The sequence below is a fragment of the Cucumis melo genome, chromosome 10, assembly GCF_025177605.1.
Source record: "Cucumis melo cultivar AY chromosome 10, USDA_Cmelo_AY_1.0, whole genome shotgun sequence".
Classification (NCBI taxonomy): Eukaryota; Viridiplantae; Streptophyta; class Magnoliopsida; order Cucurbitales; family Cucurbitaceae; genus Cucumis; species Cucumis melo.
In genome coordinates, this window is record NC_066866.1 from 598,995 (window position 1) to 872,393 (window position 273,399).

The window sequence follows — 273,399 nt, forward strand, 5'->3', positions numbered from 1 at the left end:
GGCTATAGAAGGTCGTAAGGGAAAAGATTGTGCGGTTTGGGTACGGGTTATAGCCGGTTACAATCGTTAATGTGTGAGAGAGAGTCACATAACGCCGTCGGTGGATTACAACATGGGATCTCCACATCCACATAACTCCTTCCTTTTCCCGTCACGTTCCCATTATTGATTTTCTTTTTATTTTCAAAAAGAAAAACCACTTTTCACAAATGGAAAAATGTCTATTTCACATTTACTTTTTAGTCCATTAGCCAAAATTCAATTACTTAAACCAGAAGAGTTTTTATGGTGTATTTTGTAAAAAAAAAAAAACCAACATAACATTCACAGTATAATTATAATTGAGAAAAGATAATATTTGTAAAACAAAGAAAAATGGTTTTGATGCTTAAGTTAATAAGAGAATATAGGTTAAGTTTTTAAATAAATAAAGTTTAAATTGTGTTTATCTTCTTTTAGCAAGTTGGCAACAATTGAAAAAAGTTGGTTTATTTATTTATGAAATCAATAATTTACACAGAATGACAACTTTTACCTAATAAGATACATATCGAATATGTGTTGGAAGTTGTTGAAATTTGATTTAGAAAAATGAAGACAAAATTTGGTAGTTTTCTTTTTCCTTTTTTAAACGTTGGTGTTTTGTAAGTCCACTTGGGATTTGGGAATGTGAAAGTAAGAAGAGAATGGGAGTGGTATTTTTGTATTTGTATATTTCAAAGTGGGTTGCATGGTATTTTACATATATATATATATATATATATATATATATATATATATATATATATATATATATATATATATATATATATATATATATATATATATATATATATAAAACAGTCAAAAGTCAACTAATTTGGAAGTTGTCATATTTATTAGAGGAGAGATGACTATGTTTTGCCACGTGGATGAGATGGATTGGATGTTGAGTTGTGATTGGGATATTTTGGAGAACAGTATAAAGAAAACTAAGACTTTTTTCTTTTTCCTTTTTTGGGAGGACAATAATATTTTTTATTATTTTTATCATATAATTTTTTTTATTAAATTTAATCACTTATTATTGTTTTTTTAATCAAAATTCACTAAATAATAACAATAATTTTGGGGTAAGAAACATACAAAGTAAATATTTATGAAATTATTAGTATTATTAGGTTAATGTTATCATTTTGTTTATTGTATATTGATTTTCATTTCAAATATTAGAAATTAATCATCGTACTTCCAATAAATTTTTAGAATGGTGTATATTTTAGCTTTTTAATATTTTTTTTATAATATATATTAACATGCTGTCAATTTTTAACTGATATTTTTTATTTAATTAAACCAATTCTGATAAAAAAAATGAATTCTAACGATAAAATTCAATCCAAGTGTTTTGTTATTATTATTATTGATGTGTTTGTTTATATATAGGGGAAGGTAAAGAAACCAAAGTTCTCATTGGTAAACGTGCCCACGTTGTGATTTGTGAAGAAGTATTTAAATATGGAGATTGAAGAGGAAGAAGCCAAAACCTATGGATGTTATTATTCTTATTATAATAATAGCTCAAGGCTTGAAGCTCATAAAATATCTTAACTTCTTTTAAGAGGTGGTTAGTTCACTAGTTGAGTCATTTAGATATTCAACAAATCATTTGAATTTTTTTATTTTTCATTTTTTGAAAAAACAAAACTTATTGTTAAGTTAATGAATGCAAAAACGAAGTAGGAAGAAGTGAATTAATTGCAACATTATAATCACAAGAGATTTGATTTTCTAAGGGTTGTTGAGATATTCAACCTTTGAGCCTCAAAGTGCTAATCAATTTATGCAAATATCATTTATTATTCACTTCCACTCATCCAATAGCTTAAATTTATGGTTTTTATTGAGGAAACGTGGTGGCAAATTCCATCTATATGTTTCACGCAACTTTGAGTATGCCATTAACATAAGTAGTGAATCGATATTTTGATTATATGGTGAAAAAATGTAAAGTATTTATAAATTGATTTGAAGATAATTTTTTAAATAATTTTATTTTTAATTTTTCAAAAATACATATTTATCGTCATCAATAGTTTCTTGATATTACTATCAAGAGATCGTCTACGTTGAAATTAGAAAACCTAGTAGGTAAAGAGAAGACCCAAAATAACACTTGAAAATGAGGTAGTTGACATGGTCTGTATTCATTAAAATGAATTAAAGGTTTCATTCAGTTTAAAGCCTCAAAATTGGTTTAGTTTGGTACTTCCATTGTTCATTTGTTTCCTTTTATTACTATAATGAGGCTGATAATTGCTCTGGCTAGAGGCATTAATAAAAGTTTGGTGACAAAATTATCTTTTTTTTTTTTTTTTTTTTTTTTGGGGGGGGGGGGGGGTTCAATTATGACATAAATATCTTAAAGGTTGAATTTAATGACAAAATTTTGATTTTCTTATGTATTTTTCCTTTATATTATACATAATCACACGTGAGTGACACGAGGAAGGCAAATATGTACATTGCATTCAACCAAATAATCCACACAAAATCTAGGAGAGATTATACCGACATGTCGGTGGATTTTAAATAACATATTTGGACTACATGTCGGCCCATGGGCCATCTTATTCAAACAAACCTTTTATAGTAAAGACAACACTTAAACTATGAAATTATTATTTTGAATTATCTTTTTTGAGAATTTTTCTAATAAACTAAATGATAGACACACTGATTCTAAGACTTGAAATGTGTACATCACCATTTTGTTTGTTGTTTTTTATTTTTTAAAACTAAATCTATTTTCCTTCGATTTTTTAAAACGACTTGCCTATTTAATGAAAAAAAAACTCTTCACGAAAATTTTTGAGTTTGAAGAATAAAGGGCAGAGTTGAATTTTACAACAATATTTCAACAATTATCTATAGTTCATAAATACTTTTTTACCTTTTTTTTTTAAAGACTTGAGAACTTATAATAGAAAATATTTGTGTTATATGGAAAAATTCGTATAAAAATGTCATTTCGGAATCTAATCCCTAAACTAAAGCTGCCGAGAATTAAAGTCCCAATAATGGTAAGTTGTTTGGGCTTTCGGCCCAGTAGATATGGACTAACCAACCCATTAATATAACACAATGCAAAATCTGAGGACTGGCCCATTGAATCCAAAATTTTCAACAAGGGTTACGTTTCTTCATTAGTCAAATATTCCATGATATTCCCACAATCTTCCATCTTTTCCTGTAAGAAAATAGCGAGTTTGAGATTACTCTTAAATATGGTATTGCTTATGTGCTTTTGAACATAGTCAAACATCATGATGAACAAGTTCTAAAGGAATTTTTCACAATCCTAATCTTCTTGTAACAAATGATAATAGTAGGCCCAGAAAAAGTGACTCCTATATCTTATTGTAAGCATTCAACAAAGTAATCTTAAATATCGTATCGGTGAAAACCTTGCCAAAGATCAGGTAGCAGAGTTCATAGATTTTTTTTTCTTTTAATTATGTTTTTTATTTTAGTTTGGTAGAGTCAAGTTCTAATATTTTGATCAAAGATTATGAACTGATCAGTAAGCTCATTGAATCAATAAAAATCGAATAGCCAAGAAATAATAACACCTATTAATGAAATTTAAATTGCTTGGAAGGTAGTGGAAACGGACCTTTGGCGTTGGATATGATAAATTACTGCATCTTGCTAATGGAAAGATCAACGTGTAAATAAGCCACGCAAGCCACGAAAAAGAAGAAAAATGCAGACACCAACATCAATGGCTCTGCCAACATGAATATTGGGTTGAAACTGTAATAGACCTGCCAAAAGAAAAAAGCAATCTTCTAAATAAAAGGGAAGCAGAAAGCACAACAAATAGAGTTGTTTAAATAGACTAATACTTCACATTCACAGGTAAGAAAACAGCTAGACTTTGCAGCTTACCTGGAAGTGAGAGTTATGTTCGGGAACTACATTTTTCTTTTCTAGTACAACCACAGTCCTTCCCACAACATCCAGATAAGAGTACTTCTTCTGAGGAAATCGAGATAAAATGTTGATTTAACGGTGTAGTAAATCAATGGAAAGTAATATTTTCAAATCAATACTAAATGAGACTCTCAGTCATGTTCCGGGCAACAAAATTTTAGAAACATTTACCTCTAGGTGTTGCTCCACCTCAAAGGGAACCACGGCAGTAGGGCTTGTGGATCCCTCTGGTAAAACAACCTGGAACAGATAAAGTCATTTAGTCAAGACAATGTCGTACAAGTAACACAAGAGTGAAATCAGATAAAGGACGAATCTAGTATCTCAGTGCTAGACCAACCTTCAAAGTCAACTTGTCAACCACAGTTTCAGCAAGAGGACAACCAAAAGTAAAGTTTAGGTATCGTCTGCCATCAGGGGATTCGAAAAGGAAGTCTTGCAATGGTAGCCCATAACCAATGACAAATGTAGCTTTCCATCCACCAAACAATGGATACCGTGGTTCAAATTCAAGATCAGACTGCAAAACAAAAAACCCTTCATGTTTAATTATATAGGCAAAGCAAACCAAGATATTTCAAATGATATATAATAATCTTTTCAAAAATGTTCGTTCAGTTATTACAGGTGTAAGGTTCACACAATGTCAGATTTCTCAGTCTGCCTAATTCCGATTCCTGCTCTTTGGTTGTAGTTGAGAATCATTGGTGATTGCCTGACTTATAAACCTTCCTTGACGTAATATCCTCTCTTCTAGGGGATTAGTTCGATTAGTTCCTCTCCATTCTCATGTTAACGTGGGTTCCACCTCCCCTTCCTCTTAAATTGATTTCTCTCACTGTTTCCATAACTCCCCCCCACACCACAAATCTATAAACCCATGTCTATTATGAGAAAGAAACTTGTTCAATAAAAACTTCCACCCTTTCTTATATTTGAGTGTCCACGCTAGCTTACGCACGCACCTCAAGTAAACTTTAGAGAAAACTACCAGACTGAACAACTTCAGTTGCCGAAGAAACTTATAGGATTTTATGTTCTAGGTAGGAGAGGCCACCAGGTTTAAATTCTTTCCCTCAAATCTCTATTCTTTAGTTGTAATGACTACTAGACCAACCCACAGTGATATTCCAGCCAACAGTATTCTCAATCACAATATCTTATGTCAAATCATAGAACACAAACTCACTTGATAACTGAACGATTTTCCCCAACACCTAATGATTGAAACTATCATGAAGCACGGTAATCTCATATTCTATTCTTAAAAAGGTTCAACAACATTGGGGGATGAAATTTGAACCTCTGACCTCTTGGTCATATATAACTTAACAATTTAGCTCAGCTTGAATTTAAAATGGTTATTTTTCTTCTAATATATAGATATATGTATAACTAAACTTTCAATTGAGAAAAAAAAAATGAAAGAATGTAAAGACATAAAAAAAAAAAAAACAGCCCAAACATGGAGGCAACCTACAAGAAAGACCTCAAGAGGCAAATAAGACCCCTAACAAGGAATTAAAAAAACTTCCCCATCAAACTCCAAAGCAAAACATGGAATCTAAAATGGCAATAAGATAAATATATACCCATAAGTTCCTAACACCATCCATTTTACAGCAAGAAAGTTTTGGAATATAGCATGGTTGAGGTCACCTTCTGAAAATCTTTGCGCAGATGTGATGATGATATATTTCCTATTTCATCTCGGTAGTAAACAGAGTGAATTCTAGGGGGTAATCTTGCAAGTAGATGACGGAAAGAAGAAACTCCACTAAGAGATGGTTTAGATTGATATTCAACCCTGAGAAAAGAAACATTACAAACAATAATAGAACATAGCAATTTGATGCAAAAAAGTATGAGAGTGAAGGATTGTTTTGTCATTATGATAAATAGCTATTGGCTAGAAAGAAGAACAAGAAGCTACCATGTTTTTCCAAACACTCCAAAAGGATAATAACATTGAAGTGCTATGCTATTGGATAAAAATTCTAACCTTGAAAAAACACCCTTATGTCGAGCACCAGCATGGGCCAATTTGTAATGCTCGGTAATCTGAATGCTGCCCCAGTGAGATATTTCTACTTCACGCACAAGTTCCTCGACAACAGAAAATGGATAATTATTCTCAAAATGTAAAAGAATGGGTGAAAATGAATAAGGAGCGCGATCTTCATATGGTCCATATCTAATTTCTTTGCCGGCACGGTTTGTGGGTTCCAACTTTGTAAATGATTCAACCTTCGTGCTTGGGGTCTTAAAAAAAGTTGACTGCTGTTTAATATGATAGGGTGACAATATAAATGCAGTGTCATGGTAAAAGACCAACTGAGATTCAGATTGACTAATCTCTTCTGGGAAAGGTTTAAGAGTATGAGTAGATATATAAAGGATTTCAAAGGTCGCAGTTGCCCCGGGACTTAGTGGATTGAGCAAAGATATAGAGAAACCTTTAGCTCCATTAGGCGCATCAAGTAGCTCAATTGGTTTTACATCAAGGGGAACATAAGATCTTTTCTTCTTTTTTCCAGTAGCAATAGCAGCCTTTACTAGTGACAGACGATCAAATTCTGTGGGTGAAAAAGCAAGAAGAAGCTCTGAAGCTGGCAACGTTCCAGTATTTTCCACCTTAAAAGAATTGAAAAAGAATACAATAAGATGCATCTGGAAATTTACAGGACAAGAGTGGTTCTGGGGCTGTTCCATTCAGATAAGAACAACAGAAAAAATGTACCTTCAATGTAAGGAAAACCTTCACGATGTGAGAAGTCAAGTCAATCTGCAAAAATAATGCCGCAGTTCAACATATCGAAAACTAACAGCAAAAGAAGATAATAGTAGCGAAATAATTCGAGCATGCATTTACGAAATTAATTCCCGGCCTTGACATTGACATACAGCTGAGGTTCCAAGATCATCATTCAAAAAAATCACTAAACATCTAAACACCCAAATGAAAATGTCATTCCACTCTACTTCCCTTTTATTCTTTTTACCTCCGAATTGGAATTTCAACAGAGGTCCGATCCACAAGCGGACTAAAGTGCAGAGAAGAAAATTGGCGCCACCGAAATAAAAATTCAAACCGAACAATTAAGAAATGCAGATTATCGTGGGAAATGAGAGATTGAAATCTCACTCTTTTCTCGGCGTTGAGGATCTGAAGGTCCTGAGAAGAAGCGAAGGCGAGGAAGAAGACGTGAGCAAGGATCGAGAAGACTAGGGCTAGTCGAGGTTTGAGCAGAGTATCCATGGCGACTTCGTCTTCTACGGTTCGACCAATATTTTCAACGACCTGCATCAACAAACTCACGTTCTACAAGACTCCACCTGATGGGCCGGACCGGGTATCATATTTTGGGCTAAATGGGCTTACACGTATCGAAGTGTGACCTAGGAGAGGGATTCGATTTTCCACTTTAAATAATAAAAATAAATAAATCAAAAGGGGACTTCTTGAAAAATATAACATATCGTCCAAATATTTACGGTTTTGGAAACGATAAATGCTCACAATTCTATAATAAAAAATATAAAAAATGACCCATTCAATCCGAGATTAATCGACCACACATGTGCGTATAATTTTCTTTTAAACAACACAGTCATATAGAAAATGATACATGATCGTGTAGTAGTATCCACTTCCCGGTTCCGAAAGTCCATATGAGAAACCCCTAGATTTCAATAAAACCCTAAGTCTAGACTGAGAATGACCTTTCGTCCTCCCCACCCTTATCTATTCGAAAAGAGATCCTACTCTTATTCCTTTCAAAGAAGAAGAAGTTGGCTGAAATTGGCTGAGAATCTCATTCATTCACCAATTCTCGTTCAATTCAAACTCATTAACGACGATCGTATATTTCTTTTTAAACGATGGGAAAAGAGTTTCAAATCTAAACGATCGTCTTGACTGTGCTAAACGATCATGTTAACTAGGTAAGCAATTGTGTCAAAATGATATTTAAACGATATTTATATTTTTAAATACGAAGAAGATGAAGTTCAATATTCAATGAGTTTGAATATTATTGATATTTAAACATAATAATAAATCGTTTAAATATAACATAAATAAAATCTAGAAGAGGAGTCGAGTATCTTTTTGTTGGTTACATTTTTGAAAATTAACCTTTCGAATATGGACTAATAAAACTCAAATTTAAAGTTCAAACAATATTTGGAAACCTACTCAACACATAAATAAAAGTAAAATGTAATGCATACTTTTAACGTATTTAAAATTCATAAGTATCATCCATCCTCACGAAAGATAGTATATGTCAATTATTATTTAACTATTTGTACTTCCATACTAACATAGGTCTTTCATATGCTATAATATAACAAAAGTGAGAATAATTTGTACAATAACATAGAACAATTTAACTTAAAATTGTTGCGAGATAAAAACATTTATTATCATCTAAATAAGGTTGATGGTTGAATTATTTTCCATTTTTCTGTCCACTTCATGCCAACTTTAATTTCATCATTATACAACAATTTTCTCCACAAAAAGTTCCCATTTTTCAAAGTGTTACACTTTGCTTCATATTTGCTTTGAGATTACAAGAAATCGACCAAAAAAGAGAGAGAGAAAAATTACAATAACTTGAGCTTGACATTTATGGCGATGGCGATTCCATAAATAAACAAAACATTTTCCTTGAAAACAAGAATTTATTCACATTTTCTGGAAATGGGTTTTCAGTTTTATAATAGCAATGCATAAAAAATCGAAATAGACGTAGATTGATGCCAATATAGAACCTTATAATAAGAATAATTTGATCATATTCTAATATTGATATCAATTCTCCATGTATTATAGTGTTTAATTAAGTCTCCCCAAATCCCAACGTAAAATGAAAAATGCAAAATGTAACTGCAAATTGCCAAACACTCCCTTTTTCGTGTAACTGCAGGAACTGAATTTTCTCCTAGATACATCCTTTGGACTCGGGACCATCGCTCTTCATCACCCAGAAGCTCAAAAGATCAAATCAAATACAATTTTTTACAAAAACCCATCATCCATTTCTTTCAATTTCACTGTCTAATCATCGTTGTAAAACTCTATCTCTATGACATTGGAGAGTGGAGCTTGAGATACTCTTCTTCCATGGCGTCTTTGAAGTTGGGATCTAAATCGGAAGTGTTTCACCTCGATGGGGATTCTTGGTCTGTTTCCAGTTCCTTTTTTGTATTCTTATGGATTATGGTTACAGTTTTGGTTACGAGTTGTCTCATTTCCCTGTTTGGATGGGAATGAGTGTGGTTGATTTTTTGTTCATGCGTTTAGTTGATTGAAAAAGGCCATTAGTGTAATGTGAAGGTTGATTTTATATGAAAATTTTGAGAAGATTAAAAGGTTACTTTGTTTGCTTTTCCCAATGTGAGGGAATTCTGAATCAATGATATGTCTTCCATTTTTAAGACATTTCTATTTTCATGCCTCCTTTTTCATGATATAGCTACATTTCCAATATTTGGTTGATGGGATTGTTCTGTTTTTCTATGTAAATGTTGGAGAAAAGTTCAATTTGGACAAACAACAAACAACTGAAATTATGTTCTTTCTGTTTATAATTCTGGAGTTCTCTTCAGCTTTGTAATGATATCATTATGGATTTTGTTATCTATATATATGTATACACACACATACATACATTTAGCCATATTTTGGTTCTTGTTGTATATCGGCGAAGTCGACTTTCTAACTATCAAAATAAACTCCCTCTAATCTAGGTTTTGCTCATCTGGGCTTGCAAGTGATGTCATTATTGAAGTTGGGAACACCTTCTTTCATCTACACAAGGTGCGCAATTTAGCATCGAAGTCTTCGCCTTTGTCTATTTACAAGGCTATGAAAACGTACTTGTTTTTAAGCTGGGATTGTTGTTCTATTGTGGATGAGAATTTGATAAACTATCTTTTCACGGTACAAGAAGAGTCTTGTGAACGATTCATTCTATCGCTAGAGAGGAAACATTAGAGTTTTTTTAAAGGGTTGAAGAGGTCGTCAGGTTTAATGCGTCTTAGGGTTCTGTAGATTGGAATATATTCTTATAATTAGTTCGATGATTTTTGTTTGGATTTGCCTTTGTAATTCCTTTGGTTTTTCTTCAAAGAAAACTTGAGTAAAAAAAAAAAGAAGAAGAAGAAGAAGGAAGGCTTTATATTGTAAATGATGATTTAGGAAGTTAAACTCCTTGGTTATATTACATTTTGTAAATCTTTCAGTTCATCACTTGCTAACATGAAAATTGAAATCATACTTTTCATACTACTTGTGCTTTCTTCAGTTTCCATTGCTATCAAGAAGTGGAGTATTAGAACAACTAATCGGAGAATTTTGTAGAGAGGATGATAGAAATTTTGTTATGCAACTTCATGACATTCCTGGCGGAGCCAAAGCCTTCTTACTTGTAGCTAAATTTTGTTATGGTGTTAAAATGGAGCTCAATGCCCTCAATATAGTCCAGCTGAGATGTGCGGCGGAGTACCTTCGAATGAATGAGGATTATGGTAATGGAAATCTTATATTGCAATCCGAGAATTTCTTAAACGAAGTATTCGGTAATTGGACAGATTCGATCAAAGCTCTTGAAACTTGTGAAGAGACTTTATCTTATGCCGAGGAGCTTCATATTGTGTCAAGATGTATAAATTCACTAGCAATGAAAGCTTGTGCAGATCCCAGTTTGTTCAGCTGGCCTGTCTCGGGACCTCAATCTACGGAAAGATCGGAAGGCACGGAGTTTTGGAACGGAATACATGTATCATCAAGATCACAAAAAGTAAGAGAAGATTGGTGGTTTGAAGATGTGTCCTTCCTAAGGTTACCTCTATATAAAAGACTGATTTTGGAAGTTGAATCAAGAGGCATGAAACCTGAGATCATTGCTGGCTCTCTCATTCATTATGCTAGAAGGCACCTTCCCCTGTTGGGAAGGCAAGCGAGTATTGATGACGGAACGTTTTGCGCACCGGTGTCGAATGTTTTCGCTTCCTCAGAAGTAGATCAAAGGAGACTTCTTGAAGAGATAGTTGACTTACTTCCTCATCAAAAGTATGTGACACCAACAAAGTTCCTGATTAGGCTTCTGAGAACCTCAGTGATTTTACATGCCAGCTTCTCATGTAGGGAGAATCTTGAAAAACGCATTGGGGCACAATTAGAACAAGCAGCTCTTGAAGATCTTTTGATACCGAACATGGGGTACTCGATCGAGACCTTGTATGATATTGACTGCATTCAGCGAATTCTCGATCACTTTATGCTACTTGATCAAAATGGAAACGACTGCATTACGACTAGAGTTGAGGATGGGCAATTAATGGGGTCCAATTCAGTTACTCCGTTGACAATGGTGGCTAATCTCATTGATGGATATCTTGCTGAAGTTGCACCTGATGTTAATCTCAAGTTACCGAAATTTCAGTCACTAGCTGCAGCTATTCCTGATTTTGCGAGACCACTCGACGATGGAATTTACCGTGCGATTGATATTTACCTCAAGGTATCTTCTACATCAGATTCAGTACTACTATTAGAAAATTCTCTCCTATAAAAAAGATTCAAGTTTAAAACTTGAATACAAATTTGAAACAGACAGTTGTGTTTACAAATATCATTTGTTTTTTGTTCAAGTGAAAAGAAATCTTAGACTATAGTTGTCTTGCATCTAGAACTTGTACGCTTGCGAATTATATAATATTGCTTTGCATGTACACTGCAGGCTCATCACTGGCTAACAGACTCCGAAAGGGAACAAATCTGCAGGCTTATGAACTGCCAGAAGTTGTCATTGGAAGCCAGCACCCACGCAGCCCAAAACGAAAGACTGCCACTACGTGTCATCGTCCAAGTTCTCTTCTTTGAACAACTTCGACTTCGAACATCGGTTGCGAGTTGGTTATTTGTCTCAGACAACATTGAGAATTCACAAAACATCAGTGGCAACTTGGCTGTACTTGGTGGTACAAACACTGCAGCAGCAGCAGCAGCACCAGCACCATATGTTGATGCCTGCACAACTGAAAATCGCGCCGTTGCTATCAATATGAAAGAGCGCGTGTCAGAGTTGGAGAAAGAGTGCTTGAGCATGAAGGAAGAGCTGGACAAGCTGGTCAAAACAAAGGGTGGATGGAGCACGATCTTGAAGAAGTTGGGTTTAAGAATAAAGTTCAAGAATTCTGAACAGAAAGCATCCAAGCTTCTCGTAAACTCGAAACCAGATCGTGAAATGTCGTCGACATCTCCGCTTATGAACAACAAAGAACATCATGACAGTGGTGAATCAGCAAACTAAAAAGTTGATACATAGGTCTTTGTGTTTTGTGTTTTGTGGGTGTAGCGATGTATTTGATATTGAAATCCAAACTCTAATTTACTAACCTTTGTTCTTGAAAATGACACAAATGTTTTGAAGCCCAGTCATTCATTTGGAGACTCTGTTGTGAGACTTTGCTATTAGTGGCAGTGGGCATATGATTGTATTCTAGGATATTCCTTCGAAGGGAGTGATTTCTTCATCACTTTCTTATCAAATTAGCAAATTAATCGATGAAAGTTATAGTGGAGAATCATTTCAGATGTTTATTTATTTGTTACTTATTTAATCTAAACCTTTTATTATCTCAATTTTAAAGTTAAAACTCTATTTTTAAAGTTAATTCTTGTTTATCATTCATTCCTCCTTATAGTTTTCGCATATGTTGAAAGCACTTGTATGAATAGTGAAACTATAAAAACAAAAATAAATTATAATAACTCAAATGACTACCCAACGGATCTCTAGAGAAATGTTCATGATAAATAAAAACATAAAGTAATAAGCAATTGCAATTATATCTTTAAATTTTCGATATAATAATTGAGCTGTTAAATTTACAATAACCATAAAAATTGAACCCTCAAAGTTATATAATTATTACAATCTATACAATTGCGTGAGTCTGAAAGTCCAATTATAATATTTTGTTAAGGTGGAGAGTTCAGTTTGACGGTATATAAGTTAGAACATAATTTAATCCTCATTAATTAATATCTTCAAAGTTAAAAAAGTCTCAGTACTAAATCAACTCGATAATAGACGAAGAATAACATAAACTAAATTAGGATTTAGAGACGGAGAGAAATTTTTTTAAGAACAACATTGGAGGTAAAATCTCCAACCTCGAGAAATAAAACGCACAAGGACTAACACCATGAATATTTATCTATTAAATTTTAGACAAATTACAAAACCTAAAACTTTCAATTTTTATATTAAAATTTGGACTTTGAAACTTAAAATCACGTAGAAATTAGAATTTTAAATTATAAATATTAGTACTTCATTGTTATATTTTTCTACTATTATTTAAGTTTGAAAGTCTAATATTATAATGTTGTATGAGTTTTAGGGCTTAATTACACCACTCTACTTCGGTTTGATTTTTGTATTTTAAATTCTTGGAGTTCGAACAAGAACTTTCGCGGTTTTGAGGGGGTATAAAAGCGAAACGTAACTCAACAAACTAGAGGAAACAAAAATACGAATCAGTTTCAATTCTTCACTTTGGCGCTACTCTCTCGCTTTCTTTTCCCTCTAGCAACCAAACTTCAACTTCAGACTCTCGCCTTCACAGTTTCCCTCCATTTTCATCCACAAGAAGATTTCGTACGATCTCCATTATGATGCAGGAATCATTTCCACCGTCGGATGACGACCGCACTGGTGGTATCGGCTTCTTATCGTACAAAGAACGATCTCTTTCGAAGCGTAATCTAAAGCAGCATCAGGAACAAGGCAATATGTCCTCTGATCGTCCTGTTACGCGTTCTCGATCAAACCTCGGCCGGTCTGATAGTCGCCGCTGGTTCGCGTTCGGTAGGAGATCGTTCTTCATTTTCGCTGGCTTTGCTTTGCTCTTGCTATTCGTTGTTACGTTTTACCTGGAGAGTTCGATGACTTCGGTGTTCCGGAAAAGGAGTGAGAAGCTCGGTCACGCGATGCAGAGTTGAAGCTTGGAATGACGCTTAAGTTCGCTCCGAAGAGGATTCCTCGTAAGTTTATTGAAGGTAATGAGGTTGATCGGTTGCACTCAGAGAATCGTTTTGGTTTTCGGAAACCTAGGCTTGCTCTGGTGAGTGATCGAGTTTCGATTCTTTCTAACATTCTCTAGTTATGGTTTAATTATTCATTTCAATGCCTTCTGCTACTGAGGACAAATTCAAACTACTCTCACTGTTTGGTGTGGAATAGTAGATTGCGTTGATTAGTGTGTGTGTGTGTGTTTTTTTTTTCTGAACGAAATTATTTACACGAATGTTAAGTTAGAGTGATATTCATACCTCTAGAGCAATAGTTTTCCCTTTGGAGTGCCGCATCGAGAATTTGGATTTTCATTTGATTAATGTACACTGTATTAAGACTTCTAAGTAACAGTAGATTGAGCTATATGGCATTACTGATGGTCTTGATATTTGAAGTGTCTGAACTGGAAGTTAGGAGGTGATTAGTGTGTCACCGTAGTGCATTTCTTACGTTGCATTATATCTTGGAATTAGGATAACCGACGCTTCAAATTTACAATCTCAAGTCAGATAGAATACTATTGTTGTTGGTTTCTCCTGTAAAACGTGACAAACTTTTTGTAAAACTCTTAGATCTGAAGCCTTTTGAGTGCAACCGCTTGCATAGAATATACGAGCATGCATTGAGTATTAACTGATATATATAATTATCGTAAACATCTTTTTTGGTAGTAAAGTTGCAAGTGAAATCCTGTTTTTAGAATGTACAGTCACGAACTAAAACCTTTTAGTTTTAGGCATGCAAGAACTGAAGGGGAAAACCTTTGAATGGCAAGTTAAAATACAGTCAATGGAAATGAACAGTGGATCCGGTGTGATCTTTCCCCACTGTAGCTACTGTGATCACTATCCAATAGTATCAGCACTTTGAAATCAGCATGTTTTGGCGTCTATAAGTTTTCTACGATGACGAGATATCAGTGTATTACTATTGAATAACTTGTCACTTCCGAGGCCTTGCTGTTGATTAATTGCTTCCCCTAGGGGGATCGTTATTTAGTTTTCAAAATCAATAAGATTCTGTCGTAGGTACAAAATATCTTGGCTTGTAGAGCTTATTAGCCACTATAAATTTAGCTGTCATTCTGAGTTTTTAAGGTCGAACTCCATTCTTTTTGGATGTAGAGTCTTGGTTATTTTGGAGAAATTTGGTGTATTAATACTTTACAACACGTATTACATATTTATAGGTGTCAGTGTGCATATAACAGTATGTGATAGCGAATGTTGCATCATTATATGTTGACAAGCTAATGCACGGATAATTCAGTACCCTACGCGTGAAAGCTACTCATATCCATTATTGCTAACGTTGTTTCAAGTTTAGTTGCATTACTTGATGATGTATCTCCATAACATTTTTTTGGAGGTTGAGGCTTTAGATAAGGAATACTTTTACCCCATTTTCATAATAGCCGTCCATTCTATTAGGTCTGGCAGTCAAAGATTTGGAAATATATAATACATACATACATATATATATATATATATCATCCTTTGTAAGAAATCTTAGGATTTGTTAAACCACTGGCTTGCAGTTGTAAACTTGTAATGAACGGGTTTTAAGCTTCTAAGCCAATATATGTGTGCTGCTTAGGAGTCTATTTTTCATTTATTTACTTCTGTTCTTCCATTTCGTAACCAGCCTCGCCTGTTGAAAAAAAAAACAGGTCTCGTTATCTAAAAAGGCTGGAAAGGTTTTGGAAGAAGCAATTCAGTAGAATACTAGAGGAGAAGTTATTTACTTCTGGGCGTACTTGGACGTGGGTTCTGAAGTCATAGACAGAAACGATGGTCCCTTTTGGCAAACATGTGACGTCTTCAATCGGGGGCATTGCTGGTATATCAGTTATTCAACATATTCTAGTATTAATACATAGCTGCCATGATCTTAGGTCAAGTCTCCCCCTTTTTTTTTTTTTTTAAACTGACATACTTCTCATTTAAGGGTTTTAAAAAGAAGAAAATTTCCAAAGAAATCGAAGTAGCTTACAACAGAATCTTCCAATTAGCTAGGTGAAAAGGCGGTATAATTACTAAAATCTCCAGCGCGGAGTTAATGTTAAAACATTAACAATGATCTAGTCATAAAACTTCAAATTCTCCACAATCATCTAAAAAACTCTCCTATCCTAACTAAATAAATTTTGACTTGATGCTCTATGTATTATTTGATTTTGGAAATATAGAATGTTGAATTGATACAATGTATAGAAAGGGTTGAATTGATATGATACTACATCAACTTCCAAGTCTCGCATGAAATGTTAAAATTATTCATTAACGGATGCAATTTTGAAAATATTCTCACTTAAAATTACATCCATCCATTCAGTTTACATTTAAAGATGCCTTTAGGCATATGTATGGACTACCACCATCACATTCAGAAGCTCTTCCTCCGATGCCTGAGGATGGCGGTATCTGGTTTTCTTTGCATAGCTGGGTGATGCCAACCCCTACATTTTTTGAGTTTACCAAGTTTTCTCGGTACGAGTTTACATTATAGATCAAAAGTAGAACCCATTTATCTCTTATCACAAAAAGAAAATATATATCTCTCAACATAGCCTCTATCTTTGTTGGGCTTGAATAATGACCGAAATTTTCGTATTTGAGTTGCAGGATGTTTGTTGATTCCATAGATCCCGTGAACGGGAACCTTGGCGATGACAACGAATGTTTTCTGGCTTCTTCGGGGCTAGAGGTAAGTGTCCTTCCTATTTCTCTCCAGGAGACTACTTCTATGATGGTGCAATATGAAGTTTACCTTTTGATACAAAACTGAATTGAAAGTTTAAAGTTCGAAAGACTAAATAGTTTCTAAAATGTTTCTTCCAAGAGCATTTGAACTGTTTTTTTTTCTTTATCTAGTCTTTAGAATTTTTCATTAACACTTTCTTAAATGGACTTTTTGTAAATATTTTACAAAAGGGGAAGTAAGTAAACAAATTTGAAATTCTCAGCGTGCATTTGTTTTAATCTGCAGAGAAGGCAGTGATATTTCTGGATTCCTGATATGGGCGTAGCGTTCCATTAGAGAGACGTAACAATAGCTCGAAAATCCAATTAACTAAGACTACCTAACTCATGGTTTTTTCTTTTTCTTTTTAGGTTGGGTTGAATGGGTTGAAAAATTCGGACCGAATTAATGAGATATATATTCATGGTTATGTCTATATTTTATTATTAATTTAGTAAATAGAAAAGATTTAGGTAAGTGGACTTTCACGCCTCACTTCAAGTTAACGCCGCGCATCTATCATCTCTCCACTCACCCTCTCGTCTCGGCCTCTCATCTCACCTTCACGCCGTCGCCGGCGCTCATCTCCGATCGTCTCTCCCTTTCAGCTCATCTCCGCTCGCGCTCGGCTCTCCCTCTCAGTCTACCATCTTCGACTATCAGTCTCCGAAGTCTGAATCTCCCTTGTTAGTGATTATTTATTTTTCCAAGAGGTCTTCTTCGATCATGTCCAATTTCTGAATTTCTTTTTCTTTCACATCTCCCGAACCTTTCTTAGCGGAAAGGGCTGTGAAATGCCTGACACGTGAGAAGGTTATTGTTAAAACAACTAATTCATTCAACAGGGTCGCGAGTGAGGTCGGATCGATCACGAGAAGAAAGCGCCAACGAATCTGAATTAGGCGGGAGAGGTTAGCAGAAGCGTAGAAGGATAGGCTTTTTTATTTTGAGTAGGCTCTGAAGACTCCGAAGGAGGAGTCTTGGAATACCTGCAGCGCACCGATATCCTGTAAGTCTCACCTATTCTAACCTGGAAACAAATAAGATAATACGAGAACCTTTTTTCTTCTTTGAAAATTTAGTAGATCTGCATTTTTTAGTAGTTCTTGTGTGTTTTGAGTTCGAAAATTATAAAACAAGTTTTCGTGTGTTGTTTAGAAGTACATTATATTCTAGTATTCTCGACTATTCTAATATTAATATTGCAAGTACAACCATTATCATTTTTCTCACGTTCGTTAAATTCAGGTTTTTCCAGAGTTTGCACAATGACCAGCACTGAGGCAGGAATGGGTGAGTCTACAGAACCGAAGAAGATTTCCTCTGCCAGCAATGCAGCTCGGGCATCTCCATCCATGTTCAGAAGATGGGGAAGAAGACACCCATTTATCAGATATGGACTTCCAATGATCTCTCTCACTGTGCTTGGGGCAGTTGGTCTTGGTCATCTCTTGCAAGGAAGGTTAGTGGTTGGTCATACTGTTTGATGTTTAAGATTCAAAGTGATTTATTTGTCTTCTTTAGGAGTTCAGGATTGTATTGGCCTAATGCAGAAGCTGTTTTATACGAATCGATGATGTTGACTGCTAAAATCATTGATTCCCAGAAAATAGACTCCTTGTGATCTATTATTATTGCAAGGACATGGGAAAGGGTCTGGACGTTGCCTTGGAAGTGTTCATTGAGTCCATGGGATTGAGATTTGTGAACTGAGGCTAAAATGCTTCGAAAATGGAAATTTAGTGTACAATCCTTTAAACTTTATACTCTCCACGATCTAGCCTACATTTCTATGAGAGTATCGGTTAGGGCCTTGGGGATGTATGGGTAAGATTAGTATGATAAGTAAGAGGTATTGTGGGTAGTTAACTAGTAGTGTATCTATCTTAGAGGTTGTGATTCATTTTGGTGAGCGTTTTCATTATGGAACTTTGAGAGTGGACCCCTTCGAAAAGCTATTGGTATATTGCAACTTCTCTTGATATTGCAATGTATTCCTATCCTCGTGTTCTTCGTATTCCTTTTAGATTTATATCGTTAGGTGGTATCCTGACCCTTATTCTATGGTTTTCCTGTGCTTTCTTTCATATCTATTACATCAACATCTTTTCGGCCATCTGCACAGTAGTACTATAAAAGTACGAGTCATAGAAATTTTCGGTAAAATAATATTATTTAGTTGTAATGCTTCCGTAGTTCCACTTCCATGTTTGCTTTTTATGTTGTCTTATATGTTAGATTACTATTTTCCTATCTTCCATTTGATATTCTTTTCAGACAATTGTTGAATCCGTATTGTAGTTCAGTAAAGATATTGCCAAGGTAAAAGATGATCAAGAATGGGAGATCACTGAGATGAGAGAAGCCCTATCAAGAACAGGACCTATTGATGCGTATAAGCCCAAAAATATATCTTTAGAAGAAGAACTAAGGGTATTAATTAGTGTTTCTCGCTGCAACTCATTTGTGTTATTATTATCATCTGTTGTTGCAGTTTCGCTATAAATAGCCTGATTGTTGATGATTTTCAGGCTTTACAAGAACAGGTGGACATTAACAACTATGAGTACAAGAGAATTCCAAGGCCCACTGATCGGACATCTTAAAACTTTGCCCTCCAAATTGCATACAAAACTTCTTACTCAGCAGGCAGGTATTTTGTTTCCCCACTTGTGATGCACAGCTAGAAGATTTAATTTCCAAAGAAGAGAATATTTGGAATCAATGTCAAAGCTAGTAATCATCCCTTTGGAAAATTATGCCAATAAATAAACATCCTTTCAAATCGGCAGAATGTTTCCTTTTTAGGTTAGTTTCTACTTTCTGAATTTGTTAATTTTTCGGTTCTATCATATTTAGGTATTTTTGGCAATTTTGAAATTGTTAAAACCAGTTTTATTAGATTCAAAACCACTCTCGATTCAAAATTTTGAAGCACAGTTTTTATATCAACAAAATTGATTTTAAATGATTACTTACATGTTTACAAATGTTTACAAGTGATTCTAAGTGTTTTACTTAAAATCCCTCCGAAACATGTAAGTGACATGTAAAGTAAAATTCATTTGGGTCTTGTTACTTTGTTATTAGTTCTGTCCTTCATGTATTATTTTTCGTTTTTAATTTTCAACTGAATCCTTGAAATTGCTTTCTTTTTAGTTGACGGTTGATGGTTCACATAACTGTGTCTAATAGGGGTATTTAATGCTTAATTTTGTCTTCAATAAGTTCTTATGCTCTTAAAATATTAAGGGTCCTTAAAATTTCAATTCTGTGTTTCATATTGAATTTACTGGAAAATCAAATTTCTCAATATCATTGTTCTTTTTTTAAAAAAAAAACCCTAAACACAGCTAGAAATCAATCATACTTTGTACATACAAAATTGTTTTAAGTGCCGATTTTTAAGCTGTTGTCCACATCATTTGTACATGAATCTTTCCGTTCCTCGAGTTGATCAGGTTGTACTTCTCGTTTATCCTCCCATTGCTCACAACATCGGCCAGGTTTATTTCCACGTGTCCCAACGATTCCTACAATGTCCATATAATGTATAGTTCCAAAGTCCAGATTATTTAAAATAAAGCAAGCTTCTTTTTAATAAAATTTTAAATTTAGTCTTGTGTAATTGTTTTCAATTAATATTTGGTTAAATGATAATAATAGGTTAAATTATTTCTTGCAATGGGTAATTATAATATGTAGCAATTTTTAGAATAATTATCAAGTATATAGCAATATTTTTAAAAAATTGCAAATATAACATAGTTTATCAATGATAGACCAATATTTATTATATGGTCTATCAGTGATAGATTCCTATCATCGATAGATTTTAACAAATTTTGTTATATTTACAATTTTTTTTAAATGTTGTTATATACTTAATTATTTTGAATATAATTGTGCAACTATCCCTCTTGCAATTGATTATATTATATTTTACTATATTTAGAAATATTTTTGTAAGTTTTGTTTTTAAAAATAATTTTTCTTTAAACTACGAATATATATTTATAATCAATTATTTAGAATAACGATAAATGTTATTTACAAATAAATGAACTTTTTAAAATAATTTTCCTATAACAATATATTTGTAACCAAGAGGTAAAACCCGACTTTTTAAAATAAATGACATAACTGGTAAAACTATTTTAAAATATAACAAATATTTATTGACAATTAGTATTATCTATGCCCTAACATTTTGTTTTACTCCGTATATATATTTTTTTTTTATCTTGATTAATTATGAGTACAAGATTTAAATTGGACCATACTTATATTTTAATAGATGATGATAGATGTTAGAGAAATGTTTGTGTGTGTGTGTGTGTGTTTGAAATGACGTGGGTTTACATGTTTCAAGTATTCTAGAAATGAAAAATGGAAAATAAAAAAGCGCATTTGGAATTTCGAATTAATAAGGTGAGAGTAGAAGAATGAATAGTTTGTTTGGTGGGGCAGTACCTTTTGCAGAAAACTGAAGACGGTTCGTTTGCTCATAACTTCAATATGGATCTTCTCTCGAATTGGAGGCTCCTCTAACATAAATGGGAATTCTTCATTCCACAATGGGTCACGAGTTTTCTTCATCATCTACACAAAACCAAATGAATAGAAAGAAGAAAATCAAACAATATATATATATATATATATATATATATATATATATATATATATATATTTATAATAATCACAGATAAACCGGAAGGCGAAGAAGCTGATAATAACAACATATCACAAAAATCCAAAAAAGAAAAAAACGTCCACCTTGGTTTTCTTCTTCTCTCCTCTGAAATGTATAACTGCATAAGGATTAGTGTGCTTCTCTCCCTCAACATCACGAGCTCCTTGGACCGTCACAGATAACACACCCGCTTCGTCCAATATCTGATTCTCCGGCTCACCGGTACTTTTGCCTTCGTTCTTCACGTCGCTGATTGAGTTTTCAAGATATTTCATGCTTTCTTCTCTTAAAGGAGTAAACAGAAGCCCCACCGTAAGTTTCCCTCTAGGCTTCTTGTTTTGGGGATCGTTCATATCCGTGTTCTTTACCAAATCAAGCTCCAGTTCCTTGGCCTCGTAGGGCGTTAGCAGCTTTAAAGGAACTAATTGCATTCCCAATCTATCATGTCCACCAACCTGCCATTATATGGGTAAATTAAAATAATATTATGTATCACAATTTTATATACTATCAAATCCTATTAGAGTTCGTAAATTGGCTCGACAGTATTAATAGGATCTCCATTCCTAGACGTCACATTTTAAATCTTCAACCTACACTTCCTATCCAAAACGATTGCAAGAGTGAGAACATAATCACAATCTGATCATATTGAGATGGATTTGCTTCATATAATTTATTTTTCTAATATATTGTAAAGGAAAATTGTCGAAAATAGCAAAATTTCAAATTTTATCGATAACAAACATTTGATATGACATTAATATCCTTTTATTAGTCCTATTATTGAAAATTGAAAATTGAAAAAGAAGATCGATGGCTAAGCTCTAACAACCACTTCTGTATGACGAGGAGATTTAAGAATGTTATCGGAATAGTAAAAAGAAAAAAGGTGAGGGGTATTGTTGGTATTGTCTACTCGGAATAAATAGTGGGAGGGAAATACCTTGTCCCAGTCATAGACTTGCAGTTGAAGAACTTGCGACTTGGGATCATTCACGATAAGCTTGAACTTCTCATTCCACACAGGATTCAAGTTCCTCATTTTGATACTCGTTTTCTTTGCTGGTAGACCCCCACCACTGAGGCTAAGTTTGACGTATGGATCAGATGTTCCCAAGATATCCATTTTCAAGAGTTTTGATGCTCGTACAACATTCACATGCAATATGCCCACAGGCTTTCTTGTGGCCGATCTATTCATAGAAAAACAATCAACTTTCTTCAGAACTACTCGAGTGTAAAAAATTCAATTATGTACTTGGAAGTGATTCATTCATCTTACATTGAAGGATCAAGAATGGGAATTTCCAGAATCCGAGGCCAGAGGTAGAGGTTTGCAACTTGTTTCTTTATCGTCTCCTACACAAAGCAGAGAATTGGTCAAGTCATAATCAATAAGCCTTTTAATAATTATTAGGGTTTTTTTATTTTTTAAATGAAGCTTATAAATACTGTTTTCACATATTGACTTCTTTCTTTTGTTTTCTACTTTTTGGGAAAATTTTGAAAAAACCATGTCAAGTTTTTAAAACTAAAAAAAAAAAAAAAAGTTACTTTTTGAATACTGGTTTATGCTTCTGAAATTTGGGGGAAAAGATCAAATTGTTTAGTTAGTAAACATGAAACTCCTGTATAAGATTGGTAAGAAATTAAACATAAATATCAAAAACAAAAATCCAAAACTAGATGACAATTGAAAAGTTCAGTTTAGTTCAAGTGAAGCACCTGAATAAATCGATAAAGGCCAGGTATAGACATAATGTCTCCTCCCATTATCTTCAATCCGAAGTCTATTTGTGGCTGGAGGCAACCAGCCAAAAATAAAGGAAGAGTTATTCTTCAAGCAACAAAACTGCGGATATTATATGTTGGAAGAAGAAGCATAAAAAGAACTAGCAAGATATACTTTGAGTCGCATCTTTTTGCTTACTTTCTCCATTAAGGATGCTATAATATTGGCAAAACAAGGAAAAGTAGGCACAAGAGGCTTCAAAGCCAACCGTGGCGTTGCAAATAATTGAAGATCCACTATCTAAGAAAGAAGCACAGTAAACATTAGATGGAAAATCTCCTCTTATAAGATATACTTTTACAAACATTCATCGGCTAAAGATTGTCATTGAGGTGTTTGACCTGAATTGTGATCCGGAGAGACAAGATATGCACCACTATTACTATGTTAGGATTGCCAGCCCATCTGATTGCTGGTTCGATCACTAGTTCATTCTCATTTGTTTCATACACTTTTAGACCTGAAATGTAGTAAAAGTATGTTCAAAAAATTTATTTATTTTTCTTAATGATTTAAAATTTTGGGCGCAAGAGATCGTAAATGGCCCATCCCTACAGTTTCTCTTTAAACCATTTTGAGGCTATGTAGATGTTGTAAGACAATTGGCACTGGCTTCATTGGGAAAACTAACCATGCAATTTTGGTGGAAGAGTTCCAAGGCTTAGCTGATCAAGCTCGATTGCTTCAATTTGAAACTTCCCTATGTATTCTGAAAATATAGGTTTGGCAATGGCTCTTATACTACCACAAATCGCCTGTAAACTAAATATATTTTACATCCATGTTAATCCACAGAGAATAGACAAGTGTAAAAAGTGATGTTACCGTATCAAGGTAAGGCCACATGTCCGACAAAAACTTGTTTAACCAATCCACCTGAAACCAAATTTTGCAATGTAGATCAGTAAAATACAGAGTTCAAAACATCGATTAAAATTAAAAGCAACAGAAAAGAAAATGTTACGAACTCGATCATAATCAGGGCTTTTCACCCAAAGTGGAATTTCAGGCATTAATTCTTGCAAAGCAGTTGTGTCCAACTCAAAGAGAGGCCTCGTATCTGGTTCCTGCAGTTGAGAGGACTTAGACAAACACGATTATCTTATCTCGAGAAGAATGCAGAGATTCGATTGTATTTTAACGTTTTTTATCGGTTAGAAGACATTTCGATTGTTTTAAATAATGAATTCATTCCTTTCGAGAGAGAGAACACATTTAAAATTAGTTGCAGGTTATCAGAGTATACACAGGAATCAATTCTCTGTACTTAGACTGACTATACAACTTCGGGATTAAGTAGAATGAACTAAAAACAAAACAGGAGAAACAGATCGATTCACCATTGCAAACAAGAACAAGGAAGAACCACAAAATTGATCGCAGCAAGATGAAGTAGGAACAGTGAACTCAAATAAGAGTATAGTCAAAACTCGTTTCTCGATACAGTATAGAATATCGAAACGAAGAAAAAATAAATTAAAAACAGAACAGAAGAAACAGATCGATTCACCAGTACAAACAAGAACAAGGAAGAACCACAAAATCAATCGCAGCAAGATGAAGTAAGAACAGTAAACTCAAATAAGAGTATATTCAAAACTCAATTCTCGATACAGTATAGAATATCGAAATGAAGAAAAAAATGAATTGAGAACTGAACAGAAAAAACAGATCGATTTCACCGGTACAAACAAGAACAAGGAAGAACCACGAAATCAATCGCAGCAAAATGAAGTAAGAACAGTAAACTCAAATAAGAGCATATTCAAAACTCATTTCTCGATACAGTATAGAATATCGAAATGAAGAAAAAATGAATTAAGAACAGAACAGAAGAGACACATCGATTCACCAGTACAAACAAGAACAAGGAAGAACCACGAAATCAATCACAGTAAGATGAAGTAAGAACAGTAAACTCAAATAAGAGTATATTAGAACAGTAAACTCAAATAAGAGTATATTCAAAACTCATTACTCGATACAGTATGGAATATCGAAACGAAGAAAAAATGAATTAAGAACAGGACAGAAGAAACAGATCGATTCACCAGTACAAACAAGAACAAGGAAGAACCACGAAATCAATCACAGTAAGATGAAGCAACAACTGTAACTCAATAAGAGTATATACAGGAATCGTTTCTCGATACTATATAAAATATCGAAAAGGAGATAAAATAATTAAGAATGAAATAGAAAAAACAGACTGATTTCACCAGTGCAAGGAAGAACAAAGAAATCGAAGTGAGTAAAATTAAGTAAGAAGTGTTACTACCTTGACATGCTTAGGGACGGAGTAGACGAAGATGAAGAATCCGGCCAATAGTCCGAGAGGAAAACCGATTCCGAAGCCGAGAAATCCGAAGACGGTGCTGAAGAGTCCCATTCCGATGGTAGAATTGGAGAAAAGAGACTTTAATTGGAAGATTGATCGAAGAAGAAGAGGAAGAAGAGGAAGTTAGGTGGGAAAAGGATGAGTGAAAGGAAAATGAGCCACTGAAAATGAAGACTGAGTTGGGAGAAGTTGGTGTTTGTAGAAGTAAAGAAGACAGCTCGGTCTCCTAAAAATTGCCGCTTCGCCTCCATTTACGAACTTTGCCACGCAACTCCAAACTCCCGCTAATCATTTTCTTTGCCTTTTTCTCAATTTTGGCTCAAATATAACCAAATCAAATACAAACCTTTTCGTTAATAAGTTTTAAAAAAAATTGATCTAAATTATTAAAAAAAAAAAATCCTCGATTTTGTCAAAAATGCCTTTAAACATTCAAAATTTTCGAACATGTATTTAAGTTTTTGAAATTTGTTCAAAAACATTTAATTTGGATGAAGACCATTAAAGATTTATTTCAAAATACATCTAGAATAAACTTAGATCAATAATAATTGTCATGATCATGTATCATAGATGTTTGAAGTTCGAGGTTTGAATCTCTCAATCTTTAATTATCGTTTTCAACCTATACTTTCAAAGAAAAAGTACCTTAGTTCAACTAAATTAAAATGTGATAGGTTTGAATTCCCTTGCTCTTAAACTAATTAATGTACGTGGAATCCAATTGTTATACTAATTAATTTAGGAAACAAAAGGTCATACATCTATATCATTTATTTCATATTTATAATGGTATACTATTTAATTAAAATGATTAAATGTACAAGTAATCACTATATCAACCTATAATTTATTTACATATTTAGTGACCTAATTGGTCGTATTGATTGGATTAGTAATCGAGTTAAAAGTGTTGTATTTGAAAATTTTAAATTATACATATCTAAATCAAAATGATTCACGTTCTCATGTTTAGAATTTGAATCTTTTATTTTGGTCTTCAAAAAAAAAATTGCACTCTTTTAAGTTTTGATGCATTTCATAATTATCTTTTAAATTGTGGGGTTCATTTTGTGTCTTAGCAAATTATAATAAAATGTCTCGTAATCTTATTGTAATCTTTTTTGACCTATTTAGTCCGAGAGGTAGAGTGAAATGGAGTAGACTATTTAGATTTATCTACCCATATTATTTTTTCCATTTCGATTGAATAAATTTGCGAGAGCTAAAAATGATATGATAGAGCATTTATTATTTATACTAATTAAATTACCTTATTTTCTATATAAAAAAAAAGTTTAATTCCATATCGAATTTAATGCAATCAATGCTAGATAGATGGATAAGAATTAGATGGATAATAATTTTATCAATTTAAACTATAAACTTGTGAAATTTTATAAATTTAAACGTTCAACTTTTACAAATGTATCAATTTAAACTATAATCGTACCAACTTAATCATCAGTTGCATTTTGTTTGGACACAACTTATGAAAGTTGAAAATTTAAATTAAAACATTTATCATTTATGAAAGTTCATGGATCAACGAATAAAAACATAAAAACTAAGAGTTTAAATTGATAAAATTATTGTTTGATTGTCTAAATCAATACAACTTCATATTTCACGAACAAATTGATATTTGCATGAATAAATATTTCAAAACAAAAACAAGTTATATATTTATTAAAAAAATTAAATTTATAAACGTAAGTTTCAATATTTTATAAAGTGGTATTTGGGGATAATTTTTCAACAAATATCGTAAGTTTAGCTGACAAGAGACGTTTCTTCAACAAATTTCAAGAGAGGTCCAGTAAACTTAGATTGATTGCTTAAAAAAGATAAACAGAAATTGACGTGCAAGTAATTAAAAATGACAACATTTAATCAATTATGATTTAGAGGTCAAAGTTTATTATTTTTTTTTTATCAAAAAATATTTAATAGATTAGGTAACTCTTTTTCTTTTTCTTATGAGAAAATAGATTAGGTAAGCTAATTGGATTTAGTTAGTAGATAAAATGAATTATTCTATGAATAATATTATCATTTTTGAAAAAACAGCATTGTTGGATTGGTAGGTTTAGGTAAACTTTAGTTTTATATGAGATTTGTCTTAAAAGGGAAAAACAATAACAAAAGCAGTGATGTGTATCACTGTAATTTTTTACCATGCTAAAATATTTACATTATATGAAAAAATTAAAGTAATAAATCTTATCTTATAATGATTTTTTCTATGAAGTTTAAGTAATTAGATTTTTTTCTTTCTTTCATGTTATAACTATGTATTTTTAATCCTGTTTTTCTGCTTATTCTTATATTTTAAAATTTTATATTTTTTGTACTCAAATTTTGAGTTTTGTTTTATACTTTTACTATAAATTTCAAATGTTACAAGAACAAAAGAAGTAATTATTTAATAAAAATAAAAGTTAAAAACAAAAATTTTAAAGTTTAAGTTGACCAAATTGAAGAGAAGTTAAAAAATCAATCAAAATTTATGAATCGAATATGAATTTAGACTCAAATTTTATAAATATTAGTATAATATTTTAAAATGTATGGATCAAATATAAACACAAATAAAATAAAAGGATCAAAAACTTTATTCTAAAGATATATTCAAAAATAGTAGAATATTAAAATTATAAAGTAAAATTCGTTAATATTCTTTTTCAAGTTTTCTTTTTTTCTTTTGTCATAATTCTCCTTCAATTTTATCATAAATTTTAGAAAACACGTCAGCATTTCACAAGTAATTATGAAATTAAAGAAGCAAAAAAGTTGAAGTAAGTTGCGAATGAATTAATGCAAATTCCTTGAATGTCCTTTCAAGTTCCAATATGAACTATATCCCAATAAATTATCTTTGTTCTTTTTTATTTTATATTAGACTATAATATCATTTCTGCATGTTTGGATTAATTTTAGTTTGATTATTTAATGTTTAAAATAAGCAATTTGATCCAATAATTTTAAATGTCATTTTAACAGTTAACAATTTTTTTTATTAAAATTCTATTTTTGTCTTTATAGTATAAAATTTGTTCACTCACAGTTCCTATGATATCAATTGTTCAATTTTAGTTTTAACACTGACATGTTATGTTAATTCAATACACAATTGCAAATTAAAGCAAATAATGTGAAATATCGAACAAAATGAATAAAAAATTAAGTATTAAAATTGTGAGTGAGATTGATCAAAATCATATGCCTCCAATGTTTAGGAAGATTGAAAAAAATAATATGAAGCTTGAACTTGAGTCTAGAAAAAATTAACGGACAAATTTATCAATGAATCAGGGTCTTTTCAAAAATATAATAAAGCGACAAAATGTTTACATTATGACAATTTCGAAAACGAAAAACATCTACAAGTTCATAATAAAAAGTTTTGTCAACCACACTCATAATAGATTTGTTTATTGTTTGGTACACGACTATCGTTTAATTTTATTACATGATTTCGTTTAGATTTGAACTTCAATTCAAACAATTTTTTCAAGACGTAAGAAAAGACTATGAAAATAAATCACGGATAAAAAAAAAGAATAGGAGAAGAAAAAGAATTGTAAAAAAGAATGGAAAGAAATCGGAGATAAAAAAAAAAAAAGGAAAAAAAGAAAGATAGAAAACATTCGAAGAATCAAATTCCTTTTGCGACTAAATTTTGTTCGTAAAAATATAGGAAGTTTTAGTTAAAATAATACTAAAAAAACATGACAAATTTACCTTTAATTAAGTGTCCTCTCATCGTACAACCTTCTTCTTCAATCGGACCCATCGGCTTTTAGTTTCTCTTGCTTCGCTTCACCAATAATGGCCGTCACGGCTCCCCATCCTCCACCACCAGCCTCAACAGTTCCATTCCATTGTAGCTCCCCTTTGTTCACCCGAGTCCGTCTCGCCGTCACTTCCGATGTCCCTCACATTCACAAGCTCATCCACCAAATGGCCATCTACCAACGCCTCACTCATCTCTTCTCCGCCACTGAATCTTCTCTCTCCCTCAATCTCTTCTCCTCTCCACCGTTCCGATCTTTCACCGTTTTCATCCTCGAAGTATCCCCTATACCCTTCTCCGAAAACTCCCCCCATAACTCTAACCCTAATTACACCCCCGTCGTTCGAACTCTCGATTCTGAACTCCCCGTGGATGATCCAGAACGGGAAAACTTCAAAGCGGAGGATGAAAACGTTGTTGTTGCTGGTTTCGTTCTGTTTTTCCCGAATTTTCCTTCATTGTTGGGGAAGCCTGGGTTCTTTGTGGAGGCTATTGCAGTGAGGGATTGTTATCGGAGGAAGGAGGACTTGGGGAGAATATTGCTGTTGGCAGTAGTGAATCAGGCCGTGAAAATGGATTACTGTCAAGTGGAGTGGGCGGTGCTTGATTGGGATGTGAATGCGATTAAATTTTATGAAGAAATGGGTGCGCCGATCTTGGCGGAATGGAGAATATGTATAATCATTTGCGATGCTCTTAGAGTTCACAAAAATGCATATGAAAGTTAATTTCCATTATATCTCATTCTCATAGTTGACCTACTAAGAAAAATTAGGGATATATATAATGAGTATTAACGTGTCAATTGTCACTTTATTATTTTCTTGTTGAATAAGGAGTACTGGAAGCATGAGATTAGTTGTGGTCTAGACCGTACCTAATTGCTTTGTATATAAATTCAATACATATATGGATTTTATAAACAAATAATTGATAGTAACAAGAAAAAAAAAACTTCATTTTGTTTTTTAATTCAAAATTCATCTAAAACTTAACTAATCATAGTTTCTAAGTCGCAAGTAAATAAAGATCAATTAGGAAATCAAGTGAGTAAAAAGGAAAAGAGTAATTTTGATAAGTGAACAAACATAATCCATAAAAAAAAATATGCATGCGATCTTCAAGAGGGAAGAAAATTCCTAAAGCAAGAGGGAGATGTAAGAGTTGTAATAATGGAAGAGTAATGTTAATAGTTGATAAATCTTTTTGATGGAAATGTTATATATAAGTTCGAATTATATTAAATTTTGAAAATGTACATAAATTTATGATATTTAAACAAGCAGATTATCAAAAATATTATCATATTGATTCATATATATTCTTTCAAAGGATAAATTAAGCACGTTTATCTAATTTTTTTGGACATTTACAATTATTTAATACACTTAAACAATGTAATTGTATACAATATTGAAAAAGAAAATTCTTTAACACCCTCAATCAATTGCATAGCATTCCCTTTGTGAAGCTTTTTTTTTTTTTTTTTTTCCATTAAAGAAGTGCATTATTTCTAAATTATGTTCATAAAACTATAGGAATTGTAAGTTTAATTAAAATAATAGAAACCAATAATTTGGAAAGACAAATTTACCCTTTAGAAACCGTTTAAAAGCAAATCCGCCATAGACTTATTCGTCATATCAATTCTTTCCCCTTCACCAACAATGGCCGCTGCTGCTCACCAACCACCGCCGTCGGCTTCCCCAGTTCCAGCCGATTCAACTCCAATCGCCCACCCTCTGTTCTCCAGAATCCGTCTCGCGGGCCCCTCCGATATCCCTCACATTCACAAGCTAATCCACGAAATAGCCGTCTACGAACGCCTCACTCACCTCTTCTCCGCCACCGAATCTTCCCTCTCCGCCCATCTCTTCTCCTCCCCACCTTTCCAATCCTTTACCATGTTCATCCTCGAAGTTTCCCATGAACCCTTCCCCGAAAACTCTCCTCATAACTCCAACTCTCATTACTCCCCTGTTGTTCGAATCGTCGATTCCGAAGTCCCTGTGGACGATCCAGAACGGGAGCTTTACAAATCGGAAGATGAAAACGTTGTTGTTGCTGGATTTGTTCTGTTTTTCCCCAAGTTCTCGGCCTTATTGGGGAAGCCTGGGTTCTTCGTGGAGGCTATTGTAGTGAGGAAATGTTATCGGAGGAAGGGTTTGGGGAAAATGTTGCTGTCTGCGGTGGTGAATCAGGCGGTGGAAATGGATTATTGTCAAGTGGAATTGGTAGTACTTGAACGGAATGTGCGAGCGATTAAGTTTTATGAAGAAATGGGTGCCCAGATTTTGGGAGAGTGGAGAGTTTGTGATCTCACCGGCGATTCTCTTCGAGTTCTTCAGACAAATGATTGTGAACTTAGTTTGCTTAATCATTATGGATAATTATGAATTTAGTAAAGTAAATGATTAAAAGAAAAAAACTATATATAAATTATATGTATATTTCATGGGTAAATGGTATTTATGAAAGACTAAATTAATAGCAAATTAACTTATAATATTTATATCATTTTCAAATATAGTCTAAAATATTTACCATTTTTAATAAAATTTTAGATTGATTTTATCAAATTTGTGTATCGGGTCTATCAAAGCTACTATATTAGCTTCTATCGATGACTATTATTATATAATCTAAAATTTTACTATATATCGTAAATATTTTGTTAAATTTATTAATTTTGACAATTCTCCGTGATATCTTTTTTCTTTTTTTTTTTTTAAAACAATGTTATATAAGTTCTTTTTAACAAAGTTTAGATAGAAATATTGATTTCGAATGATATTTAAAAAAAAATACAAAAGTAAACATTTAAAATTTAAGATGTTAATAAATAAATATATTTGATATCGAATCCATGAAAGCGTGAAAATATCTATGGTTCTATCGAGATGTGCGAAATAAAATAAATTAAAAATATTATCAAATAACTTAGTTTAAGTTCGACAATACTATTTAAAAATTCCACATTTTTATATATGCCTTATTTCCTTTTTACTGTAATGGAATCGTCAAAACTAACAATTTGAACATTACTTTTTGTAAATAAAAAGTTAGAATTTGGGATGTTAGATTGATCAATCCACCTAATAATTAAATATATATACCAATAGAGAAATAACTCAAAGCAACACTCTAGATAAATGGATAAAGTTTATTCAAATTAAGTAAATCGATTAACTTCTTTACGTATTTTCTTGACAAGAAAATCAAGGAAATGAACAAAATATTTTCACTTCATACAAATGGACTAATTTACCCTTAGATCAAGATATCGATAAAATTCCAATTATATATATGTTGAACGAGAGATAAAAGGTAAATAACGTATTAAAAAAATTCTAAATATAGAAAAACCTGTCAAAATCTATCAATCATAGCACTAATAGACCATGTAGCAAATGTTGGTCTATCACTCATAAACCATAAGGATCTATCAATCATAGAAGTTTATCACTTATAACTTTATTATGTTTGTAATTTTTTAAAAATATTGTTACATAGTTAATAATTAATTTAAAAATCGTTAACTTTTATAATTACCTTAATATATATATATTATAGAAAAAAAAACGAAAATAAACGTGAGAGTTATCCCATTATAAAGGAGAAGGAGATTTATTTGTATCACGGGCCAACACCATCAAAGCATCAAATTCTTTTTGTCACTAAATTTTGTTCGTAAAAATATACGAATATAAGTTTTAAATTTAAAAGAAAATGGCAAATTTACCCTCTTGATGAACATAAATAAATAATGTAAAAGTCAGTGACAAAATTTAAATACATCTTATAATTTAACCTTTTTAATTAAAGTTATCAATGGAAGAAAACGCCATCAAAGTAAGTTCATTCCCAAAGCAATGCATATATTATGAAAATAAGATCAATATTTTTTCATTTTTTTTAGAGGACATTGTGAATTCATAGTATAAATTTAATTCCAATAAGAAACACATTAACGATAGACCTAGTAGGTTACAATAACCACTTAGATTCAAATTAAAACTAAAATAATGTACCTTCTAAACCCAAGACTATTATAACTCACTCATTACTCCCAAACATTCCAAAGAAACTTCATTAATATTAGTAATACTAGAAAAATAGGATTAACAAGTGTTTTCTTGACAGTAGTGTGCCACACACCTGTCCTTAGTACCGTTGTATAGTGAATTTGTTGAATTCATGTATCGTGTATTAGATAAAGCGTAATTCAAAATAATTCAAAATATCAATGGTGGTGATATCCAAACTTAGCAAAATTAGAATAAAATAGCTTATTTTTCAAATACGATATAATTTAAAATTTCAACCTAATGGAATATATACAGATAAAACAACCGAATTTTCCTCCCTTCGTTAAATTTGAATTGTGTTTTAATTTAACTAATTTTTTTAATATATTTAGGATTCTTTAATTAGTTCACCACTTTTTTAATTTAAATTTATAATATATCTTTGCATTTAAGAATACGAAATTAAAAAACATATCATAATTTTTTTTTTATTTTGTAGATATAACGTATTTTTTGGCTATCAAATGTATATAAACAACACAAACTAACGAGGAATAAACTATTGTTTGTTCATTTAATTGACTTAAAAGTTTAGTCTAATAAATAAATATAAGTTTAAAATTAATTTCGTTATTAAATTATTAATTAATAACAAAATTTAAGTTATTGAATAAAAATAAATTTAATCTTATATTATTTAATCCCTACCACTCCTAATCCATACTTTGGGACATTTAATATTTGCTTTCATATTATAATGTTAAGGAAAAATTATTGTTGATTCAAAATTTAAGTATTCTTTTTGTGATTAATAATTATTGTTACTTTATGGAACTTTGGATAAAAAGACGAACTTGAAATGAGTGATGTTGAGTGACTCAGCGAATGTCCAGAAATTTCTAGATTTGATAATAATTAAAAGTCAATTTTACCCTTTGAAATCGCTTAAAACCAAATCCCCCCATCGGCTCTATTCTTCGCCTCACAAGTAAAACCGCTACTACGTTTTCTCAGTTACCTTCAATCGGACGGATCACCTCTTTTTGTTTCTCTACTTCACTGACAATGGCCGCCGCCGCTCCTCCGCCGCCCCCCACCCCAACCCCGTCTCCCCCCTCCACCGTCCCAGCCGATTCAACTCCAATCGGTCACCCTCTATTCTCCCGTGTCCGTCTCGCGGCTCTTTCTGATGTCCCTCACATTCACAAGCTTATTCACCAAATGGCGGTCTTCGAACGTCTCACTCATCTCTTCTCTGCCACCGAATCTTCTCTCTCCGCTTATCTCTTCTCCTCTACGCCGTTCCAATCCTTCACAGTTTTCATCCTTGAAGTTTCCACTAAACCCTTCCCCGAAAACTCCCCTCATAACTATAACCCTAATTACGCCCCTGTCGTACGGATCATCAATTCTGACCTCCCTGTGGACGATCCGGAATGGGAGGTTTTCAAATCGGAAGATGAGAATGTGGTGGTTGCTGGGTTTGTTCTGTTTTTCCCTAACTTCTCAACCTTCTTAGGGAAACCTGGTTTCTATGTGGAGGATATATTTGTGAGAGAGTGTTATAGGAGGAAGGGCTTGGGTAAAGTTTTGCTGTCGGCGGTGGCCAAACAGGCCGTGAAAATGGATTATGGACGAGTGGAGTGGGTGGTACTTGATTGGAATGAGAATGCGATTCGATTTTACAAGGAAATGGGTGCTCAAATCTTGCCGGAGTGGAGAATCTGCAGACTCACTGGCAAATCTCTTGAGGTTTATGGAGATGATATCTGACTTTGTTTCCCCTTTTCTTGCTTTTGTTACACTTAAAAGAAACTGAAGAGAAATGTGGCTGATATATTTTCCATTTGGATATCTTCGTATCTGCGTATGGTTTTAGTTGACGTTAATCTCTGAAACGTTTCTTCTTTTTAGTGGTTTTTGATCATGTTGTGTTTGTCATCTTCATTTTCTGCCGTTGATGTCAATATTATTCTGCTCAGTTTTGATGTGGGTTTCTCTCATTGTCTCTAATTTTACTTAGAAATGACCAATGAAAAGGTTCTGTAATTGTGTGCTTTTCCTAGTATCTCTGTTTGTATTCTGAACCCACCATATGGGTGGTTGATTGTGAGCTTCTTATCTCTAAGTATCAAGGAGGGAAGGCATGCCAATACGACTAAGTTTAAGTTTGGCACCATGGAGAAGGCAATAAATTGCATTTAGTAACCTTCTTTATTCTTGCTGCCTCCTTTTTGAAGGGTTGATGGAGTATTTTGGTGATCTCTTAATTTATTGCCAATCCAATCTGCATCACTAATGTTGTTTTTAGTGACTCGAATTTTGAAAACAATGGATATTGACCTTTTGTTTGCATCATATACCACTCGCTATTTTCTCCGCCGTCATTGGGTTCCTTTCTTCCCATTGCATTGTGCTGCCTTCTTCCCTGACTCACCACTCATCACCCTCACCAACAAACCTTTTGTGCTCATAATCTTAGTCAACTTTCAACCCCTGTGAAGGGGTGAACCTGATGGACCCAAAAAAACCGAGTTGGTAAACCAAAACCACATTGGGTCGGAGATAAGCATCTCCTGTTGGGGTCGGAGATGAGTAGGCGTCTACGGTTTGATTAAGATGAGGAGGCATTTTGACCAAAAACAAAGCTAATCGAAGATGGTCCATTAGGGGTTTGGTTGGGTGTCAATTTGGAAAAAAATCTAAACCAACATTTAAAAAAAAAATCATCGAACTTTATTGTTCTACTTAGTTTGAACACATGGCTTTAATAGATTCATTGACAATACGGTCGATTTTTGATCCCTATCGATGCTCACCTCTAATTTCATAGGGGTTTTGTGTGAGGAAAACATGAGGAGTTGCTTTGCTTCCAATATTTGAAGAATTTGAGCACAAGGATATCAGCAGAAGCAAACTAACATTGTTTAGAATCCATTTATTAGAAATTAGCCCAACCACATATATATATAGGTCCAAGCGATTTAGTGCCATATGATCATTTAGTACCTTTTCTAATTTTCAAATCATAAACTTAGGTGTTAAGTTTTAAATTTTTAAAAATTCTGTTATTAAAATGTGAGATCCATTAGACAATTTTCTTAACTTTATAAACGTAGATTTTAAAGTTGACAGAACATATAAAATGCAGTCTCGTCTTTCAAAACCTAAAACTATTTGGTGTTTGGTTTTTATTTTCGTTATATTAAGACCAAAACAATTTTTTTTGGTTTAGAATTTATCTTCTTTTTACCGAAGATAATTGAAAATCATTATAAAAAATTGAGTATCTTGTATATTGTAGAATGCATTCTCGAAAACCAAATAGAAATGTTGTTTCGATTTTTTTAAACGTGGCATCTTAAGAAACAAAAGAACTTAGACGAAAGTATATAATTTGTATTTGAGATGTAGATTAATTTAATATGTATTATAACAATACATGTTTAAATTATAAATTATTTTAGTTTAGAAAAGAAAAAAACAAATATTGTAGTAAAGAATAAAGAACGAGGAATGAAAAATAGTAAAAATTTACGATTTTAAAAAGATGTTGACTGTAGTTAATTAATGAATACAACATGGTATTTGAGGTGATTACTAAAGTTCTAGAATAACGACTGCCTCAAACATCCATTTAGAACCATCCAACGAACCATCATTGAATTTTTATATATGAAAAAGCAGTGTGAAGTTGGAGAAAATATGAAACATAAGAGTTTGTGCTTTTCAAAGTATATATATTTTTAAGAACCTTATCTAGGTCATATTTATTAGGTAATAAACCAATTGTGTATGACTTTTTTGTAAAGTATATGTGATTAGAAAGCATCCCAGAATTTCAATTATATACTTTCTTCAATTAAATTTTGTTTAGTTAATTAATCTTTTAATTTCCTTTTCTATTCTTTTGATTACATCAAATGGTGGTATGAAAGATTTGGAACCCAATAAGACAAAGTACCAATTACGATTTAGCAATGTGTACTTTAGCTCATGTGTATGAAATTTGATTTCAATCCACAGTGGTCAAGTTATAGTCTCCATGAATTTGAATTTGTGTAGAACACTGTGGATTGTGGAAAAATTGACACATTTTTCTAAGACATTATTTGGTGGAAAAGTTTCAAGATAATAATTGGCCACACCCATCAAAAGGTTGGAAACTTTAATTTCCACTAAAAATATTGCTTTATAAAGAAAACTAAATGGAAATATCTTGAAATTCTAATTACTTATTAATCGAAATTTCAAGATTAATATATTTTGTTGTTCGATTTTGAATTTATGTTTTATTTAATATCTGAAGTTTTGAATAAAGTACAAAATCTAGATTAATGATATCTAATCAATCTAAATTGACGTGATATTATTATTTGTTAGGTCAATTACCTATTCAACTCTCTGCTTATGATTATTTAGAAAATTATCTCAAATATATTACTTTTGAATTTCGATGATGTATAAAAACTAAACTTAAATTTTAGATGTTAAAGATATTTGATCAAAAACGACCAAACAACAGTAAATGTGTGTGGGTAATTTGGAATTTGGAATTTGAGGGGGAAGAATTAGAACGTCATATTGTTTCTTAGTCGATAACATACATATGTTATTTGTTAGTTAATATAGTTATACTTACTTCGACGAAACGTTGAACCATTTGAGTTATGAAACTTGACTATGTATTGTAGTGACTCAATTTATAGTTTAAAAAATGTTGAAATACCATCTTAGTTTATTTACTGTGACTAATTCTATTATAATCTCTTATACTATAATTCTAAAGTATAGACACTATACACAGACAAAAATATCATTAGTTAATTGCTGTGTATGAGAATCCAAATTATCTATTTTTAAAATAATTATTCGTATCTTATTCATTATGTCATTCGATTTTCTTCTGTTGATGGAGGGTTTCATAATTCCATAAAAATTAAGACTTTAACTTGAGACTAGAAAGAATTAAAAAATCTATTTAGTATTTGATAAATTAACGATATAAAATAAAATTAGATTTTTATATATTACGTAAAGAGTACAAAATTAAGAGTGAACTCGAGTTCTCTAAATCTAGACCGAAAGCGTGGTTTAGTTTGAAAAATATAGGTTTAACTTATACACGTTAGGGCTATTAATAGTTAGATTAGTGGGAGAGGTTTGATTTATTAGTATTAATTTTGCATTCATTTGGATTCATAATAAATAAATTAGAAACATTGTATTTATGTACATATGAATTTCTTGGCTTACATCATCGATTATCTCACTCGTTACGTATAAACTTCTCGAAGATTGGGTCCAAAGCTTCCTTTTACAATTCAGCTTTTTTTTTTCTTTTCTTTTTCCTGCAGAATGTTCTTAATAGAATTTGTTGTTTTATTGGAAATTGTCAAAAATGTTAATAAATATTTACACGTCTAATAATTTTTTTTTTCCATTTGTTGTGAAATATAACTATTTTTTAAGAAAAATAGCTTTTGTTTTTTCTTTCTATTATTACATGTATAGTTAAGTTCAACTAGCTTGTAAATTATTGCATCCTTTTGCAGGAGGTTCAAAGAAGTAAAAGTATCCTTCTCAATTTCATATTTTAAAATTTATTCAATTTTAATTCTTCAATTATTTATATTTAGTCTCTCAAAATCGTTTTCTTCTTTTACAAAGTCGTCACCAAATAAACCATAATTTGTTTAGTAAATGTTTAAACCAACATTGACCATGATATCGATGAGTAAAGATCGGTCGATCTTTGTCCGATCGGTCGGATTTAATCGATTTGACACTCGTAAATTATTTTTTGAAATTTTCCAAACCGACTCCAATCAACCCCTCTCATTTTTCAATCGATTTGATAATTACTCTTAAATTAATGGTTATCTCAAGGCTCGTAGCACAATTATCTCACCCACCAAATATCCAATTATAACAACTTGTTATGTTGTTATGTGATACACTTTTGTTTTTTTACATAAAAAAAGACAAACTCACAATATAATAATTTTTTTATAGGGATATAGGTGGAAAAATGCAACGAATTATTAATCTAAAAATTAGCTATTGTCGTATTTTTTAATTAAAAAATAGATCACTTAATTAATTAATTAATTATAAATTTCTCCTTATGAATTTGCCCACAACACCCGCGTGGAATTGCCGGAGAAGAAAATTCTCGTAGGCATTTATCTTTCATTAATTAATCAATATCGGAACCGTTTCAATCATCCTACGTTTGGTCGCGTCTCCTCTTCTTCCTCTTCCCTTTTTTGTTTCGTCTTCTCCGATCGACAGTGACATTACTCAGAATCTCTCAATCTCTGTTACGCACCAAACCCTAATTTACTAATCCATCTGCATTTCCCCTTTTCAACCGCCGCCGTTTCCGCCTCCTTCTATGATTCTTCCCCCCAATTCTTCATTCTCTTTACGTTCTACAAGTCCCTATGTTTTCTGATTTCCAATTCTCGATTTCGTCACTCCGATGTGCAAGACTAAGAAGAGCACGGACGTGATCGACCCTGCCAGCCCTAGATCTTCTCGCCATCAACGAACCTCCAAAACCTACGCCTCTTCTTCCTATGCAGATCCTTCCAGTTCTCTCAATTTCACCAGCTACAATATCACCACCACCGATACTAAATCCAGCACTAAGGGTTCCTCTAAATCTTCCGCTTCTAGTCGGGCATCGCTTGCTAGTCTCAAGGATTCTCTTCCTGATAACCCTCTCATTTACGAGTTCTCTGAGATTCGTTCTGCTACCAACAATTTCCTCTCTAAACCCTTCTCTTCCTCCTCCTCGTCATCTTCCTGGAGGTGCTCAATTAGGGGAAAAGACGTTATCGTCTTTCAGCGGAAATTGCTCCGCCCGATTGAACTGCTGGAGTTGAAGCATCAATTGTCTGTTATCTGCCGGAGCCATCATAACAGTTTGGTGAAGCTGCTTGGCGCGTCGATTTCGGGGAATTATATTTATCTGGTGTATGAATTTATCGCCGGAGCAAGTTTGGCGGAATGTCTTCGGAATCCGAGAAACCCCAATTTTACCGTCCTCTCGACGTGGATTTCTCGGATGCAAATCGCTACCGATTTAGCGCATGGGCTCGATTACGTCCACCATTGTTCTGGTTTGAACTCCAAATTCATTCACAATCACATCAAGAGCTCCAGCATTGTAATCACGGAAGAAACCCTAGCTGCGAAGATTTGCCACTTTGGTACCGCGGAGCTCTGCGGCGAGTTAGCAATGGCAGAGGAGGAGCGGGAGGAAGAAGAAGGAGATGAATTAGAGATTACGACTTACAGGCGGCCGAAGCGATCTAACAGTAAGAAGATGAAATTGGAAGGGACGAGAGGATACATAGCGCCGGAGATGATGGCAAACGGGACGATGAGTCAGAAAATCGACGTTTATGCGTTCGGAGTGGTGGTTCTGGAATTGATCTCCGGCGACGAGGCGTTGAAGTACATTTTCGATGAGGGGAAACGCGGCGGATATGTGAGAGTGAGTGTGATAGAGACGGCAAGAAAGGCGATGGAGAGTGGGATCGGTGGGATTCGGACATGGGTTGACCGAAGATTGAGGGATTCTTTTCCGATGGAGGTGGCGGAGAAAATGGTTGTTGTCGGGTTGGAATGTGTGGAAGAAGACCCAGATAAGCGGCCGGATATGGGTCGGGTCGCTGGAAAGGTTTCGAAGCTGTTTCTTGAATCAAGCCGGTGGGCTGAGAGCATTGGGAAAACCGTCGACATGTCGGTTTCGCTTGCCCCTCGGTGAACGGTGATAGTGAAACGACACACACTGCCAGAGTATATATTTTTTCTTTCTTTTTCTTTTTCCTCACATTTTCATAATTAATTGATTTTTATTTTATTGCACATAAATTTGAATTTGGTTTAAATTTCTGAAGAAGTGTTCATTAGATTTTTGGGAGATTTTAACTTTTTTTTTTCTAATGGGGGATTTTGCGACATTTGAACATTAATATGTAAATATTGAGATGAATTCTTTATATATGCAAATGAATAAACGGGGTTACATGTATATTATATAGTTTATTGTGGTTATTATAGCCTTTTGTGTTTGATATGATCCTTAATTAACTTTCATTTATAATATATAGTTTATTGTGATTAGATTCATCATTAACTAAACATGACAACAAAATATGTTTGGTATCCAATTGTACTAAAAAATATATAATAAACTAATAAGGATTTTAATATATTGGGATACCTATATTTTAATACTAAACTTAAACTAAAACAAAAAAAATTACTTCTTTCGCTGTCGACCAACGTGTATTATAAAAAATCATTAAAATATATATAACATATTTTATTTTCAAATTAATGTGACCAATAAAGATATTTTTTTTTTAAAATAATTGTTTAATATCCAGCCTTTGTAATAAAACAAAAAGGAAAATAAAATTTAATACGGGAAATTAGAACAGTACACAACTGTCTGTCACGACATTCCATTCCAAGTGTGTACACAATTACAAAATTTGTTCTTTAATTTGACATAGTTTTCTTTAGTACATCTTTAATGGTTTTCGTTTTAGTTACGTTTGTTTGTTCTTTTTCCCTAAACTTAGATTTAGTTTTAATAATTTTTAGATTTTAGAAGTCTTGTTTTAAAACATTTTTAAAAGTGATTTTTTAAAATTTATTCAATCCCTATCTTATATTGAAGTAAATTCAGTTTTTTTGTTTATTTAAAAATGTGGCAGACGTTTTAATGAATTGTCACAATTATTTGTTTGTTTTTTTTTTAAACTAAATCTTATAATATCATAAAACTTGTTATAAGTGGTAAAAAATTCCAAAGATTATTTCAATTTACTGTGTTTTTTTTTTTTTTTTTTGTTGCTTTCAAGGTGTTTACAAATCAAAGCCGAAGTTAAAAAGAAAAAGTTTTCGTTTTTTTTTCCTTAAGAAATTAACTAATAGGAAATATGAAAATTGTGAGTAAAAAAATTATGAAAAAATCAGTACAATTTTTAATTGGGAAGATAGAAACCAATGCAAAAAAGAAACTTAAAATTATGTGAAATATTTTATAATAAGAACATTTAGTTTAGGGTATTTAATGCGAAATTATAAATCATGTGGAACTTGCTGAGGATCCCGCCGTTACCTGCCGATGGAAATCTGTTCTCTTTAACTCGGAGCGTCGTTCCCGGTCTTTAATGGCGGCGAGGCGATTTCTCTCTCTCGCTTTTCGTCATCGGTTACAGACCTCTCCTTCGCCCGGTGAGCTTCCATTTCTCTTCTCTCAGCTGAAACCCTAATATCGGTCCATTTTTCTTACTCCTATCACCTATTTATTATCTGTTCCTGATTTTCTCTGATGCTTTGCTTCAAATTTTTGTCGTCCGGAATCGACGGCACCTGTTATTTCTTTTTTGTTCCCTTTCCACTAATGGGTGAATTTGATTTTCTGTGTTCTAGGAATATCTTGTGTTGAGCTGGTAAAATTAGTGTTTTCTATTGTTTCCGACTTCTAAAAGACAATTAAGTGGAAGTTATGTGTATCTATGATCACTGTTTTGTATTGTTTCTTTCTGATATATAAGATAAATTCATTTCTTTGGTTTAAATCACCACTAAACCCAAAAGTTTTAGCGGATGGATAACAGTGAATTTAATTTTATTTCAACGCTTAAAGCTAAATATATACTTAGAAGGAGATCCGGGAAGAATTTTTTGGCCGTGTATTTCGTATTAATGCTCCAGTTCAAATGGGGTTCGAACATACAAATCTCCTTAGTTATTGAGTTTTGAGCTTTGGAACAGACAATTTGAAATCTGGCTGATTTGACTGTAGCAGTGAAATGAGGCTGTGTAAAGGCTGCATTATAGTTTTGAAACAACTTGTGACGCTTCAAGTGCTAAAGTTTGAGGAAAGTTTCTTGTAGATTTACAAAATATTCTTGGATTGATTTCATTATTTGGTGTCCGATTATTGACGGTTTCTTTCATTTGAATGTGTTTAAACTCATTTATATTGGCGTGTTGGTAGAGTCTTTCTATTTATATACGACGAATCTCTTCCCCCAAGTTGACTCTCTAGTTTCGCGACGAGATACTTCAGCATATTAAAAGTATTTCTTTAACAAATATCTCTCCTTTTTGTGATTTCTTTTGCTCAAACTGCTAACAAGAACAATTTTGATTGCAGAAAGCGCTTCCCCAGTTCACCCATTTGCAAATTCATGGTTCTTGACTGGGTACAGATTTTTGAGAAGAGAAACCCACACTGAGGCAAATCCAGCAATTGCTGAGGAATCTAAAGACAATGAAGACACTAAGTTGAGGCCTATTTCCGAATTGGGTGATCCCCTTCATGAAAACAAGGACGATACTTCTTCTGTGAAGTACTCTGTTCTCTCCAATTTAAAACCATCCCCTAGGCATGACCTTGCCATGATATTCACTTGCAAAGTCTGCGAGACAAGATCAATCAAGACAGTTTGCCGCGAATCGTATGAGAAGGGTGTGGTGGTGGCACGTTGCGGTGGATGCAGCAATTTACACCTGATTGCCGACCATCTTGGTTGGTTTGGCGAGCCAGGCAGCGTGGAAGACTTCCTGGCTGCTCGTGGTGAGGAAGTTCGCAAAGGTTCCCTCGATTCACTAAGCTTGACTCTTGAAGATTTGGCTGGAAAGACATCCTGAAAATTTTGGAACTTTATCTATCTTGAGAGGTGTACAAATAGTTACTTAACTCAGGTTTCGATTTCGGATATTTGATGTTCGGATAAAAGATATTTCGAGGTTTGTTTTTGCGGTGAAATTTATAAGAAACAGCACCTGCTGGGAGAAGTTTGGGGATTTGGGGCTGCCTAACTGCTCCCTTTAAGGTGTGTTTTCATTTATTCAAACCAATGTTACTCATCTTTAATTCCCCTTTCGTGTATTGTTCTCTTGATCATTACATTTGACAAACTCATCTTTAACTTCTTCATGTACCAAATGTTTGGCGCACAAGAAAAAAACAAAGAAGCTACCACAATTAACTGAACCGTTCATCTTTTGGTTTGTCCTCTCTGAAATCATCACCAAACTCGAAACCTGCGTCGTGATTTTAGTTTTTGAAGTTTAAGAATATAAACATTACTTCTTTACATTAACTTTTTTATTTGTTAGCAACACTTTCTATCCATGTTTTCCTTTTGAAAACTGAAAAAGGAAAATTTTCAAGTTTCAAGATTATCATTGTTATTCAATATGATAGTGTTTTGTTTTTGTTTTTTAAACTTACAGAACGCAATCAAACAACTCGGATGACCGTCACAATGGGCTACAGATGACTGCAGATGTCTTTGAATATATGTATTATTCTATAAGCAATTTGTGCAATATTTGTGAAAATCCATACAGTTCTAAGTTTGACTTTAAGTAGAAGAAGAAAACAGACATTTACTCTGCCTGAGGCTTTAATCTTCGTATGTTATGTGTGTTATTTAAATAAATATACGTAGTTCTTATTTTAACTAAATTGCTATTTACTACACTGCACTATTGAAATGAGTTATTTATTCATCTGACTTCACTCATGCAATTGGAAGATTAGATTAAATACTTAGGGAAAAGGAATCAATGATTTATAGTATAATGTGTAAAGCATAGTTTTTTTTTAATAGTAAATTCTCAACGAATAAATAATTCAAAAAAAGTTGGATTAATTTTTGAACACACTTAAAATAGATCATATAAAAAAAACACAAGAGTTTTAGGGGTGTTTTTAAATATAGTGAATGATCTAAAATATTAATTTTCAAATTTTATAATAATAGATATCGATAAATTCCTATCGGTCTATCAATGCATTTAATATATATTAATATACTTTGTAATATATATCGATTGATTTATATTAACGTTTATCGTTGATATAATTTGATATTTTGTAAATATTTCTAATACTTTTGTCATTTTCAATAATTTTCTAGAATTTAACTTGAAGTACATAAAATATGTGAAAAAAATGTTCATAATTGATAAGATTGCTTCCGGAAATAGTGTAATTCGATAAAATTTATTATATAATAAAAGGTAAATTATTTGTTTTATTTGAAGAAATTATTTTAAATGATATTTTTTTAAATATAACAAAATATCACTGATTATCCGTACATATTTAAAATATTTTTCTAAAAGATGTTTTCAAATATAGAAAAATTAAAATTATTTATAAAATATAATAAAAATCTAAAATATATTACTCGAAAATTTCGATATATTATATAAATAGTTTCAATTCTTTTTCGGACCTATAAGTATTTTTTTCAATTTTTTTTTGGTCATTTTCAAATGATGCAATTTTTTTAATTATCGATAAAAATAGATTAGAGTGGATGAAGGGCGGTTCAGGTTCGCGGGTTCTACCCGACATAGGGTGAGGATCCGGATGAAGCAGTTGTACTGAAACCTGACGCAGCTTGAAACTTGAAGAAAACTACTTTCATTCACTAGAGAAGCCATAGCCATGGGGAGCTTCTGTCTTCCTTCCACTTTCTCTTCTTGTATTCGCAGTTCCGCTGCAACAAATTCCATTGCAATGGCAGCTTTTCTCTCTCATCACCCCAAGATCTTACCTCGACCCTTCTTCTCCAGAACCTTCCGCTTCATTTCTCTTTCAACTTCAACAAAACCGCCTCGAAAACTTTTCCAAGGTGATTTCACCGCCACTCTATTCTCTTTTTTCTGTTTGATTATATATCCATTTTTTTTTTGTTAGCTGCTTGGATTTTGATTGATAATTTCGTAATTACTACTTGCGCTCAAAACTATCGTTTGTAATATGCGGAATTTGAAGTTCAATGTCGATTTTTGGTAGTGAATAACTTTTCATTTTGTCTATAAAGCAGTTAGATCAGTGGCTACCCCTGCGGAAGGTGTTGCAGGGTTTGAGAGTATGATCTCTGGAACCGAGCGGAAGTATTACCTATTAGGTGGGAAAGGAGGTGTTGGGAAGACAAGTTCTGCTGCCGCTCTAGCTGTAAAGTTTGCAAATAGCGGCCACCCCACGCTTGTTGTGTCTACGGATCCAGCACATTCGTTAAGTGATTCATTTGCTCAGGTATGATGCATTTTTTTTCCTCTCTTGTGCTATGAAGTGTGAACTTTAAGTGGAACTCCAAAGATGAAATATGAGTTGTTTGATTTTAGGATTTGACTGGCGGTACACTGGTACCAGTTGAAGGTCCTGACTCTCCATTGTTTGCCCTTGAGGTAATATAGAAGTACTTACTGACACTGTATGTATCAGTGTCTATTATCCTTTCATATGTCCCTATTCTATTACGCATGGTCCATGTAGAAGTGTAGATATGGGATTACATACTAGGTTAGGATTTAGGAGTAATTGACTTCCGTTTTACTGTGCTGTTGCTATTATGCATCTAGCTGGTCAAATAAATGTGTGTCATGATGACAGATAAACCCTGAGAAGGCTAGGGAGGAATTCCGCAGTACTGCTCAGAAAAATGGTGGAACTGGCGTAAAAGATTTCATGGATGGCATGGGCCTTGGAATGCTTGTAGACCAGGTAAAGTGTATTATGTGGAAAGTTATATTTAACATAGAGTCGTTTCAAGTAACACACTGTGAAATTCACCCCTGAATCAGATTGCTACATGACATGATCATGCTCAGATGTTAAACACTTATTCAAGCTTGTTATGATATTGCACTTGCTTTCCCAAACTACAAACATTTGAAAGTTCCAAGTTATTGATACTCGGAGGGCTATTCTATATTTAAGATTACAGAGGGGCTAAACTTCCGTAGAAGTCTGAATGAATAGATATTTTTGATTTGCTCTCATTTTTTTTGATTAACTCATGAAGGTAGGAATATAGTTATGCACTGCTGGCAACCCTTTTGTCTTTGTGTAATTATTTGACTGGTTTCTTAACTTTGAGTGACAAAGTTAGGAGAGTTGAAACTCGGAGAATTGCTGGACACACCGCCTCCTGGTTTAGATGAAGCTATAGCAATTGCAAAGGTATATATTCAATCGTTGCTTAATTTGCTCTCTGTTCATTCTTGACATCTATTTGGGGTTCCTCATGGATTTAATTCTAGTTGTTTCCAGGTCATCCAATTTCTTGAGTCTCCAGAGTATAACATGTTCACTCGCATAGTTTTTGACACAGCACCTACGGTAAGCTATCCAGCATATTCTCTAATTAATCATTGTAGACATTCATTTGATATTCTGTTCTCTGTGTGTATCAGGGTCATACTTTGAGGCTTCTATCCCTCCCAGACTTCTTAGATGCTTCCATAGGCAAGATATTGAAGGTATGATTAATTAAAAAGGCGACTTGATATGGGTCCGGATCTAATCTCTAATTGATTGTTGGTACTATTTCAAATGCCAACTGGATGTCCTGATTAGATCTCTGAAGGCATTGCTTACTACATATATTGTTGTTTTCGTTCCAATCTTAGTCTTTTTGCTCCATCTTTTTCGAAACCTTCCATCACGAGGAATGCTTGCTTAATTTAGCATTTTGCTTCAGCTTTGAACTTTGAAGAAGACATATTTGATCGATTACCTTTCCCTTGATCTGCATCTTTATTTGAAATCTTACTGCAATCTGAGATCTTGCTAGAAATGTGTGGAAATAGTCTTAATTTTCCATCGAGGCATGTTCATGACAGACTAGGAAGGATTGCCACTGTTTCAGAATTGTGTTACTAGAAACTTTGAGACTTTGATTATGATATGTTTTGTGAGATCTTAATTTATTTCTGTCTTATGATATGACTTTTGGAGATTGATTATGTATAAATTGAGCTCTCTCAAATCCGGTACTAAGTTTCTCTATTCTCCAACTTGCTTTCTCCTTTTTTGGCCCTCTATTTATCTTGTTCTCTTTTTTGAGTGTCATGCATCTATTGTTTATATAACTCTGTTGCTTTTTCCCTTGCAATGTCTCTTTAAATGTCCTAAATTCACCGCAAATGTTATAGCTTACGATTGTTTGAACAATAAAAGGAACTTTAACAATCTATAGACTGCATGTTAGATTCTTCCTGTTCCCTACTAGGAGTGCATTCTTTTTTAAATTATTTTTTCAAAAGATATTTTAATGTTTAATCTAGGTCTTCTTTCTAATCTTGACATTTAATTTTCTCTTCACACTCTATGTTTCAGCTTAGACAAAAAATAGCTTCAGCAACCTCAGCCATTAAATCTGTATTTGGGCAAGAAGAAAAGCGGCAGGATGCAGTAAGCTAACTGTCATGGAGTTAATACCAACCCTACGTTGCTACTCAGATAATAACATTTGTTTCATGCAGGCTGACAAGTTAGAGAGATTAAGAGAAAGAATGGTAAAAGTTCGAGAGCTTTTTCGTGACAAAGAATCTACGGAATTTGTCATAGTTACAATCCCCACGGTACTAAACAATTTGGTCATAGTTATATGTTCTTGACTAACGATAGGCATGACCTTTGCCACGATTTTGTTTTTATTTTCCCTTCCATGAAACCTCTTTATATTGATCAGGTTTTTATTCATTTATTTTTATATTCCATTGAATCGCATTTGTTCAAAAAGACAGAAGATTCATGTCTTGGAAATTCCACTTCCTCTCTCTCTCTCTGTGTGGGAAAATCGGTTTATCATTGTTAGTATGGTACGCATGTCATGATGATAGGAACGTTATTAGGGTGTTATTAAGATTTTAGGAGTATATTAGTAATTAGCTTGGGAGGTTGTTATGATATCAGGTTATAGATAGAGAGAGGGGAAGGGAGCAGTTAGGGAATATTTTGGTGAGTGAATTAGGGCTTGAGAGGGGAGGGTCCAAGCATCTCGAATTACTCGATTTATTTTGTAGTTTGGTACAGTTTATATTTCGATATATTTGTGTTCTATCACATGAAAATAATTATATTGATTCATTTATCAGTAGACGACAAATTGTGGAATGTGGAATAAGTAAATGTTTGGTTCCAGAACAAACTTTAGGGAAAGTGAATATTCTGCGTATCTGCTTTTAGTTCTACCTGAGCTCATCATATACGAGGGTTGTTCTCATTACGTATTTTTTCAAAGGTTATGGCCGTAAATGAATCATCAAGGTTGCATGCTTCTCTGAAAAAGGAATCTGTCCCTGTCAAGAGGCTTATTGTGAATCAGATTCTTCCTCCGTCAGCTTCAGATTGCAAGTTTTGTGCAATGAAAAGAAAGGTATCATACCAATGGGAAATATACACATCTTTTCGATTTGTTGGCATAATCTTTCCTTAATCCTTATTGATTATCGTATAAATCACTTTTACAATTAGTCCCAAAATGCAAGCTGCATCATTCATTTATATCATCTTGAAACTTAGCTTATCCTGGTCTTTCTCCATTCAGTTAAAATTATCATCAATGAATATTAAGCATAAATCTGTAGCTAAATTGAAAATATTTCAGGATCAATTGCGTGCTTTGGATCTCATCCGAAACGATCCAGAACTCTCGAGCTTGTTGGTGATCGAAGCACCATTAGTCGATGTGGAGATCCGAGGTGTTCCAGCTCTTAAATTTCTCGGAGACATCATTTGGAAGTGATTGTATTGTCCAAGAAAACAGAATGCGATTTGCAGGTAACTTTTTTGTTACCCACTTCTATGGTTCTTGACCTATTATCTGCCAGCCAACCGACTGCAGCAGCTCTATAGTTGAAGTAACACAAACACAGTTTTTAGAATTCATGAGATTTTAGGAAAAAGTTGAAAGGAAAAGAAAAAGGAAATAGAGGCTGAAGGTGTATCGCTGTATCGTGTAGTTCGCACTGGACAATGCGTGATAGATATGAATGTTTTATACTTTTTGGTACAATGTTTAGAAGTAAAATAACATTTGTAATTCTTTCCTTTTAAATTTGGGTGCTGGGGCTCTTGTATTTTCTCGAAAATTCGGCACTTGGAAGATTCAGAACTTGATCTCTCGGTCGAAGGTACGTTCTAATCAAAGTTTTTTAGTGACCTAGCATCGAGAATTGGATGCACCTTGTTGCATTTTTTCAACATATTGTTGTGATTTCTTACTGATGAAATGTCTTTGGGCGTTTGAAGTTGAGAGGATAATGTTCTAACAAGTCAATTGGTGCAGAATAATAAAACCAAATTGATGGGTCAACTGCTCATTTGGTGCTTCCACTGTATCATATAAATCTCTGAATCATACTTATTTCTTTGTCGAACAATATTCATAATGAAAGGTGAAATTGATGCAACCAATAAGTTTCTCTATATATTTTACATATTGTTTACTTTTTTAAATTTATTTTACTTTTATTATTATTTATTGCCTTTGTTTACCTAATGAGAATCTTTGATGGTGAAATTTGTGGGAGTTGACTTAGTGGTGTCCCATTAATTGGCATATTTAAACATGAAGTAAGACAATAACAATATATTCAATGCATCATTGAGTTCAAAGTTGATTTCACCAAAAACTTTATATTAAATCCCTTATGTCAAGCATTTGATTTACATGTATATAATCAAAGTCAATGTTTCGATAGAATAATTAATGATAGGAGGAAAATTATAACACAAAAAATAATGTTTGGACATTTATTTATACATCAAAAGTGTGTCACCCTTCGATTCTGGAAATCTATAGGAGAATAATGGTCATTTCTTAGTATCTAATTTATTATCTCGAAGTGTCTTTCAAGAATGATCATCCTCGTAATGTTCAATTATAGTCTACTAGTAGAAAATACATCATTATCGTTTAAAAGTCAATGGTTCACTCTAACATAAAAATTTATTAATAAATATATATTAGTATAAATTACTATTTATTTCCTTTTCACATTTAAATTAAACAAACAATAAAAAACTTTATGTATCAATAGATTTATTGATGAGGTCGCAATGTTTTACTAATTATAGTTATCTTTTTCTCACGACATCAAAATTAGCTCGTGTAAATTTAAAATCATTTTTTAGATATTTTACTATTATTTGTGTAAATATCTTATGATTTTTAATTATTTAGAAAGACTCCAAAAATATATTGCAAGATGTTATGTTTAAAATTTAATTTATGGGTAATTAGAATAGATAGCAATTTTTAGAACAATTATTATCTAGGTAGCAATATTTTAAAAAAATTACAAATATAGCAAAAGTTATCGATCAATGATAGTCCAACATTTGCTTGAATCTTAACTTATTTCTATAAAACTCAAACAGTTATTGGACGGTTGCAAAACCTCGTACACATAAAATAAACACATCGTAAAATAAAAAGAAAAACGAAGAATGAAAAACCCAAACCCCATAATAACAAATCATTATAAAAACGATTTAATTAAGCTTTTAATCGTGGAGAGTAAATCGAAAAGAACGCGTGGCTGTTTTACCGGTTCAACCGGTCGTCAGTACGAGACGCTGGCGAGCGGCGGTTTCCATTTTCCAAAACAGCGGCTCTGATGAAGACGCTCCCATTTTCAAGAAAAGACGCTCAAACAGAACTCTCAAAAATTTCTCAAACTCAATCTCATTCTTAAATTTACTTCCCCTTTTCTTCGATTCTCTTTCTCGCTCGTGTTTCTGTTTTTCAACTTGCTTCGACACTGAATCTTCATCAACGTCCCTATTGCCTCTCTCTCTCTCTCTCTCTCTCTTTTTGTATGTACAGAAACCTTTATCTTTTTGTGTTTCTTCTTATCGTTTTCATTCATTCATCTTTCCTTTTTCGCAAGTCATTCCTTTTGACACCCACGTTTATAATTGTTCTTTTGCTGATTTTTTTGTGATTTTTGATTTCGTGGATGGGTTTTGTTTTGATCGTCTGCGTGACTTGTTATATTCCTTTTCTAATTTGTTGGGTTTGTTTGGATTTTTACGAGTGGATGGCCTTGTTAAATTAGGGTTCTTCTCTGTTTGCGCGTGTCTTCTTTAGATAACTCATCTGTGATTGGTATTTACTTCTCTTGATCAATAAGCGAAGGATAACAATCTTTACCTCATCCCCCACGGATGGTTTGAGAATTTTAAGATTGCGAGCGGTTTTTCATCCAACTCCCCACCTTGTGCGGTCAAATACAAGTGTTTTTGTGAATTTTTTAGTCGTTTACCTTTTCTTTTAATCCTCCCCCAACCTATCTATCTTACCCGGAATAAATGGTTTTTCAGGCTTGAGTTTAAAAATGTGGATTTTTTCTGGGTGATGGTGTTTTCCAGGAAATATTGGATTATTTAATTGTTATATAGTTTTCTAGGAGTTTTTTTTTTTTTTTTTTTTTTTTTGTGGTAAAGAATGATTGTCAATGTCAATTATCTTTTTTCCCCTTTTTTATTTCAGTTATATATCTATCCATTTGGGATATCCAGAAGGTCAAACAGATGTAGGAGTGCCCGAAGCTTATCTTGTGTTATTACAGGGTTATGGCAACGTATGATATTGATCCTGATGTTATGAGATGGGGACTTCATCTTTTGGATGTTTGCACGTTTACAAATGACGGTTCTGGTAGTACTGTTACTGAATATAGATTTGACCCGAGTTGTAGTCAAGTGGAATATGTCATTGAAGGTTATTGTGAGCCGTGTAATGTAAATTTGGAGAACGATGAGGCTTTAGCACACGCTTTTCAAGAAGAGATATCGAGAATTGATTCTATAGAAGCTTCTGGGGTATCTGATTCCAGGGATGACCAAATGCAAGCATCTGTTCTTGCACAGGAATGGCCTGGTCCTTCGTCTAGGCACAACCCTTATGGTAATGATAAGTCATCAGTTATTTGATGATAGTTTCTGTTTCCAGCTTGTTCTTACCTTCTAGTTATTTCTAATCAATTTTCAACCATGTGAATAGGGTTTGACGGTGATCAGAAAACAAATTGTGTTAACGACATAAACGTCGAGGAGCCAGGTGATCTGAGAGTTAACGAGGTGGACAAGATGGGAATTTCCTCTTCATATCATAACTCAGTAGATAATCCTTTTGTGGACGAGTGCTCTTCATATTCGTTGGAAATAATTGATGAGTCTGCACTGGATGGTGAAGTGGGCAAAAGACTTAATCAAATTGTTCCTGTCCCTGTAAGTATATATGTACCTTTCGTACCAAATACCTCTGTTGATTCTGTTATCCAATATTATATAGTTTTGGGGCAAGATCAATTTATGCATAGTTTTGGGGCAAGATCATGCCTCTAAATTTTGGAAGTTGTATCAAAAGCTAGGACCCCAAACTAAGAAGTGTATCAATTTAAACTTAACATTTATTAGTGAATCAATTGAGACCCCTTATTAGAATTTCATTTCAAATCTGTAAGCATAACTTTAACATGTGTATAAGATTTATTTAATGAAATGATTAATGTAAATTAAAAGTAATTGAAAAGAGTCAAGTTAGATAGCAGCATTTTTTTTTTTTTGGTTTTTGGTCTACCTTTTATCTTTCTCTATTTATTTAGAAAGAATTATGTGGCAATTTTTTGTACTACTCCATTGAGATCTTTGGTGAAGAATAATCTTATTTAGGGGATTCTAAGCTGATTTTAGATGGGATAGCTCTATATCACTAACAAAGGGTTTAAATGGATGCAATTATTAGTTTGAACAATAGGAAGCTTGAATTATAGATGGTTTAAAATACTGCTTCTACCTTCTTATTGCTCGAAGAATTATGACTAAATACCTCCCTTTCCTCATTCCAAAGCATTACTATCTTAGAGCTTTTGGTGAGATATGAGAATTTTGTGTCTTTCTCGTTTGGGTTTGTCGTAACTTGACCAATAGGAAAACGACGGATGTGGCCTCTCTTCTTTCCTTACTTGAGGGGTTTTCTGTTGGAGAGGGGAGGAGAGATGCTTCTGTTTGGGTTCCTAATCCTAGCTGGGTTTTTTCTTGTAATTCTTTATTTGGGCTGTTGGTGGACCCTGCTCCCCCTAAGAGTCGGTTATTTGATGTGATTTGGAGGACAAAGGTTCCGAAGAAAGTTAGGTTCTTTATCTAGCAGGTCTTGCTTGGTCGGGTTAATAATATTGATAGGCTTGTTAGGAGGAGGTCTTCGCTTGTCGGGCCTTTTTGTTGTTTGTTGTGTCGGATGGTGGGGGAAGATCTTGAGCACCCTTTCTGTTAGTGTCATTTTGCGAGGTTTGTGTGGTGCTCTTTCCTACCGGAGTTTGGTGTTAACTTTGTCGGCTTGAGGAGCGTTAGAGCGATGATTGAGAAGTTCCTCCTCCATCCATCTTTTAGTGCAAAGGGTGCCTTTCTATGGCATGTTGGGGTGTATGCTATTATTTGGGATATTTGGGGCAGGAGGAATGATAGAGTGTTTAGGGGTAGAAAGAGGGGTCATAGTGAGATTTGGTTGTCGGCTAGATATCACGTGTCTCTTTGGGCTTCGGTTTCGAAGATCTTTTGTAACTATTCTATATGCAACATTTTACTTAGTTGGTCCCCCTTCCTTTAAAAGGGTGGTTTTGTGGGCTGGTTTTTTGTGCCCTTGTATTCTTTCATTCTTTCTCAATGAAAGTGATTGTTTTCACTCCCTTTCTAAGCTTAAGACTAATAGGGAGCTATTTCCTGAAATAATAAATTTATCTGAGGTTGTATTCAATTAATTCCGTATATCCTAAATTTAAAGTCCAGTTATATAATTGTATTTTCTTCTGTTGCAGCATGTTCCAAAGACCATTGAGAAGATACCTTCAGCTGATGAAGAGATGTCAGATCACCAACGGCTCCTTGAAAGGTCGTGTGCATGTTGCTTCAGTTTACATTCGCATTTGAACAATCAATTATAAAGTGTATGCCGGTCATATCTATGTGGGAACCACACGTTTTTTCTTCACTTACAATTTCTCTTTCCTTACTTCATATTGAGAAAAGGAGCTCATTTTTAAGCTATTCAGGGAAAGTATTTGAAAATCAGTGGTTGCTTAGCTTATGTAACCTTACATCTGGTAATTGAAATACAAAAAATTTGATAAATTCACAAATGGTTTTGGTTAATTTTCTTCATAGTTGGTATATTTTTCCCTTATCATCGGTGCTTGTTAGAAGTTGCCCTTGGCCATTGATTCTTTTAGTTTCCCACTTTGGCCATTCAAACAAATTTTCCTTCCACTTCATTGGGAAGGTGCATTCCCTCTGCATTTTCTCAGCCTGTGGCCCTCTATAGTAAATGCTGTAAACTTGTCTTTTATTCTTTCACTTGCTTAGATGAAAATTTAGGTTGCAGTATTTAGTTCATGGCTTACTTTTATCCATATGATGCAAGCATCTGATATTTTTTGAACATTCTGGCCTTTTTAGATTGCAGTTGTACGAGCTGGTCGAGAATACAGTTCAAGGAGATGGAAACTGTCAGGTTGATGTTATTTAACAATTTGAATGAGTGCTTTCTGCTCTAGTTTTTGTTTTGTGCATTAAGTTCTTTTTGGATTGGCCTGAACTGATTGATCATCCCTGCAGTTTCGTGCCTTATCAGATCAACTATATCGATCTCCTGAACATCATGATTTTGTGAGAGAACAAGTTATAGCCCAGGTACGATCATACTTTGACTTTACTGTTCTAATTTAATGGTGTTCATGTGGGCTTGACACCAGAGTTATCTTTGTATTTACACGTTGAAACCTTTTTTGCTTTATCGATGCCTTTAGCTAAAGTTTTGTCGAGAAGTGTACGAGGGTTATGTTCCAATGACCTATGAAGAGTACCTGAAGAAGATGAGCAAGTAATTCGATCCTTTTTCTTTAAGAAAATTCCGTTTATTTTGTAATTATTGTTCTTTACGTTTTATTTCTAACTTCATTCAATCAATTTTGATGCTCATCTCTCATTATTTTAAATGAACCAGGAAAGGAGAATGGGGTGATCATGTTACATTACAAGCTGCTGCAGACTGGGTATTGTTATATATTCTTCTTTTTGTGGATTATATATTTGAACTCTGAATATGGGCTCAAATATTTAAGATCTTAGTTTACATGGCTGATACTTTTTGCATTACTTGCTCAGTTTGGAGTTAAGATATTTGTGATAACATCTTTCAAGGATACATGTTCAATTGAAATACTTCCACAAGTTCAAAAGTCCAACCGGAGTAAGATTCCTATACTGAATTCTTTTCAACAATCTGGAACTTTTGATCACTCGAGCAGTGTTTTCTTCCTTATAGAAGGCCTTATGAGCACCTTATCTTGTGCAGTTATTTTCCTGAGCTTTTGGGCTGAAGTGCACTATAATTCAATTTATCCCGAAGGAGGTAACTTTTTTTTCTTAATCTTGAAGCAGAAACATCATTTTTTTTTCCCTTTAGCAGATTCTTGTTCTTTTGTTGAAACTATACCATGCTATGAGAATCTGCAGTTGAAAGAGTAAGACTTTTTTGTGGTTTTCATTTTCCTAATAGCTCTTCAATGTTAAAAAAAAAAGGCATTATTTGATTTTCAGAGATACCAACATCCTGTACAAAGAAGAAGAAGAAATGGTGGAACTTTGGGGCTTAGATTTGGGTCTTATTGACAAAGCTAGTGGAAAGCTTCCATTCTACCAACCATCCTTTTACTGATGCTTAGGTTCATAATTTCTGAAAAGCTGATTGCTGATGCCTCTCACTGTTCTTCTTTTTTCCTTTCTTTCTGTAAATATTTGCACATTAATTATTGATTATTATTATAGAGCATATTCTTTTATTGTAGCTGCCAATCTATCAATATTTTTGTTTGATTTGTCCCTTGTAGGCACTGTATGTAAATATGCCGAGAACTAAAAAATTATCATCATTAGTTAGTGCTCATTCTAGATGATAATTAATCGTATCTCTTCTACCATCCATTTCATTTTAACGAGGAGATTTGTTCTCAACATACATATATGCAACTTTCATTTGATCTATAATGTTACTATTGTAAAGTTCAATCACAGATTAATTTTTCCACAAATCTCTCACAACTTATGAATTAATTGGGAAGTTTGATACAAAGTTGCATTTTATATTCAATGACCTTTTTTCATAAGGTTATTTGTACGCAAATGCTCATGTTCTTCCTCCTCTCGTGCTAAACTAGTTCGAAAGAGAAGTGTTTTATTTGCTAGGCTTTTTCTTATCCTCTTGCGCTCTTTCTTCCTCTCCCTTGTTCTCCTCCTTGCTTCCGCTAGCTTACAACTCTAAATCATTGCTGTTGCACGAGAGATCGTATCTCACATAACTTTTAGAACTCAATCGATGGAAAAAGGAAATAAAAGATTGTTATTTGGATATTGTAATTAAATGCAAAGTGGGAAGATTTAATCCAAAACCTTTTATCCACATGTATAAACAAGTGTCAGTTGAACACTTAACTCACTTAACTAAGTTCTTGTTGGATTTAATTATTATTTTTTGTCATAGTAATTATTATTACTATCTTATACACATTATTATTTAATTTAATATTGATTGTTATTTAATTACAAATAAAATTGATTGTTATATCTAATGACCTTACAATTTTTTTTTGTAATTATTAAGAATTTGTTGTGTATGATTACTATACGATAATTAGCTAATAATACTGATTGTTTTCTAATAACTATATGATACCGATTCTTTATGTTATTGAATACAACTTGATAATTACTATTTAATATGAGTAGTTATTCGATTGATATAGATTTCTATTTAATATGAGTAATTATTCGATTGATAAAAGAAAAGAGCTGCGAATTTTGCTATAAATGCAAAATTAAAAAATTGGAGTCATAGTTGCAAATATATAAATTTATAAATAGGAAGTCCTTCTCGTAGCGAATCCCTTCGGTTCGGTCATCGAAACAATGTTCCTGAACACAGCCGCCTCCAAAATCCTTCAAAAATGCCGCCAAAAATCTCCGTTTTTCATTCAGAAGTTCGGCTATGTCGATGTTTACATGAAGTGGAAGAAAGATTCATATTACGATTCCATCGAGCATATCACCAAATCCATTGAACTCAAATCCATTATCTCTCTCAAAAACTGCATCGCTCAAGACCCAAATGGGTGTATCCCAATTTCCGCGGTTTCAAAGCGAGGCCTCCAAATGGACATCTCGATGAAAGTTGCAAGGTTTCTAAGGCTTTACCCATCAATTTTTGAAGAGTTTACAGGTCCGGAACACAATCATCCCTGGTTCAGGTTAACCCCAAAAGCAGTTGAGATTGATGCTGAAGAAAAAATGAGTTATCAAAATTGCAGGGAGGATTTGATTTGTAGGTTGAAGAAGTTCATATTAATGAGTAAGAACAACGTTCTGCCTTTGAAAATTATTCAAGGTATGCAATGGTATTTAGGGATTCCCGATGATTTTTTGCAAAAACCAGAAGTTAATCTTGATGGGTCTTTTAAGTTAGTGAAGATGGAAGATGGGTTAGAGGGATTATCCGTGGAATGTGAGGAGAAATTCATGTCTGCCATACAGAAAAACGCCATTAAAAGAGGGGTTTATTCTGGTAGAACAATTGAGTTACTTGAATTCCCACTCTTCCCTTCAAAGGGTTTAAGGCTGAGGAGGAAGATTGAGGATTGGTTAAAGGAGTTTCAAAAGCTTCCTTATGTATCTCCTTATGAAGATTTTTCCCATTTAGATCCAAATAGTGATATAGCAGAGAAAAGATTGGTGGGATTTATCCATGAAATGCTTAGTTTGTTTGTTGAGCATTCAGCAGAAAGGAAGAAGCTTCTATGCCTTAAAAAGTATATGGGTTTGCCTCAGAAATTTCATAAGGCATTTGAGAGACATCCTCACATGTTTTACTTGTCTCTGAAGAACAAAACTTGTACTGCCATTCTTAAAGAGGCTTACTGTGACAAGTCTTCTATTGAGAGGCACCCCATATTGAGAATCAGACGAAAGTACATCAATCTGATGAAGGAATCTATAGTGATTTTGAAGAATAGGAGATTGAGTAATCATCTTGTTCATAGAGAAAACTCGGTGTTGGATTTTGATTTGGATGCTGCTGATGGAAGAGAAATTCCCAAGTGTTAATGGTTGATTGCCTTTAGGTATTCCTTCTCTTCAATCTTTCACTTCCTTGGACAAGTTTACAGAATCAAAGTTCATTGTGCTTACTGCTTGTCTTTCTACTCTCTTGTGGAATGCCATTACTTTTAACCCTCTTCTATGTAAGTTCGATTCTTGAAATTTATCATTGATTTCTACGTACACTATTGACATGTGATGCAATTAAAACTTAACAAACTTCCATTCCCTTTTTGAGAGATTTTGAGAAGTTTTGGCACTGACACCTTTGGGATTTTGAAGATTTTACTTTTTCTTTGTTTTTGTTGACACTTTGGAGCACTTTTCTATTTTGGAGCTGGTTTCATAACAATTTTATTTTTCGCTTTTATGTTTTGATTTTCTCATACATTTTTTACTTTGATTTTTACAAAATTTTCCCCCCAAACCAAATGGTTATCAAACTTACTGTCCGGATGTGCCTTTTGATCTCCCTATTTTGGCTTCTCTATTATTCTATCTTTTTGTATTTTGAGTTTTTATATTAATAAAAGACCTTGTCTCCTTTTCAAATTTTTTTTATCAAACTTACATCTTTGTTCTTCGAATTGTATTGTTTGGATTTTTTTAGACTTTCTTTCCTTGTTTCATTGTTGCTGCCCCTTGTTATTATATTTTATTTAAAGTGGAACAAAAGATATTCATATACTTCATTTCATTTTAACATGTAGATAATCCAGACTTCGTGTTTCAGTAAGATCCATATAAAACAGTGGATTTTCGGTCATCTAAGCTACATTTAAATCGAATAATGAAGACAGATGAAGGTGGAGCTTGACGGTTAAACAAATGCTTAGTTGCTTGAAACTTAAATTGAGGTTAGTTCCCTGTTAACTATGTGTCGTATGTAACTATTTTTCTGATAAGAAACCGCACTAAATTGGTTGAGTCCTTGATATTTCTTTAGAACAAGACATGAACTTAAATTGATGAACAATATGTAAAAACCACCTCAAGAAGCAGCTACCCAAATGCAGAGTGCCACCCCCAAAGTTTCTCCATTTGATGTGATTGCAACATAAGAGAAATTTCAGGAGAAACATCAAAATAAAGTTGTACTTGTTAGTGAACAATGATGACATTCACATTCAAGTCATAGTAGACCAACCAACGGAAAAGAATATCAAAAGAGATTATCAGATGGGAAAGAAGGTAATAACTACTTTGGGTAAATTATTGAGTATTTACATAATTTATGACAGTGGAAAATAGATATAGATAGTATACAAGACTCCACTTACAAGGTTGTTATATGTAGCTTTTCCTTGTACATATTGAGATATTTTATCATACAATAGTTCCTTTACTTCTTTAGTCATTTACAACTTGGGTTTAGCTTTACATAATATATATATATATATATATATATATAAGAACTTCTCTCTATCTGCAAATTCCGAGAGATTGAGGGTTGCAAAATATACAAACTCTTTCTCCAATATTGTTATTCTCATTTACAGGGACCCTTTTTCTTGCCCTGCCCCTGTTCCATAAATGCTGGCTTTATGGATTTTCTTGTTTATTTACAAATTTACTGTTAACCTGTCAGCTGAAAGATCACTCTTAAGATATTTTCTTTCTGTCACTGCACGAACTTGAAGAAAATGAAATGTGATTCTTTTGGATGAAGGCAGCATGCAAACGGGCAAACTGCTCTAAGAAGGGAACGAAGAAGAAGATGAAGACTGTCCAATTCTCCTTTCTGCAAACAAAGAACAAGTGTAGCATGATGATGAGTTGCAAGGCAACCACACTATGAAAGAAATCCAAAGTTATTAGTATAGGGAAGGATGGCTCACCTCCAGTTGTGATGAGCTTTTCAACTCGAGATACGATATGTTTACCATATGTATACCTCTTGAGGGAATTCAAGTGAACCCTGATTCGAGAGAGAATCAACTCAAGACTATGGTCATCACATGACTCCAGCACTTTTTGGACAACGTAGTTCCCGAATGGATCCTTCATCATTGCCTGTAACATTTCATTTTATTCAGAGTAAATTATTTGTATTCTAAAAAATTTACCATATATGCATGAAGTTAGTGTTAGTCATCTTACATCTCCAATTTCCCATTATATAATATCCTTTCCGATTTAATGGGAAAATATTCCTTCCTATCTGTTGGAAATGATAAGATACATATACTAAGGCATGAAATAAACAGACTGAATTGTAGATAGGAACATGAATTCAGCTAGCCTCCTCACAAAGTAAATTCGCAGATAAAGTTGCACAAGGTTAGAGTGAGTTTGCAGAATCTCCACTTAGTGAAAAGCGGCACATACATATTATATATACGGGCAGGTTCTGCAAGCATTTAAAGATGAGTAAGAATCTAACAAACCTGCAAGGGCTCATTCTCATCAGTAGAACCTAAGATCTCGTTAATTAGTAGTTGACGTTCCTCAGGACTGCCAAATGTTAAACACTTCTCCACAACATTAGAAGCAAACTTCTGCTGACTCATTTTTACAATCTGTCCTGCAAGCTTACTTATAATAGCAGACCGCTCGTGTGGTTTACCAAATTCAAGTACATGCTGCAAAAGAAAGGGCACATAACTATTATTCCTTGAACTCAAAGATAAAATTGTACAACATATTGAACAGATCTTGTTCAAGTAAGGTTGATATAATAAAATCAATAATGATCTTTGACAACAGTCTTTAGATATGATCAGAACGATCAGTTTTCCAACCACAATCGAAAATGACCACTGGCTAATCATATTATAATTAGTTGCAACTAAATAAAGCACCGACTACAAATGGCATAAAGTTGCTCGTTTTATAATGGCCATCCCAGGTTGAAAATATCGCACATGAATCAACTAAACTAATTTCTTGACAAACGATCAGAGGCCATTACAAACAGATATTGTTGACCAAAGAAGTTCTGTTTACCTGAATAACGTAATTTCCATATTGATCTTGAGACAGGAGGCAAACGGATTGCATGATTTCATCCATGATAATTTGTTGTGTATTCAAATCATCACAGTGTTCTAATACCCTCTACAACATCGGGAGCGGAGAAGAATCAATATATGTAATCTAAATAAATAAGAATATACAGGACAAACAAACTAGTTACCTGAATAACACGGCAGCCATAAGGATGAGTGGATAATGCCAGAACTTGGCCATAAAATGCTGATATAATAAACTGAATTCTATCTTGAGGGATGCATTCGATGCATTTCTGAATAACATGGTTTCCGTTCTGATCACGGACACATTTCATTATGGAGCCATCAAGCTCGGCAACCATTTGTGTCTGTTGCTCAGAATCAACTACCTCCAAAGCCTGCATTAGTATTTGATTTTTTCTTTATAAAGCAACACTATCTCATTTGGTTCGCGCAATACAAATCCTAACAGATATATTCTAGATGAGGAAAACACAAGCCAATATTTAGAATCAGACAACTTGGTGACATGTGCATCTAACTTTTCCAATAGAACCACAGAGGTATCCATAACCCAAGGAAACAATGAAATAAAATAAGATCCACCCAACAGTATTACTCATTGCTGAATGAATAAAAATTCTTAAGCAGAAGAGAGTCGAGAAAGAACCTTCTGAATCACTCTGCATCCATACATTTGAAGACTAAGAGGCAAAACATGCCCTGAAAGTTGTTCAGCTAACTCCTTCCTTTGACTTGCAGTACCATGTTCAAAAAACTGTAATGAACAGTCAATCAACTCAAAATTTTAAAACAAGCAGCCATAAAACAATTAACTATTAAAGCATTTACTTTCTGAATAACATAATTTCCAAAGACATCAGTCATCAAGGTACGGGCATGTGGAATTATTTCTGGAAATATCTTTGTCTTCTCTTCCACATTGGCTGTTTCCAACTTTTGCTGGATAAAACGGCTTCCATATTGATCCATACTACACAACATAGTGAGACCAAGAATTAGAAAAAAGGATAAAATAAGATAATTAAATAGTTCCAAGAATAATACGTGTAAAATAAACATTGATAGACCATGTGCACCTGAATTCAATGACATGATCAACAATATCTGAAAGCTCAAAAGATCTAGTTTTGTTGCTTTTGAACTCATCCAATAAAGTTGATGGAAAACTTCTATCTACAGTATTGCCAATATCTGGCTGCCAAGACCCATGGGCTCCTATTGAACTTCTCATCATTGAGTTAAAGCGTAGGATTCGTTCATTCTGCAACATTGTACCACCATGTCCGACAGAAGAAAGACCAGAATCCAATGCTTGGTCCGCCAAATATGGGATGCCAGAACCATATGGAGTATTTGTATACAATCTGTGATTATAAACACTTGAGTTACCTGAATGTGACAGCTCATAGTGCTGCTTTTGTTGGGCAAGCAAGGCTTCTAGATAGGCACTTCGGAGGCCTTGCAAGTCTCCTTGAGAAATGCCATAGTAATTATGGGGTTGCAAACTAGATCCAGCATGGCTTGCACGATCAGAGGTTCCAGATGGCAGCTTGATATGATCAGAAGTTCCATAACTATTCATAGCAGAACTGTGATTCATATTCATTGAAAAGTCACCAGAAGGATATCCAGCCAAATCCACACTCTGAAGGTTTGCATTTTGAAGGTGTCTGGTAGGCCCGTCCTTGCTTACAAAGCCTGATGAATTTGGTTTAGAGTATAGATTGGTAGAAGAAGAAGTTCTTTTGGGAAAGTTAACATGATCGTGAGATCTCATTGTAGACGCTCTAGGGTTCATTACAATCCCACTTTTCCTTGTTAGGTCTATATTATCACTTGGTTTCGAGAGTTTTTTGTCACTAAGCTCAGGCAGAGTACGTGGGAGAATACCATTGGACATGTTGATCAGGAAATCAGACTGTTCACCAAGATCCAGTTGAAGTCGAGATTGCGCTCCTTTGACTCCATCTTCATGTCTAATTGATGACAGGTGTAAACCAGATATGTCGGGCAGTTCAGTAAACCCAGCAGAATAACCATTTTGGACCTTGGACGCAGTTACGTTCTTCTTCTCCACGGCAAAAACTCTACTACCAACAGGAGGTAGACCGAAACTTGAAGACCTTCCAACTAGCTGTGGTTCAGGAGTTGTGCTTCTTGACAGAGTTGAACAATTTGGATTCAGAAAGGAATGAGAAGCTGCTTTATTATGACTCTGCACTCCAACAAAGCCAGGGGGGCCTGGGGTATGCAAATCCTCAACAGGACCCACTCCATTACCTAATCCGGGTGGCTTTATATCATTCATTCCCATATTGTCAACATCACCAAAAGAATTATGACTTGCAGGGCGTGACAATTGGCCAGACATGGAAGCAGATTCACCAAGTCCTTCCTGCAGAATATAATCCATTAATATTTAGTGCCTTAAATGAAGAAATATTTGCCTATTAAACAAGGAGAAAGTTGATATATTATAAAACCGAGATCTGTAAGAGGGTTCTGACGACATGTATCCACCTATACAACCAAATCAAACATAAGCTGAAAAAGGAAAAACTAAAAGAACCACCAACTATAAACACGGAAATAGACCAGTATCATAAAAAAAAAATAGAATGTCAGTACTAAACAAGAATGAAGTAGAGACCATATTTTTAAAAAATGAGAAGACAGTATAATTTGGAAAAATCACCGGCCAAACCAAGGTGCCTTTGAGAAAATGAACCAATATAGCATAATAAAAAAATTATTGGATCTCATCAACTTAGAAGAAAGAAACTAAAGAATAAATTCCATGTCAGATCCCTATAGAAAGAAGAAGAAAAACATCTCTCCTAGATGACAACTATTAAAGGCTTCAAGCAAACGATAGCCATACGTTTCAAAAGCATTGATGGGATTTCTAAGTTCTTGTCTTGACAACCATTTAAAACATAGTTTGTTCTCACAACCAGCAAAAATAAAATAAAAATTTGAACTTCTTATTACATTCAATAGCCCTATTGTTCATTTAGGAAAACCACAAGCAGGCGCGCTTAAAATTTGAAGAAAATCTATGATGATGATCAAAGAGACCAGGCTAGATACAATGTTGAATAGTTAAATCAGTTACCTGAACAATATCAGCAAAACTTTTCCTTCTTGCACCGAGTCCATTACTGCCTGATCCAACAAAGCCTTCTCTCCCTCTGTCGTGCCACTCAGATAGAGTCTTCCTAGGGAGGTTCTTTCCATTAGCATCTCCAAACTCCATTGCATTACCATTATTTTTATCTGTCCGCTGTACAGAACTTCCAGGCTGCATAGAGAACAATGACGAACTAGTATTACCATCAACTGACTTCTTCCAGTTCCAATCCCCTTGCCGTCCCAATGAAGATCCAATGCCCTGAAACCGTTGTGCAACACGCCAGTCCTCTTTCGATACTAATGGTGGAGGGAGTCTAGGATTGATATAATCATTGGAGTAATAGTAAGAAAGATAATCTGGGTGTGAACGAATTTCATCCTCAGACAAAACCCCATCATTACTACCACTCTTAGTATTGAACTCATTATAATAAGAACTCGTAAATAGACTCCCAACAGCATTTATCGATCCCTCAACTGTTGGAGGAGCACTGCCACTCCTATAAATATTCAGATCTCCATCTCGTCCTCCTGCTGAGTGATTAGAATTTTCTCTCAGAAGTAGTTCAAGTTCAGTCCGTAAATTATCTTCAAAATTTCCAAGAGGAACTTGATGACCTTCATCAGGTATTGATAGCATGTCCGTATTACTCCCAGAAACCATCTTCAGGGATTTTAACCTCTCTAAAATCCCAACCTTCCCCCACACCAAGACAAACACAATATATAATCAAACGTCTACATAAAATAATAATAACAACAATAATAAAAAGATTTAAAATTTGAAAACAAAACAACCCACCTATAGAAGTATTAAAAAGAGGGGCAAATGAATCTACGCAGACTTTGAAACGAATAGAGACAGAAATGGCCGCATATAAAAATTCATATTATAAGCAAACATCAGGCCCACCCCACCGATTCAACCTGTGACGGAGTAAACAAACAAAAGTTTGAAACTCCACCTGAAAGGCCCCCAAAATATTGGAGAATGAAGAAAACAAGAACAACCCAGAATCCCGAAAAAAGGGATACAATAAGAAAGAATAGAAAATGAACATGAAATCAAGCAGAGAGAAGAATTACAGACCTGAAATAAGATCGTGGAGAGGGATAGAGATCAAGAGTGAAGGAAGGTGGAACCCATAAGGGAAGAATAAGGGAATGAAATGGAGTAGTGAATTGAGAAGAAGATTAAAAGAGGAATGGGATTTGAAGATGCCATTGAGATTGAGAAAGGAGAAACGATGGAAATCGAAAATGGGAAATTATTCAGCGAAATTCAGTTTGAAATCGAAAAATAAGGAAGAAATTAGAACAATTCTAATTCGCAGCTAAGAGAAGAGAAGGAAAACGCCTCTCTCTTATTTCTTTTTTCTTCATTTCATTCCACAAAATATACCGTCACAAACCACCGCCGTCCGATCATCAATCGACGGTGATGCCCATCGGTACGTGCACTGCATGAGCATTATTTTCTTTCCTTTTTTTCCCCTAATGTCGAAGTCTCAATTTCATTAAAAATATCGATGAAATGCGAATATTTTTATAAGATTTATAAAAAACAAACTTTTTCATATTTTTAATATCAACTTCTTTTATTTATATAATTAAAAAGTAAGTTGATGTCCAAGGTGGATGAAATTTCAATTATTTAAATAAAATTTTTTATTTTTTTTTTGTCAAAAATAGAACATTTGACAAAATATTTACGTTTCATATAAAAAAATTTGTAGTTTAAATAGTTTGTGAATTTCTTTTTATTTTTGAAAAAACTTCAAATTTAAATATATCTATTAAGTTACAAAATTAAATCACTTTTTTTAAAAAAGAAAAAAAAGTACAAGATCAAATGGCTACACCACGTTGTTGGTTCAAACCTAATGCCTACATATTTCATGGCATTTAATCCAAAGGTCCCTTTTTAACTTTTATTTTTTAAAAAGGGTTGGACTTAAATCACAACTTCCAAAGGTACGTTTGAATTAAATTTTTCATTTTAAGAAAAGGAAAATTTTAGAAATCAACAAAAACAGATAACCGTCGAAATGAACATAATTCAATTGTCGTATAATCAAGTTTTAAATTAGAGATTTGATTTCTCCATTTTACATATTGTTTAAAGAAGAAAAAATGAAATGACTAAAAGAAAGATATATGTCAAAGTTTCGTAGAGATAAACGAAGAGAATAACATAAATGAAACTTGAAAGGAGTCAGAAAATTTGGTTATAAGTGTTTTAAATTTTTTATAAGTATTGGACTAAATAACAAATTTGGTTACTTCTTATAATTTTAAATGTGGAATTTAGTCGTTAGAGTTCAATAAAACCTTAAAAAAAAAAGTTCTTGTGATTTGATAAACCCCTTATAGGTATATTTTTCAAAAAGACTCGTGAGTTTTTAATAAAAAAAGATATATCAAAAACTATTTATTAATTTTCAAAACTTATATATTCTTGTGAGGGTTAACAACAAAACAAGGTTATAAGTAAAGTAATTATTATAATTTGTCAAACGGACTTCTCTAACTAGATATATTTCATCTTTTATATTAAAGTAAACCTCGTCGATGAACTAGCATAAAATATGTATTATCAATCTCGAAGTTCAGACTAGTGAGGACTAAACAAAATCCAAAATTTCCTATTTGGTCATCTGGTTGGGCCGATTAAGGAAAAACTAGAAGTGTAGGTCCAAATACAAGAAGCTTTTTTGGATCGTTTGGCCCAATTTTCAAAAAGCCTATGACTTAGCCTATTGAATTATGCAAAGAAAATAACAGCAAACTTTTCATTATTCATTATGTCATTTGACTTCAATAAAGTTAGTACATGAAAATCACATACATTTGTACGGACTTAACTTTCGAATCTATGGTACTATCTCATGTTTTTTGTGTTTATTGATTGATTTGTCAGGTTATTTGGTTTGGTGTATTCATTTGTTGCTATAATTGGTTCGGAAATTCAATTGAAGAGATTCATGTAAGATTATTCTCCTTCCGGTGTGTTTTAGATATTATACTCGTATGATTGTGTTTTATTTATGTATCAATCTCAAGTTAGATTATTTTCTATTTCTTATAATTTCATAACTTTGTAGAGAAAGAGAAAGAAAATAGATGTTTATGGAGTCGAAAACTAATCTTGTAATTTTGAAAGCTTTGAGACCAAATCAACGTATAGTTTAACTTAGAATCAAATATATACTCAAGAAAATTATTTGTCACTCATCAATCTCCTTGTCATTTAATTTACTTACCCTTCCTATTCCCAAAGTCAATAACCAACGACATAACCTACCCAATTGGTAATGGTGTGGGCCTACGAGATAACTGGTCTAGGTTTATGGTTACTACGGGAGCACTCCTATTTATTTATGTCATAATATTCTATTTGCAAGCATGCTTTCAAAAATAGAGTAGACTTACTGACATTAATGTTGAATCCATTAATATTTATGAAGAAAGATTTATACTATGAATAAAAGGAGTATAAGGTACTATAAATTTTCTCGTGGTTAAAGAGGTTTTGTTCATACCTTTGTAATATCAACTTGATGTACGAAATTCAATACTATCCCTCCACGTCAATGAGAAAAAAAAAATCTAATGGAAAGTGTTGTAGTTGTAGGACATTTATCACTTACCCAAAACCTTCCTTACAAAATCTTTGATAAGTTTCTGTGTGTTGTCATATTCGAGAGAAGGGTTTTGTCTTGTATCCCTTCATTGTAGATTTGTTTTGCTGTTCTTTTTAGACAAAGCATCTTCCGCATAGGAACGAAGCCTTGTTTTGGCCTTGAGAAAAAACAGTTCAAAACAGGCCATCAATTAAAAGTATTAGGATTTTTCGCTTGTTAATATTTAAGAAGTCATTTCAAACAAACCTATCAACATTCGCCAACCAAAACCTCTTCCTCCTAGCTCGAGACCACATCCTATTTCACACCATTTCTCACTAGTCAGCTGCTTATCTTGATTGTAGATTTGTTCCCAAAAGGAAAACAGAGACAGATGAATCTTTGGTACTTCAAAAGTCGGTTCCAAACATGCTCTCATTCTTATAATGGATCCATTTAGTTTTCACAATTTACACATATAACAAACCAACACAACTAGACTAGCACACCTTCAATCATTAGTTCATTATTTGGTCACACTCGAGTTTATTCTCTCTCATACAGCTATGAACATAAAACCAACATATAGCTAGCCGTCTGGAATAATTTCTCCTTGAAAGAAACCAAAAAGAAAATGCCAAAAGAAGAGATTTAAAGAATTTATAATCTTGATTTTGAATAGGATGTTTTTTCGTGTAGCCTGAGAAACGGTGGAATTGACATAAGGATGTTGGAAGGGTGGGGTAAGGAAACATAGTTCACAATGAATATAGTTTTGGTTTGGTGGGTCAACAAGAAAGTTGGGTGCAGCACAATCAACTTGTTTCAACTCTTTTTTTTCCAAGTGCTTTTCACTTTTTCAACAACTTGGTTTTATGCCGACTGAGATGGCTACACAACTCCTGAAACAAGACATAGAGAGCATATCTCTCCAAAGAAATTAAAAACTTATGAAGTTCAAACAACAAATAGAAGATTGGTCTCTTTGTTGACAAATAGAAATTTTGGAAGCCTCCCCTCCCTCCCTCCCTCCCTCTAAATGAGTTATTAAAAAAAAAAAGGAATAAGAAAAAGAAAAGGTTCTCTGATTTTTTTATCATATACAAAGAAAAAATATCTTCAGGACCACCATTTGTAGCTCTTTTCAATGTTCAAGGTACACCTAATCCACTCCTCAAGTGCTTTTTCAAGGCAACATCCATTAATTTTTAAAGCAGAGAGATCCAGAAGACTCAGAAAGAGACATGTAATTCATAATAGATCAGAACAATTAAATTAATCCACCAACACAAAACAGGGCCCTCTGCATATCAGATATAAGGGAAAGGAATGGTATAAAACAGATGGTAAACCTTACAAATAAGACTTCCTCACAATGTGTATATTGTCAAGAATTGGACATACATGTTAGATCATCCACCCCATGACAACAAAGAAATGATCTCTGCAAGGACAAAGACTTGGCAAGAAGGCCAGCCAGGCCTTGTTCTTTATGTTGATCAATATAAGCAGAAAGGAATTTCTGTGAGATGCTATCAATCAATTTCAATACCACTAAGTGGATAAGAGGATGTGGGTAAAAATGAATCGTAGGTCACTCATCTGTTAGCTCACGTTCAATCATTTTCCGAACATCGTTGACGACTAGATATGCTTTATAGAGACCAACCACCTCATCTTGTTTCTTACCATCCTTCCATAGCTGCAATAAACACAGTTAAGATCTTGACGTTAGTAGAGAGAGGTTTCCAGCTGTAGGACATCTGATTGTGAGGGAACTCACCTGTATAGCTGGCATCTTCTGGATGATTCAAGGACGAACGATTGCGATACATGAGAAAATGTACAAAATCAAAACTATCAGAATTTGTATCACTCAACCAAGGAACGGAAATATTTTACGTTTGGACATATTCAAATTAAACACTCAACAGATAATGTAGTTTATTCAATAAACTAATCCATCAAAGTAACATAAACTCAACATGTCTACTGTCTCCTATGTCCAAACTGCAAGTTGGGAATGTTCCTGAAGGTAATGAAACACAAGCCCTAATTTCCATTGTAAACAGAAGCTCTAGTACAGTATCCAAAGAAAACCACTCTCTCAGAGAAGTAGAAGTTGTCATAACCTCAAGTCCTACCTAAAGAAGATCAATATAAAGGATTACGGCAACACAAAGAAAATGGAACAAACATCAAAAGGCTTCCAAAGGAACTTACAGCTAATCCGGCTCGAACAACTAGCTTGTGTGGCACCATATTGACATCAATGCAGTAGAATTGCAATCTACAATTCATCAAGCACATACTAAACTTCAATGAGGTCTGACACACTGATCTTTTAAGGATTATCCACCACATGGAGAATGGAAATATAGTTCGATTTTAGCCATTTGGTTGATTAGAAGAAATGGGTTAGGAGCTAACCTGGGGTAATAATCAGCAGCCAATCTTTCCAGTTGAGGCTTTAAATAAATATAATTTCTGCACCAGTTAGCCATCCTACAGATCCACATAAATTCACTTTTCAACTAAAGAAGATAAAATCATGAGAAATGCACTTGAAAGGCCTGTAAAGAAAATTGAAGAAAAATATCACACCATTCACTTCCAAATGATCACAATCGATGTACAACGAAGGTTAATCAATTTCAGCTAAACCCCAGGTTAATCAATCTAGCAGTTGAGAACAATTTTTCCTAATAAACAAATAAACTTCTAATCAAACAAGATCCAGTCAAACTCAAATACATTCACATCGTCTCTCTAAAACTTAAGCCGAAAAACGCTTTGTTAGAAAGTTCCGTAATTGACTCAACATTTCCCAGAAAAATTCCACAAGAAACTTAAGCATACCAAACAAGAATCACGAGCTCGTTGCGTTCCTCCGCATCTGCAATAGCCTTATCGAACTCAAGCTCACTGGAAATTGACTTGAGCTCAATCGAAACAGGCGATTCATCGCGAAATTGCAAGGCACTATCTTGTGTCCAAGCTCCGAGCAGCGAAGTCTTCTCACCAGTCGCAGAAACTTTCTGGAAAATCGGCGGAAATTTCCGAGACAAAGGAAGCCTGTTGAAACCAGAACCAGGGAGCCTCGCGGACAGAAGTTGAGGAGACGGAGGAAGATCAAAAGAACTGTCGAATTTGGGAAAAGATTTCACAATTCCGAGGTGAAGGGGCAGAGCTTTGACCATTTCGGAAGGGGAGAAGAATTGGGTAACAAAAAGAAAAGTTCAAAGAGGAAGAGGCTGGTGGGTTTGATGGGAGTGGCGACGGCGGCGGCGCTAGAGATGGTTCCGGTGAAGTCCCACCGGGAGAATCAGAGTCAATTCAGATATTGTTTCCGATGGATTTCACAAACTGTGAAACCTTAACGAAACGCCATTTGGTTTCGTTGAAGAAAACAAACAATAAAAAAAATAAAAATAAAGAGAATTGAGAAACAAAATACAATTTTTTTTCTTTTTTCTTTTTGTTTTTCTTTTGGAGTTGAGAAATCCAATTATGAAATAAACAAAATAAATATAAAAGGAAGCATCCGGGAAGTCGTTGCTGACTGCCGCATGCAATCCTTGAATTTCTTTTCCCCTCTCTTTAACTAACATAAAAATGTATTAACTAATTAATCAATTAATTAGCACACTCTTTTTTAAATTTAAAAAAGAAAATCTCATATAGGAAAATTATTTTACGATTTATTACATCCTTATATTTACAATTAATTTTCTAATGTGCATTTTGTCTTTATCAAAAATAAATAAAAAATAATAAAAATAATAAATGAAAGAAATGGTATGAGATGATTAGCACGTGGGGTGGGATGGGATGGGATAGTTTAACCTAAAGTTCAATATAATATTATGTATCTGAGGCGCGTAAATCCCACGCTTGGAAACAACTTGGGATTGGGATGCGGTTTGCACGTGCCCCACGCATCATATGTAAGATATTATTTTATTTATATTATATGCATTTTGATTATTTTAATCCTAAATTTATCATATATCTTTTGTAGTTATATATATATATATACATATTTTAGGTATTGAGTATTGGTTGGTTCCTTCTTCTGAGATGTACTTTTGACTTCTAATATCATTTGAAATCAAATCAATTGTTTTGAGAGATTAAGATGGATGATTCAAAACACAATTTTATTTTTGGTGTAAGGGAGGTTAAAATCTCTGAAAAAATGCGTGACAGACTCGTGGGTCTTAAAGAGGTATGATTGATTAGTTTATGTTATGTTCTTGTTGGATATTATAATTTGGTGGTGATGGAAATACTTAATGAGTATGATGTTAACCCTATCTGAAGTCTTTTTTTATTTGTGAGGGTTAAACTCATTTCCTTCGCAAGTTTGAATTTTATTTAAATAATTTTTTTCTAGAAGATTTTGAAAGAGAGTTCCTTTTCCAATTCTCTCTTTCGTACATGATAATCCATTTTTCTAAAACTAGTAATGATAAATAACTTATTAATTGATATGATTGAATTTAATTACTAAGTCACCTTCATCATTTTGGATTTGACCAATCGAAATTTAATAGTCCAATTTTTTTGCCAAACTCTTGCACTTATCTCATTTTACCATGAATCAAGATCATCCACGCATTCTATAACCTTAACATAAATATGTATATATGTGTGTGTGAATAATTTTATTCGTTATTTTGATTACTTTTACTTGATGCGATTACCCACCGATTAAATGTGGTTTATTATATACTTGTTTTTTTTTTTTAAATTTATATATTAACTTAAAACTATTATGACAAAATACATAAATAAGGTTAACTCAACCAAATGAATAAATTATTTGGCCGGATTTAATTAGATTGGTCAAATTTTTACTACGGACCAAATTTGAATCGATTCCAAACCAATCCTAAGTGTATAACACAACATAATTCAAGAATGAAAACCATAACAAAATTTTATTGGTAATAAAATTTTATTATAGAGATAATAAATTGAAAAACTTAAAAAATAATAAATAAAAAAAATAAACACACAAAACTCTATATTAAAAGTTGCAGTAAACTATAAAAAACGGGTGAAAGAAAAATGAAAGGTCAAAATTAGAAGTGGGAAAGGGAAAGGGAAAGGGAAGAACAATTAAATAGAAACAAAAGCAGGATTTGGTGGATTAAAATTGCCAAATTGCTAGGTACTCAAATTCTGGACGATTTTTAATACGGATGAATAAGTTCCAAAGGCTGCTGCTATCAGCCCTATTACCATTATTATCACACACACTATTCCCTGCACAAAAATAACAAACCATAGATGCGTTACTAGAAAATTCATACCTTTTTGTTTGCTCGAGTTCTATAACGTCTTCTTAACTTTTTGATTGAAGACATACGAATCAAATCTTTCTACGTGCTAAAACAAAAAATTAGAAGATGACATGGGTGCGCCTAGACCAAAGCATATGAATGAGTGGTTTTTTATGAGAATATGCTTCGGATATGATATGTGAGTTTGACCCTAAACATTATTTAGAACATACATCTACACGGACTAAATTGATACTAAAACATAAAATAAAGATAAATCATGAACATCATCAAATCTATAATTTAAGTTCGGTACTTTGGCCATGCCCATGATTAATTTGTTACCCAAAAAAAGACACTAATAATGCTAATTAATTCAAGTTTAGTTATATAATTTTTTTCACACACAATATATATATATAAATAATACAAAAGCAAAAGAATGACATTACCTGTAAACGTGTTACTTTCCCTTTGAGGATGCTCAGGAAACAAGCACAAGGAAGTATTAAACTCTACAAATAAAAAGTTCTAATTACTGTCATAAACTAATTAAAACAAAAAATTGATTTACAAACTCACAAACTCTGCACAAAACTTACAATGAACATGGTGAGAAGTGACCCGACAAGCGACAAAATCAAACCTGCAAAAGATAATAATAAACAATCTTTAACATGGCTTTTCAAAATAGATATATCAGTAAAAAGTTAATACGTTTTCACTGAAATAATTACTTCTTTTCAGTACGTACTTACCAAAGAAAGGAATGCCAAGACCCACAAGCAAGGTAGAGACGACAAGAGCAGTTCTTATAAGGATTGAGAGCATAAGAAACTGAGGATGATTTGATGGTATCAGCTCCTCTAGACTCAGTGCAATTGGGGTCAATGTCAATGCATACGTAGAGATTTCATTAAGAAAAAAAATCATCTTTTGGTTTCCAGACAAGTGTAAAGATCTCTTTGTTTGTTACAATTTTTTTTCAAAATTATCTCAAGTAATTGATCTACATTAGTCCAATTTGTTAATAGCCCGATAATGATGTAATATTGTTTCGCTTAAAAAGTTTTGTGCTAATGTGTATATTGTGTCTCACTTATTACTCATGATCTCCATGTTATTTAGCGAGTACTGTTATATGCTCATGATCTTTGCGTTGTAATATATCCAATTGAATCATCTAGAACCATACTTATGTTTCTACTACAAAGAAAGATAAAAGGATATTTGGTAAATGGGTTAACCACCTGCAAAGAACAAAATCAGAGACGAAGTATAAGCCACTGCTACAGAATATAGGCGAGAAGAAAAAAGTATATACTATTTGAGTAGGGATGTCTATTCTCCTAATGGGACGAGTCACGCAAGGACTCGCTCCTAATGGGGTGGAGAAGGAAGTGGGGAATGGAGAGGGAGCGAGAAGAAAAAGGTCTCCATAAATTAAACTGTTAAAGTGCATTCTCCATTCCAGTCTCAACATCTCTAATTTAAAGCAGATATATATATTTTTCACTTATAAATTATCCTTCCCTTCTAATTCATGAAGGCTATAATTGAAAAGGGAAGTTACAAAGTGACCATACCGTAGTCCAGACGGCGATCTTTGATGCAACCAAGTTCGTTGGCAAGTTGAGAGTGAACTGTGACATCGTTGATTCTCCAAACATTGAATATCCCACAAAAGCAACCCCCGCATACATCAAAGTACAAACAACGAAACTGCATAATAATGTGAAGCGGTTTTATTCACGACAGGTTTAAACTTCTTATTCATTCATCAAATTTAGTAAAGGAAGAATCTTAATTAGCCATGCATAATTATCTACAAGTCTGTCCAGAGTTTTTGTAGAATATTAGAAGAATAGCAGTCAAACACCAAAAAGATTTAAAAGCACTACAAAAGAAGCTTATATCATTAGTTTCGAGCGCTATAATCTTAGAAGTTACATGTACTAACTCTAGTTAGGCTTCTTTTTTGAACTTTCTAGCCTAAGAGTGAGAAAAAAGTATACAAATTTTGAGAAAGTGTTATTGTATTTACAATAGGAGAGGAAATTTTGTGCGACTGCAATGATTTTTCAAAAAGAGGATGCTATGAAGTTAATATATTGGATAAGAAGGTCAAACTGAATAAGGCCATACACATACATACATATTATATGTACTAATAGTTCAACATTTTAAATTACCATGTTAAGAGGACTGAAGGATATTGACTTGGTTTTGACATTGAACTATAAATATTGGGGAAAACAGCGTGTCCAGAATAGCAGTAGCCATAAAGACCAATAGCAATAGGAAGGGTTCCAGGATTCAGTAAAGTTGTTGTCTCCTTCCCTTGGAAACCGACCCCATCCACTAATCCAATCCAGAACAAGCAAAGTACAACCAATATTGATGCAATAACTCCACCAGCTGGAAAAAACAGCAAAATGAATGGTCCAAGTATGTTTATAACCATCTCTGTAAATTCTTGAACATCACAGTAGTGCAACATCACCATAACGAGTAAACAAGACATTATAGATAACAGTTTTAGAACGGTAATATTTCCCTATACACCGTTTACTGTGGATCTCTTATTAACTTTTCTATTAGACATGTATATCAATTGATCTAAACTAAAAAACTTTGATAATTCATAAAAAGCATCCCTAGACTTTGACTCTTGTTTAAAAAATATCCCTATTATCTTTAACCCTAGAATAAAGGTTTCAAAACTACAACTAGACTAGAAATTCATCAGAACATTTGATAAAAATTGAGATTTGAAACCTAAGAAGCAATAACACTTAGTTTGATTAGTGTGCATTGATCGATACATGTCAAATACTTGGACACGCGAATACTTGTTGGACATTTAATGTGCAACAAATTTTTTAAACATGCATAGAACACTTGTTGAATACTAAAAAAAAAGATATATAAGAATAATATATAATAAAATTTTAGTGTGAAATACATCAAAATAATTTATTAAGTATACAAATGCATTTACATTTTTTCTGGTATAAAAATGATATAATTTTAAACATGTATATTTTAAGTGTGTCCTTGTTGTGTGGTGTCCTAAATTTTTTAAAAAGGGCATGTAGTTGTGTCCGTATCGTATCCATGTATCATATAGTTTTTGTGCTCATGAGTATGAACTACCTAAAAAAGGTAAGATGATGTTTGGGTCATCATTTCTATTCTTTTTAAGTCTCATCCACACGGTTTTAGGTCCCAATTTTTGTCTAAAATTTGCAAGAATTTCTACAGTAGTTTGAAAACGTAAATTTGAAAGATTAGAAGTGTTTTAGTCAAGTGTAAAATTACATAAAATGGAAGCATATACCAGTGGTGATTCAGTGCTGCAGCATCAACAATGAACGAAAAACAGGGGATATGGATATCGTAATTCTGGTACTCTAGAGTAATAGCTTGTTTACCACTTACCAGAGATGTAGCTAAGAACGGATAGGTCCCGAAGATAAACAGTAGGAAGAACAGCAATAGTAGTCATCAAGGCAAATAAAAGGTGTGCATTTAACTCATATCCACCCACATTTAAATGCGCATTTGGAAATAGAGAAGACAAGTTATCGCTCTCCAAGATTATGTACTCAATACAAGAAGCCTGAAAGAAGATCAAATTCTTGTAACTCTCTAATTATAAGAACATTATCATAATAAGGGAGATGAAATTAACCCTATAACTAAAATAATTATGTACTAAAAAAGGTAATTATGTAACCCAACTCAACCTAAGAAAAGATGTGCCTGTTTCATGAAGTCAAAATTTTGTATCCCCTCCACAAGTAGATAAATGCACAGCAAATCTCTGTGCGAAACTTAACAACGATAAATTCAAAACTTTTAACATTTGAGAAACCAAATAAAAAGTATAAAATAAATTCAAACCAATCCGGACCAAATTGTAAACAAAACAAAACAAGAAACACGTTCTCACACAATGAAGACAGCTGTACTTACGTATAATTCCATGTACAATATTATCTGCATCCACAGCCACAACACGAAACAAAAACAAATTAATTAACCGCCTATATTCAAATCTCACTTTACAAAACATAATCACGATTGGTTTATACACTTTTAACTTTCCAGGTTGGTTTAATAGGCTTTTAAAATTTCCATTAAATTATAAATTTAGTCATTAAACTTTAAAATTTGTATATTGCATACCGAGATGACGATTCGACCCGTGGTGCCAAAGGCTGCCTGGCCAATGTCTGGGTAAGTATCGAGCTCTGGTCTACTTTCCATGCAGTCACGGAGGAGGAGTCCAGTGTAGTAACAGACCACAGCAAATATTAACAAAATGGAAAGTCCAAGCCATCCTCCCTCTTTCGCTGCATAAGGCGTCGTTAGTATTCCAACCCCACATAGCACATTTCCACCTGTATCATCATCATTACCATATTCAGTCTTGCAAATTATTTAATTAGTAAAGAGTTTTTCAAGCAAGGGTGGAATAGTGAACTTCGATAAGTTGTGAAATCATGGGAGTTGTGTACTCAAGGTCCACAGTATACGAAATGAAATTTTTAGTGGTAGGACGCAAAAACTTCTCAACTGTTTAAAGCCTCAACCTTTTGGTTGAGGCCCGCGTATACATATATTCAATTAAAGTGGAGAAATCCTTAAAGCAACAGCGAACCAAGAGCATGGATCATTTTCTATCATATAAGAAGAGCTGTCGCACTCTTACTCGATTGGAATTGAGAAAATTTTGTCCCAGTCAAGACTCATTACTCCAACCCAACTAGCTCTAGTTCCAAATCTTCCCTTTCTATTCCTGGTCACCAATAGGGAAGAAAGACTCCTATGACATTGCCAACAAATATTTTTTTCCATCATAATTTGAGTAACTATACAGACTTATTAGATGGACAATAATTAGAAGCAGCATAGTCTCTCCACCTACCTCATGAAAAATACTTGAATATGTTTGACGTGTGTGGGTTATGACAGGCAATGTTATTAGCAGACTGAATCGTATTAACGAAGTATATTTAATTTCCACTGTCGATTTCAATATGCATTTGCAGGCAAAAGTGAATGGGGGCCTGATTTCAGTTCATGTGCACAATTTCAATGTAATCCTCTATTAAGTAATAACCCCACACAATTTTGATGTGTGGGGTTAGGTTTCTTGTTAGTAACGAGTGTACTGCTGTATTAAGTCACGTGCCTAAGTTGTTTTGCTATAGGACAAACTTTAAAAAATCGCCACCGCGCCAATGATATTTTTGGTACAGTCAGAGTCTATGCTAGTTGGGCAAAAGATCAATTAATTTGAGGGGAATAAAGGATAAGGCAAGGGTCTTTTATGTAGAGAAAAGGACAAATGAGAAAACAACCCCCAATCGTGTAAGACCAGCTACAGAATTAGAGTAAGAAAAAAAGGACGAGATGGCATGCAAAATCAAAAAACTAACACATGGTTGGGCCCTCTCCTTCTGTTCCTATCAAATGCTGACATACCCAACCAAACAATTAACCATTCCCGTGTCCCTCTACTTCAGTTGTAGAAGGTAACTTTATTATTATCTTGTAAACAACACGTATAAACTTTTTTGAAAAATATGTATATAATAATGTTTCTTTTCCTTTTAATTGTGAGATACTTTTCATGAAAAATCGAAGGTTAATATTTAATTGGAAAAAATCGCCCTCGATTCCGCTAGACTTCTCTAGAAATAATGAGTTTGAAAAAGAACCCTTTGAAATCGATGAGTTCAAACCCCCGGCCCCCCCCAAAAAAAATGCAAAAGTAATGCATTACTTTATCTTATTTAAATGTTCTAATCATAATTTTGTTCATTCATGGAAAATTCTTAATTCCTAATATGTAGTTTACTTTAAAATACTATTCTGCATCATTTTTAACTAACAATTATAGTTTTTTTTTTTTTTTTTTTTGACAAAATTTTAATTTTTAAAAGAAATATTTTAACTTATGAGTAGTGAAAACTTATTTACCATCTGACGAAGTCAATTTTTATATGTATATATATATATGATATTTTGAGATTTGTTAAAGTTTTACTCTTATGTCACACCTTAGATGCTTTTGAGACAAGCAAAATTTAATATTATAATGTTTTCATTTAATTAGGACTTACCATTGAGCATGGCTTGACTAAATGAGCTTCGACGAGCAGTGGGAAACTCGTGTGGAACTTTGGAAGGTTTGTCATCCTTTTTTATGCCTGATGGTCGCCTTGAAGTGAAAGGGAGAATGAGAGAGTGAGAGCTTAGTCGCTGCGATAGCGGTGGCAGCGGTTGCTGCTCGTCTTTGTTCTCGTCAGTCACTGTAGCAAGCAGCGGTTTTGATGTTGAAGTTAACGTGTCTGGAGTATGCCTTCTTGTTAAGGAGGAGGATAGAAATGAGCTTCCCCATCTTGTTAAAGATGATGTCCCTAATATCCCGATGTTAGGTGATGGCACACTGCCAAGCATATCCATCGACTGTCTGAAACATATAATTAATACACCATAAATTCAGTATTACCAAAAGTAGCATACAAATTGATATTAATTTATGTCCGAACTTCTTTGTGCATCAAAATTATGATACAAGTGAAAATATTAATAGTTCAAATCAATAGAAAAGGAATTGCTACAATAAATTATTTAGTCATGAAAAGTGTAATGTCGGGCAAAAAAAATTCATATATCAACTAGAAGTTTAAGATTCGGTAAAATCCATTTTTCTAAAGGGTGTTTACGAACTTTATGATTAAATTTTTTACTGTTTACGATAATTTCTTCCATTTAAAACTTTTGGAAAAAATTTAAATCCAAAGGATAAATAAGAAGAAAAAGAAAAAGTGAATAATGATCTCCCAATTCCGTTGTCGGCTTAACTTTTTTGTGACGAAAACAAAACAAACAAAATAGATAATGTGTACAAAAAAGCGTGAACGAATTGAAATCCAGTATCAGTTGAAGAACAGCTAACGAATTGAAGAGATCATCAATGAACGACTGAGAATAATTTCTACGGATTAATGGAGTCTTCAACAGATCAGGTCAGCTCCATCTCTAATTTTCAGTATATTTTATTGAGAAGATAAGAGATTGAAAATACCTGTAACTTTGTGGCCAAGTAGTAGTGTACGAATCAGGCTTGCTTCGTCTCTGATTTCTAGTCGAATCATCGGAAGAATCTGAATCGTTTCCATCTTCTTCATCTTTGTTCACTACTACATTCTCCTGATCCTCTTCTTCATCTTCACTCTCATACAAAAAACTCTGTTCCGATACAGAACTCTTCATCTTCTCCTTCCTCAAAAAAAAAAATAAAAAAAAATCAAGAGACGATTGAAGGTTTCTTTCGATCTGACTGAAAGATGATGATTAAGAAAGAAAACAGAATCAAACAATTTGATCTGATAAGGAATGATGAAGAGAGTGAAAGAAAAAGATAAAACGAAATGAAAAATGAGTAGAGAAAGCGAACCTTGCTCTGATTTTGTGTTATCTGCTCTGTTTTTTGCTCTGCTTTGTAATTCATATAAAGGAACGAGAAATCTCTTTCCTTTGTCTTAATTAATTAAATTAATTAAAACTTAAAAGTTGTTTTGTCTTTTTTGGTCTTTTCCTAATTATTAAATTTTCAAAAGAATTTTTGTTTGGATTTAATTTCAACATAAACAAATAGCAACTTGTTTTATTCATACTAATCCCTTTGACACTCTAATAATAACAATAATTATAATAATAATAATAATAAAATCATAGTGATCTTAGATTTTAGTTTACTAATTCATTTTGAAGTTACCTAAATTTTAAAAAATTATAATAATAAATAAGTTTTTAAAAACATAAATAATAAGTCGTAGAATTGATGAATTTTAACCGTAGGGTCTACAAATTTTTTGATTGTGGAATGTTGAGTTATACTTTTAATTTGGTCTTTAATGAGTTCGATTATATATATCGAATATGAAAAAGATATATTAATAAACTTCTACACCTCTATTAATATTAATAGTTGCATTTTAGGTTATCAACTAATTTGGAACCTTTTAACAAAACCATAGAAACTAATAAAAATAAGACAAGATGATATATCAAAGCGAGTATAAGTCAATCGACATAAGATACACACATTTGACTATGAGATCAAGTTCGAATCTTTCTACCTCAAATGTGATACTAAAAAACAAAGCAAAGTCAAAACTATAAAGTAATAGCAACAAAAAAACTCGAATTTGGCATTCTTAGTTTTTTGTTTAGAGATGTTTAATTTTCATATAATATTAACTATTGTATTAAAAAAAAAACTCTCCAACACTCATTCATAGTTTAAAAAAATAATACATGTAATAGACCTAATGAATTAATTAGATATTAATATATATAAGAACAAAATATCATTATATTAATATATTATACCATTTCTCTAATTTAATGTGTGTTAAATACAAGAGAGAACAAAATTTCTATTTTACTTCCGGACTTGCATTCATAATACCATAACTATGATAGTATTCTTAGGTATAACACATTTACCTAATTAATTCTAACTAATACTTATAATAGTATTAATAAACACTTCTAGAAAAATCAGTCATATTTTTAATTTGCAATATGCTAGATTTAGAAGGAAGTGAAATTAAATACCTTCATAATTTGTGGTCCTATTATTTTAACACATTCAAACATCTATCTAATCAATTTAAGCATCGTAGTAAATAAATTATCTAGGTAAGATTTGAACCTGGGTTGGAAAGGGTTGATAGACAGAGTAATCACTAAACTACCTATAGTATTAAAAATTAAATAATTAGTTTTTTTATATATTATATAAAGACGATAAATGTGAGGGGGGCTTGAGTACCCTAGACCTATACTGAATCTGTCGGTGTTAATAAGTTATGACACGTGTCACCATCCTATAGTTATAGTCATAGAATAATTTCACAAATAATTACTAACATATCAATTTCAAAAACAATCTTTATCGTGTAGCGGTAGGTTTGCATTATTTATTCATGCAGCATTATTGTTATTCATTATGTTGTCATTGTGGGATAGATTCATAGAAAGTATATATATACAAAAAAAAAAAAAAACAGTGAATTGAACTCGAGAAAAATATATGTTTTGAAATAGGTAGGTAGTTGTAATTATATCTTCTTTCCATTTTAAAATTTTTATATACTTAAATATCTGAAAAAGTTGTCATATAATTTTAAGAAAGTTTTCTATACAGTTATGTTATAAAAGATATTAATTAGAGTAACTATAATAGGTAATAATTTTATAAAAGTATATACAGACATTTTTTTAAAAAAATTGCAAATGTAATAAAGTCTATTAGTTACGAATCTATGTTTACGACTATTCCTACTAATTAATGACTTAAACACAAACGATCATTTTTTAGTACAAACTATTATTCTCAGTTACATACAAGTACAGAAACTCGTGTTGGCCCTAAAAATGAAGAAAGAAAAAACATAATAATAATAATAATAATAATAATAATCATGAAATCATTTTTAAAGAGACCAATTATTTTAAATGTGGGATTTTGATATAAAGTTATCATAATTATTTTTGAAGAAGAAGAAGTTATGATGATGTTTCCATTTTTATCAAATTCAACCATAACCTTAAAAGGAGTGGTGCCAATTATTGCCCCTCTTTGTCCCATTTATCCCTAAATTTATCCACAAAATTTATAGAAAAAAAACTAAAATTGAAAAAATATTTTAAGGCCTAATGCTTCCTAATTTCAACCTAAAATTTGATAAATTTTCAATTCACGTTTACCAGATCTATAATTTAACGATATGCAAAGTGAAACAATCAAATATGTAATTTAAATATTGATATTACAATTTCATATCAATGATATTAAAATTTCGTATAGTTTTTTATAAATCAATATAACATTGATTTCACCTAGAATCAATGTTGGAATATTTTCTTTATGCTCTTGATCTCTCACGTGCTTGAAAAACAATAATTGCCATCAAATAATTTATGTAATTTTGTCCCAATAATACATTATTAACCTTTTATATTCATTTCAAATTTCAATGACATTTTATATATATAAATTTTTTGATATGTTCAGATTTGCTCCCTATGGTTTATATATTAATATTCACATCTATTGTAAATACTAATAGATCGATTTTTTGTTGGTATCTCTACGTGACATTATTTACTAAATTGCAATATATAATTGACTTAATTTTGAAGTTTTAAATCAACTCGTTTTTTATTTTTTAAATGTTTGAGTTTGATATATGTTTGTTGAATACTTTTCAAAATGGCCATCTTTTATACTACTAAAAATAATATTAAGTGAAAAATTTTAGGAAAAATTCTGTAACAAATCGTTAAAATATTTACAGTAGGTGTAATAAAATGAAAAAGACAATGAATTTGGTCATTTTTAAAATATTTCACTTCTTTTTAATTGTTTTTCTTCTCCTCTTCCTCTGCGATTTTTATTTTCATTGTATTTCTTCTCTTCCTTGTGTAACGAAAAAGTAGTCAAATCTAAACAATTAATCGTATAGCCAAATCTAAACGATCGCGTACAAAAAATATTGAAAAAAATGTTTAGCTAAAGCTAAACGATCAGTACCAAACGTCAAATCTAAACGATTGGTACATACGTGGTGTGGTTGACGAGACATTTTTTGTATTTTGCATTGTGGGCTTATTGGCTTTTTTCTGTTCTTTATAGTGTAAATATTTTGTTGTTTTGTTTTATTTTTTCAAAAGATCCCTTTTATAAGCTTGATCGATAAATACTAAATAAAAAAAAGGCAATATAACAAGGACAAAAATAGTTATTTTTGTTTTATTACTATTATCGTCAAATTTTGATAAAATTAATTATGAAAAACTAAATTTAAGATTTATAGAGCGTTCAAATATTAATAATAAAAAATTGTGAATACATAAAATAGATTTAATTAGATTTCAAAGTATAAGGAAGAAAGCAATAATTTAACATTATTTGTTTAAAGAATAAAGTATATATTATTACTAAATTACTATTAAAGACCTAAATAGAATATGCTATAAGGTTTAATGTACCATATTTTTAACCAATGATAATAGGAAAAAAGTTTAGGGGTCCATATGGAAATTGGTCAGACTTTTTGATACCTTGGATGGAATATGCTACAGAACTAAAAGGGATCTTTTTTACAAAATGGTTATTCTAAGAAATTTATGAACAAAATTACAATTTTAACTTTGGATTTTTTTCAAACTATTTTGGGGAATTGTTAGCAAGTGGGCAAATGCCACAGATTTGATAATAAAACAGAAAAAAATTGGTGGGAAATGTAGAATTATAATGTTTCTAATTTATTGGTCAATAGACCACATGTCTATTGTTACACTTCAATTTTTCTAAAAAAAATAAATAAACTATTACATTTGAATTTGGATTTCATTTGGTTTGATTTAAATTATATAGTTTTTTTTTAATAAAAAATTATTGATAGTAAAATATATATTTTAAAATTTTGTTAGGATACGTTTTTATATGACAATTAAAGAAGTTTCAGTGAAAAGTTATTATAAAGATAAAACTGTTATATATTTGAGAATCTACGAATGATATTATAAACAATTATAGAAATCTATCGATATCTATTATTATCGATAGATCATAAAATTTTGAAAATCAATTATATGGTTTGATTTAAATTATATAGTTTTTTAATAAAAAATTTATTGATAGTAAAATATATGTTTTAAAATTTTGTTAGGATATAAGGTTTTTCTATGATTAAAGAAGATCTAGTGAAAAGTTATTATAAAGACGGGTTAAAAATATTTTTAAATATAATGAATTTTTGCTATTGTAAATTTGAGAATCTACAAATGATATTATAAATATTTATAAAAATCTATCAATGTCTATTATTGTCGACGGAACATAAAATTTTGAAAATCAATTTATCAATTTATATATTTAAGCTAAGGTATAGGTGTTACTATGTTTGCTTCAAGGGCCAGACCCAATCACAAATAATAATAAGGCTTCAGCCTAAATGAACGTAGTCCATGTGTCTTGAAATAAAAAGTGCTTTTTTTCTTCCTTTCTTCTTGGAAAAGTGTTATAAAGAGAACAACCCACTCCCTCGGCTAGAAAAGAAGAAGAGTTAAATTAAAATAACAAAACCCCCCATTCCCCAAAGATAATCTCTCCATGTTGTTTGATAGAAGCTAATACATGTTCGAAATTTGAGACTATCGATCAAGATAAAGCAAGTTCAACTGACCGTGGAGCTAATCGTCAGAACAGGGAATAGAGACAAAAACCATTAAAAAAAATATATTTATTTATTGTGCAAGTGCAGTGACCTAAGCCCATCCGACTAGACAAGCGGCGACGATGCATGTGTACTGACAAAATTATATTATCACCACCAACTTAGTTCAAAATCTTCTTTGAAGGTTTAAGAATATATGCCCATTTCCCACTTCAAAGATTGTCGATGTGAGACAAAATACTCAACTTTGTTATTTAGGCCAAAGCCCATAAGTCATTTTCAACAATACAGAGTTCATTACAAATTAAAAAAGAAAATACCTAAACTAAGTCTACATATCTTTAAAAAAAAACCGATACCATCGTTTGTTTTTCAATTCTCATAATAGCTCTCTTTCTTTCTAGTTCAACAATACGAAGTGTACGAGGTCCCAAACTTCTAATATTTTGATTGAAGCTACAATTTTGACTTAGTAACTTCCATGATCACATCGATCTATTTATCTACACATTTATATCATCTAACGTAATCATTATCCTTAAAAAAGAAAAAAAAAAAAACTAAAATTCAAAGACTTACATATAGATTTTATTTTTGCTTTATAGAAAAGGAGTGCCAGGTTGGGAGAAATATGAAGGAAGGGAACACACGGGTTTTAGATATTAATTTTTATCTTTTTAGTCACAGATTTGATGACAAGGATGGGTGGTTGAGATCTTCTGCCTACACAAGATCACCCATCCTCATTACACGTGTCGCAAGATTAAGCGACAATCCCCTCATATCTGTTTAAGTAATATTAGTCCGTGTCCCACTTTTGTTATGCCGGCTAAACAGGTAAGCTACTACCATGTCCACATGGACCTATCTCATTCTTCCACGTATTCAACATAACATTTTTTTTTAATATTTTACAATATTCGATTTAGAATCATAACCATTATAACTTCGCTTAATGATAAATAAGAAAATATTAAAAGATCAAAATACTAAGGGTCATCTACTCAGTTGCTAGAATAGACTAAAATTAGTTTGTTCCAGACACTCGTAAATATAAAAACGAACAATGCGTTGTCTAATTTTTTTTCTCATTTGAAGATTGTAGGGTTGAATTTAAATTAAGAAAAGAAAAAAGAAAATCTTGTATTTTCAAATACTTATTATTATATATGGAAATTTCTACTTTTTGTATATATCTATTATTTTTTTAAAAAAATTAAAATTAAACTTATCAATATTACTTCAATTTATTGATTTTTTATTATCAAAAATCTATATATATTAAAAATAGTTTTTTCCAAAACTAGTAAAATTTAACAAATTATTTACACCTCATTTACATAATAAAATTTATTTTAAAATTTGGTCAAGAATTCAAATATTTTATAAAAAGTGACATTTGTGAAAATGAAAAGGGTGAGAAGAGAACCGTACATATAATATATATATTTATTTATTTTGAAAAAACAAGTAGTTATTATTACATCAACAAATATCCCAAAGCATTGTTGGAAGGAAATTAAAAATGGTCAAAGAAGTTTGAGTACTTGTGTTTGTAGTTATGAAATGCACGAGTTTAGAAACCCTTCAACTCTCCATTTACAGCTATGCAAGTTTTTGAAAGTATCTCTTCCCTTATTCATTGATCATCTCTTATTTAAATCCTTCCTCACAATGCAATAACCAAACCCTAAACAACTCATTCTCTATAGTGTTGTAATTTTTGTTATCTTTGTCAATGGCTCTACATCGTGCTCCTCTCCTCTTCTTTTTGTTCCTCGTTTTAGCTTTAGCTTCTTCTTCTACGACCATGGCAACGTCTAGAGCCATGCTCTTTATAGCACCAACTCCAACCATGTCAACTCAAGCACCTACTCTAATCGTCGATGCAAAACCTTCAGCTTCATCACCACCGTTATCTGAAGCTACGTTGGTTGCAGGATTTGGCTCATCATCAACTTCCATGCCTCCAAGTTTTGGTGACTTTGTTGCTTTTGAGGTTCCTAGTGAAGTGAGTGCAAATCCACCAACGCCCGATTGGATGATTAGAAGTTGTAAACCTAAAGGTCGAATGAGGTATTCTGCTCCTAGCGATCGCAGGAATAGCGAACCTCTTATCTCAATTGTATGTTCAAACATGTCGTGAAAAATTGAACCCTCTTTATCTCAATTGTATGTTCAAATATGTAAGGAAAAACCAAACATAACAAACTATTCAAAAGTCTTATACGTACTTATTCAATACTATTTATTTTCTACTTTTACTTATGTAAATTTTCTTAAACCGTGTTAATGTATCAAACTTATGTTACTATAGAAATCTATAGTTTTATTAAATTAATTACTTTGGTTGCTAAAGATTTATAGGAGGTCTAATTTGATTTCCTCCTAAAAAAAGCCTCAAAGATACATTCAAATATCAACCAACATGATCATTAGTCAATTATTCGATAGGTTTGCTCTTTTATATTTTTAGTTGTTAGCTTACAATAGAATTATTAGTGGACAATAAAAACTATTTGTCTAAAATAATAATAAAAAAATGAAACAAATTCTAACAATAATAATTAATAACTAGGTGGAAAAATTGGTTGTTGAGCTTGGAACATTCTACGGAGTATCTATTCGGCCAAGGAAAAACGACTTGTTATCCTTTTCCACCGATAAGAAAGGGAAGTTAAGCTACTCTGGGAAGCTAGCCAAACGTGTTGCCCTCTTGATCTAGTGGCACTTAAAAATGGGCCTTCGCCCAAAGCCCAGAGCCAAGGAGAGGGAAGAAATTAAAGAAGCTTGGCTCTTATGAACCTAGCCTCACTCACGTGATGCCCTCCACCCGATCTAGTGGCACTGAACCAATGGACCTTCGCCCAAATTCCTGCTTGTAACGTGCAAGCCATATATTTCCTCCGTTAACCGATTCCATAGGTCGAACACAGATCTTCAACCAAGCTCACACAACCATTTTTTTTCATGAACTTTGAATGGGATTCGATTCTATTTTAAAAGCCTTTTTGTTTTTCTTTTCTTCGAGTTCCATGTTGGCTTTCTTAGAAATGGAATGAACAAAATTCTATTGTTATTTGCTGAAGGTATAAAAGTATTGTAGAGGTTTTCCAACTTCAATTTTTTTAAATTATTGCTTTTAGTCAGATTGAAGAAGTTGTGTGACTTATGGCCAGGCTACATTAATAATTCTTTATTATAAAGTAAATGTAATTTATAATATTTGAAGTATCAACAATGTCCATTAATATGCGACAAGAAAGATTCCAAATTTAAGTCAAATTAAAAATCATCAACAATATCCATGTTTGTATATTAGAAGTTAATTCATCTAATAAACTCAATTGTTTAATGATAATCATTAATTAATTTGATGTAGTTATATGTTCGAAGATAGAATTGGTTCAAATTTCAAATATTTGATTTACTATATCAATCAAATTGGAAACAAAAAATATTTGAATTAATTAATCTCACCAAAATTGTAAAGATTAAACTAAAATATGAATCCATTTTTAAGGAATTTATTAGCTTTTAAATAAGGTTTAAATTCTGGAAAGTGTGTTCAAGGAAATTAAATTACATCAAAATTTTAATCATTAAATTAAATAAAAAAAAAGATAAAATTATAACTTCTCACGAAATTTTCGAACAGAAAATAATAAATAAGGAAAGTTAATATTATTATTATTATTTTTCCATTAGAAAATCTTTGGAATTAAATTCCGAAAAGGAATGTGAGTTGGGAATTGATCAAAGAAGTTCCCCTAAAAGAAAAACCCTAATCCCTATAAATACGGCCATTCATCGAATCAATTAATTCATCCATTCATCTTCGAGAAATTCCCAAATTCATCTCTGTTTCTTCGATTCCATTCTTTGATTGATCATCAAATATGAGGACTGTTAACCTAAGATCATCTGAGAACGAGATTTTCAAGGTGAGTGAGGAGGTCGCGAAGCAATCAGTGGTGGTTCGTAACTTTCTTGAAGAGGACAATTCCAATGGCGATGAAATCACGATTCCGCTGCCGAATATCAGTGGAAAATTGCTGGGAATGGTGATCGAGTGGATTGCGATGCATGTCGAGGAAAAATTAGCAGAGGAAGATCTTCATGCTTGGAAAACCAAGTTCATGGAGGATCTGGATTTGGATTTGTTGTTTGAGCTTATAATGGCTGCCAATTACCTGGAAGTTACCGATTTATTTCATGCAACTTGCCAATGTGTCGCTGATAAAATCTCCGGAAAGAGTCCGGAGGAGATTCGGAAGATCTTTAACATCACGAATGATTTTACACCTGAAGAAGAGGCTGAGATTCGACGCCAGAATGCTTGGGTCTTCGAACCATCCGGTAGCGGTAGCACCAGCGGCAGTAAATAAATTTTTGATTTCGCTAACTTTTAGTTCATGTTTTTGAGGAAAAAACAAGATGGGTGTCAATAGAATATATTAGAAATATTAAAGATTCATGGTTTACTATTTGCTGTTTTCAAATTTTTGAGGCAATCCATGAGTTTTTGTTTTCAAATGTTAATGTTCTTGCTGGAAAAAATACTGATGTGTCGCAATATTATTAATTTCTATGTTGAAACCTTTCTTTATTTGAAGATATTCTACATCCATCTTTTCTAAACTTAATCATAATAATACATCAAAGTATTGATCTTTAAATGAATCTGTTCTTAGCTTTGATGGTTCTTGATGATTGGATAGAATATGATGATAGTAGAGATAGGTTTCTTTATAAATAAGCACGTGGAAAAACCATTGATCTTAAAGGGAACTATTTAGAACTTTTTGTTTGTGACATAGCAGACAACCACTTGGGAATGATGAGAATAAATTATTATGAGCTTTGCTTTTAGAACTATTCTAAAAGGGTTTAAAATATTGGAGTGAAACCATGGATGTTGTTCTCACGTATATAATTAATACACAAGATGGCTCTTTTGTCAAGCACATGGGACATTAAGCTTTAGTACATTCTCTCCAACAAGTGATGATGAGCCTTGTGTGGAGAACTTCGATTGAATGATCAACTTCACTTGAAGCTTGAGTGTTACCACAAGTGATGATTCAATAGAAAGGTCCACTACTCCCACCACAAGTTTAAAAGGCCCCTGTAAGCCCGTAGTTGAAGATGATGAAGAAGCTGATTTCTCTATATCTAACAGAGGACATTCAATGCCTCTTCTACTTCTCATGAGGTAATGAAAGAAAGTTTAGGCTTCAAAAGTATGCTTAAAACTGAAGCCATTCATATAATTAAAGTTGCTCTGAATTGATCCTCCTTTTGCAATTGGATCCTATGCTTAGTCCAATCTCTGTGTCCATCCTGACTCTTTCTCCCTGGCCACTTCCCCCTTTAGACCTTCTCGGAAACTCTCCCACGTGGTCCTTGGATTCTCCTCTATCCCACTCCTCTGGTCTAGGTGTGTTGGCAACGGATCACCGGATCGATCGAGCTAGAATTCTTGATTTTTGGCAAAATATTAAAAATATACTGATCTTGTGTAATGAAAAAAAATCAGCTGTAGTTTTGTATCTTTGATTGTGTTTTTCCATCTTAAATTCTTGTAGCTGCAGTTCTCAAAGATGCCCAATGCATATAGTGAAAAATTGATGTTAAAAATGTGAATCTTAACATAGAGACTAATAATCAAACTTTGTGAGTAAAATTGTTCAAACCAAATGAAAACTATATCAAAAATATAATATTGAGAATGATGAAGACGATAAATCTCATCAAATGCACCAAAAACAAATTACAATTTTTCTAATTAATAGCATCATCATATTTGAAATGACAAACACGTGGGTCTTTTGACAAGCCCTCTAAATTAGAGCAAAGTCAAAACTAAAAATAATGGCCTAAATGCATTGTGTGTGTGTGTGTGTGTATATATATATATATTAAAGCTATTTGGTGTCAATTTTTGTATTTTAAAAAGTTAGCCTCCATTAACTAATGATGACCTTTGATGGAAAATTTTCAAGTATTTCACACCAACTATTACCCTCCCTGCCCCCAATCCTAAATAAAATTTCAATTTCTTATGGTTTCAAAAATTAATTTACATAATATTATTACTATCATTAACATTTGTCTAACGATGTCGATGTTATTCTAATGTCAAGACTTTCGAGTGGTGTTTGGCAACTTTGGTAATTTTGGAGAATAGGGCTAGATAGGTAAAAAAACAACTTATCTCGTTTATTTGCATCAATTCACATTTACCATTTTGTTATTCGTGTCAACTTCCACAATAACTCTTCTATAATTATTACCAAACTCAACTAGTATCGTATTAGAGAAAAAAGAAAGAGGAAGAGAGAAATTGGGTTAAGATTTGGGGGATCTAGAAGGAGGGCCCAATTCTATCGCCGGCGCGTCATTTCTTGGCCATACGTTTTGAGGTATGCGCGCAAATTGAATTTGACTTTTCCTTGACACATTGTTATTTTTCCCTTCATAAACCAACTTTTCTTTTCTTTTTCTTTTTTAACTATTCAACAATTTAACCAATATCCTTTTATATGAAATATATATCCATTTTATCAATATCAATATAATAAATACCAATAGCAACATTTATTTATAATCATCAATTTTGTTATGTTATACGATTCTTTTTTTGTTTTGTTTTGTATCTACTGCATTTTGAGACTTATCGATATTATTGGATTGACTTCTACATTTTGAACTACATAGATCTTCTAACTATTTTTTTTTTTTAAGTCTTGAAACTTTTATACCTTTTTTAGTATAAATAGGAGACGAGGAGATTTGAACTCGTATCGATACCAGTTGAGCTAAGTTTTTATTGTAAATCTTACTTTAAAATTATTTATATAAAACAATAAATGTCAAGATCTTTGAACTCGACACTTTTTACAAATTAAGTTTAGTTAAAGTAACCTATCTTGATCTATGAAGGTCTTTTAAGGGATTTTATTTCTTTCACTTTACCTTCCTTTATTACTTAATTAGATATTTTGATGGAAAGAGAGAACTAATTGAATGAGTTAGTGAAGAATCATTCTCTAAAATTTTTTATATAGATTTCATCCATCATAGTGTTTAATAAAGATAGTATTACCTATTTACTTAATGAGCATAATAAAATAACATGCTCATAAGAGATAAAATAGCAGATAATGTACCTGAGCTACTTTAGTAATAGTATTATATATTTAAATAAATCTAACACGATTGGCTACTTTGTGTCTTCACAACTTGTATTTCAAAATATTTAGACCGAAGTTTCGATCTTCCCAAAAATTTCTACTTTGCCTATAATTTAATTAAAAAGTTATGTATTGACTCAAATTCTTTTTTTAGCTTCAACTAACTCAAACTAACTCCAAGCATAATAAAATAGGAAGTTACTTAGACTAGAGAGACTATATAATCTTTTTAAATTTATGTCTTTAAACTATCCATTTCTCCTCTCCACAATTTCTTTTTTTAAAGTAAAAAGTAAAAAGTAAACAAGAAAAAAAAGAGTTGGAAATTCATTTCAATATTAAAGCCCCAACCTGTTGACTTTGACCTCTTCTAATGTTTTTTTTTCTTTCCCCTACTTTTGTGGTATTCTCTCAAAATCCATACAAAAGTCTTCGGACCCTTCTTCAATGGCAATGTTAGAAATTTATACATCAGAAGAAAGAGAAAAAAATCATAAATTTATGTATTAATTTGGTCATCCTAATGCCAAATGAAATGATCTCCCTCAGCAGACGGCTCACCTAAGCCTTAAACTTATTTATCTTTTCATTTAATCCTTCTTACCTATTAAACATTCAATTTTCTCACCTCAATTCTTAGTCTTTATAAGTATTTACATTCATTGATCTTTACAATTTCATCTCTAAATTCATCATCTATGGAGTTTTTCACATACCCCACTTCTAAATTTCTAACCAAATCATTATAGTTTCTATTACGATCGAAATTGGGTTGATTCTCTCATCTGGGTCTTCTTCAAAACCTTCGAAACCCTTGAATTCGAGGCGATTTCTTTACAATTTTGCAGAATTGTTAAATGGGTCCATCGGAGAAAGATATGGTGGTGAATCAACTGCCGGAGTCCGTGAGGGAGATTTCAGGGCTTCCTGAGTGTAACGGCATCTGTAAGAAGATGTATGGGGACCTGATTCGAAGAGTCAAATTATTGAGCCCTCTGTTTGAAGAATTAAGAGATGGGGAAGAAGAAGTTGAGTTGGATGTTCTTAAGAGCTTGGAGTTGCTCAAAATTGCGTTGGATTCTGCTATTGAGCTTCTTAAGTCGGTCAGCCGAGGTAGCAAGCTATTTCAGGTATTGGTTTTGTTTTTCCTTTCTTCTATGCTGTTCTTAATTTCTGTCTTTGGTTGTTGAGAATCTGAGATAATGATTAAACTAGAATTCAAAGTTAATCAGTGATGGTAATTTTCATCATGTTAACAAGAAATTTCTTGGCTGATCCATCTGTTTTTGTTCCTATGAATGTGTGAAATGGTTTAATGTTTCGGAATCTTTGATATTCGTCCGTATTTGTTCCATTGTTTGAAGAAGAAAGGCATGTTAATTTGAAGATCTTTTGTGGTTCCTATGATTTTTCATTTGATCCGCTATTCACTGGGGAATGAATAATTTCTAGAATGCTATCTATTTTGACAAGCAGCTTTCAAGAAAATTCATTTGATGCTTTATGGAATTTTCCTTCTCCCTCTTTTGTTTCAGGCTTCGCAGTCGGAAATGATTGGCCTTGAGTTTCATCATATGACAGAAGATATTGAAGCAGCGCTCAGCAAGCTTCCCATTGACAAGCTTGGGATCTCGGACGAGGTTCGGGAACAGGTACAGTGATTACCTGACCTCCATGAACTTTCATTGTAAATGGGATTTGTCATGTTCTCTTTATTAGGTGTTTTTCCGTGAGTGCCATTTTAGTAATAAATTTTGATTAGTTGAGTTGGATGAGATATATGCTTACTGGTTGATGTCCCGACGGCTAACTGTCGATTCCGTTGGTCTCAGACTGAACTTGTTCATGCGCAATTCAAACGAGCAAAAGAGCGAGTAAGTTTAGCTGATACGCAATTAGACAAGGATTTAGCCATATTACAAGAAGAAAAAGATCCCGACCCTGCAGTATTGAAGAGACTTTCTGAAAAGCTGCATCTTCGAACTCTAAACGATCTGAAGAAAGAGTCACTAGCGATCCATGAGTTAGTGATCTCGAGTGATGGAGACCCTGAGGATGTTTTTGGTAAAATGTCGTCCATTTTAAAGAAGTTGAAGGATTTTGTACAATCAGAAAACCCGGAAGTTGAAACTTCTCAAGACGAAAAAACTACTACCATTAAACACAGATCTCCTGTCATCCCCGACGATTTCAGATGCCCCATATCTCTTGAATTGATGAGGGATCCGGTTATCGTTTCCACCGGGCAGGTGAACATCAAAATCGACGGACACAATGCAAGTTCTTTCTTGTTTTTCTTATTGTTATGATGCTTATTAATAGATGATTGTTTTCTGATCTTTTGTAGACATATGAGAGATCTTGCATTCAGAAATGGTTGGATGCAGGGCACAAAACTTGTCCAAAATCTCAGCAAGCTTTACTACATACAGCCTTAACACCAAATTACGTTTTGAAGAGTCTAATTGCTTTGTGGTGCGAGAACAATGGTGTTGAACTGCCAAAGAAGCAAGGTAGCTGTAGAAACAAGAAAGCCGGAAACAATGTTTCGGACTGTGATCGGTCAGCCATCGATGCGTTACTAGTAAAATTGGTAAATGGATCTCCAGAACAAAAAAGATCAGCTGCAGGCGAGCTCCGGTTACTAGCGAAGAGGAATTCGGATAACAGAATTTGTATTGCTGAGGCAGGAGCTATTCCATTCCTTGTTGAACTATTATCCTCGAATGACACTAGGACCCAGGAGCATGCAGTTACGGCGTTATTGAATCTTTCAATCAACGACGGTAACAAAAGAACCATTGTCGACTTACGAGCCATACCTGCCGTAGTAGAAGTGTTGAGAAATGGCAGTATGGAGGCAAGGGAAAATGCAGCTGCAACGCTTTTCAGTCTATCCGTAATTGACGAGAACAAGGTTGCAATCGGAGCAGCCGGGGCAATTCCTGCCCTTATTAGTTTGCTTCGAGAAGGTACGCCAAGAGGAAAGAAAGATGCTGCCACTGCTATTTTCAATCTATCAATATATCAGGGAAACAAAGCTAGAGCAATAAGAGCAGGAATTGTGAATCCACTTATGGGATTTCTAAAAGATGCTGGAGGTGGAATGGTGGATGAAGCTCTAGCCATTCTAGCAATACTTGCAACTCACCATGAAGGAAAAACGGCAATAGGGGAAGCTGAGCCGATGACGATTCTGTTGGAGTTCATCAGAACAGGTTCTCCACGAAACCGGGAGAATGCTGCTGCTGTGCTGTGGTCGCTTTGTAGTACGGATTTCGAGCAGTTGAAGCTAGCTAGAGAACATGGGGCAGAAGAGGCATTAAAGGAAGTATCTGAGAATGGCACAGAGAGAGCAAAGAGAAAAGCAGGAAGCATTTTAGAACTGTTTCAACGTTTTGATAGACCATCACCTAATCTATAAACAATTTGGAGGTTTGATTTTGTTATTTTAGTGGTGATGGACATGAAGTAAATGCCATCTTCACCCTTGTAAATTACGAAGGTATCAAAAGTGAAGGATACCGTTATTTTTTTATATTGATTATTGTGTTTATGATGAAGGAATTCTATGTTTGTAGTTTGAATGTTTGGTGAAGAGAGTGCAAAAAGGTCCTCCAAGGTAAGATTTAATACCCACTGTAAGCAGATATTTTGTAGACGATAATATATAAAGCAATCAACTGTTATTTTGAAGCAATCTAAAATGGAATATGAAATCATAGTAAATAGATGATTCTTTACACTGATGGGATCAAATATGTGAGAGTATACAGCCTGCAAGAACTTGTAGAAACCAACACTCATCATTGTCACGAACAACCAATCTTGATAAAAAAAGAAAAAGAAATTATAATTCAAAGGGAGCAAAACGAAAAGGACAGCAAACAGAACAAACTCTTTTGTGAACGAAAAAGGTTCGATGTGGAAGACGATAAACGGTTAGACTCGCAATACTGAATTAGAATTAGCCTAACTTCTCCACAAATGTTTCAGTCAAGGAATTGCCACTAACAATCTTTGTGGTACCAACTATCAACTCGTAAGCCATTCCTTCCTGCAAGATGTCAACAATCGAAAGAGATCAGGGTGAAAGAGCCCTAAATATAAACGTACACCAAAAACGCGGGAATATCCTTATCCATTAGATCCAATTGAGCGTAAAACCCATCAGTATTCGATAAAGCTACGATAGATAATCCTTTGTTCTTAGCTAAAGATGGCCGAATGAAATGGCTTAGCACGTTATTTTGTTACATCCCTAGGTTTCTCTACTATTTTCCCCCCACTTTACTTCCCTTCTCTTTTATCTGTATTTTATTACCTCTTGCAAGTCTTTTACAAAGTTATAACCGTAAGTGAAAAACATGAAATGAAGCAACATTGATTTGTTTCCTTCTTCGGGTGGGGGGTAGATTCAAGTAAAAATGTTGTCGTTAATGAATGTGTTGGTATCAATATTGTTTGAAGTAAAGTGAACGTGTTGATATCAATTATTCATCTTAATGCAGGATAAATAGTGCAATTTAACTTTCATTTGAAAGAAAAATGTTCGTAATAAGTTGGACCTGTACAAGAAAACCAAAATTTAATAGACAACCTAATTCCATACCTGACCACTCAGAAATCGAAGAGCAGAAATCTCGGCAAATGTTACACCTCCAACAAAAACAACGAATACAACTGTGCGTCTTCCATCTGTCACTCTGACAAGTGGAGACATTAATTGTCAAAGCCAAAGCAATGAGATCGTCACTTGTGCATTATCAGGAAACTACCATTAATGAAAGTTTCCATCCTCGGTATTCTTTGGCAGAAATAACACAATTGTAAAAATCTATCAATGATATTGAAGTTCACTTTTTCACTTTTCAGTATTCTTTTGTTATGTTTTCTGAGAATTGTGGCCATTGAGATTAGAGAGTTATGGCCATAAAAGATTAGTCGTTTTAGTTAGGTAGCTACATGGCCAACTGTACTGGTGCTGCAGCGCTGCTGCTAGTTTTCTCCATTTTTTAAGAAACCAAACTTTCAATGAAGGAAAACAAAAAACTCTACTGGTCTCTTCATTCTTTGGAGGGCAAAACGATGTTTAATAAGATCTTGTAACATTAGTCATACATCATCTTACATATTGACATAGTTTAGACTTACTTGTCATTACTGGCTGAAGCCCCTTGCAACGAATCATAGGATGAACTGCTAAGGAATCTACCCTGGATTTCAAAACCAAAATAATTATAAAGAATAAGCCAACAGAAGAAGGAAAGAAAATTGCAAAAATCACAATAGATCGTAAAGACAAATTTACTGACTCTCTTTGTTTCTGAATGAGGCCCAGGTAATAACTTCAAAATTTCTTCAATAGGACGCCTGATATACCCAGGCAGTGAGATTAATTTCGCAAAATGGAGATGAATCATATCCGAAGTACAAAATTTACGTACGTACAAACAGAGACATGGTAGATACTGAGCAAACTTGAGAATGAAAACAAAAATAATTAATGGGAAAAAACATTAGCTGGAAAAGTAGGGAAAACAATTATGAAATTTATGACAATCCCAACCCGAAGAGCTACAGAAACCAAATTCAATTAGAGAAATATAAAATAACTAAGAATGAGATCACCAACATGGACAATGTGTTATTTTTTTTCACAATATTCATGGGTAAAAGTGCAACTAAAAGAAGCAAAGGCAAGAATACGGCAAATATTCAAAACTTTCACATCCCCCCCCCCCCCAAAAAAAAAAAAGAGAAAGAGAGAGAGAGAGAGGGAGAGAAAAAGAAAGGAGGCTGACCATCCAGATCTTACAGCTTGTTGGACAAGACGAATGCTAAGAGGTGCATATCCAGAAAAGACATACGCAATGTCTGTCGGGCTGCAACACAATATATATAAGTCAAAATTTATTGACAGCCAAGGAGGCAGACGTTTTGAAAAATCTCTTGCACAATTAAGATAGTACATGAGTTATACATGGTTGAAAAAAAGACCGCATGCAATTCTAAACTAGGCTCTCAGATGTGCCAATTATAAACATGCCAACAATCGCTACACATCCAAATGAAAAAAAATGGAGCCATAAACGCTGGAAGCCGTAAATGAAGAGAGATTCTAATATGGAAAGAATAAGATAAAGGGAATAAACATTAACTCATAAATAATAGGATTTCAGATCTTTCCATTAAAATTTTTAAATAAATAAATAAACACTTAAAAACGGGGCTTTTAAAATCCGACATTGGTTAAATTAGAAAAACCACTCATTCCTTTTCAATACAACTACAACTAGCTAGGTTTAAGGCAAGTGAGGGGTGCCATGAGTCTAAAACATGGTTCTCCAACCAAGAAGATGACTCGTTAATTTAATACTAAACTTATTCCAACATTGTTGAAAAGATATCACATCTTGCCAAAATACAGAACTTTAATTTAAAAAAATCAAAAGCAAAAATTTTGCGGCATATTGATCTGCACGTGCCTTGAGATTATTTAAGTGGAACTGTAAAAAAGTGGGTAAAAAGATGAAGAAGAATAATACTTCACTGTGTTTGTGTCCTCTACAACAAGTTGCAGACCACGTTTGACAGTTAGCCAGTTGCTTTTAGACTCCTGCAGGGTATAGACCATAACAATCATGGTTTAAAATTATCATCGATGGTGTCTTGAGAATTTGAAAGTAAACCACAAATTTCCTCAATCTAGACGAAGAGGGCTCAACCTGTTTTTTGACTAATCCTGCTTTCTCCAAGTTATTCAACGTACCCATGTGTTCAAACCCATAGCTGTGGAGTATCTCTCTCCTAAAAAACCAAAAGCTATGTAACACACCAAGAGTATCCAAACTAATAGAAGGAAATAAAAATCTGACTAGAACAATTCTTACCTAAAGTAGTCAAAATGCTTTTTAGGTAAACCAGAATTTGTAACAGAAAGCAAGATGAGAAGACGGAGGACTTTAACAAGGGACTCCTGCTTATGGATCAGTTCTTCAATGTATTCAAAACATCTGCAGGAAGAAACTATAACATTTTCACCAATACATAACACATAATATATGAGGGATAGGCTCGTAACAAGTGTATTTTCATGATAACTATAGAACAGCTTTAAAATTGTACTTAAAAACTATTTCCTATTGTAAACAAAAAAAGATATTCTTTTACTATGAAAATGTGTTGGATAGGGTACTTGTAACAATTTTGTCAGAGAAAGCAGAAAGCAAAGTAATATGTTGTAGTTTTCCAAAGTAAGTATTCAAAAGAAACAAGAGAGGGACAATATACAAAGGATCGTTCTAAATAATTTTTAAAATAATACGTTGCAAGTGTAGAACATAGAGAGGGAAAACAGCCACTACCAAGTATATGTGAAGTTGTAAAGATAAATAGCTTTTAGAAAGTCGAACATAAACGAACTTCAAAAGTACCATAAAGAAGAACAAACACGGATTCAATACATTGCACAGCATGCATGATAAATGAATTTTTCATTTAGACTTTCACAACTAAATTTCTCCATTTTATTGTTTAGTAGGCCATACGAGCACAAGCATAAATAAAGCCTCCATTTCCTAGATGAACATCATCAAATACAAAAAATAAAGACTTCAATATTTCTCTTACAAGAATTATATATAAAAAACAAGTTAAAACCAACTAGCACATTTCATGTCCAAAAACTCAAATGTAAGTTAAGGTTAGTTTACATGTCATAGCTTTCAGCTTCAATAATTGTGTGTTCCATGTCAAGCTGCCCAAGAAAGGATGGCTTTGATGTGAACGTCGACAAGTGTTGAGCCAGGTTAATGTGCCTCTAGAAATAAATTATGGCAAACAATAATTTTATTATCATGTAAAATGCCCCTTGATAAAGTCTTCAAGGGAAAAAGAAAAAGCAGAAGATACTTACCGTCATTTCAGGCAATGAATTCAGCTTTTTAACAAAGTCTTTCAACTCAGAAACTGACTGTGTCTGTATTTGACATGAACTACCAATTAGAGTTTGTTGCAAAAGCTTTTCCAATTTAATCGTATGAGTCAATTGAAATAGATGTGTAGGTTGACAATGAACAGCTTACAGTAGTTGACATCTCTGCATAGTCCTGCTTCATGTTCATAGCTTTTTGACGTAGAATCTGCAATTATGCTGAAGAAGACAATTAAGGAAGTGGAACTTCAAGAAGAGGAGTAATAAAAATATTACATGCAAATTCAAAAGAAGGAATGACGGAGAAAAGGAAGTTAATTATAATCCACTAAAAAGAGTTGATAAAACTAGATCAACCTGGACAACCACTTCAAAGTTGAGATCCCTCGTCTCCTTATACAGCTTGTCACTAGAATTACAAGTAAAGAAATAAATAAATATAAATTGAGAATTGATAAATAATATAATCACTCAGCCAATTAACACTATCTTGTTCTTGATGTCATGTTTTCAATCATACTTTTCTCTAAGTATTTCTCTCTAAAAAAAATCCTGTTTAACGAAAAACTAAGTTTGCATAAAGTAAAAAGTATCGACTTTTACAATCTGGTATAACAAACTGTCAAATCCAATTCATCCCAGAAGTGAGACACGTAAAGAGAATAATAAAGCTAAATGATAGCACAGAAATGCATAGTAAATTCGTTCAGCATAAAAGAAAGAAGACCAATAAATATATAATATAGTGAGAATCAGCTTATACTGCTTGCTGCTAAGGTTGGCTAAACATATCGAGCAAAGAAAGTACAAACCTTGAATTAAGTGGAACCTTGATCTTTTTTCCATCTTGTTGAGCACCCATGATTGATGAATCAAGCTCCACAGAACCATTATTCACATGCAAAAACTACAAAGCCCATATCAGAAAACTTCAAAACAAAATTAAGTTACACGTGGAGTCTATTTGAATTATGATGAGTAGGCTAATAAGTATTGTGAAGAGTACATAATCGAGAGTTGGTGAGGTTTTGAAGCCAAAATGGGAGAAGTTATAGCAAATTAACTATCTATCTGTATAAGAATCTTCATGTCATGTTAAACAAAATCAAGTGATCGTCGTTGTGCAATGGGGCAAAAACAAAAACACAAAAGATAAAGAAGAAGAAGTTCCACTCGTGCATTAGCTCACCTCATCAACCAACCCTTCATATGTCAACTGAGAACACATGGGAGTGACCATGTCCACCTGCAAAGCAGGAATATCAAGTTCTAAACAACAGGGGCAGTTTAATAGAATGGGCAAATGAATATATGAAAGAGCTCTTTGCTTTAGCATCAAACTCCAATCTATCCTCCTTTGGAACCAAGGAGCTCTTAGGACAGAAGACTCAATTACAATTATTCATGTTTTGAAATAAATATAACTTTCATATCCCCATCAATAGATTACCAAAAATAATAGAAAAATTATAGCATATACAAATCAAACCATGTTACATAATGACATTCAGAGCAAGATATGATGGAGTTTAATGAAACTTTACCTCCCTATCTATAAGAATGAGTGTATTTATCTCTGGCACAACCATCTGAAATAAAATGAATAAATCAATCCATGCATAAATTCTTTAAAGGAAATTGAAAAGAAAGAGAGAATAAGGTGCCTTCAAGTTCAACATTTACATCATTTGAGTTAACAGGTTCCTCTGTTTGCAAATGATTTAGAATGTCAGCAACACGTACTGATGCTCTCCCTTTGGCCCTCACATTTGGTATTGCCCCAAAGGAAAACTAACATTCACAACCAAATAATTATCCCATGATTATATATTTATTCAGGAATATAAATGAGTGAACATGGTATTTTGCTATGTACTTAAAAATATTTTCCCACGTCCTAGATTTTATTCTAAAAACAAAATGCAGGAAAGATTGTACAACCTCAAGCTTGTGAATTGCTTTTGCAATATGCCAGAGTGAACTAGTATCACCATCAACAAGGTATTCCTACCGGAAAAGGGAGACAGAAGTTAAATGTCAAGTCATGCATAAGCACAAAGAAAGAACTTTGACAATACCAAATAACACAATTAAATAAACTTTTATACTTTGTTTGAACGATCAAGCTCAAATGACAGAATATCCTCATCCAATGGAATTACATATAAAGGATACTCCCCGATAGTCAACAGGTGGTGGACCTTTTCCTCCTCCAGAACCTGCATAATTTAAATTTTAACTCCAATTATGCGAATGCGACCAAAATTTTTAACCTAGTAGATCTCAAAACTTGGACCATAACTCCAATTGGCTCCCAAGTCTTACCCTCTCACAAACTACTGTACGGCGAGGGGCAAAATAAACAAAGTATTCTCTTTGAAGTCCTTTCGAAATGTCACTTTGAATATTAGAACATATGAATCGCATCAAGTCCATCTGAGCCCGAACAAGATAAACCACCTTATTGCAATCAGTTTGAATTGGATCAGATGAAAGATGTCGCAATTCAGCTCCATGTTCCTGTTTCGCACCAGCACCAACAATTAAACGATTAAAATTGGCAACTGAGATAAATAATTAAATTCCTACCAGAAAGATAAAACACGACTTAACTGAGTAAGGACACAAATCAATTCACAAGATTCAAAATGAACAGCCAAATACATATAGGAAAATGAGATAGTCTCATGAATTCTTCCAGTATCCGATCTCCATCGTCCACCGATAAAAACAAGCCTTAAGTGAAAAGAAGAGAGTACCTTAAGTACAGACGTTTGGATGATTAAGGATAGAGAACCTCCCAGCTTAGGATCAACGACTAAACACTTCCTTCCTCGAATCTAAACAACAACATCAAAATTCAAAGCAAAATTTGACGAATTAACTCCTCGAAATCTAATTTTCAATCTAACACTACACGTGCACACTGTGTTAAACAATCCGTAAACTCCAATATAATTTAGTTTTTAATTCCTGTAATGTATTCTAGGTAACCAAACAGATAGAAGAAAGGAACTCACGTTTTTCAGGATGTTAATGAGCTCCTTCTGAGATTGTTCCCTGAAAATTTGACCATGAATACTTGAGGAAACGGATTGAAAGAAATAGCAGCAAATCACTATGAAGCCATGATCAGAATAAGAACCTGAGCGCTCGGAGATTCAAAGGAGCATTATCCAAATTCGGAATCTGCGCCATCGAAGCTGAAGAATTTTCTTGTCTTCTTTATTTCAATTCGAGTCTTTGTTAATAGAGAATTTTCCTTTCCCTCGCTGGAAGAAGATGGCGGGTCGACCTCCGTTGCATCCGTAGTCTTTTTTTCATCGGCGCCGTCGCGTTCGTTTTATTATTTTCTGAACTATTTTTTTAGAAATATAAAATATTTTGATTAGAGAAAAAAAACTTTTTTAAAAATTAAAAGTTTTTTTTTATTTAGAACTTTTTTGTGAAATTTTTTTAGAATAAACTTTGTGTTTTAAAAATAAGACTGAATTTACCATTACAATGCATTCCATTTTTCAAAATTAAACTAAATCCACTACACAATTTATCTTACTCTAAAGTGCTGCCAATTTCATTTTTATTTTTGCTTATTTGTAACTATTTGTGCTTTAATTTTTGGTTTTTTAAAAATTATGTTCATTTTCTTCTCATTTTGTATATTTCCCCATTTTTTGTCAAATTCTAAAATAAAAACAAATTTGTAAAAAACTACATTTTTTTCAAAATTTTAATTTTTGACATTTACCATTTTCTCCTAAATTCTATTTTATACTTTTCACCTCTACTAAATAGATACTTTGAATTTTTTTTATTTTTTAGAACTTGATTTCGTTTTAGCTAACAAAATGAAGAGTGAGAATTTATTAACTATTTTGTTTTAACAACTCCAATTGAAACCAAGAAAGTTAAAGAAAAGATATTCCTGTTTCAGTACAATGATTTGAAATATTTTATGCTTTAGAAAGAGCAATGTTTGAAGCAAACATTGGGTTTGAAAGATGGGAAAGAAAACAAAACTTAGGGATATAGATTTTCAATATTCATTATTTAATAGGAATTAAGAAACTACATGTCAAAATCAGTGATTTATATACAAAATTCTTCCATGTTTTAGATAGGAAATTTGTTTACTGAAAAACATAATTTATTATTTTCTTAATGAGATAACAAATAGGTAAAAATCATCTCTACTTTTAAAGAAAATTAGAACAACTAATAAGATTTACTTTTACTTCTTTCTCTTTGTTTTTTTTTTTCTTTTTTTCTTTTTCTAATTTTCACACTCAACTTATTACAAGGGATAATACATAGTTGAGTAAAATCCAAGACAAGTCCAGATTGGATTTAAGACAAGAAGATCAATGATTTTCAAAAGAAAGAATAGCAAAAGGAACAAAGGGGGAAGAAAGTGTTTTCTCCAAATCTGCAGGTTTCTAGTTGGAGTTCTTCCCTATGTCCCTTCTGATGCAGCACCAGTCTGCATAAAAACATAAGGTCTTTTTAATGGTAGGGCTAAATCAGCTTCATAAGATAAAATGGACGACCATACCATATTTATAGAATTGAGCAACTCAGACAAATTCATTTCAGGCTATGAATGGAGAAAAAAGTTACCATTTCTCAGAGCAATTAAAGTTGGTAGCTTAGGATTAGTTTTAGGGGATCAAACAGAGAAGATTAGTTTCATTGGTACCGGATAATAGACGGTTGAAGGCGTTAGAAATTCAGATGAACGAAACAATGAGTTCTTCCTTACCATCGCTTCATGGTCTCCCATGATCTCTTCTATTAACTCTTCTACTGGTTTGTTAGCAGCGTTGGGAACAAGAGCAGCAAATACAGCTGGTTCAAGTCCTGCACCAAAAGAAAATCAGAAGAGAGGTTGGAGTAAATTTGACAAAAAGGACATTCTTCCAAGTGATAGCCCCCAATTATAAAAGTATATACACGTAAGTGTGGGAAGAAGAGTGCTGTAATTACGTGAGGTAAATGTCGTGGGCCCCAAGGAATATGGTTACGACTTACGGAAGCTCTCGAAAGTCAAAACTTCTTCATTGCTTGTTGATGAGTAAAATTGAGGCTAGGTCTATCACTAAGTTCTAGTTAATTTCTGGGATGACTCTTGTAGAAGGTACTGAGAGGGAGAGGAAGAGATTCCATCTGACTTGTTCGATTTTGGTGTTGTGATCATAATTATTTTGTTGATGATTATCTAATGATGTATGGGTTATAACTATTTCATTGATGATTATCCAATGATGGTAGATCATTGTGTTTGCACAACGACAATATGGGAGAGTACAAGATTTTTGAACTTTTAATATACTCTTGGATTTCAGAAGATTCTAACTTCTTAAAATGGAAAAAGAAGAGCATCTTTCAGTACCAGTTTCTGGAAAAGCATCAATGAACATCATCATTTCCTCTCCGCTTAGACCAGATAAGAAACAGATTCGTGGCAATGATCTGGCTATCTGAAGAAATAATACACAGAATGAGTACCATGGCGATAATTTATAGTTTATATCGATATGTTGCAGCATTACATTAGCAAAGGAAACATTATATGAAAAGTTTAAGATCCGAAGTGCTTTGCACACCATTGCTAGGTTTCTTTCATTTTTTTTCTCTTTTTTGGTGTTAATCATGTCATCGCTTCAGTTGCATGATCATCGGCATGTCAGGCCATGTTATATGCATACTTATTAGGCCTTCATAAATTATAGTATAACATTGAGATTGTTGTCGAGATCCCTCCTCCGATAAAAAAAAAAGATAGAGAATAACGACGCTGAAAACACAATTTAGTATAATTAAAATTCAGATGCAGACTCAAATTTGCAAGGGTTCCAAGAAATATGTTTTCCTACATGACATTTAAAATATCCTTCTTATCAGAAGAACGCAATCTGGCAAGCACGTAACAACTCTAAACGAGCCAAATTTTAGGAAATTCAGAACTTGACCTTCACTTTTGCCAAAACTGGTTGGTTTGTATGAACTGCTTCCCACAGGGATCGGGTAATCATATCTTCGGTACAAAGAATAACCTACAATAACAAAAACTGTTCTGCAGATTATTGATGTAAGTTGTTTGGTACCACGAACTGGTAGCGATGATTATACATACATGCAATTGTAAGACAACGCCCATGGCAGAGCCTCTTAATTTTCGACAATGGGTTTTGCAATGCATTGAATAGAGAATCTCATGTCTTATTCTACTACACTAACCAACATCACCCTTTCATCTTATCTAAAGAATATAATGCGAGGGGAAATGCGTTACCCGCATGAATTCACCGTCCAAATCCTTCAAAAGCTCTTGAATCTGTAATCAAAATGTGGGCAAAAAATTAATGAGTCGGGAAAATTTTTCGATATTAGCATTCAAAAGCTAAGGATTAGCAAGAAGCCCAGGAATTCTGAGGTGTTCCGTGCCACAGTGACTACATACAGTAACTTCGAATGAAATTTTTTAATGTTGCTTCATCATAAAATAACGTGAGGCCTTAGACAGAGAAAGAAAACTAGTATTTATAAATAGTAAGCCTCTTAAACCTCAACCAACCATACAGTTAAAATTGACATTTAAAACAAATCGGTTAGCGAGTGTTGCGATAATTTGTAAGTGAGCAAAACAACACAGACTAATTAGTTTACAAAATCTCCCCCTTAACTAGCTTGCTTTCCCTTGAAAAAGTAAAAGTTCAATGATCCTCCAATTTTCCATTTGGATAAAACATGATGTACTTCTACTTCTTTAAATTTGCTAGAGATGAACTGCAGAAAAGGGGGAAAAACCTCAAAGCTTACCTTCGCTGCCTCGTCCAGCTCAAAGCCCAGCAGCAGCAACGCCTGTAATAATGAACAGTCTGTATTTTAAACTACTTTCCCTTAAACTCTTTAAAGAAAATGGAAAGGAAATAGTTTAAAGACATAACTTCACACTCTAAGAGAAGCATAAAAGAATTATAACCCTAAAGACAAACAAATTCCAAAATGAAATTTTAGAAGAAGGTGCCGATATTCATTACAGTTCCACATCATATTGAGAATCTTTTACAACAACAAACATAAACATTCAAAGAAGTTCACTGAAATGGAGCAACAAAAAGACATACCATGCCTCCCTTCGAGAAAAGAACACTCAAGTGAAAATTTTGCAACAATGACGCTGAAACTAACCAGAACTTACAGGTGGACCATATCTGGGATCATCAGCATTCAAGGGAACAAACTTCGTATCCTCGATTAATTCATTGGAAGCCCCTGCAGAAGCGAAATTAACAGTACCATGTGAAAGAAAGAATATGAGACGATGAACAGGACAACCAAGTGATCCGAGGGACAATTAGTTCCAGGCTTGTCGAGATTTTCGGCAATTTCTAATCGGAAAGACGCGTATTCCACTTCCTCCATGAGAAAAATACTTGGAAACAGCAAAAATCAAGACGAATGACGATAATCCAAGACGAACATCAGCTCTCGATAACCACCTGAATAAATTCCAAATTAGAGAATCGACAACGACTAACAGTGAACAAACCTTCCGAAGACGCTTTGGAAGCTCGTCGGAGCTTTAACTTGAAGGGATTACACGTAGAAGAAGCGGATAGAGGTGGAATTTTGGAAGAAGCGCCATTGATGAAATGGAATAAGGTTGTCCGGAGGGTACGTGAGTTCAAAAATGGATAAGGCGAGAAGGTTAGAGACGAAGCCATTAGCTCCGTGGTTTGTGTCTTATCCCCAACGTCGTCGCTTTGTTGAATCAATGTTACTAATTATAGTTTGATATAGTCTTGTTTCATATAAATAACATAATGTATGATATATAAATGAATTGTTGGTATAATCTTTCTTCATTAGGGGCTTCTCCAATTTTGTTGTATCTAAAAGACACGAATTTGACCAAAATTTGGCAATTTAATCCATTTTGATCGAAATTGAACACATGGTCAAATCTAAATTCTTCCCAAGATTACATTACAAACTAATTGTATATTTTAGCCATTAGTGAAAGTAGTTCTATAAAATAAAGTCCATGGATTAAAGAAAAACACTTGCAAATGGAATTACATATCCACTAGAATAGTATGGAAGACAAAAAAAAAAACATATCCCAAAATTAAATCTAAGCCTGAGTAACGACGGCCGAAACCATGGTATTAATTCCACATATACCATGGCCGCGGCAGAGCCGGTAGTAACCATGTTCTCCCCACCGTTCTCCCCAAGAATTTTTTATAATCCAGTACGGCAATTTCCTGAACCGAAGAATCGAGAACCCTTCGTCGCCGTACCCTACCATAAGCACGCCGTGGTTGACGAATCTCTTCCCGCAGATCAACGGACAGGATACGCCGCCGATGTATGTCTGCATGAACACGGCGTTAAGCCCGACGGCGAGCGGGCCGCTGCGGACCAGATGAGCGGCGATCTGATTCTCGTCGATGGGAATGGTGGTGAAATTGGAGACCTTAACTGCGATTTTGTCGGATTGGAAGTTGCATTGGCCGCTGCGGCCGGTGTAAGGGTATGAAGATTCTTCCTCGAGGCCGCCGGATTGGATTAGGTATTTGTAGGCGTTGGTCATTAGGCCGCCGTTGCAGCCGTTGTTGCAGGCGGTTTTGTCCGTTGGATCGCACTGGGGAATGGAAGAGAAATGAATAACGGTTCGGATTTGGAGAAGGAAATTGGGGAAGGGGAAGAAATTAGGGTACTGACCGTGTGATCGCAATCGACGAGCTGTTGTTCGCTGAGGTTGAGGAGTTTTCCGGTGGCTATGAAATGGGCGCCTTCAACTGCTCCACACGTGCTGAATGCCCAGCATGATCCGCACGTGCCCTGAAACACCCAAACAATAAATCATAAATAAATCCTAATTTTATACCCTATTTGATTTTTCATTTTTAAAAAAATTAATACTAAATAATACTAAATTTGATTAACGACTAAATTAAACCTTTAATTAAGTAATTGTTTAATTTTGATTTAAATATAAAACATATTCTAACATAATTGCAAACATTAAATTATTTCGATGAATATTCAAAACAACTATGTTGATATTTACTATACAAATTTACCTGCATCTTAACTCCGGTAACAGCTCCCTTCTCCCGCCAATCAAACCTCTCCGGCAACCCCTTCACCTCCTCCGCCGACACCTCCACTGCTTGATTCATCTCCTGCAACCCCGCTCCACCTGCGCCGCCTCTCACTCCCATAAACATCCGCTCAAACTCCTCCTCCGACAAGTCCGAGAACTGCGTAACGCCGTGCACGGCGGTGGGATCCAACGCCTGATGCTCCGCCGCCCTGATCAAATTCTTAACAAAAATCCCAAGGCGGTGCAAATACTCCTTCCTAGTCGGATAGCTCTTCCCGTACTTCTCCATGAACATAGCGAACTTCCTCTCGCTCCCCGCGGGGAGATTGTTGAAAATCTCCCCGTCGGTGACCTGGCGTAGAAATTCAGGGTCATGGCGGAGGGCGGTGGCTGAGGGAATAGCGGAAATTAGCAATGTGAGGCTAAATGCGCATGCTAGGAGGGTTACCGCCGTTGCCATTTTGTTTTTGCTTCTAATTTTGTGTGTCTTGGCTTTGGTCCGAATTTTGCCGTTTGGCAAAGGCGCTTTTCTAGCTTTGTCTTCGTGGCGGTTTACGTAATCGTAGAATTGCACATTTACCATTCTGTCCATCCATTAGAAAAACCCTTTTTAATAATTATATTTTTCATATTTTATCTATCAACGTAAAAATAGAGGTTTTTCCAACTAATATGGAATATGGATTGAGTATTATTTTCTAAGTACAATAAATCATGGTAAATTAAACTTTACGAAATACATGTAAAAGAATCTGACTTCGTTGGGATTGGTAAACCGACATAAGGGTATAATGGTAAATGTGGTTAAAAATACGTGGTAACTGGTATAGGTGTCTTCTTAGATAAACGACACGTGGAGGCCATGTGTGAGTCGTGGCATTTGCCTCTTCGTCTTCGTTTGACAGAGAAGTCAGAATATTGACCTATAAACGACGACGTATTCTTTACCCCTCTTTTGTTTCTTTGTGGTTTAGTTTAATTTAAAGTTTCCATTAAACCTTATCGATTGTGCTGTCACATCCAAATTAATTGTTCTTATTGTTACATAATTTAAAATTTGTTCAATTTTATGGTATTTTCAATTACATTTTCAAATGTTTATCATAAAAAAATAAGTTATTAAAAAAAAAAAGAGTTTTTACTAATAACTCAAAATAGCTTTTTAAATATATTTTAAATAAAATTTATAAAATGAGTTTAAATAAAAATTATTTTCTTCAAAATGTTTTTTAATTAAATCAATCCAAACGCTCTGTAAACTTGCTTTCGCTCTCAAATTTATTATCGATTTATTTGAAAAAAACATGATTATTTTGTTGTAAATTTGAAAACATACATGTTTCGTCTCTTTTTTTTTTATGAAATATGTTGTTAATTTCGAATGGTTAAATTAAATATTTGTTGAAAATTCATGGTCTAAATTAGACAATTGAAAGTATATGCTACAGTTGGACAAACTTTAAAGTATACAATGATGAAAATGATGCTTTAACCTTGTTGTTACTAATTGGCCAAATTGCAAAAATTCAACCGTCAAAACAAATATGAGTATATTGTCGTACTATCTCAACCTTTTTAGTTAACATTTTGATTCATCCACCCCATGTAGTTTGGGGCGAGCACGATAAACCCAAAAAACGACTCAACTAACCAAAATCGATCGAACTGAGGGTAGTCAGTCGAAAATATGAAGAGGTTTGGTCGATGTTAGTTTGAGAAAATTCCAAATTGATAACATTTTTTCGAAATTTCAAAGGGTTTAAACCAATATATAGACCGACCAATGGTGGATTTGTGCTTCTTCGTGTTTGGAATTAATTTGAACGTTTACTAAACTGATCCTAGTTGGTTCAAGGCTGAATTGAACATTTACTAAATTAACTAACAAACTGCAGTTGGTTTGGTCAGAAAACTGACTCCAACCGACTGATACTCACCCTTAAATATTACAAAAACAAGAAATATTGTGGTCCTTAAATTTCAATCGTAAAACTTGAATCTCCATACCGACGTGCAAGTGTTAGAATTTAACTTTTAAATGTGTATAATTGATCAACATATTTATATTTAGGTATGTAAGGCATATCAACGTCCACTCGAAAAAAACCTAACCTTCACTTCCAATGTCTTTGAGACATTTGATCTAATTTATATATAGTTAGGAAAAGGCCAAGCCATGAGCACTAGGAGGCTTACCATTCATTGACAATAGTCAAATCCACAACTTAGATATAGATGATTGCTTTAAAAACGTTAGGTTAATAATTAAGTTCCATATAAAAATTTCAGGAACGAGTGATCATTATATTAATCACTAAACTAAATTGAGCCCTAAAAACTTGCAACAATCAATTATTTATTTCTTCTATCAATAATTAAGTATTAAACTCTATGGATAAATATGAGACAAGGGAACAAAAATCTAATAAAGGAAACTCCACAATGGTGGGTACACATTAATGAATTTAATATGAAGTCATTCCAAGTCGACAATATTGACTATGATTAGTCTATTTAATTTATATTATATTAATCACCATGTTGGGTTTATTAATTAATTTATGATTATTTCAATGTTGCTTCTGCCTTCTCCTATGAAACAAAAGTTTAACATTAATCACATAAAAAATTAAATAAATGAAACAAAAGCTTAATAATGCAACAAAATAGTCGCTAAAACGGTGACGTATAAACCTAATATTTGTTTATTGTGACATTCGCCACCTCAAAAGGCAATTAATTAAACCCTAATAGAAACGAGGGGCAATCTTATAAATAAGATGAATTAGGGAAAGTTTTCAAATTTTAAAACTGTGGGGGGGAATTTTATTGGTGGATGATATAATATGTGTACATGTCTATTTATTTTGTAAATAGTTTTATATTTTTTTCTTTTTGCCATTCATATTAATTTCCCCTATTATTCAAACACAACCACTAAATATAACAATTAACTTAGGTAAATCAACCACTCTTAAATTGTTTAAACACAATAATTAACTGATAAAACTAATTATATTTGATTTTTAAATGACGTGTAAAATATTTGGTCAAATGTTTAATTTGGTAGGGTTTCTCCTTTTTATCTTGACTAGTTTTATTAATTTATCTTTTAAATCCTGATTTTGGTATAGGTTTTATAAAAATAACTAATTTTGGTATATATGTGTTTCAATTTAGGAGTGGTCCCCCGAGTTTTAATTTTCCTTATTATCTGATTTCTTTATGGGATTGGATAAAAGGAATATGCGACGTGGCATAATCTTAGTTGCGGATGTAGGGCGTGTTCGGTAGTTCCAGACATACCGAACGGATCGTGAAAATATCGCGATGCGTTTGCTATTCTCTTTAATATCTATCCATTCCAAGATACCCGGAGCCCGAAACGACGCGATAAAATCAAATATCCGTTTTCTTTTTTTCTTTTTTTCTTTTTTTAATCCGACCCGTTTCTTCTTTGGGTTTGCCGTACTCAAATATCTCCTAATCCCCCTAAATATCTCCTTCCTTTAATTACTAATTTAATTCCATTCTTAACTTTCCTCTAAATTAAGGTTAAATTATATATATAATATGTATTTTGTCTTTAATGAGCTTAAAATGTGTTTGGTCCGGAGTTTGAAACTTTATCTTTATTTGACCTCAGCTTCTCATCCGGGTGTAAACAGGTTGAGTTGGGTTAGGTTGGGATACATTCTTAACCCAATCTATATTTTTCGAATTGGTTTGATTGACAATCCTCGAATTAAGTTTCCAAATATGGATTGAGTTGGGTTGTATTGTCGGATTATGTTTCTTTTTTTTTTTTTTTTCGTTTCTAAATTCCAATGTTGTAAAGTTCAAAATTGTTCATTTAAAAAAAATCCAAATTTGGTGTACATTCAAAATTTAAGACTGCATGTAAATATATATATTATATTATTTCGGATTGGATTAGGTTGACTCAAAATTTCCAACCCTCCGACTTACATTTTTAACTAGCACAACCCATATAATATGGATTGGGTGGGTAGTTCGGGTTGTCCGATTATTCTTGGGTCAACGAGTTTATGAATCACATCCATAAAAACTCTCAATTTTATACATTATCAATTTCTTACAACATGAAGTCTATAAATTCTTAAACTTTATAATTTAATATTATTTAAATAACAAACCCAATGTTATGAAATTGTTTGATCATCAACGTCACAACTCTAATTTTACCCTCGCGGCGTTATAAAGTTTTGATATTCTCTTTAAAACAAACAAGTTTACATTGCCTAACCGATTGATACTATATTAGATTCATACGATATTTTATCTTGAGATCAACACATTTATTATCGAATAGAAGCGTGATAAGACCTGTTAATCTTTTCAAATCCTCAACATCATTCAATTTTGTTTCTTTTTATTAAATGTTTTAATCTCGTTTTTAGTTTCCTATTCAATTCAAGTTTGCACGTCCTATCTATTAGCAATAATTTCACGTCTTCCTTGTAATTCAACATTATTCGATCTAATTTTCGTTTCTTCTTAAAATAAAATTATCACAAAATTAAATTATTTTCCATTCAAAAAATTATTCATTGTTGTTGTTGGTGGTGAAAACAAAATAAAAGACAATAAAGCTATGGATTAAATTAAATTCCAACTATGATTATTATTAAAAAAAAGAAAAAAAAAGAAGAAAGTAGAGGTGGAAAATTGAAGTTTCAAAACAAGAAAGAAGGCCATTTAATGCATTATTCATTGAATTATGTTACATTTGATGCTTACTTATCATATATGGGAAAATACCAAATTTAGATTTCACACCATATTTTTAGTATTATAAAAACCCTTGCAATAAGTTTGAAATCTACATTAAATTTTGCATAATATATGCCTAAGGTAAAGGCGTTTTCTCCAAATTTATATTGTTTCCATAAGTATATTTTCTTATTTAAAATAATAGATTATATATGGAAAAAATTATAAAATTCGATAAAATTTAAAATTTTGTTATATTTTATAAATATTTTAGTTTTTTTTGATATATTTAAGAATTCTATACTTATATTATTGAATATGAAGTAATCTGTAAAATAATAATTAAATATATAACAACATTTTAAAAGACAATTACATCGACTTCAGAATATGATAAGAGATAAATATTTTTTCTGCATATTTATAAATAAATTTGGAATTTTTTAAAAATATTAAAAATCGACAAAGTATTTATTTTATGGAGCAAAAATCGATTAAAGTTTAAATATTTTATGAAATGTTTTATTTTTTATAAATTTCTAATAAAAATTTGTAATTTGTTTTAAATAAGTATATATTGAAAAGATGAAGATATGGATTAAATGTCAATTCTTCTAATTTAGGGATGTATGAATTTACACGAGTGCCACGACGGAGTAAGCAAAGAAAAGTGGGAAAAGGACAATCCCGAAAATCTCTCCCTCCGTATTGCCGAATCCCAAAAGACGAAAAGCCACGAGAAGAACGAACTTAGCATCAAAAAAGGGATTTCTTTTTTTCATTTTAAGACGAAAGGAGAAATTGGGATCGATGGTATTAGTCATAAAACCACCAATCCACGAAGAAAATCCAGTGGGAAAAAGCGCTCAAGTACAGGAAAAAGGGGACACGGATGATATCTTCTTCGTTTATTGCCCCAGATTTTACTTTCTTTCAACGCCATCTTAAAGCCCTTTGCTCCAGTACTGCAGTTCATCCAAGAATTAGAACACCCACTTTCATTTTTTCACTCTATTCCAATGGAGAAGGAAAGGGTTGAAGCCAGAGTGTAGTGAAGTGGAAGAGAAGAAGAAGAAGTTGAGAGAAAATGGGCATTTTGTATGAAGATTCTGTGGTTATTACTTCTGGAGAAAAGCAAGGGGATCCTCATGTTATCACCGTGAATTGCCCTGATAAGACTGGCCTTGGATGTGATTTGTGTAGAATCATTTTGCTTTTTGGTTTGAGTATTTCAAGAGGAGGTAAAAAGCCTACTCCCCTCTCTTAATTCTTTTTGTGTTATCATTATTCTGCTGTGGACTTGAATTCTTGTTTGTTTAGATCCGCATTTATATGATGGTATACAAAAACACTGGTGGGTTCTGAGATTTGTAGTGATTTTGGTATACCCCAATTTGGATTCTCCTTCAATAACAAATAGGTTGGTTGTTCTTAGATCATTACTTTCTTTACGGGTAGTTCTACCTTTCTTTTTATGACTATCAGTATTTGTCAAATAGAGATGTGTGTTTTTTTCTCTTTGGTCTGTTGATCCTGTTGTTACTCATGAGTCCTGATCATGTTCGTCCTGTTGTTACTCATGAGTCCTGATCATGTTTTCTTTGGGAGCAGATTTCTCTACAGATGGAAAATGGTGTTATATAGTCCTTTGGGTTGTGGGGAAGCCAACTACCAGGTGGCCTTTGTTGAAGAAGAGGTTGTTGGAAGTCTGCCCTTCCCATTTTTCTACTTCAGGAATACGATTTTATCAGCAAGAAAAGGAGATACAGAAACCTCCAGATGTTTTCCTATTGAAATTTTGGTGTTCTTCTCACCCTAAAGGCCTTTTGCATGGTATCATTATTATTATTATTATGATTATGATTATTATTATTATTATTATTATTATTATTATTATTATTATTTTCTCATAACTTTAGAATTGAAGTTGGTTGGTTGACGATGCATATATGCCATTTGAAAGACTATTGGATCGTTTGTTGTAGGTTTTGTTCCATAAGTATCATCTGCAATATGTATTCTCAATGTTAGTTTTTGGCCAGAAAATGTTAGTATCAGTTGGGTCTTCTGCGATTTGGATAATTCACAAAACTTCTCAAATTAGTTGAACCCTTAAAGGTTTCGAGGTGTAATCTATTTATTCTATATAGTTTTTGTTTTTAGTTAGAATGAAGTCATTTAGTTGGGTGGCAATTTACCTTTGGCTTGAATAACATTCATATTTCATTGAGTTATTGTCCTAACATTTGCACCCTGTTGTCAATGAGATAGCTTATTTCTCTGAATATATATAATTGTGTTGTCGATGCATCATGCATTTACTCCAAACGTTAAGCTTATTCCTATTGACCTGCGTCGTTATGTTCGCCTGTAGATGTGACTGAGGTCCTTTGTGAGCTAGAACTAACAATAAGAAGGGTGAAGGTTTCCACTGCGCCGGATGGAAAAATGATGGACCTCTTCTTTATTACCGATACAAGGTTTGTCATTCAAGATATTGTGTTTCATTGTACTGAAGTGTGTAGCCATAAAGATCCTTTGTATATGTATAAATGTTGAATTGAGAATCTTTAACTTGAATGAATTGCTTGAATCTTGTAGGGATTTAGGAGAGGGAGAATAGAAAATTGCAAAATCAACTAGGGTTTCAAATGCTTTCCTGATAGATACATGACATAATAACCTATTTGTACAATAGAATATTATTTCAATACTAACATACCTTAACAAGAATAAACCCAAATAATGACTTGAAAATGAAACGATATAATTAAATGTTATGATCTAACCATTTAACCTTCCTAACATAATCATCGACCGAAATCACCATAGTTTAGCCGTGGTAACTTTAATAAAGCATGTGCCCAGGTGTGCCTTTTGCTCAAAATAATTCTTATTGATGTTTTCTTTGGGTTAACATTCTTGCAATCAGAGAACTTCTTCACACGAGAAAGAGACAGGAGGAGACAATGCATCGTTTAAAAATGATTTTGGCTGATGTCCTAATGAGTTGTGAGATCGAGTTGGCAGGGCCCGAATTTACTGCATGTTCACAACGCTCACCATATCTACCTTCCTCCATTTCTGAAGAATTGTTCAGTCTGGAGCTGCAAAATGGACCTTCTAACAGACATCTTCCCTCGAATTCGGTTGTCGTCAGTATGGACAATGCCATTAGCCGTTCTCACACCGTTATTCAACTTCTCTGTCTAGATCACAAAGGTCTTATGTATGATATCATGAGAACTTTGAAGGATTACAATATTCAGGTAAACTTCGTTCCTCTCTTCATTCAAGCACATAATTTTTTGGAATGTGTTTCGTTGATCTGTATGAGATTTGTCCTAACTACTGCCTCTCATTTCTGAGTTTAAGAAAGTTTGGTTATTTGACGGTCAGGTCTCTTATGGACGATTCCATCTCAATTCAAAAGGAAAATGTGACATTGAGTTATTCACAATGCAATCAGATGGCTGTAAGATAGTTGACCCAAACAAGCAAAACGCTCTATGTTCCCGTCTAAGAATGGAACTCACGCGGCCTCTTCGAGCTGCTGTGGTGAGCAGGGGTCCTGACACCGAGCTTCTAGTAGCCAATCCTGTGGAGTTATCTGGCCGTGGCCGCCCCCTTGTTTTTCATGATATTACTTTGGCACTCAAACAACTCAATATGAGCATATTTTCGGTACTAATCCATCATCCAACTATTGCCAAATCATATCTTGATGTTGTGTTCTTACGACTAACTGAAAAACCATTTTGTGTTCTTAGGTGGAGATAGGGAGGCACATGATCCATGGCCGGGAATGGGAAGTTTATCGAATCTTGCTCGACGAAGGTGACATTGTATGGGTGCAGCAGAACAAGATTGAAGAGGGAGTAAGAAATATTCTGATGGGATGGTAATACTAGAAAGGAAATTGATAGTCATTTTACAGAAGTAGCTCTTTATAACTGTACAGTTGGGAGTAGAGTTAAAAGTAAAGTGAGGCAGAGGGTGTAAATGAGAGTTGCATCATGGAAGCTTTGAATGTGTTGTTTTTTTCTTTTTTTATTTAAGATTTGAATTTGACAGTTGAAGCTCTAATCCATATACTTATTCACATACTTCATTTTCTTCTGTTATTGGTTCTTCTCCATTTTATGTCTCGGTTTCCTCTGCTCTTCTCTACCTGTTTTCAATGTGTCAATGCTATAGAGCAGAACAAGGAGTAGGGCTTTTAGTTCGGTTGGTTCTCATCAATTTTTTTACTAATTGAATGGGTTTGATTTTTTATTTTGAAAAAAATCATAAACAATCTAAACAAAAGTGAGAATCAAACGAGGACAATTTTGATATCTGTTAGAAGCATTTGCTATATTTCGTAAATTTTAAACTTTGTTTTGGAGATTTTATAAAACATTTTTTAAAATTAAAGAAAAACAAAGATTTCTAGTTAAATCTTATTTTATCCTTTTTAATTAATCTCTCTTTTTGAGATGCAAAGACAACGAGATAACCTCACTACCTTTTCAAGTTTGAAGAAGAAATTTTTGATATCAAAATGCAACAGATAGCTTAACCTATTCGATAAATTTGAATGCCATGCAAATGCAGCAAAGTAAGAAATAAATATGCATAGATTATAAAGTAAAATGGAGTGAAATTGAAAAGCTTTTCAACGAGTGTATTTAAACCTTTTTTTTTCATTTACACCAATTTTATTGTTATATATTATATATATAAGTATTTTGTTTTCTGAAAAAGACTTTTAAGAATAATTGAGCGGAGGAATTGAATCCGGAATTTTTATGGAAAAATTTGAATCTAATATTTTTTTGGGTAGATTAAGTTAAGCTAACTCTTGACATATATAAATTAAGAAAATTATCAAAAATGATAAATTTGTAAAATTTCAGATTCTATCATACGACAGACAATAATAGACAATCACAGAAGTATCGATAAAATGTAAAATTTTGTTATATTTTTTAAATATTTTAATTTATTTTGTAGGGAGAGCATTATGATTTTAATAAAGAAATAAATATGGTGTGTAGTTAGAAATTTATTTTTTAGGGTTTTTGAGGAATCTTTATAAAGGAGTCGAAGACTCATTCTATCAGAACATTTCACTCTAACCGAACAAATTAGGTATTTCCCTTTCTCCACTTTCATCATTTTCTTCAGTTTCTCACTATCAATTGTTCTTTACGGTAACAAATTTACTGGATGCCTTTCGTTTTCGTCGATTTTTTTTCTAAAATTTTGCTCCTATTTCTCAAATTACTTTGGTTTTTGCTGTGCAGGAGGATATTTTCCCCCCTGAAATCCGGAGCTTGATATGGCCGGAAGAGAAGAGTACCGAATATTTGTCGGCGGTTTGTCGTGGGACATCACGGAGCGTCAGCTTGAGAATGCCTTCAATCGTTTCGGCAAAATTATCGATTCTCAGGTTACCCTTATTTATATATATTCGTCGATTTGTAGTTTGATCTTTATTGAACATATTGGACTTCGTCTAAACTGAACACATGGGAATAAGTTGTTCATTTATATCTTATAGGAGAAGTAAAGAGAGGAAATTGTAAAATGGGTGTCATTCCGTGCTGATGTTCATATGAAGAATAATATTTGTAAATTTGCACCCCTTTTCCCTCTGATGATAGCATGTCAAAACACCGCAGATGAACTGCAAGATTAACTTTTACCATCTGAAGCCATGTTTTTTTTTATTTTTGTTTTCTCAGTATTGTTTTATGGTACCTTAATTCTTTTTTTCTCAACCTCCTCTTCCTGATGATGTTTCTTTTTCCCTTGTGAATGAGGACGCTGTTAATGAACTTTTTGGGAAGCGGTTTCACTATCCATGTAAAGTTGAATGCATCAAGATGCTGAAGGTCATAGGGTTGTTTGTGCTTAAGTATAATTTGATTTAGATCTGCTGGTTAAGAAAAAGTGCTACCATCTGGATATTGGGAATATTGTTGCCTGCAAACTCAATCTTGTGCTCTAGCTGATTGGGGTTTGGTAGGATTTTAATATGCAAATTCAGCGACTAATTGTTTCTGTGGGATAAAAGAACTTGACATTCTTGATTTAAACCAGAGGAACTATTAACAAGTGATGTGCTGATGCCTGCTCGAGCAAACCTTTCTTGTTTTATTGTTCCTTGATGTTTTTGATGAGGAAACTGAAGTCACTAAAATGTTTCAGGATCCGACTAATAAATGTTCTAGTATTTTCTTGGTGAATTTTATCTTGCTTTGGATGATTATTAAGCCCAATTTATCCTTGGATTACCCATTCTTACCAATGGTACGGCCAAAAGTTAATGAAGAAGTTGATGAGGTTTGCTAAGTCATCTAATCTCAGAAAGTTTTCAGAAGCCATATGTCATAGATGGAACGTTTTGTTGTACGAAGTACTGGCTGCTTCTTTGTAATGCTTTCTTCATGTTCCTGTCCGTGACTAATTACTATTCACGTGAGAGATAGCTGGTTTCTCATTTGCTAGTTTCACTGGTGAGTTGTCAGTTTGATTTAAGATGAAGAAGAAAATGTAAAAGTGGTGCATGTTTTATGGCTCAGGTTTATGATAGCATGCAAAGGTACAGTTTTGGGAGATCAATAACCATTTCATTCTTTTGAGTGGGTACTGCATCTTTGAATTTCATTTTTTTGTGATGAAGTTGCCAGAGTACCCTACATTTCCGAGCATGCTCAGAAAGTTATTTGTACTGGTTTCTGTTTAGCAGCTTATGTGGCTAGAAATTGTACTAGTGATGCCAGGCTTAGCAGCTCAGACATTTTCTGAAGAATCGGCCAAACTGCATTTGTAGTCTTTAGTTTGACATGGTTTCCTCCTTGTACGATGTCAGCTGAATTTTAAATGTCTGCTTGAGGACCTTTTCTGATCAGTTGTTATCTTTGTTGGTGAGCTTGTTAAGTAATATGTGATGGACCGGACTCTGGAATGATGTCGATATTATTGCCATCCAAAGGTTCCAGAGTTCTTAGGCCCTCAGTTTTCTGTTATGTCCGAGCATTATGAATTTCTATTTGCTGGGTATAGTACTGCAGTCTGCAAGAGAGCAATTGGATCTGAAGCTAAATTTGAGTTCCTGTAGGTGCAATGTTGCAGTTCCTATTTAGAGGAATGGGTTTAGGTTGTGGCAACGTGAGAAACTATGGAGCTGTAGTTTTTCATTCCTTTGTTTGCATCCTTTTCCTGTTGTTTGGAGTCGTTTCTCAAGATTTGCCAAGAATGCTGCTGTTCTGTTTTCCTTTTTTGTGGTGTTGGTGTGCTAGTTTCCTCATTTTATACTCATCGACAGTCTTTGTCTTACCAAAGTTTGAATTCATCGATTATTGAATCTATTTAAACTTAAGCGGGGTTGAATATGAATATGTGCCTAGTTAAGTATGGTTGCCAGGCAAGAAGTTTTGTTGTCGTCAAATTTTCTAATACAGCCTCTTGTCCACGAATTCTGTGGTTGCCATGCAAGTTGTCGTCATCAAGTTTTCTAGTACAGCCTCTTGTGTCCACAAGCTGATGGGATCTCTATTGCAGGATTAGTTGGCATCTCAATTGCCTGAAATTTTGCTGTGTCTTCTTGCCTGCGTTTCCTAGACCATTCTTCCTGGAAGATATGTTGTTTAAGGATTCATCTTTCTTTTTGAGATTTATTCCACCATCTATTTCACAGCACGTCCCAATATGATCATTTGACAACAACATCGAGGTTAACAAATCACCTAGTTGGAGTAGTACACAAATCAAATGAAGTGTTTGTAGTGGGCTTTTTTTTAGTTAAGATTGACTTTGAGTACCATTTTTGGATGGCTGACTGCTGAGAAGAAGGCCATGTAGCCATGATTTTATGGCATTGTTTCTTTTGAATAAAAGGCGACTAGAGATGTAAGATACTCTCACTTCAGAAGATAGACCTAAAGATGTGCAGGTGCTTTTGTTTTGTTAAGGAATTATGTAACATGTTGCCATGAGTTCATAAACGGAAGAAAACGTAAGTTGTCGGACTTTTTAAAACATTTTTATGGTGTTATTATCAGTTACTTTGAACGAGTTCTCTTTGATGTTGTACTTTTTTTTTTAATTGTGTATACAGCATGTGATACGCTAAACTTCATCACCTGCTTGTACCCATAACTTATTCTGTTATCTACTTCTCTAATGGAGTGTAGGTTTGTTAACCATGTGTCCTGAATGATAATTTGATGGAGTTTTAACATCTATTTTAAGTAGTTGTTGGAGTTCGAAACCTCTAGATCATGGTAACAGTTCGGTATTGAATCTATATCTATACCTTGTGACTTTCTCACAATTGTAATTAAGGCTTCAAGCCCAAAATTCGTTATAGTTTTCCATGCTTTTAGATTAACCTTGTGACCACTCCAAACTTTTATGGGCTATGAACTGGGATCTTAAATACCAAAACAAACCACCTTATATTGGTGGTCAGGTTGTAGAGTTTATCTTGAAGCCTGTCATATTTGAACAGTGAGGAGGTGGGAACTCTGGGTTGTGGTGGTCTTCATCCCTGTTTCTTTGATGCTGGTTTTTTGTTAGGTTGGACTAATTCACTTTATAATCTAGGGTTAGACTATACTGATGGCTAGCAGGTTTCTAGTTTTCACTTAGTATACATTATTAGCATGGGATGTACTTTAGTAGCTCTGTTCTAAGGACTTGATCTAAGTTTTATTGGCTATTCAATTGATTTGTTCTTTGGCATTCCTGTAGATCATGTTGGAAAAGAATACAGGCCGCCCACGTGGCTTTGGTTTTATTACATTTTCAGATCGGCGGGGAATGGATGATGCTATCAGAGAGATGCATGGACAGGAGTTTGGAGAACGAATAATTTCAGTGAACAAGGCTGAACCTAAAATGGGAGAAGATATGGACCATGGTTACAGGGGGGGAGGGTACTCAACTGGTGGCAGGGGTAGCTATGGGGGTGGGGGAGGAGATAGATCTGCAAGGCAAGACGAGTGCTTCAAATGTGGGCGCCTTGGACACTGGGCTAGAGATTGTCCTTCAGTTGGTGGTGGCCGAGGAAGGGGAGGAGACTCATTTCTTGCACGTTCTCGGCTTGGTGATGGTGATCGTGGGGATCGCTTTGCTGGAGATACCAATCGTTATGTGGATGATCGTTACGAAGGTGGTGGGCGCTTTGGAGATAGAGATCGGTTTGATAGCAGCAGCAGGGACAACAAATATGGAAGTCGTGATCGCTATGTTAGTGACAGGTACTGACTGATGTTTTCTGTCGATTTTCAGGGTATTATTTGTTCGTTTAAAGTAATTATGACTAGAAAATAGTAAATTGGCAGAATAGCGATCCAATGTTATATTTTTCTTTTTGTTGATTAATTGATGACTGCTCAATTGTTTTCGTTGCAGCATCATGTAGTTAACCAATCACATTCCTGATTTTTTGCATAAATCTGGCAGGTATCCACCTGGTGGAGATCGCTTTGGAAGCGGTAGGTATAATAACGATTCTGATCGTTTTCCTGTAAATGGCTATGGCAAAGATAGAGGGTATTATAGAGATGGACCTCGTGGGGTTGATAAGTATGGAAGTGGTGGTCCTGCACGCGATGAGGGAAGAAGCTATAGAAACAGACCAGCTCCTTATGATCGCCCTAGCCGTGGTGGGCGGCCATCATCATTTGATCGTTATTGACTGTTTTTATTGTTAACACATTATCAGATTTATCAGAAGTACTACATGCTCGGTGTTGTGCTGTTAGTCACTAGGATTGTAGTTGGAGTACCGATGCCTGACTGAGACAGATTGTTCTGGTGTTGTGTAGTTTTCATGGATCTGAGTTTTTTTGCTCAGAGACACACATAAATGCTCTAAAGAACGATGAATGCAAAGAGAACAGATTTAAGTTGACAATTTTGTGGTTTCTTAAATGTCGAGTTGAATCTCAATGTGATAATTCATAGTTCGTAAACAAATTAGTGAAGATACAACTAGAGACGCCAGTAGCATCATATTCGTGTATTGAACAGAGGTATGATGATAGAGGAAGTAAATATGAGAGATGAAGCTGGAAAATTGGCCTCCCTATAAGACATCAAAGAACAAACTCTGCGGCTATCGGGAAGAAATATTGGTTTGGGCTTCAATTGGAATTTACTTTTTTGCTTTTCTCCCTTTCTTTCTTCTAAATGTTTCATCCGATCTCATGTTACTGATTTTCTCTTTAACTTTATGAAAATGAGAAAGAAAAATGTGCAAAAATGAGAATGAAAAATGTGCACATTTTTAGTGCTCGACTCTATTTTTTCCACCAACGTGTTTTTCTCTTAGTTTCTTAAAAATTGTGTAGAAAAAAATTGTGGTATTTGGTTGGCTTTATACTTTTCGATTGATAATTGACATGATGTAAAATAATTAACGTGATGTTCTTAAAGATGCAAGGTCTAATCTTTCGTCTCAAAGATACAAGGTTTAATCTTTTATTTTCATAATTATTTGTACTAAAAAACTATGAACTCTACTGATTTGTCCAAGTATTTTTTTTATAGAGAAAATTCTGTCGTATTCAATCTTCATTCTTTCATTTTCAACTAAAGAGAATGAAGAGTTAATTGGAGCATTTTTAATAAAGTTAGCGATCAATTATTGTAGATAGACGGTAATATTTTGCTACCATAATCTCGTATTCAATCATGAATTAGTTTGATATTTTAATAGATATTTCAATAAGCTAAATCATAGTAAACCAACACACAAGGAAACTTATCATAGACATCTGCTCATTATCCCAGACCAAATATACTTAATCTATTGATGGTTGAGTATTGAACTCCGTTCGCAATTACAGGAGTTGGTCCAATAAAGGTATAGCCTATATTTAATCTCAAGGCACAAGAATGAGTGTGAATCTAAGAAAATGACTTCCAAACTACTCAAATTTAACCAATCATGGGATCATAGCTTACTGAATTTCCCCATTCGACTTCAAGACTGCACAAAAGCAATGAAAAAACACAATTCAAAACCTAATTAATGAACATCCCACTTTAAAGGATTCAAAGAACACGTTTTGTTTCTCCTCTTGAACAATTAGGACAAGCCACTTCAAAACCAAACAGGCAGAAGCCATTCTCATTATGCACAATGATCAATCCAATGGGAATGCACTTGGAGACATTAATTATAAGCGAGATAATATGAATATCTCCCTCTCGCTGGCATAAATCTGAGCACACATATGGCAAAAAGCGATCTACAGCAGCAATAAAGATTCATTTTAGATATGCTAACAAAAAAACATAATGAATTTTTCAACAAAAAAAAAAAAACATAATTGAGATGAGGACGACAACTAACTGCATAAATTAGAGAGCAACAAAAAGAATCAGAAATCTGAATAGCTACCTTGTTTGGCCAACTTATTTTTTCCACTGAATGTAGTAGGAAACGTTGAGCTTGATTGATGGTGGAAATTCTAGTCGGTGCTACGAGCCTATACACCTTGTTCGGCCATGAGACTGGCTGATAGGTGATTGAGATGCTAGCAGAACCAAGAGTCAGTTTCTTAAACTTTTGGATAGACTAGTTCAACCTTTTAAATTCATCTCAAGCTTGTCAGAGTCCTGATCTGTTCACTTTTACTGTATCCACCATTTGGCCATGGATCAAGATACAAATATAAAACTAGTTCGAAATATGTTTATGGCTAGTAAGCTACTAAGCTTGATAAAGGCAACTGACAAGCTCAAGAAAGGAAATGTTCAGGAACACAATCCCAAATTATGCAAGAGAGTAGTGAAAGAAATTGACACTCTGTATATGTACTACATACTTAGAAGTATAGAGAAATTCCTTTAATCATGCACCTTTAATACTCCTTCATTCTGAGTGCTCCCAGTAAATTAGCCACATCAAGCCTTGCATCTTCCACTGCAATATAATAAGTAGATATTGAGTCAAAGTTGGAAATATGATACATATATATGTGTGTGTATATATTTATGGAAGAAATTATAGATAATTTCTGATAAAAATGAAAAAGAGTGATTAAAAACAAAGTCTATATGATCTTACAATTCAATGAGTTTTACTTACAATCTCTCTAAGATTCATATATCACAAATAGGCTTGTTATAGGTTTGCATTCTCTCAAAATGGCACTGGAAGTTTTCCGCCCTACAACCAGTTGAGGTCAAGAACACATTGTCTGGGATAAGATGAGGACTCGTACTTTATAACTCTGTTATGCAAGCCCTTGAAAATAAAAAATAAAACAAAACAAAATGGAATGATCAAATTTGAAAGAAAGGATACAGTTTAATAAACCATAAAGAAATTTGATTTCTTAAATATGTTTTTGGGTATGAACTACTACCTAATGGATATTCTGTACATTCTGTTGTAGTCAAGGATGGGAATGATGTAAAAAAAGAAGAAATCTGCTTGTTTGATTAGTAGATCAAACAATTTGTTCCCCAACCCCTAGTGAATTGAGAATATAATACTTCATAGAGTAAAACTTGGGTGCATCCATCATCCTTGTGCTGCCCACACCAACCACACCAATACACAAAACGTTCAAAAAAGAAAAAAAAGAAAAAAATGTTCACTCCTTGGTAAATTATGATGAACAACTGGATAGATTACAGAAAGATGTATACAGAGCATCCAAGTTTTTTCTTTTCTCATTTGTAAGGTTGATTTAGAAAGATTTCTAAAATAAAATCAAACTTTGAAAACAGCAATGGGGGAAGAACATACCTGGCTTTCTGACACTTGGTCTTGGAGAGTGCTTTTTTTTTGTATCAAGTAGAACCCTTTTGTGGATAAAATCTCTAAGCTTACACCTACCAATAGTCTCGACAAGAGCAAGAGCCATCCTTAAAATGGTGGAACCGAGTAGCATCTCTCACAATGATTTCCCTTCCTACAAGCTTGGAGATGAACTTTATAGCAGAATGGCAGTCATTACAAACTCTAAGGTTTTTCATAATCCTCAGTACAGTGTTCTCTGGAGTATTTAAAAGCCCAAATGCTATAGCAAGTTTTTCACTGTGATGTTTAAGTATTTGCTCTTTCACCTCTTCTTCAAGGTCATGAAGTACTGATTCAGTGTCTGGGATGAAACCCATCTTTTTTATCTCCTCCCATATCTCAGCCATCAACTTGTAGATTTCATCTTTCTGTGGATGAATAACGTCTTCAACTCCAAATGCGTGAACTTTATTCTTAATATGAATCCAACTAAATCCTTTCTCTTTCCTCACTCCTCTATCCTTCATAAGTTTTCTAGTTTTGGCAGCACTTTCCCATTTTCCGCAAGCCGAATACACATTAGCGAGGGCCAAGTAGGCGCCACTATTTCCAGGATCAATAAGAAGCAGTCTTTCCGCTGCAACTTTTGCGAGATCTGCATTTTTATGAACTCTACAAGATGCTAGTAGCGAACCCCAAGCTATATTATCTGGTTCTATAGGCATACTTTCAATGAACTGGTATGCTTCTTGAAGCAATCCAGCCCGTCCATAAAGGTCGATCATGCATGCATAATGGCTTAGAGTAGGTTCAATTTCATGGACTTCAGTCATCATTTTATAGTACTTTCGACCTTGCTCCACAAATCCCACATGTGTACAAGCAGATAGCACTCCTACGTAAGTGATATGATCAGGTTTCATACCAAGTGAGCGCATCCTCTCAAACAGGTTGATGGCTTCTTTTCCAAGGCCATGCTGTGCAAGAGCCATGATCATTGATGTCCAGGACACAATTTCCTTCTTCCCACTTGTAAGATCAAAAACTCTTTTGGCTACACTGATGTTTCCTGTTTTAGCATACATGGTTATCAAGGCATTAGTAACAGAAGGTGTTGAAGATTCTCCAGCTTTTATGGCACTGGCATGTATTTGTTTCCCATGCTCCAAAGTAGCCAAACTTGAACTTACACTAAGCATGGCCGCCAGGGTATAACTATTCGGCTCAGGGCCTTCATTAACCATCAACCTAAACAGGTCCAGTGCATCGTTCCATAACCCGTTTTGCACATAACCAACAATCATGGCTGTCCATGCTATCACATCACAATCTCTTAATTTGTTAAATATCTCTCTGGCTGGTTTGACATTTCCTAGCTTGGTATATCCATCCAGTAGGGAAGTGAACGCTATAATGTTTAGATTTGAAGTCCTGTTATGCTCAACAATCAGTCTAGCTATTTCTACGCCACCTGACTTTGCATACATTGATATCAAAGCATTGCCAACTGCTCCAGAAGTTTCAGCTTCTGTTCTTAGAATATAAGCATGTATCTGTTTCCCAATATTCAGCTTCTCAAGATTGGCACAAGCTGATAAAATGCTTGCCAAGGTGAAGTTATCTGGCTTTAAAGAAGGTTCATTCAACATCTTTGAAAATATAACCAGTGCTTCAAGATTATTCCCTTGCTGACTATATCCCGAAATCATCGAATTCCAAGAAACTATATCTCGGTCAGGCATTTTCTCAAATTGTGAAGCAGCAAGCTCAAACTGCCCAGATTGCATATACAATGAAATCAAAGCATTCCAAGTTGAAATGTTCTTCACCGTCATCCTATCAAAAACAACTTTCGCTATGACCGGATCTCCACATTTTGCGTACATATTCAGCAGGGAAGTTGCAACCGGAGCACAACTACCGAGTCCAAGTTTAACAACAAATGAATGAATCTTCCTACCAATGTCCAAAGCTTGATTTGCCGCGCATGAAGAAAGAACATTACTGACTGTGAATTGAGAAGGTGGGACTCTTCCAGATATCATCTTCGCAAACATCCAAATCGCATTATCAAATAAACCAAATTGATTGTAACCCACAATGATGGCAGTCCAAGAAACAGGATCACAGTCAGGCATTTCATACAAAAGGCGACGTGAGACCTCAAAATTACCCTGTTTGGCATAGCCAGATATCAGAGTGTTCCATGAGAATGTTGACTTAAGGGGCATTTCATCGAACACATGGTGAGCAAAGCTAAGTGACCCAGTTTTGGCATAGAAAGTCATAAGATTGTTCATCAAGTACACACCAAGATGAAGGCCTTTCTTGATTATTTGAGAGTGGACAGACCTTCCGGCAAATGGGTCTTTGATTCTAACACTTGTTTGCAAGATATGTGCAAAGAATTCACAAGAAGTGGGTGAATTACCAACTTCCATGATTGGAGATTAAAATCTAGAGACGAAAAACGATCCCAATGTTTAACCTCGCCATAGATTTCTAACCATCAATTTCCCTTGTTTCCTTCAATTTTTGGTTATTTAGCTTATGAAATCAGTAGTGTGCTATTTTGCAACTTAGCTATGAACAATATCAAACAAGAAACTAAAAACAGTACAGCCTAAGTTAAGATTAACACAAACAGTAAACAAAGTCGAAAAATAAACTAAAAAAACTGCCATTGATGTAGTTTTGGTTTTCTACTGACCTCTGTATACAGAACAACCAAAAGTAGAACCCGACCAAGCAATGGCTGAATTTCATCCCTTTCTGGACAGATCGGCCCATTTGAGGCCCATCTATAATATCCGACCCGAGCTATCGGCCTCTTGCCTTTATTCGATTTCAAATTAGTATCTTCTCTCCCGCCGGATCTGACAAGGAGGACGAGAGAGGTTTCGCGGCAGATCACTGACGAACTTTAGTCCATCTAATCCCGTCTCCGACGGTTAGATTTCTTCAAATTTTGGAAACTAATGGTTAGAATTTCAGGTTATTAACTTTCATTTGTGTTTAATTATGCTATTCCCTCTGCGAACTTCAATTAATTTCACTATGCGCTACATTAATTTAGGGTTTGAAAGTTTTTGTATTGTTTTCATTGACGAAAACCCATTGACCAAGTGTGGATTCGTCTCGGAATGCTGCAACGTTAGTAGTTCAGTCAAGTCAAGAAGAAAGACTTGTTGCTGATAATGGCAAGAAGAAAGGCAAAGAAAACAGTTAAGAAGTCCAGCCCTTCATCTGGACGACACGCAAAAGATGAAGCAGCGGATAAGATAAAGACTCACTCCGATGAAGATGGTATGTTGAAATTCGTAGTGATTTCAATCCTTTTTCCCCAAGCCGGAATTTCATTTTAGGAAAATTGTCTTGTTTCTCTTCGTGTTTAGTTGAACGGCATGCTGCTGCAATCCGTGCCATTCGGGATGTGGAGATCGAGCGTTTGATTACTGAATTGCGGTTGCTTCGTTCGTATTTCAACAAAGAGCAATTGCAAACTCCTCTATTGCAATTTTTCGAAGAGAAACTTCCAAGCTTGTCCATTTCGATAAGAGGCGACCAAGGAGAAATTGAAGTACAATGGAAGGATACAGAGGATGAATTACACACCAATCCAGCGGATGGAGTAGATATACATGCTTCTCTTCTTCATCGCCTTTCCACAGCTTATCCTTACTGCTCTGCCGGAATGCGATCGTTTAATGGATTTGAATTTTCCAGTAAATCAGGTATCTGTAGATTTTGGATTGTGGTGCTTAAAATTATTTGGTAAGTACTCCCTTGTGTGACGTTTCTGCTGCAACTCATCGTCTTTTCTTTCCCGGTGGCAGTGAAAACAAATCCTTTCAATGCCGAGAACCTTCAAATTCCAAACTTTGTAAGCAATTTTACTTTTAATATCTTAAATTGTTTAGCAGTAGAGCGAGTGCTACTTTGCGAGCTCACAGAATGTGATTTAGTTTGTCTATATCTTTTGTCTCGTTGTTGATTTGTGGGAAAATGCCTTCTTGTATGCTTTGGTATTATTCGGGATCCAAAGTTAGAAAAATATGACACCTCACAATTTTTATAAGATAACGTGTGCTACTTTTCTCATTCTCCACTGATTTGAGATGAGACGTCATGTGTACATAATTTGGTATTAGAGTTCATGAAGCCTAAACGGGTGTTTAGTGAGAAAAAAAAGAAGGATTTGATCCAAGAATAGTGAACATAAAAAGGTACTACCTTGAGGAACACGCTGAAGATCCACGATGGAAAAATTAAATATACTTCATAATCTTTACAAGAGAACATGAATTACTTCATTCAAAACTAATTTTTGTAATTGTTGTACAATAGGATCTTCTTTTGTTCCCCACTTAATCATATCGATGTACGGTTACTGTTCCCTATATATATAAAAATGATTAGGTAACTCCTTTCATTTTTTCCATTAGATGGATACCCATGTTTATCGAGCAGGTATTGACTGATTATCTTTATTGACAAAATTCTTGATTTTTAGGTTTTGGAGGAGCCCTCGGATAATATGGTGCTTGGCATGCCAGACATTCTCCAAACTCCTGGGGTTCGTATCTTCATGGTTCTTGCACCTCACTTATTGCATTAGCCTTCTTATGTTATCTATTATTGCCATTTTTCAATATTTGGTAGTGTCTTTGACTCAGGCAGATAGGCTCTCGCGGTTAAAGGAATAGAATTATAGTAGTGGTAGGGTGTCTGCAGTCAGTTATTGATGTCTTAATAATTAAGGATATCTAAGCTAATCCATGTCTATAAACTAATTATAGACAATTATCAAGCCTTTATTAGCTCGATCTTCAGCTTCAATAATTTTGGATACTCGACGTCTTAGTAATAAGTTGGGATCTTGTTGCTCGTCATGGATTGGGCTTTGGGTTAATAAGGTCCAATGTAAATGGTGTGAACAACACTGGTTCAACACATAGTTGTCACCTCATCTATCAAGGATTTGATATCCTGAGTTCTTTTCACAACCAAAGTGGGGTCAAGTCAAATATGGTTGTTTTGTGAGGATAACTAAGGCTCACAAGTTAATCCTCACGAAGACACTTGCTTCGTGTACTTGTTGGTAAATCGGGAATGAACTTTGTAACTAGTATTGGTTTGGACTTTATTATAAAAGTAGTATTGGTTGGTTTTACGGTAGGATAAAACAGGAGTTTATGGAACGTTGTATTATAGTTCTTTTTTTTCTCTTTTAGAGGTTCATTTTGGATTTGATTATTTCTACTCGAGTTTTCAATGGAAATGTTCCTATGGATTTCAGTGGCATCTACTGATCAAAGTTATCAACTTGAAGGGAAAAATTAATTGCAGCTTTAAGCTGCAAAAGAAGTTATTGGGTGGCAATAGTCAATCATTTATCATTAAGCATGTCATAAATAATTACTGCAGTGTAGAGGGAATGATGGAAGTGCTGGTCTCATTTCAAGCCATAATCACCATTTTAATTATGGACTAGAATCATTTATTGACGGATGGAGATATAGAAAAAGCTAGGAAAACTTTCGACCCCATGGAAAGAAGCTGGACGATAATTCTAAATACAAAGATCAGCATGGCTATAACTAAACAACATGTGAAATTTACATTTAGTAAAATCCCAGCCTTGTTTGAGGAATTTTCTGGAAGAAACTTTCTTAAGGCTATTTTTACCTCTATTTAGCATATTCTACTATGATCTAACTGGATATCGTTTCATAGATAAGTAACCAAAGATTGTCTATTGGGATGACACCGAAAACCCGAAGACTGCCAAAGCCAGGCGAGATGCTCGTGTCTATCCATGGATCCCCGCTTGGTGTTTACAAGGAAGACAACATGGAAGCAATCCATGGTATATTCATCTAAGCTCATATCTAAGAAATGCAGTGCAGTATATTTTGACTCTTCAAATTCAAAAATGTGATCGAGTAGGCTTGATAAGTTGATGGGTAATGGGTATAAATCATGATTCTACATTTTTCTAATGGATTAACTAATAATGTGCAGAATCAGAAGAGGGTTGATCGGTTGATTCAAGGTCACTTGACCGACTGTCAATAGAACCGAAACTTCAAATGCGTCTATTCCGAATGTCGTTCTACCCTTTCTTTCAACCTTCTTTTATGGTCCCTAACCTTTTATTACTTTGTTAAAGGCTACTCTTACAAGTGTAACCGAGAATTAGTGCGTTTCTACTAGAAGGAATGGGCATGTACAAACGTACAATAGCTCCACTAGATTACTATGAACGGTTAAGTTCACCATTTTGTGATTCCAAAAATATCTGAGGTGCGCCCGAGGGGAGCGATAGAAGAAGGTTGAGTCGAGGACTCTTAAGGTTTGTTTGGTGCATAATCCATAAACAAATAAGTAAATACAACTAATGTGGGATGATGGAGAAAGTGAAAATGGAAAGATGCAGCTTGAAAGTTGGGAGAACAACACTTCTGTGGTTTAGAGTGAAAATGAAAGAGGAGGTTTTCAATGGAAGAAATATGGTTTGGTTTGGGCCTCAATTGGAATTTCTGACTTGCTTTTCTTCCTTTCTTTTTTTCCCCCTCAATGTCATTATTTTGAATTTTCTGTATTTCTTCCACTTTCCTGTTAATGTGAAAGAAAAAAGTGACATTTTAGTGGTTTGATTATATTCCTTCCCCTAGTGAATGTGATTGTCTCCTTTTAATTTCTTTAAAATTGTGTACAAAATGATATAGATATTTTGAGTGGTTAGCTCTATAAAATCCCAATTGTTGCAAATTTCTATTCTTCTTTGTATTTGTATTATATCTTTAATTTTCCCATATGCAATAATTTGTCATTAAATATGGGATAATGTATATCATCTCAATTTAAAAAAAATGTTATGGGTTTGAATGATTGGTCAATAAAGTACTTACTTATATAAAGATTTTGTTGTGAAAAGAAAAAAAGAAAAAAGTAGTTTTTAGAATTTGTTATTTTTGGATCAAATCCCACAAGTCCAATGGCTTGAGAGTTGAATTTTATTACCATTTTTTGCTACTTGGGGGTCCCAAATTTTGAATTTCTAGTGTATGTCTATGTCTTCTTGTGTATGTACATATTGTAATGTTTTCCAAATAGTTGACTTATCATTTTAGTGCTATGGTCCCCCAAAATTAATATTGAAAACCTTAGTTTATTAACTTTGTCCTTTTGTTGAATTTTCAAATACATTGTTTGAACAAAATCAATCAAATCTCCGAATTTAATTATTTCTTATAAGTAGCTTTTCATGTACTTGAATATCGTTTTCATTGGTGAGAAGGTAGCATTGATGTGATTTTATAGACTTTTCAAAAATAGCATGACGTTAACAATATTTATATTAAAAAAAATGCAAAGAAATCGCCACTGATTTGAAAACTTGATTCATGAATCATGGTAATATAGTTTATTGCAAAGATTAGAGAGAATTGTTATAGATAGCAAAAATTAAACCGAAATGTTTGGATAGTTCTTTTTTTCAATTCATCCGTGTCAAAATATTGACTAACTATTTTTTGCCTGTCACAAAATATGTATATAGATAAAGGTTTTTCCGCTTAATATTTTAATCAAACATATAAAAACAGACAAAATTTGAGTCTTGAGCATGGCAAATAATTGCAAATAGAGCAATTAAATTTAAAATGTCGACGTATAAAACAATATTTTAAATAAAACTAAAAATATAACAAAAACTATCGGTTATATTAGTAATAGATTTTATTATATATATATATATATTATATAATTGTATAATTGGTTATTATTTCTAAAACTTCCTCTTAATTATCCTTTTTTTTCCTTCATTCTATTATTATTTTTTTATTTTATTTGAAAAATATTAGTCCAACCATTTGGGTGAAGATTCAAAGGAATTATTTTAGTTGAGTGTAAATATTTCCCATGATTTGAAAATTAAGAACAAATGTTTTTCCAATGAGATCATTACCAAAAATGATTCATAAATTGCTTGACCTAATTATATATATATAATCGGTCAATTCTCTTGATTTGACACCCAAGTTGAATATACAAATATTTTTAATTACAGTTAATTATAATTATCCATTCGTTTGAATTTCTATCCTTTCTAGAACGACATCTACTTTTGTTAGTTATTATACTTTAAGACGTGTATTTTGATTTTAATGCAAAACTATGAAAATAGTTTTAGATTAAAAAAAACACACCATATCAAAATGATCATAAACATAAATGACGATTAGACGAAGAAATATAGAATTTAATTGTAAATTATATATTATCGCATTAACTATTTGGAAAGAGGAATTTAGAGGTTTAATATCACATAAATTTAAAAACTATCTTTGCAAGTTAAGCCTTTCTATATTTGATAGGATGAGGTATCAATATATATGTTAGAATGAGATATGGTGAGTGTTATACGCAAGATTGACTGAAAAGACATAAATGACATTTTGACAAGAACGTAGACAACAAAATGATTTAGATCGAAACAACCACCTAAGACCATAATGAGTTTAGGGAAGAGGGACTTGGGGTCATGAGTCATGACCCAAGCAAGTATGCTTGGCCTCGACCCACCTCATTAAAAACCTAAAGAGACATGTTTCATGCATACCCCAACAAAGTATAACTATATTGTAGGCCCAAAGCATAGTTAAAGTGAGGTGTATGTATTGAGATTGGTCGATGTCAATCCTAGCGAAATGACGAACTGGGGACGTGCCCTCTTCACACACACCCAAACTCAATAAGTCAAGGGAGGTTTTAAGCAATTCGAAAATAGGTATACACATTTGTCCTGATACATTCTCTTCTCTTACCGACACCGTTCTACACTCAAAACGTAAGAACAAAAAAGCTTCAACCTATTCTGTGTTATGTTAACACAAAACGAGAAGTTGAGTTTAAACTCACATACCAAAGTCTTTTTCTTTAAAGCTACCATAGCCTTAATAGTGTATACTTTTTTGACAAATATTTGAAATTTGCTCTAAACATTTCCTTTTTGTTTTTCATTGGAAAAAGATATCAGCCATATGAATTTTTATTTTTATGTTTTGAATTGTTTATTTATTTTCTCTAATTTCTTTATTACTTTTCTATCTATTTTAAATCATTTTCATAATCGTAAGATTTTCTTCTATTTTTTACTTGTAAATTTTTAATAATATAAATTTTAGGAGATCCCATTTAAAGAGTTTCTAAATTTTAATTAATATACATATATAATGTTAGTTTTATTTAATTTGTATTTTTTTAAAAAAAAAAACTTAACATTTTAAAGTTGGATGAGATGATAATTATTATATGTGATAAAAGAAAAATGTTTATTTTTTATATTTATTATTATACTTTTCAAAATTGTTTGCTTAAAAAATTTGGTTAAATATCACTTATTATTCTTATATTATACTTTCTACTTCCTTCCTCGATTTTTCAAAACGGATGCTAACATAAACCTAACTTAACACTAATATATCGATTTGGAGATCAATATTCCAATTTTCCATCTCAATTATCCTAAAAAATGGATAAGGATAATTAATTTCTCAATTTATTTTCTTCGTTTCTTTTTCTTTTAAAGAGATTTTTTATTGTCCAAGATCAGAAGATTTCATATAATTAAAGTTGAATGCAATAATACTTGACAATCTTGACTACAGAAAAGTGAGACACTCTTTTCTTTTTTAATCATGTGCTAATTAATTTTAAGATGTTAATTATTCTATATTTTTTTAACCTATGATATATATATATATATATATATATATATATATATAGTGGTCTTTGTATTGAACTTTGTGCATATTACTTTGAAAACATATATTAATAAATAAGTCTTAAGGTTGATTTTCTTTTATCCACCAGATCTAATTTAAAAAAAAAAGAAAAAAAAATTCACAAGTGGCAATATAATATATCTGTTCATATATTCTAGAAAATTAATCCTATGATCGTATATCGATTGATTAAAGTTTACGTTATCTTTTACGATGTTCTTAAATTTTGTTTTAGTTTATTATATAATATTTTTTTAAAAAATACCTAAATAATTAAATTGAAACTTTACATACATATATTTTTATAATATCTATAAAAAACAATTGATCAATTGATATTATATGTAAAGTTCATTTGGTGAGACTTGTTGATATAAAATAAAGTTACCAATTCTTTCAATTTTTTCATAACTAATAAGCCAACAAATCAAAATAAAACAATATAGATATGACTGTGTTAAAGTTAATCCATAGTAATTAATTAGGGCATCTCCATGTTTGTAGGACATAGGACAGACACACAATGACATTAATTAAAATAATTAAAACTTCCAAGTCAACTATAAAGTCTTATCTTAGAATTCGAAAAATGTCTATATATTTTCCTCCCGTTCACAACCCCTCAATAACCCAACCTCTTATCACTCTCTCTTTTTCTCTTATTCTCTTCTTTCCCTTTTTCAGAAGAGAGAAAAAGAAAAACCCTCAAAATCTCTGAATTCCTTTTTCTTTTAAAACAGTAATCGACTTCGAGAAAATGGTGGCCGGCGGAGGAATCTCCGGATGCTCCGACATAGGTAGCATCGCGGTCCACGTCATCACCGGACGGTGGTTCGTGGTGTTTGCTTCACTCCTCATCATGGCGGCGGCCGGAGCAACGTACATGTTCGGCTTGTACTCGAGCGATATTAAATCGGTTTTGGGTTACGATCAAACAACGTTAAATTTGTTGAGTTTTTTCAAGGATTTGGGTGCAAACGTCGGCGTTTTATCTGGACTTATTAACGAGGTTACGCCGCCGTGGGTGGTTCTATCCATCGGCGCCGTTTTGAACTTCTTTGGTTACTTTATGATTTGGCTTGCCGTCACTCGTCGAATCTCCACCCCTAAAGTTTGGCAAATGTGTCTCTATATTTGTATTGGAGCCAATTCTCAATCCTTTGCTAATACAGGTTCTCTCGTCACTTGTGTTAAGAACTTCCCTGAAAGCCGCGGAGTCGTTCTTGGTATGTATTTTAAGTCTTTAAATTAATAAAAGATTCTCAAAAACTAAGTTTTTTTTTTTTTTTTTTCATTTTCATATGAAGTTTATACAAGACGTTTTTTAACTTTTAATTATACATTGATGAACATTTGAGACTTTCTTCTTTCACCTATTCAACCTTATCGCAAACAAACGATTACGTGAAATTCAAAATGTTGGACACGAAAATTCAAATTTCTAACTAGTGGATGAATTTAAAAAATCAATTAATCACTTAGTTAAGTTAAGTTAAGTTGGAAAACTAAAATTAATATAATTTAATCTTTAATTATAAATTATTATCATCTTGAAATTCAAACTTAGATTTTGTAAATAGAGAAGAAGAAAAAAAAACTTCTATTGTTTAGTATTTTCATAGAGATTCCAACATTTGATTCCATATGTTTAAACAAATAAATCACTACTAATTAAACGTTACAAATTTTAGGTATCTTGAAGGGATACGTCGGGCTGAGCGGCGCCATTATCACACAACTCTTCCACGCATTTTACGGCAACGACACCAAATCCTTAATTCTCCTCATCGGATGGCTTCCCGCTGCCATTTCCTTCGCATCTTTACGCACAATACGTATCATGAAAGTCATCCGCCAACCAAACGAGCTTAAAGTCTTCTACAACTTCCTCTACATTTCTCTTGCCCTCGCCGGATTCCTAATGCTAATGATCATTGTAGAAAGCAAAAAAGAGTTCAATCAAAACGAATACGGTGGCAGCGCCGCCGTCGTCCTCCTCCTACTTTTCCTCCCACTTGCTATCGTCATCATCGAAGAATACAATCTTTGGAAACTCAAAACTGCTCTCGTTAAATCCCCAAATCCGTCTGTTCAAATCGTAACAGAGAAACTCCCAAAAACAGAGCATCCAAAACAATTAGAGCAAAAAGAACCATCTTGTTGGACAACAATTTTCAACCCACCACAACGTGGCGAGGATTTCACAATTCTTCAAGCTCTCTTCAGCTTCGACATGCTGATTCTATTCATCGCTGCAATCTGCGGTGTCGGTGGAACGTTAACGGCGATTGACAATTTGGGTCAAATCGGAATGTCTTTGGGATACCCAAAAAGAAGCATTAGCACATTTGTAACATTAGTCAGCATTTGGAATTACCTCGGCCGAGTTGCCTCCGGTTTCATCTCTGAAATTGTTTTGACAAAATACAAATTCCCTCGTCCTTTAATGCTCTCTCTAACCCTTCTTTTGTCCTGTGTCGGCCATTTGATAATCGCATTTGACGTCCCAAATGGGCTATACGTTGCTTCCATCGTAATCGGATTCTGCTTTGGAGCACAATGGCCGTTGATTTTCGCCATAATTTCAGAGCTTTTTGGGTTGAAATATTACTCAACGCTTTACAATTTCGGGTCAGTGGCGAGTCCAATTGGGCTATATATTCTGAATGTGAAAGTGGCTGGGAATTTCTACGACCGAGAAGCAGAGAAGCAGCTCAGTGCAAAAGGGATTATACGAAAAGCAGGGGAAGAATTAAAGTGCTTTGGAGGGGAATGCTTTAAGCTTTCATTCATTGTAATCACAGCTGTTACTTTACTGGGTATGTTAGTTTCATTGATTCTAGTGATCAGAACAAGAAGTTTCTACAAAAGTGATATTTACAAGAAATTTAGAGATGAAGCCGAAACAACAGAGGTGGCCGGAAATGGGGTTATAGAGGTCGCCGGTGTACCGGAAGAGAGAAGAAAATGATGGGAATGTAGAAAAGATAACAAAGGGAAAGTTGAAATGTATGAGTAAAATCCAAATGGGTTGAAGAAGAGAGATGAGAAAGATAGATTTAAGACAATTTTAGATTGATTTTTGGGAACTAATTTTCTTTTACTCATCTCTTGGCTTTTGTTGTTTGAAAGTACAAAGTCTATCCTTTTGTGAATGAGATTATAATTAGCAAAAGAGAGAGAATGAGTTAAGATAAGGTTTCTTCTAAGAGCTTTTATTTAGAATGTTTCTTTATCATTGTAATTCAAGATTTAGAATTGTTTTTTATGCTATTCATTTTGAAAGGTTTAGGTTTAATTTAGAAAGAAAGGAAAATTGAGGTGTTTGAGAAGCTATCTATCTTAAAATAGTTTTTGGAATGAATTTAAACGGTTTTGTAAAAAAAATGTTTAAATAAAAGTGAGTTTTTTAAAAAATATTTCCAAATTAAACTTTTTGTTCAAACCACTTTAACTAATATTCTTATATTCTACTATCGACTTTAATTTTTCAAATGTACAAGAAGATAAACATAACTCAACTGACAAATTTGACATAAAGTGTATACTTTTGAGCGTGTGGTCAAAATTTTGATTATGCAATAATTCTCATACGTATTGTTGACGAAAAGAGAAAAACCAAATGGTAAGAGAATTGAATTAACAAATTCTTATTATTTGTGTCGACCAAAACCAACTAACTAAAATTTTCAACAATTTTATGATTGATTTTCAGTAATGGCTTTCTCTGAAAACCAATAGCAACCGACCAATTTAAACCTCTATCTAGAGTTGTTGATGACTTTACCATAAAAAATAGAAAACATCACCGTTAATAATATATGTATATATATATATACATATATATGACATTCATCCATTACTAATTAACTTTGAGATGAAACTCCAAATAAATGTTTAAAACAATTAATATTAGCGATTTGATGAGGAAAATGTGAGAAAATACATCTTGAGAATAGGATCCTAACATATTTGAAGGGATCTTGCCATTATTTTTTTAAAAAAATAAAAATTAAATTAAACTCTCAATGTTGAAAGGATGTTTTAAAAAGCTAAAACAAGCTAATGCAGAGCATTTAATCGTCGTATCAGATTTGAAAAAAATCAAATATTTAAACTTGAGGTTCGTATTACACGTTTTATATCATTTGAGCTATACTCATTTTGACATATTTATTAGAATAGAATAAAATTGCTAATTGGTCTAAAGATTTTTAAAGTGCAATATTCGATTATTTCGAACATGTTTAAAAAGTTTAAACTAATCTTGATATCAATTGTCCAATCATCATCGTAGGTAGGAAGGAATTAAGTCTATCACATATGAATGGTACATATAATACACACTTTAGATTCTTCAAAAGCCAACCATAGTCTCCATCTTTGATTTAAAAAAAAAAAAAAAATCTCTTTATATTTCCCTTCAATTCACAACCCCTTACCAACCTAACCTCTCGTTATCTCTCTTTTTTACGATCATAATGTTGGCCTGTGAAAGAATCTTGGGATGCTCCGACATAAGGAGCATTGTCGTCCATGTCATCTTCGGACGATGGTTCGTGTTGTTTGCTTCACTCATAATCATGACGGTGGCAGGAGCAACGTACATGTTTAGCTTGTATTCAAACGACATCAAATCGACTTTGGGTTACGACCAAACAACATTGAATTTGTTGAGTTTTTCTAAAGATTTGGGTGCAAACGTTGGTATTTTGTCTGGACTTATTAACGAGGTTACGCCGCCGTGGGTGGTTTTGTCCATTGGCGCTGTAACGAATTTCTTTGGTTACTTTATGATTTGGCTCGCTATTACTCATCGAATCTCCACTCCCAAGGTTTGGCAAATGTGTCTTTATATTTGTATTGGAGCCAATTCTCAATCCTTTGCTAATACAGGTTCGATGGTCACTTGTGTCAAGAATTTTCCTCAAAGTCGTGGCGCCGTTCTTGGTAAGTATTTTAATTACAAGTTTAGTCCATAAACTTTTAGCATTGGTCCTTACAACTATTTATAGTATTAATTAGCCGTTATTTTTTTTAAAATCTAATGGCTACTACTAACTAACCGTTCAAAACTTTTAGGTATCTTAAAGGGATACATCGGGCTGAGCGGCGCCATAATAACACGACTCTTCCACGCATTTTATGGCGCCGACGCGAAATCCTTAATTCTCTTCATCGGATGGCTCCCGCCGGCGATTTCCTTTGCATCTATACCGATAGTTCGTATCATGAAAGTCATCCGACAACCAAAAGAGCTCAAAGTCTTCTACAATTTTCTTTACATTTCTCTTGCTCTCGCCGGGTTCCTAATGTTAATGATCATTGTAGAGAGTAAAACAGAGTTCACTCAAAATCAATACGGTGGCAGCGTCGCGGTCCTCCTCCTCCTTCTCCTACTCCCACTCGTCGTTGTTGTCATCGAAGAATACAATCTCTGGAAACTCAAAACCGCTCCCGTTAAATCCCCAACTCCCTCTGTTCAAATCGTTACAGAGCAACTCCCGAAAACAGAGCATCCAAAACAAGAACAAAAAGAACCATCTTGTTGGAGAACAATTTTCAGCCCACCAGAACGCGGCGAGGATTTCACAATTCTTCAAGGTCTCTTCAGCGTCGACATGCTGATTGTATTCACATCAGCGGCTTGCGGCTTGGGAGGAACGTTAACGGCAATCGACAATTTGGGGCAAATCGGGATGTCTTTGGGATACCCAAAAAAAAGCATTAGCACATTTGTAACGTTAGTCAGCATTTGGAATTACCTCGGCCGAGTTGCCTGTGGTTTCTTCTCTGAAATCGTTTTGATAAAATACAAATTCCCTCGTACTTTAATATTTTCACTGATCCTTCTATTGTCCTGTGTCGGCCATTTGATGATCGCATTTGACGTCCCAAATGGGATATACGTTGCTTCCATCGTAATCGGATTCTGCTTTGGAGCACAATGGCCGTTAATTTTCGCCATAATTTCAGATCTTTTTGGGTTGAAATATTACTCAACGCTTTACAATTTCGGGTCAGTGGCGAGTCCAATTGGGCTATATGTTCTGAATGTGAAAGTGGCTGGGAATTTCTATGACAGAGAAGCAGAGAAGCAGCTCAGAGCGAAAGGGATTATACGAAAAGCAGGGGAAGAATTGAAGTGCTATGGAGGGGAATGTTTTAAGCTTTCGTTCATCGTAATCACTGCAGTTTCTTTGATGGGTATGTTTATTTCATTGATTTTAGTGATTAGAACAAGAAGTTTCTACAAAAGTGATATTTACAAAAAGTTTAGAGATGAAGCCGAAACAGAGGTGGCCGGAAATGAGGCTGCGGCGACGACCGGAGCAGCAGAAGTGACAGAGAAAACTATAATACATAGAAGAAGTTGAAAAGTGGAGTAAAATCCAATAAAATGTTTGAAGCAAAGAGATGAGAAAGACAGATTTGAGAGACCTTTTTTTCCCCTCATCTCTGTCCTTTGATTGAAGGCACAATGTTTCATCATCCTATTGTATTGTAATATTAAGGTTCTTAATAGGGTTTATATTTAAAGAAAGTTGCATGTTGTCATTGAAGAATTGATTAATCTATAAACTTTTTACTTTTTAATCTTTGCTATTTAATTTTACATAACGGATTAGAACCTGAGCAAGCATAATTTAATTAGCATAGTTCTTTTGTTATAATTTTCTACTTCTTCAAACTTTCAAATGGACATCAATACAAGCATAGTTCAATCAAAAAGTTTAGAATAAAGTTTGTACAATATGTCGGTGAGATTAGGGCCTTAAGGGTTATCTTACCCTTCGTATACTTAAAAAATAATAGATAAGAGTATTGAATCAACTTCCTACTCTTCATATATTCTAAAACATATGGTGGTACCGAAATATTTTTCAAACATTCTTACTTTTTAATAAGTATATATACGGTGGAAGAATAAAATCTCTCCAAACTCGTGTGGTTGATACTATTTACAAGCTTTATCTCAATTTTCTTAGATTTATTTCGACATGCTTATTGAAATAATATAATTAATTCAAGCATTTATCCATTTCACAAATCAACTAACTATGCATTCTAAACTATTTAAATCTACACCAACTCAATAAAAATTAAGATATTTATCTCAAAGTTAATCCACACACAAAAAAAGGTCGAATAAGGACAAATTAAAATTGATGATCTTCCCTTTATATTTTGCAAGTCAACTATAGAACTTGTCTGTACGAACATAACTCGACTTAATTTGAATCCACTAACTTGACAACTATAGACTCTATGCTTGATTTGAGAAAATCTCTATATATTCTCCATTCATTCATCATTCACAACCATCAAATTTTCATTTGGAATAATAATAATCCACCTCTAAGAAAATGGTGGTTAGCGAAGGAAGATTGAGATGCTTCAACATAAAAAATATAGTCATCCACATCATCATTGGACGATGGTTCGTGGTGTTTGCTTCACTCCTAATCACGGCGATGTCTAGAACAATGTACATGTTCGGTCTATATTCGGGCGACATTAAATCGGTTTTGGGTTACGACCAAACGACATTGAATTTGTTGAGTTTTTTTCAAGAGTTGGGTGCAAACATCTGCGTTTTATCTGGTCTTATTAACGAGGTTACACCACCTTGGGTGGTTCTATTAATTGGCATCGTTATGAATATCTTTGATTACTTTATGATATGGCTCGGTGTTACTCGTCGGATCTCCGCCCAAAAGTTTGGCAAACGTGTCTCTATATTTGTATTGGAGGAAGTTCTCACTTCTTTGCTAATACGGGTTCTATAGTTACTTGTGTCAATAACTTCCCCGAAAGGCGTGGCGTTGTTCTCGGTAATTCTTTATTAAAATTTAATCCCTAAGATGGCGTGGAATTAATGATTAACTACCATTATGTACTTTAATTATGGTAAAACTAAAAATTTTGTCCATTTATATATATATATATATATATATATATATTTGTTTACAAATGATGAAGAGTGTTTAATTAAATTTTAAATTTTCAATTTTTGTATATATGATGGTTATTTAAATTTTCAATATTATGTATTTTTTAAAAAATTAGGTATTTTGAAGGGATACGTCGGACTAAGCGGCGCCATAATCACACAGCTCTTCCACGCATTTTACGACGGCGACACCAAATCCTTAATTCTCCTCATTGGGTGGCTTCCGGCCGCAATTTCCTTCGCATTCTTACGAACAATCCGTATCATGAAAGTTATCCAACAGCCAAATGAGCTCAAAGTTTTCTACAATTTCCTCTACATTTTTCTTGTCCTCGCCGGATTCCTCATGCTAATGATCATTGTACAAAGCAAAACAGAGTTCACTCAAAACCAATATGGTGGCAGCGCCGCCGCCATCATCGTCCTTCTCCTTCTCCCACTCGCCGTCGTCACTATCGAAGAATACAATCTCTGGAAACTTAAAACCAAATCTCCAAACCCCTCTGTTCAAATCATAACAGAGCAACTCCCGAAAACAGAGCATCCAAAACAAGAACAAAAAGAACCATCTGATTTTATTCCTATCCATAATTAGTGGCGTTAGTGGAACGTTAACGGTGATTGAAAATTTGGGTAAAATCGGAATGTCTTTGGGATACCCAAAAAGAAGCATTAGCACATTTGTAACATTAATCAGCATTTGGAATTACCTCGGCCGAGTTGGCTCCGGTTTCCTCTCTGAAATTGTTTTGACAAAATACAAATTCCCTCGTCCTTTAATGCTCTCTCTAACCCTTCTTTGGTCCTGTGTCGGCCATTTGATGATCGCATTTGACGTCCCAAATGGGTTATACGTTGCTTCCATCGTAGTCGAATTCTGTTTTGGAGCACAATGCCCAGTGATTTTCGCTATAATTTCAGAGATTTTTGGGTTGAAATATTACTCAACGCTTTACAATTTCGGGACAGCTGCGATGCCAATCTATATATTATGAATGTGAAAGAGGCTGGGAAGTTGTACGACAGAGAAACAGCTGAAAGCAAAAGGGATTATGCGAAAAGCCGGGGAAGAATTAAAGTGCTTTGGAGGGGAATGCTTTAAGCTTTCGTTCATTATAATCACTGTGGTTACTTTGTTGAGTATGTTTATTTCATTGATATTAGTGATGAGAACGAGGAGTTTCTACAAGAGTGATATTTATAAGAAGTTTAAAAATGAAGCTGAAACTGAGGTTGTCCGAAATGGGGCTGTGGAGGCCGCCGGAGTACCGGAGGAGACGAGAAAATGATGGAAGAAATTGAGAAGATGAGTTAAATTAGGCCATCACTTTTGTTTCTTTATCAAAGTTATTAAGAATAGCTAAAAGTACACAAAGTTTATTTAGCTTTTTTATCTTTTAAATCAGTTGAATTTTTTTATATTCTCTCGTACCGAACCATCCCTAACCCTAACCCTAACCCTAACCCCCATCCTCCATCTCCCACTGATCCTTCTTCTTCCACAGTCTTCCTCTCCCAATCAATCCATTGTTACTTTCTCCATCATTCTGATATAGCACAAGTTCGCTTTTAGTTTCTGGTTTAATTCGTTAACCAAATCAAACTGTTCCTTCAAGTAGGTTTCGTTGATGGAATGCACTTTCTAAACCATTGACAGATTTAGTATAAGTTTAGGGGCTCGAATTTCTCTTGAGTTTATCTCTTTATATATTATATATAAAGAAATTTATTTAATTTTTAATAGGTAGCTCGGTGGTTATTTTGTTTGTCGTCAACTTCTTCCCACCTAAGTTTGAATCTTACTGTGTAATTTATCCCACCTAAATTAAAGCTAGTAGGCACAATCGAATGATGAATAATCTCGTAAAGGACAATTGTGATCCACGAAAGTCAAATTTATTAATTTTTAGAACCACTTATATGTTTATAAATTATTTTAACTTAACTAAAAACCTCTATCAATAAATTTTTTGGATCTGTGACTGTCCTAAACCGACTTAGGTCATCGCGGCTTGGATCTTCACAACTAAGTTGCCCTTTTTCGCACTCAATTTCTTTCTTATATATTCACACTTTATATAAAATTAAACTAATCAGTATATTCTCAAACTTCCTTTTCATTACTTTAAACAAAGTAAAATATGAACTTCAAACTTAAAAGGGGCAGATAATATAGCACAGCTAATTATTGATTGTTTTTGTTAATTAATTAGAATTTAAGTTGTATAGACTTTGGTGTAATCTATGTATATATTTGTTGAGTTTTATAGAAGTTTCATTTAATTTAATATTAAAATTTTGCAAAAATGACTCCTAAGTTCATGAATTTTTGTTAGCCCCACGTGGCAGGCTAAGATTAATTAATAAGGTAGAATTTCCCTATCAAATAATGTAGTAAAATGAAGTCTTCTTTATTTGGTGTTTTTGTAATATAATACTATTTATTGACCATCGTGATTGTTAGTGTTACGTAATTATAACACTTCAATATTTAATTCTTTATGTCTCATTTTTTCCATTTCAATTTTACTTTTTTTTTCTTAATTTTTTTTCGTCACTAATTAACAAAAAGAAAGAGAATCGCAAAAAAATTGACAAATTTGATAAAAACAAATACGTAGAAACTATAGCAAAATTTCATATTCTATCAATGAGAGATATTGATGGACACTACTCCTATCTATCATATAGATACACATCAACATAAGTTTTTAGCATCTATCATGTATAGAATCTAAAAATTTTGCTATATGTTATAAATATTTTAATTTATTTTATTATATTTATAAATGTATCCCTAAAAAAATATAAGTCTATTAGTTGTCAAAATATAATATTTTAAATACATTTGATTTTATTATACTAACTTACTTCATCTTAAACACCTTGTTCTTATTCATAACACTAAGATGAAGGATTATACCATTGACATATATTTTAAATTTTTTCAAAAAAGAATTCTAAGAAAACGTGCTTTGAAATAAACAAAATTGTTGTAAGACAAAAATAGACATTGATAAACTTCTATCAGACTATCCGTGTCTATAATTTCATCAATTGTACATTAATATAAGTCTATCGGTGTCTATTATTAATAAAATCTAAAAATTTGCTATAATTGAGTTATATTCATGTTAACGACTTGAAAAAAGAAAAAATTATGTTATAACGTTGGGTTTGAAATTATGATACATTCCTATCAAACTAAAGGATAATGATTAAAAATTTAAACTATTTTGAAATTATATAAACCTAAAATAGTAAAAAAAAAAAAAAAAAAAAAATCTAAACATAAACACTAAAATAATCACTTAATAATTAATATATGTAGATCATATGGTAAAAGTGATTTGAATATGAATTAAAATAATCACTTTTAACACTTTCGAAGAAGTGTCGAATGGTCAATACATATGTACCTCATGGTTGATATTAAAATTGAGAGAAAAAAAAAAAAATTGGCCCTTTCGAAGATAATGGCTTAATTGTAATTGTGTATTTGTTTTGTCAATTACTTGTTTGTGGAAAAAGCAATCAAATATATTATATAATTTAATTAAACAAATTTGAGGAAATTGCAATTAAATTATGAAATTTGACTCTAAATCTTATGTTTATGTAACTTTAATTAATTTTATGTATTAAAAAAAAATTAGTCCATACTCTAAACTTTAACGTTTATTAATTTTGAGATATCAACTGATGTTTATATAATATTTTGCTAAATAGTTTGATTTGAAAGGAAAATGTTAATATTAATAATAATTAATTGTTTATATGCTATTTGGAGTTTATATTTGAGGAAGTTTCTATAGTTTCATTGTATTGTGTGCACTCCATTTATTACATTACGGCACCGTTTAATGAATACAAGTTCTTCAAAGTCTACGTTGTTGGTATATACTAATTTGACAACAAAGGCTCCAAATTTGAAGGGAAAGAAGAAAAACAAAGAACAAATTATCTCAATTATTGAACCTTTACAAAACAAAAAGACTAAACTAGAGATGTTTTTGGTTGAATCTTCTACTATCCTAAAAAAACAATAGAATAATAGAATAAATATAAAAAACGAACCTTTTCAAATAAACGAAAATATATATATATAAAAAAAAGTCATTTAAACTTTAATTAATTCAAAATCTAAGAATAAAGACATAATTTTTAAATATAGTAAAATAAATTAAAATATTTATAAATTGTTATTAAATTTTAGATTCAATCAATGATAAAAACCGATAACTTTCTAACATTATTCATTTAAGTTAAGTGAGTGTTAATCGTTAAAAACAAAAACAAATAATAGGTTTCAAATAAATTAAATACGAAATGAGATATTTAAAAAGAAAAGAAAAGAGATACGTTGAAGCAATAAATGGAAGTATGGTTTGATTATATTAATATTAAATGATATTGATTTTGATTTGATTGAATATTTTAAAATAAATGGCAGCATGTTGACTTTTAGATTCATCCATGTGTGGTGTTATGGTGTAGATGGATGCGTTGTAATCTTTTGAAAATTAAGAAACTCATCTATTCCACCAAATTATAAATAACTAAATATTAAAACTATTTATCAAATATTACAAGTTATTTAAAGATTAAAATCTAATAACCATTATTTATTTTTTATATATTAATTGTTTATATCATCTGCACCTAAAATATCTTAACAAGTTAAAAGAATTATTTATTGTCCTATTCGTATTTTTTTTAGTACAAGAGTTTAATTAGTTTTTAGTCAAATTCTAAACCCTAAACAAATTTTTAAATTTTAAAAATTTGACTTGATTTTCAAAAAAAAAAAATATATATATATATATAAACAAGTGTAGAAAAAGCTTATTATTGAATAACTTCGTCTCAAAATCAATTATCAATGGAAGGAGTAAATCTATTTTATAAGAAGTGTGACATTCAAGTATGAGTACTAAACTCTGGAAATATATAAAAGTTGTACACTTTTACCGTAGGTTAAATTATATTGAATATTCTTTTGTGCCCAAAATTTTCTTTTTGGAATTAATGGGTATATATTATTTATCTATTCAGTTTGCAACTTCCTAGAAGCAAAGGATTAGCTTTGTTTTATTTGTTTAGTAATTAACTAAAGTCAGCTTAGTCTTTATCTATTCTTTTAACTTTCTATTAATCTCTTTTGTTTTGTTAAGAACAATGTAAGAAAACCAATAAGATTAACTCAATGTCTTCAAAACTAACCAAAAAAGTCAACATCAACATCATCTAAACCAAATCCTTGTCTTCTTCTTCCTCTCTCTCTCTCTCTTTCTTAAGGTTTCAATTTAATTCACCCTCAAAATTAATAAAATATATATATATATATATATATATATATGTATGTATTAAAAAGAAAAGAGAGAGGAGATTTGGGTTTCTTTTTCCCAACTCATTGGGAATCATCAAGTCAAACTCACACCATTCTTTTCTCTATATAAGGCAAATTAAGAAACCCTCATTTCTTCAACCAAATTAGAAAACAAAAAAAATGGAGGGATTCAGCACGAAATCCTTTACATTGAAACTAATCAAGGGGTCATGGTTCATGATGTTTGCATCGTTTCTAATCATGTCAATGGCGGGCATCCCGTACATGTTCGGTTTATACTCGAGCACCATAAAGACGGTATTAGGGTACGATCAAACAACCCTAAACTTCATAAGTTTCTTTAAAGATGTTGGTACGACGGTAGGTGTTGTAGCCGGGTTAATCAACGAAGTAACCCCACCATGGTCGATCCTAGCCATGGGAGCTCTACTCAACTTCTTCGGCTACTTCATGATCTGGCTATCCGTCTCCGAGAAAATCCCAACCCACGTTTGGTTAATGTGTCTCTACATCTGCGTGGGGGCGAACGCGACGACGTTTGCCAACACGGGGGCGCTAGTGACGTGTGTAAAGAACTACCCACAACGTCGGGGAGTGGTGATCGGTATATTGAAAGGGTACATGGGGTTGAGTGGGGCGATTGTGACGCAGTTGTATCATGCGATATATGGGAAAGATGAGAAGTCGCTGATACTGTTGTTGGGGTGGTTGCCGGCAGCAGTGTCGTTGGTGTTTTTGCCGACGGTGAGGCGGATGAAGGTGGAGCATGAGGAGGATGAGTTGAAGGTTTTTTATAGGTTTTTGTATATATCGTTGGGATTGGCTGGGTTTTTGATGATTATGATAATTTTGCAACAGAAGTTTAGTTTTGATAGAGGGGAATATGGAGGAAGTGCGGCGGTTGTTACTTTTCTATTGCTTTTGCCTATAGCGGTTGTTGTTGCTCAAGAGTTTAAGTCATGGCGCCGTTTGAATAAGCCGGCGGCTATTGAAAATGGCATTTCCCCTTCTCCGGTGAGTCTCAAATTTATTTCACCTTATACTAAATTCTTTTCTTTTAAGTTGAAGTATAACATGAAGTTTAATGTATTTACCATTTTTTTCTACTAGGGTTCACCACCATTAAAGAACACAACACCAATGTCACTTCTACCAAAGAAACAAAAACCTCAACAACAACAACCCATCAAAACGGAGTGGTGGAAAAATGTGTTCAATCCCCCACCAAGAGGAGACGATTGGACAATCCTTCAAGCTCTGTTCAGCTTCGACATGTTCCTCCTCTTCCTCGCCACTGCCTGCGGCGTCGGCGGCACACTCACTGCCATCGACAATCTCGGTCAGATCGGTCAATCCCAACATTACCCCAAAAAAAGCATCAGCACATTCGTTTCCCTCGTCAGTATCTGGAATTACCTCGGCCGAGTCATGGCCGGATTCCTCTCCGAACATTTACTCGTCAAATACAAATTCCCTCGTCCTTTAATGCTCACAATCGTTCTTCTTCTTTCCTGCATTGCCCATCTTTTAATCGCCTTCAATCCCTCTGGCGGTCTTTACATCGCCTCTATTTTGACCGGATTCTGTTACGGTGCTCAATGGCCTCTGCTTTTCGCCATTGTTTCGGAGATTTTTGGGTTGAAATATTACGCGACTCTGTATAATTTCGGGTCGGTGGCTAGCCCAGTTGGGCTTTATTTGTTGAATGTGAATGTGGCTGGGTATTTATACGATAAGGAAGCGAAGAAGCAGTTGGCTATGGCGGGGAGGATTAGAAAAACAGGGGAGGAGTTGGTTTGTAATGGGACAGTGTGTTTTAAGCTTTCGTTTGTGATTATTACGGCGGTGAGTTTGTTTGGGGCTTTGGTTTCTTTGGTTTTGGTGTTGAGGACTAAGAAGTTCTATAAGAGTGATATTTACAAAAAGTTTAAAGAAGCAGAGGAGGCGGCGGAGGAAGTGGAGGAGGAGGAGAACGACGACGGCCGTGTGGTTAGAAATGGTGGTGGTGGTTTGATGGAGGAGACGAAACATGGTCTTAGGCAATGATGGTAATCAATGTCTAGAAGTTTTATTGCGTTTGAGGAAACTTATGTTTGAATTTGGATTATTGTAATTGTAATGTTTGAATTTTATAAATTGCAAATCATAATTATTTGTGAGTGTACATCATTGTTAATTTAATGGAAATGAATTTGCAAACATAGGATATATAAATTTTAGTTTACTAATAAGAGAAAAATAGAAAAAAGAAAAAAAGAATGTATGTTTCTGTTTCTATTTCTATGCCAATTTCATAAGGTCCAAAAGTTTTGATTAAATAATTAATAGACACACACCTAATCTAAGTTAAATAAATAAAGGCTAATTGTTGCTCATTATATTAATAAATATCCCTTTCATTTTTTATAAAAAAAAAAAAGAAAAAAAAATTCGACCAATAATTTTTTTTTATTTTTTCCATTTTCAATTATTAGGTTTACATCAATGATATAAAGTATGCACTCTTAGTCTTGGTTATATATTTTGTCGACTATGTTATGAAATAATTAAAGTATCAATAATCCCTGGTGTTGACGTTAATATTTCAATAGTCTATAGAACATATAGTATATTTAATTTGGCTAGAAATAAAAAATAGTGATAACTCGTAAACTCGTTAAATTAAATAAACTTTTGTCACGAAACAAGTTTCGTATAAAAAGTGCACATCCAAATTAGACAAACATATTTAAATAATCTCGTAAAGTTCTAATCCTCTGATAAATTTTCACTCTGAGTATTGTAAGGAAAACAATTTCTCTTATTTTCATTGGATAATTGGTGCATTATTGTTTGAACGTTTCTTCGTGACATTTTCAAATATAGTAAAATAAATTAAAATTTTTATAAAATATACTAAAACTTCATAAATATTGATAGAATATTAAACGTTCGTTTATAATAAATTTCATATTTTTACGTAATGTAAAAGAAATAAACATGAAAGAAAAATCAAAGTCCCAAAGGATATAATAAAAAAGGTAGGAAAAGAGGACCGGAATTAAGGAAAATGAATATTAAAAGGAATTGAAAGTTCCAACTTAAGACTATACTTTATAAGCATGACATGATGACACATCTAGATAACTACTATGAAACTTAGGTTAAATTTTATTTTGAATAATTAAGATGCTAAGGTTAAATTTTAACTACAACAAATTATAATAAATCAAAATTTAAGAACTAAATCGTTCATGAAAATTGTATATTTACGTTGAAACTCAAAGTTTCGAGACACAGATCCGAAGAAATTGTGTTGAGTCAAAGGAAGATTTTATGCCGAGATCATGATTTCGGTTGAAACTAAATTATCCTCTCTTTTACTTTCTTTTCTTTTTCTTTTTCTTTTTTTCTTTTTCGAAAATTCTCAATCTATTGAAAATTTTAATTGAATGGTTGATTTTTCACGTGAATTAAATCCTTCCATTGATACAAATCAATTAATTAAATAAATAACAAAGATTATCTTTGATCTTTTAAATAAATATAATATGATATCATTACTATTTGTTTCCTTAGTCAAAATGAGTTTAAATCAGTGGTATTTAGGTCGGAGGAGGTTCAATCCCTACTCCTTACAATTGTCGTACTAAAAAAAATCCAAAATAATTACTACTGAACTTACACTTTGCTCTTTACTAACTTCTAAATTATCTAAAATCTTAAATGCATGAAGTTGTTTATGAAGACATAATTACTTGTTTTTTCTTTTAATCTTTATGAATGTTAGAATGGCTTTGAATCTATTATATCTGGTATTTTGAAAGACTAAGCACGAAGTCTCGCTAACCTTAGAGGTACCTCTGTTATGTATTATAAATTATTATCTTCGTCTAACGTCTAACCTAGACGTTGTAATGAGCACATATTAATTTTTTTTCTTTTATATATTTTGTGTGAGAGAGCTTAGAGCTATAATTCTATTGCTATCTTTGTTAAAACTTCCTCTACAACGAAAGGTCTTTAACCTTATCTCATAAGAAAAAGAAAGTGTAACGTCTCTAATTAAAAGTTGAATTATTCATGATATTTCTTTATAGAGTTTTAACCAAATAATCTTAGCTACCACACAATTTATTATAATTACTATACAATAATATTTCAAATATGACTATTGTTACTATGAACCTTATAATATGAATGGTTCAAAAGGAAATAGAGCAAAATATAGAGTGTCATAGTCATCTATTCATACATCATATGCAAATTGATGACATTATCTTATAATTAACCCTACAACAAATTATATATATATATATATATAAAGAAGAACCTTTCTATTTTTGAAAGGAAGAATAAGATTTTTAATATTTGTAGAGTGGTTGATCTTTATCCACTTTTGGGTGACTTTTATTATAAATTATACTAAATGAAGTAATTAATTACTTCATGGACCATAAAATGTTTACTTTGATATGTCAGCAAAGGAATAAACCTCAAATTAGACTAATTAATACCAAAAGACTTTCTTTTAATACCTTAAAAAATTCTGATTAAATTTAACATATTTTTATTACTAATAATTTCCTTCTCATTCTTTAATTCATATCAACTTAGTTAAATTATATAAATCTAGTCTTAGTTCTTAATTAAAGATAATGTCTAAATATAACCCTAAAGTATTTTTAGAAAATTCATAAAATTTTATGATATATCAAATTGGGTAAGAATCTATTTTTTTAGAGAAAGATACGTAGTAGTCAAGCTCAATAGGTATATTATATGCTCTTAAACGTATCAACTAGACATTGACACATCCTTAACATTATACTCGGTATGTTTTTGTTCTATTTTGATAAATTAGCATGGAAAAGATCTAGAAAAACCTTAAAAATAATTATCAAAATTACATGAAAGCATTTAAGTCAAGAGAATTGGAGGACGAGTTAGTTAAAATGCGTTAGACTATGTAGTACCTCATCTATCTTATAAAGAGTTTGAGTCTTGATTTTTTTTCAGATACGTGATTCTTAAGTACATACCCATCCAAGACGGTGTCTCGATTTCACCGAATGTTCATTTGAGCTTTATATAATTAAACCACTCTAATATCATATTTAACAGTTTAGGTCATCAATTTAGTTTCAAACTCAATTGACAAATAGAAGAAATATCTATCCTATTCAGAGTTTGAATCTACCTTAATTATTCCAATCCACGAGTCTCTATCACTCAAAATAAGCATTGAATCGTGGAAAAGGAAATCCATGAAAATCAAGATGTTTGACTTTAAGAAATGATATTATATTGATGATTATGAGAGAAATAAGAGCTGTAAGTCCAATGGCTATTGGTTGATGGATATAGTTTGAGGATTTTTTGTTTGAATCTTCCTCTCATGAGATCATACAAAGAAGAAAATTCAAAATCTTTAATTTAGGGTTTCCCCACTGCCCTCTCCAAACTCTGCTGTTCACATTTGTATAGGATAAAGTTGAGTTCCATTATTCACATTCAAGTTTCTAATAAAATAATATATATATATACAAAATGAAAGATTTAATGATCTATTAGACACAATATAGATTCAAACCTAACTAGAAAATCCCAATCCTACTTTAAATTTACCCTAAGATATTTATTAAGTGTTGAAGGCAATCAAGTTGCACTATAATTGCTTTAACAATGGCTTCTTTGGATTATTCAAGGATAGCTTTGTTTTTGTTTGTTTACTACAACAATAATGGTGGGGTGAGAATGGAACTATCAACTCATCAACTTCTTATAGATATAGTGACTTGCAAAATAGGGAAAGTAGAAATATTAATTGGCCAACAAGAAGTTGAGTCAAGATAGGGAGTCCATTTTTAATTTACACAAAATTTAAATGTAGAGGACCAATTATATTGTTGTATGTATTTTTTTTTATTATTTTGGTTTTTTTTTTTTTTTTTTTTACTTCTAAAAATGGTAATCATGGAGGGACCAATATCTATATAGTACTTATAAAATACCATCATACAAATTAATTAATGACATGTTATTCCACACACTGTGATTTTGATTAATTTTGCAATTTAAGTACCTATAAAGATGTTTTAATTAAAATTAACATTTAAATCATGATTTGAAGAAGTTTGGAGAGAAATGTAACATAGGAGAAAATAGGTATTTTCAATTAAATCTTTTAATTGGAAATAAAATTTAAATCAAAATAAATCTTCCAAAAAGTCCATAAAGAAAAAGCCCAAAATTTTAAGCCCACTAAGAAGGCCCAACGTTCATTTCTGAATTATCGAATATGTGCTAAATTTATTTTATATTGTCAAGCCGTCTTAGCTCAGCCGGTAGAGCGCATGGCTTTTAACCATGTGGTCGTGGGTTCGATTCCCACAGACGGCGTGTGCGGTTGTGGGAAGATTTCATTTATAAATATAATTCTAATATTTTTGTAATGTATTTTTCGTATATATTCTAATTAGCCATTTCTTTTTTGTTTTTTTAAGTAAAAGTTGACAAAATATAATTAATAAATAATTAGATTTAATACTCCATTCATTTTGCTTCACCCCATTTTTTCTGAAAAAATAAAAGTTTTAATTAAAATTCTTCGTTGTTTGTTACTTTAGACAAAAGCAAAAAAATCCACTGCTAAAAAATATATCAAATTATAGGAAGAATAAAGGTATATATTTTCCCATTCAATCTCTCCATTCGTATAAATATTTTAATTTTTTTCTCGAAAAACAAAGAGAATTCGTTTTGGAGTCATTTTAAATGATTTACTATTGATTAAAGACTAAACAAAGAACAAATATTGCACTAAAAGAAAAAAAAAATACATATAAGAATGGAAGAAAATTAAATAGATTTGTATTATCTCAAATGGATCTCATTTTGAGTAGATGATATACTCACAAACAAAAAGAGAGGAAAAAAAAAACAATACCCCCAAAAGAATTTGAAATAATAATTTCAAATCCCCTTTTGATTTTGCATAATAATTAACTAAGCTTAATTTAATTAATTAATTATATGAGCTATTTAAAACTCTTTTACATATTCTATAAAGAGAATAGAGCACTATAATATGCGACTATATACATAAGAAATATAATTAGAAGAGTACATAGGTAGTTTACGGAGGAAAATATTGGAAATATTATATTACCGTTAGCTTTAAATATCATTCCAAAGTAATCATCATTACCATTACCATTACCACCACCACCACCACCGTTTTCATAAATTGGACTATTATTTATGACAGTATTACCTCCATATCCCTCATCACCATTTCCACCATTTCCACCATTTCCACCGCTAAATCCTGGATATACAATTCCTTGATCACCACCAGTATACCTGAAAATTAAGTAAAGAGATTAAGAAAAACACATATATCGATCGAGCACACTATATGTATATGTTAGAAAAGTCGTAAACAGTACTATTTAACTTTATTTTAATATAATAAGGTAGGTCATCTTCCATTGTCTTAAATTGAGTTGTCCTACATCATAAAGGGGAGAGGAGGGGGGGGGGGCATGGTTGGAAAGCAAAAGGAAGAGAATATAATGAAGAGATATTACATATACACACAACACATACAGAGATCAATTGGCAAAGAAGAATAAAGATATCAAAAGGGAGTCTCTCATCCCCATTTCTCAAAGCTTAATTAGCCTTTTCTTTTTCCTATGCTCAAACACATGCATGTGTTGCTCAATTTGGGTTCCAAATGAATCAATTCCCCATTCCTTACACAAAATTTTAGGCCAACTTTATTATATCACAAATCCCCAAACATGTATGTATTATAGAAGAAGCACTTAAAAAAAAGCTTTTTTTTTTCCATGTTGGAATGGAAAAAGCTTGACAAAACCCTAACCCCTAGAAGCAAAAAGTGAAGCACTTTAATTTCACTCTTTAAATTTCTTTTTAATATATGATGTGTTAAAGCCTACAAATATTGGTTGTATTATGTGTCCCACTTGCTTTTTGGATGATATTTTTTAAGTGGTGGAGTTAGAATTTTAAAATATCATATATATATATATTCATCTCTAGTTTTTTTTTCTTTTTCTTTTACAAAATTAGAAAAATATTGCTTTTCTCCTATGTAATAAAATTTTGATGTCTTAACCTAATTAATTCTAATAAAAATTTGAAATTGAGGTTAAATCAAAGGGGAGCTTGTGGGAATCATGATGGTATATGTGGAGTCAATTTGAGAATTTGTTGGTATGTTGAAATTGATATGTTGTAGGCCCCATAATTGAGAAAAATTTTAATTGTTCCTATGCTTCATTTTTAATTATATGGAATAATATTATCATGTTAGATTATTCCTTACTGTATAATCAAAATTACTTCACAAGAATAATGATGCAAAATAAAAAAATAAAAAAATCTATTTTTTTTCCTTTTTAAAATTTCCCTTATTGACTTTTTGGTAAAAGAAAAGAAAAAGAAAAAAAACGTCATTTTATCATCCACATGCATGCAATGAAAAAGTAATATGTCATCATCATATCATTTTACCTTATTAATCACATTTAACCCAAAACCTTAAAACATTTCTCACCATGTGGATGATTTTTTTTTAATAAACAGAAGAAATTGAAAATGTTAAAAAGAGGTATAATGAAAAGAATGGAAAAAAAACCTTGGGGCGCCCAAGACGCCGGCGTTCATGGTGAGTTGATTGATGAGAGCCACCGACTTAGGCTCCACGCTTGACGCCTTACCATACTGGGTGCTAAGTCCGGCACCGGACGGTACAAAAAAAGCCCCGTTCACCAAAATATCGCCGTCAGTCCGCCAATTCCACCCCGCCCATTCTGTCTCCGCCGCGTCTAAACGTCTCGTCACCTGAAATTTCAAATTCAAGATCTCTCCGTCACCGTCAGAAGAATATAAAAAAAAAATTTCAATGATCGACTTTTTTCTTCCTCAAATTCCGATCCGGCCAAAAAGATTGAAAAGAAAGGACAAGATAGAGATGGGGCCGTTAAGAAATTGTAGTTTATTGGCAGCGCGTCAACATCATGCGCCGCCGCCCAAGCAAGTGGGATAAGGAATCTAATCCTTCCTTTCTCTTACTTTAAAGTTCACACTTTCAACTTAAAAGGTTCGGCTCATAAGCGCCGCCGCTCCACCACTAATTCCATCTTTTAATTTCTATTATCAACTTTTTTATTTTTATTTTATTTAAATTTTATCCCATTCCTTAGTTTTAGTAATTTCTCAACTTCCATTTTATTTTGTTAAAAAAATAATTTCACATCTAAAAGTACCAATCTAGCCAATAAATTTTTGTAGCATTGTCAATTGTGTTAGACTTTAATGATTATGACTACACTTTGTTTTCATGGGAAAGAAAAACATATATTTTTGAATCTTATGTTTAATAAATGTCTAGGTAAATGTATTAATTGTATCATTTGAGTTATTAAAAAACAAAATTTAAGACGGAGAAAGAGAGAGAGTAATACCTCTTTGGCGTTAGGGTCCACAGGAGCAGTGTAACGATTACCCTGACTGTTAATAGTGGGTTGGGCGCTACCTCCAATGGCATACATTTGCCAAGCAGTGAAGTCATTGTTGACGACATGGATGTAGCCATGTCTACATCGAGGCATGCGTTGGACCAATGCCTCACCAAAGTGGTTGAAGGCAATGGTGACTTGCATCCCTGAGTCTTGCACATATCGATCATCGTGCCCTAACAACATTACCTCATCATGGTGCGAGAAGTAGCTGTTTGATATTGTTATTCCTGTCGAACCCATTATTGCATCTATTAATCCATCAGTACAATACGACAATGAACAGTGGTCAATCCATATCTTTCTCGAGCTAAATATTGAGATCCCATCTCCATCTGATAATCCTCGATGACCCACGTGAGTTGGAGTCGATCTAGTGAATACACCATAACTTATGATTTAAATTTTCACATATTGAAATAGTAATAATAATAAGTATATGTATAAATTCAAATCTTAAAAGTAATTAAAATGTGCAAATCGACTCATATTTGTGGGACAAACCCATGTTTGCTTTATGAGTTTCTCCAAACTTTAGTTGTTGGATAAACCTATTAATTGATTTGATAAACTTTTTTCTCTTATCTTCCTACCAACTAATACCGTCTCATATTAATTGTTTCGTTAATCCTATTTTTATAGATAAAATTTCCACTCCAAAGTATTTTAAATCAATCAATATTATTATCAATCAGAAATTATGGTGAAATTAAAATACTTTGAAACTCAACCAATCAAAATAAAAAACCACTAATGACAAAATAAAAACATGTAATTTTCTTTCTTTATCACCCACGTTCTTAATTTCAAGTTTCTTAAACCTATCAACTTCAAACTTTTGATGTTAGTTTAAATTTACGGACCTTATATTGGCATTGCCGGAGGGTTTACAATGGTGCACGTGGACGTTGTGGATGATGACATTCGACACGTATTGAATGGTAATACATCCGCCGCCGGTGATGTGGACGTTGGCGCCACGGCCGTCGATCGTTTTAAAACTGTTGATGATAAGTTCGTATTTCAGCCTTATAGTCATGTCGGCGGAGAATATGATCCATAGTGGTTCGAATTGGATCACAGCGTGCCGGAGAGTTCCCGGAGTAGGGTTCGCCGGATCCAAATCGGACGAGTCGGTAACGATGTAGATCTTTCCACCTTTGCCACCCATAGCGTCGCGCCCGAACCCTATGCCACAGTCGGCCAGTCGCTGGCGGTTAGCCGACCAATTCGGGTCGCACCGCCAGCAATCGTCGATGGGGTTTCCGGTGAGACAAGAGAATGTTTGATCCTTTGATTCGATGGACAGCATTTGTCTTCTCCATATGGATGCATTCACTGTCCTGTAGAGAAAACAGAAGATTTTTGAGGTTATAGAGAAACAGAGGAATGCTCTGTTTTTGTTTGGGTGGTGGGAAAATGTTGAGAAAGAAAGGGAAATGAGAAAAATTATCGAAGGAGAAAGAGAATTTCATAGAAACCCATATTAGGAAACAACAAAAATACATTGACTATCCTGCAATGGTCTGTTTTCTGTTTGGATGATGAGAAAATTCAAGAAAAGAAAGGGAAACAATTCCAAATAAACCCAGAAGAAGAAGTTTAAGAATGTGAATTTACCTTTGAAGTTCATCAGCAACAGAATCAGGGTCAGGGTGTTGATGGGGTAATGTAAGATTGAAAGAAGAAGACGAAGAGACACAAGAGATTGAAGCAAACATCCATATGAAGAGAGTGGTAAGAACAGGAAACATCCTCAAAGGTACAATGAGGAATTTGAGGATGTTTCTGACAATGCTCTTCTGCGGTATTAATCCAAGAAAAAGAGACTGTTTTCAAACAAATTTAGTTTTTGAAATATCAACAAAAACATGGCTGCTAAGAGAGCCTAATTTTGTAGAAACAGAGAGAAATGGTGGGTGTGTGTTTTATATAATAAACCAACAATTAAAATAATTATTATGAACCAAAAAACAAAAGCAAAAAAAGGGGGGTTTTTTGAAATTAAAAAAAGGTTACTTTCTTGGTGGGGTTTTAGGGTTTTTGGTTCATTTTGAGAGAATTGAATGGGTGAGAAGAAGTGTGATTTGCATTAGTTGTATTATTTTGCATTCTTAACTTGCTAGTTAATTATTCTAAGTAATGAAGAAGAAAAGATGAGGGGTTTAAAGGGAAAGAGAAAAAAGAGGTAAACTTATCCAAAAAGTTTGAGATAGCTTTTGTTTTGTGCTATAAAATGAAGAAAAACAAGAAAAGTTAATTGCTTTGTCTGTTGGATTTAGATTCTTTGGAGGTTGGCTTAAAGAATGCATATTCTTATACTACAAATGCCCAACCCCTTCTCTTCATCCTACAAATCCTTCTTTCTTTTTTTACATCTCTCCATGCAAAAGTGTGTTTATGTAAAAATTCTCTTTCATAAAGTACTTTTGACATTAGGGTTTATCCCCTTTCTCCTTATCAACAAGAGGGTTCTTGTTTATCTTGTTTTTATTATATACTTTTATTAAGCGAATGAAATACACATTTTATTTCCATAATTTACCTAAATAAACCATGTCATAATAAGAATAAAGTCTAGTAGAATTATTCCTTGTTCATGTCACACTATATAGTTGAGTACGATATTCATTCTCGTGCATTATGTCTAACCATAATGACAAATTTTGTGTACTTCTTTCTTTTTATTATTATTATTTGCGTATGTGATTAATGTTGTCGAATGCACGAAGATTGATGTATAGGGCAAATATTTGTCCTTTTTTTTTGTTAATAAATTGTGTATATATACAAAATGTATGTTGAGTTTTGAGTATAGAATTGCACTATATGCTCTTAAGCTCTAAGAAGATTCATTTTAACTTTTTAATTTACTTCGAACTTGTTCTTAAAAAAAATATTCTTGACACTTTTGCATTAAGTTCATGGATAAATTAAAAGTGTCACGTGTGAAATTGTTTAAAACATTGTCCCAAAGTTATCTCTATACAGGTAAAAAGTCTGACCATTTCTTTGCTTTTTAAAATATGAAAATAAAATTTTAAAAAAAGAAGAAGAAGAAAAGCAAATCTTAGGGAAGAATAAAAATCAAACCCATAGTTTAATTTATGAATTTTTTATAATTCAACTTATTTTCTTTAGTGGAAAAATAACACCTCTTTTTCTTAACCTTTTAATTCTAATGACTTTACCAATTATGCAATGTTTAAATTGGCAAATTAAGACTTTCTACTAAAATTGGGTCCAAAAAGTTTTTTCTTCTATTTAAAAAAAAAAAGTATAAATTTTTAACTTTTGAAGATTTTTTTTTTCTCTTTTTTATATATTATTCCTATGTGATGGATGGGACCCTTATTTATGCTATAAGCATTTGTGTGTGTATAAGTTGATTTTAGGTTATCATTATTATTTAGTATAATATAAATTATTTAATTAACACCAAATTAGTTGAGATTTTTTTTTTTAAAAAAAAAGAAAAATTAATAAATTCAACATTACATTAATTTCCATGCAATTGTTGGATGAAATCTGTCGTTCATTACCCACCTTGTTGATGATTTTATTGTTGATTATAAATCAACCAAACATTATTATTAATTATTGTAGACAACAAACCTCTAAAGAAGATTGATTAATTTATAGATTATCCTAATTTTGGTGGTGTGGGGGCTAAACAATACATGATCATATCATATGAGAGAAGCTTTCATTTAGTTATTTCCTTTAGTTTGAATTTTATTCCAAAACACCATAAAGCATCTCACCACCTAACCAATCAACCAAAATTAAAATCATCCCCTAAAGAAATCAATTATACTAGCTAGCTAGTATAATGACATTCCATGACCAATCCATAATTAACTTGAGTGGCACTTTGCAATTATTTGCAAAAAGACTATATCTTTCATTTTAATTATGTAGTGGACCATTTAACACATTAAATCCCTATGTTATAGGGATCTTTTTCTCACATATATATATATATATAAAAACCAATCACATCACGAGTGGTGAAAATGAACACTCCTAGAGTATAATGTATTAACACTAAATGTAACTATCTCATCAATATAGGTTAATACTTCAAGGTCCAATAAATAATTAATCATCACTAGATATAATTTCAAGATTCTTTTTGCTCTACATCAAACATCAAGCTGCAAAAAAATTGTTGGCTACATAGTAATAACCTCGTCAAATAATTTTTCTTTTTACCTGAATGATAAATATTTGTGTAAATTTACAACACTAATTTTATATATATATATATATATATATATATATATATATATATATATATATATATATATATATATATATATATTTCTTTAGTTTTTTTCTAATTGAGATTATTCTTAATTTAGATACGAGAGATGTTTGATCTTCGTTTTCTAGTTGTTTTTTATTTACATTCTTAGTAGGGTTTTTCTCATATAAGTTAATAGATGCTCGAACCTTCCCTCGAATAATAATCTATCAATGTAAAATGTAAGGTCTTATTATTTCTAAATATAACAGAACACATCTTAAAGTTAAAACCCATGATTTGGTCATTTGTATTTAGAAAGAACAAAAAAACAAAATAGAAGAAGAAGAAGAAGAAGAACTTTGGGTACGTGAGTGGTGGAGGCCGGAGCCGCCGGCTGATTTGGAAAGGGCGGCGCAGCCGCAGCCCACGTCGGATATTTGTCAAATTACGCACAAAGTAAAACTAAAGGAAGAGTTCTATGAAAATTTGATTTTTGCAAAGTGGATTCTTTCACTAATTAAAACAGGAATATATATATATATATATATATACTTTGTATGAAAACAATAATTTATCATTTAAATTTATAACAATTTAAGTACTTTCGAACTTTATAATTACATTGTCACTATACTCCCCAATTTTGTATTGTTATAGTCTATGTTATGAAATTATATAGTTAATTTTAATGATGTTTTTGTTTATATAGATCTATAATTCGATCTAAGAAAAAGTAAGTTATATAATAACCAAAGTTTAATTTTGATTAGGTATAGAAATTGAAGTATTAAATATTGGATTTTAAAGTAAAAATTTATAAAATTGTGAATAAAAACTACGGATTAGTGGGTTTACGTATGAAATTAATTAAACAAAATCCAACATTGGCTGTCAAAGTATTTGTACTTTTCGTGGGGTAGGAGACATAAACAAGACCATGAAAGGTTTTTGATAAGCAAAGCAATGCTTATTGGTCAAATCTCAATTACTTTCCCAACCTTAGTTATTAATTACATTATAATTTTGTAACAAATAAACATCATAAACTATATCGTGATACCCAATTTTTATACTTTAAATCTTATGTAGAAAAATGGATATGAAATCTCGTATTCTTTATTGATGAGATGAATGTTTGACTTTAGAGATGGATGAAGTCTTTTTCTCCCATGTGCTATGTTGTCGTGATTTTGTACTTTGAGTGGTTAGTTAATCTTAGATATTATATTATGGTGAGATTTAAATTTTCAACTAGCTAATATTAAAATAGATATAGAAACATACTAAAAACATTATTGAATTTGGGTCATTATATATTTCCAAAGTCAAGATGTTATTACTCACTTTGGGCTTCTTTCAACCATTCCTTTCTTCACCAACCATATGACCCATGATTTGCACTTAATGTTTGCTTCTAAACTACTCTATTTTTTTTTTCTTCATCTTTTTGCTTCCAATTCCAAATCCCTTTTTATGCCATAGAAAAATCTTTTAAATCTAATTTCCTCATGGAAATAATGCTTTTCTACCTTCTCAAAAATAAAACTAATAAAAGTTTGAAAAACAATTATGACAACTAAACCAATTGTAGCTTTTTATTTATTTTGTTTAGCATTAACATCATCTTTGCTGTCTACTTTGCTAGACCCAAATAATGGAGTGCTTTGTTGAAAATTGATTAACCAAAAAGGTTTCTATCATATTCACCGTGAATTATGGAAACAAATTTAAGAAAATGTGTTAAATTTGAATAATTGATATATACATACATCTATGTATGCGTGTGTGTATACATCTATATAGTATATAGTTTAAATATTGTCATGACCCATACTCTTGACTTTGGTTCATTGATTTTATATACTCTCAAAGGAATTTGTTTTTTTTTTTAATGGAAAATTACTTTTACTGACAAATTTTTTAGAGTATTTACATTAAATATCATCATCTAGCTATGATAGATCAAGATAGATGACTATTTGTGTTTTTTATTATTGTTGTCCATCTCATATAGATCGTGATATTTTGTAAATATTTTTATTTAATTTACTATATTTGAATTTTTTGAAATGATCGAAACTAAAGTGAACCAAAATTATAACTATACGAAAATAATGTTGAAATGGGTATATGATAGGGACCCACCTTGAGGATAAAATGTTGTGATATTTGAACTACTGGTAGCTATATAGTGAATGAATAATGGATGATGGATTATTTCAAATTCCATGACCCACTTCATGACTTATCATTGGGCCAATTATGGGCTTTCCCACTTTTTTATTTTTATTTTTATTCAACATTTTATAATTATTGAGTTACCTTACGAATTAGATTCAAAATATTAAAAATTGATATTAAAAATGGTTAATATTATAGTTTATTTTGTTATATTCGAAAATAATATATATATTATAATAAATGAGGAAAATAATGAAAATTTTTACATTTTCATTTTACTCTTTTTTTTTTTTAAAACAACTTATTTACCATTTAATACGTAACTATTTTATTTTTATATATCGAAATCACATCCGTGCCTCTCATGCCTTTATTTTTTTTCACAACACGTGAATACAACTTTGAATTTATGATTCTCAAACCAAATCAATCGCATGCTATGCTGTTATGTAGTTATTCATTCTATGTTTTTTTTTCCTATTTCTTTTTTATTCTACTCTATTATCCGATTGTTATGTTGGCCTCCATTACCTACGTTTTTATATAGTACTGCTCTTTACGTGTGTTTTATGTAGTTCTTAACGTTTGTGAAAATTTAAGATTTATTAAAATCACATATGTTTATGCTAAAAATTAGAAAAACGATAAAAAATAAAATATTCGATAAAATATTTACACTTCATAACAAAATTAAGTTTAATGAATTTCGTATTTTAATTGTTTCGATCTATAGAATTTAAATGATTTATCTATTTTTCTATTATTTAGAACAAAATTTATTTACGTGAAATCTTATATTTTTTACCATTTCCACATATATACATAAAAGGAGATTGTTTAATAATTAAATTAAAAGAAATTATGACGTCACAGACATACAGAAAATATCAAACAAACCGTTCTCTTTCTCACCTACCAAAGGTCGATCGATCAGCGGAACTTATTGAAAGAAAATGTCTCTTCTGTTTTCCTCTTCCCTCCATTTTTTCCCTTCATCAGCTTCCCCCACTTCCCTTCGTTACCAACTCCATCCTCGTTTCGCCGCAAGTTCTTCATCTCCTCCGGCCGCCGGACTCTTCTCCGCAGCTGGAACTTCTCTCTCTCATGGTTCCCACCACAACTTCCGTACTGGACCTCTTTACTGCTCACCTTCTTCGTCAATGTCGCTCGAGGAATCTACTTCAACTTCTCAGGTTACACTTCCTCACCTCACCTGTCATAATTTGGTTGAGGAGACAAATTTCGTAATGTAGGAGTAGGACTGACTTCAGTTCCAATAGAAACGATTTGCAGCTGGCCGAGTTGGTTGGCTATAGTGTTTGCCAAACAGTAAGTTTACACAGCTGCAGACATTGAATAAAAGGGCGCACAATACCAGCTCTTGACCACTGTAGTTTTGTGGTTCAAGATAGTATGTGCTCCATACTTTGTAAGCTCAACATACTAGTTCCAATAGAAACGAAAAGGCAAAAGGAAATTTAGATATGCATCAGCTCAAGTGGTTATTATAAACGATTTTTTGTGGATTATTTCGTTTACAGAGGAAATACAAATCTAAGAGTGATTTACAGATTGGTTGAACTACTTGAATTGCTACATAATTTCTTTTTGTCGTAAAAATGTGAACAGTTGGAGGATAGCTTGTTGTACTCGAGAGCTTTTTGGGTGAGCAGACATGTTATTGCGTGGAATGTGGAAGTTGAGAGCGGTTCTTGCTATCTGTTTGCCAGTAAAATGGCTACTCTGCGTGTTAAAGATGGTGTAGTCGAAGGTATGATTGTAATTGGTGGACCATCGTCACTCTGTTGAGATCGAAAAGATAATATGCTGATTTATTCTCTTGTCAACAGGCTACGATGTGAAAATTACGCTGGAAAATGACCGTAGCCAACTTCCAGAAAATGTACTCAGGAACCAGTAACTATTTTAAACAAACTGTCAAAACTAGACTAGACTTTGTGATTTGCTTGTATAATCTCCATTTTGTTGTTGCATGTTATAGATATGAATGCTTCTTGATGTTTTAGGAAAAACTGATAGATATCTATTGTTTTATATCGTTAGGTGATCAAAAAGTTCCCGCATATTCAAAACTACTGCCCTTTCACAGTCCCTCCTGCGTCAGACGTTGAAGCACTCCTCAAATGTCAACTGGCCGTAGCTACTTTCGACTGTAATGATATTATTTGATGTGTGTCTGTATCCCATATCTTATATCATTCTACCGTAACTAGATGACATACAAATTAAAGTTTTGACCGTAGCTACTCTTCTATCTGCTTGATCTAGAGTTAAAAGGAAAAGGATAGAGGGGGGAAAAATTAAAAAATTAAAAAATTCATGGAATGATTTTGATTGTAGACCAGTCATGTTTATATTCTTTATCAAATGTTTGGCGCTCTTGTTTATACATTTCACCATATCAATGAAATGATGTTCATGTTCTATTAAAAGAAAATGTTTGATGCTCTTGTGAAATTGATGCATTCTGACAAATGCTATTATGCAGTAAAACTGTTGCATATACGGTCTTTTAAATTATGGATGTTATATAATAGTTCAGTTTCTTATTCAGAGATCAATATTTTTTGCGCCCACTGATGTATAATGCTTTTTTCTTTGGTTTTCAGCTTATGGTGAATGCAAGAATATTACTTGCCTGCAGCTACCTGGTGTTCTGGACGACTTGTTCTCTTATGAAGGTCCTCTTGGTGCAGTTTACTCAAAAGAGGGTGTATCACTTTACCTTTGGGCTCCAACTGCACAGGTACGACAATTTCCTGCTATCTAGCCAATGCCATTCTAATGTAGCCTACTATCACGATCTGATGTGCATCATTTAATACCAACCTTTTTTTATTCTACTATCTTTCTGCTGCATCAATCAGGCTGTACGAGCTCAAATTTTCAGAGACCCAGTGGGTGGGATGCCATTTGAAGTTATTCCGCTTGAGGAGGTTGATGGTGTTTGGAGAACTAAAGGACCAAAAAGTTGGGAAGGATGTTATTATGAATATGAAGTAACAGTCTATCACCCTAGCACCTTGCAAGTTGAAAAATGTTTTACTACTGATCCTTATTCTAGAGGGTACAAAATCTCTGACCCAAAAACTATGCAGCATTGTTTTAGACTTGTATATGGACAAGTGCTAGAAAGTGCAAGCTTACAATGCTCCACTCTTTCTATTGTTAGAGCAGGGTCTCCTCAGATGGAAGGCGGACGTTATTTGTTGATCTTTGCTCTGATGACTTGATACCTAAGGGTTGGGATAAATTGGCTGATGACAAACCCCCAGTGGATTCATTTACCGACATTAGTATTTATGAGTTGCATGTAAGGGATTTTAGGTAAGTACTTGATTCTTATTGTATTCAGAGCTTCTTCACGATGGCATTCCAATTTTTCAGTTGAAACATTGTAGGAAGGTTTGATAAAATTTCTAGGACGTAAGACTAAGAGAAAACTGACCTTTGCCATTCATGCTGTATTACTAGTATATACTTTTGTGGGATAAGATATGCTTGATCTATTTTTCATTATCTCCGCTACATAATGAAACTAAAAACTGACAAATTTTACCTTCTTCTGATCTTTACTCCATCTTAGAAGGGGCAGAAAAGGGATGAAAGTAGTCAAATATAGAAAACGCTGAAAATTCTTTCCTTAGCTGTGAGATTCACACAATTTTCTTCCATTAATAAAGAAAAAGTTAATTCCAAGCAAAAGAAATGGAAAATCTAGGATTTTACTGTGCAACCATGGTGGTGTTTGTGTTGCCTTTCCTGGTTGAATCATCTTTCTTGTGCTACACTCTCTGCAATTAAATCCTCTTAATATTCTGTATTCAGTATAAGTGATCAAAGTGTGCTTCCTGATCTGCGTGGTGGTTATATGGCTTTCACTTTGCAGGTAAGTCCTTTTCATCCCATTGTGTGTATCAGTTATATGCTAAGCAGAAGTTATTTAACTTAATCGTAGTTTCCTTAATTCCTTCAACAAAATAGGTTTTCCTCCCTGCTTCCCTTATATGCCATGCATGTTTTATCACTTACCTTATACATCGTACATGAATTGGATATTGGACTAGTAAGCTGAAAGTTGTAGTACTCCTCTCTCTTGTCATTCTTGTACACTACACATGCATTGGATATCAGAATAAGAAGCTGATCTTGTAGAATCGAATGGAGTAATGTTTAACAATAAGCATATGCCACTTGAAGGATTCAGCTGGTATCAATCATTTAAAGAAGCTGTCGAATGCTGGTCTTAGTCATGTTCATCTACTGCCAACCTTCCATTTTGGTGGAGTTGATGACGATAAGACGAAGTGGAAGTTTGTCGGTAAGTGTATCTCTTTCATTTTCCTTTTGTGATGTTTCAGCTTTTGATCCAAAAATGAAAAAGAGTGTTTCGTCTATCTTGGTTTATTGTTTGCCCATTTGAACTTGGATGCTAGTAGACATAGCTTTCGCACTCGAAGTCCGCCTGTTACTTGCACTTCTTTTGTTATCGATCGAAAAGTTTTAACCCAACTTTTCATTTCCAATTGTGTGAGGATCATCAGAATATTAGGGAACTGATGCATGGTTTTCATAAACCTGGTAGAGCTCTTCTGGGTTTTGTTTTTCTTCTAGTGTCAATAACGTGTACTTGGGTGATGGGTCCTATCAATATGTTGTCGCAAATGAATGGTATTTCTTATCTATATTGAGTTGATTATGGGAGTCCTTGTAGCATCTGATGACACTCACTGTCTACATAAAACAATGTTGCAGATACTGAGCTTCTGGAAAATCTTCCTCCAGATTCAGCTGAACAGCAATCGTTAATTGCAGATATCCAAAATAGTGATGGGTATAACTGGGGGTAAGCTCCTGATTCTGGAGTTCTCTTTGAAGTTGTAAGTTCTTTGAATTTTGAAAAGTCTTATTTGTCTGTGTGTCGTGCCTTTTTAGGTATAATCCTATTCTGTGGGGAGTACCTAAAGGAAGCTATGCCAGTGATCCTAACGGTCCTTGTCGTTTAGTTGAGTTCCGCAAGATGGTTCAGGTTGACAAATTTGTTTGTGTTTCTGAGAAGTTCAGATCACCATTCAGTTATCAATCACGAGCAGTGCTGTACTAAAGTATTTAATATATGTTACAGGCACTTAACCAAATTGGCCTTCGGGTTGTGTTGGATGTTGTCTATAATCATCTACATGCACATGGACCTTTTGATTCAAATTCTGTTCTTGATAAGGTCTCAACCAATGATTGCTTTTAATGTACTCTCTTTCTAGATTGTTCAGCCCACCACTAAACATTTCATTGTTCATGCTTATCTTGTAAATGTCGTGTTTACATTTTTTCATGGGCTTCTGTTTTCTTCTTCTTCTTCTACTTTTTAGTTTCCCCTTGTGACAATTTGGTATTCTTCGCTTGTAGATTGTACCAGGTTACTATTTGAGAAGGAACCCTGACGGTTTCATTGAGAACAGTACCTGTGTAAATAACACTGCCAGCGAGCATTTTATGGTTGAACGCATGATTGTGGATGATATCTTACACTGGGTTGTTGATTATAAGGTAATTTATATACAAAAAGATGGAAACCTCAGCTCCTTTATTCAGTTGCATGTCAACTGGACCTGACTATTTATTTCTTTTGAACATAACGGCTTGATGTTTATCAGGTTGATGGATTTCGGTTTGATCTAATGGGCCATTTGATGAAAAGTACTATGGTGTGTGACTTTCTTTATCAATTTAAATCCATGCAATAGAACCAACTTCGTAATGCAAGTGCAATTCTCAATCTTCATTATCTAGTACATTCTTTTGCTTGAAAAACATTATCCGGTACATCTAAACTTGTAATGATGCAATGACTATTTAGCCAACCGCACATGAGCTTTGGAATTAATTGTAAACTTATGGTCTGCTTGAAATTTATGGTTTACCTGAAGTTGAAAGCTAAAGATGCACTTCAAGGATTAACAAAGGAAAAGAATGGAGTTGATGGTTCAAGTATCTATATGTAAGATTGGACAAATTTCCTAACTATTGCACTTTGTTTTGGTAGCATAATTCCTTCAATGCGGCAGATAAGTCAATGAACTTTTCTACCCATTTTAGTCTACTGAAAATTTAAATCTAATGTTATGTTTGAAGATTCTTTCTCTTCTATAATATTGCAATTCAGATATGGTGAGGGATGGGACTTTGGTGAAGTCGCGAAAAATGGACGTGGAGTAAATGCATCACAGTTCAATCTTTTTGGAACTGGAATTGGGAGGTATATACTTTTGTCTTTTGTACAAACTTAGAGTGCCTTTAGTTAGTGATATAAAAATTAAGGGATTCAACAACAATGTTTCTGGACTTCTAAAAAAAACAACAATGTTTTTGGATGTGTTTGGTAGCAAATTAGTCACTAGATCACATTTTAACAATTGTTCAAAAACGTGTTTGGTAATATATTTATAAACAATAAAAAATAGTTGTAGTTACCACCTAAAGGACAGGCTAAATCTCAACTATACATTATCAATTAATTTATGAACGTGTTTTATGCTGTATAATTATTATTTGTAATGTATCCTATTATAGTATACCTAAAGGCAGCTTTGTTTTTCCCATTTTATGTTCAAAGATATCCTAAAGATGGAGAAACTTAACTACTTTCTGGATCCTGTGGCTTTGTGAATTTTCTTGGTTGATTGAATGAATAAAAACGCACCTCATTTTGATGTTTGTGCTGTTTTGTCTTGATTTATAAATGTCTGCTAGTTAGGAAACGAGACTTACCCTATTAGTTTGGTGTGTGCTTCTTTTGTGCGCAAAAAAGTAATGTAATATTTGAAGGTTTTAAAGTTATCATGTTTGTTCAGCTTTAATGACCGGGTTCGGGATGCAATACTTGGTGGATCTCCATTTGGGCATCCTCTTCAGCAAGGATTTGTGACTGGTCTATTGCTAGAGGTATTTCAGAATTTCTTTGATTCAAACATACTATTATCGGACCTCAATAGTGTCACTGTGCAGAATCAAATATCACAAGGAAAATTGCTCTCTTTAATATAGCACGAGTAGGTATTAGCTGTAAGACATTGTTCTGGTTCGAATTTAAATCTATGGTATATAAACTGTGTGCACACGTGAATACACATTTTTGACTTATATTAGATATACTTAATACTTTGTTCTAGAGCATAGTAGTAAATGCATAATAGAGAAAAGATAGTTTTGGATTTCTGCATGATTTTTTCACATAGTACATAATCTTTGTGTCTAAATACTAGGAAATTTCCTTTGTACTTTGTAATTGATCTTCATTTTTTCCAAAGTGAGGGTCTATAGGTAAACTTTCATCTTTGTAAAGATTTTCCTTATCTCATTGCCTATAGTTAAAGTTCCATTAAGAGCACAATCTATTCCCATAATTGCTGGGGATGGGTTTGCACTTTTCAGGAGGATTTTCCCAAGTTTTATCGAGTCCAAACTATCTTATCAGCATGTTGAGAGGCACATGTCCTTCTATTTCATGAACAGACTCACCAATTTCGCAGCTTTCCATTCAATCTTCTTTTCTTCAACTTTCATATTCCTAGCCATCATCCCAATAGTCTGCAATCAAAGTATTTTTAGTCTGGGTAGTACCATAAAAATCAGGAACTGAAGAAGTCAAGGGAATCCTCGCACTCCAAGAACCTTCTAAGATCTGAACCTCTTTTTCATTTCTAACTTTGAAGATAGGCAAATATTATTTTTAAGAAGGTCAACGAATTCGTAAAGCTTGAGAATATTTTTTAACAGAAGTCCATCCCACGGCTCAATTCCGTACTTGCTGACTTAGAGCCATGCTATAAACAGTGCACGTTCTGTAGATTTTTTGAAGAAATATTAAGTCGCGTTTTTCTTTCCTTATTCACATTACATTTTCTATTCCATAATTTTGGTTGAGAAATGCGTCTGGCTGTACAATAGTATTTGTACTTTTTTTTTTTTTTGCAGTTTTCCCCCTTGTATCCAAATATATCAATTTGTCTTATTTTGCAGCCTAATGACCATCACCATGGTACACATGAAGTTGCGGAATCTATGCTTGCTGTGTCAAAGGATCATATTGAGGTTAGTCATCTCTTGTGAGTGGAAGTGGTCAACTCTTAGAATCAAGTCTGTGTGTGATCTGTTAGTAGTCCATGTGTTGCTGTTGGAAAAATTATACAGTTTGTGGATACAGATTATTGTCTGTCCACATTGAGGCTAAAAACAACTTGATCAATTGCACTTTAAGTTTTTTTTTTTCTCTAAAAGAAATTAACAATATATATATACCTTAAAAGAAGAAATCTGCCAGAAAGAGAGGGCAAAACAATTATTATCCTTCTCCATTTTTTTTAAATATATAAATGCTTCAAAATTAAAATTTTAATATATATAGGCATTATAAGAAGATTTTTTTTTTTTGAAAAATCTGCCAAAAAAATGATTTTTCCTTCCCAAATAAATTATTATTATTTTATATCAAGGAGACTGCTTCTTCCAGAAAGAGAGCATTTTAGTTAGTAGGACCTTAGTAGAATTTGTAGATTGATTAAAAAAAAAAAATCGAAAAGAGAAATCTGATTTGTAATTAACTGCCTATGGAGAACATTGATTATTTCAACATTTTCATTATACAAAGCCATTAATGTATCATCAATGTTGTCAGGTTTAATTTGATCCAATGTAGCTTCTGCAGTATATTATTGTTTCCGTAGGGTTCCAACGTATTGTGAGTACTTAAAATAAATTTCAGGTTGCGATGGCTGCCAATTTGAGGGAGTATATTCTAACCAATTTTGAAGGAAAAGAGGTATTTTATTTTAAGTAAGCCGTAAGGGCAGGGCAGTTTCTCATTAGGAACCCTTTAAGACGGAGCTAATATTAGTTTTCCCACATGTGTATTATGTACATTTGTTTAAATGTCTGTGTGTGTATACATGTATGATGTATGCACGTATGATTCATCCTACTGACTTTATCGAGTTGGTTTGGTTGCCGGGTTTTGATAACTTTTAAGGAAAGATTTTACGGTAAAATCATGGGAAAAGACAGTTCTTGGTTTTCTACATTTTCGATCCTTCATTAATTTAAATAAGTTTTTTCCCCCAGCTCAGTGAGTACTTTCAATAAGGAGAGTATCATTTAGCATTCGTAATGAATGCATGAAGTTTATTTTGTTAAATAAATCATTTATTTTCATGGATATGATATCAATTTGCAACTGGATAATAAAGGTTATCAAAACACTGATTAGTTTATCATGCATTCTGATTCACATGATGTAATGAGCATTGCTTCGGTTTCTTCTAGAGTTTATCTACGTCCTCTCATTACTACACTTTATTCTTATCTTAAGAATTGAAATAAGGTACAATTGGATCTAGTTCAATAGTATTTTTCAACAAGAACTGCATATCTTTTTTTAATGAAAAATTTTAGATAATATTATATCTTTTTCCAGGTGAAGGGGTTAGAAGTACTGACTCATGATAGATCTCCAGTGGCGTATGCTTCTTGCCCCACAGAAACTGTAAGATGCACTTGTATCTAGATTTGTGTGAATTCACGCAAGTCATCATTAGTTCTCATCTCCCTCTTCCCCCCTAAGAAAACCATTAAAAAGCAGAATTTACTCAGAAAGATCAGCTTACAAAAGATGAGTCAATAAGGAATCCCCTGAACTTAAGCTTGAGGGTCAATTATGCCCAATCAAACTATTTATGGAACTACGTAAAACACTTTAATAGGGGGTTGTACCGTTACGTACAATATTCATAGATTATCACTTTTTGTCTCCAAATTTTCCATTTTCATCCTGAACATTAGCTGACTCTTTAAGCACATGTAAATTTTTTTTTGTAAAGAAGTGTTTTCTTGTCTGATCCTAGAAAAGGAGAGGCTGGTCTTAGCTGGAAAAGTAAAGTAGTTAATTCATGCTATGGTTTCTAGTAATGAAACATCCTTTATTCCAATAAGACTTAAAATAGATTTGTCACCCGAAACCCAAGGTAAAGGAAAGGCGGCAATCAAATAGGAGGCGTTGACCTGATGGATTGATGCTTCCTGCAGGAAGTCCTAAAGTAAAAAGGTTTCTGTGAGAAGTGTATTGCATGGCAAAGGATGGTGAAACGGATTTCTCTCTTTCACTAATGAACGAATAAGACAGAAGAAATTTTAGAATTCCTGGAAGAGGTTTAAGGTTGGAAGACCTATTTCCTCTTCCCTTTTAAACTTCTTGAACACGCAATAATAAAATAATGGATAAATATTTTTGCAAACACTTGGTCATACTCCTATTAACCTTTTAATTTTTACGAGTAAATTCTGCAAATTTAAAAATTTTCTAGAATAATTTTTGAAACCTGCAAGGTCAATGCTGATCATGGTCGCAGATATTTCCATATGATTTTAAAATCTGGTATGCCCAGCCATGCATTTGACTTTCTTTATTGATTTTCAGGTAAATTATGTTTCTGCTCATGATAATGAAACTCTATTCGACATTGTGAGTTTGAAGGTATGTGAACGTGGTTTGTGAATCATACTGCTTTTTTTAAGAGTTGACTCTGCTCATAGTCTTTTTCTTGTAGACTTCAAGGAACATTACCGTAGATAATAGGTGCAGGATTAATCATTTGGCCACCAGTATTATAGCATTATCACAGGTATTCAATTTTAACTAATCATGAAAGTTGGCAGCCTTCATCTTTACAATGTTAATTTCTCCTATTTAAAAGTTCAAGCCATTAAATGTGTAAATCAGAAGAAACTTATTTAATAGGAGACCCATGTTCATGTTGCAAAATTAACAATTAAGCAAACAAAAAACGTATAGAGACGACGCAAAGATATACGTGGTTAGCAGTGTGTTAGCTGCGTCCGTGGAGCAGTGGGAGAACGATATTATTAGAAAGAATGTTTTCAGAATATGAAACGGCGCCACTAGGCTAGAGAGTTTATATAATGCATTTCTCTAAACCCTAGGGTCAAAATCGTAAATAACTCTTAATTAAGTACATAGGCTCAATTATGAAAACTGAAGAGCTTACGGGGAGCAACACCCCTGAACTCCCATCAAGGTGCACCTTCCCTGTACCCCGGCTCGCTCACCGGTCAACAAGACCCCCATACTAGGTTGTTTGTAGAGCTAAATACCGAATTCAAGGCATTCCAACAGTTCATGTGCCACAATAAATTATGAATAGTTCTGGAAAATTCAGACGTGGATACCAGAATATTTTTACATGCTGAAAGTTTAACATAACTAGCAAATGGGATGTCCTTACTGGCATGGTGTTTGTAGGTGACACTAAACTTAGTATTCTTCTGTATCAAATCAACAGATTAAACTAGATATGGAAATTGCATCTGTGAACTCATGTAATATTCATTCTTCATAGGTTTAACCAAATTGTTAGTGATCTAGGTCATGGATGCCAGATGCCGGACATACAATTTTATATGTTCATGGTTCTTCAACTTCATGGTTGGGTTGATAATGACATGTAGATCCCAATATGGAGAACCATTTTTTTAATTGTTTGATGCATATTGTGGGCATTGACATAGTTATAAGACACCATCAAATTAAATACAAAATTAATTATTTATGATTTGTAGTTCTGTAATTCTGGTCACTTAATCACTCTCTTCCTCTAAAAGGGAATACCATTTTTCCACTGTGGTGATGAATTACTACGCTCAAAATCAATGGATCGTGATTCATACAACTCTGGTGATTGGTTTAACAGGTCCTGTTCTAATTTTATTCACTCAATGATGTATTAATCTTTTGAATGTAATTAGACACACCGAGGGTGTCAACTGCAGAGTCTAGTACCTTTTTTTTCTCTACTTCAAAATCTGGATAACATACCGTTACACATTGGGTATCCAAATTCCATTTTCTCTAACTGAATAAGGTTTACTGTCAGTAATGGTGTTTCTTTTCTTACCTTGAATTTGATGTTTTCTTTCATCAAATCAGACTTGACTTCACTTACATGACAAATAATTGGGGCGTTGGCCTTCCTTTGAAAGAGAAGAATCAATACAACTGGCCGCTGTAAGTTTGACAATATTTTGACATTTCTTGACGTGTTTGCTATTTGATTTGAGTAGCATATGTTCTATAACCATTCCTTCGCCTTCTGGAATCTGGAATAGATGAACTTGTTATCCTTATCCCAGCAGCCAAAATCCAATTAACTATTTACTTGAAGATCTTTTTGATTGTTTATACTGGCCATTGTCTTTCTCTTATTTTTAAAATTTCCGTTGCATGTTTACTGGAAACCTTTGTTAATTTCAATTTCAGAATAAAACCTAGACTGGCTGATCCCTCCTTCAAGCCTAGTAAAAGTCACATTCTTGCTGCTGTGGAAAATTTCACTAATCTGTTACAAATCAGATACTCTTCACCACTTTTCCGTTTGAAGACATCTCATGCTATCCAGGTGAGAATGTTTATTTAAGACAAGTTGTCGGAGAAATACAATATCAAGGTTAATCAGTCAATTAATCATAGGGACTTGATATTATATTTAACAAAATAACTTTTTATCTTCAAGAGCCACATAAGCCATGCTATGGCAGAATACTGTCAAGGTGGTGCAAAGCATCATTACTTGTTTCACGCTGGTCCACAATATACATTGATTTTATTTCAATCTCTGCCTTTTAACATGCAAAACCTAAATGCTATGGCTGAACCAGTTAAACTGGACCTGAAATTGCATTGCACCATGGGTTCCAGAAGTACTCTTAATTTAACTATATAATGGATATTGTACTGATTATAAATTTGGGTTTGATGTTAAGCTACTAATCTTCTATCTTCGTTCGGTTTTTAAAACACAAAACATATGTCTGGTTTGGGTTGGAAAATAATTTACTTTTTTAGTGCTTGTGATGTGAAGTGCATTTTCCTTGTCATGTGTGTAGAAACGAGTTCGTTTCCACAACTCAGGCACGTCACTTATACCCGGACTCATAGTGATGAGCATTGAAGACGGGCACGAAGGCATTCCCGGGTTAAGTCAGCTAGATTCAACGTGAGTAGCGTAATCTTCTCTTCTTTTATCAAGAATTTTACTCATAATAATACCCTTATCTCATGTTTTCTGCAGCTACTCGTACATTGTTGTTGTGTTTAATGCACGTCCAACTGAGATTTCATTTCCTTGTCCTGCATTGCGGGCAAAAACTCTTCAATTACATCCCATTCAGGTAAATACTCTCTTGAGATCCAACATTGCTTAGCTCCAAAAGGGAACGAGATTGTCAAGTAAATATAGTTATTATCCTTATCAATCGTGCAATGCCAACGTCAAAATACCTAAGTTTTGATTACATGCTATGTAAATTATTACAACGTTTTACATCAGTTCCTCCCCCTAACCAAGAAAAGGCTTGTAAATAATTTTTAGAAATATTAATGTTTTTTTTTTAAATAAAATATGGCAGTTGATGTCAACCGATCCCATTGTAAAAAATTCAACATACGAGCCATCCACAGGATGCTTCGTAGTGCCTCCAAGGACGACATCAGTATTTGTGGAGCCTCGGATACATGAGTAGCCTCATTCCCTGAAATGGTACTCCCTTATGTCTATGTCATCCCAGACTAACTGCTTTTATTTGGCGAAAGTAGAATAAATCTCTATTTCATCATTGTACTATGTTAAATTTAACAGTCTAGGTTGATAAATTCAAATATATTTAATCTTTTGCACTAGAAATCCAATAAGTGAAATACATTGATTGTCTAAATATATTATTTACCCTTTATAGTCCGCTGCAATTTGTAATGAGATATATGGTAGGTTTGGCTTATTTATCTATTATTTCTCCTCTTCCCTGAAGTATCCAAATTGAGATGGGCATCTCTCTTAAGTAAAAATAATATTTATTATTTACCACCATTCATCCACTTAACCAAAACACAGTATTAGAGAGCAAGCAATTCGTGAGCTTCTATGTTCAATCTCCTGTAATGTTATTTCCTTCCGATTAATTTTGATCGAGTATCTTCAGTCGATGCTTGAATAAAATATTTCTTGGACTTGATTTAGCTTTCTACATCAGTGATGTTCTGACTGCTTATTTCTTTTTGGCACCCTCCTACTCACACCCACCTCTCTAAGGGGGAAAAGGGGGCGTGAATAATCCTCCATGGCCTCTTATTATTATTTCTATAATGTCAATGATAGGGATTGAACATACAATTTTATTTTTGAATTGGGTCCTACTCCTAGGTGGATGGACAGTCCAACTGAAAGTGGAGGCTTAGCTTTTTGGTGATGAGGGACGGGCTTTATAAATGAGATCTAATTTAGAATTTTCTTTCTTTTATTTGGATAACATATACTCTCAGACTTTCTCAGTGCTTTTATAAGGAGAAAATCCCTCTTCTTCGTGGGGCCATGCTGTGCGTTTCGTGCAAGGTATGCTACTTTCATGTTCTAATTTTTTAGTAATTGTTTTATTTTTGTCTCTTCATATCCTCACAAATTTGGCCTAGTTAAGAAAAAGTCTTTTCTTTTGATGCATCCATTATTATTAAATTATACCGTTTTTGAAAATATTAGATCTAAGATCATGTCAATTCTTGGAATTGATAAGAGAATGACCATTATTCTTCCTTTTTCTTTACTTGGGTTTAAAGAAAAAGGTGAAGGAGATTATTATTATCTTTTTTTTTTTATGGTAAAAAAGAAGAAAAACTAAAGAAATTTTGGAAGATTAAATGCTTGTAATACATTACTGCATTGGTTTTCTTTTTTAACATCCCAATAATGATGGATTTTAAAGAAACTGTTAAAATAAGCATCCTTCATTATCTCATTCACAAATTATAAATACTCACATGTAAAACTTTTTCTAATGATTGCGATTTATCATTAAATTCAAAATTATTAAAACCATAGATAGGAAAAGGAAAAGAGGTAGACTTTTGAGGGAGATTGAGATTGAGTCTTCTTTCAATAATTATAATATATATATATATATATATATATATATATATATGGCATTAAATATAATATGAGAAAGTTGGTTATAGTCACTTGCACACATAGTTGTTCATTACTTGCTTCCAAGCTAGCTCTAATTAATATTCCCACGCTTCACTTCAAATCTTTCATATAGTATTGTTTTTTTTTATTATTATCGATCCAAAATAGGATCACTTGTGGCTTCATTTCAACCATTGATTTAATGGCTTTGGTTTTTAAATTTGTTTTTAGGCATTCTCTTTAACGTGCCACACACAAACAATATATTATGACATACCAAATTATTCTTCACTTAACACCAAAATCTTGTAAAACCATTGACTTTGCTCTCACCATTTGAGACAAAATATGTATTCTAAATCAAAATTAAAGATCCACCTTATGCACGTCAATTATGCATGCATCATGCTCTGTCAACCAATAAAATCAAGACACCTAAGCCATTTTTTAAACCATATTTTGGTTCATCTAAAACTAGACAAGTTATTTTTCTTTTTAATTAAGAATATTTTTTAAGCTTAATAGAGGATTATTTTTAAATATAGTAAAATGAACCAAAATATTTATAAAATTTTTAAATTATTATATTTTAAAATATTTTCATTAATTCCTTCCTTTGAAATAATTTTTACTTTCATTTGTTTTTAGAGTAGAAATTTGTTTGAATTTTGGATGGAAATTATCATCAAGTCACCACTGTACTCAAATTCCAAATTTTGTCCAATATTCTTATTTTATTTGAAAATAGTTGTAAAAAGTTAGGGTAATGGAAAAGTAGAGGGACATTTGTTCTAATTTTAATATTACATATATATATATCGACACACAAACACACACTTTGTTTCTCTTTAAATGTGTTGATTGTGTCACATGCCATGCACTATTGATCTTGGTAAAATCAGAAGTGAAATATTATTTTTGATACCCAACATTTTGATCTATTATTTTTACTAAGTGAATGGAGAGATTATATTCTTATGATAATAGCGTCAAATTTTCACCGGGTAATTACTCTTAATAGATTCTTCCTACTCAAGTCTATGCTATATATATACAAAAAGAACTTTGTTGAGTATGAAAGTCAAACTCTAACATTGGCCCGATTATATAAGTTTATGGGTCACTTTCATTATGGGTTGATATGCCAAATATTTCTTAATCAACTAAGTTCTTACTTGATTCCATCAATCTAACTTCCCAAAGCTAACTAATCCACCACTTGTAAGATTTTATTTGTCATTCCTATACAAGTTAATGTCAAATACTAGCAAACTAATTGTTCCAAGCTTGTAATATACCTTGCTTAAACCCTAATTTCAATAGTTGAGTTCCTAAAAAGCTTTCGTGTTTGTGTCTTAATTAATAATTATAAATTTATTTGACACAAAATTAATGGTGAAAATGTTATAGATATGCTAGATGCTAAATTGAAAATTTAAGAACTTAAGAACTTATGAAATAAATTTTAAAGTTAGGGACATAATAAACACAAACCTAAGAGTTCAGGATTATTTGTAATTTACTAAATTATAATATTGGTAGGCTAAAAGATCGTCCATTGAATAAATTTTACACAAAAAAAAAAAAAAAGAAGAGGAAATTGTAGAATAATGAAGCATGCTTGTGTTTTTGGTAATGACCTATGAAAGTTGTTCAAATTAATTTAATTTAACTAAAACAAGGTTGAGTGTGTGTATGGATGGCTGAGTCAATATATATATATATATATATATATATATATATATATATAAAGGCCCTCATGATGTGTGTCTTTTGTTGGAAACAAAACACAGTTGTTCAAATTAATTATAAGCATATTCAGTAATTGCCTAAAGATACTCACTTATCCACATCTTGATTTGGTTCAATTTTATAATACTCCAAAGAAAACCTTATGATTAGGTAACTATTTGATTCTTTTTATGCTTACATATATGAAATCACTATTCCAAAGATAAACTGTATGGTAATGCTGAACTATGAATGTAGTTAATTTTATTGAATTCAAACTTTTGTTTAGTTAAGAAATTATGTTGTAGAGGCATTTGAATTTCTGCTATCTTGATTAGTTGTTAATTTATAGAACATTATTTTATTACTTATAAGAAAATTATTTGTGGAGTCTAACCTTTAAAATATTAGGATAGCTAACAATTTAGCAACATGAATAATTGAATATCTTTCTATAAAGTTGAAGATTCAAATCTCAAGGGAACTACTCTTCTCCTTCACACTCTGATAAAATTAACAAATTCTCTTCTTTTCTAGCATAAAATGAACAAATTGTAATTTTTTTTTTTTTTTTTTAGTATGATGCAAAACTAAGAAATGCATAATTAAGTTGACACTTGAAAAGTATAGACAGAATATAAAATTTGTCTAACCATTATTTTTATATAGACAGAATATAAAAGAGATAGCGATTATTATTATTATTAATTTCAACAGTACCCATCTCAGAAATCAAAACAATCATATGAAAGCTTGATGAAATATGCAGTTTGTGAAACTCCCAAGCTAAGGGATCATATGACATGTGAAAACCCAGTTGTTATATATATTGTTATTATGGGCAAAGTTTGTTTTGAAAAAAAAAAAGAAAAAAAAAATTAAAAATGAGTGGCCATGCAAATGTGCAGAAAAATTGAAAGAAATTAAAAAAGAAAAGGAAGGAAAATAATAATATTTAAGATAGAGAGAGAGAGAGAGAGTAGAAGAAGAAGGAGGAGGAGGAGGAAGAAGTAGTAGTGGGTGCACCGCAGATTCCGTGGGTACAGCCTTGCACTCCAATCATCTCATGCACAAGTAATTCCCTTTTCCCCTTTCTCTCTCCCTCTCTCCTCTCCCAACTAACCTCCTCTCCATGTTTACAACTAATTTTCAAACCAATCAAAATTAATCAAAACCATTTTGCGATCCAACTTAATCGAATTGTGATTTAAGCTAAGAACCCCTATCCATTTCGAATACATACGGATATTAGTTAAGCTAAATGTCCCATTTTAAAATACTTACTTAAATGTTATTAACTATTTCTCATTTTATAACTAATAATGAATGTTGTATATTAACTATATTTTAAAATTAAAATACTACACAATTTCATGATTTTACCTACTCCTTGTTAATTAAATAACAATACAAACAATTTAAAACTTTTGAATCAAAATAAACAATTTACTAAATCTTATAAAATATAATACCCTATTAGGAAAAAAAAAAAGAAAAAAAACATTAATTTATTAAATCGAGAATAAAGAAAAAGCATTTTTTTTACATTTACAATAATTTTTAGCAATTAAAATAAAGACATTGGTTAATTACCTGTCGAAAAAATGATAATAAATAACAAAAGAAAATCTAAACAATTGATTGTGGTGTGTTATCTTAAACAAGACGTGGTTTAGAGTAGCCACTCCACAACCAAAACCAAAGAAATAATAATGACAACAACAACATTAATAATAAAAACTCCATTGTTTTTGGACTTCAAAAAATAAAAAATCTCTCTCTCTCTCTCTCTCTCTCTCTCTCTCTCTCTCTCTCTCTCTCTCTCTCTCTCTCTCTCTCTCTCTCTCTCTCTCTCTCTCTCTTTCTTATGTTTATTCATATAATAAAAATCCACCATTTTAGGCGATTATTTCTTAACCATGAATTTAGCTTTCTGTCAATTTTTGCCAAACAAGCTCTCTCTCTCTCTCTCTCTCTCTCTCTCTCTCTCTCTCTCTCTCTCTCTCTCTCTCTCTCTCTCTCTCTCTCTCTATTACTTTAAAAAAAATTAATTAATTACCTTAATTTAGAAAAACTCCTCAAAATTAACCATTAATTTTTTTTCTTAATAATGATAATTAAAAATGCTCTCTTTTTGTATTAAATCTGTGTCCTTGTTAAAGTGGGTTGGCAAAGTGTGAGAAAGAGAGTGTGAAACGGAGCTTTTAAAAAACTAACAAACTTTTCTCCAACACTTCTCTTCTCTAATTTTACACTCTTTCTGTTAAACACAATTTTTAGTTTTTTTATTTTATTTTTTTTATTTTATTTTTTTTACTTTATAGCTCTTTCATTCTCTACCCCTTCTTTAAACTCTTCCATTTCTATATATGTATATATATATTTAACTCAATTTCTCAGCCTTGCAATACCCTCCTCAACAACAACAGAAAAATATTACTGATCTTTCAATCCTTTACACTGTTCCATTGAAAAATCCATTAATATTACATCATCATTCTCTCTCTCTCTCTCTCTCTCTCTCTCTCTCTCTATATATATATATATATATATATATATATACACATAGTTTCTTCCTTTCATTACTCTCTTTCTCCATTTCTTCCTTTTTCCTACACCCTCCAATTTATTCTCTTTTATTCCATCTTTTGTTTTGTTTTGTTTTGCTTTTAGAGGGTGAAGAGAAAGGAAGAAGAATAATGGAAGTTGTTGATCATCAAGAAAATTCAGATATGGGGTCTAAAGAACAACAAGCTGCTTTGATAGCTAAAGGAAAGAGAACTAAGCGCCAAAGGCTTCATTCTCCTATCCCTTTTGCTGTTCCAACCAATTCTTCAAGTGGGGAATTAGGAGGATTTGTTGCTGATCATGATGATCATCATTCTGATTTTGTACCACAAAACAATACCAATTTTTCCCCTTCTTCATCCTCTGCTCATGATGAATTATTGCAGCAATTCAACAACAATACCTCCACTACTACTGAAGAAGAAGAAGACATGGCTAACTGTCTTATTCTCCTTGCTCAAGGCCGACCTCCCTGTTCTCCACTGACAAAACAACTTGATACCCGACCATTTCCTCATGTTACCAATAATGTTCGGAGATTCTCGGCGGAGAATGTTGAAAAGGGTGGGGGGGTTGGATGTTATGCTTACGAGTGCAAGACATGTTATAGGACATTCCCATCATTTCAAGCTTTGGGAGGACACAGGGCTAGTCATAAGAAGCCTAAGGCTATGGAAGCTGAAAAGAAGCATATTTTGTCTTCAGATGATGAGGAGATACAATTCAAGAACAATAATATCACTACTACAAACTCACTTTCTTTGCAATTGAATCAGAGGGGAAGTTTGAATAATAGCAGTGGTAAGGCTAAGGTTCATGAGTGTGCTATTTGTGGAGCTGAATTTACATCTGGGCAGGCCTTGGGAGGTCATATGAGACGCCACCGTGCCATGCCGGTTGGGACAAACACAGCGTTGTCTCTGACTCCGATGAACATGGAAACTGAGGATCAAAGACAACCAAAGAGACAAAGAAGTGTTCTTTCTTTGGATTTGGATCTTAATCTTCCTGCTCCTCAAGAACATGATCAAAGATCAGAATCAAAGTTCTTGATAAAGTCAAACCAACAACAGCAACAACAGCAGCCACAACAACAACAACAACAACAACAACATAATAATAAACAACAGCAGCAGCAACCACTTGTTTTTCCAGCCAGGACTTTGGTTGACTGTCATTACTAAGGATGGATAAGAATTCTAATTTTTTTTGTCCCCCTCAAAGACTTGATGTGATTATGTGAATTCATCTTCTTCATTTTTTATTTTTTATTTTTTCGTTTGGAAAATTTACCTTTCAATGTCATCATATTCTTTTAATTTTTATTTTTCATTCTTTTTTTTTCCCCTCCCAACTTTGATAAAAACTGTTATAATGTAACTAATGAAATTGTTTTCTGTAACACTTCGTTAGAATTGCCTCTATGCTTTTTGGTCATGAAAATTGCATGAAAGAGCATCTTCTTTTTCTTTTTTCTTTTTTTGTTTGGGTTGGTCTTGTCACCACCATCACCAAAACTCATGTTTTTGTTACATTTTTTTCATTGACAAGGAATTTCATCTCTCTCTCTCTCTCTCTCTCTTTCTAATTGGTGACAAGAATAGACCAACAAGTACAGAAAGCCAGTGAGTAACTGCAACTTGCACATGAACTCCATCTTTTGTCTTTTTTTTTTTTTTTTTTTTCCCTCCTCTAAACCATCTAAATATATTTTAAAATAATGCCCTCACCCATTACCCAAGTTTTGTTCCTTTCTTTGCACTTTGGTCCACTCTTCTGTTAGTTACTACCAACAAACCTAAGCAAGATGTTGAGTATTGATTTTTTATACTTTACAACCCGAACACATTTAATATGGTCCAGTTGCTTCTCATCAGCTCATTGCACTTTCTTTATTCATTCAGTTGGCTTAACTAATTTTCTGGTTTCGTATGTCTTTTCTCTCCATCGTACCTAAACTATAACCATCTTTCTTCTCAAGTAATTAAGATAAGGGTTAGAGGTTTGGCCATGGCTAGCAACTGTAGCATTTGTTTGCTAATTTGAGCGGTTCAGTAAAATTGTGTGGACCGAAATCAAAAACTCCAGGTTGTAAGGTAAAGGTCAGTGGATCAAAGTGGGGGGTAGTTTGGAGGTTTTCAATGTGTGGTCAAAATCATGAAGCTATTATTGGGTTTTCCTTATTTTATCATGATTTTGTTCATATGTGTGTAGGTTGTGTTAAATCCAACTACCTAATTAACACTAAATTTAGTTTTAAGTTTCCTGATCTATCCTGTTCTTTTTTCTTCTTAATCCAACTTCTTATTTGATGTATTTAAACTATTGAGATTAAAAAAAGGAAAAAGTGGAAGGTGATGAAGATAAGAAATTGTAAAAGAAAATTAATGAATCAATATTGTGACTTTGCCAGTTGCACAGTAAGAAATGAAATGTGATCAAAAGAAACCGGAACTTCTACAGTATGTTTGTCACAGACAAAGTGAGTGAAGTCATAAAGATACAGAATTTCCCCCTTTTGTAGGTCTCTTAGGACTTGTATGAGACAGTATTCAAACCAAAAGTAATAGCTTTAGTGAGTCTTCTTAATCGCTATCACACAATCACGGTCGGAGGTGCACGCTAGCTGGGACAGATGATTGATTGAAAACTCCTGTTAACAAACAAAACATACCAGGTTGATCACTTCCACAAATATTAGAAACTTGTTCTTAAGATGCGTGTAATCTATGAACCAAACAATAGTTTCCTAGGATGGTGAACACTAGGCAGCAACAAGAACATTTCTATGTAAGGAACATAAACAAAAAGTATGTGGAGTGGAAGTTGAACGAACCGCAAAGGAGGAGGTTTTCAGGCGGTGGCCGCTCCTTGGCCGGGTTAGGATCACTGTCGTGAACTCTCAAGTAAAGTTCTTGGCCTAAAAACCAGTTTTTCAAAAGTTGTGACCTTAAATTCCACATTCCTGGGTTGTCTAGGAAAGCATAAACTGCAGTCCATCCTCCTGGATAAACCTGTACCGTTGATCTCACAACCGGATCAAATAGGTTGTATGTATTACGCAATTCCGGCGTCCAATCTCCATTTCCAAACCTGGAAATCATACAGCATTATTTTGTTGCATGGATGAGAATTCAAGTACTTCACAAATCAAAACAGTTTTATAAGGAAAAACTATCTGAAGATGGTTAGGTTCAGAAGAATCATGTTGCAATGTTGTTAAAAATAACGGTGCTGACTTTCTTTGATACGTACCCGACGGTATAGAACCCAAAACCATCAAGGTGCCAAGAATCTATAAACTCCCAGTTGTTTTTGAGGACAATTTCTATCCAACCTTTGTGGTTTCCAGTAGCGACAGAGACTCCAAAAGAAGCATTAAGATTGACAGATTGAACAGGAAACTCATCAAGTTGGTACACCCCGGAACCATTGACTAAGAAATCCGCGAGCTTCAACGGGGTATCAATCGTGAGGTAAGACACGTTGTTGACAACAGCTTGTGGTAATCCATTAATCATGGTCACAGAGTTTTCGAGGACGAAAGTTTGTGATATGGTCACGTTTGTTACATTGAAGGTTCCTTGTGGATTTGGTCTTGCAGCTCCTGTGGTCATGTTCCATCTGTGCAAGAAGATTTGGAGAATAAGATTCAAATCATGTATGAGTGAGTATGAATTTGAAGAAATGGATACTTCCAGGAGATATATGAGAACTAAAAAACTTCACTTGCCTAATGGATTTTGCTTGATTTACTGAGAAATCGAGGTCGAATGGATCAGGACCCGTTGGTAGAGGGCCAACGGGTTGTGCAGCAGAATTGGAATAGTGTAGCACTCCAACTCCGACGAGGCTGCTAAATTCTGTGGCATTCAGCAATTTAGGAGATGCTACAATGAAATAATCAGCATCGACCTGATTAGCGGTGACAAGAACGGAGTAGGATTGCCCCACGTGAACATCGAGTGAATCTAATATGGTCTGATTTGTGTAAGATCCTTCTGTCTCAACCAACAACATATTATGGTTTTGAATCCTGAAGTTGAAACTCAGACTCGTCCCCACGTTCGATATCCTGAACCTGTAAACCTTCCCTACAAGCCATATCATTCAAGTTCGGGAAACTTTAGCAGTTGGAAACTTCAAATTTTTCATCTTCATTACATCATGTGTAGAAGAAACACTAGCTCAAGAACAGCAAGATTACCTTGTGTGACAGCGAATGATTCAAAGGCTTTTCCTTCAGGGTTGCCAAAAGGTGGCTTCCCATTCATTAACATGATGTTCGGTATGCTATCAAATGCGATTGTCGGATTGGTCATCAAGGATCTTGTTACCTATCCAAAGTAATTGCAGGATAAAATACATTAAGCTTAAGAAATCCAAAGTTAAAAAAAAAAAAAAAAAAAAAAAAAAAAAAAAAAAAAAGAAGAACAGAACTCCCACAATCCATCGTTGCTTCAAGAACAAATCCAACAATACAGTTACCTTGTAGTTGTCAAATGACCAATCACCAATGAGAAGATCAAACTCATCTTCTGGCTTCGGGAAGGGAACAGCGATCACGTTCCGGTTGTTGATACGAATCGGTCCAAAGCCTCCGGCTGCCTTCTGAAAGTTGATTGATGGGAAGTAGAAGAAGCTGCCAATTTGGTCCTTGGTTTGAAACGCAAAAGTCCAATTGGTACCAGGTAAAATTGGACAGTTTGTTCCAGAAACTCCATCTTGCCATGAGTTTAGCCTTTGCTGTATCCCATTCCTACATTATCAAACCAAACCCCACATAAAAGCTCAACCAAACAGAATACTCTCAAATCCAACATTTCAGCCATTTACAACCAAGAGTTTCTCAAACATTATAACATAGTTCATACCATGTAAAAAGAAGAGGCTCATCCAAATTGTTAAAGACATTGACATGGACAAAATCATTTGTTGTAGTATTAATCAGTGGTCCTGGGAACAACCCATTAATGGCAATGACCTAAAAATCAAACCCATTTCATTATCAGAAGAGAAACAAAGAGAACTCAATAAAAAATCAAACATGGGAGAGAATGAACATTCTTACAGGCTGCTGCTGAGAAGCAGGTTGAATTGTGGAATCTAAGGTCACATTCCATTCGAGAAAGATATCAATGGCATTCACACTGAGAGCAAACAGCCCAATTACTAGCAAATAACCAAGTGGGTGCCTGTGAAAACCACTAAAAGCCATTGCAGTGGCAAAAGAAGAAGAAGAAGAAGAAGAAGAAACTTCTTCTTTTTGTTATCTCTGAACAGAGATAGAAAATGGAAAGAAAACAGGGGAAATGCATAGAGGTAATAATGAAGTGGGTTCATATAAACAGGAGGAGATTTCCAAGAAAGATTAGGGGGAAAAAACAAGAAAAGGGAAGGAAAAATTCAACTGGGTATGAGAAACAATAAAAATTGAGGCATACAATGCAAGAGAATTGAATATTAAAGAGAGCCGGCCCCGGCAATGAAGAAGAAGAAGAAGAAGAAGAAGAAGAAGAAGAAGAAAAGGGACAAAGTTTCATAGTTGAGTGAAAGCTTGAAGCTGGTCTTGGACTCATTGACGCTGACCAAGTTCTTCTGCTATAGTTTGACAAATGTCATCATGGGACTGAGTTTTCAAGGCATCGTTATTTCTTTTTTCATGAATTGTTCCCTTATGATATTACATTATTACTCCAGCAGTCTGGGAGTCCTGAGCTTCCTATCTTTCTTGAATCAAATAGATATGCCTACATACATACATATATATATTAGGTTTGGTTATCAAAGTGACAAAATGAAGCTAACTAAACTCCAATCCTAAAACTTTTGCTTCACAGGTCAAACATACTCAGAAATTTTTTGGAGGATCTTGTCCCAACCATTTAATACAGTTTGTGGGCCAAAATTTGATGATATTTTGAGAGCCAACATTATAATTTGGTTAAATCGATTAATGTCAACTATAGTGGAAGAAACTATTTTCCACTCTATAAAAAATCAAATTCAAACTCTATCATTAATAATGCTGTATGGTTGATGTCTAGACATGTATATATATTAAAGTCTACGACTACAAGTGACTTTTGTCGTTGAGAATTTAGTTCAATAATAGATTATTATATTGTTGTTAGAGTTATAGTCGTATCGAAGTCCATTAAAAATCAAACTTGCACGGTTAAGAGAACTCTACATTTAAGTTTATAAAATTTAATTTGTAAAGTCAACTAGTGTGACCAACTATAACAACAATGATGAAGAAAGCTATTTATGGCAAGCTTCTTTTAGTATTAAAAAACAACCGCTCATAGACATTTGAATGAATAAAGTATTTAGTAGTAGAAGTCTTAAATAAAGATAAAATGATAATAGAAATTAACCTATGTTCAAATTTATAAAATTTTAAAATAGAAATATTATCGTTACCATGTTTCTCCATAGTTAAATAATTTTTTCATTCATTCTTATTTTGACTTTAATATTTTGCTAATTACTTTAATATACTTTAAAAGAAAAGGGCATGTGACACTAAAATACACTTAAACTATTTACACTACGATATTAAACCTATACTAAAAATAAATGCAAATAAATGAATTTTGTATTTACATTATAGAATTTTAAAAGGAAAAATTCTTGAATATAGAAAAATGTCACATTTACCTAAATAGTAAAAGGAAAAAGAAAAATAATAAACATGTATCAATCTCTACGATCGATGCGCTTTTATCCTAACCATATAAAATGTATAAATTTTTGCTACAACTTATAAACCATTCGATCTTTTATATATATATATATATATATATATATATATTATATTATATTATATGGAAAAAAAGAATGGGTTGGTGGATTTTATGATGGAAAATAGAGGTGTGGGGTAAAGCGAAGGATTACTTGCCTTAGAGGTTAAGTCCTCCATCCCAACATCAGCTATCGTGCGCCGTACTCAAACCTCACTTCCAACAAATCCCTTTTTTTTTTTTTAATTTCCTTTCACACCCTCCTTTTAATCCTTCAAATTTACACCACAACGTCGGATCCCAAGATCTCGATAAAAAAAATCATGTCAAATATTATCAAATTAAATATAATTTATAATAGATAAATTTTTCTTTCCTTTTTTTTGTTACACTGAATCGAACATTTTTCTATAACTAATTGCGTTATTTGATTCTAATTGATTTAGATGTCGCGTGTAAAATATAAAAAAGAAAAAGAATTAATAAATTTTTTTATTCAAATATAGATAAAAAAATTATTTAGAAATGATTTGTGAGGGTTAAGTTAAACAACTTAAAAAATGTGTGATTTGAAATTATAGGACTTAAATGGTAACGACATACTAAAAAATTATAGGAATAAAATAGCTCATATCACGTATACTGTTAAATGATACTTAATACTTAATATAGTTTTATTTTGATACATAGAACAATGTGTTTTAAAAAATCCAATTAATAAAGGAGTAGTTTATATTGTTTTATACATTATTTCATATACGAAAGTGATAAACTTTGACTTAGTAGTTATGATGGGAGGGAGAATGTGACAATCAATCATTCATATATATCTCTACTGTTAGATCACTGTGTTTTATATATACAATCAATATCGCATCCGTGTGTACAAAAGAATACGGTTGAAAAATATAAGTTATTAAATAATTATAAGGATTAAAATAAAAATGCAAAGGCTATGTTTGTTATCGTTTTTATATATTTGTAGATTATAGATTAAAGATAATTTTGGGAATTTATAAACACTATATAATTGTTTACATTTTAGCAACGTTGGATTTGGTTTTTATCATTTTGTTTTTGCAAAATGAGTGCACTTGACTTTATCATGTAATCATTTTCATACAACAAATAATATATATATATATATATATATATATTAAAATAGACATCCACTTATCCACAATTTATTTGTCCTTTTCCAATCATTTATTCAATTTGTGTTGCTTTGAATCTTTTATTGCCAAGTTTATTGATGGGAGGAATTTTCAAATTGGACTCCTTCTTTTAAAATCATCCTCTTTTAAATATAAATGTAGCGTTAAAATATTTACAAAATATAATAAATATTTAAATTATATTTATAACAGATATTTATAGATTTTTATCGATGTATATTAGTACATTTAGTAGATATTGATAGACTTTTATTTGGTTATATTGTTGATATAATTAGATATTTTATTTATATTGTAAATAATATCAACAATTTTGTCATTTTTAATAGTTTTTCTATTTTTTAGAGGCATAATCATACCATTTTTTTTTGTTTTTCTTTTTTCCTAAAATTGTTATGCTTTAAACAAAATTCAACAAGACAAGTTTAGTCATTAATTAGAAGCAAATTAAAAATGATATTAATCAAACAAAATAAATATTAGGATACAAAATTAAATAAAAGTTAAACCTAATTGTTGATAGTTGGAATTTAATTTTAGAGATTTTTTCACAAATAGAAAAATCAGTAAACTATTCAAATTCCATAGAACAAAATTACTAACATAATTTTTTTATGAATGGTCGATATTTTATCAAATGTTATTTTTCTAACAATCTCTCGTTGATTTTATATAGTTGATAATGTATTGTGTTTTTTAATAAATCTTGAAAAACTCATCCATATCAACAAGTGGTTGTCACTAAATAATTATTATCTATTTACTTTTTAAAAAATATTATTATCTATCTGATACATTTATAAATTAATTTTTTGAAAAGAAAGACTGAGACGAAAATTAACTTTTAACAAAAATGACAAAGTATTAATAAAAATTAAGCAAGTGAACGATTGAACTATCTATCGTTAAAATCTGAGTTCGTATCTTATACACTGACTAGTTTATTTTTAAGATTGACATAATATCATTTCAATTCATTTATGTCCTTAGTCAACTAAACTAAAACTTAATGCATCAAACGTTCAAATCTTATGACCATACGAGCAAAATCAATATTAAATCAACAAAAATATAATTGGTATTTTTTTTAATGTTAAAATACAGCATACAAACATTAATTAATATTTGAAATGTATTGTTTCTAAAGTTGGATAAAGATCACTATCTAATAAAATAATTAGAATCTTAAAAGGTGAATAAAAGCTCACTTACTTTAATCCAATAAATCATTATATAAATTGAACTAATTTTGAGATTTAAATTTCTACTTAAAATATTTAAAATAATAAAAATTTAAGAAATGTTCGATAATCGATATGGAGGTTATTTTTAGGATTTCAATTACAGGAGTTGTCGTTTCTAACTATTATGGTTTGTAATTAAATAACTAAAGCGTTATCATTTAATTTTTAAAATTTTACAATATTTACTATTTGTTAAAGTATCTACCATCTTTTTCTAATCGTTTCATTTTTTATTTGTTATCATATCAAATATTTCTTATTTGAACTGAAACAGTCTACATTATTTAATCATTTAAATCAACTTAATATTATAAATATATTTTAAAAATTTCATTTTAGTATTTCAAATTTGAAGTTTATTTAAAGAAAATAAATAGTATTTATAGATTTGACCGTTAAACTCAAGGTGTAAAAGCTTTCAAATGTGATGCTAGTAAAAAAAAACATAAAACACATTCCGAGTTATTTACCAATAGATTAAGATATAAGGTTCTATAAATCCATTAATTGTACTAAATAAATCAAAATTTATCGTACGGCAAAAAATTAATTTATCCATAAATATTGAAGAAATACAATGGCATAATATTTGTATAAAAATATCATAATCTGATTCAATATGAACAAAAATACTATTAATAATATTTATAATTTAGTTTTGAACTTTGAAGTAAAAAACAATCTACGATCACGTTTAGCATCCAAATTAAATCGAGTCAAGTGAATGAAAAATTTTACATTTCTCACGTAATTATTTATATCCATTATTTCATAATTACATTTATTTGTTATAATTACTTTCTCCCGTAATAATTATCCATACAGTTAAAAATAACCTTCGAAAAATTTCTATAGTTTTGTTTTCATAAAATGATGTCTCCATATCAACATTCATATTTAAATCTTTATAAATACTTCAATTAACAAAGATTCAAAAAAGAAAGAAAGAAAAAAAGAATGATGAAGAAAATGTAATAAATAAATAAATAAATAAAGAAAAAAAGAAATTCAAAACGAGGTTTGGTTTTCTCTTTCCCCGAAAAAGAATACCTTGTAATTGAAGGTATCTTTTACGTAGTTTCTTCAGCACCAATCAAAGTCTTATCTTCAACCTTTGAAAACCCTAATCTCCATTTCCATAGCTCTTCTTCCTAATTTCCAAACCCACTAGGGATTTTCGCTAATGGGTTCTGAAACCTTGACTCTATCAACGCCTTTACTTCCCACCAAGCCCATCGCTGCACCACCAGCCGCCACACCCACAGCACTTGCTCCAGGGTTTAGGTTCCACCCCACTGACGAAGAGCTCGTTATTTACTACCTTAAGCGCAAGGTCTGTGGAAAATCCTTCCGTTTTAATGCTATTTCCGAGGTCGACATCTACAAGAGCGAGCCCTGGGACCTAGCTGGTAACTCGCTTGCTTCCCCACTCACTTCCTCATCTTCTCTGATTCTTCAAATTTCTGTTCATTTTCTATGTATGTTGGCTTGTTTTGAGGTAGATTGTTGGTTGATTGGTTTCTATGGGCGTGTATTTCCCACTCTGGCTCTGATTTTTTTCCCCAACCTGCTCCATCTTAAAATGGCCCTTTTGCTCTCTGGTTTTCTTTTTTTCAAAAGCTTTGATGGTCAATCGGTGGCTGCAGGTTTCTTTATTGAGTTCCTGTACCACGTTTTCTTAATTTCTAGATTTGTTTTTATGTTATATTTAGGAAAGTCAAGGTTGAAGAGCAGGGACCAAGAGTACTACTTCTTTAGTGTGTTGGACAAGAAATATGGAAATGGGGCTAGGATGAATAGGGCTACAAGCCAAGGATACTGGAAAGCCACTGGTAATGATCGGCCGGTCCGCCATGACTCCAGGACTGTGGGCTTAAAGAAAACGTTAGTGTTTCATAGTGGTAGAGCACCAGATGGCAAGCGGACCAATTGGGTCATGCATGAATATAGGCTTGTAGATGAAGAACTGGAGAAAGCTGGAGCGGGAACGGGAAGCTCGCAGGTGAGGCCATCATGAAAATTTGCCATGGGCAGTCCATTTTGTGTTCTTTTGGCGGCTGTGCTGTGCTTTAGAAAAAGCAAAGGAATGTACGGATTCTGATACTTGTGAAATATGTTTAGGTGAAGTTTAGAGTCTGAGTTCCAATTTTAAGTGTCACTGTTCTTTCTTTATGCACTTGTTTCCGTAAATGTAGTGTTTCAATTTGTATGTGGAGTTAAAACTTCTTACAAAGCTCTCTGTCTCCTCTGTCCTCTCCTCTGGAGAAGGATGCATATGTTTTGTGCAGAGTATTCCACAAAAGTAATATAGGTCCTCCGAATGGACATCGTTATGCACCTTTTATTGAGGAGGAATGGGACGATGCTGGATCAGTTTTGATTCCTGGAGAAGAGATTGCAGACGGTAAAATAGCTAGTCATGATGCACAGTCCGAAAGGAACAGTAATAGTGTGTGTGCTGCTGAGGGAAGTAACAACGGTGCATGCGGCGAAGGGAAGGATGGCATGCAGGTATGCTTTTCTCTGAACTCAGTAAGGAACTCATTTCAGTGTGAAACACTGAAGTTTGTTTCGGATCATATCTATAAATGAGTTACAGAGTTGAGGCACGTCTTGTTAAATGCTTGTAGACACATAGATTTGTAGTCATATAATCATATAGGCTGATCGGCAGTAATTTTTTTCCTTTAAAATGCCTGCATAAAGAAGAATCAGTACGTTCTTTTATAATTATTTTTATTTACATTTAATGGTCATTTCCTTGATCTAACGCATCTAAAACATTTGATCAAATTTAGGTTTGTTTTCTATGATGCAGCATGCTAACCTGCTCTAAACAGTTAGATATTTTTCAAGCCAAGGATGCTTCTCGCATGCTTAAATTGAAAGATTTATTTTTTGTTATGTGGATTTGGTATCTATGCATTATCAGTTTTGACTAATAAAGGTGAATTATAAAGTGTTAATTATTATTGCCTTGGTAGTTACTTAACTTCACTGCATCGAATGTGTAGGGGAGGGGGATTAGAAATTACTAGTTTTCAATGAAAAGTGGTTAAAGAGGAAGATGACGGACAGTTCAAACCTGAAGTGTGGGATCTTTAATTATATTTTTTTTCTCCCTTCTCAAATTTCAAATCATCTAAAACACAAGAAATTTAAGTCTGCCAAATTATTTTGGCATTTTTTTTAAGTTCTGGCCAGAAGCCTCCAAGCATATTTGTAAGTGTCTCATAACCTCCCCAAAAGTTTCTCATAACTTTAGTAAGAAACAAAAACACTGTAAATTTCCTTTACCCTATACCCCACTAAAGTGGGCTAAGATACGTGACTGAATGCCTAAGCTGTATATCTTTTTGGTTTTAACCTCCAAGAACAGAAGTCCACTGGAAGAATTCAATCTTCATCGTGATTTTGGAATTCCATACAAGGATAGAATTTTGGCTAGGTCATGGCTTTACAGGCCTTGATCTAACCTGCTTGCAAAAAATGCACAAGAAAGGAGCTGAAAGCTTTAGCACACAAGTGTGTTTCTTTGCGCTCTTCTTAACACAGCAGCATTTCTCATGGAAGGTGCCCCTAAAAGGGTAAAAAGAATTCAACGGGAAGTGGAACTTTGATACAAAGGGGGACTCATCCCTTGTGCTGTCCCCCAAGTCAGTGTATCTTGTGCAGGTAGAGGCTGATCGCAAGGTAAAATTTTTCTTGGTTGCTTCTTTGCAAATAGATTATGGAACTTCATGTTCCTTTAATAGGTAAGGAACCCTTCCTATTAACATGAAAAGCCTCTTGACTCTGTCGTGGCTGGGCATCCGTTAAACCAGAAGAAGATCCTTTGCCTTCAACTTATAAGTGTTTTCTCTAGGAACTTTTGGCTTGAGGTTGAACAACAGTTGGTTACTATTTCTTTTCTGGCTGCTTCTTGGTAAACACTATATGCTCCTTTCAACAACTATGGCTGTGCTAATTGGAAGATTTTGTTTTTGCTTCTCTTGATTGGGGCTTGCCTTTCCTTCTCTTTTGTGATTTCATAGCATCTACAAATTGGTTAGTTTCTTATCTTCAACCCAACAAAAGAAGAAAAAAGAAAGAAGAAGAAAGAAAGAAAGAAGGGATGAATATCAAGAGGTGACTCTCTACTAGTATCTGTTTGTCCATGTCATCAGCCCCTGAGACTAAAAAAAACCCTCCGTGAATTTCCTTACTTGGATCCCAACCTTAGACTCGACTATTGAAATTTATGGCTGCATGTTGGGCAGGGGATATGGTGTATCTATGAACTAAATGGAGATCACCTTATTCAGTCACTCCTGCCAAGTTAAAAGGAGTAGGAGTCTTTAAAAGAAACAGTAATCTGTGGGTTTAGCAATCCAGGGAGGATATACACTATCCTTAAATCCTTCCTATCAAATTTCAGTCAAGAGCGTTCAAGTTCAAGCCTTACTTGCTGAATGATGGAAAATTGAATTCATTCCACAGCTCAAAATACTTCAGAATGTTGTAACTTGAATATAATTGGCTTCTGTTTTCATTGCTCTTTTATTTCCTTAGCTCTCATGGAAAGGCTTGTGCCATATGGCGTTTGATTCCATTTCCCCAATCTCGTAGGAAGATTCCACAACTATCCCTTGTCATAAAGAGGAGAACGTTTCTTAAAAAATCTATTAAGAAAAGAGGGATTCAAGCACAGGTAAAACTTGAGAAAAACAAAGCCTATATTTAGTATTCTCATTTCTTTGGGAGATAATAGACAAATGAGCGTAAAGCCCAAAGGCTTAACTATTTTCTATTTGAGATACAAATCAGGATACTTATACAGATACGATTTGGAATTAAAAAGTGATATAATAAATTTTGTTACCAATAGTCATGAATTTTTCTAGGGTGACGAACTATATGGTCAGCTCTTGGAAGTTGATCATTGACTCATTGTGCGAGAAATAGAACTTTTGGAAGCGAAATCCTCAATGGCAGACATACTTTGGGAAAAATTGAATTTCAGCTTTAGTGGATCCAACTATTGTGCTATGTGGTGCATCACTTTTTGTTCACTTATCTTTAAAAGTGCAATTGGGTTTGTTTGTTGAGTTATTTACGAAACAATTTCCAGGAAATTGTATATGTAGTGAGGGTATTAATTTATGTATTTTATCAACGACTTTATGAGAATCGTTGACATTTCTGAAGTTGCCTTTCATTTTGGTTTCTTGTCCCTAAGAAATTACATTTTTTGCTTTTTCCCCCAGGATAAAGCTCACTTCATCAATAAAGATCCTGTTATATCGAATGATCCTCCAAGAAGCTCTCATAACTTTTTGTTTGTGTGCAAAAGTGAGAAATTGGAGGATTATACTCCACCGTCCATAATTGCTAATCCTAAACCCTTCCCGCTAATGAAGTATAAACGAAGGCGACAAAGTGACTTAACCTCTGAGCTTTCCAAAGGTTCAGAGAACTCATCCATGTCGAATGAAGAGCCCAGCTTATCCGAAACTGCTATTGCATCGCAGACGGATATAACAACAACGAGTGTGACGACACCAACAACAAAAAATTTTCTTTCAACCTTAGTGGAATATTCGCTATTAGAATCTGCAGAACCGAAGGATGCTCCTGCTCCTCCACCTGCATTAGAAACCTCAGATCTTAGTTCATCTGTGCATCCAAGCATACTGAAATTCATCCAAGATTTGCAACATGAGATCCACAAGACTTCTATGGAGAGAGAGACACTGAAGTTCGAGCTGTTGAGTGCTCGAGCCATGATTAGTATCCTTCAATCCCGGATTGTCGTGTTGAATAAGGAAATTAATGATTTGAAGTCGAACTATGATTAGTATCGTCTTTCAATCCAGGATTGTGATGCTGAATAAGGAGAAGACAGTAACGATAATGAAGAAAAATGTTGACAGCCAATAGCTATGCCCTGTAAATTGTTGCTACCATTTTGCTCTCTTTGTACTTTTACCGGCGTTTGAATCCGGGCCGTTGTAGTAGCCTAATGTAACTAGTTCAGTTGTCTAAGCAACTAAGCTATCTGTTGTAAGAGTATCAAATTAGTCAAGCTTTTAAATGTGTAAGAACTTCAGCCTCTGTTGTGAAAACCATGTTAGAACTTCATGTTGTGCTAATGGCTAAAGACTATTGATGTTGTTGTAACTTCAATTTCTCAGCTGCTGGCATTTCATGAAATAAGGTTGTCATAACTATTAATGTAATCCCCATTTCCAATGCATTAAGCTTTTGTTTTCAACCACTCAACCTTTTCACCTTTTTAACCCTTCAAATTTACTTGTTATTCCATGTTTATTTACTGGGGTCTTGTAGTTTAGTTATCTTACCTAATGTTAACTTAATTATTAATTATATTAATCCTCAATGGAAGAAGAAACTTACATTTTCTTAAGCTGTAAGCAAAAGAGTCCTCCGGTTTCCATTCCCTTGTATTGCTGTTTGTTAAAGGACACCGAGAATATCGTAAAGTGAACGTATTCTAAACGTTATCATGATTGATAATCATATTCTTAGTTAAATAAAGTATCATTCTAGTTAAAATTAGACCCTCAAATATTTAATAGTAACAATTGAATCTTCAAACTTTAGACGTAAAAAATTAGATCGGCAAATAATTTTTTTAATGATCAAAATTTAAAATTCTTATATATATTATTGGGGGATAAGATCAAAATTAGCCTTATACATTTGTACTTTTATGGTAATAAGAAAATATTTTTTTTTTAATTCAAAAGTGAAATAAAATATTCTATCAAAAATTTCATTGGACATGTTCGAAAATTTCTTTTAAATTTCTTGTAAGTTTATATAAATGTTTAAAAAACCAGTAGAAAAAAAAGGAAGAAAAAGAAAAAGAAAAAAAAAAAAGGTAAAGTGAAGAGGTTTAAAGCTGATTCTTATTAGATACCTTTCCTTTTGTTTTAAATTTTCTTTTTCTTATCAGTGTTAGGTAAAGTTACTAAAGTTGATTCAACAACTCGTCAACAAGAATTTTGCTAATAGTTAGATTCGTTAAAGAAAATTTCTAGTACTATAATAATATAAAACATTTTTCATACTACTTCTATTTATTAAAGCATTATTTAAGTAAACAATTTAAAGATGTGTCAAATAATAATTGAGAGAAGTAGACACTACGATAGTACTAAATAGTTTTTCTATTAATCGATGTAGCACACTACATCGTACGACATGTCACCAAATGATATATTAAATTTATCTTATGTATCGCACATCACTTTTAACACTACTTTCTTAGCGAGTAAAGAATGAAAACATTTCTAATACTATAGGTATACCATACTCTCTTCGTTCATCCTAAAAATTTGCTTGCATGTTAGACATAACAAACAATAAACACAATTAATAGTATAACCTTTTCATTCTATAATTGAAACTCATAATTAACAAAGGGAATACATATTTTTTGGAAAAGAATTTTAGGACCAAACATATTAGGGAAAAAAATTTGCCACTACATTAATTTATTGTTGGATAAGATATTAACGTAGTAAATTAATATATTATTTAATGACGATTTAGATTAAATTAGGAAGAAGAAGAAGAAGAAGAAGAAGAATGAAAAGAGATATTTTCGTGGCTAAGTTTGATCCAATTATGATAAAAAAAAAAAGTATTGCTGACACGTAGGGGCTGTGACGGTGTTATTTGTGGACACATGTGAGAGTAGCATTCCCCTTGGTTGTGGGAAGTCGACTTTTTCCCGGACATTTCAGAATGAAATATTGTTCAATTTTCCAGCTTGTTTTTGGAGATTATTTAATATTTTCTTTTTTCGCTTCCGAAGAAACCGTAACCCTAACTCTTCAACTTCCTTTAATTTCTACTCCCCAAATTCAATTCTAATCTCAAATCTGAATTCTTTTCTTTCTTCTTTCATCAGTTTCATTTTCAAAAACCCTAAATTCTAATCATTTTCTTGATTGATTGATGGGTCGAGATTCTGCTACTTCCTTAGCACCTGGCTTCCGATTTCACCCAACAGATGAAGAACTCGTTAGTTACTACTTGAAGCGCAAAGTCTCCGGAAAACCCTTTCGTTTTGATCCTATTTCTGTCATTGACATCTACAAATCCGAACCCTGGGATCTTCCTGGTCAACCCCCTTCTCTTCTTCTTCCTCTGTTTTTCGATTTTGGGTCCTTTTTTTATTTTTATTTTTATTTTTACCCTTGGGAATTGAGTTGTATTGTGGGATTTGTCAGGGAAGTCGAAGCTGAAGAGTAGAGATTTGGAGTGGTACTTCTTCAGTGCTTTGGATAAGAAATATGGGAATAGTTCGAGGACCAATAGGGCTACGGAGAAAGGGTATTGGAAGACGACGGGGAAGGACCGGCCGGTCCGCCATAGCGCGAGGACTGTTGGAATGAAGAAGACCCTTGTGTATCATATTGGCCGGGCTCCTCGTGGTGCACGAACCAATTGGGTGATGCATGAATACAAACTCACAGACGAGGAGATGGGAAAAATTGCAACTGTGCAGGTTAGAATAGGGCGAAAATTTTAGATTCTCTCTCTCTCTTGTCTCTTCGATTTTTGATTTATGTTTTTTATTGGAAAATGTTGTAATTGTCTTGGGATCTGTTGGTTTCTTTGTTGGGTTGGAAGGATGCGTTTGTGCTGTGTAGGATATTCCAGAAGAGTGGTACCGGACCGAAAAATGGAGAACAGTATGGTGCCCCTTTTATTGAGGAGGAATGGGAAGAAAATGAAGAGCTGGCGGTGGTACCTGGTGATGATCAAGCTGCTAATGAATTGCTAGGCGTTGGAGGTGTTTGTATTGAAGGCGATGACTTCAGCGAGGTATGTACTTTACCATGCCATAACTTATAAGTAACTGACCGCTTTATGCGGAATGTTTGTGTACTATATCTGCGCTTTATATAATGTTTAGTTTAGTGTCTCCAAAATATGATATAGAACATGTTGAAGGAGATTATGGGCAGATCCGCATGAGAGCTGCTGAAGATCTGAAAGAAATTTTAACTGTTCAACGCGTAGAATGAATTGTTAAGCAGTTTCCTGAGGTATTTAGGGACGTATGCTCGAGTATTGAGTGAATAGTAAGTGGTTGAGCTGGAATTGTGATACACGATGAAATGATTGGAAGAGACCAAGGAGGGTTTATCGAATTATCTAGTAACAATTTACTAAGAGGGGGAAATACCCTATAGCCGTAGAGGATTTGGGGATAAGTTTCCAGAATCTCAAGGGTTTTAAACAAAACACCCTCCTGACTTTAGACGGTCGGAAAGCTGAAACCTAGAGGCCAGAGTTAATACATTTAAGAGTTGTTAATAGTTGCATTTTGGTTTTGGAGTGAATTAAATGAGCAACTGGCTCACTGATTAAGTTGTGATGTGATAGGTTTAATTTTCAAATTAGGTGCTTGTTGGTGTCAGTAGAGTTAGCTATCAGGTAGAAAAATGTAGTGAGAAACTAGACCTTTGTGAAATTAAGGAGCGGACAATGTAGATTAGGGGAAAAACGACACACAAAGAATGTGGGACAATGGTTCTTTCAGCTGACTGCGATGTACTTAAACAATTTTTCAGATGCATGCTAAAGTGAATGGACCATGTATTAAGAGTGTCAGCTGCTTTTTAATTGATTAATATGTCAAAAGAGGTATATTTTCTTATTTAATAAGAATGATAAATATTTCTGTTCACTGTTTGACATCCTTTTTGCTAAGGTATTTTGTACTTGTTCAAGTCTACATATACATATTCATCAAAAATGGGATATGAAAGTATGGTATGGATACCAATGCTCAATGTTCCTTCGTCCTTGAGATCTAGTGTATTTGTCCATGATCTCTATTTTTGGAAATTGATGGGTTGTGACTTTTTCCTGTTTGATAAATCACTTTTTAATTAGTTGGGAAATATCAATATCTTGTTCAATTCTTTTCCCCAGAATGTCGAAGAAGGTATTCTATCTGAAAGTGCTCCACCACCACCATTTAACTTCTATTATGGTGAGACCAGCAATTCTATTGAGCAATCTGACAATTACATTGAAGATGATCAAAAGCCTGCAGTAGGCATATGTGAGACATCAGAGCTTCCTGACGGACAGAAGTTCTTTGTCTTACCAGACGAGTGTGGTTTACATGACAGATTGGTCAAACATGAGTATCTTGCTGAGTCAAGCAATGATGCTGGTGCTAATGCTGCTGATGAAGTCGATGCTGGTGATGTGGATGGTCGTTATGTATTGAATGAGCCATTCTATAGTACTTCTGATAATCTTTCTTTTAGTGATGAACTACTTTTGGAACCCAACGAGCTCTCAAACCCTACTGAAAGTGATCCTGCTGATTTTGATGTGCTTGAAGAGTATCTTACCTTCTTCGATGCAGATGGTGATAATGCAGATATGTCCTTTGATCCTTCTGAAATTCTTGGAAGTGGGAGTCCCATTCCTGATCAAACCGAGGTTAATGTTGCTTCTTTTCGCAACTTATTTTTGTTGTCTTGGTATGTGGAATTTGCGTTTCTCTAACAATCATATTTCATTAGGTTGTTGGTGGTGCCACCGAACATGCATCTACCAGCAAACAAACTGCAGATTTGCATCATGACAATGAGGCCTCCTCGTCCTCTATGCAAAGACCTGAGGATCCGAAATCAGAACCAGGTGAGTCGAAACAGTTGTTATTCTGTCCACGTCATTTAGATATTTGCAAGGTTTTTGGTTCTCTCTTTCTTACCATATTTATATTTTTGATACTAGATATCAAGTATCCATTCCTCAAACATACAAGTCATATGCTCGGCAGCATTCCTGCTCCATTTGCTTCACAATTTACTTCCAAAGATGCTGCCATCCATCTTAATTCAGCTCCACAAGCTTCGAGTTCCGTTCGTGTCACTGCAGGCATGCTCATCATAAGAAATATAGCACTAAATGGATACGAGGTGAACAACATGTACGGCAAGAATTCAGATCTTAACGTAATCTATTTGTACGGGATCGTGGAAGGCAACATCGATTCCTCCCAGTTGTTGCCAAATGCTGGTGTAAATTCCAGCAAGTCGGAACCGCTGATATCGCGCTACTTCTTGTACTTCTTCATCTTGTTTTGGGTCCTAATCCTATCAGCGAGTTTCAAAGTTGCAAGGTGCATCCATTCCAGGTGACTTTGTTGAAAATCTGTAGTAGTATTAGAGGTAGTTTAGAAACTTTCTATGCTGCCAAATACAACACGTTGGTTGCAGTTCTATCTCCGCACTGCAGTTTCTATTCAAATACATCAAATAGATTCTAGACTAACTGCCAACGAATTGGTGGCTTACCTTTAAATAACTGTTTCTTCTTCTTTTGTATTTTAAATTTTATAACTTTTTAGAGTTTATATAATTGCAGGGCTTTCCTGTATTTAACCAAATTTATGAGAGTAAAGGTTGGAAACCTTCACATTCCATGATGTTTATGTTATGTATGTAATTCATTGGATGAACCGTCGTAATTCTGAGTAAGCAAAACTTGCCTACAAAATCTAACTTAAGCTGAACCTCTAGCGTGAAATCTTCGGTTCGATTTCATTGACATTAGAAAAAATATCGTGTTTGGTTCTTCATTTTCTTTCAATGATCAAGAGTTTTTATTTAATATATTTATTTCATTTTTAAGGGAAATTATTAAAAATAAAAAATTTGATAGAATATTTAAAACATATAGTAATATTTCAGTTTCTATCGATGTTTGACATTGATATACGTTTCTATAAGTAATTGATTGATATCGATGTTTGACATTGATATACGTTTCTATAAGTGATTGATTGATATCGATGTTTGACATGGATATACGTTTCTATAAGTGATTGATTGATATCGATATGTTTGATAATTTTGTTATATTTTATAAATATTTTAACTTATTTTATTTTTCTAAAAATTTTCTTATTTTTAACTTCAGCTAAGAATTTCAATCTTTAGGGATATAAAGTGAAAAAATCCATTCAACTTGTGATTGTATCTCTGCTTAGAATATTGTTGTATTTTTAAAAATTGTCATGTTGTGTACATTTTAATACTAAATCAACGTATTAGGTAATGAAAATGTATAAATTTTAGCATATCAAATTTATTATTTTCTTTTAAGACAACTTCCATTACATTATTTAATTCTACAATTGAGTTCAAAAGTGGACTTCAATAAAATATGTACTGAAATCGTCAACGTTACTACGGAATTTACAATTAATAGAAAGGTTATATGAGAATAAAATAATTACAATAGTTTATTTTATAATCCCTAAACACCAAAGATCCATCGAGTAATCGATTAAAATAGATACAATTTCAACCAAACTTAAACCAATATTTTATTGTTGATTCATATCAGGAAATTTCAGATAAAACAAAGTTATTCTTATTAATAATCTTACTATCATTGCCCGCAACTTACATGCAATATTCACATATGATATGTGGATTAATTCAAAGAAGAAGGTAACGTAAAGCAGCTCAAATATAAAGTTATGAGGCTTGAAGGCATGTGATTGATGAGCTGAGCCTTACATTTCTCCAGGAAGCATTGTGTCTCCTGGCAGATCACATACAGCAATACCCTGATACAATATGGAACAAATAGTCCGTTGTTAATGGATCCATAAGAGAAAGATGTGAAGTTGCATTAGAGGGGGAAAAAGGAGCTAAATCTGACCTCTCCTGTGAGGTGAGCCACACATCTCTTCTCAGCTAGCAACTCAGCTTCAGTCTGAAACAAAATAGTGCAAAACAAATGGAATTAGGCGGTTCGACAATAGCCAAAATCCGGTAGAGATGAAAAACAAAACCAGCTTTGTTGTGTTGTGTAAATTCATCTGATAAGAAACCCAAAAAAGACGGATGCATCATAATATTTGTATAAGAGGGTGAGCAAAATTTGATTCATGAGTGTAGTACGTTTGACTTCATCTCTAAAATGTTTACGCTTTTTCTTGTTGAAGTATTGAGGTAACTAGATCTAATAACACTACACATTAACTTGAGATTTTGAGTTGATTGGTAACTTTGTAGATCCAATGTTCACTGAATTAGAAAAAAGATATAGCAGACCTTGGCAATTCGCTTGCGGAGATAGTCATCAAATATAACATCTTTCACAAGTTCATAGTCACCATCTCCCTGCGAAAGCCACATATTACTGATTACAAACACTAAGGTAGTAAAGTAGGAGCTGAAAGTTGGGAACAAAACTACCTTTGATCTGCATGGCATGCTGAAAACAATATCGTCTGCTATGCCATAAGGATTTCCAGTGGTATATACCTACAAATCGGTTATTGTCACGAGTTTGAGGTTAATGCATAGTAGATTTACTTCACCTAAGCTTAAGCTTATTAACGCTGTTTACACTTATGGTGTCTTGCTATCTACTTTTAGTAAATTTTTTCAAAATCCAAGTCTACGATGTTCAACTAAAATAAATGGATTTCAAAATTTTGTTTTTGTCTCAGAACTGTACTGCTTAAGAAATAAAAATTTTCCTAAAACAAAGATGAAAATAAATAAGTAATGGTGAGAAAACAAGCACAATTTTAAAAAGCTAAATGGTTATCAAACGAGTCTTTTGCTGCACCCCATTCTCACTTATTTTCTCGAGCCAACACTCTCCCCTCCAAACAAGTATGCTGAATTAGGGCCGATCAGCTTATAAAACAATGTAATGATACACCATTAATGTACAAGTATCAAGGGATGCTGCATAAGATATATCCTTACCCCAGATGAAAACCAATCGCCTTCAGGAGTTGGAGTAACTAAAGACCTTATGGCATCAACAATTGATACAGCAGTTGAAGCAGCTGAAGATCTTCCCCATTTCTCAATTAGCAGACCACCCCTCTGAAAATTGAGACAACAACTCGACCCGTTAGTAAACATATCAATCAGAGACTATCTGATTCATTGAGCAGTGAACACTGTGTGCCTTATAACACCTTTGCTAATAATGTTACCTTCTGTACTTTTTCAGTGAATTCCTCTTCCAACCACCTGTGGTCCTTGATAACCTCTTTAACGGGTAAGCCGTTAATTTTTGCATTCAAGAAGTCTGGAACCTGGAGTGAAGGCGGAAAAATAAGCATACAATTGAGGTGATTCAAAGAAGCCAGCTAAGCTTCTAGAGCATGAACTAACCTGAGTTGTTGAGTGGTTGCCCCAAATGGTCATGTTTGACACTTTATCATAGAAGACGCCCGCTTTCAGAGCCAGCTGAACACGTCATGAAAGTACACAAGTTTTATCTATTCCAAAAAACATATTACATGTTAGGAAAGCAAGTAGCATCGAGTGTGTTAGTGGTATAGTACCTGACATTTTGCTCGATTCTCGTCTAGTCGAGTTAAAGCGTGGAAGTTCTTTGCAGGAATTTTCGGAGCATTTTTCAAACAGATTAATGCACTGCATGGATTGAAAGGGAAGAGAGAAGTTATATCTTGCACAGACTTAAAGAAACTCGTGCTGAATAAAACATGAACTCACTTGGTATTGCAGGGATTGCCCACAACTATGACTTTGACATTTGGGGATGCAACAGCATTTAGAGCTTTGCCCTTTGTTTAGTGTTAAATGATAACATCAAAAGATAAATGTAACAAATTGCCTATATTTATTGGAGTAGCAGAAAAAATGGATCTCAAAGAAAATAAATGATAAACGTACTTGTTCAGCAAATATCTGCCCATTTATATCTAATAAGGCGGCACGCTCCATTCCTGGTCCTCGAGGCTTTGCTCCGATCAAAAGAGCCCATTCTGCATCTTGGAATACTTCATGAGGATCAATGCTTATCACCACCTCCCTCAAAAGAGGGAAAAGGGAGTCCTCCAATTCCATAGCAACACCTGCATATATGGAGATGTCATTAGTAGGTTATTTGTAGGATAGCTGGAAGATTTCAGTTCAATCTCAAAGTTTGGTGGTTTAACATATTATAGACAAGTTCTTATGTTGAACTGTTCACAAGACATCATCGGAAAAAAAGGCTGATACAGGCTAAAACTTCATAGAGGAATGAAAAGAAACTTTTGTTTCATGCATTTTATCTTCATTGCTCAAGAGGTCTGGAAATGAGAGACTATAGAAATACCATGCAATCAAATCTTCAAAGCAATACTGAGTTTCTTTTAAGTGTGCCAAACTTGCCTTCAAGTGCTTGGAGTGACCTTTCTGATCCCAATAGCTTCAATGCAATAGGTTGATCAGGACCGAAAACTTCACCAGATGCAAGCTAGTGAAACAAGCAGAATAAGATTTCATCTAAACCATCAGAACAGAATGAGAAAAAAGTTTGAGTTTTCTACTAAGATTTAAGCCAAAGACCAGAACAGTTCAACTTTACAGGATGTAAAACATATACAAGAAATACAACAAAGGAAACTAGATACTCGTTCCATTTCTCTTTTATTGTGTGAACGAAATTTTGGTTCAATTGTTAGTGTACTAGCTAGGGAATGAATGCTTACCTTGAAGAGAAGATGATTGGATATCATTCCAGCAGCCCCAGAGACTGAAACATTGATCAGTTTCTTCCATGATGTTGTCTCTTCCTCCTGTGATGAGTACAAAATATGTCAGGGCCAAAGAAAAGTTTTGTCCAAAATGACAAATCCTGCTGCAAAAGGATTGTGGTTAAATGATAATATACATGAATGAAATATATTTCTTCAAGGTTGATATATGATCTCAATTGTATGAAATAATTTCATTCTGCCTAAAAACTAAGACCAAAATTAGGTGTGATCTCTATCTTTATCTCTAATGAGAAAAAATCATTTGAAAATCAATCAAATAAGAAAGAAAGAAAGAAAAGTCTAACACTCCAAAAACCAAGGCTGTAACTTTTGCTGGTGTACAAGGTAGAGGGATATATAAAAGTTCAGCTCTAAGAATCAATTTTATTTAAAGATTGTGGGATTTCTTTATCTTTTTGACACGAGATGCCAAAGACCATACTTCAACCAATTAGCTATATTCTGATATTAAAGTTTACAGATCCAGAGGAAGTTAAGGCAGGGTAAAATTTATAAGGAGCATATTTTGGAATTAGAAAGTAGGACTTATGTACCTTAAAATCTCACATAAACCCAATAAATAAATTAAAATTTAAACTTAATGAACAATGGTTAGAAAATGTTGAGGAATTATTTTTCTAATTTAAAATAATAAAAAAGGTGACTGCGTGGACATTTAAATCTAAAACGAAGGAAACAAATGAACCGAAACAAAAAATGGATGTTTTGAAAACTCCATTATTAAACGCACATATTCTCATTTTCCCAAAAACACATGACATTCAAAACAACTACTCATAAATTCAAACAATCACGACACAACTTTACACATTTGTATTTTTATAATGAGCATGAACTTAATGGCAGTGCCAGTACTTTGATAATTAGATTATAACTCAAAATGAACAAACAAAAGGAATCAAACACTATAAGTAACGAGAGATTACATAAAAGAATCTTACACTACAACTGGTTATTGAGAGAAGTCCAAAAACAATTCTTCAATAAAACGAACACATCCCCCATGAGAATTGAAGAACTTACAGCTTTTAAATCATATGTGAGGCAAAAAACACCATAACAATCGCTTTTACTCTTAGGGTCCTCTGTTTTCGCTGTAACTGGAGCTGCTTCAACTTGACTAAAAAAGAAATTGAACAGAGCAAACAACTCGTCTATAATTTCTCAAAAATAAAAGAATCTTCCGAACTTACTGAAAAAGTAAAGACTTACATATATTTGAAACTTACTTGATAGAGCAAGTGACTCGGGGAGTTTGAGAGCGATGAAACGGGCGGAAAGAGCAGCGACGGTGGTCAGCGGAGAAACGATTGGAGTGAAAAAGAGTGTTGGAGGAGAAGTTGAGTTCAGTTTTTAAAGAGGAGGACAACTCTGCTACGGCCATTGCAGCAGAGGGAGACACAGAAATGGAGAAATGGCGGAGTTGAAGAAGGGAAGAAGAGATGTTATTGAGAGGGATTGAAGGAAGAAGAGAGAAGAGAGAAGAGAGAAGAAGAAGAAGAAGAAGAAGAAGAAGAAGAAGTAAAGGTTTCTGGCTATGGAGGTGGGGAGAGAGCGGGAGAGATGAGATAGAGATTGAGCAGAAAAATGATAAAAGAAAGAAAGAGATAAAAAAATAAAAAAAAATTTAAGGATTATTTGAAAAGATTTTCTAAGGCTTTGCGAGTGACACGTGTCGCATTAGTGATTGGGAATTCCCTTTAACTGTTTTCTAGCTTAACAGATGTTGCTATCTTCATTTAATAATTTATCCATTTCTTTCCTCTCTATAGCACTTAGATTTTTTTAGTTAACTTGTAGAAATTTTCTCCAAATTTAGCATAAATTTTACGGTATTTAAAAATATTTTTTAAATAATTATTTTCTATCGACATCTATTAATGTATCGGTAGAAATCTATCAATATTTACTTCGATCGAAAGTTTTAAATATTTTGCTTAATTGTACTATGTTTGAAGATTTTTTTTTTGAATTGTTATAGGTAACAATCGAAACTATTTATAGAGTATAATAAAAAATACTTGAATAAGTTAGAGAGAGATTGGATGAATTTTTCTATATTTTGTAAATAGTTTTAGTATCTAGTGATTTTTAAAAATATCTTTTATTTTCCTATTTTAAAAAAAATGTTTATTTGAATAATTGATTGTCCAAACATAATTTACTAATTAATATATCTAATTAGGAAATTTATTTAAAGGATAAAACTTCTAAAAATATTTATTAGCAAAATATCAAAATATGTACTAAGATCAATACAAATCCTAGTCTATTTCGATCCACTACAAATTATGATATTTTACTATATTATTGTAAATATTTTAATTTATTTTACTATATTTAAGTACAATCAATCAAAATTATCGTATCAAATATGAACTGGATTTGAACTCGAACTAAAAACTAAATGTTTCTTTTTGACATATTTCGATTCTCTATTATTGGTCAAGGGTTTTGAAGTACTGAATTAATCTTTATATTTTAATATTTAAAAACAGTAATTACCACAATACATAAATTATTTAAAATCTTTAATTTGTATATAGAAATTAAAGTGGAATATGGCATAAAAAAGTCATAGAATGCAACCAAAAGCTGAATTCCAATGGAAAGGTCCCAATCAATATTTCCTATCATTTGAATTTTTCAAAAGTGATTTTGATTTTATTTGATCCTCAAAGTAATTTGAGCCCATGTTATATATATATATATATATATATATATATATATATCTTTATGTGGTTTATATATTCTCAAATCTCATTATATTCTCTATTTTCTCACCCATCCTAATTTCTTAATTCAAGTCTTTTTCTTCCTCTCTTTCACAAATAATCCTCTTTCTATAAGTTACTTATAATTCAATCATATATGAAATCATTCCTACTCACTGTATTTTAATATTGAAATTACAATTTATTGATCCTTTTTATTATCGTAAGGTAAATTTTATGATTTGAATTATTCGTGTTATTCGAATAACATTGATGAACAATCTATATATTATTATCATTTAGTACATATTTATTAAATTAAAAACATAACATAGGAAAGATATTTGTAGTAGTTAATTATAAAAAAAAATTAATGTTTATAATACATTATTATAATTCCGGAGTTTTTTTTTTATAAAACTATATATAAAAACTTATTACATTTTATTTAAATAGGTAAATATTTTGTCCGTTTTATTATTTTTGAAGAACGACTTATAGAAGTAACACTTTATACTTTTTTTCTTAATACTTGCCGTATAAAATATTGACCTTAGATTTGAATTCAAAGTTTTTCTTAACATATCTATATCATCCTAAAGTTGATTGGTGATTTATTTAGGATATTTAAATAAACAAAATTATTGAAATTAAAATGGACTCAAATGGTTTAAAAAACTCAGTTTAATAGTAGGTATTCTAGATCTTGTCGTGGAGACATATAAAGTGTTGACGGTAGGTTTTATAATTCAACAAAAGTAATTTGGAAAAAAAATGTAAGGAGTATGAGAGGAGAACAGTTATACCATTGGATTAGTTAAGCATAAAGTTAATAGGTATGTCATTCGATTTCAGTACACATACAATATATATTTTCGCCATTACTACTATCCACTTCAACGTAGGAGATATACTTAGCATCTTCTACTACATCACTCACACATAACTAATTTTTTTTAATAAAACTTGCATTGTTTGTCACGAATAATTTCACTATATATATTTTTTAAAATTTTATACATCAATTATCATTCTAATAAATATCTTTTTCACTAATTTTTTAATTGACGATTAAGATGCTAATAAACAATGTTAATTACAACCTAACCTAAGCTTAATTAGAGGATTTTTATTTTCTTCGCCGGCCAAATTAAAATACAAATTTGTTCATAAAAGAAATAATCTCAAGTAAAGATTAATTTAAAGACGAACAGAGCATCGATTATGTCGCCAAAGGCAAATGCCAAATAGAGCATTGATTCGTTTGTTTTTCTATTAATTTTGTTAATAATAACGTGAATTCGATCGCAAATTTCTATATTAGAATCACAAATTTATATCTTCCCGCCGGTTTCTCATCTCTCCTCACTGACGAACCGATTCTCGATCCTTCCTTCACTCATCCAAGGCTAGAAATGTCCGACGAAGAATCCTGCAGTACTGGGCCGGCCGCCATGGAATTTCAGCCACGGAATTCTCCTGGCGGTTACAATGTGAATACTGCGGTTTATCATTCTCTCATTCACTTTGATGAAGCTCCTGTAATCTCCACCAGGTCAGATCTCGACACAGCTACTTACGTCTTATCGCAGTTTCCGACGGCCGAATCGCGAGTTGCTCTCATTGACTCAGTCACGAGTTTGCGAGTTACTTATGGACAACTCAGTGTTTCGATTCGCTCCCTCGCTTGTGGACTTTATCACGCACTGGGAGTTCGAAAAGGCGATGTGGTGTTCGTTTTATCGGCGAATTGTGTTCTGTATCCGGTTATCTGTTTGGCTGTGTTGTCGATTGGTGCGGTGATAACGACAGCTAATCCGATTAATACCGCGTCGGAAATCGGAAAGCAAGTGCGTGATTCTGGTGCGAAACTAGCTGTTTCGGCACCGGAGGAGCTTCAGAAATTGAGTCCAACTGGAATTCCGACGATTCTAACTACTCGGTCTTCCTTCAGCGACGCTTTATCAGTGGAAGAGTTGATTGAATCTTGTAGCGAATCGTCTGAGCCATTGCCAAAAACAGAAGTAACTCAGTCGGATACCGCGGCGATCTTATACTCGTCAGGAACAACAGGGACGAGTAAAGGAGTAGTTCTAACTCATTCAAATCTCATCTCTGTAATCGAACTTCTGACCTGGTGCGTCGACTCGACTTCCTCTCAACACGACGTGTTTTTATGCTTCATTCCGATGTTTCACATCTACGGCCTCGTCTTCTTCGGGCTCGGACTGTTCTGCAGAGGAATCACCACAGTTTTGATGCAGAGATTCAACTTCCAGTCCATGATCGACGCAATTGAAAAGTACAAAATCAATAACATACCGGCAGTACCTCCAGTGATTCTAGGACTAGTGAAATCGGGCGGTGGTTCGGACTTCTCATCACTAAGACGAGTCGGATCTGGAGCTGCACCACTTGGAAAAGATGTAGAAGAAGCTTTCCGAGAGAAATTTCCATGGGTGGAGCTTCGTCCAGGATATGGATTAACAGAGAGTACCGGTGCAGCGACATGGATGATCACAGACAAGGACGCTAAAGCTCATCCAGGTAGTATACGATTCAAATTAATTATTAATCCTCAATCCTCTTTCGACATAGATTTGAACATTATTAGTATCATGCAGCTAGATCAAACAAAAACTAAATTGTGGTATTATCTGATCTGCTAACATAAGCTAGGTTCATGTGGAATGTTGATGCCGAGCTTTTATGGAAAGATTGTGGACGTTGAAACCGGAGAAGGACTGCCGCCGATGAAGAAAGGGGAGTTGTGGTTGAAGAGTCCGACGATAATGAAAGAATATCTTGGAAACAGGGAAGCAACAGAAGCCACCCTTGATGAAGAAGGATGGTTGAAAACTGGAGATCTCGGATACATAGATGAAGATGGCTTCCTTTACATTGTTGATCGAATCAAAGAACTCATCAAACACAATGGATATCAGGTAACAAACAAAACACATCAATCAATATTCAATCAACCCTTTTTAATTCAAAAACACATGCAAATATTATCACGTGACAATTAACTCTTTTTCAAAAAAGAAAATTATTAAAAGGGTTCCCAAAACAAAGACTAAAATTTAAGCTATAAAATTATTTGTATTACAATCTGATTAAGGGGAAGAACAACTTCAGGTTGCTCCAGCAGAACTTGAAACCATCCTGTTGAGCCATACAGAAATTTTGGATGCTGCCGTTATACCGTAAGTTTATTTAATGCATGTGTCAGATTGACTTAAAGATGCATGTGATCGATCCAAACCCACAATTATTAATCTATTTATGTTAAATTATTTTGATAAACCTATGGATGGAACATTGAGAATTGGAGTGTGTCTGCAGAATAGAGGATGAAGCCGCGGGGCAGATTCCGGTGGCTTGTGTGGTGAAAGCGCCCAGTTGTGAACTCACCGAGCAACAAGTCATTCAATTTGTGGCTTCTCAGGTACTTTCTCTTTCCCACCCATCTACTAATTTTTCTTGGGCCCAACCTCCATCTATATGGGCCTACTCGTAGCCCAGGAAACCGTCCAAATATGTGTCGTTTGAATTTTCTCAAAGCTCTAGCTAGGGCGGGGAAGGGATCTAACGTACCCTTTAACCATTTTTAGTATAATTATTAAGTATATAGTAATATTTTAAAAAATTGCAAATATAGCAAAATCTATTGGTACTTCTATCGTTGATAAACTCCTATGATCGGTGATAGACCAACATTTGCTACATGTACTCTTATGATTTATCATTGATAGATTTTGACAGATTTTGCTATATTTATAATTTCATTAAAATGTTGCTATATACTTAATTATTTTGAATATAATTGCTATAGTTGCAACTATCCCTAACCTAATATGAATTTAATATTATAGTAAAGCTTTTCAAAAAAAAAATATGTACTTAGAGAAATTGTCAAAAATAACAAATTTGATAAAATATTTATAAGCTATAGCAAAATTTTAGATTTTATCAATAACAAACATTTGATAGGCAGTGATAAAAAAGTCTATCAGTTTCTATCATTGCTAGAATCCAAAAATTTTACTATAATTTATAAATATTTTCATTTATTTTACTATTTTTAAAAATATACATAAATAATAAATATTAATCCAACCCTCGTTTGGGAAGGGTTGGGTTATGGGAGTTTTGACAGATTTTGCTAAAATATTAATCCAACCTAGTTTTTTTTCTCTTTTTTACATTTTACTTAAATGGTTAATAATTTTGTTTTTTTTAATTAATTCTTTTTTTTTTTTTATATAAGTACAATAATTTGTACATTTAAGTACCATGGTTGAAGTTAGCTAATTTTTAAAAGAAAAAATTTTATTTTGGTTTTAAAAATTTGGCTTTGTTTTTTTAATCATTCGTATAAAATAGATAATGTAGGAAGGAATTTGAAAATAGAAATAGTGTTTATAAACTTAATATTTGATTAATTACCAAAATAATTAGTAGGATACAGAATAAGTGAGATTTTTTTAAAAATAATAGGATGTAATATAAACAATAAAATGAAAGGAGTATATTGAATTTATATTGGGAGAAAGTAAATGAAAGTATAAAAAAACTTCACAGGTGGCACCTTACAAGAAGGTAAAAGGAGTGAGATTTATTAGTGCAATTCCAAGGTCCCTTGCTGGCAAAATATTGAGGAAGGATCTTGTCTCTCAATTCAAACAACAACAACAAATTTTCTCCAAACTCTAAAACAAATTATTATTATTATTATTATTATTATTATTATTATTATTATTATTATTATTATTATTATTATTATTATTATTATTATTATTATTATTATTATTATTATTATTATTATTATTATTATTATTATTATTATTATTATTATTATTATTATAAATGAGATTATATATATCTATGGTATATGATGGGAAATAATTTTGAATTGAATCATTCTCTCTACCTCCTCAAAGAGAGAGACAACCAAGTGTGGTTGTAAATTGATTTGTCTTTCACCGGCTCAAAAATGAAATTTTCAAATGATCGGAAGTATTTTGATCTTTTTCATTTTATTTAAGTGTAAACGTGATAAATTGTGATTAAAGTGGGTAAATTAAAATCAGTTATTTTAAATTCGGTAAGCACTTTACCAGATCAATATAATATATATATATATATATATATATATATATATAAAAAGAATACGAAGTGTGCAAAAAAGAAAGGAAGTGCCATTTGTCATCCTAAGCTTAGATTTGAAGAAAGATGAAGACAAATGTAAATTCCCACTAAGTTAAAGGCAGTAGGTAGGTGACTTAGTGGTTTTATGGTCCATTAATTGTGCCTTTCGAAGCTTCATCTCTCGTCTCAAACATGAACCCTAAACCTTATATGCGTGGAATTGAAATCAATTTAAAATGGTTCCAAGTAGTCAACAAACTCACTTAAACAACAACACCATTCAAATCAAATATCTTAAACGTAAGGGTGTTCTTTTATATTTTGAAAACATTCTCTTTAATAATATCTCTATGTTGTTCATACACACTTTAATTTAGTGACTCTTACAAATACAAAATTGTATTGTTCCAACGTAATTTGCTTAATATAATAATACTAAAAAAGGTCAATGAGCGGTATAAAAGAAGTAAACAGAAAGTCTACTTATAAGTGTTTATATATTAATGTGGTTTATGCAATAAAAAGAATCACAATAATGCTCTCTAGAAGGTTCAAATGTTGTCGTGTCCATTGTCCATTGATCATCATATATAAAACAATATTGTTCTAAATTTTAATTCTCAGTACAAAAAATTTATGTAATGATGATGAGTTAAAAGAAGCACAAGCACCATGGTTAAATTAATAAAATTGAAACTTATTAAACATGGTTAAATTAGCTCACTAGTCTTAACCATAGTTAGATTAGTCTTTCAACTTCTAAATTTATGTCAAATTTGATTATTATATATGATTATTATATATATATATATGTAATCGGGTCTCATGACTTTAAAATAATCTAATATGTTAGGATTGAATTTTCAATTTTGAATCTATATTTATAAAATATAGCAAAATATTATATTACCATAAACACATACAAGCTTCTATCGAGAAATTAAAGATTTAAACTCTTTCCCTTTAAAATATGATATTAAATGAACAACAAAAATCTAGATGTTAGAACTTCCTCACTCACGATTATTATATTAAAAAGTTTGCTCAATTTTTTCTCTAACAAAACTCGTGGTAACTTCGTCTAGGGTTAATCTCACTCACGATTATTATATTGAGTTCATAATCTTGTAAATACAACTTCATATTTACAACTCCAAAATTGAAATTAAACTCTCACCAAACTTCTTTGGGAAAGCACTTACATGCACAAAAAGAAGAGTAATGGTATGCACATGAGTCTCGATGTAAAATAAAATAAAATTACTTTTTTAATATTATCTTTTCAACACACATATATATGAACACAAACCACAAAAGTATCTATATATCACTTATCTCTTTAAAGAAATAATTTTTGTAATGAAAGTCAAAAGTTAGGAGAAAAGAATGCACTTCTTTTATACAGTTGGAAAGTGCAAGAAGACGTAGAAGAGAAAAAAAAATTCAATAAAATTAACTCAATATATAGTATTAAATTGTTGATATAATTAAATATATATAAAATCCATCAATCAGCTTAAGGTTTTTAATTATATTAGATTGTATTTCTTATGATGAAACTTTTATAATGTAAAATTTTCACCGAATTAATATTGAATTTTTACTTATTGAGTCTTCCACAATTTCTCAAGGTGTAACCTTAGTTAAAGTGTTAGATATAATTGAATTTACCATAACTCGTCAACTTAAGCTTTTGATCACAATCGATGAATTTACATATAACCATCTATAATAACAGTTGAATGTGAGTGTGGTAAAGATTTTGCACACAAACCTCTCTAATAATTACTGAATGAACAATGACTAGGTTTAACTTTTGTTGCACTGTAATCTCATGTATCTAATTTGTCCTTAACAATGATTGTAATCTAATTTTCTCCATATTCAATATAAATTATATATCGTAGCCATATATTGTCGTATGATAAAAACTATCATCTATATTGTGGTGATCTGATTGAATAATTGAGAAGGAGAGTAGGAATAATTTGAGAGAGAGAATAGGAAAGGCACTACCTCCAATATGATATGATGACCACCATATATACACAACACCCACCAACTCCACTAAAAATCATATACTTCAAAGTGACAAAAGGAAGCTACTAGAATTGTAACAACACATTAACCTTTAATTTGCATGCCTATAAATAAGGGACCCTTAAATCCCACCAATTTCACACAACAAAATACCAACTCTTTTCTTTCAATGCATTCTACAAGTTTACGTAAAACATCCCAATTACCACTTCCCTAATTTTCTCATGTTCTCAAATAATTAAGAACAGAAAGAACCTTTCTACGTCCAAGCTTTTGATTTTCTCTTTATACATTGTTATTTATAATCATCAATATGGCCACCACCAAGGCGGTTGGTTTCGTGGTCTTGGTTTTGTTAATGCTGGATTTGGCTCTTGCTGCTAGGTTCTTCAGGGGTTACGGAGGTGGTGGTGGAGGTGGTAGTGGTGGCGGTGGAGGTGGCGGAGAAGGTTCAGGAGGGCCTTGGTCGGGTTCGGGATATGGTTCAGGGTATGGCTCGGGTTATGGTTCGGGATATGGCGGCGAAGAAGGCTATTCTAGATATGGAGATGAAGGCTATGGACCATATGGACGTTATAGTGGCGGTGGAGGTGGCGGTGGAGGTGGTGGTGGTGGAGGTGGCGGCAGTGCAATTGGAGCCGAGTATGGTCGTGGATTTGGGATGGGAGGTGGGTCGGGGTACGGGTCTGGTGGTGGAGTAGGACGTGGTGGAGGAGGTGGCGGTGGCAGCGGTGGAGGTGGAGGTGGAGGTTCGGGAGTTGGAAGTGGGTCAGGATATGGATCGGGATATGGAAGTGGAGGAGGCTATGGAAGTGGTGGAGGTAGGGGTGGTGGAGGAGGTGGCGGCGGTGGAGGCGGAGGCGGAGGCGGAGGCGGCGGTGGAGGAGGGATGGGCGGAGGGTCTGGGTATGGTTCAGGATATGGGTCAGGGTACGGAGGAGGTGGTGATGAAGAATCACCATGAACGTAATTTGATGATACCTACAAACCAATTTATCTTTCAAACCATTTGAAATAAAAGTGCAATGGCAACTTCTACTTAGAAAGATGATGTTAGAATTTGATGGGTTGCGATGGTCCAAAATATAAATTCCAAGTACTACCATTTCCTCTTTCATCTAAATAAATAAATTGCTATCGACCTGTTTTTCATTGTAGTGCAATTTAATGAATTCTATTCTCTTATTATATATATATATATATATTTAAAAATAATCGAGTTTATTTAACCTCTTAAAGAAAACAGATCTCTTAATCAATTAGCAGTGTTCATATTAACATTTTCATGACTTAATATGAAAACACATAAAAACCCATTTAAACGAATATGGTATTGAGAAAAAAAAAAAAAAAATCGATGGTTGGGATGAAATTAATAATAACACACAACAATTAATCGGTAGTAAAATGAGAAGCTCCCCTATTGAATAATTTTCAAGTCTCATTTGAAAATTGAAAGGATTAGTTTTCACATATAACGACAGGAAATACTCAACAAATCTCAAAGATGGGAACGAAAGGAAAAAATATGAAAACAACGATCAAAACACAAAACAGGAGTTCCGACATGTCGACGCCTTGCAAAACGACTCCTAAAGTTGGGCTAAAAATTCGCGAGGCCCAAAATCAGGCCCAGAGCCCAAATGGAAGGCAGATGCATATATGATTATTGTCAACTCAACAGCATAGCACATACAAGAACAAAAACCCAAGGGAAAAAAAAAAAAAAAAAAAAGGAATTCAACTAAAGAATTCACCAATAAATCGTCAAAATAAGGGACATCCTAAAAAGCTACAATCTGTTCTTGAAGAGAAGGCATGTTCAAACAATTTAATAGAAGACAAAAGCTCAAACATAAATATGAAAATAAATTCAAGGGCGCTACAATTGTATAAACAAATTTGAAACTGCTAATCTTTCTATTTGGCTCAATCAAATTTGATGGCATCATCAAATATATCTCTTCATGCTTCATGAAATAATTTCAATTATATATCTCCGCCCATTGCCATCTCCACATGTTCTCTCCCTCAATAATAAAAATGAAAATCTCCCGGCCTTGCTTCTACTACAAACATTCAGATCTTTCGACATTCTATCACTGTGCTAGAACCTGCATCGATTTGGTAAGAAAAGTATATGCTACATAGTGTAAGAGAACTGAAATGAACAAATTTTCCGTAAAAAAAAAGCATGTTATATTTATTTATATGGATTTTGAAAGGCTAACCCTCTCAGAAGCATATGCTACTTTTTGTAGAATCATCGATTCAGCAGCACGGATTGCCCTCTGTGACCCCGTAATTGTTACTTTCCTGCAAATTATGGACAAATCAAGAATGCAACCTTGTTTTTTTAAAAAAAAAAAAGTTTTTAATGCTATGAACTGCCTAAACAAGAATTCTTGAGCAGAGAAACAAAGTTCACTCAAAATTTAGGAAAAAAAATCCATTAATGGAAGATGTAAATCCATTGACCATTGGGAAAAAAAAATGCATGCTGGATGGTGTGGCTTTTGCTATCTATTCGAATTTTCAAAACTACAAATTCAGTGTTTGAACTTTTTTTCAAAATTACCAATGGGACAAAATTTCAAATTTATATATAATATAGCGATTAATTTTTAAAATTCAAATTTATAGAGAACTTAGTTAGACATAAAATAAAATATGCAGAGACTTGTTTGACATTATTTAAAGTGATTATGTTTCAACACAGAAAAAAAAGCACCCGAGAAAGCTAATAGTGTGTTTGGATTACATCTACACGTATTTAATTTAAACAATAAGTTATTTTGAAAAAAAAGAACTAAAATGTTTGGAAGCCACCCAAAGTAGACTTTTAAATGTATTTTAAACAACTTTTTAAGAAAGAGTTTAAACAAAAATGAGTTTCTGGAAAAACAAATTTTCTAAGTCAATCCAAACGAATCCTAAGTCTAAGAAGAAGCTCTAGGCAAGTAAAAAAGACAACCACGATATTTGACAAGGGACCAAACCTCTCCTGTGGGTCTTTTCAACCCCTTTAACAACATCAACAATGCAACCGTTACCATGAAGAACTAGCAGCCCCATGGTATGAAGGGGGGAAAATATACCAAAAGAAACTCTGTACCTGTCAGTGGTTCCGGACATGAAATCGCCCCTATCAGATATCTTAATTCTGGCTCCACTAGCCTGTAATAAGAAAAGCTTTTGAATGTAAAAAAGTAATACAACTTGTGGAGTTTACAATTGTGAATTGGATGTTATCAACCATATGCACGGAAAGGAAGAAGTGTTGGAGATGGAGATGTTGAAACCTGACTAATTTCCAGTATGTTTCTTCCACCACGACCAACAACTAATCCGATGTGGCCATCTGAAACCCCAATAGTCAAGGAGTTGTTCCGTTCCTCCTGGACAATTTCAGAAGATCTTGTGTCAGCAATATCATAAAGTCACAGAAAAGGATAATATATATTGAAATAGATATAAATATAGATATTATATGTGTATTACTTATGCGCATAAAGTCCCATTTTATGCAGTTGCATGCATTGTTAACATTCTTTTCAGCAGTTAGGATCAAGGCTAGGGAGAAAAATAGCTGTTAAAAGAGAACCAGTATATAGATTCTTTGAAGTCCACAGTATGAGTTGAACAACAACAAAGAACGGGAAGGGCATAAAATCTCTCTATAAGGGTATCTGTGGCTCTTTCATGAAGCCCAATCGAGTTGTTATCCTGTTTTTACTTTATTCCAATTCTTTTGCCTTTTGTCTCAATGAATTTTTGCTCATTGATACAGAAATCCAGTTGCAGGAAATTCATAGAATAATAGAAGCATCACATAGTTGTCATTTAAATTATTTTACAGTCAATATTAGAGATATCAGTTAACTAATACTAGGCATCATGCATGGCATCGCAATGTTATTCAGACAATATAGTCTATTATTCACATGAAACCATTGTTAATTATTTCTCAAGTTTTTTTCTGGGAAAGATCATAATAATGACATAAATTTCCTTGGTATCATAAGTCTATACCAGGCCCATTGCAAAAGAAAGATCAAAGAGATTGCATAAAAGCACCAAGCCAGTTATTTTCAAGAGATCTCTCCATTAGACGACAGTATCGATGGCAAAGGTCGATGGACAAACCTTGTTGTTTTGAAACCTCCCTCCAGTTCCTCCATTGGATCCATAGTTCATAGCATTGTACGATGCTGAAGCAAAAGCAAGTAAACGATTAAATGGGCAAGGGAAATAACAAAAACAGCAAAAAATTTACATATGTGGGAAAAATATTCCTCCTTTTTTTCTTAGTAGAAATATTCCCCACCCCACCCCCCACCCATCTCTTTTTTTTTTTTCTTTTTCGAGATAAGAGGACTTGGACCTCTCATCAGTTGCCTTAAATCTTAGATTCATAAGCTGATACACCAGCCTCAGAAATTGAATCACGCATGTGCGGATCTCGTTTGGGCATACAATGTTTCCGCTTCCTCCTCCTAGGAATTCCTTAGATAATTTTTGTAACTATTTGAGCTCTCCGTAACAAGTAAACCCCCACCCCCAAAAAATAAAATGTACAGCAAGAACATATATTGGTCCACCATCACTTAATAATAGAAACCAGACTCTAATAATGGCTCTTATCTGGTATATGTGGTAGGTTAGAAACTTGAAAGGTTCGCTGCACCCCCAAATTCAATAATGAATCCTAAAGGTCTCATCAACTACTATCCCAGCTCTTTTTTACCCAAATCTGTGAACACATAAGTTCCTCAAAACTCAAAAGTATAAGCCTAAAATGAACTTCTTGAGTTGTATTTTAACTTCAGAATTCCATATCTATACTACATCAATCTTTTACAATTTGCATTCCAATAATTCTATTTCCAGTTGGAGAAAAAAAATCTAGATTCTCATCAACACTTCCGATGCAAAATGGACAAGATCGGAGATAAATGATAGAATAAAAAAAACAAAACAAAAACAAAACAGAATTTAGCAGTATCTGTTGGACATTTCTTATCTTCTGACCACCTCATGACAAGGACAAGTTGGTTTTCTTTACAGTAGAGGCTGAATAATACATTTCTTCTATCTTACCATATGCTGTGATTTAGACCTGTAACTATAAAAGCTTGATTTGCATAAAACATAAATTACTTGTGTCATAACCAAGATAAGGCAACAGCGTCAATACAGAAAATGAAAGACAGTGCCCCAAATAAGATGAAGAGCATTTTGTGAAACACAAAATGCAAGTGAGCATTTAATATTCTTTTGGGAATAGTATGATATTGCAATGAAATAGAAAACCTTAACAAAGACCTACTCGGATATGAAAATGGATAATTCATTGATTGAGTGTAGTGTGGGTCTTCAGATAGCTTTGAGACAATTAAGTCAGTAGCTCGCATCTGTTCCTCTATGGTTCCAGACAGTGTCACCAGTCTATCGGTGGATGCCATATAGTTATTATCCTGGGGGGATATCTTAATGCCAGCTTGAGAATCCTCAATGAATGACCTGAACAACCGTCGAAGAAAGTGAGCATCAAAAAAGGGGGAAAAAACTTTTATGGTAATTTTTAGGAAGGTAACCATAAACAACAGGATACTAGTTTCCAATCAGACTGCTTTTTCATCAATTTGATGAAAAGTTACCTCAACATATATCCTAACTGTGTACCTCCATTGGGAGTTCACAAGGAACTGACCAAACTTACGTTAATCGTCTGTTTCTCCAATCCTCCTCTGCTGTTAATGGGTGGAATTCCCATATGAACATCTTTGGTGTGTGGCCATTTGTCAAAGACTAATGATGGTTGGCTCCTCGAATTTTCTCGAGGTCAAAGTTATTCCGAAAGGTAAAATACTGGCTGTAAAGAAACTAGAGAACCTTTGAAGAAAAGTCCTCCTTTTTTCAGGTCTTTTTGAGCAAGTGTATAGCTTTCCACTTCTCGGTGGAGGTTTCCTTTTAATTACGTTTTTTTGTAATTACAATCCTTCTGCAATCTTTAACAGCTGGAAAGCTTTCTTTAGCTTCTTATGGGAGGAGGTCCACTCTACCCCCGCCCCAGCTATGCATTTACCCTTCTTTTTCTCTAAATGCCATTTCGTTTCTTAAAAACCAAAACAAAACAAAAGAAAATAGTGACCGTACTTGAATAGGATCTATTCGATATGATTATATGGATGTTCAGAAGGTTTAAAATTATGTGGATTTCAAATACAAAACAGCATGAGTCTATCAAGTGGCACTTTCTTCCTGGACATGAACGTGAAATTAACGGATTTTGAAGAGAATGAGTACCTCCTTTTTTAAAAAAAATTTAGAAAAAAGGATGTAAAGAAGAACTACTGTAATAGGATCTAGATCTGCATTCTACACAATTTCCTATATAGACCAAAGTTGAAGGTTAAAACTCCTATATAAACAACCCACAGTTCTTCAACAATCTTTGCAAGGAAAGTGGACCTTCATACAAGTTTAGAAAGAAAATACTTTCCATGAATTGTGAGAAAAATGTTAGCTTGGCTATTATTTTTCTGCTCTATAATATATCGTAAATAACATATATACACACAGATATATAACCTTAAAATCAAAAAGTTAACTTAAGTTCACTCCATGAACTTCTAAGATTGTGTCTAATAAGTCATTAGAATTTAAAAAGTTGTTTAATAAACCCCACATTTCAATTTGTTTGTAATAGGTCGTTAAACTTTCAATTTTGTGTCTAATAGGACCCTAAACTTCCATTTTTGTGTCCAAAGGACCAGAGACCTATTTGATATTCTTGAAAATTTACAAACCCAAAAGGCACAAAATTGAAAATCTATGGACTTGTTAGACTCATAATTAAAAGTTTATGGACCATTTAGATACTTTTGAAATTTTGGGAACCCATTAGTAGAAACAATCCTAAAAGTTCACCTAAACTTGTAATCTAACCAAATCGAATATGATAATAAATTGTTTAAGCTAATAAATACAAAGCAATTAGTAATCAATAAAATGGTAGAGGAAGAAACGTGGACGTCATACTTTATAGTGGATCCTCCTTTGCCAATTATAGCTCCACATGAACTATGGGGAACAATTAGTCTCACTTTTGTTCTCGGTTCAACATCGTCTCCTTCTTCGGCATGAAGCTACCAAAAACCAAAATTTTGATCAACCACAAATAGTAGAACGTTTAAATTCTAGGGGAACTTGAACTGCATAGAGATTACCTCACTCAACAACTTAGCAAGAACGAGTTCCATGGCCTTCAGTATTTCATTAATTGATCCAGATACCATAATGATCCTATCAGTCGTTCCAGGAAAAAATTCATGGTTCCGTGACAACTGGATTCGTGCACCAGACTGTGACTGGAAATCATTAATTGTTGAACCACCTTTCCCAATTACAGACCCAGCCGCAGCATTTGATACAAGAAACCTTATGTATGTAGCCTTGTCCATATTATCTGACAATAGTAATTCTGATGAGTGATACAGTATTCACCACAAGCAGAAATGGGAGTAATCTCGATACTTACTCGCAAAATTGTACAGGCACATATGCATTATCAATTAGAAATGTATATACATCTCTTATTCATAATATAATCTAGAAGGTTGAGAGTGTGACAGAACTAAAGCCTTTTATATAAATCATAACTATACATCATAAACAAACCTACATATTACCAGTGTAGATTTTAAATAAAGAACATCACTAATGAATCCCTTAATTGCGATTTCAGAAAAAGATAAAGGATAACCATCAACATTGAAAAAAGTTTGAGGAAAGGTCTTATCTACATTCAAATCCCTATTAGAAGAAATTGACACACATATACTCATTGTAACAGTTTCAGGAATTTAAATGAGACATGCATGAAAAACAAAAGTTTGTTCCGACCAAATAGCATTCAACATGAGCTGCCTTCATGAAATTATAGAAGTATAATGGTCGAAAGAGAGTTTGAATGCTCCACTTATTTTTCTACTCGCTGTCCAATTAGAAAACTTTTGACCATTACCACACACACCAGGAGATGCAGTGCGGTTCTTGTCAATAGACGGATGAGTAATGGCAGTGGCACTTCAAGAAAATGACAATTGTTTCCCAATTCATTCGGTCAACTGTGATAAATCTCAATGGACAAACCCTTCCCCCACACCAAAATCAAAAATACCCTACCAGAATCCACGCTCTCGTTTTCTAAGCTTTCCAGACAAGGAAACAAGAGTCCAGACCATTGGAGGACGAAATTGCAGGATTTCTCATTCCCTCCGCCGTCACAAATAAATCAAACAAAACACCTAGAGCTAGGGTTTAAATTCAAAACAAAAGGAGAAAAATAAGAAAATAGAACAAACAAAAAACAAAACCAAAAACGAAACACGCAATTCCATCATTCCTCAAACAAACCGATCTGAAACAAAAAAAAAACACTCGCAAACAACACCACCACCAAACATACAAACAAATTCATACAAAACAGTGAGTGTAGGTATTAAATTGTTGAAAATGAGAGCAAAACATCGATTAAAATCAGATCAGATACCCGAGTTTGGAGATTTTGGCGGCGGTGGAGATCGCTTGGCAGGAGCCTCCGGAGACGAGACATATGAAGACTCGGTGGACTCCATTCTTCTTCTTCTTCTTCTTCTTCTTCTTCTTCCTCCTCCTCCTTCTTGTCGAACGACGAGGTCGGCAGTGGTGGTGGCGGCGGCTATAGAGAGTTGCAAAGCAGTTGGGTAAATGGGGGAATTTGGGTGTGGCAGAGCGCTCGCAAAAACTCGACTCGTTCAGCACCAAAGCCAAAATGGAAGCTCGAGTTGAAGATGCAGTTATATTTTTCCCTTCTTTTTTTCTTTTTTTAATTTTTCTTTTAGCTATTTATTTTATTTTATTTAACGAAGGATCGTTCTCAAAAAAAGCAATTTGTATTTTTATAAAAATATCCCCAATATATAATTATTGTTTTTCAAAATACATAATAAAAAAAATTGGGGGTTTTGGGGGTGAGACTTTACAAAGGAATGGTGAGCTATGAGAGTGAGGAAAGTCAGCCCCCAACCAACGACCAACCCTCTATCCTCAGCCCTTATCTATTAGGACGTGATTCTTTAGCCGCGAAAATCGCTTCTTCTTCGACTTATATTTATATTTATATATATATATATATATATATATGATTACTATTAGGGTAAGGTACACCATCCACTTTTCTAAATTAGGGTAATATCCAAATTTTTACTTTTTTCCCTTTTTTTTTTTTTTTTTTTTTTTTTTTTTTTTTTTTTTTTTTTTTTTTTTTTTACTTTAGTCGTAGACATTCATAGACTGCTCTAGCATAATTCTTAGTGGATAATCCCAATTTTGGTTTAATAGTATATCCCAATAGAGGACGACCATACTTTGTTTAATTTATCTCTTTCAACCTGGATACCATGAGGTGGGTCTTAGAAAGTTTTAATATAAGCGGTAGGGATTCGCAAATCTTCTAGTCGTAAAGCACGTAGAACCTTGAATCCAAATGCATTACCCACAATGGAAGTAAACATGTTAGTAACAGAACCTTCTTCAAAAAGGTCTAGAGGATAAGCTACATAAGCAATATATTGATTTTCTTCTCTAGCAAGGCTGATTCCATAGCATTGTCCTTTGTAACAATTAAGATTGGGCTTTGTTTTATTCGATGATGAATATATTCGTCAATATAATAACATGTATTTGGGATTTATATTGATCTATTGTTTTCAATAAATTGATATCGATAATCATATTTTTACTCTTGGTTATACTTATTTGAAACTTTACGGAGGTGTTCGAAGCATTGAAGGGTATTTTATAAATCATAATAGTTTCGGTCTGGGTGTAGGTATTTTAGTCTAAAATATAATAATATGTATTTGGGATGCATAATATTTGTATATGAATAGGAGATGGTAAACGTTGTAACAATGAGAGAAAATGAAAATAAATTAGAAATAGAAACAATAAGTACGATGATAAAGAGAGATTTGAAATAGTAAAGTTGTAGATAATTGTAGGTTATAAATAATTGTAAACACCGACCAATTTTAAGTTAGAGAATCAAAAATCTCCTGAAAAGTTTTACTGATTTTCATTCTAATAAGTTATAAGGCTTTGTGTTTCATCGTTATAAATGGAATGATTGTGATTGTTAACATTTCACAACTTGGTCGATATTGTTCATTTTGCGAAGCTTCATACTACTTTTTTCCTTTTTACACATTGCGTGATTGAGTTACGTTACAACCTACATGGTAGTTTTATGCAGTCTAATTGGTTGAGCTACGACTTTTTTTACTCTTATTTGGTCGGAGTATAGTTCATATAAACGGAGTTGAGCTTAATCGTAACTATGAAGTCGATCTCAAATCATGGTTGAAATTTCATAGCAACAACATAGATCATGGATGAGGTTGGCATTTGGCAAGGGCCCACACAAGTTATTTGATTTGGAAATCTTTCTAACTAATTAACATTTAGGCTCATAAATTTTGTAATAAAGGTAACATTTAAGTACAGTTTATTTTAATGCGTCCAACTAATTAAAACTAATAAATGAATGTAATGGTTACTTACGCAAAATTTACTATAAAGATCTTTTGCCCTTAAACTAATAAAATAGTTTAATTGGACAAGCAATCAAAAGTTTATTAAACATCTTGATAAAAATTTCTTAAAATAAAAGTAAAAATGTGTTTTAATATATATATTTTTAAGTATTTGATATACAATTTCTTTGTATCTACCCAAAATATTTTTATTACAATTTTTCAGGATTGATTGGGTTGATTAGTGGTGATCGTCGAAGTTTGGTTGTCGGAAGTTCATTGGTGTACTCACTCGAGGTAGTGGTTGGATATTGACCAATGATGATCACTAGAGGTGGTATCTGAAAGTTGATCGACGAACTTTCCAAACCTCGAAACAAATTAAATACCCTTAGGATTGAAGAATAGTAGGAGCATATGAGCTTTTTTAAATTCTAATCATAATCCTAAGTTGATTATCATAGTTCATTCCACTCCTAGCTCCAAATATGTCCTTAGATGTCAAACAAAAACCTTTACATATATATTTGTGATTTTTACATATAACAATTGTTCAATAGACAAAATACAATGATTGTCTCATGCAAATAACTAAATTACGATACAATCAAGGTAACATATTAGCATAATACACGCATAATCAAAATATAAATGTGTCTTGTAGCACATTTTTTAAAGTGTTTTCATGCACAAATTGGTTTGATTTGACTATATGCTAAGTGTTTTTATTATTTGACTGTATGAACAAATTTGTGATTGGAAAAGTGTTTAATTTAAATAATTATTATCTTAGAAAAAAAGTTAAAGTATTTGTCGACAATCACACTAACTTAGTATTAAATCGACCGTCGAAGTTGATCATAGGAAGTGGTCCAGTCGGAAATAATCGCTAGAGGTGATCGTCGTCACCGGAGTGAAGTTGGTCAATCGTCGAAGTTGGGCGCTAAAAGTGGTCGTCGGAGCATGTTGCCGGTCATAATTGTGGTCGGAGCACGAGCCTGAAATTTTCCCTCCTTCCTATTTTTTCGAGTAAAAACGATACTTAGTATTAGTTTCCAGTTGTTTTCATATTTACTCTCATGTTCGATTTTTCGTTTTCTATTTTCATCACTGACAGCTGAAGGTATCGCTAACCGCAGTCACGAGGAATGGACAAATTGATGGCTGATACATACAATCGATTCGGTAGATTATTTATTTTTCCTTTAATTTTGGAATAGTTCGTTTTGGTATCTGCTTGAGGATCAATCGGATGGTTATTGTATTTGGGGATAGGAAGTACAAACGTGGTGAAATTTAGTTCAACCCTCTGTATTTTTCAATATTTATTTGGGCCTTGAGTCTTTGTATGGATGATCACAATCTTTAAATTCTGTGAAATGGTCAATGCCAGATTTGTAATTGTGTTTGCCGGGAGGCTACCATTTTTGCACTAATTCTTGGTCAACTTAACCTCAAGCCTTTTGTCTGTCATTTGTCAATAAGCCAAAGCAATAGCTGGTCGATAATTTTACGCTGTCAATACGCCTCGGTTACATTAATGACTTGGTATTGTGACGTAGATGGAAATAAAAGGGAAGCAAAAAGTTATTCAAGTTGATTATCTTTTTCATTTGATATTCTTGAGCTTAATTATTTTATTCCCCATCTGTTTCCTAATCTTTCTGTTTCTTGTGTGGTTTCTTATTTTGACTTGCTTGATCAACAAGGACTTCTTCTTATCTCTGTGACTTGTATTAAATTACAAAATGTTTCCAAACAAACAATTCTGATTATTCACTTGTTAAAACTTTGGAGGCCAGCTCTTGTGGAAGCAACTCCTTTGCTTTATCTGGTTCAATTTGGAAGACTAAAACTCCTAAGAAAATAAAAAAATTTAATGGTCCTACCCATGGTTATTAGCTTAAAAGAATAGAAAGAAAGAAAAATGATGTCTCTGTTCCCATACCCCCCAGTGGTGTAATCTCTGTCATAAAGATGCTGATTGCTGAAAGCCTTGTTTGTATATATCATTCACTTGTGAGTTTGCCTTCAAAGTCCAACTCTTCCCCCTTCTTAGTCAACTTCAGTCAATGTCGATGATCATCTTATTATCATTCCAACTTTTTGTCGGATTGGATTATTTTCTTCTAAAGCTTTCCGCTCTTTGTTGGTCTAAAAGAGTTCGTCAACCCACGACTCGAAAAACATCAATTCTATACCTTATTTACATTATAAAACCTTAAAAATTTACAATTTTTTAGATACCAAAAGTTTAGAATTCACGGTTGCAGTCCTAGTGTCAGAAGTATGTCCAAGGAGAACTTACTTTTGTTCGCATTTCAACCAAAGGGAATTGGACAAGTTTTAATGCTTAGGTTCTAGTGGAGGAGTTGTTTAATCAGTCACTTCTGCCACTTCTATTTTATTTTTTTAAACACTACTCTTAATATATAAATGTCAACTTGGGTGTTTCTTTTATAATCTACTTGACTTTTTGCTGTGGAATTCTATCATCATCTCTTCAGATTCTTTTTCTATTTGTGTCAAAATGTTTCTCATCTGTGAGAGAGAAAGTGTGTCCAATTAAGTACTGTGCATCCTGACTGTGGACTGTCAAGCATCACGTTCGGGCTATCGTTTTGAAGCCAGCTTTTTGTAACATTGTCCCCATCTGACTTCTGATTAAAATATTCAGAATAGCAATGTTTGGAAGTACTTTCTAACTGCATTATTTTTATGGTTGTTAATCATAAGTGAATAGTGAGTCTTGATGGAAAATTTCCTGTTAGATGTTTGGGAGAGAGCACATTGTAGGAAAATACTTAGTGACTGGGAATGTTGGTAACTCTCAGTTTGCCATATGATACCATAAGATTGGACTGTAAGGAATTTCTAGTACTACTTGTTTTTAAAAGCATGATGAGGTTATTTGATAATAGTATGGAGTTTCATCTCAAATTTCATTATGATTTAATCTAGAATTCTCAACATCTCAATATGTCTCCTCAAAATTGGTAAATCTGTGACTTCACATGGTGTCTCTGGTGTAATGTTCATTCTGTTTTGTCTTCAAAAAGAGAAAAAGAACATAAAAAAAAAAACAAAGCCACACAGAGCATATATTCCTTCCTCATGAATGGGCTTCCTTTCAAGGCCCCAAATCTTCTACCTCCTTTCTTCTTATACTCTATCATTCACATTTCATATCCACTAAAACTATAGAACATTCTCCTTTGTATCTGTTAAATTACAAACACTTCTTATTTTATTACTACAAATTAGACTGGCTTTCAATCCACATTCACAATTTAAAACCGTTTACTAACTGTAATCGTGGTTTGTTCATAATATTTTAAAATAACGAAGTACCACACTCTCTCATTGTCATTTGTTAATTTCATACTAGAAAAAGATATCAATGATGTATATATATATACTTATCCTCCCTATTTTAGAGAAGGTGAATCGAGATTATCACTACAATCAAGGACTTTTTCTCACTAATATATTCATACTTAGTTATTTTAAAAAATGAGGATAAAGAACACATCAATTAATGAAAAATACTTTCTCCCAATTTTTTTCTTTAAAAAATGTCATAATTAATCTCTCCCTTAATCCCATAAATTGTTTCCAACACTCACAGACACAGAAATCTAAAAAACAAAAAACAAAAAAATCCCCATCTCCAAATTTCCAAAATAAATAATGTTATCAACAACATAGGATTCTCAAATTTCATGTGCTCATCTTCTCCCATCTTCGAAACCCAAAAAAGTCCAAACCATAACCCTAGAATTTCTAACGTGATTCTGTTTCCCAAACAGTCCCCCCTTTATTTCTACAATAATCTCTAAGCACTTTTCCGACATGTCGTTTGGCCACACAAACCCCCCAGTTTAGTTTTTCTCGAAGACGACAACAAAAGTGGTCGTCGACATCACACAAATTCACTCCCTAAATGCACAATATTACTAAATTTAGCCTACAATTTCACTTGTCTCTCTTTCTTAACCCAATAAATTTGTCTGCTTTTTAATGGACACTTAGATTCATTATGTATCTTCTCTTAATTATAGTGTATGACTCTTCAGTCCTACGTCTCTTATGCCATATTATTTGGCTTTCTTTCTTAATGAAATTATCTTGTAATTTGTGGAGAAATATAAGATTTTATCCTTTTTAAAAATAAAATGTGATGTAATTTGGTCCTAATTGGTCCTATTGAACTTAAAGAAAAACTTATGATAGAAAACCCTAAAAGACTTTATGAGAAGAATTAACAAAAGAAAAAATATATTTCAATAAGTCAACAAGCATATCTCAATTATTTATAATTAATCTTGGAAACGGGGGTATGATATGGACACAATACTTTACATCAGACACTAAGTTAAAAGTTTAAAATATTTTTAAAAATATACAAAAAAGTTTTTGATGTGAAAGTAACAATATATGTATTGGCTAGAATCAATAATTCATTGTTTTCTTTCTCATAATTACTTAGATTGAAGTTTAATAATTATAATTAGGGTAAATATCAATAAACTTGTGATTTAAGTCGAGTAAAATCTATTTTATCGTTAACAACTGTCTTTAAAAGTTGGTTTTAGTATTGCATAAATAATTCTTAAAAAAATTATGATTAATAATCGAAATTGATTCCTTAATTATAGAAAATTATAGGTTTAATTTATACCCTTATAAGTTTCGTGTTTTTTTCTAAATAAAACAATGAATAGTATAAATCAATTCACTTAAAAAAAACATTTTAAATATAACAAAATGAATAAAAATATAACAAAACATCATAATATATCTACGATGGATTTAGATAAACTATTGTTTATATCTTATCTATATGTATCTTGATTTATCGTGATTATAGAAATAGAATGTAATATTCTATTATATTTGCTAAATATTTTAACTGTGATTTAAATTAATTTATCTATTTCTTCCGTTCATTTTTTATGAAAATGGTCAAAAATATAAACAAAATATTTTTTCTAGTGTAATAAATCTTTTTGTGGTGTATAGATAGTTTGTCAATTTTTTCTGTTTTTAAAAAATCATTTTTTATTACCTCGTAACAAAATTAATAAAACAATAATTTAATCTTTTGAAAGAAAATATTTTTCGTTAATTCCTTCTTAAGGAACTTTAGTAAAAAAAAAACAAAAAGAAAATAAAATAAAAAATTGGATAACCAAAAAATGAAGCGGCAAGGCACGTGCCGTCCACGAGAAATATTATGTGCTTTTTGTCAACATGCTAGACTAGATGAAGCACTTTGACAAGCTTGAATGTGCTACTTTAGGATAAGACATCATTAAAAGTACTTTACTTACTTTATAACTTTTCTTTTTCCTTCTTTTTTTTCTTTCTTTTTTTCCTCTTACTATTAATTTCCACTAAATTATGTATACAAAAAATATTCTCTAACTTTGTCATTTATTTTAGAATCTTTCTTTTTCTTTTTTTTTAATATTGAGGTATTATTGTGAGGCTTTGTAAATGTTTTGATATTGTATTTATAACTAAAAAAATGATGAATTAAAAATTAAAACTTCAAAACATAATAATAGTAAATTTTAAGTCATTACTATATCGTAGATATCAACTCTTATTCGACATTTTGATCGTTTTATATTTTACGTGTAATTTTTAAATGTTACGAAGAATAAGTTAGTGATAACATTTATACTTTTATACGAATTGAAATACATTTTAAACAAATGGTAATAATTTAACCTTATTTTAAATGATTCGAATTTGTATTTTTCTCTATCAAATATCTATTTGAAATTTTTTAGAATGTGCCTTTAAGTCAAAATGTTGGTTTTTTAATTAGTGTTTTCTAGGGGAAATATATAGTTTGTATTTCAAAATATTACATTTTGTATTCTATAGTTTTGAATTTAGTTTTTATTTGGATCATTAATTCTAATATTTTATACTTTTAATTAGTGTATTTTAAATAATTATGATGTGATTTCTTTAATTAAACTTTGATGGTGATAAATTAATAAAAACCAATTTAGTTATAATTAATTCAATTCTTTTAAATGAGTTGTAAGGGACATAAAACACCAAATATCGACCGTAAATATTTTGTTAATACAATGTAACTATATAATTATAAAAATCTTGCTAGACCAAATCAAAATAAAACTTATAACTCAATAACGAAATTTTAATATATAAAATTTTAATGAACAAATATAAATGTTTCTTTAACGAGTGAATATAAATTGGATTCATAATCTTGGGATTTAAAAGAATATAATAAGTGTTTCTTCAATGGGAAGCAACCAACGTATAGAATCTGTGTTCCATAAATAGCTATGATATGCTTTAAAGAAAAACAATGATTAATATAAAATGGAATATTGTACTAAAAGAATGTGTGTATATATATAGTTTTGGTCAGTGGGATTATGAATGAGAAAAATGGGAATAAAGTGGTTTTGCCAAAAACTTTTTGGTTCCCACTTCAAACTTCTTTGTAAAGAAATTAAAGCACATGAAAAGGTAATTGCTTAATTAACCTCAACATTTGTATTGACTAATTAGAAAAATCTAAGCATCCAATCACATGACGGATATATATTCTTATGTGTAATTTCATTTTGGAACGTAGGAACGAGTATTAGTCGGTTAGAGTTGATTTTTCGACCAAATCAACATCAAATTGACTATGGTCGATTTAGTAAATGTTTAAACCTATCCCGACCATAAATAAATATAATCTATGATTGTTGATTTAGTTGTTTTAAACTTTTGAAATCATTTTAAAATATTATCGGTATGAATTTTTCCAAATGGGTATTGACTAAAACTCTTTTTATATTTGAAAAATTGATAGTTGGATCCTGTCATCCTAAAAAACAATATATTCGAGAAATGCACTTTTTTTCTTTCTTTTTTGGTAAATATGACATTTGAAAAGTTAGAAAGAGATTGAAGTCTAAGAGGGACCAACAAAGAAAAAGTTTTGGTGAAAAGGAAAAAGGAAAAAAACTTTTTTGGAGTATGAAAAGTGAAAAATAGTAATTAGTCTTTGTCTAAGTGATGAATGTTAATTTTGGGGAGTTGGATGTTGTGATTCATTCGTTTATGTTGGGATGCCCCTTTCAATATATAATATATATACTATGTATCGAATCCTTCTAAACTACGTATTCTCTCTCTTCAACTTAACGAGAGTGGCTTATTTGTCCCTTGTTTTATCGATAGAGTTTAGTTTGAACAAACTTTTTATTTTGAAAGTAGCATTGAAACGATAGTTTTCATATTTGTTCGTATGTATTGTTATAATTAATTTATTAAAAGGAAAACAAATATTAAGAAGAAAACAAACAGTTGAGTAAACCAAGAACAAATTCATGCAATTTTACTATACATATAACAGGGGTAGGCATGATAGATCGAAAAATCGAACCGACCGATCGGTTGGTCGAAAAATGAAAGGGGTCGATCATGGTTAATTTCGAAAAGTTTTAAATCAAGAATTTTCAAAAACTAATATTTTTTAAGTGTTAAACCGATTCTTACTCATTGACGACGATGTCGGTTTGACATTTTACTAAACCAACTATAGTTGGTTCAAGGTCAATTTTGTCAAGAAAGAAAAAACCTTTGATCGTTCGATAACCACCCCTAAATTATATAATCTTTCGTTCTTTATAAATTTACAAGATGGATTAGCTAATTTTCTTTTCTTTTTTAAATAATTTTGAGCTTTAAAATCCAAACAAACAAGTAATACTCTTTAAACATTTGAAAATATATAAAAAAAATCGTTAAACTAAATAGATATTTTAAAAAATAGCAAAATATCAAAACTATTTACAAAATATAGCAAAATTTACTAAATTCTCTATAAAAATTTTGTTATATTTTGTAAATAGTTTAATATTTCCATGCTATTCATAATAATTTATCTAAAATTTTTTTAAAAAATAATTTTTATAGTCTCTTTTTTTCTTAAGAAAAAGTCATATTAATATATTATAAATATTTATAGATATTGTAAAAGGTAATTAGTTTGAAGATTTTAAATTAATGTATTGAAAGCAATTCACAGGCAGTTAGTTTAATTATATCAGTTGAACCACACTGTAAAGCAATAAAAACAATGCTTATCTAAATTTGATACTACAATTAATTTTAAAACTAATTTCCTTATTTTGGAATTTGCAACATCTTTTTTATTTACACATGTTTACTAAGTAAAATAAAATTCAACAAATATCTTGAGATGGTTCCCATATAATTAATTTAATTAAGTTTAGAAATGTACATCTCTCACCTAAATTAGGTTATAATTAATGTTGATTTTGACTTCTTCTTTTTTTCTTTCCACTCCCCAAGTAATATTAAATATCATATATTTTCTTAATCTAAATTTAATGCCACTTAATTATTTTCTTTAACACGTAAAACAAAGAATTTTAGAATAAATTAAAGTGGTTTTTGAAATGATAGTCTAAATACGTCTGATTTTACTTGCGTTGAAAATTTACACGGATCAAGTAATCTAGATTTTGAATTAATAATTGTATTACGTTAAACTTCGAACAATTTAAACTCTAAATTTTTACGAGTGCATTAATTTTCATAAGTATATCTAAATATAACATAATTGTGTGAATTCAATATTTAAATTGATACTTTTATAAAAATTTAAAGTATAATTTGATATAATCTCTATAGTTTAGCGTGTAAACTGATATTTTTTCTTTGTACAAATATAATTGTAATAATTATGAATTTATTAATGATATTTGTGTTGTGAAAATGAGGCACAATCAATATAGAAATCGAGAAAATATAATATTAAAATAATAATATATAAAGAAAAAATAAACAAATGAGAAAAATTAAGAAAGTAAGAAAACGAAAATCTAAAAAATCTTCACTTTCTCCCACTTTCTCCGTAAGTCTTTCCGATACCATCGTGTCTTTACAAATTCACTAAGGTCATCTATTTATAGGGAAAACGATAAGTAAGTGATAAATTACTTAGCGACTCACAAGCTTAAGCATCTATTTAATATAATGTTTATACTAATTTAAAATATACAAAATAATTATTATTTATTTATAACTATGTGTTATATTTAATGGATTAAAAAAAGATTTTTCTTTGAAATTTTGTTAAAAGTACTACAAGCATCACACCCATGTTATTTGAAGTTGCTTTTGGATAGTGTTATATTATATATATATATATATATATTGTGCCCTTTGCTTTAAAGCTTTATATATGATATTTCTTTGTTTTTAGTCCAAACAAAAAGTGGGACAAAATATCACCAATGGATTTCCTTTGATTCCTTCATTGAATGAAACCCACCTGAATTTGAACAAAATCAGACTCTATTTCCAATTAAATAACATTTTCAATAAAATAATTTGCTACATTAATCAATAATTCATAGTTCTATTTCTACATGGTTTTTGTTATTTTGTTTTAAATTACAAAAAAAAAAAAAACTTTAAAATCGTTTTAAATTTAAGAAAATGTCGAGTTCATCAACAGTAGACCGTAGTAGATAATAGAATATCTATTAGTGTTTCTTGGCGATAGTCGATAATATAGTCTAATCGACGTCTTTCACTAACATGCAATAACATTTTTTTGTTGTATTTTTAAATATCTTGATTCATTTTGTTAAACTTGAAAATACAACTCTTCGTTGTTTTTTCTTTTAAATAATTATAACATTATTAAAAATATTTACAAACATAACAAAACGACATAGATCGTAATCTATAGACACATATAGTAAGTATCGTATTAATCAAATGAAATTTTGTTACGTCTGTAAATATCTTTGTTCATTTTGCTATACTTGAAAATAACCTTTATTTTAAACATTTAAATTACATTTTATTATTTTTAGGTGATTTTTCAGAAATATAAAATATTGACAAACTATTTATTCTCAACAAAACCAAAAAAAAAAAAAAAATCTATTACACTTGATTTTTCGATAAGATGAAGTATAAATATTTTATCAAATATACTATTTTTTACGACTTTCATTTTTTTTCTTTTATATGTATATAGGTATCAATTATGTCTAAAAAGAATTGGGCCAGCCATTGAAATAAAATAAATATATTATAAAAAAATAAAAGCAAAATAATAATTTGTAAAAGTTTATTTTCTTTTTGGATGTGACTATAATGATTAAACCTAGTGTAATTTACATATTCCTTTTTAGATAGTAATTATAATTAACTACAATATTGGAATTTTGTTGTTGTTATTGTTTTTTTTTTTTTGTAATTCATAAACCCTAGAAAATTTAATTTCCATTGCTTAATAATAGTGAGATTAATTGTAGAATAGAATAGTACACTCCAACTGAAGCAACCAATCATTTTGTTGATATTTCAAAAGATTATGTAATAATCCAATATTTTATTATATTGATTAGAATAATTAATTAATACATACTTGTGAGCAAATTCAACGCAGTTTATTTTAAATTATGAAATCCATTAATTTTAGTAAAGAAAAGTTTATATTATCCAGATATATTTTTAATTATTAAAAATGATATTTTGTTTTAAATATTAATAAAGTCTTAACACCTCCATACTCTTTCTTGACCTTTTCTCTAACCCAAAAGTGGATGGGAATCATTGTTCTATAATTAAATTATGTAGGTGAATTATTTGTTTAAGAAAATACGTTAATCTATGAGTGTGCGTAGCAGGTGAACGATTATTGTTATATTGTTTCTTAAAACGTTTAATTTGTTTAACTTAATGAGTGTTTAACTAATTCCTACTTTTTTTAAGTTTGTATGTAATAAATACTTAATTTTTTTTAAAACTCGTAAATTTATTAATTATTAGACACAAAATCGAAAGTTGAGTTTTAACAAAAATCAAAATTCAACGTTTAATAGATTTGTTATTTTTTCTTTATCAAAGTTGGATGTGTTTGAAAATATTCGAGAGATCTCTTTTGTGGAAATCTATTTTGTTCCATCGTGGAATTTAGTATTAAAATTAAAACTAACCTACAAGTTTAATTCTTAAACTTAATTATTGTAACGTCATGAGTTTACGAGGGAGACATGAATGAATCGACGTCATATATAAATGAGAGTGATTCCGATAACATGAAAGTAAAGTTAAGAAAGACTTAAAGTTACTGTATATACTAACAAGATGCAACTTAATTTTTTTTGTGGTTTGATCATAGGAACTCTAAAGTTAAGCGTGTTTGACTCGAAATAATTATATGTTGGGTGACCTTCATGTTGGTTTGTGGGAACAACTTTCACTCGAATAAGCCTCTAAGACAAGTAAAAATGATGCTAATAGGTCAAAAGAGAACGTCGGGAGTCGTAAGGGAATGTTAGGGATCCAAATTCCAAAACTTAGACCTCAAGAATTACACTTCCATAATATATGTTAAATCATAACAATTTAAATAGTCAAAGAAATATTACCGACATAATTTTTATAAATGAGAAATGAAATAATTATAAAATAAAACGAAGGATACAGAGACAATTACAAATATAACAATTATATTAAAAAATATTAATATACATAATTAAATCACCGATACACTTTGCTTTAGTCTTTCATTTTATTTTTTAAAATATTGCTATATACAATTATTACTGTGTCTAAAATTGTTAGGGATTGCATTAGAAGTGTGCTAAGAATATGTTGAGTAAATAATACAAAGTTTGGATAAAGCACATTAAAACAATTTTCATCAATTATTTTTTTTATATAAATCAAAGAATTATCTTCGGATGCGATAAATTAATATATAAGATGGCCCCAACAAGAGAACGAGAGAAAGGGAGATTAAAAAATGACGTGTCAATTGGTGGTAGGTCGGGCGGGGGGGTTTCCGCTCTCCTCCCCGGAGCCCCCTCTCCTCTCTTCGGTCTCACAAAATACAAAACAGAAAATTAAAAAAGAAACAAAAAACAAAAAATAGTGAGAAAATCAGAACGAACATCTCTCTCTCTCTTTCTCTCTCCCCCTTCGCTCGCTCTTTCGCTACGAACATTCTCTCTCTCTCTCTCTCTCTCTTACCAAGCAAATTTATAAATTTTCACAAATCATTCTTACATTCGATCTCTCTTTTCTTAATTTTTATTTTCTATCTGCATTTTCTTCTTCAACTTCTCTGTTTAATTCTTTCGCCATTTTCAGTTTCTCTTTTTTCTCTTCACGAAGGGGTGGATTTTAGGGTTTTGTTTCTCATACTTGGTCAGGATATAAACGCGCAAAGAGCTTTAGAGGTACGTAATTACCGCTGAATCTCATAATTCCTACTCATTTAACCTTAATTTCTTGTTTTAATCCCAATTCTCTTTCGTCTTCCGTTCGTTTTTTTTTTTTAATTTTCTAATTCTACTGTTCATGATTTTTTTTTTCAAACTAATCTAATTCACTTCTGGGCCTGCAATGTTCTCGTTGGATCTTCATTTCAATGTCGGTTTTGACGATTTGATTCTTCGTTTTCTATTTTTATAAGGTGCTTTTTTTGCGTGGAGCCATTTGGGGGTTTTAATCCGATTGTTTAGTTATTTATTGCCTCTATTGGGTTCGAACGTATTGTTAGGGTTGGTTTGTGGTTGTGGAGTAATTCAATCGTATGATTTTGTTGGTTCTGGGAGGAAGGGACAGGGGTTAATGGTCTTGTTGTTGTTGATAGAAGGTGGAAGGTTTTGTGTGGGGCGTTGTTTGGTGCCCGATGCTGGCAATAGGGTAGGCGATTGCAGAGGATGACAGATTTTCAATCGCTACAACAGAAGCCTGATTCTAGTGATGCCCGAGCGGAATTAGAGCGTGGACTTGAGGAGTTAATGCGTGGGCACCTGGATGAATGTATTCCATTTGCTTCTTGTAGTTCTGCTGCCAATCAAGAAGTTGAGGATGAAGAAGGTGATCAGCTTCTACGGAGGAGAAGGCGTTCTGATCTTGAGGGTGATGATTTAGCTGAGTCTTCGGCTGCACGCCGTCGTCACTCTCGAATTTTGAGCCGCTGGGCTGCTCGACAGGCACAGGAAATGATAACAACTATTGAGAGGAGAAATCGTGAATCTGAGTTGATGGCACTTGCAAGATTGCATACCGTTTCAATGCTTGATTCGTCCTTTTTGAGGGAGTCCCATTCTCCAACTTCAAGGCAGCAGACTACCGTTGAGACTCCAAGCACACAAGCTTCTGCAATATTACAGATGTGGAGGGAGCTGGAGGATGACCATGTGTTGAATCGGGCTCGTGAGAGGGTGAGGGAAAGGTTGAGGCAGCAAACAAGTGTTGATTCTTCTACCAATATGTCCAGTACGAATATGTCTGATAGTCGGGGGAGTGAAAATCAGGGAAGCTTGGTGGATGCAAGTGAGAGTGAGAATGATTTCGGGCCATGGAACCATGATCAAATTGCATCACAGCATGTGAGGGATGAAAACAATGGTTCTAGCAGAGAGCAATCTCCCGATCTTGGTGAAGTTGAGAGGGAGAGAGTACGACAAATAGTACGGGGATGGATGGAGAGTGGAATTACTGATCCATCACCAAATGTTTCTGAGAGGAGCACAAGATCCAGAGCTGAATGGCTTGGGGAAACAGAACGTGAGAGAGTTAGGATTGTTAGGGAATGGGTACAAATGACAAGTCAACAAAGAGGAAGTCGTGGGGAAAGAAGAGAAGATCGAGGAACTGGACGTGGTGCACAAGCTGATAGAAGCCGTGATGCATTGGTTGCCGACCAGGATGAAGGACAAAATGAACACATTCGCAGAGACTTATTAAGGTTGCGAGGAAGACAAGCAATACTTGATTTACTTGTAAGGATAGAAAGGGAAAGACAGAGGGAACTTCAAGGGCTTTTGGAGCATCGAGCGGTTTCTGACTTTGCCCACCGCAACCGTATCCAGGTCAGCTGCCAAGTGTTAATGTTGTTTTATTTATCTACCTTCCATTGTCCTAGTTCATTTTGCTTAAAACAAAAATTGATTTGATTTTGGAAATGTCAAGAATTAATTGTAGACTTTGTGTTTATGAGCTTTTCCTTTTAGAGTTAGACTGTTGAAATTATACTGCATCTTGTTTCATTTAAGTGTGAAGCTCTTTGAGACTCAAGAGCGACCTCAAATGTAGAAAGTACTTAAAAACATCTTTGTTAGGTACTATAATTGTGTCACAATCTTTATGACAGTTTTTAGTTATGCTTCTTTATGTTATCTCTTTGACATCTCATTGTTTCATTAGATGCTATTTGCACTCGGTTATTGTTTGACCACTAATCCTCTATATTTCCCCAGTCATTACTTAGAGGCAGATTTTTGAGAAACGAAAGGACTGTTGAAGAGGAGCGGCCACCTTCTATGGCAGCAAGTGAGATAGTTCAGCTACAGCAGCGACACACTGTTTCTGGCTTAAGGTATGTCGATTTAGTGAGGATGGTTCATTTTATTTCCTTCTTTTTTTTACTATTGCTTGTAAAAGTTGGTATTATTGTGTACCCTAAGCATTTCTATCTTTCTGTGCCTATATATTTTTAATCTCGGATGTTTTACTGAAATGTCCTGTGAGCCTTGATTCATGTCAAACTTCTGACTCCTAGAGTTTTGTTTTCTTAATTCTGATTTTGCTTAGTTTGTAAATAATTATTATTTTTTGGGTAATGGTTTAGTTTATATGTATATATACATATTTGGCTCAGGGAGGGATTCCGCTCTAGATTGGAAAATATTGTTCGTGGTCAAGCAGATGGCCAATCTGATAGTGCAACTAACAGTGACATGAATGATTCTAGAAATGATCGAGGTCAAACGAATGGTTCACAGAACATTGAGCAAGAATATGTGCAGTCACAGCCCGAGAGTCAGGTAGCTGAAACCAGTCGGTTGCCTGACCAACTTGATAACATGGAAAATAACTCAGAGATAGAAAATATGAATTGGCAAGAAACTACAAATCAAGATGGGGACTGGCGCGGACAAATTCCTGAGGATGATAGAAGAAACTGGCAACGGACAACCTTTGGGCCACTCAGTGAGTGGAGAGAAGATAATGCAGAGGATGTGACAGTGAATTGGCAGGCAAATTCTTCTAATGATTGGTCACCGCCCAGTACACAGGTAAATGCAGAAAGAAGAGAAGTTCATCCAGCAGAACCTGCAGCAGTTTGGCATGAGAGAGGCACCCGAGAAGCTGCTGGAAATTGGTCAGAGGGGCCCTCTGGTCCTTTTAGAAATCGTCGGTCTGTTCCAGTGAGACGGTTCAACAGGTTTCACCCACCTGATGATGATAATGTCTACAGTATGGAACTTAGGGAACTCTTAAGCAGGTGGTTATCATTCTCTTATTGTTACTATCCATATCCGCAGGCATAGAAATATTTACGCATTGCCTTCCATCTTTTTTGTAGGAGAAGCGTTTCTAACCTTCTTCGTAGTGGTTTCCGGGAAAGTTTGGACCAATTAATACAATCGTATGTGGATAGGCAAGGTCGTGCTCCCATAGATTGGGATTTGCATAGAACTTTGCCTTCACCAGCTCCTGCTTCTCCCCCTCAGGATCAAGACCAACAGAATGAACAGACTGACGAACAAAATGATGCTGTAAATAGACCCTCTCTGGTGCTTCCATCTCCACCAGTTCCTCCACCCCAACCACTTTGGCACCATGACCTGCATCATACCAGCTGGTCTCGTCATACCATGCACCGTTCAGAAATTGTAAGCTGCTTCTTTTTTCCTATTATGATCTGTTCTAATTCTTGTCCTGGATTTAGTTTTTGCATTGTCTTTAAAAGAGACATGGTTCCATTGTTATGGGGGAAGGAGTTCATTTATTCATCGACTTACTCGGGAACCAGATTTTGGCAGTAATTGTGTTCTCTCCGTCTCTCTTTGAACACACGAACACACATTCTTACAATGTCAAGAAATAGTTAAGGCTTTTGGACTGGTATTCCAAGTGAGATTCGATGGTGGAAAAGCTTGCATGAGAATACCCAAAGTTAAACCACCACCCAAGTTTCATTCAAGTCTCGTTTAATTGGCTCCAGTTTATCTTTAACCTAGAAGCATTTGTTCTTCTAGAATGTGGGGAACAATTTGAATTTCGTTTATGAAATTTTCCTGCCTTGAAGCTGTTTATTTCTGAATGTTGATTGTCTGTTTTGAGAGTGTGCTAAAATCCATTACTGATTTTAGCAGGAATGGGAGATTATTAACGATCTGAGAGCAGACATGGCAAGACTTCATCAAGGCATGAATCATATGCAGAGGATGTTGGAGGCTTGCATGGATATGCAACTAGAATTGCAGCGATCTGTTAGACAAGAAGTATCGGCAGCATTAAACAGATCTGCCGGTGAAAAAGGTTAGTTTTCATTTTACTGCAATTTATTGCTCCTGTATTTTGGAGAGAATTGCATTCAGAAATACTCTAAATGTACATCTACATGAATTGTCTCTCAATTTAGGTCTACCCGCTGAGACATCAGAGGATGGTTCTAAATGGTGCCATGTGAGGAAAGGAACGTGTTGTGTTTGTTGCGACAGCCATATCGATTCTCTCCTCTACAGGTATACCTTCTAACTAATTCTTTTTAGAGTCGAACAGGAAATATTCAGACCCCCTAACCTCTTAATTGTGTGACATAAATGGGTTCTTACTCTTATCTGCTTAAAAGACTGAGATACCAACTATCAAGTGGAAATCTTACTGCAGATGTGGACACATGTGCACTTGTTCAAAATGTGCAAACGAGTTGGTCCGTGGTGGAGGCAAATGCCCGCTGTGTCGAGCACCAATCGTCGAAGTGATCCGAGCATACTCGATACTGTAGAAAGAAAGAAAAAGGAAAAAGCAGATACAGTTAATTCAGTAGTGTGCAGTTCTTTCAATCCGATTGGAGGTGAGTCGTTTATTTGTTAACACAGATGGAAGCCGGAGATTTAGCGTTCGGGGTAGGTACTGCTGTGTTATTCTGATTATATGGAAACATTATCTTGTGTTGTATAATTGGAATGACAAATTTGCATGGTCGATTCATCATTTTTTACGTAAATAAAAAAAGAAAATGTAAGTCTGAAGAAGATTCTTTTCGTTTTCAACTCTTTTGACATTAGTTTCCAATACAGGCTTGGAAAATGCTTCAGCCATAGTATTCGGCTAATGCTCTTATTTCAAAGGTAAAGTAATTTCATTGTACATAATGTTCTAAATAAAAATTTCATATCTATGCAAATTGTTCACGAGGTTCTATCTAATAAAAACCAATCAAAGTTCATGGGGTCTCTTCATTTTTTCAACATGGGATCTTCACAAGAAAAGTTCATTGGTCCATTGGTCCATTGGTCGAAATTTGAGAGAATCATTAAATAGTTCTTCGTTATCTATCCGTAGGTGTATGCTTGATTACTTAAATTCCTCTACATCAAGGCTATATTGCTAAAAAAAAAAAAGTCATGAAAACTATATTCCATCTGCCAAGAGAAGATGTGTAAATATTGGATTTTGATAGCGGACTACTAAAAATTAATATAATAGAAGATTTTGCCTAAAGTTATCTTTTGTGTTATGAAACAAGAAGTGTCCAATTTGATCGAGATCAATTTTTTGAGAGGTTTATAATATGGTAATTTCAAATAGTGATTTGAAAATTTGTTGTTCCGTTTGTTTTGATAAGGTTAGTTATATGATTAAACTTGTTTGTTTGAGTTTAAAAACTCTTAATCATTGAGATGTTAATTGTTTTGTATTATATCTACCAATTGATATTTTAAAACCAATTCTTTACCAAAAGTTACCCTTGTATAATATGAACACGAGAACATGATTCTTAAGCCATTTTCACCGAACAGATCAAAACTAACCGAATAAATATATGTCTACGACACTATTTCACTGTAATTAAAAAGATGCAAGGTTTTGACATTTTGAGCCCTATTGCCAATATCCTCAAATTTCAATTATTACATCACAAATTTCATACACTTTTTTATTTTACTTCCAAGATAATATCATTTTCTTCCCAGAAGGAAATGAAGAAAATTTAAAAGGCAGCATCCCATAGTTTGAAATTTGAATGAAATTTCATTTCATTTCAGCTTTGATTGCTGAAGCCAAATGGTGATAGGCCTTTGTCCAAGCATTGCCCATCTCTTCGCTCCATTTCTCTCCCACTCCTTCTTTCACTGTTCGTAGCAATGCCTCTTTCACCACCTGCCCATATCATCACCACCACCACATCCCCCAATTATTAATTCAATTTTCAAATTACCATAACTTTCCCCCCCTTTTTTTTAAAAAAAATAATAATTAAACTTCTACTTTTGTAAACCTCATGTTTAACTCTTAATCTTAATTTTGTGTCTATTTCTTAAAATTTTTAATTTGATTTTTAAAAAATTGTGGAAGTTTTAAATAGATAAATGAAAGTCCATTAAGCACATCATTACAAAATCTTAACTAGTCTAAGTCGTCTTTTCTTTAAAAATTCCAATCTCGGCTTCTATTCATCTTTATGTCTAATCTATGTGTTTTAGAAAATGTCAAATATGTTATAGACAACATTCAATACAAAATCGATCACGTAAAAATCTATAACTTAACTTTTAAGTTTATTCCATTTTATGAAATTAATTTGTGTTTGTTTGATTCTAGTCTTGAGAAAATATCCAACTAGTTCTTAAATGTCTAAGTTTGTGTTAAATGGAATATTCTTAAAATTGTTCTTGAGAGTGCAAAATTTTTATTGGATAAATTTTTTGAAGCTAGCTAGTTATAAATTGTATTAACTAAGAAAAAGGTCTCAATCTTTTATTCAATTGAAATATAATTTGAAAAGTTACCTCGAAATGTGGATCAATGACTCCATTACGAAGGTGAACAGATCCCAAATATTGCAACGTAGTCTCCGAGACGATCACTTCCCCTTTCTCCTTCAATTGAATGGCTGCTTCACATGTCTTCATTTTAATTCATTTGTTTTCTGTTAGTTTATATTATCTTTTATATGTTATAACACACACATTTCAACTTAATTATAATGCTCGAAGAGATCGAGGGAAATTAATCAAACCCATTGCCAATAATATCGTGGACATCCTTAAATGCTGTTGTGACTAAAGGAGAGGCCAAAGGAAAACTTTTACATGCATTCCTATTGTAAAATGTTATAACAAATAATATTGAAGTACTCTAACTTCCTTTCCAAATAAATATGACGAATGGAATGCTTTAAAGCTTTGACCATTGCGTAACGAATCATATGGAGAAGATGTGTCATGGTAGGGTGATTTTTAGAGATGTTGAATAGTACAAAAGACAAGAAAGGGAGAATAGAGTGTGAAAGTTGAGGAATGTGAAAAATTGGATAGAGAGTATGTTGAAGAAAATAAGGGAAAAAGAGAGATCGGAGTGATTTTATGATTTCTTCCATTTAAATCATAAGATTGGAGGATTAGACCAAAATCAACTTAGATAATAATTTGTACTATTAATTCTGAAGTTCTAGTTTGGTTTTCCAATGGAGATTAAGAATGATAAAAATTAGGTTTAGTAGAGGTTGAAGAAATATGGGAAAGAGAGAGAACGTGACTTTGGAAGTGGGAGAGAGAATGTGTTATTGTGAAGTGGAAGTAAAAAAATCAATAAATTGTAAATAAATGGGAAAGGGTTTAATCATTTATTTACACAATTGAGTGAAACAGAGAGTCATCACACTATGTATTAAAATGTAGTAAACTATAATTTCACTTTTCGTTCAACATTCTAACTATTTCTACTCCAATAATACATGTAGTCTGTCTTGAAATGTATGAAAAACAATGATCCTCACACACACAAACCCAACTAACGTAGCAGTGAACCAACATGAAAATTCTGTGTGGCTACGAAATTTCAACGTTAGAGATGCGATTTTCATTCCGCGTATCGTTAAAAGAAACGATGAAGTGGGAAAGAAAAAATCATAAACTGACCATTTTGAAAACCTTGAGGGCATGAGCCTTGAGCTTAGGATTGTTGTGAGGGATGTCTTCAGAATCCCTTAAGAAAGAAAACATGCCCTTTGCTGCTGGTGCTATCTCCAATATCCTTTTACATTATAATCAACTTAGTTAGTAATCAATAATTCTAATTCATAAATGAAAAACACACCATTTCCTACTTACTGAGTGAAAAAATGAAGGCTGTAGAAAGGCAAATCCTTCTTCAAAACTTCATATGATTCTTTCACTAAACTTTCTTCCTTCTCAGTGAAATCCATTTCTCTCTCTCTCTCTCTCTAAATGTTTGAAAGATAAGGGGGTTTTGGAACCTCTCTTCAATATTGCCAGTTTATCATTACTCTCATTTTATAATGTTTTTTCTTTCTAAATAAAAAATTAGTATTAAAATATCACAGTACCATTTTTATTTTATTTCATGTACTTTTTAATCTTTTTTAATTTAGTCTATATTATTATATTTTTTAGTTCAATAATTGTGAGGATGTAGCACCTAATTTTTTATTTGAAACAAAATATCATACCAATTAAAATTTAATTAGATTCACTTTAGCTTTATTATTGGCTTATTTGTTCATCGTTTCAGTTTTTTGTTTAACAATTTTATCCTAATTTTTAAAAGGATTTTTCAAAAAAAATATATAGAAAAAAAATTATTTACACTTTGTAAAATAACCACTAAAAGTCCAAATGAAGTGTAAATATATAATTTGTAAAAAAACAAGTTTTTGAAGTGAATTTTGATGAAAGTTTATTTTGAAAAACCTAAAAACAAATTATTTCAAGTGATAAATCGGTAAAAATATTTATAAAATATTAGATTTTATTATCGGTGTATCAATATTTATTAAATTTAGTGTAATTTTCAGTTTGTTGAAAATGTTCTGAAACTAAATTTAACAAACTTTCTTCGAAAAGAATCCAAAAGATCAGAAAAAATGATGTTTTAATCAAAATTAAACGAAAAAAGAAAAGCTATTTAATGTGGGAAAATCAGGATTGGTTAGACAAATCCCAAGGATTATGGGACTCGTTTGGGTCTGTGGTCAGAAGATGAAAACGTTTGAACCACACATGAACTGTCGTTTATTTATTTACCATTTTTGTAATAAATTAAGCCTGCTTTGTAATTATTCCATATATATATATATATATATATATATACATATATTTTTTATGTGGCTATAATTGAAAGCTGAGCCAAAGATCAAATTTCCATTTTTGTCCTTTATTAATCCCCAAGTCCCCATAAATAATTATTCCATTGAAGAAATAAGAGAAGAAAATTAAAAATAAATTAAAGCAAATTCAATAATAATTTCAATCCAAAGCCTTTCTTTATAGGGAACATATGAGATTTCGTATCTGTATGATACGGCATCGTATCTCACTGTTTAATAACATCACCAAATCAAGACCTAATTGGCAACCACGTCTTTCTTTGGTTATAATATTATATTTTGAGTTATAGGCACCGCACTTCTTTGCTGTTTGCACATCACGTTAACTCGACTTATGATACCATTTCATGGACTTGTCCACTACCGTAAAAGGGATGTTCTTAAGTTGTTCATAACTCAAGAAAATGGTAGGAAAAGAATTCATATGTTCTCCTTCAAAAGGTCAAATATTTATTAAACTACGACTACATGATCAATTGTTATATTAAAATATAAGATTAACGACTCTACATAACTAATTCATTGATTTTTCAATCTATAGTTTGTTTGAGTATACATATAAAAATAATAGATGTTTAAGTTATAATTAATATATCGAATATTTTTTTGACCTATCAAATATGTATAGTTGTAATTATACAAAAAAATAAAATAAAAAGGCGTAATTATTTTTTTGAACGTATCTCAACTTTTCAAATGGAGTTTTGATACGTTCAAAATCTTTAAAAATAGTCGATGAGCTAAGAATCTTAAAATTTCACGATTATTTATAATATGATTTTAAAGGTGTTTAATACATTTTTCTAATTTTATATTAACTAAAACATTTGATTAATAAAATTCTTTTTAAAGTTAGGGTTCTATTTGATACGAGTATAAAAGTATTTAGATCTTTTAAACAAACCCATCGTAAGACTTATAGAACTCCAAAATACAACATTGATATTAAGAATTATACTATAATTATTAAAAAAATTTAAGTAATTATCAAACATAACTCTCAAAAGTTCGTATACAATTTCGCATGCTCTAACTTGTTTGTCATCCATCTTTTTGACTCGAGAGTTGTGAGTTAGAAAGTCATTTCGAGCATTCAATTAGTTTAGGCGTATGACCTCAATTAAAAAATTAGTATTTGATAAATATTTTAAGTATTTTTGTCATTTACGAGAACTTTTCGAAACTAAATGCAGATGTGTTTTAAAATATTATTTGTTATGTTTTCATTTTCGGTTTTTTCATTTTCCTATTAGTCCGAGATCTCCGACTCAAAGAATACTCAAAATGAAGACCTGATAATGGGCCCTAATTATAGTAGAAACGAGGCCCATATTCATGGGCTTTAGGTCATATCAAATGATAACATTTGATAATATAAAGTAAAACTTTTTCTTTTGTATCTTAGTATGGAAACTTCACATGAAATTAGTGATGATAATATCAATTTTGGTAAATAAGTCAATACTTATGACATTAGAATGGATGAACCCATCCTTCCCATTATTATAACTATTGAACCAAAAAAAAAAAAAAAAAAAATTGATGTTTTAAATTATAATAAAAAAAACCACAAAATATATATTTACACAAATAGCAAAACATCATTAAATTCCAAAATGATATACACACAATTTTGCTATTTTTCCCTTTTTTTTTTTTTTTTACAATTTCCACTAAAAGAAAATTAATGTATACAAAATCTAAAAACTAAATAATATATTTTAAGTTAAAATTCATTTTTTCTTTAAAATTTAATACCCACCCCAACTAGTCAACGTAGATTCAAAATATTAAATACATGCCCATGTTAGCACGTTAATACACATAATTTCAAAATTAAACTTTATTAATTTGTCAATCTAATTACTATGATGACCAAAATGCTTACTTTCTAATAATTTTCAAAGACAAATTTAAAAGAAATTGATAAGATCTGAAAACTTGTAAAATCGAAATTAAAATAACTCCAAAAGAATCTTTATTATCTAAACTATTTGATAAAATAAGATAATTATTAATTTATCCAAATCAATTTTCAATACGTTCTAAAGTTCAATCAAGTGTTAAAATGTCCAATTGTATCATTCCATATACGTTCTATATTTTATTATACCAACAAGATTTTGATTAATTATCTTTTTTAAATAAAATTCTTTTCATAAACTTTAATCAAACAAATTTTTATCAAGCAAAATTACGCGTCGCTTAAATCAAATTTACTCAAAATATATTTTCTTTTCGTATTTAAAGTTGAAAATTTACAAAATATTGTTTCTAAGCTCTTATAAAAAAAACACAAGATAACAATTATTTAAGAAGGTATAACAATTCAAAAGTACCCTCAAATTTAATTAGTCCAAGAAAAAACTTTGGACGAATTCAAGCCAAAAAAAAAATAATTATTATAATTAAGTAAGTACAATAACATTTTAAGAAAAATTACAAATATAAGATCTATGATCGTAAGAGTTTATCCTTTTTGTAGGTTCCTAAAACTGGAGACTAAAAGTATATATTCTGCACTAAAACAGTAATTTTTCAGAAAGAAAAACGTAACATGTTAACTTGCAGACAATATGGCCAAATGAGGAAACATATTTTAACAGTGTATAGTAGAATAATGGAAGTTGATGAATTAAGATTGAAGCTACCTTAAAAGGGTAAAATATAGATGAATCTAAAATGTGAAGCTTTGGAAATGATTAAACTGACAGAAAGAAATTGAAAGAAGAGAGAAGGAAAAAAACCAAAACCAAAACCAAACAAAAACAGATCTAATTAATAAAGAAAATGAAAACAAAAACAAGAAAACAGGAAGAAGTTTCAGTTTTGTGTACAGAAAAATACATAGAGATTTGGTTTGGGTTTTGGTTGGATTCCCAATTGAAACACATCTGCTTTTCTTTCACTTTCCCATGATTCTTCTTTTCTTTCTTTTGTCATTTTCCTTTCCACCTTGGTTTTCAGGGTTTTTCTTTTTGCTTTTTACTTCTTCAGTTAGTTTCTCTCTTTTGTTCCTTTCGTATTATAAAGAAATTAATAAAGCAAATAAATTATGATATTGTATACTATTAGTATAAATATTAAGTTACGTGATGAGGAAGGATGAAAGGAATAATTAATAATGTGTACAACATAATACTGTTTTTTGCAGTTGTTTTTTCCTTTTTCTTGGGTTAAAAAATCATTTTGATTACACTACTTTGAAATTTGTTTAATATTTTCATTCTTTTTACTTTCGAATGATGTTGGACGTATAATCTTTGTATTTTTTATAAATCTTAAATTTATCATTACAATAGTTTTTATGCAAAAGAAACACAATATGTGGATATAGACACTTCCAAATATATAGTAAAATAAACTAAAATATTTATAAACTATAGCAAAATTTTGGATTCTATCAACAATAGAAACTTATAAATATTTATCAATATTACTGAAGTATATCATTATCTATTAATGTCTATTATTTAATAGAATCTGAAATTTTGCTATATTTTGTAAATATTTTATCAAATTTATCATTTTTAACAATTTTATTTTTTAATATTTACAATGAAAATACTAATAAAGAATAAGATGTAATGAAAAATTGGTATGAACTAAATTTAAGATTTATTACAAATCCAAAGATTAAAATTGAACAAATTGAAAAGCAGAGGGGACAAAAATAATATTTTAACTTTTTTTTTTTTTTCTTTCTTTGGATCGGATGCTAATATAAATAATAAGTTATAAAGCTTTAAACATGATTATTATTATCATTATTAGCAAAGCTTTAACATCACGTTTTAGACCACTTTTTTGGGCTACCATTTAGATCTTGATTCAACCACTTCTTCTTACTTTTCATTACCATTATTTGCTTAATACTTTTTCCAAGCTAAGATGCTTTATTAACCAATATTATAATTAAGTTGTATTAATTTTCTCTTTATGCTTCATTATATAAAAATTGTGTTTTGTTTGACTAATTTATATAATTAGGCATTATTGTGCAAGATACTTAATCACTCTATCGGTCTAAAAGGTGCGAAGGTTTGGTTTAAATATATCGATATATTAACATTTTTTTTCACTTGTAGATTTAAAAATTTGTAGAATAATATCAACACCTCTAAATCAATTTTAATTAAAGTAGTTTGAGCATATGATCACGTCTAATAATATGTTATGCTCACGTCTTAAGAAAAATGGTTTACATTAGAATATGTGTGTATATATTGACTTGGGTTGGAAGATTGAATCTTCAATTTCGAAATTGATATAATATATACATATTTGATGTCAACTGAAATATGCTTAATTTTGGCGTAAGTTTAATGATACATTAATAATAGTCTAGCAAACTAAATATGTAATAATCTCACTGTTATTTCTAAGTTAATTTATTTGCTTAGTATGGAAATAATGAATAAAATGGAAAGAGACCCACAATTTCAACTTTTTATGAATTTGATGTCCTTGGTAAGAGAGGAGTGAATTACTACAATTTATAGTTTACCTTCATTTTAAAAATAGGATGCATTCTTATGTTTGAATAGATTATTGATTTGATTTTCAATTCTAAAATTTAAAAAGAAATCATGAAAAAATAATCGAACTATATCAAATTTTATGTTTAATATACTTCAAATTTGTTTACATTAAACCAAACCATGAATTTAAAAACAAAATGATAGGTCAATGGAAATAAAAATATTGTCATAAATTAAAAAATGTAAAGACAGATATTAGTTACAAAATTAAAACTTATCTAAACATATGAAAGAGTTCTAAACAATAATTTGTAATTTATTTTGTATGGAATTTCCTTGATTTCTACGAATATTCTCCCGACATAGATTTTTCTATAAAATTTAGGTCTATATCTATATGTTTTTTTTTTTCTTTCACTACATTTAGGTTAAATAAAATTGATATGATGATGCATATAGAAAGAGTTAGTTTAGAATCCACACGAATATGGAAAAGATAGAGAGACCAAAAAGGAGAAAAGAAAAAAGCAATTCTGCAATAATCTATCCTTTTTTTGAGTTGCGACTTTGCGGAAAAAAAAAAAAAAAACAAAAGAATAATACATTAAATTCTCATTGGCGAGGCCGTCTTAAGAATCACTTCAACGTTACAATTTTGCATGGAGAGAGATAGCGTAACTCTTTACCTAACAAATCTTTTCTTTTTTTTCCTTCTTGTTTTCTTTCAATACAATAATGTGTATACATACATACATACGTTTAATAATGTTCATTCGAGTGCTCTTTCCTCACACTACTTTAACAATGAATCGTGTTAATGATTAGTTCGAATATTTTTGGAAGTGATTTCGAAGTGGTTAGAATCATTTCTTCAACGTTTTCAATCACTCTAAAATATGTTTTAGAGTGTATATGTTTGGTAGAAGTCACTTTTTCATTAACTAAAGTCATTGTTGAGCAAAAATATGGTGTTTGGCGACCAAAGGGATTTTAGAAAAATAAGAAATCACTAAGATTTGATTTTTAAAGCATCACCTCTCTAATGATTGTGGAAAAATGATTAATTGGGAATCATCACCTTATTTTATATAGTTTTTGAAATACTCAAAATACCTTTTTAGTAATTTAAAATCACTTTTAGTATCAAACATAATGATTGAAAATCAATTTTAAGAATTTGTTACCAAACATAAATTTGATTGTTTAGAAATCGATTGTACCTATTTTTTTTTTTTTAAAAAAAATCATTACTCCAACTATAAATCTCAAACACACCCTTAGTCATTCAAAACCAATTTTGATAACATGAAAAACACATGTTAAAAAGTAAAGTTAAATATTAAACAAAATCTTTGTGATTAAAAGACATATTTTTCTAATGATTTTGAACGTGATAAAATGGTTTTAACAATTTCAAAATCACTCCGAAAGATGCATTCAACTTAGAATATACAATCTTTGTTTATTCAAAAGAAAATTTATTATGAGAGTAATTAATTTGGTCTAAAACGACCGGAAGTGAGAGTCTAGTTGTGAATTCATTTCATATTTGACCCAAGAAGTTTACAGGTCCCATAACTAGAAAAAGAAAACATTAATTTTATATCTTATTAACTCTCTACAATAAATACAAACAGAATTAAATTCACAACTCTCAAGACTTCACAACTTCACTGATCAATGTTTCGTGCAACTAAGTTGGTTGGAGAACTTTTTTTTTCTTTCAAGTTATTTAAAGTTTTAAATTTCATGTTTATGTAAATTTATTGAAGGAAAAAAAAGTCAAAGAAATTGTAAATTTAAAAGGTTGATATAATTAACCTTAATTAAATAAATTAGGGTTAAGGGTGTTTTTTTGGTTTTTTTTAATCTTATAGCTCGACATCTTTTATGTCACTCTTTAACTTTCTGGTCATAAATTATGGGATTTGGTTGCAGTATTTGAGTCTCTATTTCCTCTTCATTTACGCCAACTCATTATCCTCTCCGATCTCATTTCTCACACGTCAAAATGAAGCCATTGACTGCACCTTCTTCCTTTCCAACTTTGGTCCCTTCCTCTCTCAAACCCCCCCACCGCCCTTTTTCCATTTCTTAATTATTCCCTTTCATTTCTAATTATTATACCCATAAGCTTCTATGTCACATATCCTACATCCCAAATCATCTCATTCTTCCTGTTTTTTTTCTTTCCCCATATTTATTGTTTCTTGGACCCAAATATCCCATTCTTAGTTTTGATGGGAAAAAAAATCTCATCATTTTTCCCTATCAACTTTCAATATAATTGAAGTGAAATTTTTAAATTATTCCAGAGAAATTATAAAAAGTACCCATTTTGTTAAATTATTTACAAAATATAACAAAATTTCAGATTCTAATTCTATCAATAAATTGATAGACAATGATGGAATTTTATCAGCTTCTATATTGATAGAATCTAAAATTTTGCTAAATGTCGTAAATATTTTAGTTTATTTTGTTATATTTGAAAATGTTTCATTATTCTACGTATTTATTAAAGGATAACAAATGGTAATAATAATAATAACAATAAAAAGAACCTTTTTGGAATTAGAGAAGAGATTTTTTTTTTCTATTTTGGATTAAAAATTACACGACAGGAGATCAAATCATTTCCTACATACTAAATGGTCGTTTTTTATTTTCTTGTCTCAAATGTAATTTTCCCCCCTTAAAGTCACATTAACATAGAGGTAAATAATATAAATCGGGGTGGAGAATTTGAACACAATTCGTTTTAGTCTCGATATATATAGATCTTGGTTAAGCTAAGTTTATTGTTTTTGACCTAAAAGTTCATTTTAGTTTTAATGGAAAAAAAGATAAAGTTCCCATTGTTTTTTATCCCCAAAAACTTCGAACATACTGAAGTAAATATTCTAACAAAAATCCAAAATGTTAAATTATTCTACACCTTATTATTTCTTTTTTAAGAAAAAAAAGGACAATAAAGGAATTCTCGAAATTAAAGATGATATTTCTTTTTCAATTAAAAGATAACATAATAGGAGATCAAATTTTTAAATATTAGTTTAATTAAGGATGATAATTATTTTTTTAGTCATGACTAATCTATGCTTTGATTGACATTAGAGGTGGATAGTTTTAAGACTCTGGCTTATTTACACACAGATAGGTAGAGGATGAGCTAAGGTTTTGGTTTAAAAATAACGTGTTAGGTGGTACTCTTGAAGCTTTTATTAATTCCAATTACGTACGACTTTCATAACTTATGGTTATTTTTATTTTCTCTAAACTGATTTCTTGACTTATTTGATTCAACCCAATCCTACTCTTGAATTATAACATTATTTAATACAATAACTAATTTGATTCAACAATTGTTTTTGAGATAATAATAATAATTAAAAAGAAAACGTCCTTGATTTGAGAGAGATTAGATGAAAACCTTTTTAATCTTCAAGGGATTTGGAAAGCTGTTAATTTAGGAGATTACTTACTCCTTTTGACTTGATGATCATAATAATTATCATATAAAAACTACATAAAATTAATGTGATTAAAAATTATATTAAATAAAACTATATGTATACATATAAAATGGGTTTTTTCAAAAATAGAAATAAAAAAAAAATTATAAAACAAAACTAATAAAAGATAAAATTTATTATACTTGATTTTTGTATAAAGTATAAATATTTTGTTAAATGTTTTATTCGGATAATTTTCTTTACTTTTATAGTACTTTGATGGATGTAAATTGTTTAAAATATTTTAAACTATAAAAAAATTATCTAATTTGATCTATTACATATAAAGAATTAATTTTTCTTATACTTATGAATATAAATTAGCTTATTTTACTATATTTAAAAACAACTTTAGATTAATTCAACTACGTATATGAAAAGATCAAATTATATTTTTTTCGACTATTTATTTAATCTCTTATTTTAGTTGAGAGGTTTTTTCAAAATTAGAAATAATTTGACAAATTATTTACGTTTCATAGGACAAAATTAACCAAATTTGTTATACTTTATTTTAGATAAAATTTATTACATTTTTATATGAAACGTAAATATTTTATCAAACGTTCTACTTTTGACTATTTTTCTTTAATTAATTAATCATTTAGTGAAAAATATAAAATTTATTCCATTATTGTTTATTTGTTTTTCTTACTGGGTTATTAGTATTATTATTATATATATATATATATGTATGTAGGTAAAGGAAAGAAAGGAAAAGATCACAAAACGACGACGGCTTAGGTGTATGTCAGAGTTCGATCGTCCGGAGCGGAGCAGCGCAACGAGAGTCCTGTCTTTTTTGTTCTTTTTGGTTTTTCTTTTCTTTTTCTATTTCTTTCTAAAATATAATTTCGTTCTAAGTTGTTTTTTCTTTTTTTTTTTAATTTCATTTGGTTGAAATTGAAAAAAGAATACACGAATATATCGTGTTCTCTAATTATCCACTCATTTATCAAAAGGGTAAAAATGTAAATTTCCCAATTACTTAAATCAGTTTCATTTTTAATATTCATTTCAAGATCTAATTTTCTAATTTATTATTTATTTTGTGAATATTATTTTCTTTTTCTCCTTTCTTTCGCCCACCGTCGTTTTTTACATTCTAGAGATCTTTTATTATTCTAAAATTAAAGAGCAAATAATTTAAACTGTCCTTTACTTAAGAAGAGATGTTTTAGAATACTGATTTGATAGTTACGTTTTATTTGTCTGTAACAGTATGTTCAATTATCATTTACATCTTGTATTATTAAATTTCCTAAAAAGATATATAATATTATTGAATATCCATTCAATTAAATGTGAAAAAAAAAATATGGTGTTTACGTAAAAAAAAAAAAACTTTATTAATATATCACTAAATTAAAAAGACCTTATTGCATGGGAGATTGCTTGCCTTCGTTAGTGTCTTCCTAACCCTCCTTGGGGAGCAGATTCTCTAGATGGGATCTCACTATGCAAAAGATATGAAACAACAACTATGTATATATATATATATATATAACACAATATATTTTTTGGTTGACTTAGAATTAATTTAAAGATGCCAACCATTTAAAATCAGCATTAATTAGAGAAAAAAATAATATATTGCATCATTCACCACAAAGTAATCTATTACTTTAAAACTATGTTAAATCACCACATGGCAGCTTCAAGATTAAATTTAGATTTAATGGTAGAGGTGATCAATTCTTCTCCGCATCGAACATAAATCCTTCCTATATATAACTTTATTTTCAATTATCCACCTAAAAAGATGTTTAATCAAATAAACATTTGATCTTATTTTACCTTCATTTTATTCGATAAAAATGGTGAATTTTTAACTATAACAACCGACGTATTTAGTATAGACTTAGGGAATTCGATTCCCCTCAACTTTATACTTAAACAATATCATTTTCAAAAGTTAATCTAATGGTAAAACTGTCTTACAATCCCTTTTAGATCTAAGTTCAAATCTTACTTTCTACCATCACTACGTGTAGATCAAAATAATGTAGGCATGAGATTTAGAAATTATATGTTAATTTTGACAATCCCAATGTATTATAATATTAAATTACATATATAAAAAAATGAGATAGCTCTAAGGCAGTTACCATACACCCATTGTATTCAATGCAACGAAAGAACAATTTTCCATTAAAAAAAAAGGATTGGGTTAACTTTATTTATTTGCGCGTTAAACGTATAAAAGAAGTGAATTAATTAAAGATTTGATGTCACATACTTTAGCTAAAAAAATATTAGTTGAAAAAGTAAAGAAGTTAGTGTGTAATAATAAGTATAAATGAGCTAATATTAAATTATATTACATATTTTATGAGATGCCTCGAGAAATGGTTCGTTTCTTCATTCTTAGTCCATCAGATTCAGTACATGCAGAAAAACACAGTGTACTCATCTCTCTCTCTCATCGTGAGTTAAAAATATTACAAAAAAGCAAAACAAAACAATCGAAGTTTATGGATCCCGAAGTCGTGTCAATCACTCAACACAAAAAATGTCAAAACTAACCAAAAACAGATCAAATCCCACATTCTCATCATCTCCTCAAACATGACTTAAATTATTCCGAGAGAACTATTGAAAATGAGAAACTCAGCTAAATCAAGTATTCAAGTGTTGTGGGTTTATAAGGTATAGTTGACAATTATGACTATATATATATATATATGAAATGAGAATTATCAAATATAATCATAAATTTATAGTCATAATATAGACTATAACTAAATATTGTTCTATTAATAGAAGGTTGGATTTATCATCTCACAATCTTAGATACCTTTAGGATCTTTTAAGAAAATTAGAATTAAAATAAAAAATTTATTGTAAATTTTGAGATCTCGATCACTAAACAAATAGAAATAAAAATAATTAATGTATATTATTTCTAGAACAAGGAAATTTATTATATTGTATAAATTTTTTGGTTTATTTTTAATTAAAATAAAGGGTCACGTTATATATAAATTAGGGTTATTGCAACTTAGGATGCTATTTTTTCTCTACAATAAATTACGTTTTTACTTAGTCGTCGTCTCTTCTGTCTTAATCTTACTCTTACAAAAGAGAACAAACAAACAAATAAGATACCTTCTTCGTTTGTCCCACTGATCTTACCTCAAAACCAACAATTTCAACACAATTCCCTGAAATTCTCAACTGTTAATTCATTCATTAATTTGAATTTCCAAATCGGATCTGAAATTAAATTCAATTTACATGAATTCAACGTAAAAACGTGTAACGATAATTCGTTTTACATAATTAGCTTGAGAGGAAAATTGTACATTAATTAATTCAAGGTGTAAGAAGAAGAAGAAGAAGGTTAACAATGGCGATTTAGTGAAAAAGTAATGGATCGAACAATTTCATTTACACTCGCAGAAGCTTCGTTTAGCAGATTTTCTTACTCTGTCCTCATGATCAAAACTCGCATTTAAATACGGTTCAATTTCATCTCTATGCACGATCTCCACAAATTCAAGCTCCATTAATCTCCTTCTACAACTCGGCGGTCTCTTCCGCTTCCGTGGCGCCGGCGGACATTGTACCACCGCCGGAATCTTGTTCTCCGCCGACGTCGGTGTACGGCAACACAATTCTTCCGCTCCCCCGTCCTCCCCCTTGTCGATTCGATCTTTCTGAATTATCACACCCCCGCGATCGCCTCCCATTACTACTGCCGTCGACGGCAGTGGAATTTGAAGCTTGATCGGCGGACGACGGACGATTTCCAACAATGTCCGTCGGAGATCGAGTTCGGTGGACATTTTTTCCGTGAAAGATTGAATTAAATAGAAGAATATAGAAGAAGAAGAAGAGAGAGAGAGAGGGATTTGGGTGGAAAATGAAGAATAATGTTTGTTTGGGGATGAGAGGAGTGGGTATTTATGTGGGCAGATAAAAAAAAAAATCAAATTTTATTTATTTATTTTTATTTTATTTTTATTTTTACTTTTGATTGCTTTTGTTTTGTTTTTTTAGAGTAAAAATAAAAATAAAAATGGGAGTTGAAGAGAGTGGCGTGCATTAGAAGATAATTAAGAAGGGAGAGAGGGTGTGTCTCTTTATTCCTCTTATTCCCACAAGCTAAGGGGGAAAAGAATCTGATGATGGGGATTGAGTGTGTGTGTGTGTGTGTTTATATGTATAAAGTTTAATACAATATGTGTTTATTATTACTACTACTAATACTATTTACAAAAATTACTATTTTCATGTAAAAACTTCCATATCAACTACTTTGTTTATGGGGGGATAGAATCTTAGGTTCTACTTATATTTGTAAATTTGGAATATTTTCTTTTCGTTTTTAAATTTGAGGATGGTAAGAAATTTTTTAAAAACATTCAAATATATTCAAAGAAGTTAGCTTGATTTTTTTTACTTAAATCTGAATTTGAATATTACTACTCCATTCTAAATATAGTTTTACGAGAAACTCAAACTAAACGGTTAAAATGTCTTGAATTTGTTATCTGGTGTTACGAACAATTAAGTACGGATTTAGAGAAAATTTTCTCTCCAATAATATTGTTTGTTTTTTTCTTTTCTAATCCTTGAAGTAGTTAACAGATTATTGGTGAACCTATATATTTGTGTATCGATCTTCCTTCACGTTTTTATATTCTTTATTTGTCAATTTCGAAACAATTAAAGATAAAGGAAGTTTAAGGTTGTGTTGTCCTAAAAATCGAAAACAAGTTTGAAGATCGATCTATGATCGAAGAAGCTTTGGGAATGATCGTGAAGAAAAAGCAGAAAACCATTGAAAGGAGAGGGAAGAAGAAATTAAGATACCTTGTCGAATCATAGGATAAATTAACTTTCATATTTTATTCAACGATGATATAATCCGACGAAATTAAAATATTAATCTTTAATAACTAAATTATTCTAAATTTGAGTTTATTTTAGACTTTTTTTTTTAAATTGCAAGAGATCAAATTATATATGAAGTATTTAATCAAAGTTAAAGAAGCAAATTACAAAGGTAGAATAGGTTGAGAGATGCCAATTTAAACGATAAATTTTCTATTATTTGCTTTTGCTTTCATCACAGTTCTTTTTTTCTATTTTTAGGTATGGAATTAACGAATGATTAAGACTCTTCCAATTGTAAACATAAATTTAATTTCACGAAATTTGCATACCTAATATTTTGAAATATTAAACAAAACTTACCCTTTTTGTTACTAATTTTTTATGTAATAAAGCAAGGTAGAACTTGAAAAATGGAGGATAGTCTTAGGGACATTAAAGTCTTTTCAATCTTATATATTACATTTATTTGTGACAACCGTATCATGAGAAATAAATTCATTTAATTTATATACCAAAGCATATGATGACATTCATTAGATATATATTGCTATTTACTTCACATCTTGTTTTAATTATTAAAGAAACAAACTTATCTTTTCACCTAAAACTGCAATTTATCGTCATTATACCTTTTATGCTAAACAAGCTAAGCTAGTGTTCAATTACAATTTTGATTTGAATCTTATTTTCCTTCTTCATCTTAAAATTTCAAAAAATTATATTTCACTTTTAACTTCCCATTAAGTTTAACTGTCTTAATAGTTTTTTTGTGCATACAAATTTATTGCACGATTAAAATAATTTAGATGTATTATTTCTCATTCAAAAGTTAAATGTTAAACATAAAATTCATGGCTGTAATAAATAAGTTTAATGATTAGACTACAAATTCAGTGTTTAACTTCTTTCTAATACGCTTTGAAAAAATCATTGTTATGTATGAAGGTTCCTTAAACTAATTTTAAAGTAATATTGGGACAGTGTCATGTAAACTCAATTAACAAGTGGCAGTTTTTCTAATATGAATCTAATAATTAATTCATAACTTAAGAAAGAGTTTAAGAGCGGTTTGCTAATATTATTTAATCACACGCTGATTCACAATTTATAACATTTTGCAAAAAATCACAATTTATAAAATTTCATCTAAGATAATAAAATTCACATGAGATATTTTTAAAAATAGAAAAAATTCATGAATTATTTACAATTCATGGAACAAAATCACTAAAAATAAAATTAATTACACATGATTAAATTTTTTAATGAAAGGTAAATATTTTGTAAAATATTATATTTTTGAATATTTTTCAAAATTTTGATATGTAATTATGTGAAAAATTAAGATTGTTTAAGAGTTAAAAACGGTATATAATTTGGTTCTCATTCATATTTTATTTATGATACCTTATATTAACAAAATTTAATCCACAGGCTTCAACAAATTAATCTTAAAATTGATAAAGCAAATACACTTAAATAAGTTTCATTTTATTTTTTTGAAAAAGTTGGCTAAATATAATTTTAAAATATACTGGATGTGTACAAAATAAAAAATAAATAAAAGATAAAAAATGGGCTTTTTAAAATAAAAAAAAAATATTTATTGCAAATGACAAAATATCACTTAAGGACAAAAATGCTTTGTATACACAATTTTGCTACTGTGTGTAAATACATTTAGTAATTATTTTTTTCATTTTTGAGAATTTTTAATTAATATAAAAAAAAAACAAAGGAAGAAGAAAAAAAAAAAACTTAATTTTATATTTAGGGTATTTATGAGTTTGATTTGAGATGAAGTGAAATTTAGAAAGAGTTAAAAGGGACACGTGTCAAGTATAGAAGAGAAGTAAAAGTACCCATTTCGACGGATCATGTAAAGATTGGGGCAATCCGGTCAATTAATAGCGTTGCCCGATCTGGGCTCTCTTACTTTTTGGACACAGACATGTGGACACTGCCTGCCGAAGGAGTTCGTTAAGGCCAAAAACCCACACTTTTTCCCACACCCTCTCAACACCGCGTGTTATTCAACTTCAACCCTCTTCGCCCCCTCCTTTTTTTTTTCTTTCTTTTTCTTTTTACTACATACATACATGTTCGTATGTCTTTTCTTTCTCTCGTGACATACTCATATGATTGCACATGCAAAAGAAGCAACCTTGCTGTTCATACCTACCATTATGTTGCTTAAACATCGCATGTATCTGACGTGGCATTTCCCAAATTATGATCATTATTATTTTTTTTATTCCTTTCCCTTTTGTTTTATTTTGTTTGAATTTGTGTTTCTTCATTCGGTTGCATCATCTTCAGCTTCGATCCAGACAAACTTTTGTGTTACGTTTAAAGTAATTTTGTGAAATCTTTAATTATTATATAATCATCTGTTTTTTTTTTTTTTTTTTTTTTTTTTACTTTTTATGTTTTATTTGAACTAGACTTCGTATAGTATTTTCTTTTTAATTTCATTAAATTTGTTCATAAACTTATACAATTATTAATTTTTAATTCTTAGTTCAATTTTAGTTAATTTGTTTATTAATTTTAACAAAGAGAAATATGCAACATTATTTGGAAACTCACTAGTTTCAATAAAACTAAATAAATTCGTGCATAAAAATGAACACTTAAATAATATTTTTAAAATCATAAATTAAATAAAATAGTTTAATATAGGAAAATTTTTCGAATTTTATTACCTATAAGTTGCATGAACAATATATATTTTTAATTATAATTGTATCATTTGTGAAAGTTTAGTGTTAAAATTCGTGAAATTGAAATATTAAAGCCTAATACCGTCAAATTTAGTTTAATGCTTAGAAAACAAAAAGTAATTTAAAATTTAGTGGACGAATTAAACACAAAATCCAAATAAAATTAAAAATATCCTAATTAAAACGGTATGCTACTAAATACACTCAAATATAACCACATGATTGATTTCTATTAATAGACCAAGCACATAATATTAGAGCCAGGGGGTGTGTGTGTGTTTTTTTCAACAAAGAGATAAACTATATATTCTTAAATAGAATATTGGTCTTCTAGCTTATCTCAACTTTAAAAGATAATTATATTTTTTTTACTAATTAGCATAAGGAGTAAATATCTAAATACTAATCCCGCTGCATTAATTTGGCTCGCATAACCATGTGTTAAGGAAGAATCTCTTGTGATTTTATGAGAAACGCGTTTGACTTTACTAATTTAATTATATAACAATGTTTTTGGCATGATTTGACAAAGTAGGATAGGCAAATGCTGTCGAAAGGTTTATAATCCAAATCTCAATGTTTGTATTGTATAATAAAAAAATATATACATAATTAAAAAAATAAGTGTTCCTTTCGTTATCACATCATTATCCATAAAAGAATAACATTATTCCTTCTAAGTCGTCGAATTTTTAATTTGATCAACGTAGATCCAAGAGGTCCAAACTCCCTCAACTTTATATATACAAAAATCGAAGCTGGCTTAGGGATGAAATTGTTCTTTAGAATATAAAGTCTCGTGTCAACAAAAATTTATGGATTTATCACTGTTGATCACTAGATTTACAAAAATAAAAGTTAGTTACAAAATATATCAAATTTTCAAATTCTACTATTGATAAGAATCTAAAATTTTGCTATATTTTGTAAATGTTTTCTAGCTATAGTTAATAAAAAAAATTATAAATAAATAAAGTTTTCTGCAAAATATTTACGTCCAAATTTTTAGTGTTTTTATCGTGTGAAACGTAAATAATTTATCAAAAATCAAACTTTTTTTTTTTTGAGAAAACTTCTCATAACAATTTTCGTTTTAGAAAAATGGAATTAGTGAGAAAATAATAAAGGCGAGGGTTGGGAGCACGCGCGCGTGAAGTAGCGGCGGGAAGTAAGGAAGGGGAAGTGCTAAAATCCAACACCAAAACGGTGCGTATAGAAGCATCGGATACCTTGGAAAAGTGGTGAATAAGGCTATCCAGCTACCCGTACCAGATCTCTCCAAGGTAGAAATTAGAGAGAATAAATAATAAGAAAAGGAGAAGGGGGGTGAAAAATGGATTAGGATTTTGGATGGGATTGGGTTTACCAAATACCAACTCATTGTCAAAAGTGAATCTTTCCACGTGAGGTGTCTGGTAGCGTACCAACTGCTTGGATTTCAGCATTAATCATCCCCTTATTATTATTATCTTATATGCTTTTATCCCCCCCCCCCCCCCCCCCCTTATTATTTTACTTCTTTAATTATTACTATATTGGGTTATTTTTTCAAATTTCAAAAACTTGGACAAACATCGTAGACACTTATACCATCCTCCTATTATCTTTATATATCCTTCAGCTTTGTTTTGTTTAGATTAAATTAAACATTTAATTTTTAATTTTCAAAACAAATTCCTTCTTGGGGTTTTATGAGTATAAATAAATATTAAGGGGTTTTTTTTTTTTTTTTTAATGTTAACTCCAAATTTCTTAATGGGTTGTTCATTTGTTAACTAAACGAGCTTCGTCTAATGATGAAGATGATGGCAAATGAACCTATACTTTCTCGGTGGTCGAGTCGTTTTATTGTGCTTGATGCTCATGCTTGTATTTCACTAGGCGAAGATTATTATTAACGAAGTTATCTTATTGGATAAAAAAGAAACATTTAACTTTTACTTCTTCATTTTTATTAATTAAATATTTGTAGTTAAAATTGTTACTAAATTTACGCAACTTTATTATTATTTGATAGTATGAGTTTCGATCGCAAAACAAATTGTTAATGAGAGAAGTTACGACTCATTTATTCTTGTTAAGAGTGTGAAAACATCTTGATTTTTTAAATGTGAAATTCTAAACATCCCGACAATTATAATAGTCGGTTGATAAATTGATTAGAAATGTTAAATGTGCTTTTATAAATTATAATGATTAAGTTGTTACATGATTTAAAAAGAGATGTCAGTTAATATTTATGAGATTTTTGCATGGTATGGTTAAAAATTGATATAAATTTATAAAAGCATAGAATAAATTGTTATATGGTTTTTTTTTTCAAACACTAAGCTTCTGAAGTTTACGTTCACCTCTCTCTTTATATTTATTTCGTCGCATCACCGATATTTTAAAAAGGGTAGGACAAAAATTTCAAACTAAAAAAAAGTATTTCTAAGAAGTTGATTACTAATTGAATTGTTTATTTTAAAAAATGATGAAACAAAGGAATATATTTAATAGAAACAACTACATATTCCAAATAAAAGATAATGACACAACATCTCTGTTGGTAATGAAATCAAAAGTGAAATGCACATTTAGAGAGAAATGTGAGTAATTGAAACTCATACCATTTGTGGAAATATGGACATGAAATATGGAGAAAGACATTGGGGGCCTCTACTTAGAGGAGCTTCCATAGATGAGATGAAGGTGATTTTGGGTGGGGACTTGGGGATTTTTTTTCCCTTTTCAACTTCCCTTGTTGGCAATGATTTTATTTTGTTGAGTTAATGTGTCTTATTTTGTCTGTTCATAAAAAAACAAAAGTGGGGTAAAGTTATATTTCATTTAATTATAATATGAACTCCCATATATATATGTGTATATATATATCTTAGAAGATATTATAGTTTATTTGGCTCTTAAAAGAAAACTTAATATTTTTTTTTTTTGTTAACTTTTTCAAAATGGTTTTCATGACCACAAATTTCAATGAAGTTTTGATTGAAAATATAAAAAGGGAAATAAAAGTTGAATAGAAAATAATAATGATAAAAAAAAAAAGAACCCTTCATCAATTGTGGTTTTATATTTCATCTTCCATTACCATTAAAATATTAAGTATTCTTTTAGGGAAATTATAATTTTATGGAAGTCAAAATAAAATAAAAAGTAGCTCTAATTAATTAATTATAATAAGTGTCCAATTCCAAAGAAAGAAAAAAACAAGGTAAGATATGGACTTTTTAAATAAATTAATTACTTATAAGAAAAGGGTCGAAGACTTGATGGTTAATTTAAAAAATAAGTTATTTTTAAAAGAATTACAATATCTAAAAGCTATTCAAAACGGGTTTTTAAGAGAATTTTAAACAATTTTTTACAAAAACAAATTTTGTTGAAAAACATTTTATTCTTAATTCAATTAAAATAGACTCTTATTTAATTATATGTATAATTTGTTGTACAACACGCAAAATATTCTACATTTTATTAAGAAAAAAAAATATACTTTTAGTCAAAATAAAAACTTATACACAATATGTATTTCTTGAGGAGGAAAAGTAGAATAAAATATATTTTGTTACAATTTAAAAAAAAATGATAATATTAAGGGAATTATTATAAAGGTCAAAATTATTTAAAATATTTATAAAATACGATAAAATTTCAGATTTTTCATCGATAAACTAATTAATACTAATAAACTTGTGTGATTAATATTATTTGAAATTTTATTATATTTAAAAAAAAAAATGTTTCTTCCACAATTTTCTTCTTTAATATTTTATAACAAAGTGTAAAGCATGTCACTGTCAGTGTTAAATATAAATGTTTCTCGATTTTTTTGAAATGTTCCACCACCGTGAGAATCAAAAATAAAATAAAATATATATTGTTATCAAAATGAATTATTAATAGTTATATTTCAAAATAGTAATAATTTGCAAATACTCTGTATTAAATATGACGGACCCATATGTTTGGTTACATGAAATATTTAGAAGATTCTGTGTACATATACAAATCTAGCTAAGGTCTTGTAACGAGTAAATACATGAACATAATCTGAACCCATAAAAAAAAAAGGAGAAAATATATATATAATCTGATGTTCCATCAATTATAAAATATATATATATATGGTGATGTATCAAATAATTTAATAAATTGAATCCAAATCTTATTTATAATTTATTAAAGCATCATGTGTTACATTATGCTTAGTATTTACAATAATTTTTAGGAAATGGACATTTTAACACATCAACAATTAAAAAAGACAACCATTTATTACTATTGAAAAAAATTAGAGAATTTACATTTAACACTTTTCTTTAAACCTCGAAGTCAAAATTATAAATAGTGCAAATAAAAAAAATATAAATTAGGTTACATTTTAGAGATATTTTTAAAAATGGTAAAATAAACTAAAATAACAAAATTTTATAATTCTATCCAAGATAGACATCGATAGACTTCTATCATACCAATGTCTATCAATATCTATCATCGGTAGAATTCGAACTTTTGCTATACTAGATAAGTATTTTGTCAAA

General features: G+C 32.4%; 40 protein-coding genes, 1 non-coding gene and 1 pseudogene across 82 annotated transcripts; 27 read left to right on the top strand and 15 right to left on the bottom strand.

Moving 5' to 3' along the window:
• Nucleotides 1–2,957: 2,957 nt before the first annotated feature.
• On the bottom strand, nt 2,958–7,304 carry LOC103489463 (dolichyl-diphosphooligosaccharide--protein glycosyltransferase subunit 1B). Its single transcript, XM_008448661.3, has 9 exons — nt 7,121–7,304; nt 6,716–6,760; nt 5,978–6,609; nt 5,635–5,782; nt 4,316–4,495; nt 4,147–4,215; nt 3,931–4,020; nt 3,656–3,806; nt 2,958–3,229 (listed from the first exon to the last, which is right to left on the bottom strand). The coding sequence occupies exons 1-8, from the start codon at nt 7,280–7,282 to the stop codon at nt 3,678–3,680; spliced, it is 1,455 nt and encodes a 484-aa protein (XP_008446883.2). The 5' UTR covers nt 7,283–7,304; the 3' UTR covers nt 2,958–3,229; nt 3,656–3,677.
• Nucleotides 7,305–8,830: 1,526 nt separating this feature from the next.
• Nucleotides 8,831–12,593, top strand: LOC103489462 (BTB/POZ domain-containing protein At5g03250-like). The gene is made up of 4 exons (XM_008448660.3): nt 8,831–9,165; nt 9,733–9,802; nt 10,290–11,507; nt 11,727–12,593. The coding sequence occupies exons 1-4, from the start codon at nt 9,107–9,109 to the stop codon at nt 12,297–12,299; spliced, it is 1,920 nt and encodes a 639-aa protein (XP_008446882.2). The 5' UTR covers nt 8,831–9,106; the 3' UTR covers nt 12,300–12,593.
• Nucleotides 12,594–17,255: 4,662 nt separating this feature from the next.
• On the top strand, nt 17,256–20,496 carry LOC103489460 (uncharacterized). Of its 6 annotated transcripts, none has more exons than XM_051090996.1 (6): nt 17,256–17,524; nt 17,657–17,820; nt 18,060–18,273; nt 19,118–19,244; nt 19,343–19,464; nt 20,273–20,496. In XM_051090996.1, exons 3-5 carry the CDS (start codon nt 18,080–18,082, stop codon nt 19,415–19,417), a joined length of 396 nt encoding a protein of 131 aa, XP_050946953.1. In that variant the 5' UTR covers nt 17,256–17,524; nt 17,657–17,820; nt 18,060–18,079; the 3' UTR covers nt 19,418–19,464; nt 20,273–20,496. The 6 variants fall into 6 exon arrangements, with proteins under 6 accessions (XP_050946953.1, XP_050946954.1, XP_008446877.1 ...); XM_051090997.1 differs by having other exon boundaries at nt 19,343–19,460; XM_008448655.3 differs by lacking the exon at nt 20,273–20,496 and having other exon boundaries at nt 19,113–19,244; nt 19,343–19,596.
• On the bottom strand, nt 20,157–25,912 carry LOC103489461 (synaptotagmin-3-like). 5 transcript variants are annotated; one of them, XM_017044797.2, is made up of 12 exons: nt 25,578–25,912; nt 24,268–24,381; nt 24,125–24,175; nt 23,931–24,054; nt 23,641–23,759; nt 23,438–23,539; nt 23,233–23,307; nt 22,790–22,866; nt 22,451–22,700; nt 21,588–21,959; nt 21,285–21,413; nt 20,157–20,344 (listed from the first exon to the last, which is right to left on the bottom strand). In XM_017044797.2, the coding sequence occupies exons 1-12, from the start codon at nt 25,686–25,688 to the stop codon at nt 20,216–20,218; spliced, it is 1,653 nt and encodes a 550-aa protein (XP_016900286.2). In that variant the 5' UTR covers nt 25,689–25,912; the 3' UTR covers nt 20,157–20,215. The 5 variants fall into 5 exon arrangements, with proteins under 5 accessions (XP_016900286.2, XP_008446878.2, XP_008446879.1 ...); XM_008448656.3 differs by having other exon boundaries at nt 24,268–24,366; nt 25,578–25,910; XM_008448657.3 differs by having other exon boundaries at nt 24,268–24,359; nt 25,578–25,909.
• A 3,402-nt stretch (nt 25,913–29,314) lies between these two features.
• On the top strand, nt 29,315–30,264 carry LOC103489459 (probable acetyltransferase NATA1-like). The gene has a single exon (XM_008448651.3). The coding sequence runs from the start codon at nt 29,469–29,471 to the stop codon at nt 30,159–30,161; it is 693 nt and encodes a 230-aa protein (XP_008446873.2). The 5' UTR covers nt 29,315–29,468; the 3' UTR covers nt 30,162–30,264.
• Nucleotides 30,265–31,088: 824 nt separating this feature from the next.
• Nucleotides 31,089–31,823, top strand: LOC103489458 (probable acetyltransferase NATA1-like). The gene has a single exon (XM_008448649.3). It carries the CDS (start codon nt 31,101–31,103, stop codon nt 31,821–31,823), a length of 723 nt encoding a protein of 240 aa, XP_008446871.1. The 5' UTR covers nt 31,089–31,100.
• Nucleotides 31,824–34,423: 2,600 nt separating this feature from the next.
• On the top strand, nt 34,424–35,402 carry LOC103489457 (probable acetyltransferase NATA1-like). Its single transcript, XM_008448648.3, has one exon. It carries the CDS (start codon nt 34,527–34,529, stop codon nt 35,232–35,234), a length of 708 nt encoding a protein of 235 aa, XP_008446870.1. The 5' UTR covers nt 34,424–34,526; the 3' UTR covers nt 35,235–35,402.
• A 4,191-nt stretch (nt 35,403–39,593) lies between these two features.
• LOC103489456 (lysM domain receptor-like kinase 3) lies at nt 39,594–41,546 on the top strand. Its single transcript, XM_008448645.3, has one exon. It carries the CDS (start codon nt 39,946–39,948, stop codon nt 41,236–41,238), a length of 1,293 nt encoding a protein of 430 aa, XP_008446867.2. The 5' UTR covers nt 39,594–39,945; the 3' UTR covers nt 41,239–41,546.
• Nucleotides 41,547–41,638: 92 nt separating this feature from the next.
• LOC103489455 (uncharacterized) lies at nt 41,639–44,967 on the top strand. Of its 2 annotated transcripts, XR_007824306.1 has the most exons (3): nt 41,639–42,719; nt 43,648–44,329; nt 44,733–44,967. XR_007824306.1 is itself a non-coding variant. In XM_017044680.2 (2 exons), the coding sequence occupies exons 1-2, from the start codon at nt 42,656–42,658 to the stop codon at nt 44,142–44,144; spliced, it is 561 nt and encodes a 186-aa protein (XP_016900169.2). In that variant the 5' UTR covers nt 42,393–42,655; the 3' UTR covers nt 44,145–44,490. The 2 variants fall into 2 exon arrangements, 1 of the variants encoding a protein (XP_016900169.2); XM_017044680.2 differs by lacking the exon at nt 44,733–44,967 and having other exon boundaries at nt 42,393–42,719; nt 43,648–44,490.
• Nucleotides 44,968–45,829: 862 nt separating this feature from the next.
• Nucleotides 45,830–50,505, top strand: LOC103489453 (ATPase GET3B). Of its 2 annotated transcripts, none has more exons than XM_008448643.3 (11): nt 45,830–46,144; nt 46,340–46,551; nt 46,641–46,703; nt 46,909–47,019; nt 47,404–47,478; nt 47,569–47,637; nt 47,712–47,777; nt 48,637–48,711; nt 48,783–48,881; nt 49,544–49,678; nt 49,910–50,505. In XM_008448643.3, exons 1-11 carry the CDS (start codon nt 45,958–45,960, stop codon nt 50,045–50,047), a joined length of 1,230 nt encoding a protein of 409 aa, XP_008446865.2. In that variant the 5' UTR covers nt 45,830–45,957; the 3' UTR covers nt 50,048–50,505. The 2 variants fall into 2 exon arrangements, with proteins under 2 accessions (XP_008446865.2, XP_050946956.1); XM_051090999.1 differs by having other exon boundaries at nt 45,871–46,144; nt 46,337–46,551.
• A 1,366-nt stretch (nt 50,506–51,871) lies between these two features.
• On the top strand, nt 51,872–57,151 carry LOC103489452 (OVARIAN TUMOR DOMAIN-containing deubiquitinating enzyme 9). Of its 2 annotated transcripts, none has more exons than XM_051091000.1 (11): nt 51,872–52,122; nt 52,799–53,215; nt 53,312–53,538; nt 55,125–55,198; nt 55,762–55,816; nt 55,921–55,995; nt 56,112–56,185; nt 56,309–56,357; nt 56,470–56,554; nt 56,660–56,716; nt 56,887–57,151. In XM_051091000.1, exons 2-11 carry the CDS (start codon nt 52,882–52,884, stop codon nt 56,895–56,897), a joined length of 1,041 nt encoding a protein of 346 aa, XP_050946957.1. In that variant the 5' UTR covers nt 51,872–52,122; nt 52,799–52,881; the 3' UTR covers nt 56,898–57,151. The 2 variants fall into 2 exon arrangements, with proteins under 2 accessions (XP_050946957.1, XP_008446861.2); XM_008448639.3 differs by having other exon boundaries at nt 51,879–52,122; nt 56,905–57,151.
• A 1,077-nt stretch (nt 57,152–58,228) lies between these two features.
• On the top strand, nt 58,229–61,553 carry LOC103489450 (protein WHAT'S THIS FACTOR 9, mitochondrial). Of its 4 annotated transcripts, none has more exons than XM_051091001.1 (4): nt 58,229–59,597; nt 60,165–60,311; nt 60,401–60,645; nt 61,124–61,553. In XM_051091001.1, the coding sequence occupies exon 1, from the start codon at nt 58,270–58,272 to the stop codon at nt 59,458–59,460; it is 1,191 nt and encodes a 396-aa protein (XP_050946958.1). In that variant the 5' UTR covers nt 58,229–58,269; the 3' UTR covers nt 59,461–59,597; nt 60,165–60,311; nt 60,401–60,645; nt 61,124–61,553. The 4 variants fall into 4 exon arrangements, with proteins under 4 accessions (XP_050946958.1, XP_008446855.2, XP_050946959.1 ...); XM_008448633.3 differs by having other exon boundaries at nt 58,229–59,477; XM_051091002.1 differs by having other exon boundaries at nt 58,229–59,477; nt 60,471–60,645.
• LOC103489451 (pumilio homolog 4) lies at nt 60,635–67,026 on the bottom strand. Of its 3 annotated transcripts, none has more exons than XM_008448638.3 (11): nt 66,652–67,020; nt 66,364–66,488; nt 65,545–66,258; nt 63,506–64,824; nt 63,258–63,399; nt 63,076–63,183; nt 62,591–62,803; nt 62,401–62,511; nt 61,842–62,036; nt 61,293–61,467; nt 60,635–61,195 (listed from the first exon to the last, which is right to left on the bottom strand). In XM_008448638.3, the coding sequence occupies exons 3-11, from the start codon at nt 66,223–66,225 to the stop codon at nt 61,149–61,151; spliced, it is 2,991 nt and encodes a 996-aa protein (XP_008446860.2). In that variant the 5' UTR covers nt 66,226–66,258; nt 66,364–66,488; nt 66,652–67,020; the 3' UTR covers nt 60,635–61,148. The 3 variants fall into 3 exon arrangements, with proteins under 3 accessions (XP_008446860.2, XP_016900250.2, XP_016900251.2); XM_017044761.2 differs by having other exon boundaries at nt 66,364–66,526; XM_017044762.2 differs by lacking the exon at nt 66,364–66,488 and having other exon boundaries at nt 66,652–67,026.
• A 3,468-nt stretch (nt 67,027–70,494) lies between these two features.
• LOC103489448 (thioredoxin-like 3-2, chloroplastic) lies at nt 70,495–72,777 on the bottom strand. 7 transcript variants are annotated; one of them, XM_008448624.3, is made up of 6 exons: nt 72,044–72,767; nt 71,615–71,689; nt 71,408–71,474; nt 71,170–71,328; nt 70,968–70,985; nt 70,495–70,886 (listed from the first exon to the last, which is right to left on the bottom strand). In XM_008448624.3, exons 1-6 carry the CDS (start codon nt 72,382–72,384, stop codon nt 70,779–70,781), a joined length of 768 nt encoding a protein of 255 aa, XP_008446846.1. In that variant the 5' UTR covers nt 72,385–72,767; the 3' UTR covers nt 70,495–70,778. The 7 variants fall into 7 exon arrangements, 6 of the variants coding, with proteins under 6 accessions (XP_008446846.1, XP_008446845.1, XP_008446852.1 ...); XM_008448623.3 differs by having other exon boundaries at nt 71,408–71,495; nt 72,044–72,734; XR_001762602.2 differs by having other exon boundaries at nt 70,761–70,886; nt 71,117–71,328; nt 71,408–71,495; nt 72,044–72,734.
• A 1,410-nt stretch (nt 72,778–74,187) lies between these two features.
• On the bottom strand, nt 74,188–82,078 carry LOC103489447 (amino acid transporter AVT1C-like). Of its 2 annotated transcripts, none has more exons than XM_008448622.3 (13): nt 81,947–82,078; nt 81,575–81,772; nt 80,607–80,956; nt 78,664–78,878; nt 78,451–78,474; nt 77,914–78,094; nt 76,665–76,890; nt 76,059–76,194; nt 75,703–75,722; nt 75,231–75,376; nt 75,075–75,118; nt 74,925–74,987; nt 74,188–74,455 (listed from the first exon to the last, which is right to left on the bottom strand). In XM_008448622.3, the coding sequence occupies exons 2-13, from the start codon at nt 81,760–81,762 to the stop codon at nt 74,357–74,359; spliced, it is 1,692 nt and encodes a 563-aa protein (XP_008446844.2). In that variant the 5' UTR covers nt 81,763–81,772; nt 81,947–82,078; the 3' UTR covers nt 74,188–74,356. The 2 variants fall into 2 exon arrangements, with proteins under 2 accessions (XP_008446844.2, XP_008446843.2); XM_008448621.3 differs by having other exon boundaries at nt 81,575–81,768; nt 81,947–82,016.
• Nucleotides 82,079–90,454: 8,376 nt separating this feature from the next.
• Nucleotides 90,455–91,350, top strand: LOC103489446 (SKP1-like protein 12). Its single transcript, XM_008448620.3, has one exon. The coding sequence runs from the start codon at nt 90,641–90,643 to the stop codon at nt 91,127–91,129; it is 489 nt and encodes a 162-aa protein (XP_008446842.1). The 5' UTR covers nt 90,455–90,640; the 3' UTR covers nt 91,130–91,350.
• A 3,044-nt stretch (nt 91,351–94,394) lies between these two features.
• Nucleotides 94,395–97,572, top strand: LOC103489445 (U-box domain-containing protein 14). The gene is made up of 4 exons (XM_008448618.3): nt 94,395–95,067; nt 95,473–95,589; nt 95,770–96,186; nt 96,285–97,572. Exons 1-4 carry the CDS (start codon nt 94,795–94,797, stop codon nt 97,359–97,361), a joined length of 1,884 nt encoding a protein of 627 aa, XP_008446840.2. The 5' UTR covers nt 94,395–94,794; the 3' UTR covers nt 97,362–97,572.
• Nucleotides 97,573–97,639: 67 nt separating this feature from the next.
• LOC103489443 (vacuolar protein-sorting-associated protein 33 homolog) lies at nt 97,640–105,232 on the bottom strand. 3 transcript variants are annotated; one of them, XM_008448616.3, is made up of 22 exons: nt 105,019–105,230; nt 104,894–104,933; nt 104,633–104,713; nt 104,199–104,393; nt 103,982–104,092; nt 103,815–103,880; nt 103,551–103,664; nt 103,418–103,462; nt 103,063–103,119; nt 102,686–102,780; nt 102,231–102,282; nt 102,025–102,081; nt 101,856–101,918; nt 101,653–101,759; nt 100,831–100,953; nt 100,666–100,747; nt 100,486–100,556; nt 99,742–99,822; nt 99,253–99,310; nt 99,092–99,153; nt 98,550–98,643; nt 97,640–97,994 (listed from the first exon to the last, which is right to left on the bottom strand). In XM_008448616.3, the coding sequence occupies exons 1-22, from the start codon at nt 105,069–105,071 to the stop codon at nt 97,905–97,907; spliced, it is 1,797 nt and encodes a 598-aa protein (XP_008446838.2). In that variant the 5' UTR covers nt 105,072–105,230; the 3' UTR covers nt 97,640–97,904. The 3 variants fall into 3 exon arrangements, 2 of the variants coding, with proteins under 2 accessions (XP_008446838.2, XP_008446839.2); XM_008448617.2 differs by having other exon boundaries at nt 103,557–103,664; nt 105,019–105,229; XR_007824310.1 differs by lacking the exons at nt 97,640–97,994; nt 98,550–98,643 and having other exon boundaries at nt 100,491–100,556; nt 105,019–105,232.
• An 847-nt stretch (nt 105,233–106,079) lies between these two features.
• Nucleotides 106,080–109,722, bottom strand: LOC103489442 (uncharacterized). Its single transcript, XM_008448613.3, has 8 exons — nt 109,426–109,722; nt 109,075–109,148; nt 108,693–108,734; nt 108,166–108,207; nt 107,843–107,926; nt 107,263–107,350; nt 106,633–106,730; nt 106,080–106,353 (listed from the first exon to the last, which is right to left on the bottom strand). Exons 1-8 carry the CDS (start codon nt 109,598–109,600, stop codon nt 106,327–106,329), a joined length of 630 nt encoding a protein of 209 aa, XP_008446835.2. The 5' UTR covers nt 109,601–109,722; the 3' UTR covers nt 106,080–106,326.
• A 180-nt stretch (nt 109,723–109,902) lies between these two features.
• LOC103489441 (probable cysteine protease RD19D) lies at nt 109,903–111,506 on the bottom strand. Its single transcript, XM_008448612.3, has 3 exons — nt 110,966–111,506; nt 110,604–110,723; nt 109,903–110,523 (listed from the first exon to the last, which is right to left on the bottom strand). The coding sequence occupies exons 1-3, from the start codon at nt 111,446–111,448 to the stop codon at nt 110,011–110,013; spliced, it is 1,116 nt and encodes a 371-aa protein (XP_008446834.2). The 5' UTR covers nt 111,449–111,506; the 3' UTR covers nt 109,903–110,010.
• Nucleotides 111,507–116,349: 4,843 nt separating this feature from the next.
• On the top strand, nt 116,350–119,828 carry LOC103489440 (ACT domain-containing protein ACR10-like). Its single transcript, XM_008448610.3, has 6 exons — nt 116,350–116,963; nt 117,334–117,555; nt 118,097–118,202; nt 118,655–118,991; nt 119,122–119,406; nt 119,493–119,828. Exons 1-6 carry the CDS (start codon nt 116,810–116,812, stop codon nt 119,625–119,627), a joined length of 1,239 nt encoding a protein of 412 aa, XP_008446832.1. The 5' UTR covers nt 116,350–116,809; the 3' UTR covers nt 119,628–119,828.
• Nucleotides 119,829–120,767: 939 nt separating this feature from the next.
• Nucleotides 120,768–125,632, top strand: LOC103489439 (glycine-rich RNA-binding protein RZ1C-like). Of its 2 annotated transcripts, none has more exons than XM_008448608.3 (4): nt 120,768–120,855; nt 121,011–121,156; nt 124,465–124,973; nt 125,179–125,632. In XM_008448608.3, exons 2-4 carry the CDS (start codon nt 121,046–121,048, stop codon nt 125,411–125,413), a joined length of 855 nt encoding a protein of 284 aa, XP_008446830.1. In that variant the 5' UTR covers nt 120,768–120,855; nt 121,011–121,045; the 3' UTR covers nt 125,414–125,632. The 2 variants fall into 2 exon arrangements, with proteins under 2 accessions (XP_008446830.1, XP_008446829.1); XM_008448607.3 differs by having other exon boundaries at nt 120,785–120,917.
• An 869-nt stretch (nt 125,633–126,501) lies between these two features.
• LOC103489437 (pentatricopeptide repeat-containing protein At2g22070) lies at nt 126,502–131,324 on the bottom strand. Of its 11 annotated transcripts, none has more exons than XM_051091008.1 (6): nt 131,184–131,324; nt 128,480–130,647; nt 128,094–128,262; nt 127,814–127,972; nt 127,124–127,648; nt 126,502–126,971 (listed from the first exon to the last, which is right to left on the bottom strand). In XM_051091008.1, exon 2 carries the CDS (start codon nt 130,609–130,611, stop codon nt 128,566–128,568), a length of 2,046 nt encoding a protein of 681 aa, XP_050946965.1. In that variant the 5' UTR covers nt 130,612–130,647; nt 131,184–131,324; the 3' UTR covers nt 126,502–126,971; nt 127,124–127,648; nt 127,814–127,972; nt 128,094–128,262; nt 128,480–128,565. The 11 variants fall into 11 exon arrangements, with proteins under 11 accessions (XP_050946965.1, XP_050946963.1, XP_008446825.2 ...); XM_051091006.1 differs by lacking the exon at nt 131,184–131,324 and having other exon boundaries at nt 127,124–127,259; nt 127,585–127,648; nt 128,480–130,964; XM_008448603.3 differs by lacking the exon at nt 131,184–131,324 and having other exon boundaries at nt 127,124–127,359; nt 127,585–127,648; nt 128,480–130,964.
• Nucleotides 131,325–131,635: 311 nt separating this feature from the next.
• Nucleotides 131,636–135,247, top strand: LOC103489436 (uncharacterized). The gene is made up of 6 exons (XM_017044790.2): nt 131,636–131,779; nt 131,869–132,207; nt 132,310–132,356; nt 132,987–133,049; nt 134,210–134,342; nt 134,498–135,247. Exons 1-6 carry the CDS (start codon nt 131,671–131,673, stop codon nt 134,512–134,514), a joined length of 708 nt encoding a protein of 235 aa, XP_016900279.1. The 5' UTR covers nt 131,636–131,670; the 3' UTR covers nt 134,515–135,247.
• A 3,643-nt stretch (nt 135,248–138,890) lies between these two features.
• LOC103489435 (protein NUCLEAR FUSION DEFECTIVE 4-like) lies at nt 138,891–141,530 on the top strand. Its single transcript, XM_008448597.3, has 2 exons — nt 138,891–139,490; nt 139,956–141,530. The coding sequence occupies exons 1-2, from the start codon at nt 139,022–139,024 to the stop codon at nt 141,233–141,235; spliced, it is 1,749 nt and encodes a 582-aa protein (XP_008446819.2). The 5' UTR covers nt 138,891–139,021; the 3' UTR covers nt 141,236–141,530.
• Nucleotides 141,531–142,722: 1,192 nt separating this feature from the next.
• Nucleotides 142,723–144,858, top strand: LOC103489566 (uncharacterized). Its single transcript, XM_051091009.1, has 2 exons — nt 142,723–143,214; nt 143,347–144,858. The coding sequence occupies exons 1-2, from the start codon at nt 142,746–142,748 to the stop codon at nt 144,639–144,641; spliced, it is 1,764 nt and encodes a 587-aa protein (XP_050946966.1). The 5' UTR covers nt 142,723–142,745; the 3' UTR covers nt 144,642–144,858.
• A 773-nt stretch (nt 144,859–145,631) lies between these two features.
• LOC127151348 (uncharacterized) lies at nt 145,632–147,507 on the top strand (annotated as a pseudogene).
• Nucleotides 147,508–151,601: 4,094 nt separating this feature from the next.
• On the top strand, nt 151,602–153,732 carry LOC103489434 (uncharacterized). Its single transcript, XM_008448596.3, has 2 exons — nt 151,602–152,582; nt 152,679–153,732. Exons 1-2 carry the CDS (start codon nt 151,728–151,730, stop codon nt 153,612–153,614), a joined length of 1,791 nt encoding a protein of 596 aa, XP_008446818.1. The 5' UTR covers nt 151,602–151,727; the 3' UTR covers nt 153,615–153,732.
• A 4,144-nt stretch (nt 153,733–157,876) lies between these two features.
• On the top strand, nt 157,877–157,949 carry TRNAK-UUU (transfer RNA lysine (anticodon UUU)). Its single transcript has one exon. It is a non-coding gene; the product is annotated as a tRNA-Lys (tRNA).
• Nucleotides 157,950–158,398: 449 nt separating this feature from the next.
• On the bottom strand, nt 158,399–163,457 carry LOC103489433 (probable pectate lyase 18). Its single transcript, XM_008448595.3, has 5 exons — nt 162,719–163,457; nt 161,962–162,441; nt 161,045–161,471; nt 160,216–160,421; nt 158,399–158,912 (listed from the first exon to the last, which is right to left on the bottom strand). Exons 1-5 carry the CDS (start codon nt 162,850–162,852, stop codon nt 158,612–158,614), a joined length of 1,548 nt encoding a protein of 515 aa, XP_008446817.2. The 5' UTR covers nt 162,853–163,457; the 3' UTR covers nt 158,399–158,611.
• Nucleotides 163,458–168,435: 4,978 nt separating this feature from the next.
• LOC103489432 (pullulanase 1, chloroplastic) lies at nt 168,436–181,305 on the top strand. The gene is made up of 28 exons (XM_008448594.3): nt 168,436–168,721; nt 169,158–169,299; nt 169,379–169,431; nt 169,593–169,701; nt 170,159–170,295; nt 170,417–170,616; nt 170,727–170,876; nt 171,378–171,438; nt 171,750–171,870; nt 172,305–172,395; nt 172,485–172,578; nt 172,675–172,770; nt 172,956–173,096; nt 173,204–173,254; nt 173,477–173,547; nt 173,713–173,805; nt 174,401–174,491; nt 175,569–175,640; nt 176,311–176,367; nt 177,019–177,087; nt 178,018–178,074; nt 178,148–178,222; nt 179,220–179,308; nt 179,545–179,622; nt 179,875–180,013; nt 180,501–180,610; nt 180,686–180,785; nt 181,023–181,305. Exons 1-28 carry the CDS (start codon nt 168,482–168,484, stop codon nt 181,134–181,136), a joined length of 2,901 nt encoding a protein of 966 aa, XP_008446816.2. The 5' UTR covers nt 168,436–168,481; the 3' UTR covers nt 181,137–181,305.
• A 163-nt stretch (nt 181,306–181,468) lies between these two features.
• Nucleotides 181,469–188,196, top strand: LOC103489431 (zinc finger protein ZAT5-like). 2 transcript variants are annotated; one of them, XM_051091010.1, is made up of 2 exons: nt 181,469–182,002; nt 186,977–188,196. In XM_051091010.1, exon 2 carries the CDS (start codon nt 187,003–187,005, stop codon nt 188,053–188,055), a length of 1,053 nt encoding a protein of 350 aa, XP_050946967.1. In that variant the 5' UTR covers nt 181,469–182,002; nt 186,977–187,002; the 3' UTR covers nt 188,056–188,196. The 2 variants fall into 2 exon arrangements, with proteins under 2 accessions (XP_050946967.1, XP_008446814.2); XM_008448592.3 differs by lacking the exon at nt 181,469–182,002 and adding an exon at nt 185,285–185,377.
• A 1,046-nt stretch (nt 188,197–189,242) lies between these two features.
• On the bottom strand, nt 189,243–193,617 carry LOC103489430 (monocopper oxidase-like protein SKU5). Its single transcript, XM_008448591.3, has 9 exons — nt 193,535–193,617; nt 191,943–192,621; nt 191,746–191,855; nt 191,360–191,630; nt 191,079–191,208; nt 190,605–190,965; nt 190,127–190,495; nt 189,708–189,964; nt 189,243–189,524 (listed from the first exon to the last, which is right to left on the bottom strand). Exons 2-9 carry the CDS (start codon nt 192,087–192,089, stop codon nt 189,475–189,477), a joined length of 1,695 nt encoding a protein of 564 aa, XP_008446813.2. The 5' UTR covers nt 192,090–192,621; nt 193,535–193,617; the 3' UTR covers nt 189,243–189,474.
• A 3,436-nt stretch (nt 193,618–197,053) lies between these two features.
• LOC103489429 (NAC domain containing protein 50) lies at nt 197,054–202,292 on the top strand. Its single transcript, XM_008448590.3, has 4 exons — nt 197,054–197,445; nt 197,749–198,038; nt 198,305–198,547; nt 201,283–202,292. Exons 1-4 carry the CDS (start codon nt 197,220–197,222, stop codon nt 201,871–201,873), a joined length of 1,350 nt encoding a protein of 449 aa, XP_008446812.1. The 5' UTR covers nt 197,054–197,219; the 3' UTR covers nt 201,874–202,292.
• A 1,472-nt stretch (nt 202,293–203,764) lies between these two features.
• LOC103489428 (NAC domain-containing protein 53-like) lies at nt 203,765–207,498 on the top strand. Its single transcript, XM_008448589.3, has 6 exons — nt 203,765–204,167; nt 204,277–204,554; nt 204,680–204,874; nt 205,991–206,512; nt 206,596–206,713; nt 206,810–207,498. The coding sequence occupies exons 1-6, from the start codon at nt 204,002–204,004 to the stop codon at nt 207,214–207,216; spliced, it is 1,686 nt and encodes a 561-aa protein (XP_008446811.1). The 5' UTR covers nt 203,765–204,001; the 3' UTR covers nt 207,217–207,498.
• Nucleotides 207,499–208,430: 932 nt separating this feature from the next.
• Nucleotides 208,431–213,226, bottom strand: LOC103489426 (malate dehydrogenase [NADP], chloroplastic). Its single transcript, XM_008448587.3, has 14 exons — nt 212,852–213,226; nt 212,646–212,742; nt 211,554–211,640; nt 211,234–211,318; nt 210,751–210,932; nt 210,571–210,641; nt 210,399–210,489; nt 210,226–210,300; nt 210,045–210,146; nt 209,809–209,931; nt 209,287–209,355; nt 209,143–209,211; nt 208,748–208,801; nt 208,431–208,652 (listed from the first exon to the last, which is right to left on the bottom strand). Exons 1-14 carry the CDS (start codon nt 213,004–213,006, stop codon nt 208,599–208,601), a joined length of 1,314 nt encoding a protein of 437 aa, XP_008446809.1. The 5' UTR covers nt 213,007–213,226; the 3' UTR covers nt 208,431–208,598.
• A 2,316-nt stretch (nt 213,227–215,542) lies between these two features.
• LOC103489425 (probable CoA ligase CCL5) lies at nt 215,543–219,079 on the top strand. Its single transcript, XM_008448586.3, has 5 exons — nt 215,543–216,883; nt 217,016–217,281; nt 217,475–217,542; nt 217,682–217,784; nt 218,921–219,079. Exons 1-5 carry the CDS (start codon nt 215,752–215,754, stop codon nt 219,050–219,052), a joined length of 1,701 nt encoding a protein of 566 aa, XP_008446808.2. The 5' UTR covers nt 215,543–215,751; the 3' UTR covers nt 219,053–219,079.
• A 2,761-nt stretch (nt 219,080–221,840) lies between these two features.
• On the top strand, nt 221,841–222,491 carry LOC103489565 (glycine-rich cell wall structural protein 2-like). Its single transcript, XM_008448796.2, has one exon. The coding sequence runs from the start codon at nt 221,841–221,843 to the stop codon at nt 222,489–222,491; it is 651 nt and encodes a 216-aa protein (XP_008447018.2).
• Nucleotides 222,492–223,266: 775 nt separating this feature from the next.
• On the bottom strand, nt 223,267–230,628 carry LOC103489424 (protein BTR1). Its single transcript, XM_008448585.3, has 9 exons — nt 230,085–230,628; nt 228,760–228,998; nt 228,572–228,678; nt 226,857–227,050; nt 225,674–225,738; nt 224,830–224,925; nt 224,643–224,704; nt 223,759–223,843; nt 223,267–223,641 (listed from the first exon to the last, which is right to left on the bottom strand). The coding sequence occupies exons 1-9, from the start codon at nt 230,167–230,169 to the stop codon at nt 223,627–223,629; spliced, it is 948 nt and encodes a 315-aa protein (XP_008446807.1). The 5' UTR covers nt 230,170–230,628; the 3' UTR covers nt 223,267–223,626.
• A 13,431-nt stretch (nt 230,629–244,059) lies between these two features.
• On the top strand, nt 244,060–249,292 carry LOC103489423 (uncharacterized). Of its 4 annotated transcripts, none has more exons than XM_008448580.2 (8): nt 244,060–244,379; nt 244,616–246,023; nt 246,411–246,529; nt 246,812–247,438; nt 247,520–247,829; nt 248,310–248,478; nt 248,582–248,684; nt 248,830–249,292. In XM_008448580.2, the coding sequence occupies exons 2-8, from the start codon at nt 244,866–244,868 to the stop codon at nt 248,945–248,947; spliced, it is 2,604 nt and encodes an 867-aa protein (XP_008446802.1). In that variant the 5' UTR covers nt 244,060–244,379; nt 244,616–244,865; the 3' UTR covers nt 248,948–249,292. The 4 variants fall into 4 exon arrangements, with proteins under 4 accessions (XP_008446802.1, XP_008446806.1, XP_008446803.1 ...); XM_008448584.2 differs by having other exon boundaries at nt 248,313–248,478; XM_008448581.3 differs by having other exon boundaries at nt 244,796–246,023.
• A 681-nt stretch (nt 249,293–249,973) lies between these two features.
• LOC103489422 (non-symbiotic hemoglobin 2) lies at nt 249,974–252,462 on the bottom strand. Its single transcript, XM_008448579.3, has 4 exons — nt 252,279–252,462; nt 252,087–252,201; nt 250,956–251,072; nt 249,974–250,326 (listed from the first exon to the last, which is right to left on the bottom strand). The coding sequence occupies exons 1-4, from the start codon at nt 252,371–252,373 to the stop codon at nt 250,198–250,200; spliced, it is 456 nt and encodes a 151-aa protein (XP_008446801.1). The 5' UTR covers nt 252,374–252,462; the 3' UTR covers nt 249,974–250,197.
• A 12,070-nt stretch (nt 252,463–264,532) lies between these two features.
• On the bottom strand, nt 264,533–265,154 carry LOC103489420 (cyclin-dependent protein kinase inhibitor SMR1-like). Its single transcript, XM_008448578.2, has one exon. It carries the CDS (start codon nt 265,076–265,078, stop codon nt 264,677–264,679), a length of 402 nt encoding a protein of 133 aa, XP_008446800.1. The 5' UTR covers nt 265,079–265,154; the 3' UTR covers nt 264,533–264,676.
• Between the last annotated feature and the right edge of the window lie 8,245 nt (nt 265,155–273,399).

What these genes read in the sequence shown, in the direction of transcription:
- LOC103489430 (XM_008448591.3), bottom strand. Translation starts at nt 192,089, where the DNA reads ATGGCTTTTAGTGGTTTTCACAGGCACCCACTTGGTTATTTGCTAGTA. An exon ending in GGTCATTTGACAACTACAAG is followed by an intron (nt 191,209 to 191,359) that starts GTAACTGTATTG and finishes TACTTTGGATAG; the next exon opens with GTAACAAGATCCTTGATGAC. An exon ending in ATCATTCGCTGTCACACAAG is followed by an intron (nt 190,966 to 191,078) that starts GTAATCTTGCTG and finishes TATGGCTTGTAG; the next exon opens with GGAAGGTTTACAGGTTCAGG.
- LOC103489451 (XM_017044762.2), bottom strand. Translation starts at nt 66,225, where the DNA reads ATGGTTTCTGGGAGTAATACGGACATGCTATCAATACCTGATGAAGGT. An exon ending in GATGCAGAGTGATTCAGAAG is followed by an intron (nt 62,804 to 63,075) that starts GTTCTTTCTCGA and finishes ATACTAATGCAG; the next exon opens with GCTTTGGAGGTAGTTGATTC. An exon ending in ATGGAAATTACGTTATTCAG is followed by an intron (nt 62,037 to 62,400) that starts GTAAACAGAACT and finishes TTTCTTTTGCAG; the next exon opens with CATGTACTTGAATTTGGTAA.
- LOC103489461 (XM_017044797.2), bottom strand. Translation starts at nt 25,688, where the DNA reads ATGGGACTCTTCAGCACCGTCTTCGGATTTCTCGGCTTCGGAATCGGT. An exon ending in AAAGCCCTGATTATGATCGA is followed by an intron (nt 24,176 to 24,267) that starts GTTCGTAACATT and finishes ATTTGGTTTCAG; the next exon opens with GTGGATTGGTTAAACAAGTT. An exon ending in GAGAGAAGAAGAAAACCAAG is followed by an intron (nt 21,414 to 21,587) that starts GTGGACGTTTTT and finishes GGTTTTGTGTAG; the next exon opens with ATGATGAAGAAAACTCGTGA.
- LOC103489439 (XM_008448608.3), top strand. Translation starts at nt 121,046, where the DNA reads ATGGCCGGAAGAGAAGAGTACCGAATATTTGTCGGCGGTTTGTCGTGG. An exon ending in GCAAAATTATCGATTCTCAG is followed by an intron (nt 121,157 to 124,464) that starts GTTACCCTTATT and finishes GCATTCCTGTAG; the next exon opens with ATCATGTTGGAAAAGAATAC. An exon ending in GATCGCTATGTTAGTGACAG is followed by an intron (nt 124,974 to 125,178) that starts GTACTGACTGAT and finishes TAAATCTGGCAG; the next exon opens with GTATCCACCTGGTGGAGATC.
- LOC103489442 (XM_008448613.3), bottom strand. Translation starts at nt 109,600, where the DNA reads ATGGCTTCGTCTCTAACCTTCTCGCCTTATCCATTTTTGAACTCACGT. An exon ending in ATCCCAGATATGGTCCACCT is followed by an intron (nt 108,735 to 109,074) that starts GTAAGTTCTGGT and finishes TCATTATTACAG; the next exon opens with GCGTTGCTGCTGCTGGGCTT. An exon ending in CAGTTTTGGCAAAAGTGAAG is followed by an intron (nt 107,351 to 107,842) that starts GTCAAGTTCTGA and finishes TTATTTCTTCAG; the next exon opens with ATAGCCAGATCATTGCCACG.
- LOC103489428 (XM_008448589.3), top strand. Translation starts at nt 204,002, where the DNA reads ATGGGTCGAGATTCTGCTACTTCCTTAGCACCTGGCTTCCGATTTCAC. An exon ending in CGAACCCTGGGATCTTCCTG is followed by an intron (nt 204,168 to 204,276) that starts GTCAACCCCCTT and finishes GGGATTTGTCAG; the next exon opens with GGAAGTCGAAGCTGAAGAGT. An exon ending in GGATCCGAAATCAGAACCAG is followed by an intron (nt 206,714 to 206,809) that starts GTGAGTCGAAAC and finishes TTTTGATACTAG; the next exon opens with ATATCAAGTATCCATTCCTC.
- LOC103489422 (XM_008448579.3), bottom strand. Translation starts at nt 252,373, where the DNA reads ATGGATTTCACTGAGAAGGAAGAAAGTTTAGTGAAAGAATCATATGAA. An exon ending in AGCCTTCATTTTTTCACTCA is followed by an intron (nt 252,202 to 252,278) that starts GTAAGTAGGAAA and finishes ATAATGTAAAAG; the next exon opens with GATATTGGAGATAGCACCAG. An exon ending in TCATTGATCCACATTTCGAG is followed by an intron (nt 250,327 to 250,955) that starts GTAACTTTTCAA and finishes TGATATGGGCAG; the next exon opens with GTGGTGAAAGAGGCATTGCT.
- LOC103489452 (XM_008448639.3), top strand. Translation starts at nt 52,882, where the DNA reads ATGGCAACGTATGATATTGATCCTGATGTTATGAGATGGGGACTTCAT. An exon ending in TACCTGAAGAAGATGAGCAA is followed by an intron (nt 56,186 to 56,308) that starts GTAATTCGATCC and finishes TAAATGAACCAG; the next exon opens with GAAAGGAGAATGGGGTGATC. An exon ending in TTCAATTTATCCCGAAGGAG is followed by an intron (nt 56,717 to 56,904) that starts GTAACTTTTTTT and finishes TTTGATTTTCAG; the next exon opens with AGATACCAACATCCTGTACA.
- LOC103489429 (XM_008448590.3), top strand. Translation starts at nt 197,220, where the DNA reads ATGGGTTCTGAAACCTTGACTCTATCAACGCCTTTACTTCCCACCAAG. An exon ending in CGAGCCCTGGGACCTAGCTG is followed by an intron (nt 197,446 to 197,748) that starts GTAACTCGCTTG and finishes TGTTATATTTAG; the next exon opens with GAAAGTCAAGGTTGAAGAGC. An exon ending in AAGGGAAGGATGGCATGCAG is followed by an intron (nt 198,548 to 201,282) that starts GTATGCTTTTCT and finishes TTTTTCCCCCAG; the next exon opens with GATAAAGCTCACTTCATCAA.
- LOC103489441 (XM_008448612.3), bottom strand. Translation starts at nt 111,448, where the DNA reads ATGGCAACGGCGGTAACCCTCCTAGCATGCGCATTTAGCCTCACATTG. An exon ending in TTACCGGAGTTAAGATGCAG is followed by an intron (nt 110,724 to 110,965) that starts GTAAATTTGTAT and finishes TGGGTGTTTCAG; the next exon opens with GGCACGTGCGGATCATGCTG. An exon ending in TCGTCGATTGCGATCACACG is followed by an intron (nt 110,524 to 110,603) that starts GTCAGTACCCTA and finishes TCCATTCCCCAG; the next exon opens with TGCGATCCAACGGACAAAAC.
- LOC103489455 (XM_017044680.2), top strand. Translation starts at nt 42,656, where the DNA reads ATGGCGGCGAGGCGATTTCTCTCTCTCGCTTTTCGTCATCGGTTACAG. An exon ending in ACAGACCTCTCCTTCGCCCG is followed by an intron (nt 42,720 to 43,647) that starts GTGAGCTTCCAT and finishes TTTTGATTGCAG; the next exon opens with AAAGCGCTTCCCCAGTTCAC.
- LOC103489462 (XM_008448660.3), top strand. Translation starts at nt 9,107, where the DNA reads ATGGCGTCTTTGAAGTTGGGATCTAAATCGGAAGTGTTTCACCTCGAT. An exon ending in CACCTCGATGGGGATTCTTG is followed by an intron (nt 9,166 to 9,732) that starts GTCTGTTTCCAG and finishes CCTCTAATCTAG; the next exon opens with GTTTTGCTCATCTGGGCTTG. An exon ending in CCTTCTTTCATCTACACAAG is followed by an intron (nt 9,803 to 10,289) that starts GTGCGCAATTTA and finishes TGCTTTCTTCAG; the next exon opens with TTTCCATTGCTATCAAGAAG.
- LOC103489423 (XM_008448580.2), top strand. Translation starts at nt 244,866, where the DNA reads ATGACAGATTTTCAATCGCTACAACAGAAGCCTGATTCTAGTGATGCC. An exon ending in CACACTGTTTCTGGCTTAAG is followed by an intron (nt 246,530 to 246,811) that starts GTATGTCGATTT and finishes TATTTGGCTCAG; the next exon opens with GGAGGGATTCCGCTCTAGAT. An exon ending in CAGATCTGCCGGTGAAAAAG is followed by an intron (nt 248,479 to 248,581) that starts GTTAGTTTTCAT and finishes CTCTCAATTTAG; the next exon opens with GTCTACCCGCTGAGACATCA.
- LOC103489431 (XM_051091010.1), top strand. Translation starts at nt 187,003, where the DNA reads ATGGAAGTTGTTGATCATCAAGAAAATTCAGATATGGGGTCTAAAGAA.
- LOC103489435 (XM_008448597.3), top strand. Translation starts at nt 139,022, where the DNA reads ATGGTGGCCGGCGGAGGAATCTCCGGATGCTCCGACATAGGTAGCATC. An exon ending in AAGCCGCGGAGTCGTTCTTG is followed by an intron (nt 139,491 to 139,955) that starts GTATGTATTTTA and finishes TACAAATTTTAG; the next exon opens with GTATCTTGAAGGGATACGTC.
- LOC103489443 (XM_008448616.3), bottom strand. Translation starts at nt 105,071, where the DNA reads ATGGCGCAGATTCCGAATTTGGATAATGCTCCTTTGAATCTCCGAGCG. An exon ending in AAGCATTTTGACTACTTTAG is followed by an intron (nt 100,748 to 100,830) that starts GTAAGAATTGTT and finishes TTGGTTTTTTAG; the next exon opens with GAGAGAGATACTCCACAGCT. An exon ending in CAGGATTAGTCAAAAAACAG is followed by an intron (nt 100,557 to 100,665) that starts GTTGAGCCCTCT and finishes TATACCCTGCAG; the next exon opens with GAGTCTAAAAGCAACTGGCT.
- LOC103489440 (XM_008448610.3), top strand. Translation starts at nt 116,810, where the DNA reads ATGGGCATTTTGTATGAAGATTCTGTGGTTATTACTTCTGGAGAAAAG. An exon ending in TTCTTTATTACCGATACAAG is followed by an intron (nt 118,203 to 118,654) that starts GTTTGTCATTCA and finishes TCTTGCAATCAG; the next exon opens with AGAACTTCTTCACACGAGAA. An exon ending in TCAATATGAGCATATTTTCG is followed by an intron (nt 119,407 to 119,492) that starts GTACTAATCCAT and finishes TTGTGTTCTTAG; the next exon opens with GTGGAGATAGGGAGGCACAT.
- LOC103489450 (XM_051091001.1), top strand. Translation starts at nt 58,270, where the DNA reads ATGTTCCTGAACACAGCCGCCTCCAAAATCCTTCAAAAATGCCGCCAA.
- LOC103489458 (XM_008448649.3), top strand. Translation starts at nt 31,101, where the DNA reads ATGGCCGCTGCTGCTCACCAACCACCGCCGTCGGCTTCCCCAGTTCCA.
- LOC103489433 (XM_008448595.3), bottom strand. Translation starts at nt 162,852, where the DNA reads ATGTTTCCTGTTCTTACCACTCTCTTCATATGGATGTTTGCTTCAATC. An exon ending in TCCGGCAATGCCAATATAAG is followed by an intron (nt 161,472 to 161,961) that starts GTCCGTAAATTT and finishes TGTATTCACTAG; the next exon opens with ATCGACTCCAACTCACGTGG. An exon ending in TGGACCCTAACGCCAAAGAG is followed by an intron (nt 160,422 to 161,044) that starts GTATTACTCTCT and finishes TTGAAATTTCAG; the next exon opens with GTGACGAGACGTTTAGACGC.
- LOC103489566 (XM_051091009.1), top strand. Translation starts at nt 142,746, where the DNA reads ATGTTGGCCTGTGAAAGAATCTTGGGATGCTCCGACATAAGGAGCATT. An exon ending in AAGTCGTGGCGCCGTTCTTG is followed by an intron (nt 143,215 to 143,346) that starts GTAAGTATTTTA and finishes CAAAACTTTTAG; the next exon opens with GTATCTTAAAGGGATACATC.
- LOC103489432 (XM_008448594.3), top strand. Translation starts at nt 168,482, where the DNA reads ATGTCTCTTCTGTTTTCCTCTTCCCTCCATTTTTTCCCTTCATCAGCT. An exon ending in CCAATTTTGAAGGAAAAGAG is followed by an intron (nt 176,368 to 177,018) that starts GTATTTTATTTT and finishes ATCTTTTTCCAG; the next exon opens with GTGAAGGGGTTAGAAGTACT. An exon ending in GTATTATAGCATTATCACAG is followed by an intron (nt 178,223 to 179,219) that starts GTATTCAATTTT and finishes TTCCTCTAAAAG; the next exon opens with GGAATACCATTTTTCCACTG.
- LOC103489424 (XM_008448585.3), bottom strand. Translation starts at nt 230,169, where the DNA reads ATGGAGTCCACCGAGTCTTCATATGTCTCGTCTCCGGAGGCTCCTGCC. An exon ending in GCCAAAATCTCCAAACTCGG is followed by an intron (nt 228,999 to 230,084) that starts GTATCTGATCTG and finishes TACTATTGTCAG; the next exon opens with ATAATATGGACAAGGCTACA. An exon ending in ACATACTGGAAATTAGTCAG is followed by an intron (nt 224,705 to 224,829) that starts GTTTCAACATCT and finishes TTCTTATTACAG; the next exon opens with GCTAGTGGAGCCAGAATTAA.
- LOC103489460 (XM_051090996.1), top strand. Translation starts at nt 18,080, where the DNA reads ATGACCAGCACTGAGGCAGGAATGGGTGAGTCTACAGAACCGAAGAAG. An exon ending in GGTCATCTCTTGCAAGGAAG is followed by an intron (nt 18,274 to 19,117) that starts GTTAGTGGTTGG and finishes ATTGTAGTTCAG; the next exon opens with TAAAGATATTGCCAAGGTAA. An exon ending in CTTTAGAAGAAGAACTAAGG is followed by an intron (nt 19,245 to 19,342) that starts GTATTAATTAGT and finishes GATGATTTTCAG; the next exon opens with GCTTTACAAGAACAGGTGGA.
- LOC103489448 (XM_008448623.3), bottom strand. Translation starts at nt 72,384, where the DNA reads ATGGTCAAAGCTCTGCCCCTTCACCTCGGAATTGTGAAATCTTTTCCC. An exon ending in GCTGCTGATTATTACCCCAG is followed by an intron (nt 71,496 to 71,614) that starts GTTAGCTCCTAA and finishes ATTGAAGTTTAG; the next exon opens with TATGTGCTTGATGAATTGTA. An exon ending in TTGTTCGAGCCGGATTAGCT is followed by an intron (nt 71,329 to 71,407) that starts GTAAGTTCCTTT and finishes GATCTTCTTTAG; the next exon opens with GTAGGACTTGAGGTTATGAC.
- LOC103489436 (XM_017044790.2), top strand. Translation starts at nt 131,671, where the DNA reads ATGGCAAGAAGAAAGGCAAAGAAAACAGTTAAGAAGTCCAGCCCTTCA. An exon ending in GACTCACTCCGATGAAGATG is followed by an intron (nt 131,780 to 131,868) that starts GTATGTTGAAAT and finishes CTTCGTGTTTAG; the next exon opens with TTGAACGGCATGCTGCTGCA. An exon ending in ACATTCTCCAAACTCCTGGG is followed by an intron (nt 133,050 to 134,209) that starts GTTCGTATCTTC and finishes ATCGTTTCATAG; the next exon opens with ATAAGTAACCAAAGATTGTC.
- LOC103489463 (XM_008448661.3), bottom strand. Translation starts at nt 7,282, where the DNA reads ATGCAGGTCGTTGAAAATATTGGTCGAACCGTAGAAGACGAAGTCGCC. An exon ending in CATAAGGGTGTTTTTTCAAG is followed by an intron (nt 5,783 to 5,977) that starts GTTAGAATTTTT and finishes TTCTTTTCTCAG; the next exon opens with GGTTGAATATCAATCTAAAC. An exon ending in TGCGCAAAGATTTTCAGAAG is followed by an intron (nt 4,496 to 5,634) that starts GTGACCTCAACC and finishes TTTGTTTTGCAG; the next exon opens with TCTGATCTTGAATTTGAACC.
- LOC103489425 (XM_008448586.3), top strand. Translation starts at nt 215,752, where the DNA reads ATGTCCGACGAAGAATCCTGCAGTACTGGGCCGGCCGCCATGGAATTT. An exon ending in TCAAACACAATGGATATCAG is followed by an intron (nt 217,282 to 217,474) that starts GTAACAAACAAA and finishes GAACAACTTCAG; the next exon opens with GTTGCTCCAGCAGAACTTGA. An exon ending in TTGGATGCTGCCGTTATACC is followed by an intron (nt 217,543 to 217,681) that starts GTAAGTTTATTT and finishes GTGTGTCTGCAG; the next exon opens with AATAGAGGATGAAGCCGCGG.
- LOC103489426 (XM_008448587.3), bottom strand. Translation starts at nt 213,006, where the DNA reads ATGGCCGTAGCAGAGTTGTCCTCCTCTTTAAAAACTGAACTCAACTTC. An exon ending in TCACATATGATTTAAAAGCT is followed by an intron (nt 211,641 to 212,645) that starts GTAAGTTCTTCA and finishes TACTCATCACAG; the next exon opens with GAGGAAGAGACAACATCATG. An exon ending in GCGATTGGTTTTCATCTGGG is followed by an intron (nt 209,356 to 209,808) that starts GTAAGGATATAT and finishes ACCGATTTGTAG; the next exon opens with GTATATACCACTGGAAATCC.
- LOC103489434 (XM_008448596.3), top strand. Translation starts at nt 151,728, where the DNA reads ATGGAGGGATTCAGCACGAAATCCTTTACATTGAAACTAATCAAGGGG. An exon ending in ATGGCATTTCCCCTTCTCCG is followed by an intron (nt 152,583 to 152,678) that starts GTGAGTCTCAAA and finishes TTTTTCTACTAG; the next exon opens with GGTTCACCACCATTAAAGAA.
- LOC103489453 (XM_051090999.1), top strand. Translation starts at nt 45,958, where the DNA reads ATGGGGAGCTTCTGTCTTCCTTCCACTTTCTCTTCTTGTATTCGCAGT. An exon ending in GCCTCGAAAACTTTTCCAAG is followed by an intron (nt 46,145 to 46,336) that starts GTGATTTCACCG and finishes TTGTCTATAAAG; the next exon opens with CAGTTAGATCAGTGGCTACC. An exon ending in CTCCATTGTTTGCCCTTGAG is followed by an intron (nt 46,704 to 46,908) that starts GTAATATAGAAG and finishes TCATGATGACAG; the next exon opens with ATAAACCCTGAGAAGGCTAG.
- LOC103489445 (XM_008448618.3), top strand. Translation starts at nt 94,795, where the DNA reads ATGGGTCCATCGGAGAAAGATATGGTGGTGAATCAACTGCCGGAGTCC. An exon ending in GAGGTAGCAAGCTATTTCAG is followed by an intron (nt 95,068 to 95,472) that starts GTATTGGTTTTG and finishes CTTTTGTTTCAG; the next exon opens with GCTTCGCAGTCGGAAATGAT. An exon ending in TTATCGTTTCCACCGGGCAG is followed by an intron (nt 96,187 to 96,284) that starts GTGAACATCAAA and finishes GATCTTTTGTAG; the next exon opens with ACATATGAGAGATCTTGCAT.
- LOC103489446 (XM_008448620.3), top strand. Translation starts at nt 90,641, where the DNA reads ATGAGGACTGTTAACCTAAGATCATCTGAGAACGAGATTTTCAAGGTG.
- LOC103489456 (XM_008448645.3), top strand. Translation starts at nt 39,946, where the DNA reads ATGTGCAAGACTAAGAAGAGCACGGACGTGATCGACCCTGCCAGCCCT.
- LOC103489459 (XM_008448651.3), top strand. Translation starts at nt 29,469, where the DNA reads ATGGCCGTCACGGCTCCCCATCCTCCACCACCAGCCTCAACAGTTCCA.
- LOC103489420 (XM_008448578.2), bottom strand. Translation starts at nt 265,078, where the DNA reads ATGTCCACCGAACTCGATCTCCGACGGACATTGTTGGAAATCGTCCGT.
- LOC103489447 (XM_008448621.3), bottom strand. Translation starts at nt 82,000, where the DNA reads ATGAATTACAAAGCAGAGCAAAAAACAGAGCAGATAACACAAAATCAG. An exon ending in CGGGTCGAATCGTCATCTCG is followed by an intron (nt 78,475 to 78,663) that starts GTATGCAATATA and finishes CTGTGGATGCAG; the next exon opens with ATAATATTGTACATGGAATT. An exon ending in CGTTCTTAGCTACATCTCTG is followed by an intron (nt 76,891 to 77,913) that starts GTAAGTGGTAAA and finishes TGTTTTTTCCAG; the next exon opens with CTGGTGGAGTTATTGCATCA.
- LOC103489565 (XM_008448796.2), top strand. Translation starts at nt 221,841, where the DNA reads ATGGCCACCACCAAGGCGGTTGGTTTCGTGGTCTTGGTTTTGTTAATG.
- LOC103489437 (XM_017044789.2), bottom strand. Translation starts at nt 130,914, where the DNA reads ATGGAAGTTGGTAATTCACCCACTTCTTGTGAATTCTTTGCACATATC.
- LOC103489457 (XM_008448648.3), top strand. Translation starts at nt 34,527, where the DNA reads ATGGCCGCCGCCGCTCCTCCGCCGCCCCCCACCCCAACCCCGTCTCCC.